General features: G+C 37.0%; 3 protein-coding genes, 1 non-coding gene and 1 pseudogene across 9 annotated transcripts; 2 read left to right on the top strand and 3 right to left on the bottom strand.

Annotated features, from left to right (window-relative positions):
* Positions 1-56,640: 56,640 nt before the first annotated feature.
* LOC133058848 (large ribosomal subunit protein uL1-like) lies at positions 56,641-68,673 on the bottom strand (annotated as a pseudogene).
* A 131-nt stretch (positions 68,674-68,804) lies between these two features.
* Positions 68,805-151,176, bottom strand: CENPC (centromere protein C). Of its 3 annotated transcripts, none has more exons than XM_061145866.1 (19): positions 150,944-151,176; positions 145,681-145,727; positions 144,070-144,143; positions 143,117-143,211; positions 140,255-140,360; positions 132,740-133,022; positions 131,279-131,485; positions 126,608-127,215; positions 105,842-106,033; positions 101,871-102,135; positions 94,678-94,821; positions 93,436-93,518; positions 84,839-84,898; positions 81,020-81,124; positions 79,347-79,475; positions 78,837-78,932; positions 76,548-76,702; positions 70,726-70,816; positions 68,805-69,199 (listed from the first exon to the last, which is right to left on the bottom strand). In XM_061145866.1, exons 1-19 carry the CDS (start codon positions 150,959-150,961, stop codon positions 69,129-69,131), a joined length of 2,829 nt encoding a protein of 942 aa, XP_061001849.1. In that variant the 5' UTR covers positions 150,962-151,176; the 3' UTR covers positions 68,805-69,128. The 3 variants fall into 3 exon arrangements, with proteins under 3 accessions (XP_061001849.1, XP_061001850.1, XP_061001851.1); XM_061145867.1 differs by having other exon boundaries at positions 144,070-144,140; XM_061145868.1 differs by lacking the exon at positions 78,837-78,932.
* An 11,687-nt stretch (positions 151,177-162,863) lies between these two features.
* On the top strand, positions 162,864-193,116 carry STAP1 (signal transducing adaptor family member 1). 4 transcript variants are annotated; one of them, XM_061145862.1, is made up of 9 exons: positions 162,865-163,085; positions 171,509-171,580; positions 177,070-177,183; positions 179,226-179,282; positions 182,250-182,422; positions 184,104-184,232; positions 188,762-188,831; positions 190,132-190,228; positions 191,709-193,114. In XM_061145862.1, exons 1-9 carry the CDS (start codon positions 162,966-162,968, stop codon positions 191,741-191,743), a joined length of 867 nt encoding a protein of 288 aa, XP_061001845.1. In that variant the 5' UTR covers positions 162,865-162,965; the 3' UTR covers positions 191,744-193,114. The 4 variants fall into 4 exon arrangements, with proteins under 4 accessions (XP_061001847.1, XP_061001846.1, XP_061001848.1 ...); XM_061145864.1 differs by lacking the exon at positions 177,070-177,183 and having other exon boundaries at positions 162,864-163,085; positions 191,709-193,115; XM_061145863.1 differs by lacking the exon at positions 179,226-179,282 and having other exon boundaries at positions 162,864-163,085; positions 191,709-193,115.
* On the top strand, positions 163,663-163,769 carry LOC133058946 (U6 spliceosomal RNA). Its single transcript, XR_009693454.1, has one exon. It is a non-coding gene; the product is annotated as a U6 spliceosomal RNA (small nuclear RNA).
* A 6,576-nt stretch (positions 193,117-199,692) lies between the features above and the next one.
* Positions 199,693-281,783, bottom strand: UBA6 (ubiquitin like modifier activating enzyme 6). The gene is made up of 33 exons (XM_061145861.1): positions 281,650-281,783; positions 277,972-278,034; positions 259,101-259,195; positions 258,551-258,579; positions 255,051-255,145; positions 254,400-254,511; positions 248,187-248,267; positions 246,144-246,266; positions 243,605-243,728; positions 237,865-237,968; positions 236,577-236,639; positions 235,643-235,719; positions 235,115-235,181; positions 232,215-232,358; positions 230,883-230,950; positions 230,079-230,157; positions 228,909-228,989; positions 224,165-224,242; positions 222,651-222,832; positions 220,961-221,066; positions 218,779-218,868; positions 218,589-218,669; positions 217,447-217,575; positions 215,238-215,289; positions 215,094-215,157; positions 214,057-214,126; positions 212,665-212,736; positions 208,870-208,987; positions 207,043-207,236; positions 206,166-206,293; positions 203,739-203,826; positions 203,400-203,494; positions 199,693-202,017 (listed from the first exon to the last, which is right to left on the bottom strand). The coding sequence occupies exons 1-33, from the start codon at positions 281,718-281,720 to the stop codon at positions 201,867-201,869; spliced, it is 3,174 nt and encodes a 1,057-aa protein (XP_061001844.1). The 5' UTR covers positions 281,721-281,783; the 3' UTR covers positions 199,693-201,866.
* Positions 281,784-288,358: the final 6,575 nt, after the last annotated feature.

The following is a 288,358-nucleotide window of genomic DNA, read 5'->3' as shown; positions in this document are numbered from 1 at the left end:
AAATTCAAAGTGAGTTTCCCTCATTGGTGTTGAACACAGATGGAATTTGGGGTAACAAAGCCAGCATTGCCTTCCAAGACCTGGCATTGATAATTGAAAGCTAGAAATTCATACATGCTTCATGATAATGATGCGCAGAACAATTGCATCAACAATAATGGTAAGCAGAACAAGAATATACTATTTCTTCCCTGCAGACTCATTCAAAACAAGTCTTTTCCCTCTTTCCTCTTCAAATGAAGATACCTATCCTTAGAAAGACACACCTCCTCCTGTTGGCCATTTCTGACATGCTTGTTATTGAGTCCTTCAGCCGTCTCTGACTCAGTCTCTTTAGAAAAAGTTCTAATGTTTCTGTATTTTTTTTAAAGTATGATACTGTGATCTGAATGTGACTCTCTAAAGATAAATAAAGGATGACACTCTACTCTCATTGCATGTCACAGATTTCTGAAAATACTGACTTTGCTTGAATTGACAATTTTTAACTATTTACATACAAAGTTTAACTGTTGGTTAAAATTCTAAGATCCTTTTAGTAATTCTGGTGCTCCTGTCCTTAACACTGGTGCTTTCAGTAACCATGGGGATTTCTTTAATCCAAGTTCTGAAAGCTCAAGTTCTAAAAACCAGTTTTGAAAATCCAGATTAATTGCATAACATTCTGAACCTCAATTTCATCTTAAAGTGAGATTATAGTTTCTCCTTTCAGAGCCGTATGAATTTGTTAAGGTTGTCATAACAAAGTACCACAGACTGAGTGGTTTAAACAATGGAAACTAATTTTCTCACAATTCTGGAGGTCCAAGGTATTGAGGTATTGACAAGTGTTGGTTTCTTTTAAGGCCTCTCTCCATGACTTGTAGATGGTCACTGTCTCCCTTTGTCTTCACATGACCATCCCTCTGAGTAGGTCTGAGTCCTAATCTCCTCTTTCATAAGGTTACTGATCATATTGGATTAGAGCCCACCCTAATGACCTCATTTAGCCTTAATTACTCCTTTCAAATCTTTCTCCAAATACAGCCACATTCTGAGAAACCTCAGGTTAGAACATCAATTTGAGGAGATGAGACACAATTCAGCCCATAACAAAGCTGACTGTGTAATGAAAGGGTAGAGTGCTGGAGTCACATAGAGCAACGCCTCTGTTGCAGGAAGGGGGACCCCTTCCAGGGCCCGAAACTGGGCTCTTGTCTAACACTCGGAAATGAATTGTCCGAGGAGACACATGCTGACAAAGCAAGAGATTTTATTGGGAAAGGGCACCCGGGTGGAGAGCAGTAGGTAAGGGAACCCAGGAGAACTGCTCTGCCGCGTGGCTCGCAGTCTTGGGTTTTATGGTGATGGGATTCGTTTCCGGGTGGTCTTTGGCCAATCATTTTAATTCACAGTCTTTCCTGGTGGCGCACACATCGCTCAGCCAAGATGGATGCTAGCAAGAGGGATTCTGGGAAGTGGACGGACAGGTAGTGTCTCTTCTCGATCTTTCCCGAACCCTTCCGGCTGGTGGTGGCTTATTAGTTCCGTATTCTTTATCAGGATCTCCTGCCATAAAACAACTCATGCAAATGGTTACTATGGTGCCTGACCAGGGTGGGCGGTTTCAATCAGTGTGCTTCCCCTAACACCTCCGTAATTGCTTGTCAGATGCCTGAATTAGACAATGGCCCTCCTTCCCCAACCTTTGATAAACTCTTCTCTAATTTGTTTTGTTTCTTGTTGCTGTGAAGGATAGGGATCAAATCCTAACTATTCTTCAATGCCTATAGGGAAATTCCATTGACTCATATAAATAGTTGATCAAGAAATCCCTCTTAAATGGAATTGAAATAAATTTAACAAATTTAATTGCATCAACTGAATGTTCTCCTTGCCAGAGGAAAGAAACTAAGAGCCATTACAAAGACCCTCATTCCTATCCATGCTCTAATTCTTTCTCGCTTCTATTACATTTATTTTCTTTCTTTCCTCTTTCACAGCCCCTGCTGCTGTTCCTCCTTGTCATGTCCTACAATAGAGCAAGCTTATCAAACATCTCCCCATCTCCTAACCTCTTTGTAGCCATTGCTTTTCTCCTTCCCCATGCACTTGCCAGGATGTTGAGTTGCTCTATGTTGATGATCAGTGGCTAATTTCCTTTTTATCAGGAATAAAGAAACCCTTAATTGCCTCTTGCAATACCAGTGGCATAATCCTGACACTAACACATCACAATGAACAGGAGGCCCATTAATAAACATGCAGTGCTGTGAAGAATTTCACTGATCCCTCTCCAGGTCATTAAATCTATACATGTTTGATGGGCAATAAAAGAGAAATGTAGAATGATAATGGCAGCTGTAGGAGGCTGCTGCTCCCGTAGTCTGCCTTAACCACAAGAAAGGACAGGAAATGATTCATGTATTTTTTTTAATATGTATATATTCTACTCATTATTGCTAATTTTGAATGCCTATGCATATTTCACAGGCAACTGATTCATAAATAAAACTTGAAGCAGGAACATGGAATCCAGTTTGATTAAACAAGAAGGAGTGATGTGCTCTAACGAAAAGTTTTTCTGTTGGGGAGACTTGGAGGGCAGGTGCTAATCATGCCCATTTATGCTTGTCACTTTCATGGTATAAATAAAGGATGTTGCCATGCATCGATAAGCGAAGTAAGATCCTAATTCCAGAAACAAATCATCAAGTCAATAAAGATAAAACAGCCTTACAAGTTTATTCTTTAAAGCTAAGAATCAAAGGAATAATTCATATTGTATAAGACAGGTTGAAATTACTTTAGACATTTTATTTCTATTTCTTATCTCACAGATAAAGTCAAACATAGACTATATATTATAAAATAGAATGTTTAAAACACCTAATGCTAAAAATTGGCAAACTCTATCACAGTCCACAGTGAGGGCCAGCATTGACCTAACACAGCCAAAAACACTGCAGTAAACCTTTGGCCAATTGAACAGTCAATGTTTGTGATTCATATACTCTTCAGCAATCACAAAGTTCCATGATTTACAGTAATTTTTAATTTTGCTGAGACTGAATTTGAGTCACATCACCCCTCCCCTGCCGCAAGTCTAATAGATTGAAATAAATCACAGAACTGGTGAATTTACCTGGCCACTTGACATTTGTTATTTTTCAACCCTTTTTTTTTTTATTCTCCTACTACAGCGAGTCTCACAAAATACTTTTTTAAAAAAGATAACAACTTAATGGGAGATAGGGGAATGTAGTTTATACCAGATCTGACCCTGAAAAGAAATCCAAATGATAAGGGTAACAACGGAGTGTTGAGAAAGAGGTAACACTTGCCAGTAAATTACAATTTTGATGGATGACACTTAATCTAAGTAAAGTATGAATTTGGTTGAAGATTGACATGAATGCACTCACTCTAGCCATTATTTTAAACCCGAAAAGATGAAACCTGAAACTATTTGAGTGGAAGCTTGAGCGGGAATAAAGGTGATTTATCCAAGTTAGAGAGAACACTGGCAGGTCCCACATATAACCTCTGGAGCCAGATATCCTGGATTGTTCCAAACTCCATCATTTTTTATTGGGAGGGCTATTGTAATACTGTGAACACAGCCTATATGATAAGAAACATCATTTAAAACCACTGACCCTGGTTCACTGAAACTCCAGCTGCCAGTTTTAAGGATATTATGCAGACACTGTTGGTGCTTTTCCCATATCCCCCAGTCACCTGCAACTTTGCTGGCTGGTTTCCATATACCAATGACTGAGGCCCCCCACCTCAAGCTCCTGGGCTTCTGCCTGTGGTTTTCTCGTGTCAGAAGAGCATTCTCAGCCAGAAAATACCACAGAGGTAAGATGCTCAGGAGCAACTGTCAACTAATGGACAGAATATCATAGGTAACTATACTAACTGCTTTCCCCTCGGTGGGACAATTCTGTGTGTGTTACAGTTTCCTAAAAAGTTCCCTGCAGAACTAAAACCTACTTGTGCCCAAAATAATAACCTACACATTAATGCAGTATTGTTTGGCTTTTCTCCTTTTCCTGTCTCATTTCCCTGGTCCCTTACCATATTCCTCAGTCATCTCCAACTCTTTGCAACCCCATGGACTGTAGCCTGCCAGGCCCCTCTGTCCATAAGGACTCTCCAAGCAAGAATACTGGAGTGGGTTGCCATGCCCTCCTTCAGGGGATCTTCCCAACCCAGGGATCGAACCCAGATCTCCGGCATTGTACACTGATTCTTCACCATTTGAGCCACCAGGGAAACCCATAGTTCCTAAGATCTTCCCCCAAATAAAATATATATACCCGGAACCTTGTCTTGGGATCTGCTTTTGAAGACTTCCTTCAAAAACAGTGTATTTTGCTTTTGAAAGAAATCTAAACTGAAGTACATAAATCTCCCAGCTTTTGGAAATCCCATATTCTCTTTCCCTTCCACAGCATAATACTTATAGCAAAAGGCTCTTGGTCAATCACAAGATTCTATTATTCTCTTTACATTCACTCTTATCTATGAGACTAAATCACAAGTCCATACCTCTATTTCAAATGTATCTTTGTGGGAACCTAACCACAAGTTGGCATAAAATTTAGTTTCTATTGCCTCCTCTTCAAAAATTAAGAACCCACAAAGGTTTATCAAAAATTCCCACCCTTTCTCTTTGTATATCTTATCAGTAGATTAATGATAGATGTGAACTGTGGTGACATAATAAATGAATGTTTGGCCATTAAGGATGTATTTTACAGGTAAGCACTGGTCCTAATGATTCATCTTTAAACCTAGGAACAATGTTGGTGTCTCTGAAACAGGGGTACTAGCAGCACCCACCTGAAAGAACTGATGTGAGGGTTAAACGTGATCATCCATGATTGATGTTGGCAATGTCTGTCAAACTGAAGGTTCTCAAATGACACTGTCTATGTCATCAATATTATTATTAAAATTTAGAAACAGGTTTGAGTGGATTGTTTAACCACTTTGGTTACTTTCATTACATTGTTTGTTAAGAATTACCATACTATTGATTCCATGCATTTCTGTAGTATCAGTTGTAATATTTCCTCTTTCATTTCTAATTTTGAATTTTCTTTTTTTCTTTGTATAGCTAAAAATTTTTTTTTTTGGACTGAAGACTTGTATTCTCTTTTTTTTTTTTTTTTTTTTTATTAGTTGGAGGCTAATTAGCTAAAATTTTATCAATTTTAACTTCTTGAACAACTAGCCCTTAGTTTCGTGGATCGTTTCTAATGGTCTTCCAGTCTCTATTCATATCTGCTCCTAATTTTATTATTTCCTTCCTTCTGCTAACTTTGGGCTAAGTTTGCTCTTCTATTTCTAGTTCTTTGAGGTGTAAATTTAGGTTTTTTTGAGATCGTCTTAATTTCTTACTATATTATGTTCATTCCTATAAACTTTCCTCTCACAACTGTTTTTGCTGCATCTCACAATACTTGATGTGTTGTGCTTTCATTTTCATCTGTTTTGAAATAATTTTTTATTTCCCTTTTGATTTCCCCTTTGACCCAGTTATTGAATAGAAGTTATTCAATAGAAGTTATTGAATAGAAGTGTGTTGCTTAGTTTTCATGTGTTTGTTGACCTCACTTTCCTCTCATTGATCTCTGATTTCACAGCACTGTGGTTAGGAAAGATAGTTGTTATGATTTCAATCTTCTTAAATTTTCTAAGATTTGCTTTTTGGCCTATCATATGGACTGTACTGGAGAGTATTCCAGGTCCACTAGAGAAGAATGTGTATTCTGTGATGCTGAATGAAATGTTTTGAATGTGTCTGTTAAGTCTATTTGTCCTAAAGTGTGGTTCAATGTTGAAAACGTGTTCAATTGCAATGTTCCCTTATTGATTTTGTCTGGACAATACAGCCATTGCTCACAGTGGAATATTGAAGTCCCCTAAAATTACTGTATGGTTTTCTATTTATCCTTTAAGATCTCTTATTAATTAGTCATTGTATTTTAGAGCACAGATGCTGGAAGTATATATATTTACAAGTTATATCTTCTTGATGTATTAACCCCTTTATCATTATATAATTATATATATATATATATATAATGTATATGCATTATGTATATAATATATAATGTATTATATATACAATATATGATATATATAATATGTTTTATATATATATATATATATATATATATATATATATACACACACATATATATAAAATAACTTTCTTCCTCTCTTACTGCCCTTCTTGGCTGGAGGTCTATTTTGTCTGATGTAAATATGGCTATGCATTCCCTCTTTTTGCTTTCATTTGATTAGAATATCTTCCATCCTTCCACTTTGAGCCTACATGTATCTTTAGACCTGAAATGAGTCTATGAAGGACATATAGTTGGATCTTGTTTATTTATCCATCCAGCCACTCTATGACTTTTGATTGGTGACTTCAGTTAATATTTAGCTTGATTATTGATATGTAAGAATTTACTATTGCCATTTTATCTTTTTATTTTGCCTTTCATTGTTTTGTTTTCCTTATGCTTCTGCCGTCCTTTGTAAGTTGATGGTTTTCCATAGTGATTTGTTCAGTGTTTCCTTTTTTCCTTTTGTGCCTCTGCCCTAGATTATTGCCTTGTAGTTACGATGATGTTTACATAAAACATCTTGTGAATGAAAAATGTTGCCTGCCATATCAGTAAACAAAGGGTGCTGCAGCCATCAAGCCACTACAGTCTCCCCTGATGGTGAGCCCTGAGAGAAGTCAGGATGGAGACAAATGGGCTGCCCACTACCAAGCCCTGAACCACTGCAGCCAACCCCAGTGTTGTACCCTGAGGGGACTCAGGATGGGAAAGAACAGGATACTAGCCCTAGATAGCTAATGGGGATATCAAAGGAATGAGTTCAATGAATGGAGATTTCTGCACCTTCCCATACACAGAAAAGAGCTAAATGCATTAACTTGAGCGGCTTGATTTCCTTTAACAGTAATCTTTTGATGTTCTGACTACCTGGTTTTTGTTGCAAAATTCCTATATATCCTGGCTCCTCCTTATCTTTTTGGAGCAGTTCCTCAGAGCTATCTGAGAGGCTGCCTCCTGGACTTGAAGTTCTCAAAAAGTCCACCAATAGAAAATAATTTCCAACTTTTAGGTTGTGCTTTTTTTTTTTTTTTTTTTTTTTCAGTTGAAAACCTCATAGATAAAATGGACCTTTTTTGATGGAGAGCCATTTCTTTTCATTCACCTATAAAGTTTCCATCCCTTTACTCTTCCCCTGTTATTTTTTTTATTTACCCCTTTTATATTTTTGATGTCACAAATTATCTTTGTATGCTATGATTTTATTACCAAGTTGTAGTAGGTATGGTTTTTTTTTAATTTTTTTTGTCATTTATTTTTATTAGTTGGAGGCTAGTTACTTTGTGATATTGTAGTGGTTTTTGCCATACATTGACATGAATCAGCCATGGATTTACTTTTAATGCTCTTTTCCTTTAAGATTTTTGTTCAAATTAGTTTAATATACTATTCTTTAAAACGGTACAGTATTCTAATTCTGACTAGTGAATTATTACCTTAATCATCTTTTCATTTCAGCTTGCAGAGCTCCTTTCAACATTTCTTGTAAGGCAAGTGTAGTGGTGGTAATTTCTCTGAACTTTTGCTCCTCTGGGAAAGCTTTATTTCATATATGAAGGATAACTTTGCTTAACAGAGTATTTTAGGCTGGTAGTTTTTATCTTTCAATACTTTAAATAAGTATTCCACTCTTTACTGGCCTTTAGATATTTTGCTGAGAAATCTTTTGATAGACTTATTGGGATACCTTTGTAGGTTACTGTCTTTTTTCCCCTGGATGTCTTTAAAATTCTTTATCATTGACCTTCATTAGTTTTAATATAATGTGTCTTGGAGAAGGTCTTTTTGCATTGAGACAAGATGTTCCATTAACTTGGTGGACTTGTTTATCCAGTTCCTTCTCAGGTTTAGAACGTTTTCAGTTATTATTTCTTTAAAAATGATCACTATTCTCTTCTACCACTCTTCTTCTGGGATACCTATTATTCTTGTGTTGACTCTTCTACTGGAGTCAGACAGTTCTCATAGGGTTTCTTCATATTTTAAAAATATTAGTTCTCTCCTGTTCCACCTGAATCATTTCTACATTTCTATCTTCAAGTTCACTAATTCTCCCATATAACCTGCTCTGTTTCCAATGCATTCTAATGCATTCTTCATCTCATTTATTGAGTCCTTCAACTTCAGAATTTCTGTTTAGTTCTTTCTTAGACTTTTAATCTATTTAGTATTCTTCCTGTTTATTAATCTTATTACTGAGATCACTGTATTGCCTTTCTGAGTTTTCTTGTAGCTCACTGGATTTCTTCATAACAGCTATTCTAAATTCTTTATCAGTTAGAGCATGATACTCCATGTCTTTGGGTTTGGTTGCTGGAAAACTGTCATTTTCTTTTAGTGATGCTATATTACCATGATTTTTCATAGTGTTTGATAAAAAGTGCCTCTGTTGATGCAGTTAAAGTAGCAAACACCACTCTTATTTAGGCAAAGATCTGTTTACTTTGATTCTAACAATTCAACTGGTTGGTATTTAGGAGCATTCCTTTTGTTTTTTAAAAGATGGTGGTATAGTACAAGTGTTTGGTTTCTTTTAGGAAAGGTAACTTACTACTAACGTTGGAAGCTACATTAAAAAAAAAAGTAGCAGGAGGGCAGGACTTGGAGGTGTGTACTTAGCACTTGGGGCTTTGGCTATGCCGGTGGCTTAGCGGGGTGCTCCTCAAGTTGGCAGATCTCAAAGGTCCATGGGTGGTCCCATTACCTCCCAAGGCAGACAGCAAGAGACATTTCTCTTCAGTTCTCCTTGTTTGCCTACTTCTTTTTTTTTTTTTTTTTTTTTGCCTCCCCTCACTCAATGTCGTCTCCTCAGAGAGCAACTGGTTCCTCCAGCTGTAGCTCACATGGCAAGGCAGACACCCTACTCACCACCTTCACCCTCCACTTCCTCTGCCCGAAAAGTCCTGCTGCTTCACTGCCTTCTCCGCCATCATGAGTCCCCCCACTTCCTTCACTCTCCCTCCACCTCCATAGCTCAGTCCACCCCCTTTCAGGTGCACAGATGGATGAATCTCTAGGGTTTCCTGGCATGCTGTACAGAGGTGCTATTTTTCAATTATGGATGCATCAGTTCAGTTCAGTCGCTCAGTTGTGTCCAACTCTTTGCGACCCCATGAATCACAGCACGCCAAGCCTCCCTGTCCATCACAAACTCCCGGAGTTTACTCAAATTCATGCCCATTGAGTCGGTGATGCCATCCAGCCATCTCATCCTCTGTCGTCCCCTTCTTCTCCTGCCCCCTATCCCTCCCAGCATCAGGGTCTTTTCCAATGAGTCAACTCTTCGCATGAGGTAGCCAAAGCATTGGAGCTTCAGCTTCAGGATCAGTCCTTCCAATGAACACCCAGGACTGATCTCCTTTAGGATGGACTGGTTGGATGTCCTTGCAGTCCCGACTCTCAAGAGTCTTCTCTAACACCACAGTTCAAAAGCATCAACTTTTCAGATCAAAGAGGGGGAAAAGAAAACACCAACATGATGCTGACATCCCTCTTCAAGATAGGCTTCTTCACACTGTTTCTAAAATCCAAATAAAATTATTTGAATTGCTGGTGGGAATGTAAATTGATATAATCACTATGGAAAACAGTATGGAGATTCCTTTAAAAAACTAAAAATAGAACTACCATATGACCCAGCAATCACATTCCTGGGCATATATCCAAATAAAACCATAATTCAAAAAGACACATGCACTCGAATGTTCATTGCAGCACTGTATATATAATAACAGGACATGGAAGCAACCTAAATGTTCATCAACAAAGGAATGGATAAAGAAAATGTGGTACATGCATATAATATTACTCAGCCATAAAAAAGAATGAAATTGTGCCATTTGCAGAGACATGGATGGACCTAGAGTCTGTCATAAAGAATGAAGCAAGTCAGAAAGAGAAGACAAATATCATATATTAAGGAATATATGTGGAATCTAGAAGAATTGTATAGATGATCTTATTTGCAAAGCAGAAATAGAGACACAGATGTATAGGACAAACATAGGGATACCAAGGAGGGGGTTATGAATTAGGAGATATTGATACTATGTATAAAACAAATAATTAATGAAAACCTACTGTGTAGCACAGGGAACTCTACTCAATGCTCTCTGGTAATCTAAATGGAAAAGAAATTTAAAAAAAGAAGATATATGTAGTCATATAGCTGATTCACTTTGCTGTGAAGCAGAAACTAACACAATATGGGAAAGCAACTATATCCTAATAAAAATTAATTTTAAAAAGTATATATACAATATATATATTTTACAAGCTTACATGTCTTATTTTTCTGAAAAGTTCATTTTAAATTGATGGTTCATCAGATAATAGCATCTTAAAAGTGAACATTAAAAACATTTTAATTTAAAAAATATCCCAAAATGAGTGTTATAGTACATGCTGTTAGTGTTGATGACTGGGGAGCCCAAGAAACTTCTGCGATATATCATTAATGAAGACGAAGTTCCTGCTACTCTTGATATATGACTATATCAACAATATCACAGCTCATGTGTGTTAACTGATGTTTTAAGCCAAAAAAGTCACATGTCAAGAAACAGACTTGATGTGGGATATTAAACTGTATCTACACATAAATTTCAATAAATGCACCATTTTATAATCCATTTGTGGAAAAAAAATCCATTGCTTATATTTGGCACATAAGCAGAAGCTTATGTTTAAATGAATTTAGTGTCCACAGTCTCCCTGTCAATACCAAGTCATAAGATAAGATTCCTTTTCTTTTAATGCATTGAAATTTTTTATAAGTCATCACTGTGTACATTGGAATCATTTGATAACTGGTGAGAAACCTGGGTAAATTAGTTACTTAAAAAACAAAATACGTGTATAATGAGCTAGACTGACAAAACTCAACGATCTATACTCACTTTGGTAAACCTTAAATAAGAATGATACTTCATAAAGTAATCACACCCACATATTTTCAAAAGTAAACAATGGCCAAACAGTTGTTCTACTCCAAATATGCCTATAGATCAACAAACCTCCTATTGTTTATTAAAAGTTGTTTCTATTTATCTTATGTGTTTAAACTATGTCTTTAAAAGGTTGTTTCTATTTGTCTGATGTGTTTAATCTATGTTTACAATTGGAAGAATTATCCCTTAAAAAAAAAAAAAATAGGCTGAACAAGACAACAAAGTCTTTGCAGTTCTCAGCTCCTTTGACTCTGCAGGTAAAATTCTTTACAATGCACAAGTCTTACCAATAGATAGTAAGGAAAAGTTGGCAAGTTCCTCAGGGAAAGGAACACAGCTAGATATGGAAAGCGCTAGAAATAGAGTAAGCATAGTCTAACTGAACAAACTCCAGTCATAGGAAAGTCAAGGGAAATATCCCTGTCTTATTACAAGGAGAGTTTCTAAGAAAACTCAGAAGGACCACTAAAAAAAAAATTGACCAAATTCTGCTTCTGCAGTTATGACTAATCCCTAAAGACGAGGAGTCAAACTGATGTGACAACTTTTGACCTTTCTCCATCAAATACATACTAATAGTTTTTAACACCAAAGTAAAGTCAGAACCATTTGCCTGAGTTTGAATCCTGACTCTGCCGCTTCCTTGCTGTTGTGATCTCAGGAAATTCACTCAGTTTCTCTCTGCCTCAATTTATTTGTAAAATTGATGCAAGTATATTATCTGTCTCATGGGGTTGACATAGATTAAATAAGTCAACACATGTTAATGCTTACAGTGGTCCCTGACACATTCAAAGAACTAGGGTTTTCTATAGCTAAATGTATAGATGTTTTATTCCTTTACGTTTGCTTCAGTTGGTATTTTCTCTCCTAGTTTAGCAGTGTTTGTGAATTAGCAACCATTAATTCATATTTTGGAGAAGGGAATGGAAGTCCACTCCAGTATTCTTGCCTGGGAAATCTCATGGACAAAGGAAGCTGTCGGGCTTCAGTCCACGGGGTCAGAAAGTGTTGGATACGACTGAGTGACCAACACAGTCCTTTCTCTAACACAATTCATATTTACTCTGTAAAATAATGAATACGTAGTATAGAAACATAATATACACAATAAATTTGCATTATATATATTAACATATATTTCATCCACTAAAAAAGAAAGATTTATTTGAAAATCTGCCATTTGTGACAACATGGTCAAACCTTGAGGGCATTATGCTAAGTAAAATAAACCAGACTCAGAAAGACAAATTTTTTATTTGCCAAACTCCTAGAGGCAGAGATAAGATTGGTACTTGCCAGGAGCTTGGCTGGGGAAAATGGGGAGATGCTGGTCAGAGGGTATATCTTCCAGTGATAAGATTAAGCTCTAGAGATCTAATACACATGGTGACTGTAGTCAACAACACTGTATTGTATACTTGAAAGTTACTAAGAGAGTAGATCTTAAATATTCTCATGGTAAGAACAAGAACAACAAAATGGTAACTATGTGAGTTGAAGAATGTATTAACTAACTTTTTGTAGGAATATTTTGTAATAGGCATGTATCAAATCATCACACTGTACACATTAAATTTACACAATGTTATATGTCAATAAAGTTGGGGGAAAAGTAATATGATAGAATATATTTTATTTATCCTTTTGCCAAGTAATTTATAACTTCTAAATATTTAGACTTATAGTATATGGGCCTTAATGTCTTTTACTTCTCTGGGCCCCACAAATGTAATCAGGGCCATGCCCCCTGAGTAGGGGAGGGTAGCCATGCCACTGTCTCATGCACATTTCCAATTAACTATGGGATTTCTATAGCCTAATCCAAGGGGTTATAAGCTAGACTTGAAGACCCAAAAGGCAAATATCATATCTGTTTTACTCATTGCTTATATACCAAGGGTTAGCAAAATATATCCCACAGGCCAAATCCAGCCGGCAGCCTGTTTTTGTACCATCCATGAGCTAAAAGGGCTTTTACATTTTTAAATGGTTGGGAAAAAGTCAAAAGAATACTATTTCATGAACAACTAAAAATTATTTAATACATGAAACTCAAATTTTAGTGTCTATAAATAAAGTTTATCAGCCACACTGATTTGCTTATGTATCATGCATGGCTGATATAATGATATAACGACAGAGCTGAGCAATTATTACCAGAGATCTTATGACTCTCAGCCTAATATTTGCCCCTAGCCCTTCATAGAAAAAATTACAGGCCTCTGCTACATAACCAGGGCTTTTCAGAATATCTGGTACATAAGGTATTCAATAAATGTTTCTTACCTGAATGAATTAGAGGATGAATGAAAGTCATCTAGTAACAATTCATGTGAATCACTGTCAGATGTCATAATTGTAGCCACTTTTTAGAGGGAAGGGCTTCCCCTCACATAGCATAGAATTAAATGTCATAACCACTTGCTTTAAGCAACATAAATTTTGAAATAGAAATTTGATTTAAAAAGTTGTCTGGTGCACTTGGAAATACAGAAACTGTCTCCAAGATGCCTCACAGTATAGCAAAACGGATAAGTTTACTGAGGTCCAGGGCTCAGAGACTTCATGAAGGTTGAAGTTTAAACTTGGTTGATCCTAAAGGGAACCAGAGAGAACCATCTCAGGAACAGGATGCAGGAGACAGGAATCCCATTCATTAACTTACCTCATAACATACAACTGTTATTCCCCTCAGAATCCTAGCATATTCTCCCTCTAAGGAAGACCTGCCTGGAAGAATAAACTATGAACATGATATTAACTGGTTCAATGGATTAGCAACATGAAACTGGACTGTCTATTGTATTTGCCTCCAAAGAGTTGGAGGTGATTCTGTGTGACCCAGGCCTCTTTTTCTGTGGTCAGTGCTCAGGTGAAGATCACCAGCCCCTGCTGGTTGATATTCTCCTCTTCTATGCTTCCATGGCTGACCTACCTCCCCTCATCTGTGGCATATTCATTACATACACGTGTTCATTTTATTATCCTACCATCAATTGTAGGAGCCTGGGACACATTGTGACTTCAGTTGACTTTGCCTATTTCTACTATAATGTATAATATATGTGTTGATTTTATAAATTAACCTAATGTAATAAATATTATTTTCCAAATTGCTGCAGAAGAATGACAAAAAACTCACTACATTATACTGTCAAATAGGTATGTAACACACACACACAGAGTATGTGTGTATTTTCTACATATGACCCATTCACCACATATATATACATAGAACAAAAACTTGCTAACTTTAATTACTCTCATATACATCTAGAAGAATATTTTGTTGCATTTGGCTTTGAGGCTCTCAAGTGATTAATACTGGATTTATATAAAGTTGCAACAACTAACTTTCAAAAGGAAACACATTACAACTACCATAAATGGTGTGTTAATAATTATAAAAAGTCATAAATGGTTTTATAAGTAGCAAATTGCAGTTAGAACACTAAATGATGATAAAATCGTTGTGGGAGAAGCCAAGGCATTTAAGCAATTACTTAAGTGCAGTGATGAGCTAAGTGTAGTTCCATATTTAAAAGCAGCCAACATGAAAAATAATTTTAAATAACTTTAGCTAAAATTTCCCCAGTGCTTTCTGTGTGCCACACATTTTATGTGCATTGCCTTTTATTTAATTCTCATAGCTCTGTGATATAAATGGGCTTCCCTGGTGGCTCAGAGGTAAAGAATCTGCCTGCCAATGCAGGAGATACAGATGCAATTTCGAGCCCTGGGTCAGGAAGATCCCCTGGAGAAGGAAATGGCAATCCAGTGCAGTATTCTTGGAATACTGAAAAATTGGAAAATCCCATGGAAACTGGAAAACCCCATGGACAGAGGAGCCTGGCAGACTCCAGTCCATGGGGTCACAAAAGAGTCAGACACAACTTAGTGACTGACCAACGGTGATATAAATACCATTTTCTTTATTTTTCCTGGTAATAAAACTGAGGCAGTATTGTGAAAAGATTATACTTTAAGTGCTTGAGTCAGAGTATTTCAGTTTAAATTATGGCTCCACTACTTATAACTGTGCCATCTTAAGCAAGTTATTATCCTCTCTGCACTCTACATTTCTCATTGGTAAAATGAGGTAATATTTGTAACTGCTTCAGAACATCTCACATTCTAGTAAAGTAATGCTCAAAATTCTCCAAGCCAGGCTTCAGCAATACATGAACCGTGAACTTCCAGATGTTCAAGCTGGTTTGAGAAAAGGCAGAGGAACCAGAGATCAAATTGCCAACATCTGCTGGATCATCAAAAAAGCAAGAGAGTTCCAGAAAAACATCTATTTCTGCTTTATTGACTATGTCAAAGCCTTTGACTGTGTGGATCACAATAAACTGTGGAAAATTCTGAAAGAGATGGGAATACCAGACCACCTGACTTGCCTCTTGAGAAATCTGTATGCAGGTCAGAAAGCAACAGTTAGAACTGGACATGGAACAACAGACTGGTTCCAAATAGGAAAAGGAGTACATAAGGCTATATATTGTCACCCTGCTTATTTAACTTATATGCAGAGTACATCATGAGAAATGCTGGACTGGATGAAGCACCAAGCTGGAATCAAGATTGCTGGGAAAAATATCAATAACATCAGATATGCAGATAACACCCCCCCTTATGGCAGAAAGTGAAGAAGAACTAAAGAGCCTCTTGATGAAAGTGAAAGAGGAGAGTGAAAAAGTTGACTTAAAGCTCAACATTCAGAAAACTATGATCATGGGATCCAGTCCCATCACTTCATGGCAAGTAGATGGAGAAAGAGGGGAAACAGTGGAAACAGTGGCTGACTTTTTTGGGGGGCTCCAAAATCACTGCAGATGGTGACTGCAGCCATGAAATTCAAAGACGCTTACTCCTTGGAAGGAAAGTTATGACCAATCTAGACAGCACATTAAAAAGCAGAGACATTACTTTGTCAACGAAGGTCCGTCTAGTCAAGGCTATGGTTTTTCCAGTGATCATGTATGGATGTGAGAGTTGGACTGTGAAGAAAGCTGAGTGCCAAAGAATTGATGCTTTTGAACTGTGGTGTTGGAGAAGACTCTTGAGAGTCCCTTGGACTGCAAGGAGATCAAACCAGTCCATCCTAAAGGAGATCAGTCCTGGGTGTTCATTGAAGGGACTTATGTTGAAGCTGAAACTCCAATACTTTGGCCACCTGATGCAAAGAGCTGACTCATTGGAAAAGACCCTGATGCTGGGAAAGATTGAGGGCAGGAGGAGAAGGGGACGACAGAGGATGAGATGGTTAGATGGCATCACCGACTCGATGGCCATGGGTTTAGGTAGACTCCAGCAGTTGGTGATGGATAGAGAAGCCTGGCGTGCTGCGGTTCATGGGGTCGCAAAGAGTCAAACACAACTGAGTGACTGAACTGAACAGAATGTTGTCATTAAAGATAAAATTAGATAAAAAGATAAAATAGTGAAATAATTAGTTGAACATAGGAACATAGTTAGAGAAGGAAATGGCAACCCATTCCAGTATTCTTGCCTAGGAAATTCTATGGACAGAAGAGCTACAGTTCATGGGGTCACAGAGTCAGACAGGACTGAGAAATTGGACACATGCACCGGCACATAATATCCACTTGAGAGATGCTTGACATCATTAAAGAAGTTAGATAACATTCATGAGATCACAAAACTTACAAGTTATAGGAACAAAATAGGACCTGGGTCCATTTCATTCAAAACCCATACTCTTGATGCCTAAACTCGAAGGCCTTTGTCTACTTAACAACTGATGAGTTTACTTTAAATGATTCTAAGACATCTGAAAGTCTATTACCCTTCTTCAAAGATCTCCAGATTGTTTTCAGGCTTTTTTCCCCACCTTCCCTACCCCCAAACCAATGTCTGTAAGAGGAAAGGAAGGAAAGTGGCAAGGAAGGATGTGCATTTTCTATGGGTGGAGTAGACACCACAAAAGATAACCTCGCTTGAAGTGGCTGTTGTGCCTTTCCCTAACATCTTTCCCTAGTGAGTCAACAGACTTGCAGCTAAGGGGTTGTGCACAGGGAGCGATTATCAGGAGCACCAATGCAGGCAGAGTGGGAGCTGAAGGGGAGCTGCCACAGTGACAACCAAGGACAACAAGACGACCTCATACAGCACTAGTTGACTGAAAAAAATCTCTTGTCCCTTTTCTGTAATTCATCCCCATTCCCAACTCCCCCCATCCCCAGCACTCTCCCAGCCCCACACAACACTGAAAGGGTAAAGTGACAGACCTGGGTTTGGGGAAGGAAGCAAAAATAGATCACGCTCCTACCCCAATGTAAGGGCCATCAGAGACCAGGCCAGAGCTAGCAGAGGGAAATAGTGAGTCAAACAAGAGAGAGGATTTCTAAATTAGTCTACACCAAATCCTTGATACCTTCAAGTGGCTGGCAAGTTATGGAATCCCCCCCTGAAAGTCAATAAGGAGTGGAAAAGGGAGAATCAACTATATAGGGGAAGGTACTGACTAGAGAAAAGCAAAACTGTTTCATGCTTGTACCCTACCAAATTCAGGCATTTTAATTAACTGATGGGATAATTATATAGCTTTATAAAATTATCAGTGTGTTTATTTGCTTAATGTGCATATTTCTCTCTAAACTACAAGTTCCACGGGGGCAGAGGTTACTCTCCCAGTAGCAATTCAGCACTTGCACGCAGCACTTCTCGCATCAATATTTCTTAAATAAATAATTGAGTCTACAGAAGATAACTCTCTTGAATTTTTCATTTTAAAGTTCTCAACAGCTCAGAATAACACACACACCCCCCCCCCGCAAAATGTACGTTGTTGTATTTACATATGAAACATATCCTAATTATCAGATGAGTCCATTAAAAAATGAGACTTTGAGGCAGGAAAACATTTTGGGGGGAAAAAAAAAGAGAGAAAGGAGAGAGAACCTTCTGCCAGAGGTGTCCTTTCCTCTGGGAATGTTATTTTCAGTGTGATATTCCTTGGAAGGAGAGGACTGTGGAAAAATAGCATAAGATCAGTCTGATGGGGAAAAAAGTCTCCAATAAGTAGCTGTTGCTTGTTCCAGAGAAAAGGCAAATGGGGTGGGAGGGAGAGGGAGTTACTTTTTCCTATACTTTCCTTCTCATTATAATGTCTCTCAAGGTGATATTTCATCCCAGAATGATCGAAGTCCCTGAAATTTCAAGAACAGGCAGGGCTTCTTTTACAAGCAACAGTAAAAAATTTTGAGCACCTAAGCATGTTACTAGGGAATTAATAATAAATCTGTACAGATTGATATTCCCCTGAGATAAAAGGAGAGAGAAAATATTAAAAAACCAATGCTCTTGGCAAATGAAAAACTAATGGAGTGTTTATTTCTCCAGGGAGGGAGGGACGCAGTGCTTGCTTTTATTCCCAAGACTGAAGGCTGCCAGGTGGCCTAACAGGCAGGGAGATGGTCTCCGGTCATGTGATTCTATGAGACCATTAATGCTGACCGACCAAAGCATATTGCCAAGGAAAAAGCCAAACAGACTTGGGTTAGAATGCCACTTTTATTGCTCATTAACCTCAGCCAAGTAATGTAGTGTAACCTTGAGCCTTAGTCTTTGCAAGAGAAAATGGAGATAACACCTACTTCCTGATGTGTGGAGAATGAAACAGGAGTATCTGCCTACTGACTAAGATCTAGTAAGGACTCAAGAAATTCCTAATTTTTTTTCCCATGATGTACATGTTTATACTTAATTTTCATTCAAAAGAGCCTCTTTACTCCACATAAACTACCTATTATTTCACATACTACTCTACTTTGATAATGCAAGATCCATAATCTTGGAATATCTTTCTTATCCAACTTCATCATATCTGATTCAATAGACATCAGTTCCTTAAAAGTACCAATCATGCTTCTTTGGATTTCATCCCAAAAGATGAAAAGTTGGATTTCACCAACTCTCAATCCCCACTGCCATTAGTCACTGGTGGATTATAAGATCTGTGAAGCCAGATCTGTATTTTTTTCACCATTTTACCCCAGTAGCTAACACAGAATTGATTACTTGTAGGTTCTCAGTTGGAGAAGGCAATGGCACCCCACTCCAGTACTCTTGTCCAGAAAATCCCATGGATGGAGGAGCCTGGTAGGCTGCGGTCCATGGGGTCGGTAAGAGTCGGACATGACTGAGCGACTTCACTTTCAATTTTCACTTTCATGCACTGGAGAAGGAAATGACAACCCGCTCCAGTGTTCTTGCCTGGAGAATACCAGGGACAGGGGAGCCTGGTGGGCTTCTGTCTATGGGGTCGCACAGGGTCGGACACGACTGAAGTGACAGCAGCAGCAGCAGCAGCAGGTTCTCGGTAAATATCTATTACCTGAATGGATGAATGTAAGATATACTCTTCAAGACAAGCTAACTGCTATACCAAACAATCTCAACATCCCAGTGTCTTAGGCCAATAAATGTGTATTTTTTCATATACCCACAGTTGAAAGTAAGTCAGCATGGAACTGAGCTCTGCAGAATCATTCCAACAGTGGGATCTTTTCATCTAGCATTTCACTTCCTCCAGGCCTTCCAAATCCCCCACTGAATCTTCTATATCCAACCAGTAATTAAAGAAAGAGGAGGGCTTCCCTGGTGGTCCAGTGATTAAGAATCCGCCTTGCATTGTAGGGGACACCAGTTTGATCCCTGGTCCTAGAAGAATCCACATGCCTCAGGACAACTAACCATGTGTGCCACAACTACTGAAGCTGAGCTCTGGAGCCTGCAAGCCCACAACTACGGTGCAGCCACGACTGAAGCCCGCATGTTCTAGAGTCCATGCTCTGCAACAAGAGAAGCCACCACAAGGAGAAGCCCACACACTGCAACTAGAGGGTAGACCCACTTGCCACAACTAGAAAAAGCCCACATGGAGCAACGAAGACCCAGCTCAACCAACAATAAAAAAAAAAAAAAAATTTTTTTTGAAAAACAGAAAAAAAAAAAAAAAGAAAAGGAATCCAATAAGAATTTCCAGGAAGATTACAGGAGCCAGGTCTGGAAGTGACTCATCACATCCCTTCACATTATGTTGACCAGAACTCAGATGTATGGGCTCATCCCCTGCTAGAAAATGTAATACAACTATGTCCTCAGCAGGAAAAGGGGAACTCCTAGTCAGGCTCTCACTTAACAAGTCAGACCATATCTGTTGAGTGACTAAGTGACCAGCATTAAGAATTGGGCAGACAGCTATCATCTAACAATTACAGTCACGGTTTGGGAATAAGATTCTAAGAGCCACAGAGGCTAAGGAGGAAAGGAAACAATAAGGTAGAAGAAACCAAAATCCAAAATAAGGGACCAGAACTAAATACAAGGCAAAAGTTCTACAGGCCCAAAGACAAAGGCTGACATCATAGCTCAATATCATCAAATGTCAACACCAAACCAATGGCAGTAAAGGGAGCTATTCAAGTTATACCTGCTTCAAGTCCATAATATTCTAGAAACTGAGACAGGCTGGGTTTCATGTGAGATCATGTGCCTCAATGTGCAGATTTAGGAATTTAGAGGCAGGAATTTGTCAGTAATGCAAGAAACCAAAGCCATAAAACCTGCACTAGATATGATGGGGAAACATGGATCCTCCAGAGCCTTAGTCTCCTGGATTCCTTGTTTCCTCAGATCAAGGGACAGATTCTAGAAAGGTCATGCTTTTCTGGAAGGGAAAGGCCTTATCTTAACCAGTTTGAGCTGTTATAACAAGATACCCATAGACTGCTGCTGCTGCTGCTGCAAAGTCACTTCAGTCGTGTCTGACTCTGTGTGACCCCATAGACGGCAGCCCACCAGGCTCCTCCATCCCTGGGATTCTCCAGGCAAGAACACTGGAGTGGGTTGCCATTTCCTTCTCCAATGCATGCACGCATGCTAAGTTGCTTCAGTTATGTCCGACTCTGTGCGATCCTATGGACAACAGCCCACCAGGCTTCTCTGTCCACAGGATTCTCTAGGCAAGAATACTGGAGTGGGTTGCCATTTCCTTCTCCAACCCATAGACTAGGTGGCTTAAACAACAAACACTCCTTTCTCACATTTCTGAAGGCTGGAAGTATGAGATCAGGGGGCCAACATGGTTGGGTTCTGGTGCAAACCCTCTTCCTGGTTATAGAAGGCCATTTTCTTGCTACGTCCTTCCTCACATGGTAGAGAGCAGAGAGAGAACCAAGCTCTCTCATGCCTCTTGCTAAGAGGGCCTCACCCTTATAACCTGATATCACCCACAGGCCCCAACTCCAAATACCGTCACATGGAGGGTTAGGCTTCATTACACAAATATCAGAGGAGGACACATTCAGTCCATAGCTGACCTTATCCTGGAGGACAGGTAACAGATGCCCTGCATTTACCAAGGGGGCAGGGACCTGCATCACCAGCTGTCATCTTAATGAGGCCGCTTTGCCTGAGCGAAAACAGGACCAGCACTTCCTACTCAACTGCCCTGCTCCTTTGCCCTCAACAGGACAATGACAGGATCGCTCTCCTTTCTCACTTTCGGGTTTCCCTTTTCAGCACGTTCCCCCCCTCCCCTGCCAAGCACAGTAATTAGTGGGCTTAACTGTAAATCTGTTTTGATTAATTAGTCTCAAAGCTGACTTGGCATGTATTGAGACAGTGGAGAGGGTTCTAGATTTATTTAGTGTTCAGACCTCTGCACTCTCTGGGATGCCTCTGTCAGCAACAAAACTTAAAGCTCAAAACTGTCTATGTTAAAAAATGCTTTATGTACCTAATTAACTATTTGTCACTTTGAGGTAAGCCCAAAGATAAAATCTCACCATCCTGTGTAAGGTGATGGATGTGCATCTTTTTATAGTGCCATGGACCAGGAAACTCAAGAATCAATTTCTAGACTTGGGAACGACGACAAAATTGTCTCATGTATTAATTTGTGCTGTGACACATTACTCATGATGTAGCCTTCCAAATGGCTTCTCAAAATCTTAAAGCCCCCCGCCAAGGAAGTTTTCTTAGGTTTCTACCTCCAGGAATCAATGTAAAAACTGAAGCTGGTAGTATTTAGCCCAGCAGAGCTGAGTTGAGTCAAAAGATTTGTGGGAAGAGAGTTCAACCAATAGGTTGAAAGCCTGAATTCAGACCTTATTCCTGTCAGTAACTGGCTGTTGAGGAACCTCAGACAACCAACTGAAATGAGTTTAAAAGTAAAATAGGGAATATTTTAGCTCATATAACTAAAATGTCCAAGGATTGGTCTTTAGACCCAGCTGACTCAAGGAGGTTGAATCATGTTGACAAACCTCTGGATATGTCCTGTACTTAGCCTCTCTTTACTTTTGTTTCTAGCTTTATTCTGCAGGCAGCACGTCAGAGATAGCTAGGGCAGACAGTCCATGGCAGTTCCACGTGTAGCAAGTCTTACAACTGTCAGTCCCATTAGAAAAGAGTGCTTCTCTCTTTGAATATCCATAAGCAAATCTTTACATTAGTCTCTGACTATCTCATTTGGGTCATGCACCCACCCCTGAACCAATCACTGTAGCAAAAAAAAAAAAAAGATGTTATTGTTCAATTTGGTCTGACTCTTTGGAGTCAGTGGACTCCATGGACTATAGCTTGCCAGGCTCCTCTGTCCATGAAAATTTCCAGCAAGATTATGGGAAGGGGTTGCTATCTCCTTCTCCAGGGGATCTCCCCACCCCAGGGATCAAACCCTCACCTCCTACATGTCTCCTGCGTTGCAGGCAGATTCTTTACCACTGAGCTACCAGGGAAGCCCTAGGATAAAATAAGTGGAGTCCTACAGGCTATGTCTTATATCCCTTCCTATGGTAAGATAGAGAGAGGGGAGGGGATTGAAATTTTCATAGAATTTTCATAGCCATATGCAATTTGGAAATGTGGTCCAAGAGATGAAAGGTCAGATGCTATTATCAGATGCAAAGGAAGGATAGGATGGACAGACAAAAACACCATTAATTTGCACTATCACTTATTTAAACGAATAACTTATTTGGCATAAGAATGTCTTGGCAGGCATAAGAATGTCTCCATTCACTTTACATGGGAGCATAAAAATAAATCACTGAAAAATGGCTCAAAAAAAGAACTTTAGGGAATAAAATACACCTCTTCTATATTTCTATTGATAATATAAATTTGCATTAACACTTTGGAAGACAATTTGGAAGAAGTCTTGTAAAACTAAATATTCATAAACCCTACAACCTGGAAATTTCACTTCTAAACGGCAGAAACAAATATTCCATCTGCTCCCTGTGGTTCTCACTATTCCTCTGTTGCATTAGGTTTGGTCATTTGGCTACTTCAGTTAAAGGAAATGTAGAGAAAAGTCACCTGTCACTTCTGAGATAAGGTACCATGAAGCCCTGGGCAGTTCCATTGTGTCCCTCTTCATTTCCTAGGAATTGAAGTTCTTTAAGACACAGCCAATGAGGAGTCTGGTGGGCTACAGTCCATAGAGTTGCCAGGAGTCGGACATGACTGACCATGCACATATATGTAAAATGATGGTGTAGCCTCAGTCCCTGAGACTCTGCCACCAAGAAATCAACCTTTGTTGTATGAAGCCATCTATGTCTAAGGGTTGATTTGTTATGACAGCATTATCTGCTCATCCTGTCTGACATAATACAATCCTCAAAAGAAACATTCACACAGGTACAGGATAACCATAGCAATTACCTTTTTTTCAAAGATTTTTTTGATGTGGACCATTTTTTAAAGTCTTCATTGAATCTGCTACAATGCTGCTTCTGCTCCAGATTCCCGGCCCTGCTGCTGCAGCTGCTGCTAAGTCACTTCAGTCGTGTCCGACTCTGTGCGACCCCATAGACGGCAGCCCACCAGGCTCCTCCATCCCTGGGATTCTCCAGGCAAGAACACTGGAGTGGGTTGCCATTTCCTTCTCCAATGCATGAAAGTGTAAAGTGAAAGTGAAGTCGCTCAGTCATGTCCAACTCTTAGTGACCCCATGGACTGCAGCCTACCAGGTTCCTCCGTCCATGGAGTTTCCCAGGCAAGAGTACTGGAGCGGGGTGCCATTGCCTTCTCCGCCCAGTTGCCCTACTAGGGACCAAATCTGCATCCCCTGCCCTCATTGGGAGGCAGAGTCCCAACCACTGGACCGCCAGGAAAGTCTACTAAAAATGTTTACACAACTCAAATGCCTGCTGACAAATATGATGCATTAAGGAAAAAACACAGTATATTTCACAGTAGAATATTATACAGCCATAAAAGATATTGCTACAAGCAACATTATGTATACATTTTAACAACATAATGTCAAGTGAAAAAAGCAACTCCTAGGAGACTGCATATTTGGTTTAGTGCCCTTTATACACTCTACCATTTGTAAAATAGTGGGAACCTGCTTACAGCACAGGAAGCTCAGCTTGGTGCTCTGTGAGTTACTTAGATGGGTGGGATGGGGGTAGAAAGGAGACCCAAGAGGGAGGGGACATATAGCTGACTCACTTCCTTCTACAGCAGAGACTAATACATTGCAAGCAATTATACCCCAATAAAAACAATAAATTTTGTTATTTTAAAATAATACAAAAGTTTTCCCATTGAAAAAAAATTTAATTAAAAAATAAGCAAAGAAAAATATATTATCTAGGCACACAGGTAATTATGTTTTTAAGCAAGAATATGATCACAAAAATCAGTATTATTTACCTGGGGAGATGAGACAGGAAATAAGAGAGAACACACAGGTAAATATGGTTATTGGTAATTGCAGTGGACTGAATATTTGTGTCCCCAACCCCAGACATCATATTGGTTTGGTCTGACTCTAGGAAGATAAAGATGGTATTTGAAGAAGGAGACTCAGAGCTATAGAATCTTATCAAGGGAACTAATTCCTCCAAATTTTAGTTTGCAAACTTGACTCCTCCATCGAAGGGGCAGCCATTGCCAAGCCTGGGACACTGTTGGAGTCTGTCTTGGGCTAATCAATCTCCTAAACTTATGCCCATTTTCCCTAATACTGACCCTCTCAGCCTGTTACTTTAAGATGCCATTTATCGTCATACTTTCCCAGTATCTCACCTACCAAAACATGGCTTTAACAACAAGCCTGAACTCTTTTTCTCTCCTCTCCACACTCTAAACACTCACCCAGGGCAATCTCAAATAAAAACAGCTTCAATACCCTCAACATGCTGATACATTCCAAATTCACACAATTCTTTCCTGAAGAATGGAACGGTAACTCGGCTCATTTATCATCTCCATTTGGTGTCTGAGAAACACCTTTAAATCAAAACATACAATATTCACCTTTAATCCCTCCCTCCCAATTTTTATTCTTTCTCCTCTTTGATTAATGCTACCACTAGTTACCCAGTTTCCAGAATCATGGATCTGAGGTTCATCGTAGGCAATACCCTAGCTCTAGATGCCTTGGACGATGGTGTCACCTTTCTCATGGGACCATCACCAGTGACCAGGTCAAAATGAAAATCTAGTGGAGACATGTGGACTTTTAAGACTGTTCTTAAAGACACGTGAGTCACCCCCAGGAGTCCCCACAAGCAACCAGGTGGGATTTTAAAAAGACCAGGTTCTAGAGTATGAGGTAGAACTATGAACCAGAGGAATTTAAGTTACATAAAGACCTAGACATATTTAAGTTACATAGTTTGATATTTGTTTCTTCCACTATATTGTAAATCTCTAGAAATTATGGATTGCATTTTATTAATCTTTACCTCAGTGCTTTCCATGGTATCCAGCATATTGTAGATACTTGACACTACTATTTAAGTGAATAAATCAGTACACCATGTAGCTTCATTGGAGCTATTTACATTTGTGTGATTGAGGAAGTTTGGTGTCGTGGTGAGCCTTTCCCTGTGTCTCTGATCCCAGGAGGAGCCCATACGTCAGGATCCATCCCCATGAAAGCAACTTTCAGAGCAGGGCTTTGCAATTGCTTGTCAGCAAGTCATCTTGCCTTATACTTAACCTGTTTTCTAGCTCCACAAAAATAAGCAAACAACATAAAAAGGAACGGGAGATGCAACAGTTCAGGAACAAATCGCTCACTATGTTTTGGAAGCATTTGCCTCAAGCATTTGGCAGTGTGATTCATAACAAATTTTTTCTCTCTCCTTTTTCTTTCTTTTTTTTTAAGCATCAGTGAATAATATCATAAAAAGAAGCATGATACTTTCATAGAATGTAAATGAGGTGAAATAAAGAGGATGTTGTTTCTACTAGAATCAATATTTACCAGTCTGGTTAAACTTTATAGAAACCATGATGAATGGGTGCCTGCTCATGGTCAGGGGAGTGTAGTGTGGTGTATCTGTTATAAGCTACCCACTGGAAACTGATTATTTTCCGTCTTCTATAATTCTAGAGTTGTTTTTTTAAAGCATGTTCATTTATTTACCTTGTGGGATTCCACATTTTTGTCAGGTCATTTCCTTTATGTTATAAGAACCAATGTCAGATGTTCATTGTGGTGACACTTGTAAAGCCACCCAGTGGAATATAATGAGGCCTGCAGTCAATAAATAAATAATGTTGACCTGAAAAGAATAGTGAAAGCACAACTTCTCCCCACTAGTCACTACTGACTGTTAACTGCTCTACAAATGCCAGGAAAAGAATACCGTGCCCATGGCAACCCAGCAGTTGAACTCCAATGGTGAAGTTCTTTTTTTTTTTCAGTCTTGGAAGAGGGGCAGATGTATGTTCACATGCCTCCCATAGTTAATAATAACTTCTAAATCTGGCATTTCCTGATAATGCAACAAGCTTATAAAATAGCTTTCATCCAAGACCTTAAAAAGACCTAAAATCAAGCAAGTATTATCAGCATTTGAAAGATAAGAAAACCCCCAAAGATTACGCAGCTCGCCCAAGGTTAGACAGAAAAAATTATGAAAGCAAAAATACAGCTCAAGGTAACCAACTCCCAGTCCGCTGTTCTAATTAGACAATCCTCTCCTGGGCTGGACTCGGAGCTCTGCCTTAGGTTCTCAAAAACTTCTGATGGATCCGGAAGTCCAGGGAACACTCCCCATGGGCAGCTGTGGTTAATTGAACACCTTGCAACTTAGAAGTTTCTGTTGTTAGCCTCGTTAATTAGTTTAAAGCATTTCTCACACACACACACAAATTCTCAAACACATGAAAATTAAGGAGTTTCCTCCTCTTGTTTTATAACCTCGATAATTAAGATGTTAGAAACAAATTATAGTGGAAATGAATGTATCACACCTCTACTTACAACGCAGTAGAAAGTAAAGCCACCAGCTGTATTTGTTACCGAGCCCAAGCTCATTCTGCTCACCTGCCCAACAGGCTAACAAATCAGGAGAGGAGTTGTTGGAATAAGGAATAACGACTTTAATCAGAAAGCTAGCCATGGGAGATGGCAGAGTAGCTTCTCTATCTTCCTTCAGTCCAAATTCAGGCTCCTTTTGTATACAAGAGGGGGAGGGGGCGGGACCCACTGCAACACTGACCAATAGCTGAGCTGAACCACTAACGGTCACCAGTTGACCCTTGCTCACCAACGGTCACTTGCTTGGGGGAGGGGCTCACCGTGGGATCACTATGGAAGCTGCGCGGGGCTTCTTTAGTTGGTGCCTGGCTGGCTCCCAATGCACCCCGAGCAGAAAGGTGTGACTCCAGAAAGCGGCAGGGTCCAAAGAAGTACCTGGCCGCTCCAGCATCGTGATCCTGCAGCCCTGGATGGAGCGAGGCGTGCAGGCACAGGGTCTGAGGAGGCAGGCGCCCTGGGCTCAGCCTGCCGTTGGCCCCATCCCAGAGAGCTCTTGATGGGCTAGGTCGATATGGCAGCTGGCACCCCGAGAGCAGAGCTCCCACCTGCCAGCTTGTGCAGTGGGTGGGCAGCAGGAGTGGGCCAGCCTGGTGGGTTGGGTGCAGCGTGGAGCAGAGGGGTGTGGCAGAGTGGCCCCTGCCTCCGCAGAGCATGAGGGCAGTGCCAGGGAGGGGGGAGGGAACGGACCAGCACGCCTCGGGTCGGCAGGGGAGGCCACAACTACATACTGAGTTAGGGTAACTACAAGAGGCTGGAGGTGCAAAAGCCATCCACAAACACTCCCTTCATGATGCAGAGAGTGTTTTGAACGAAGTAGCAGCAAAGATAACAGGAGTAGGGCTTCCCTGGTGGCTCAGTGGTAAAGAATCCACCTACCAATACAGGAGAAATGGGTTCGATCCCTGGTCCAGGAAGGTCCCATGGGCTGCAGGGCAACTAAGCCCCTGGTCACAACTATTAAGCCTGTGCTCTAGAGCCCAAGCTCCACAACAAGAGAAGCCCCCGCTCAACACAGCTAAAGAAAAGCCCGAGCAACAACGAAGACCCAGCACAGACAAAATAATAATAATAATAATAATAAAGATAATAAAATATTGCTTACAACCAGCAAAGCACTCAAGAACACTAAGTGATAATGTCTAAGACGTTTTTCCTTTCATCTCTGTGTTGCTGCATCTGCCATTCCCTACACCGTGACCACCTCTCCTTTCTCATCTCTCCAACACATTAACTCCTCAAAGACCCAACTTATGAATCACCTCTTTCCTGAATGCTTACCTGCCCTCGCCAGATGCTGTCTCATGCCTCCAGTCTAAAATATAGCCCTCTCTGCTCCCATCAGAGAAGGCAATGGCAACCCACTCCAGGACTCTTGCCTGGAAAATCCCATGGACGGAGGAGCCTGGTAGGCTACAGTCCATGGGGTCGCTAAGAGTCGGACATGACTGAGCGACTTCACTTTCACTTTTCACTTTCATGTATTGGAGAAGGAAGTGGCAACCCACTCCAGTGTTCTTGCCTGGAGAATCCCAGGGACGGGGGAGCCTGGTGGGCTGCCGTCTATGGGGTCGCACAGAGTCGGACACAACTGAAGCGACTTAGCAGCAGCATCAACTCCCATGATCTTCCTGGCTTCCATTAACCACCCCTCTTCCTATACTTAAATGGCCTCTCGTACATTAAACTGAGCTCCCAGAAAGCAGGAAAAGTGCTTCCATTGGTAAAAGTGGGAGAGAAGTCAGGAACTATTTCTCATCTCTTGTGATCTGGCTTGAGACACAGAGGAATTTTAGGAAAATTGTCCAAATCTGGAAAAGGGGATTTCAGCTTCAACGGGTAAAGAGTTTAGAAGTTGTAGCTCTAATTATCCTTACCACAAGGAGGAAGCTAAGCAAGCTGAAAATCAATGACTTTTCTTGAACCCAGCAGAGAACTGAGGTTGCAGAGAAAACTGCCATCCCAAAGTCTGGAGAGACAGACAGGTGAAACCAGAGTTACAACTAACATCTGCTTACCTGGAGTAGAAGCCACTGGAGCCATGAACCAAAGGGAACACTAAAAAGGCAATTTTGATGAATTGTTGGAGGCTGAGTGTGGACCAGGGTGATTGGCATAAACTCCTGTGAGCGGCAGTCTTAAAGGACCCACACACCTTTGTGGGTTTTATCTCTAGGAATCTGCCAGGTTCTCCTGGTAAGAGCCAAGAAAAGACCCTCTTATGGCTTTGGCAGGGACAAGAGGAAAGTAACTGTAACCATAGTGAAATACCCAGAGCATTCTCCTTTCAAAGACCTACAAAATTTCTAAGGGAAAAGACTTGAGACTATCACACTGGGGAAGGCCTTTTTCCTGACTCCAACACCCTCTAGCCTTGTTGTATCAAATAAGGGGTAAAAGTAAAACTGAAGCAAAAATGAAAAACACTTCTGATAATCGTAGCCCAGGCCCACAAAAAGATTAAAATTTATTTTAAGGTTGTAAAACACTTTCCTTGCCTATCCCTTGGCACCACATCGACAGAGCTCCAGTAAAACAGTAATGGATTACAGCGAAGACGGCTGTGAGGTGAAAACTCTTACGTAAGGAGCTCTTAGGGAACATCAAAGACAACAGGGGGTTGTAAGACAAGGACATTCAAGGAATCTGAAGACTGACACAGCACAGCTACAGCAGACTAAACAGTCCATCTCCCAGCCATATGAAAAAAGAAAAAAAAACCTATTTACCTCAGTCTCCAAAACTTCATACAACATGTAAAGCTTTCAACAAAAAATTACAAAACATGCCAAAAAGCAGGAAAAATCAACTTGAAGGTTTATGAACATTAAAACCAGAGTCAGATACAGATTTTGAAATTTGTCAAACTGGGAATTTAAAATATCCATGATTACTATGTTAAAAGCTCTAATGTAAGAAGTAGACAATATGCCAGATCAAATGGGTGATGTAAACAGAGAGATGGAAACTCTAAGAAAAGTAACAAAAGACTAAGCTAAAAATCATAAACACTACAGAAATGAAAAATGGCTTTGATGAGCTCACCAATAGACAGGTCACAGACAAGAATCAGTGAGCTTAAATGTGTTTAAATAAAAACTTCCCAAACTTAAATGCAATGGGAAAAATGAATTTAAAAGAAAAAACAGAACACCCAAGAACCATAATTTCAAAAGATATGACATATGTGTAATTACAATACCAGAAGGAGAAGAAAAAGAGAACAGAACAAAAGAAATATTTGAAGAACTAATGGCTAACAATTTTTCATAATTAATGACTGACACCCAACCACACATCCTGGAAGCTCAGAGCACATCAATCAGGATAAATACCAAAAAACTTTACACTGAGAATATCATATTCAATTTACAAAAAACAAAAGACAAAGTCTTGAAAGAAGCCAAAAGGAAAAAAATCTTACCTACAGAAGATCAAGGTAAGTATTATAGCAGATTTCTCAGAAATCATGCAAGCAAGAGGAGAATAGAATGAAATATTTACTGATGACAGAAGAAAACTAAAACTGAAAAATAAGATTATTACTTTATTAATGAGGGGGTGTTACTTTTTAACAACTTTTTAATGTATAATTGATATATGTTAAACTGCACATCTAAATTATATAATGTAATAATATTTGAAATGTGTATATGCCTGCAGAGCCATTACCACAACCAAGGTAATAAATATATCCATCACCCTCCCAAAGATTTGTCTTGTGCCCCTCTGCAATTCCTCCTTCCTAGGCTCCCTTGCCTCTCCTCCCCATGCAATCTGTGATCTGCCTTCAATCACTATAGATTAGTTTGCTTGTTCTATAACTTCATGTAAATGGATTCATACAGTATATTCCCTTATGCGTGGCTTCTTTCACTCAGCATGATTATTTTGAGAATTATCCACATTGTAGTTTGTATCAAAAGTTGATTTCTCATTATTGTGATCATGGATTCTATTTATGCATATTCCACAAATTTTCTGTTCACCTATTTGGCTATTTGAATTGTTTCCAGCTTAGAGCTATTATGAGCAAAGCAGCAGTTAGCATTCATGTAAAAGTCTTTTTGAACAAATACAGTTTCATTTCTCTTGTGAAAATACCTAGTATTAAATAGTAAAATGGATATGCTGTATGTGTACGTTCATTTAAGAAACAGCCAAATTGTTTTACAAATTATTTGTAACAGTTTTCTGTCTTGTAAGCAATGCATGAAAGTTGATTTCCTCCACACCCTCACCAACATTTGATATTGTCAGTGTTTTTCATTTTAGCCATTTTAATAGGTTTGTAGTGGTACCTCATGGTTTTAATTTGCATTTCCCTTATGACTGGCCAGCAGGAAGAGCTAGCCAGCACCTGAGCAGTACACAGACAGCCCCAAGGCCCTGGGACGGTGTTAGTCACTCAGACATGTCCGACTCTTTGCAACCCCCATGGACTAGAGCCCACCAGGATCCTCCATCCCTGGGATTTTCCAGGCAAGAGTACTGGAGTGGGCTGCTGTTTCCTTCTCCAGGGGATTCTCGACCCAGCCCAGTCTCCCGAATTGCATGCAGACTCTCTGATCTGAGCCACCAGGAAGCATTATGACTAATAATGTTAAAGCACCTTTTCTTGTACTTTATTTATCCCCATGTTTCTTCTTTAGTCATGTATTTGTTCAACTCCTCTGCCTGTTTTACATATGATGTTTTTGTTTTCTAATTGAGTTCTAAGAGAGCTCTTTACACGTTCTTAACACAAGTCCGTCATCAGATCTATGATTTGCAAATGTTTTCTCCCAATCTGTGGCTTGTCTTTCATTCTTTTAAAAGTGTCTTTCAAAGAGAAGTTTTAAGGTTGCTAAAGTCCAATTGATCAATTTTGTCTTTTATGAACCATACTTTTGGTGTCGTATTTAAGAAATTTTGCTTGACTCAAGGTCATAAAGTTTTTTCCAAAGTTTTTTTCCTAGGAGTTTTATAGTTGCAGATTTTGCATTTGGTTTTATGATCTATTTTTATCTAGTTTTGTATATGATACAAGGTATGGTTTGAAGTTCTTTGTTTGGTTTTTTCGTTTTGGTGGGGTGGTGTGGCACACGCCTGTTGTGCCAGCACCATTTGTTGAAAAGTCTATCCTTTCTCTGCTGAATTGTCTTTACACATTTGTCAAAAATCGTTGTCCATATACGTGTGCCATATTTGTGTGGGTCTGTTTCTTGACTTGCTGTTCTATTCCACTGATGTATTTGTTTGTCTTTACACCAGTACCACTCACTCCTGATCACTTAGCTTCACAATAAGCCCTGAAATCAGGTGTCAGTCCTTCAACTTTGTTTTCCTTTTTAAAGTTTAATATACAACTGGCTATTCTAGGTCCTTCGCATTTCCATATGAATTTTAAAATCAGATCATCAACGTCTATGCCAAAAAAAAAATCTTGCTGGACTTTTATTGGATTTCATTAAATCTGCTGATCAGTTTTGGAAAGCTTTACCTCCTAACAATAGTGAATCTTGGGACTTCCCTGGTGGTCCAGTGGTTAAGAATCTGCCTTGCAATGCAAGTGACTTGGGTTTGATTCCTGGTCAGGGAACTAAAATCCCACAGGTCACGGAGCAGATATGTTCCAGCACCACAACTTTTGAGCCTGCACACTCTGGAGCCTGCAACTCTGCAGTGAAGGGCACATGCCACAACTAAGACCCAATGCAGCCATAAAGAAGTGTAGAAAAAAGTAGTGAGCCTCCCAATCCATAAAAACAATATATTCAATGAGGTCTTCTTTAATTTCATTAATTTGCAGATCTCAGTATACTCATATTGCTTATCTTTTATAATAACAGATTTATTCCTAGGCAGCTTATGTGTGATGCTATCATAAATAGTGCTACTTAATTTGAATTTTTAATTGTTGTCAAAGTATATAGATATACAACTGATTTTTGGATATTAATCTTGTATCTTGCATATGTGGTAAAGTTACTTAATACTTCTACCATTTGGGGTTCTTTTAAATTTCATTAAAGTTTTTACTCTCAGAAAAAAAGGAGGGTTTTACTTCTTTCTTGCCATCAGTATGGCTTTCTCCCCCTTGCTTTACTGCACTGGCTTTTCTCTACTATAATGTTGAGCAGAAGTGATGAGAGCACAATTCCTTGTCTTGCTGCTGAAGTAGGGGAGAAAAAAGTCACTGTTATGTTTGATGTTAGATGTGAGTTTTTTGGTAGCACCCTTTATCAGATTAAGAAAATCTCTATTTATTTCTGTTTTACTCAGCAGAGATGTTAAATTTTATCAAGTAATTTTTGCATCTATTGAGATAATCATATGGATTTACTTTTCAATTTTGTTGATATGATAATTAGATTGATTTGGGGATATTAAAACAACTTTGCATTGCTAGGACAGTCTCACTTGATCATGATGTAGATGCTTATGTTATATTTTTCAATTTAGTTTGTTTTGTTTAGAATTTTTGCATCTATATTAATGAGGGATATTAGCCTATAATTTTCTTATAATGTCCTTGTCTTGTTTTGGTACACTAGTTATGATGACCTCATAGATAAGTTAGGAAGTACTATCTTCTTCTCAATTTTCTGCATGAGCTTGTGTAGAATTAGTATTATTTCTTCCTTAGATGTTCTGTAGAATGCACTCATAGAAAAGTAGATAACTAACAATTAGTTACTCCAAATCTGTTACCCAGAGATAATCACTGTGCCTGTTCCTGTATAACATTTTGAGATTAGACATTATACTGGGTTAAAATAATGGAAAATTACAAGTCATCTAAATGTGCAACCATAGAGAAATGGTTCCATAAATGTGATTCATCTATGCAAAAGAATATTATGCAGTCAATAAAAATACTGTATAAAGTATTTTCAATTATATATGTTTAGTTAATGGGATGGGATAGTGGGCTTTTGATTGCTGATTTAGGGGACTTTTTTTTGTTTTGCTATTGTTGTTTTGTTTTTCTGTAATAAAACCATAACAATATAATCTAGTAAAATGATCTTTTAAAGATCCAACAGTGTTCTGCCTCCCCACGACTGAGAATTCAACATACCTTTGGATTAAATTTTTTTTATGTTGAACATGATCATTAGTTACATAAATGTAAAGAGAGTATTCCCTTGAATAGCCTTGAAGAAAACTGTAACACTGTGACATTATCTGCATTCAGCTGATTTTTACTTAGTTTTTTTTTTTTCTCAGTGTCTGTGGTTGAACAACTGTCTCTGTCCCTATTGTGTTTATACAGGGAGGGAAGGAAAAATATTTATCCCTGTAGAGCTTATGTCTTATCTCTGTATACATAACTAGATATTGTAAATTGCTAGCTGCTTTTGTAAAGATGTATGTTCTTATTCAATTTCTTATGAGTGATATAGGATGAGAACCACGGCACTGCCCAAGAGACATATATGAATAATACTTGATGTAAGAAAAACAGAAAGTAAAACAACTGAACTTTTGATGTCCTTTATGTAATGTTAATTAAGATTAAATCACCCCAAACTAGCCCATCTAATGTAACTTTCTTGCAGTAGTTTTTACACCACTCTGGATGGGATAGGGTTTCCTCTAAATGAAGCAAGTATTTTCTCTCCAGTCATGCTGGGGAAATGCCACTTAGGATGGAAAGTAAGAATTAGGAACTTAGCTTAGACTGAGACAAGGACCTGAATTCAAAGACCGCGACATTTCATGAAGCAGATGCCTGTCCAGTGCAACGGGCAGCAGGAGGCAGGGAGGGAGCCCCCTGCAGGACACTGAGGGTACATAAGCTTCCAGAGGAGCCTTCGCTGCCACCTTACATTAACCCCTGTGTTAGACTAATGGTTCCATGATATTAGTATTATTCCAGGAGAGTCAGCAAAATCTTGCTCCAGGAGGCAGCTGGGTTTACACTGTGAGACATGAAGGGAAAGGCCTGGGAGTGAGACACAAAAGGAAGAGTGGTGTCTGCTTCCCGGAGGCCCAAGTTGAGGGAGAAACTGCAGAAACTAACAGAAGAAAGTAGAGTCCAGAAGAGCAGTTGATGACAGAGATAGTGACAGGCTGAGTACAGGTAGCTGGAGGTGATGATGAGGATCCTGTGACCAAATGTATGTGGGAAAGCAATGGGGAATTCTTAAGAGTGTTGGTGGTTTGAAGAGAAAGAAAGTATGAGCTCATGTGTAGGGGAGAATAGAAAGGAGAATTAAGTTGTGAAACACAGTTGTGCTTAAATCCTGGCTTTGCCGCATATTAGCTGAGTGACCTAGGGCAAGTAGTTTAGCCTCTCTGACCCTTATTTTCCTTATTTGTAAAATGGGTATAGTAGTAACGCTACCATAAATAGATTGTTCTGGGGAGGACGTGAATTAACACACATAAAGGGGTCACCATAGCATTTAATGATGGAAATATATTCATGATGTATTCAATGAAAAATGTCACAAAATAGTATGTAGATTTTAATCACATATGAAGTGACTTAGCAGCAGCAGCAGCAGTCAATATACAGAGATAAATAAAGAGAAATTATGGAAAAATACACTTCAATATCTCTAGATTGGGAAATTACAGGCCCTTTTAATTTTTCCTTTTCACTTTTCTGCTCCTGAAGTTACCTATAGTTAACTTTTATAATTTTAAAAAATATATATATATATATTAATCATGTAATGACAGAGCAGTGTAAGATTTTGGAAAGTTGATTGATAAAATCAGATTCTCTAGTTATGCCCCCAAGAAATTAACTTTAAAGCTAACATGCCCTAAGAATTCACAGAAGAGGAATTTCCACCTGTTTGTTTACTATATGATATTTAAAAGTTATAGTACTTGCTGTTACCCTTTTAAGATGTCCTTTTTTAAGGTGATTCCATCCTTATCAGCAAAGGAGTCTATGCTAGACTCACTCTCAGGGACTAGCAGGGAATGAACAGACCTTTAACAATGGTCACCTAGGGATCTCCCTGGTCGTCCAGTGGTTAAGACTCTGCACCCCTAATGCGGGGTGCAAGGGTTCAATCCCTGGTCAGGGAACTAAGATCCTACATGCCATGCCACGTGACCAAAAAAGAAAAATATGGTCACCTGGTGACACGAAAGAGGCTATGTGTTAACCTTACCTTTTTGAAATACTGCACAACACTGGCCACTTAGTATTGGATAAAAAATAAAGATACTCTTTATACATTGGCTGCCTACACTTTCACAACAATCTTATAAGGAAGGTACTACCACTGCCAAAATGTTCAGTGAGGCCCAGGAAGGTTAAATAATTTGCCTAGACCACATAGCCAGGAAAGGATCAAACCAGTATCCAAACAAAAGCCAGTCACCCAGCTGCTCTCAGACTTTCAACCACAGAAACTCAGAAGCCCGAGTACACACACACTCAACATGGGAACTGAAAGAATCCTCAGCAGACATTATAACCCATGATTCCCAAGGTTCTTCCAGCACTTACCTGCAGACTTCAGAATTCTATATTAGCTTACAGTTTTGAAGCTAAATGGAAAAGGAAGGAATACTGTCAATAAAAACATTGAAAAACAAGAATGGCAATCACCTTCTTACGCAAACAATCTAAAGCCATATATTACAGTGCTCTGTGACAATGTAGAGGGGTGGGATGGGGGCGCTGGAGGGAGACTCAAGAGGAAGATGATAATTGTATACTTATAGCTGATTTATGTTGTTGGACAGCAGAAATCAACACAACATTGTAAAGCAATTATCCCCAGTTAAAAATAAATTTTTAAATAAATTAAAAATAATAAAATAAAAATAACTTCATTTTTTCTTAAAAAAAAAAACTGCATAAATTTAAGAACTAAATATTACAGCAGATCTACTTTTATTTTCCTTAAAAACAAGACAATAGACCCAAAATGGAGTCACTTATGCTAAGCCCCATGTCACCAAACCAAACTTAAGATCAGTTTTGACTTTCCCAGAAATGGAATCTTAAACCAGTCAGTCAGGATAATGTAATCAGCACCAGTTGGGTAATCTGCCTGATAAACCCCTACAATTCCCTAAAGGAAAGTGATTTTGCCAAAACCAACCTCTCTTTGTCTAGTATAATTTCCTCATTTCCGTTCACTCCTGACTATAAAAATCCTTCATTTTGTACAGCTCTTAGAAGCTCCTTTCTCTCTGATAGACAGGATACTACCCAATTCATGAATCATTGCATAAAGCCAATAAGATCTTTAAAATGTACTCAGCTGAATTTTGTTTTTTAGCATTGTGATTATAGAATGTAGTACCATTCATTCATTTGCTCATTTATCCCACAAGTATTTCCAGAATGCCATTATATTCCAGACACTGTGTGGCAGGCATAGAGAGTGTCTCAATGGCTCACTTGGAGGTGAGTTATTATTTCAAACTCCTCATATCACCACCCTCTGAGATTCAGCATTAACAGAAAGAGAACCACACCTGCCTCCACACACAAGCTTCCCTCTGCAGGCACGTTCACATAGGCACAGGTTCTCCCATGTTCCCTAAACAAGGCACAGATTCTGTAGTCTGCCCTGTTAATAGTCATTAAAGTTTTAATCCATCTCTAGGAATTATGATGGAAGCAAATACACATGTATGGATAGGGTTCCAGACAGGTTACTCCCCAAACATGGCAAAGTGAATATTTTAAGTGGAAGGAGTTTCAGAAAACAGTAAAAGCAGGAAGGTACAAGCTTCTCCCCAGAAACATATGACCTTCATGTGGGAGGTGCCCTCCCTACACACAGAGGGAAGGAGCATCCTCATCTCCAAAGACAACTGAACACCAAGAAGACACAGAACCAGCAGGCCTTGCTGCGTTTCCCCCAGTTCACTGCCCTTGCCTCATACTCTGACTCATCACACGTCTACACGACACGAAGGCCTGCTTTTCATCAAACCTAGTATAAATATTCAAGTGTGTTTCTTAGGGTCTTCGTTTCCTCAATGAAGTCTCCCATGTCACATAAAACTTACATAAATCTGTACACTTTTGGTAATTTGTCTTTGTTGGTTTAATTTTTAGACCCAGCCCAGGAGCCTAAGAAGATGTAGAAAAACTTCTTCCTCCTTCAATATACAAATAAAGGGGATTTTAATGGAAAGACACTGATGACCAGCAGATATGCGCATAGCCTGAGTGCCTCTTTATCTCCAATGATTTTTTTTAAGGGTCTATGAAAATTACCATCTTCTGTGAATGGTAAATCCAGGTCTAGTTTTACACATTGATGGCACTGTGTTTGGAGGGGGATGGTGTCTTTCTCTCTTCAAATGCAGGGAAAGCTCCCTTGGAACACAGCTTGCATCCTTTATTGTGGAAGGCCTCCTTGGTGATGGAGTCATTATCTTGCTCAGCCCTAAGAGAAAGTGTCCCTTCTTTCCTGTATTAAAGTGCCTGCTCCTTGACTCAGTTATTAAAATAAGGGAGCAAATAGCTCCTTGTTCTAATTTTCCTTATCAGCCTCCACAGGGCCCATTTCGGGCTGTCTGTAAAGTGTTAGAATGCAATTGTGTGCTTGAATAAAAAGGAGAAACTGAATTAGAGCCTCTTAAGACCATTATATTGTCTTATTTAGTGACATTGTTTGCCTCTTCATTACTAAGCAATGAGCTAAGTGTTCTTTCTGAGTAATAATGATACCACATTTAACCACCACTTTCCTCTTTGCAAAGCACTTTCACATGTGCTATCCCTTTTGATCCATGCAACAACTCTGGAGCAGATCAGGATGGTGCTCTACTCATCAGCTTACAAAGGAGGGGACTGAATCAGGGTTAAGTTATAGCTTTAAAGCTTCAAAGCCAGGATTTAAAAGCAGATGAGCCCGGAATTGGAGCACAGCTCATTTAGCCTTAGTTGGATGCCACAGGTCATCTTCCCAGATCATCAGAAACTCAACACTGAGCCTCCCTGCCACCTCTGGGTAGAAGCCCTCTGCCCTAACTTATATGATTAGCCTTTGAGAGGACAGAAGCGAGGGAAATCAGGAGCACATTAGTGGACAAAACATATTTGTTACTAATCCATACATTATGGGGAACAGGCCACCTTTAAGGGGTTTAAGTTTTTGAACAGCAACCTTAATTGTGGGTATTAATGTGAATATTCTCATAATCTGTTTGGATACTCTATTGTAAGTTAGGAAAGGTCCACATTTTTTAGAACATTTCCGCGTTGTCACAAATAATCTTTGGTTGCAAATGACTGTAGCAGGTACATATGTTTCTTTCAGCGATAAACGTGATCCTCGAAATATTTGTACAGACCAACTTTATGACAAACTATATATCATAAGGAGTTTTTCATATTTAATACAATTCCCCAAAGAGGTTATTTTGTGATGCAAATAATTTCTTCTTGACTAACTACATCAATCAATTTACATTGTAAGTAGAAGGTTATATTCAAGCAGAAAAGCACATGTAAGACTTAGATATTTCAGTTGCTTCGTTTAAATCAGCTTTAGTCTTTGCTGAGCACCTCCTATGTGCCAGGAGTCTCTAGAGATTGGGACTTCAAAGATAAAAATACAAACCCTTGTGCTCAGGTTGCCCACAACCCTAGATGGAAAAGAAACTAACTAGGAAGATGTTCTAATTCCCCCATTTGATGGTTTGCAAATGCCTAGCAATTTCTAAAAATAATTGTGTCGTTACCAAAAATGAGCTGCATCATTACCAAAGATAGCATCTTATCTAAAATGCGAAGCTTTGACAAAGATCGAAATGGTAATAGCCTGGTTGGATGTTTAAAGGCCAAGGCAGAGAGTAGAAGGGCCAGGGGAAGAGAATCAAGGGGAGATGTGATGTAAGACCTTCACGCACCACCAGGGGGCTCTTCCTTCACAGGCGCCGGCGCCTTGATCCGCAGCTGTTAAAAGGTCGGCTGAAGCGTATTTATGATTTTAAGAATTTATCTGAGCGAAAATTGACTCAACTTGAGCAGCACCAAACTGCAAGTGGTTAAGAATGTCCCTCGTACAGGAGCTGGAGGAAAAACTTTTACAGAGAAGTGGAAGCAAAACAAGGACATTATTTCCTTGGCTATGTCACAAGCAGTTCTACTGTTTGGGAAATTTTAGTTGCTTGCTTGTCATTGGTTGCCCTTAGGTTTTGATTTCTTAACCTGGAGGCACTGTAGTCTAAGCCTTGGGGTCTCTTACACGGGCTGCTAAGGTATCAGTCTAATGGCCTCCTTGTTCAATTAACTTAACACAAGCATGTTTGTTCTACCTGGGAACGTCTCTGGAAAGGCACAGAGAAACGTCTCAGAAGGAGCTACTCCCCAGAGTGGTTCCTGGAAGAGAGAAAAGTTGGGGAGCTTATGTGCCAGGCTCCCCCTTTTTTTATACCTTTATTTATTTTGGGCGGTGCTGTGTCTTCGTTGCTGCTCAGGCTTTTCTCTAGTTGCAGAGAGCAAGGGGTGGTCTCTAGTTGTGACCGTGGGTTTCTCATTGCCGTGGCTTCTCCTGTTTTAGAACATAGGCTCGAGGGCACGCAGGTTTCAGCAGCTGTGACTCCGTAGTCTTAGTTGCTCCGCGGCATGTGGGATCATCCTGGACCAGGAATCAAACTTGTGTCTCCTGCATTGGCAGGCAGATTCTTTACCACTGCAGGCTCCTATTTTTTTTTTATCGATCAAGGTTCACCTCCATGGCAATCTATAATAGATGGTGCAAATCAGTCCCTTGTGTTCACTAGGAAAGACAGTCACCACTCCCATGAGCTGAAGTTGTGTACTAATTCAAGCACAGAGGGAATACCTGGTGAGGTGAGAGTGAGGCAGCAATTGAAAAAAGACAGGGGAATGAGTCGGATAGAGAGATGAAGAAGGGAGGAAAGAAGACTCCGAGAATCATATTTACCATTGATCCCAATATAGCATACCTTCTCATTTCTTTATTTCAAACAAAGCACATAAAATAATTGCATGAATTTCCCCCAGAACATGCTAACTGGAGATTATAGGTGAGAATGCTTTTTTATACAGTCTTAAGGAATCAGGTTTCTCTCCTTGAAACAGTTTCCAGTGTATGGTCATTAGCTTTATTTATTAATATCTATAGCTTCCACTAAACAGTAAGTTTTTGATAACAAGGATCACATTTGATTTTTATTTCCATTATACCCTCGAGTAGCTGCCACTTAGTAGGAGCTCAGCAAATGAATGAATGAGTCAATGAGTGAGCTGAGGGCTCCAGATTCAATCACTGAGTTGTAGGCACTCAGTTACACCTTGGCTAGCTTCTCTGGTGATACCATTAAATAGGTGTAAACTATATTTATTCTTTGTCTTATTTTTTGAATAGTCTGTTTCAGTAGTGCATAAACATTAAATCGTCTTGTTTTTTATTCCCTCTGTGTGTTAAGTCCTCCTCTCCTCCTCTTCTGTTTCTAGCTCTTGGCATTTTTGAGCAAGAAAAAAGAAGGAAAATGCCTTCGTTTTATTTGTGGCTGCTGCTGTAGTCTCTCTAATACATGGATGCCCTCTGGTGGCAGATGTCTAAATGCTGGCTCTGCTGGGGAGGGGTGTGTGTATGTGTGTGTGTGTGTGTGTGTGAGTGGAGGGTGGGGCGTGGGGGGTTCTGCCAAGGCCTCTACACTGCGGAGTCCCTTGATGTGGGAGATTCAGTCCAGCGCAACTTCCCCCAATGACCCTGAGCCCCCACTTCTGGTTGCCTATCCCTCAGGTTCCTGCAGTCCCCTCACTTAGCAACCAAACCTTTTAGACAGATGAGGGGAAAGTACTGGCAAGAGGGCTCAGGCCAAGCTCCTGCTAGTGTACCCACTTGTCAAGGAGGATCCTTTCACACTGTTGTGGCGATGTGACATGGTGATTCCTCTCCACATAAACAAAGGGAAGGGAAGGAAGCGAAGAAGGAGAGGCAGAGAGAGAGAGCGGAAGAGGAGAGGAGAGAACAGAAGGTGTAAAACTGGATAAAATTATCAAAAGCAACCTTTTCAGGGAACTAGACATCCTTACTCCGAGCTATGATCTTTCCTAATCCTCTCCTCCACCTGATTTTCTGGACTTGGTCCTTTGCCTTCAAATCACCGCCAGGTGATTAGAGGCCTGGAGCTAATGTAATTCCTGTGGTGCTGATGGTATTAATGAGTGCTGTAATGGTTTAGCCTATCCAGATAACATATTTGCAATTTACTGGTTTCTTCAAAGATTTACCTATAAGGAAGAGGAAAAAAAAATCATAATTTTGAACGCCATTGCAAATCAGTGAGGGAGATATATTAGAAGAAAAAGGTAATGACTCTTTCAGTTCTTCTTAAATCTATCATTTATCTAAGTTGTTGCCTTGTCTCCTAAAAGCACTGCAATGATATTTGTAGAGTTAACGAAAATTATAATAATATTATAAGATTTTGTGACACATTTTAAAGTAATTGGAGACCTCCTGATGTGCCATAAAGTCAGGAATTTAAATTCACTGCACTAAATAATTAGACAGTTTGTGGAAAGCTTACGCATTAAGGGACATCCAAAATGAGGCCAAATACCCAAATTCTTCCTCCAGAACCTTGGTTTTAAACATTGAATCATTATGATATGCTCTTACAGTTACAGTAGCTGCATGGGACAACTGGGTATAACTGCTAGAAGTTCTGTAAATTTGATGGTGTGCTATTGTCTTTATCTGCAACAGTTAAACTTTTAATCCAAACTGGAGTTGTTTAGCTTGCAGGGTCAGAGCGCCACCTGCTGGTGCAATATGTAAATTCACACACATTTCCTTGATAGTGAATGTCTCCCCAGTCTTTTGAAAGTTCAATTTGCAGAGAAAGATAAATATCATATATCACTTGCGTGTGGAATCTAAAAAATAATACAAATATTTACAAAACAGAAATAGACTCGCAGACATAGAAAACAAGCTTATGGTTACCAAAGCTTGGGAGGGGGAGATAAGAGGTTGGGATTAACAGATACACACTACTGTATATAATCGACAAATGGCAAGGAGGCTTCCCAGCGGCTCAGGGGTAAAGAATCTACCTTCGAATGCGGGAGATGCTGGTTCGATCCCTGGGTCAGGAAGATCCCCTGGAGAAGGAAATGGAAACCCACTTCAGTATTCTTGCTTGGAAAATCCCAAGGATAGAGGAGCCTGGCGGGCTACAGTCCACAGGGTCGCAAAAGAGTTTGGCATGACTTATCAACTAAACAACAACAAGGACTTACTGTATAGCATAGGAAACTAACTATATTCAATATTTTGTAATAACCTATGATGGAAAAGAAGCTGAAAAAGGATAGATATATAATTGAGAAGTTAACTATATTTCAATATTTTTAAATATCCCAGAAAAAGAAAGTTTGCTTTATACCATTCCACTTTTATGGAAGACCCACATTTAGTATCTGTTGCTAATGGAAAGAAATCCAAAGAGGATTTTTACCATCATGAAAGAGGGTAAAAAGCAAAAATAGCGTTGTTCCTTTTGCAGTGAGCACTTAGGGAGGCAGCTGGTACCCCTAGTAGGGAGAGTGGTTCCACCAAGCTCCTTCCCTGGGAATTACATGCAGCATCTCAGCATCAAGCCCCCGTAGTTGTGGACTGTGTCTGCGAGCATCTGTGCTTCATGTGGGTTTATTTCGTGTGTCTGTTAGCAAGATGTGTCTTAAGGTTGCTTCGTTTTATGCCATTTCAGCTTAAAAGGGTTTCAAAGGAACACTCAACTTTTCAATAGCAGGGAAACCTGTCCTCTGGTTAGATTTTTTATTACCAAAAATCAAAACAATAAAATTTAATTTCAGAACAAAAATAATTAATGAACATAAAAATGTGTTCATCCTTTTCCTGAGATCATTCAAAACCTTCTAAGTTTCTAAAAACCCACTTAACTCAGAGTTAGAAAACCTGGCTCTACCAATTTCTAGCCAGAAGACGATGTACAAGTTTTTAACATCACTGAGCCTCAGGTTTCTAATCCATAAAATTTGGGTTAAAAAATTGTTCTGGATGAAACAAGATGACACAGCATGCTGACAAAGGAAGAAAACATGCTGAAGGTTGAGAAGTGAATGTAGAATGAGGAATTTACTCACGTTGATCCCCAGTCTTGCAAGATAAGATCTGTGGCTAGTTGAAAAAAGAGAAGGTACTAGTAAGAGGATCACAGACATCATACAATGGATATAGCCTGATGGGGAAAAACTAAAACCTAGACTTGGAAAAAAGATGAAAAGACAAGAGACCAGAGATCATAATGAAGTGAAAGAAAAGGTAAACTGTAAATAGGGGAGAGAAAGGTCCAGAAGGATGCAAGATGATGGTCAGTGATTCATCCCAGAGCATCCAGAGGATGACAATGTCACAAATGCAAATAAAGGTAAATGTCACAGGATTACAGGTACCATAAGACTGGGTGTTGGATCTGTTGTCCAGTGGATGTTGATGGCAGCAGGAAGACAAGACCATCAGCGGGAGCCAACGTCCTTATGAAAAACAAGGGCGAGATCAATTTAACCAGGAGCAGTAGAGAATGATGTAAGGGGGAGGCATCAGCACCCAGACAGGTGAGATTTTTGCTGGAGAAGTCTCTCCCTCCTTGTCTCCCTCTCTCTATATACATATACATATACATAGAGAGAGACATATTTATATATATATGACTAAATACACACATATGACTTAATAGAAAGACTTCCTTACAGGAAGTCTTACAGTTGTTTTAAGCTTTACTAATTCCAAAATTATAAATGCTACCAACTTCCAAAACACATCATTTAAGGGTTTAACTATTTAAATTTTATTCACCCCTATTAAGTTTTGTGGTTTTTAAATACAAACTTCTCATTTTAATTTGCAGTTTCAGTCAGCGTTTGCCACCTTCAGTAAGAGGGACTGAATACATTTATTCAGCCAAGTTGATTAAGTCCATCAGACCTACTAAGATTCACAAGAGTCCCCATAATGGCAGAGGTGACTGTGGTCCCGACTTCATTTGATACAGGAAGGCTGAGTCTCCTTTCCTTCTCAGTATGACCATCTTCATTTAGCAACACATTTTCATACCTTCAGATATACACAAGTATACAGAGACCAATTCAAAAGCCTGGGACATGGGAAAGCTTCCAAGTTTGTTCCTGGAGGTGCATACAACAGCTGGTCAGCTATTAAGATGCAGCACCATTTCAATTTCCAAAAATAAGGTTCTACTCCTGGGGAAATACTGCTAAATGTCCCAGGAAATGGCATAGATTCCCTGGCTTTCAGCTTGTCCTTTCTTCCTTGTAAAAGAAGCCAACTGTGTTAAAAAACATATTTTAATAAAATTGCATTCAATTTTACTGTATGTAATGTATACGTTAGGTTGTGTCCATATATTGTTCATATATTATGCAATGTATGAAACAAATTTTCTTATAAAAGTTCAAAAACTGTGGCTATGCTATTTTTAGCTTGTGTTCAGGGGTGGAAGAGTAGAATAGCTAAAAGTAAGGACTCTGGACACTACCTGGGTTTAAAATGTTTCTTTTACTAACTGAACTCGGTAATCTCTGGCTAATTAACCACTTGAGCCCCAGTTTCTTCTACAGCAAAATGAGGATGGTAATAATACTCCTGGTAATAATAACATGGCCTGGCTCAGCAATAATTTGAAGTGGAAAGTTAAACCTAAATTACTCTTGAATCTTCTTTCTTCCAAATTCACTCAAGAGTTATTCCCTTTCCCTTGATCTCTTCTCCCTATATATGAATTTGGGGCTAGAATGTAAGACAATTAACTTCATTCGAATTTCAGGGAGATCTTAGTATGTTTGAGCTCTGTGTCTACTCACTGTAATCAACTTTAAATGTTAGATTCTAACATAAGAATGTCAAATTCTCTTTAAACCAAAAAGAAATGTGGATTTATTCTCTGGAAGCCAAATCTTCATTCCTTGGTATTCCCTGAACACAAACAAACTGGAGATTTTTTAAAGGTTAAAATATCTTTGGAAACTGTAACTATTATGCCTTGCTTTAACTAATTAGCCTTTCTATTGAACTAATGACAGGGTTAATTAGCTCAAACAGATAAACAATTTAGTTTGGAGAAGGAAAAAAGCGTTGGAGATTAGAATCATTCTTTTGCCATCTAGTGGTTTCATTCTGGTAAATAGATCTCTATAAAAGCTAGATGATACATTGTACATCTATATAATTATTATATCTCCTCATGGTAAAACAGCCTCTTGATGAAAGTGAAAGTGGAGAGTGAAAAAGCAGGCTTGAAACTCAACACTCAAAAAGTTAAGATCATGGCAGCCAGTCCCATCACTTCTTGGCAAATAGAAAGGGAAAAAGTGGAAACAGTGACAGATTTGGGGGGGGGGCTCCAAAATCTCTTTGGACAGTGACTGCAGCCATGAAATTCAAAGACGCTTGCTACTTGGAAGGAAAGCCATGACAAACCTATACAGCATATTGAAAAAGCAGAAACATCACTTTGCCCACAAAGGTCCGTAGAGTCAGAGATATGGTTTCTCCAGTAGTCATGTAGGGATGTGAGAGCTGGGCCATAAAGGATGAGCACCAAAGAATTGATGCTTTTGTACTGTGGTGCTGGAGAAAACTCTTGAGAGTCCCTTGGACTATGAGGAGATCAAACCAGTCAATCCCAAAGGAAATCAGCCCTGAATATTCATTGGAAGGACTGATACTTGAAGCCAAAGCTCCAATACTTTGGCCACCTGATGCAAACAGCCGACTCACTGGAAAAGACCCTGATGCAAGACTGAGGGCAGGAGGAGAAGAGGGCAACAGAGGATGAGATAGTTAGATGGCATCACCAAGTCAATGGACATGAATTTGAGCAAACCCTGGGAGATAGTGGAGGACAGAGGAGCCTGGTGTGCTGAAGTCCATGAGTCACAGAGTTGGACATGACTTACTTAGCAGCTGAACAACAACAAAGTAGTATTTAAAGCTGCCATTTAAAACTGCTAGATGATTTCATTTGGTTCTTTTTCTAAACACGTAAGATACTCAAATGCTTACTATTGATATCCCTCTGAAGGAGAAAATGTTTTCATATACAGTCAGTAATAAATGAGACAAGATGATATAAAGAATAGCTCAGTTCACAAAGAAAGACTGAAACGTGTTCAGTTCTGTGGGCATCTTACTAATAAGCTACATCCTCTGCAAGTGTATCATTTCTAGTTTTTATCAGGACATTTAAGGATATCCTTGGAAGACACAGTGAGCACAATTTAGACTGTTTAACTTGCAGACAGAGTATTGTTGTTGTGTTACTGTTGTTAACTTTCCATTCTCACCTCATGATGGCCACTTCCTTCACATCCCTCACTTCTTTCTGTTAATAAGGAGAAGAACCTAGACGTTACCCTTGTCTGCGGAGACCTCTGCATTAGCTCAGAAGACACAGCCTCAGGGTATCAGTGGAAGGTCAAGAAAAACATTAGATTCTCTAAATAGTGGTTCACTTTTATTTCTTCCAGAGACTTGAAACATCCTCTTATTTACATAGCACATATAAAACAAAATTCTCCTGTTTCCATGGCTTCATAAAAGGACTACCAGAAATAAGCTTTGAAGCGAAAATAGAACCCACAGCTAAAACAAGCAAATCTATAATTCCACCAAAACTCCAAATGCACATTGGATTACAGGCACATCCATCCTTAAATAATGACTTGGTGTATCTCATAGATAAGGTTACAAATGAATTCACTAGAAAAGACTTCCTAACCTGGACTAAAGTAAATGGCCATTACTTAGCTACTAAAGTAAATGGTCAAGCCACTTATGACTGCCTAAGACTGTGTCTTCATGACAAAACCTAAGGACTATGTAATTATCTGAATTCATAAATTCCCTTGTAATAAAATAAAAGAATCTGCTGAAGAGAGGAGAGGTAGAGATGGTGATGGAGAGGAATAAGACAAATGATTTTCCTGAAATACTCTTACTGGGAGGTAGCCCTGACGGAACAGAAAGAGCACCCGGGCTCTGTTACCAGCTCTACCACTTATTTGTTGGTGACCTTGGGAAAGACCCTCATATTTGAAGGGCAGTGTTCGCTCATTTCTGTAAATAAAAAAAAATGGATCTCAGAAATCTCCAACAAATCTTAAACAAACAAAAATATGTGCTGACTGTGAAGGATCCTGATATCATCATATAATTACTATGCGCAATCCCCATCTTTCCCAACCGTCCCACTCCCTCCATTCCCCACCCATTCTGGAAAAAACTTTCCAAAAATATGCATGCATAAGAAGGGCCTTAATCTGGTTGGGCTGAGAGTGGTTGCAACATAAATGGGAGGACTCAATATGCTAATATTGGTAGTGAGTGAACGTTGTCTGACAGATTACAGAACAGAAAGACAGGCTGCCAACGGGAACAGTGTAGGGGGGGTGTAGGCAGGGTAGGAAGGGTGAAGAATGACAGCGACGTGAAGGACACAGAGAGTCTTCTCAGAAAACAGATGATCCAACAGAGAGTGAAAATGAAGGAAGTCGGTAAGACGTCTAGATAAACTCTTTGAATGGCTAATTAACCTCCTTGAATAGGGATTGGTGATTAGAAAAGGTTTGAAAGTCAAAAGTCAGAATGGGAAAACAGAGCACTATATAGCTATCCTCTTCCCCCACCCCCGCTGCAGGGAGCTGAACGAGGTTGTGTGCCAGAAAAGAAGCAATTCAGAGAAATTTCTAGAAATGAAATTCCAGGAAAGAACCAGTACTACTCTAGTCAATAAATTCAACAAGTGTGTGTTAAGAGCCTACTTTATGCCAAGAAATATTCTTGCAGTAAAAGAAAAAATTTAAAACCCTTTTCTTTGTCCTCATGGAGCATTTTAGTAAGGAAGGACTGACCACGAGCAGTACCAATTTTTAAAATTCACGTGTGAATTAGAAAGTGCTATGGGGATTGGTAGACTACTGGTGGCTCAGACGGTAAAGCGTCTGCCTGCAGTGCAGGAGACCCGGGTTCAATCCCTGGGTTGGGAAGATCCCCTGGAGAAGGAAATGGCAACCCACTCCAGTACTCTTGCCTGGAAAATTCCATGGACTGAGGAGCTTGGTAGGCTACAGTCCATGGGGTCACAAAGAGTTGGACACGACTGAGTGACTTCACTTATGGGAATTGGGAATTCTCCGGCAGTCCAGCGGTTAAGACTCCACATTTCACTGCTGAGGGCCTGGGCTCAGTCTCTGCTCTGGGAACTAAGATCCCACAAGCTGTGCGGCACAGCCTAATCAATTAATTAAGTGCTACGGGGATATATAAAGTAGGAAAGGGGTTCCTGGGTGGGATGGGTAGACTGAAGTTTTTAACTGGGAAGTCAGGACTGGAAGGCTTCAAGGAGGTGGCATCTGAACAAAGACTAGGTAGTGCGGGTGGGGGTGGGTTCTGTGGCTGGCCATCTAGGGAAAGATGTTGAAAGCAGAGCATGCCACATGTCTTCCAGGACCTGCAAAGAAGCCAGGGTGGCTGGATGGAATGAGCAGAGAGGAGAGATGTAAGAGAGAAAGGCGAGAGCTGGTGTAGGGGCATGTTGGAAGCCACTGAAAGGACTTACACTTTGACTTGGAGCTCCAGGAAAATGAGCAGATTGTTTGAGCAAAAGTTTGACTTGATTGCTTTAGGGCTCTGGGCTCAGTCTGGCTTGGTTTGTTTCATAAAATTATTTGTATAGAAGAAGGGCAAACATAAAACAAAACTGAGATCTCCAAATCAGTTCACTCTTCATTCAATTAACAAATAACTGTTGACCGATCAAGGGCTTTCCAGGTGACACAGTGGTAAAGAATCCACCTGCCAATGCAGAAGACACAGATGTGGGTTCCATCCTTGGGCCAGGAAGATCCCCTGGAGTAGGAAATGGCAACAGACTCCAGTATTCTTGCTGGGATACCCCACGGACAGAGGAGCCTGGCAGGCTACAGTCCATGGGGTTGCAAAGAGTCAGACCCAATTGAGCAATAATACTTTTACCAGTGAATTTAATGAAAACTTAGAAGTTAGAAATTGAAATTGTATTACTAATGATCTCACTTTTTGCATTGTTAAGTTTATGATAGTTTACATTATAATCTGTAACTAAAATTACATCTCTGAGATTTTTACATAGATTTATTTTAAAACCAACAACAATCATCCCTTAGAAGATAATTGTAATAAATCTCATAATTTGCAGCATAGAACCAAGAATAACAACCAGAGAGCTGTATGACTCGAGACATACTGATTCGTACTATTTCTGCTATCTTCTGTGTTCATCTTTGCAAATTTTTTTTTCAGTAGTACAATCTCAGTTTTCTTCACATGAGGTCTATTGGTCATAAACTTTGACTGTTTTCATTCTAACAGTCTATCTTATCTTCACTTGACTGTGTGACTCGGATAGATTCTAAGTTCAAAAATCTTTTAATCTCAGACTTGGAAGGAATTTCCTTGGTCTTACACTACAAAGTATTGCTGATGAGCTGTCTTGAAGCTGATTCTTCTTCCTTTGTAAGGATCTTTTTTTTTATTTGTCTCTGAAAGCTTTTATTTTTTTTTTTTTTCATTTATTTTTATCAGTTGGAGGCTAATTACTTTACAATATTGTAGTGGTTTTTGCCATACACTGACATGAACCAGCCATGGATTTACATGTGTTCCCCATCCTGAACCCCCCACCCTCTGAAAGCTTTTAGAATTTCCTTTTTATCCTTAAGAGTTCAGAAAGTGTTATCAAAATGTTTCTAGATATATCTTTAAAATTTTTTCTCCTTGCCTCTTAGAGGATTCTTGCAATATGAAGACTTTCTTCAGCTCAAGAAAATTGTCTTCTGTTGTTGCTTTTCTCCTTTCCACTATCCGTTCCTTCCTTACAGAATTTCTATTAATGCTGTACCCACTGAATCTATCTTCTCTGTTCCTTAGCTTGTCTATCACATTTCACATTTTTTTATTTATCTCTGTCTTTCAGAATGCCAATTACTTTGTTGACTATGTTCTAGTATTTATCACATCTACTGAATGTTTAAATTTCTAACAACTTTTCCCAATTGTTTTTTTCTTTTTTTCCCCACCAATAGCCATGCTTGTTTTATGGATCAAATTTCTTCTTTCATAATTCAAAGACATCAACTGAATTTTTTACTTTTTTTACATTTTCTTTTCTTATCTAGGTTGTTTCTGTCTCTTCCAAGATGGTTGTTGTTTCAGTTCATCTTGATCTTTCTTTTTCAGGCTGTATTTTTTCCTCCTTTTATGGGTTTATTCTGCACTTTGACTGTCTCCCTAAAAATCCATTCATTTGAAGAGGAAGGTAGGTATCACAAAAGGGCATGGCATTTATTTTTAGGCAGGCTTCTCTGTAGGGTGAATACCCTGGGAACAGCCAGCAGGCCAACAGGGCTGCCATTTGACAAAACAAGGACATAAATTATTCTAGAATTTTGCACCCATGGATGCAGCTGTCTGTCCTTTAAACTCTCCTCAGATCTATTTTTGAGGACTTAAGCGCTGTTCAACATCTTTCTCAGGGTACAATACCCAAACCAGGAACCTGTTCAAGAACTGACTCCATAATATTGAGATAGTCTGCCTGGTATGTAACAGAAATACCAAATTTACCTAGCTGATTATTATTATGACAATTTTTTAGAGTAGCTTTGGGTTTACAGAAAAGAGTGTAAAGTACAGAGAATTTCCATATGCCTGTTCCCCTCCTGATACATATACCACAGTTTCCTCTATTATTAATGTCTTGTGTGATGTATTTCTTACCATTGATGAACTATTTATTACCTTGCATTTTTTATTGAGCAGTTATTGTCTATGTCTGACACAGAACATTATATTAGTTTCAAGTGTACAATATAATGATTTGATATCAGTTCAGTTCAGTTCAGTTCAGTTCAGTCGCTCAGTCGTGTCCGACTCTTTGTGACCCCATGGACTGCAGCATGCCAGGCTTCCCTGTCCATCACCAACTCCCAGAGCTTGCTCAGACTCATGTCCATCAAGTCGGTCATGCCATCCAACCATCTCATCCTCTGTCGTCCCCCTCTCCTCCTGCCTTCAATCTTTCCCAGCATCAGGGTCTTTTCCAGTGAGTCAGTTCTTCGCATCAGGTGGCCAAAGGATTGGAGCTTCAGCTTCAGCATCAGTCCTTCCAATGAATATCCAGGACTGATTTCCTTTAGAATTTGATGGGTTTGATTTCTTTGCACTCCAAGAGACTCTCAAGAGTCTTCTCCAACACCACGGTTCAAAAGCATCAATTCTTCAGTGCTCAGCTTTCTTTATGGTCCAACTCTCACAGTCATACGTAACTACTGGAAAAACCATGGCTTTGACTAGACAGACCTTGGTCGGCAAAGTAACGTCTCTGCTTTTTAATACGTGGTCTAGGTTCGTCATAGCTTTTCTTCCAAGGAGCAAGCATCTTTTAATTTCAAGGCTGCAGTCACCATCTGCAGTGATTTTGGAGCCCAAGAAAACAAAGTCTGTCACTGTTTCCATTGTTTCCCCATCTATTTGCCAGGAAGTAATAGGACAAGATGCCATGATCTTAGTTTTTTGAATGGCGAGTTTTAAGCCAGCTTTTTCACTCTCCTCTTTTACTGTCATCAAGAGGCTATATTTGTATATATTGGAAAATGATCACTTCAGTAAGTCTAGTAAACATCTGTCACCAGACACTTATAATTTTCTTGAGAACATAAGATTCACTCAGAAAATTTCAAACATGCAATACAGTATTATTAACTATAGTCACCATTTGGTACATTATATTCCCAGGACTTATTTATCTTATAACTGGAAATCTTTACCTTTTGACCCTCTTCACTCATCTACCATCCCCTACCTCTGGTAACAACCAATCTTCTTATCAATGGGTTTTGTTTTTGCTTTAGATTCTACATATAAGTGAAATCACACTGTATTCATTTTTCTTTACCTAACTGATTTAGCATAATGCCCTCAAGGTCCACGTTGTCAGATAGCAAGATTTCCTTCTTTTTTATATGAGTAATATTCCATTTTATATGTATGTATATGTATATATATATGTGTGTGTGTGTGTCTCTGTGTGTGCATGTATATATATATATATACCTCTCATGTCTTCTTTAGTAACTCAGATAGTAAAAAATCTGCCTGCAGTGCAGGAGATATGGGTTTAATCCCTGGGTTCAGAAGATTCCCTGGAAAAGGGAATGGCCACCCCCTCTAGTATTCTTGCCTGGAAAAGTCCATGGACAGAGGAGCCTGGCTGAATACAGGCCACAGGGTAAAGAGTTGGACACAACTGAACGACTAACACACACACACATATAGATCACATCATCTTTATTCATCCACCAATAGACACTGAGTTTGACTCTATAGCTTGAACCTTGTAAATTATGCTGCAATGAACATGGGAGTGCAGATATCTCTTAGAGCTGGTGTTTTATTTCCTCAGATAAATATTCAGAAGCAGAATTTCTGAATCATATGTGGTTTTATTTTTAATTTTTTGAGGAGTCTTCACACTGCTTTCCATAGTGGCTACATCAATTTACTTTCCTATGAATAGTCAAATAAGGAAACTAACAATTTTCTTTTCATTTATGTTCCACATGTTGACTTGATTACAGAGTAATCAGGATGCCTGAAATAACTACCTATGAATCCAGAAGGGCAAGGAATATCAGAATAATAATAGCATCAGAAGCCTGGAAAGATTGAAGAATTAAAAGTGTGTGTCTCATCTATCATAAACTTGGCAAAGGAACATAAAACAATTTGGTAGGAATGAAGGGAGTTTGTCAACTTCACATGCCAACTACAGTCCTAATGCTTTATACAGTGATTTTTTACTGATTAAACTTAATATAAACGAAGAACTATGACATAATACTTAGACCCACTTTCCTAACAAATCCTTTAAAATTGAGAAGACTATTTCCTTAACAATGTAAAGAATATGAAGAATATTTATCTTAAATCAGCATCCCCTTTAACAATGTAAAACTAGATACTTAACTTCTGAAATCAGGAACAAAACTTTGCTCTCATGCTTCTGGCCAAAGCACTGAAATAGAAAACCTAAATAAATGTATAACTTTTTTATAAAAGAGAAAAAATACACAGACATGCACACATACACATACAGACACACACAACACATTCACACACACACACACACATATATACATGTATATATTCTTTGCAAGTAATTTATAGACTGAATTTATATTTACCATATAAGTCTAAGAAAAGCAGCTGAAAGTTTATCAGAATTAACAAGTTCAAGAAAGTGATTAGATATTAAATATGGGAAATCAATTATTCTCTACTATCTCAGCATTAGCATTAAAATATTTCATGAGAAAAAGTAATTTCTTTTTTCCAGTTTTATTGAGTTATAATTGACATATTGCATTAAACTGTACAACCTAATGATTTAATACCCAACACCTCACACAGTTACAAATTTTTTTCTTGTAATAAGAACTTTTAAGATCTACTTTCTTAGCAACTTGTAAATATATACAATAAACTATTATTAACTATAGTCACCATGCTATATATTATATCCTCAGAACTTGTTTATCTTATAACCAGAAATCTGAACATTTGATCGCCCTCACCCATTTTGTTGAGCCTTTACTTCCCCCTCTCCACCTCCCCTCATCCTCCACCCTGCCTTTAGCAACCACCAATCTGTTCTCTATGAGTCTGACTTTTTAGATTCTACATAAAAGTGAGATCTTGTAACATTTGTCTTTTTCTGTCAGTTTTATTTCACTTCGCATAAAAATAATCTGTCTTAATAAAAGCAACAACAAAAACAAAATTAAGTATCAAATGGTAAACTGCTAATAAGGCTCCAATTATTTAACCTTCCTGTATCCATGCCGTTTGCCATGTGACTTCACAGCTCCTCTTACCAAAGATGTGGAGGCACTGTATTTCCCCTCATAAAATCTGGACTGCCCTTGGTGACTTGCTTTGGCCAAAAAAATAAGTCTAGGGGTTTTAGAAACTTTAAATATTTTTTCTTGCTTGCTCTTTTCCTTTTACCACTGCCAAAAGAACATACCTGGGACAGCTATCTACCCTGCTAGAAGAAGAAATATGCACAGAATGGCCAAGTTATACTGATCACTCAGGCAAAGTCATCCTAGATCAGACAACATTCAGGGGACACCCTGCTTCAGATACAAGTGGCCCAGCCAAGACTAGCAAATTTACATAACCAATCAACAACTAACCAAAGACAAATATGAAAACTCAGTCAAGACCATTCAAGTCAGGTCCCAATTAGCCAACCCATGGAGATGCATTAAGATAAATGTCACTGAAGTTTTGCAGTTGTTACCAACAGTGCTATGATGACAACAGATAATACATACTATTTTAAAATATCACTAACATAGAAGCAATGCCACTGGCTATGCTATTAACTGCCTCTCTTGAGACTCTGACCCTGTGTCCCTAAGGATGAGTATTTACAGTATTCTTGCCTCTTGGGAGAGAGTTGCCAAAAAAGAGGCATTCTGGAAAAGATCACCCTGGGACTTGGCATGACAAAAAATTAAATTTTACTATATTAAGTTATTGATATTTTTGTGATTTTTGTTATAGCAGATAACCTATCCTAAATAATATAATGGGTGTGTTTGGTCATGTTCAACTCTTTGCAACCCCATGGACTGTAGCCCTCCAGACTCCTCTGTCAAAGGGATTTTACAGACAAGACTACTGGAGTGGGTTGCCATTTCCTTCTCCAGGGGATCTTCCCGACCCAGGGATTGAACTCACGTCTTCTGCATCTCCTGCATTGGCAGGCAGATTCTTTACTGCTGAGCCACCGAGGAATCTCCAAATAATATAGTACCTAAGATCAAACTGACTTTCACAATCTTCTGTTTTACTTAAATTCAATAACAAAACACTCTGAGCTTAATTATTCCCTGCCTTGCTTATATTCATCATGTTCTCCTTGATTCAGACCTTTCAATATATAATGAATTATATATAATATATACATAGAGATTATATCCATATTATATCATAAATATATTAATTATACAGATATATGTTCTTTGAAATAGATAATTTATATACTGAATTTATATTTATAATAATATATATAACATGCTTATTATAAATATAAATTCAACATAAAATATTGAGATAATATAACAATAATATAATAATAATGTGTCCTTGAGCTTACACATTCTTTTTTTTTTTTTTCATTTATTTTTATTAGTTGGAGGCTAATTAGTTTACAATATTGTAGTGGTTTTTGCCATACATTGACATGAATCAGCCATGGGAGCTTACACATTCTAATGTTTTGCCTAACACAATAATAGCTGGTAAATCATTAAGTCCTTTGGGTCAAGGGGACTGATAGGTACCAACTTAAGCCAAAAGAGTGGGTCTAGATCAAACCAAAGATAATTTTACTGAGAAAGTAGCTATTGTACACTTACTAGATGCCCAGGCATAAAATGAACATTATTGGAAGATACAAAGAATTATGCAGAATTGTCCTTATGTTGGCACATGTATAGGTTATTTTCCTAAAAAGATGTAAGCTTCTTATAGGCAGTTACTGGGTCTTATGTATCATTTGTTTCATAGTTCTAAGCATTAGGCAGTAAACCACTAGCAAGCACCTATGTGTACAGTTTTTCACTAGATATGGTATCTCCTACAAATCCTTAGAGTGGCTTTCATTAATTTTGAATCAACTGCAAATAATCACAAAACATGTAAAATTTAAACTAAAACCACTACAGTATTGTAAAGTAATTAGCCTCCAACTAATAAAAACAAATGGAAAAAAAAAGGAAAAAATAAAATAAAATAAAATTACTCATTAGGAAAGAAAGTAAATTGAAAGAACATTTGGATTGCAATTTATAATGTGCAAATTCAAATAAAAATAAGTAGAGAAAAAGAATCTGGCTTTTTTGACACTGCCTTAGCTATGATTTCTTGGATATGACACCAAAAGCATACAAAATAAAAGCAAAAATAAACAAGTGGGACTATTTCAAACTAAAAATCTTCTATATGGTAAAGGAAACAATCAACAGAATGAAAAAGTAATCAACAGATTGGGAAAAAATATTTTCAAAATGTATGTCTGATAAGAGGTTAATATTCAAAATACATTAAGAACTCATACAATTCAATAACAAAAAAAATGGACAAAAGGCTCAAGAAGGCAAATGGCCAATGAGTATATGAAAAGATGTTCAGTATCACCAATCATCAAGAAAATAAAATCAAAACCACAATGAAGTATCATTTCTCACCTCTTAGAATTGTTTTTATCAAAAAACAAAAGACAACAAGCCTTACAACAATGTGGACAAATTGGAACCCTCGTACACTGTTGGTGGGAATATAATATGGTGGAGTTGCTACGGAAAACAATATAAAATTCCTAAAAAAATAAAAAACAGAACTACCATATGATCCAGCACTTCTTTGTATATATCTTAAGGAAATGAAAGTAAGATCTCAAAGAGATATCTGTACCCCTTGAAGAATTATGTTCCTTGAAGAATTATTTACAATAGCCAAGATATGGAAACAAAGAGCCATCAGTGATGAATGGATAAGGAAGACATAGTATATACATTTAAGTGGAATACCATTTAGTCTTTAAAAAGAAGGAAATCCTTCCATATGCAACAATGCAAATGAATCTAGAAGACATTATGCTAAGTGAAATAAGCCAGTCACAAAAGGACAAATACTACATGACTCCACTCATGAGGCATCTGAGGTAGTAGTGGATTTTGCCAAGGTCTTAGGGGTGAAACAGGGAGTTGCTGTTCAATGAATATAAAGTTTCACTTATACAAGGTAAACATGTTCCAGAGATATACTGTACAACACAATGTTATTAACATGTTAACAAAATTATATTGCGCACTTGACATTTTGTTAAGAGGGTAGATATCATGTTAAATGGTCTTACCACACCAAACAAATGAGCACAAGGAAACTTTTGGAGGTGATGGATATGTTTATTACCTTGATTATTGTGAATTCATGGGCATGCATATACATCCAACTCATCAATTGTATACATTAAATATGTGTAACTTTTTAATATTACAACTCAATGCTGCTGCTGTCCAGTCACCAAGTCATGTCTGACTTTTCACAACCCCATGGACTGCAGCACACCAGGCTTCCCTGTCCCTCACTGTCTCCCCGAGTTTGCCCAAGTTAATGTCCATTGAATCGGGAATATCATCCAACCCTCTCATCCTCTGTCACCCCCTTCTCCTCCTGCCCTCAATCTTTCCCAGCACCAGGCTCTTTTCCAATGAGTCAGCTGTTTGCATCAGGTGACTAAAGTATTGGAGATTCAGCTTCAGCATCAGTCCTTTCAAAGAGTAGTCAGGGTTGATTTCCTTTAAGATGGACTGGTTTGACCTCCTTGCTTTCCAAGGAACTCTCAAGAGTCTTCTCTAGCACCACAGCTCCAAAATGTCAATTCTTCGGCACTCTGCCTTTTTTATTGTTCAGCTCTCACATCCATACATGACTCCTGGGAAGACCATAGCCTTGACTAGACAGAACTTTGTCAGCAAAGTGATGTCTTTGCTTGATAACACTGTCTAGGTTTGTCATAGCATTCCTGCCAAGAAGCTATCGTCTTCTAATTTCATGGCTACAGTCACCATCTGCAGTGACTTTGAAAGTCAAAGTGTTAGTCGTTCAGTCATGTCTGACTCTTTGCGGCTCCATGACTGTAGCCTGCCAGGCTCCTCTGTCCATGGAATTCTCCAGGCAAGAATACTGGAGTGGGTAGCCATTTCCTCCTCCAGGTGCTCTTCTGGACCCAGGGCTCGAACCCAGGTCTCCCACATTGCAGGCAGATTCTTTACCATCTGAGTCACCAGGGAACCGGTGACTTTAGAGCCCAACAAGAGGAAATCTGTCACTGCTTCCAACTTTTCCCCTTCTATTTGCCATGAAGTGATGGGACTGGATGACGTGATCTTAGTTTTTTAATACTGAGTTTTAAGCCGGCTTTTTCACTCTCCTTCTTCACCCTATTCAAGAGGCTCTTTAGTTCCTATTTGCTTTCTGCCTTTAGAGTGGTAACATTCGCATATCTGAGGTTGTTGATATTTCTCCCAGCAACCTTGACTCCAGCTTGTAGTTCATCCAGCCTGGCATTTTGGATGATGTGCTTTGCATAGAAGTTAAATAAACAAGCTGACAATAACAGCCTTGTTGTACTCCTTGCTCAATCCTGAACCAGTCAGTTGTTCCATATGGGGTTCTAACTGTTGTTTCTTGACCTGCATCCCAGTTTCTCAGGTGACAGGTAACACAGTCTGGTACTCCCATCTCTTTAAGAGTTTTCCACAGTTTTTCATGATCCATACAGTCAAAGGCTTAGCATGGATAACGATGATGGTGTAATCTCTCAGAGCCAGACATTCTGGAGAGTGAAGTTCAGACATTCTGGAATGTGAAGTGGGCCTTAGGAAGCACTGCTGCCAATAAAGCTAGTGGTGGTTTTGGAGTTCCAGCAGAGCTATTTAAAATCCTAGAAGAATTACAATTTGATAAAGCTTTTTAAAAAGTGAAAAAGATTCTCCTGTCATCCAATTAACCTGGAGTGTCTTATTAACCTAGGGTGGTTGAAACTAAAGAGGCAAGACACTGCAATAGCTGATAAGTCATAGGTATTTTTAAAAGGCTCAGATAAATGAATTTATCTAAACTATTAACAGGTGGCAGAAAAAATATTGAGGAAAAATAAAATAATAAATGTAAAAGGCTGTAAAGGTTATAAAAGACAGAGTCAAAGGAGAATATACATTGTATGGGTTGCCAATGGTGAAAGCAACATTAATGCAAGGGTTGAGAAGATAAATGGAAAAACAAGGACAAGCTGTTTTCAGAGTATAAAGTATCCTAAAGCAAGGTTTTACAAAACAACATTTGGCAGTTTTACAAATTGAGCATAATCATACCATACAACCCATGCATCACATTTCTAGGTAGTTGACCAACTGAGTTGAAAACTTATGTTCACACAAAACCTACACTCAAATGTTTATAGTAGCTTTATTCATAACTGCCAAAAACTGGCAGCAACCAAATGTCCTTCAGTACGTGAATGGATAAACAAACACTGATGGAACCATACAATGGAATTCTGTTTACAAGTTAAAAAAAAAAAAAATTATCTATCAAGCCCCCAAAAGGTATGTAAGAATCTCAAATGCCTATTGCTAAGTGAAATGACCCATTATAAAAAGGTTATAAACTATATGATTCCAAGTACATGACATTCTGAAAAATGCAGAACTAAAGACTATAAGAAGATCACTTTTTGCTAGGGTTCAGGCAAAGGAGAAGGTGGTTAAAGAGGCAAAACACTGGGAATTTTTAAGTCAGAGAAGCTATTCTGCATGATTCTGTAAGTGGTGGATACATGACACTATGCATTTATCAAAACCCATAGGAATTTACAGTACAAATAGTTAAATAAAACATATGGAAATTTTTAAAGAATTATTTAGGTCAGAATATCTCCAGATAGAATGCAGATGTGACAAAACAATCTAACTGTATTAGAAATGCATCAAACAACTTCACTGGTGAGAGAGATATGGGTGCTGACCCAAGTAACTCTGGAAATGAGTGGAGTCTATTAGACTAAAGGCAAAATAATGGTACATAAGCATTATATTATAGTTGACTGCCCCTTCATGGATCACAACCTTGGCCTGGCAAAGGTGCTTGCATAACTCAATGAAGCTACGTGCCATTCTTTAGAGGGTTACCCAAGATGGACAGGCCATAATGAAGAAAGAGTTCTGACAAAATGTGGTCCACTGGAAGAGGAAATGGCAAACCACTCCAGTATTCTTGCCTCAAGAACCCCATGGACAGTGTGAAAAGGCAAAAAAGATATGATGCCGGAAGATAAGGCATCCAGTTGGAAGGTGTCCAATATGCTACTACGGAAGAATGGAGGGCAATCACTAATAGCTCCAGAAAAAAATGAAGTGGCTAGGCCAAAGCGAAAATGACGCTCAGATGTGGAAGAGTCTGGTGGTGAAAGTAAAGTCTGATTCTGTAAAGAACAATATCACACAAGAATCTGGAATATTAGGTGAATGATCAAGGTAAACTGAATGTGTTCAAGCAGGAAATGGTAAGAGTGAACATCAGCGTCTTTGGAATCAGTGAACTAAAATGGATAGGAATGAGTGAATTTAATTCAGATGACCATTCTATCTACTACTGTGGCCAAGAATCCCTTAGAAGAAATGGAATAGCGTTCCTAGTCAACAAGAGTCCAAAATGCAGTACTCGGGTGCAACCTCAAAAACAACAAAATGTTCTGTTTGTTTACGAGGCGAACCATTCAACAAGACAGTAATTCAAGTCTATGCCTCAACCACTGATGCCAAGTAGCTGAAGTTATTACCAGTTCTGTAAAGACCTATAACACCTTCTAGAATTAACACTAAAAAAAGAAGTTCTTTTCATCATAGGAGACTGGAATGCAAAAGTAGGAAATCAAGAGATACCTGGAAAAACAAGCAAGTTTGGCCTTGGAGTGAAAAATGAAGCAGGGCAAAGGCTAACAGAGTTTTGTCAAGAGAACACGCTGGTCATAGCAAACCTCCCTTTCCAACAACCCAAGAGACAGCCTAAGTCAGAATGATTAGGTGCTTGGCAAAGATGGAGTTCTATACAGTCAGCAAAAACAAGGCCTGGAGCTAACTGTGGCTCAGATCATCAGCTCCTTATTGCAAAATTCAGGCTTAAATTGAAAAAACTAGAGAAAACCAATAGGCCATTCAGTTCAGTTCAGTCGCTCATTCATGCCCAACTCTTTGTGACCCCATGGACTGCAGCATGCCAGGCCTCCCTGTCCATCACCAACTCCCAGAGCTTGCTCAAGACCATTCAGGTATGACCTAAATCAAACCCCTGATAACTATAAAGTGGAGGTGACAAGTATTAACAGAATTAACAGATTAGGTCTGGTAGAGGGAGCATCTGAAGAACTATGGACAAATGTTTGTAACACTGCAGAGGAGGCAGTGACTTAAACCATCCCAAAGAAATAGAAATGCTAAGAAGGCAAAGTGGTTGTCTGAGGAGGCTTTACAAATAGCTGAGGGAAGAAGAGAAGCAAAAGGCAAGAGAGAAAGGGAAAGATATAACCAACTGAATGCAGAGTTCCAGAGAATGGCAAGGAGAGATAAGAAGGCCTCTTGAGATGAACAATGCAAAGAAACAGAAGAAAACAATAGAATGGGAAAGACTAGAGATAACTTCAAGAAAACTGGAGATATCAAGGGAACATTTTGGTTTGGACGGGCATGATACAGGACAGAAACAGTCAGGACCTACTAAAAGCAGAAGAAACTATGAAGCGGTGGCAAGAATACACAGAACTATACAAGGTGTTAATGACCTGGATAACCATGATGGTGTGATCACTCACCTAGAGTCTGACATTCTGGAATCTGAAGTCAAGTGGGCCTTAGGAAGCGTTACTACGAATAAAGCTAGTGGAGGTGATGGAATTCCAGCTGAGCTATTTAAAATCCTAAGATGATGCTGTTAAAGTGCTGCTACACTGAGTGTGTCAGTAAATTTGGAAAACTCAGCAGTGGCCACAGGACTGGAAAATGTCAGTTTGTATTCCAATCCCAAAGAAGGGCAATGACAAAAGAATGTTCAAAGTACTGTACAATGCACTTATTTTACACGCTATCAAGGTTATGCTCAATATCCTTCAAGTTAGGCTTCAGCAGTATGCGAACCAAGAAATTCCAGATGTACAAGCTGGGTTTCAAAGAGGCAGAGAAATCAGAGTTCAAATTGCCAACATTTGTGAGATCATGGAGAAAGCAAAGGAGTTACAGAAAACGAAACTTCTGCTTCACTGACTATGCAAAAGTCTTTGACTATGTGGATTACAACAATCTATGGAAAATTCTTGAAGAGATGGGAATATCAGACCACCTTAACTGTTTCCTGAGAAACCTGTATGTGGGTCAAGAAGCAACAATTAGAACTGGACGTAGAACAATTCAGTGGTTCAAAATTGGGAAAAAGAGTACAACAAGGCTGTAGATTGCCACCCTGCTTATTTAACTTTTATGCCACGTACATCATGAAAAATGAAAGGGTAGATGAATCACAAGCTAGAATCAAGACTGCCAGGCGAAACATGAACAAATTCAGATGTGCAGATGATACCACTCTAACGGCAGGAAATGAAGATGAACTAAAGATGCTCTTGATGAGGGTGAAAGAGGAGAGTGAAAAAGTTGGTCTGAAACACAACATTCGAAAAACTAAGATCATGGCATCCAGTCTCATCACTTCATGACAAACAAAAGGGTAAAAAGTGGAAGCAGTGACAGATTTTATTTTCCTGGGCTACAAAATCACTGCTAACAATGAGAGGAGCCATGAAATTAAGATGCTTGCTTCTTGGAAGGAAAGCTATGACCAATGTACACAGCATATTAAAAAGCAGAGACATCACTTTTCTGATGAAGTCAAAGCTATTTTTCCAGCAGCCATGTATAGAAGTGAGAGTAGGACCATAAAGAAGACTGAGCACCAAAGAATTGATGGGGAGAAAGTGTTCTCAGTGAATTTAGACAAAGTGTAAGTTGAACTTTGGTAACATCCAGATGGGCTTTAACTTTCATTCATGTTTAAACTTCCACAGCTAAGAAAAGTATGACAAGTGCAATGCTTTATTCCATTTTTGACTGGTTGTGAGCATGCGAAATGAGGGCAATTATACATTAGTTTGAACATTCTTTGGCATTGCCTTTCTTTGGGACTTGAATGAAAACTGAACTTTTCCAGTCCTGTGGCCACTGAGTTTTCCAAATTTACTGACACATTGAGTGAAGCACCAGGTATATTGTTACCCTGCTTACTTAACTTCCATGCAGAGTATATCACACAAAATGAAGGTGTGGATGAATCACAATCTGGAACCAAGGTTGCCAGGAGAAACACCAACAACCTCAGACATGCAGATTATACCAGTCTAATGACAGAAAATGAAGATGAACTAAAGAGCCTCTTGATGAGGGTGAAAGAGGAGTGAAAAAACTCACTTGAAACTCAAAATTCAAAAAACTAAGATCATGGCATCCAGTCCTATCATTTCATGACAAATAGAAGTGTAAACGGTGACAGATTTTATTTTCCTGGGCTCCAAAAATCAGACAGAAGACGTGAAATTAAAATAGAAAAATTTTCCCAGTGCACCAGGCCCGAGCACTTGTCTCATGCATCCAGCATGACAAAAACCACTACAATATTGTAAAGTAATTAGCCTCCAACTAATAAAAATAAATGAAAAAATATATATAAAAAAATTTTGTCCCCTCTTTCCTCTCTTTCCCCAACTCCCATTACACTTGTTGGAATGCTTGTATCATGGGTTTTCAGGGTTCTGTTCATTTTTTCAATCTATTTAAATTCGTTGTATACTTTTTTTTTTAGATTTCACCTTTTTTATTTTTTCATTTATTTTTATTAGTTGGAGGCTAATTACTTTACAATATTGTAGTGGATTTTGCCATACATTGACATGAATCAGCCATGGATTTACATGTGTTCCACATCCCAATCCCCCCTCCCACCTTCCTCCCCATCCCATCCCTCTGGGTCTTCCCAGTGCACCAGCCCCGAGAACTATTGATATACCTTCATATAAATGATCTCTGCTATCTCAAAATATCTCTGCTATTTGCTGTTGAGCCCATAATTTTTAATTTAGCCATGCTTTTTAACTCTGTAAGTCTGATTATTTTTTAGTCTATATTTCTCTATGGATTATGTTATTTATATATTTCTTTGTTGACTCACTTTAAAATTGTATGTTTTTTTGAGCTTATCTATTAATTCTTTATTGAAGTCTTTGCTAATCTATCATCTAGGCCCATACAGACTCAGTTTTCCATTAATTGCTGCCTTTTCCTCTTAGTACGTTTCACACTATTTCTTTCCATTTGTGGTTGAAAACTGGGCATTTTAGTTAATTTATTATAGCAACTCTACACCATGTACCAAAGTAATGCTCAAAATTCTCCAAGCCATGCTTCAGCAATATGTGAACCACGAACTTCCAGATGTTCAAGCCGGTTTTAGAAAAGGCAGATGGACCAGAGATCAAATTGCCAACATCCGCTAGATCACAGAAAAAGCAAGAGAGTTTCAGAAAAACATCTATTTCTGCTTTATTGACTATGCCAAGCCTTTGACTGTGTGGATCACAATAAACTGTGGAAAATTCTGAAAGAGATGGGAATACCAGACCACCTGACCTACCTCCTGAGAAATCAGTATGCAGGTCAGGAAGCAAAGTTAGAACTGGACATGGAACAACAGACTAGTTCCAAATTGGGAAAGGAGTACGTCAAGGCTGTATATTGTCACCCTGCTTATTTAACTTATATGCAGAGTACATCATGAGAAATGCTGGGCTGGATGAAGCACAAGCTGGAATCAAGATTGCCAGGAGAAATATCAATAACCTCAGATATGCAGATGACACCACCTTTATGGCAGAAACTGAAGAAAAACTAAAGAGCCTCTTGATCAAAGTGAAAGAGGAGAGTGAAAAAGTTGGCTTAAAGCTCAACATTCAGAAAACTAAGATCATGGCATCTGGTCCCATCACTTCATGGCAAATAGATGGGGAAACAGTGGAAACAGCGGCTAACTTTATTCGGGGGCGCTCCAAAATCACTGCAGATGGTGACTGCAGCCATGAAATTAAAAGATACCTACTCCTTGGAAGGAAAGTTATGACCAACCTAGACAGTATATTAAAAGCAGAGACATTACTTTGTCAACAAAGGTCTGTCTAGTCAAGGCTATGGTTTTCCAGTAGTCTTGTATGGATGTGAGAGTTGGACTGTGAAGAAAGCTGAGCACTGAAGAATTGATGCTTTTGAACTGTGGTGTTGGAGAAGACTCCTGAGAGTCCCCTGGACTGTAAGGAAATCCAACCAGTCCATCCTAAAGGAGATCAGTCCTGGGGTTCATTGGAAGGACTGATGTTGAAGCTGAAACTCCAATACTTTGGCCACCTGATGCGAAGAGCTGACTCATTTGAAAACACCCTGATGTTGGGAAAGATTGAAGGCAGGAGTAGAAGGGGATGACAGAGGATGAGATGGTTAGATGGCATCACCAACTCAATGGACAAGAGTCTGGGTAAATTCCAGGAGTTGGTTATGGACAGGGAAGCCTGGCGTGCTGCAGTTGATGGGGTCACAAAGAGTCAGGCACGACTCAGTGACTGAACTGAACACTGTGTATCAAGATGCTAAACAGTGTATTAAAAAGCAGAGACATCACTTTGCCAACAAAAGTTCATCTAGTCAAAGCTATGGGTTTTCCAGTAGTCATGTATAGATGTGAGAGCTGGACCATAAAGCAGACTGAGTGCTGAAAAACTGATGCTTTCAAATTGTGGTGCTGGAGAAGACTCTTGAGAGTCCCTTGGACAGCAAGGAAATCAAACCAGTCAATCCTAAAGGAGATCAACCATGAATATTCACTGGAAGGACTGATGCTGAAGCTCCAATACTTTTGGCCACCTGATGCAAGGAGCCGACTCACCGGAAAAGACCCTGATGTTGGGCAAGATTGAGGGCAGGAGGAGGAGGAGGCAGCAGAAGATGAGATGATTGGATGGCATCACTGACTCAAAGGACATGAGTTTGAGCAAATTCCAGGAGAAAACAAAGGACAGGGAAGCTTGGTGGGCTGCAGTCCATGTGGTCACAAAGAATCAGACACAACTTAGCTACTGAACAATAGCTGCCATAATGAATTTTCCAATGGATCTTAACAAAACAATTTGAAAACCTTCTGGAAAGGATGCCATTAAGAACATTCGTGATTCATCGTAAGAGGTCAAAATATCAACATGAACACAGAAGTCTGGAAGAATTTGATCACAACCCTCATGGATGACTGAATGGTTCAAGATTTTAGTGGAGGAAGGAACTGAAGATGTGGTGCAAACAGCAAGAGAACTAGAATCAAAAGTGGAGTCTGAAGCAATGTGATAATTGCTACAATGTCCTAAGATATCCTAAGATCAAGATTGCTTAAGGATGAGAACAGAAGGTTGTTTCTTGACATGGAATTTATTCCAGGTGAAAATGTCAGAAAGACTGTCAAAATGACAGGATTGTTTAAAATGACAACAAAGAATTTCGAATTTTATCACTGATAAAGCAGCAGCAAGATCTGAGAGGACTGACTACAATTTTGTAAGAAGTTCTTCTATATGGCAAACTATCAAAAAACACTGGCATGTTACAGAGAAATCATTTGTGAAAGGAAGTCAATAGATGCAGCAATTGATCAGTGTGGTCTTTTTTTTTTTTTTTTTAATGGTGGCAATATCATTTACTGGCTTAAGGCAGTTAATCTGTGCCTTAATACAGACACTGGGGCTTGCCTATGGTGCTCTTAATGTACAAAGACTGGACATTCTGCTAGCTTTTCTTGTGCAATGACACCAGAAAGTTAACAGCTAAGTGGATGCTGTACACAAGCTCATCATCCATCATCTTCACATGGCCAACAGCCACTAACAGACACAGCATCTTCTTCATCTGAAACTTGATCATGGACTTTACTTCATCAACTTTGGCCATCATGTTCTCATTCTGGGTCAGCAAGGAAGGGAATTTGCGAATATTATTCAGGTGTGGGCCCAGGATTTGTGGGACCTGCTTAAACAGAGATTCTGGAGTCAAAAAGTCATACTTCTTGGATAGCTTCTTGACCCCTTTTCTATTCTTATTGAGTTTCTTCAGTGCCTTGATGTTCATGTGGGAGATTTATCCAGTCTTAGACTCATCACAGTGCTGCTGGTCTCCCAGAACACATACAGAGAACTTGGTAAGGGGAATGAACGTAAGCCTGACGGTGCTGAGAAGTGTTTGTCCTTCTGAGGTCACAGTTCTTCAGGCTGATCTGAAGATCCACCATTTCCAGAACATTTTGATACTTGTGTTGATTTCCATGCAGGACTTCCTGCACTGTCTCCATACAGAGTGTCACAGGAGACTTCACTGCTCATGGTGCCTTGTGCCACAATAACTAGAAAAAAGTTGCTGTCTTATTTTTAAAAATTGCCCCAGCCACTCCAAACTTCAGCAACCACTACCTTGATCAGTCAGCAGCCATCAACATCAAGCCAAGACCCACCACCAGAAAAATGATGACGACTCATTGAAGGAATCAATAATGGTTAGCTTCCTTAAGGTATATGCATTAATTTTTAGACATAAAACTATTGCACACCTAACAGATGATAGCATAATGTAAACATAACTATTATATACACTGGGAAATCAGAAAATTCATGACTCACTTTATTACAATATCTGCTTTATTGTAGTGGTCTGGAATCAAACCCCTGACATTTCCAAGGTTTGTCTGTATATCCTCGAGAGCAGTGATTTTGGTATTCATGTTATTAAAAACTATGAATATGGGCAACACTACAGGTGATGTGTATATCTGTAAAAATTAGAAGATACATACAAAAGTTTGATGTTTACTGAAACAAATATACAACACAGAAATTTTAAAACTTAACAATTACAAATATACCCATCTCAACTGTACAATGTGTTTTATATGTATGTATCTATTTTTATATATATACACATGTACTTAAACTTTGCTTCATCTTTCAACTTTTTATCTGAGTAAAAAGAAGAACACTTTCCTCATTCAGGAGATTTTTGATGTTGTAATAATTACCTAGAAATAAAATAAGAAAATTAAAAATTACTTCCATAGGAATCATTTCCTTTTGATTAAATATTTTTAGTCATCACTATGTCAGTTACAATATATAGTGTCAAAAAAATTAACTCATCTAACTTCAAATAACTCTTATCTAATTCTACAAACTGAAAAATCTAACAGTTAACCACCACCTATGATCTAGATAAAGCTTGAAAAAACACAAACAAACTTCACATCATTCTAATAATGAACGCAAAAACAAATTAGACAAAGGTGTAGGTAGGAAAAAAAAAATCTCTCTCTGAGCCCAATCATGTTTTGGGGTTGTTGTTTTTAACTGAAGTATAGGTGATTTAGGTGATTTCCAATGTTATCTTAGTTTCAAGCATACAACAGTGATTCAATTATTTTTGTAGACTATACTCTATTTGAAATTATAAAATATTTTCTACACAGCCTTGTATCTTTTTATTTTCCTAGCAGTGTGTACCTCATTCCTCTTCCTCTATCTTGTCCCTTCCCTTTATCCCTCTCTGCTGGTAACCACTAGTTTGTTCTCTATGACTCTTGTTCTTGCTTTGTTATATTCATTTATTTTTTAGATTCCACATATAAATGAAAACAAACAGTACCTGTCTTTGTCTAACTTACTGAACACAATTATTAGGTCTTTGGAACCACTATGGATTCCTCTAAACAAGACATAGACAATATATAGATAAGTATAAAAGATACTTATAAAAGATAAGTAGAGTATAAAAGTAAAATAAAATTTCAAAGTTAAAAGGCAGCAAATGTAACTCAAATAAATTAGATAATAAATAACAGCAAATACAAAATACACATGGACAGCTGCTCATAAGGCAAATTTATAGTGCTAAGTACAATACTGTGACTTTTCTTAGACTTTTTATTAGAAATTCATACATATTAGGATTAACTTAGTTAATGAGTTTAAACTGTTCACAACAGTGTTGGCACATATAAAGGACTACATAAACTTAGCTATTATTATAGCTTTGTTTTTTCATTAGAATGTAAGCTCCACAAGGGCAGGGATTTTTTGCCTGTTTGTTCATTTATGTATCCCGCTTTCAAAGCAATGTTTAGTAGACTCTTAATCACATTTGTTAAATGAATGAATGAACAAATTAAAATTCCTACTTCAAAGACTTTTGCTCTTCAACAGCTGATGAAGGACACTATTCTGTATGTTTAAAATAACCAACTAAAAATTGTTTGATTACATAATGTCCTTGCATAGGGGAAATAATTTTCCTTCTACACTGGAGACAACATATCTCCTAACTAAGTATTTTTATATTCAGCAATTAGCAACTCTTATTCAATTTTCATGTATCAAAATACTTATATACCAACATTTATCTAAACAAAAAAATTAAAATATGCACCAAAACGTTTGACATCAGTTGCATCATGCTTCACTTTGACCACTGTGGTTTCCATTTTCATGGTGTTCATGAGCAACTATACAAGTATTTGACTATGTGAAAGAAAAAGTTTTTAATTACTCTTACCTGAAGGAACATAGAATGAATCCCCAGTTGTTATTATATAAGGTGTTTCATGTAAGGTACATAAAAGGTGACCAAGATTAACATAAAAAACCTGGAAAATTAAAAATTAAAACCTCAATTTCAAATTGTAATACAACAACTACACTCCAAAGAAACTTAAAGTAAACATTGAAGGCAGAATAATGGTCCAATCTAGTCACATAAACTTTACATGAAAGTGAGTAATTTTCCTACTGGAAGCAGAGGGAAGATGAAGCAGAGAAGTTGGAGAAATCTGAAGCATGAAAAGTACTTTCACTGTTGCTGGTGCTGAAGATAAGACAGTCATGAACCAAGGAGTGTAAGCTATTTCTAGACACCTTGGCCAGGAACCTCAGTCTTACAATGACAAGTAACTGAATTCTGCCAACAAACTGAATGAATTTGAAAGCAGGTTCATTCTAAGAACATTCAGAGAGGACTATAGATCTCTGGACATCTTGACTCTAGCCTAGTGATACTCTAAGCAGAGAACTCAGTCAAGCCCACCCAATTTCTAACTTATACAACTATGAGATAATACATGAATGCTGTTTAAATTGTGTAGTAATTAAGTAAAGCAGTAATACAGAAAACTAATACAAGAAATTTCTTTTGTTATTATCTACTGTTTTTTAAAATTCAGAACCATTGTAAAGAACATCACTTAAGAAGAGTAGCTAGGTTTTACGTATACCTCTATAAAGGTTACATGCTTTGGTATATGTAACTTAATCTGACTGATGAATCTAAAAGATCAATAAAAAAATTTTTTTAAGTACACTTAAAGCATCAACATTAAGAAAGTAAAAGAGGATAAATGTAGTGCTCAATTGTACAGGCTTCCATAGTCAAGCAGGGCAAATTTTACATTTTACACAGAGATAGCACCTGATAATAATCTGTTTTATTTTGACAACTAAATACAAAATGTAGGGCCCTCAAACTTTGATATTCAAATTCTGAGATTCAGCCATCAAGAATATTTGCCTCAGAGAATGATGCCTCCTGCTCCTCCTTTTCTTACCACTTTTGTAAAATGAGCCTAAAATACCAGAAAAAGAAGAGCAGCTAGAGCTTATACAGCACCCACACCATGCAAGACACTGTTCTAAGCACTTTATTTTTATTCATTTAATGTATGCATCTATCAGTGAGACAGCACTATCTTAAGAGCTTTTCACAAATGAAGAAGATGAGGCACAAAAGAGTGTAAATTTCCAAGGTCACAATGTAAATGGAAGAGCAGGAATTTGAACTCGGGTACTTTGACTCCAGAATCCATGTTCTTAGTCACTACAATATACTCCCTCAAGGGAAAAAAAAGTTCTTAAAGTGGTTCTAAAGGTACTTTTATAATTTAATAAAAGAAATAAATGTTTATTATATACCAAAAATAGCCTTTAAAAAAAAAAAAAGTTAACGCACACTATACCCAGAGGTCAAGTACACGTTTCTAAATGGTGTTTGCTTATCTATTCAATTTGGCTCTCTAAGCATACCTCTCCCCATTTCTGTAAACATTTTACTAAGAATGCTTTTGAAATACACAAAAACAGAATGACACTCTCCCACAAATAAATATCAAATCCCAATAACCCTCTCTTTTCAAAATCTGTTTTCCCTATCCCATATTATTTTGAAATGAATGCGCAGCACCATAATCACCTGTAAGTATTTCAATGTGTACTGAAAGATCAAAGTCCTCTTTTAAAACACAACACTGTTGTCACACGTAAAAATAAATGAATATTTAGTATTAATATTAAATTTGAATTTGAACGTTCAAATTTTCAATTGTCTCGTAAATGTCCATGGAGATAACCAATGTCCTGAATTTTATATTTATTATTCTCTTGTTTTCATTACAGTTCTTACCAGGCAAAAATGGATCTTTAAAAAATAACTTTTTAATTTTGTATATTTCTGAATTTATATAAATGGAATTAGATTGAATGTATAACTCCTTGATTTGTTTTTCATTCAGAGTATGGGCATTTTTATTAGTACATGTTTATTTGCTTATGTTTTCGCTTCTGTAAAATATTTTTTTTTAATAACATATCTGCTTTCCTATTGAGTTATCATTCTCTTTGAAATTTTAAAATATTTACATTCTGGATACTAATCACTTGTTGGTTATCTATATGGCAAGTATTTTGTCCTAGTTTTAGCTTAAGCTTTCTTTGCTTAAGCTTTCTTTATAGTCTTTTGAATAAGAGCTGTTGTTAATAATTTAATCAAATAAAATTTTCTTTTTCATTTGTAAAAAAAAAAAAAGGGTTTGTTTCAATTGGGATCCAACTAAAAGTCAGTGCTTAATCTATGGTCAGTGCTTGATCTATCTTTTAAAACACTCAGTCTATGGCATGGTTCTCAATCTGGGGGTGATTTTGCCCCTCAGGGGACAAGTGGCACTGTCTGTGGACACTTTTAATTGTCACAGCTAGCGCACTCCTGGAATCTAGTGCAGAGAGGCCCGAGATGCTTGTGAACATCTTACAAGGCACAGGGTAACAAAATGTCAACACTGCCATGGTTGAGAACCGTGATCTCTGTACATTCCACTTGGTTGTCTTTTTTATCCCTTGCATCTTATTTAGTAAGTAAATCAAGCAGCAAAATTTGTTTTAAAAATCTTTACACAGCTGGATTTTGCTGGGTAAACCCAGGGTGTCATTTGTAAAGTCTGCTATTCTTTACTTCCTATAAATTGGTTGCTAGATCCAAGGACTTAACTTCAGGTGGTGTTCTGTGCAGGTTTTGTTTTGTTTTTTAAAGGAGGTGGAGAAGACATGACTATTTCATATGCAGTGTTGTATTCTTCCATAGGAGGCACATAATGTTTGGCTGTGTTCTTTTTAGATGTTAGTGTACGATGATGCTAGATCCATCAGTTTATTGGGTGTTGTAAAAATGTAATATTCCATCCTAACATTCCTTCTTTTATTAACTGGAATATTTCTAAAAGGGTAAACTTCCCTTCCTCTATTATTTGGTTACCTAGTAGTACAATTTATATGAGAACAGCAGAATAAATGTTTAATTATTTCCCTTTATTTGCCATATTTGTTGTCAAAGTTGAGTTGTCATAGTATTTGCCAACAGCGATGAAATAAGTTTTTCTTTTTGTAGTAGTCTTACAAATTCACGGATTTAGATATAATTGGTATCTATCAACCCAATGAAGTTATTCTTATTGATACTCAAGTTTTCACATCTTTGTCCAGAGAAAGCATCTTCAAGCTGGATTCTGAAACATTATGACCCAATCCTAATGGTTTTTGATAGTTTGCTATCAGATATGATAAAATATTCCAAGCTTAGTCCCAGGCCTGGGATAAGACATTTCTTAAGGAACTCTGGTTTCTTTAGGTGTGTTGTGTCACCTTTTGGTCTTTTAGTTCTGGAACAATTATTGTCTACTTTTTCAAATATTTCTCCCTTTTGCTCATTTGGGTTTTTTCTCGATTCTGTTTTAACCTGTTCTTCCATATCATCTAACTTTAATACTTTCCATTTCTTAATATCCTCTTGTCTTCTAGGAAAGCTCCACAACAAACTCCCACAGTTAATTTGTTAATTTCTCTGTGGTTTGATTTTACTAAATCTACCACTGCTACTTTCTCCCTTATTAGTGGTTCTCCATCTTGTCCTTTTGCTTCTCAAAAGCATATATTTAAAAGTGTGCTTCATTCTTTCAAAAATGTAAAAATATTCCAGTTATTAAAAAATTTAATTCTGATTTTCATTATAAAAAGTTAAAGGCAATATTTAGAAGAAATAAAAATAAACTATAATCACCTACTAACATGTTTTCTATAGTTCCTTCAAATTTCTGTCATTTTCATTTTTTATTTTAGTCAGAAAAAAACAAAAAGGATTTTCTATCTTGCAATTTGCAAGATAAACATTTAAGGATTAACCTTTAAGGATAAACATTTAACCAAACTGCAGATAGAAAATTCTTCCAATACAGTTATTCTTCAAAATGTTTCATACAATACCTGGAATATATAAGTGCTATATAACTGATTATAATATGTGTGTGTGCTAAGCTGCCTCAGTCGTGTCTGACTCTTTGTGACCCCATTGACTGTAGCTCACCAGGCTCCTCTGTCCAGGGGATTTTCCTGGTAAGAATACTGGAGTGGGTTGCCATTTCCTCCTCCAGATTATTATATATAATGGTTTATTTCATTACTAAGTCAAAAGATACATATAAGCATTTTCTTCCCACAGCACATTTCAGTGGTTTCCAATGTCAGAAATTACTCTCAATGTTAAAATAAGTAACTACCTATGTTTAGGTTCCCTAGCTTTTATTTTCCTAGGAAAAAATTCTGAAATGACATTCATAAGTGAAAGTCTACAAATCAGTTATAGGTTAGAGTTATAAGTCTACAAATTATAAATCCAAAAATGTCTACTAAACTCAGTAATTATAAAGTATGCCTTATTTTTAATATAGATTCCTTTGAATGTTAGACAGGTTAAACATTTTCAAATATTTACTAGATATTCAATATTCCTCCCTTCTAAAGGAATAAAAACATTATATCTTATTAATACTACTAATAATATTAATATATTAGTTTAATGATGACATTTCATAACACTTATTTTCATTATTAACTGTTTCTTAATGATTACACAGGGATTATCTATTACTTCAGTTAGTTTAATATGTTATTTTTACTCTTTTAATATGACCTGGAGATCTATAACATTTTAAGACTGGATTAAAGAAAACCTTTAAATACTTTAGACCTGGATTCTACATGCTATGTGGTGGTGGTGGTGGTGGTGGTTTAGCTGCTAAGTTGTGTCCAACTCTTGTGACCCCAAGGACTGTAGCCCACTAGGCTCCTTTGTTCATGGGCAAGAATACTGGAGCGGGTTGCCATTTCCTTCTCCAGAGGATCTTCCTGACCCAGGCATCAAATTCGTGTCTCTCGCACTGCTGGCAATCTCCTGCACTGCAAGCAATTCTTTACCACTGAGCCACCAGGGAGAAGGAAATGGCAACCCACTCCAGTGCTCTTGCCTGGAAAATCCCAGGGACGGGGGAGCCTGGTGGGCTACAGTCCATGGGGTTGCAAAGAGTCGGACATGACTGAGCGACTTCACCTTCACTTTCAGCCTTTCCTTTCTCCAGGAGATCTTCCTAAGCCAGGGACAGAACCCAGGTCTCCACATTGCAGGCAGATGATCTACTGTCTGAGCCACCAGAGAAGTCCAAGAATACTGGAGTGGGCAGCCTATCCCTTTTCTACCGGATATTCCCAACCCAGGGAGCGAAGAGGGGTTGCTGCATTGCAGGCGGATTCTTTACTAGCTAAGCTACCGGGGAAACCCAGGTAACACATTATTTAGTACTTACTGAAGTAACTAGTTCCCAGTCTCAATCTGCTGTTAATCAGTTACATGATTTTGAAGTCTTTTAAATTCTTTATTTCTAAACTTCATGATTGGAGAAATCAGATTTAGACTTAATCTCAATAAACCTCTCCAGCCCTAAAATTCTAATGACTTGTTTGCAAATCTAATTTTGAAGATACTTTTAAGACCATTCCCTAAACTTCTAAATCTCAAGGCTACACTGCTACACTACTACAAGTACTTTTAAATATCCTTCGGTTGACTGATTTTAAACAGATGAAAAAAACTAAAAAATTACCTATGTACTATAGTAACAATATCATTTCTGAGAAAATAGATTTTTAATGCTTCATCAAACCCAATAACTCAGAGTTGTGCCAAGATCAAAACATATATATCAATATATGGAGAAATGTACTCACCAATGTATCAAGGCCTACATGCTGCTTTCCCTTTTCTTGATTTGGTCCTAGTATCAATTTTCCAGTAGAAAAAAACGGTGTATCCAATGTTTTATATACTTTCAACTCATCATGTTCAACACAAAATTGGTATGTATCTCGTGGCCTTATAAGATCTAAAAAGGAAAAAAATTAATATAAGTATGAAGTAATAGCAATAACACTGCTCACTGATATAGCATATACACACATGTGTGTGCATGCTAAGTCACTTCAGTCAACGAACTTTTTGTGACCCTGTGGACTGTTAGTAGCCAGCCAGGCTCTTCTGTCCACGGGACTCTCCAGGCAAGAATACTGGAGTGAGCTGCCATTCCCTTCTCCAGGGGATCTTCTCAAACCAGGGATCAAACCTAAGTCTCTTATACACATTCATAAATAAAAACATAAAACTGTCCTAGAAAGATAAATGTGATTAAGAGCACTGACTCTGGACCTAGAAAGGTCACATCATATCTTTGTCTTCCAAGTTGAATGACCTTAGCCAAGTTGCTTATCCTCCATTTCATTTTCTTTTCTATAAAATGTGATAAAAATAGTTTATCTATGTTAGAGTTGGGAATATCAAATGAGTTAATGTGTATGAAGTATTTAAAACACTGGTACAAAGTAAGCATTCAGTAAGCTTTGCTAATAATATTATTTTATTATTATTAACAATGGCGGTATTATTTCCCCCAAAATAACTCAGATGGAAAACAAAATCAGCTAAGAGACAAGAAAAGACTCCTTATTCTTAAAAAGTTCAATATAACATAGCCATACTACAAATGTATCATCATCACACCAATAAATACCTTTGTGACTGATTAAGTAACAATATTTTTTATTTATCAGGTAGAGGCTCTAAATAACCAGAGTTCTAACTGTAGCTTCCAAATTACTATATCATTTTTTAAATTTCCCTTTTACTTACAAACTTTTCCAGATGTATAATTAATACATTTTTTATCATCAGCTTCCGACTGTACTCCCACAGATGACAGGATATAGACAATACATATGCTCAGCAAACAAAAAGTGATGAATTCTTGAAAACACAACTTTTTTTACGAATACAGTATAGCAATGTTTTCAGTTAAGACACTTCGCTAAAAAAAATATTCTCTGTACTTTTCCCTCTACAGCCAAATCAACAACTGAATATAGAAATATCTTTGCTTCTTAAGATATCAATGGAACCTATTCCACAATCAAAATTTTAAGTGTAAACTGTCTCTCTGCTTTGACATATTTATCTTTTGATTTAGGATAAATAGTCCTCAGTACTCACTAGTACAGTCATTGACAGTTGTTAAAACACTTAAGTATTTCCTGTATGTAAATATTGCATGGTTGGAATTAGTTGAGTGTCCACTACTTAACCCCACCACACTATAGCCCATCTCTTGGGACCTCCAATGGTATCCTAGAAACTAAATGTTTAGTACCTGTTAAGTGCAGGAGGAGGCTTTTGGACCCTATGTCTGCCTTAAACATGACATTTGTTTGACTGACTGATGTCCTTGCTACACAGCACCAAAGGCTGTCTAAACCCAGCCACAATCCCTACCTGATCTCACAGTAAGAGTGTATCCAGGAGTCTGCCAGTTAATTTGCTACAATTCCCCCTGAATGGGCTTCCTGATAATTCAGTTGGTAAAGAATCTGCCTGTAATGCAGGAGACCCCAGTTCAATTCCTGGCTTGGGAAGATCCACTGGAGAAGGGATAGGCTACCCACTCCAGTATTCTTGGGCTTCCCTTGTGACTCAGCTGGTAAAGAATTCACCTGCAGTGCAGAAGACCTGGGTTCGATCCCTGGGTTGGGAAGATCCCCTGGAGAAGGGAAAGGCTACCCACTCCAGTATTCTGGCCTGGAGAATTCCACGGACTGTATAGTCCATGGAGTCGCACAGAGCTGAACACAACTGAGTGACTTTCACTTTCACTTTCCCCCTCAACAGCCCTTGTCCCCAAGTGTCCTCCTGATCAAAGAAGGCCTGGATCCTATTGGAGGAGGCAACATTCCTGATGGTAGCACTTGTATCATAGAGGACAAATGCATGGTACTCTATGTCCCTGGTGGTTGTCTACCATCAATTTCCCCACAGTAGTCCTCATACAGGCTACTTATTTGAATCAGACTTGCTATTGGACTTTGGCTCTGAAAGATCTGAGGAGAGAAAGGGAAAGTAGAAAAGCCAGCCTTCAAACAGTTTGTCCTTACTAGATATTAAATTAAGCATTCTCAGAATCAATCTGAGCTTACCCATAAGAACAGTCTCTCGTGTTTCTGGGTCTTTTACCCTTGTTGGCTGCAGAGGATCTCCCAGAGGTATATTCAGATTTACCATGAATTTATTCTCTGCAAAAGAAGTATCACTGAAATACTATTTACTTTAAACTCTTTTCCATTAAAAAAAAATCTAGTATGAAACAGAGCTAAGGACAAGTTTGTAAAGGAGAATGGAAGAAGCATATTTCTTCCTGTTTATCAATGACCACTTTGATGCATGGACAAGATAAGTTTCATTTGACAATGCAATTTACCCATGTGGAAATGTTTTACACTATGATATTAATGATTTTTTAAAAAGAATAAAATTAGTTTACTTTCAAAATCTGAAGAAAAGTAGACATTAAAAAGAGAATTTAAAAAAAGAGAGAGAATTTACCCTTAAGTACTATTATATTCTGATACATTTAGAGGTATATTTCAAAATCTGCAAAGAGCTATTTTTCAAAACACTGTTAGTTAAAATAAGGAAAAAGTTCATACTTCTTTCATCATTTTCAAGACAGATTCTTTTCCTATTAGCTGTTGTAATGATTCTTCCCAAGTTTCCTGTTGCTTTCCTTTTAGATGATACTGTGTCTGGGGACAGTATTCCACCAATCACAAATCCTCCTGAAATTTAACCCCAGAAAAGGTAAATTATCATACCTAGCAAAGTGAAAATCTTGAAACAAAATTCATTACATTAATACAGCACATTTCCTTTCAAAGCACAGAAGAATACATTATTATTACTACTCTACAGCTAATTCAAGTAACACAAACAGCAACCAATTTCACTTAAGTCTCTCTACTATCCTAAATCTGGTGGCTCAGTCAGTAAAAAAGCCACCTGCAATGCCGGAGACCCGGGTTCAATCCCTGGGTCAGAAGATCCCCTGGAGAAGGAAATGGCAACCAACTCCAGTAATCTTGCCTGAGAGGATCCTAGCAGGCTACAGTCCATGGGGTCACGAGAGTCAGACACAACTTAGCAACTAAACCATCACCACTATCCTAAATCTAGACATACTGATGAAACATAACTGAATGATCTCTATTGCTTGAAATAAATAGTCATCAGTGGAGGTATAAAAAATGAAAGACACAAAGATTAGCAATGAACTATTTATAGTAATCCACGTCAGTTTAGTCCTTTGACTCAGAAATATCAATTAAAAAAAAGGAAGTAACTTTAATATAACACTATTTTCTTTCCCACCCTCTATAATTTTTGTAGCGAAATATGCTAAGAAAATGGAATGAGAATAATAATGGGGAATATTTAATCTTTTCCAGTTAAAATTTTCTCATGTTCTGATCTAATGTTTCATTTTATGCGATTAGAAATATTGAATTGTATATTATTGAATTGTATAAAAATAATGTGCTCCATGCTCAGTCGTATCTGACTCTTTGCTACCCCATGGACTGTGGCTCGCTACGATCCTCTGTCCATGGAACTTTCCAGGCAAGAATACTGGAGTAGGTTGCCATTTCCTCCTCCAAGAGATCTTCTTGAATCAGAGATCGAACCTACTGCATCTCCTGGGTTTCCTGCTTTGGCAGGCAGATTCTTTACCACTGGGCCACCTGGGTTAAGTGTTAGTCACACAGTCATGTCCAATTCTTTGCGACCCCACGGACTGTAGCCCAACAGGCTCTTCTGTCGACCGAATTCTCCAGGTTGCCATTTCCTTCTCCAGGGGATCTTCCCAACCCAGGGATCGAACTTGGGTCTCCTGCATAGCAGGCAAATTCTTCACCATCTGAGACACTAGGAAAGCCACCTGGGAACACTCTATAAAACTACACAATCACTTCAAATTGTTAGCAAAGAGAAAAAAAAAAAAATCAGCATCTCTAGAGTAATCAGAGAAACCTGGACTTGAATCTATTCTTGTCACACTGTTGGAGGATGATGATTAAATAAGGTAATGTTATACTTGTAGTGTTATACAGTACTTGGCTTCCCTGGTGGTTCTGCCTGCACTGCGGGAGACCTGGGTTCGATCCTCAGGTCAAGAAGATCCCCTGGTGGGCTACAGTCCATGGGGTCGCAAAGAATCAGACACAACTGAGTGACTTTCAATTTTCTGGCACAAGACATATCTAAATAAATTAGAGTAATTATCATTATTATTTTTTATTTTGAGACACCAAAATACAAATTTTACCTGATGGCCTTCCCTGATAATTTATTCGTTCCCCTCGCCAGTATTCCAAAGGTTTTGATCGTGTTCTCATAGTTCTGCGAACATTTGGTGTATTGGAGGGTAATACTGTAAAAGACATCAGACAAAAATATACACATATGTTAAGCTGGATGAAACTCCACAGTGAAAAGACTGATATTACTTTCTAGAATAGGAATGCTTCTAGACAAAACACTAGAGATACAAATTTCAAGATATATTTGGGCTAGTAAAGAAATGCCAATGAAAAAATAAACTACTAGATTGGAAAGATGTAAAAATTTGGTAACATTCATGGTTAAAGATGTTAAAGGTACACTGAAATTCTCATATATTCCCGATAAGAAATATAAACTGAAGACAATCTGACAATATCTATAATTGTAATACTCTGAGATGGCAATTTCATTTTTAGGAAATGAATTTGCAAAATATTTATAAAAATGGGCAAAGATCTAGGTATAAAAACATTCATAGTAGTACTGTGTATACTATGGAACCGAAACAGAAAGGAACCAAAAACAGAAGTCAAATTGAAAACCATCTAAATGTTCCCAATAGGAAATGTGTTACTCAGGGTAGTCATAGACGCATGTATTTGTGTGTATACACACGTATCTACTCATTTTATCTTACCAATGCAAAGTTCTACATGCTAAGTTTGCTGGCTATATAATCAACTTTCTATGTTCTTTCTTATTTCTGGTTTGCTGGATTTCTCCAATTCTGAAAGTGGTTTATCAAAATCTCTAACTGTATTGCTTAAAATCTCCTTGCTTTTCCTCAGGTCTTTTTTTTCCTTTATACATTTTAGTTGCTAGGCTGTTTGGTACATAGTAGTTTAGGATTTTTCTATCTTCTTCAATAAATTGCTTATTTATTATTACAAGTCCTTTATTCCGTTCACATTTTTAACTTTAAATTTCACTTCACCTAATATTAAAAATGCATCACTACTTTCTTTCTATTTATATTACTCTACTTAATTCTTTGATAATCTTTTATTTTAAAACCTGTTTTAAGTGTTTCGTATAAACATATAGGTCAGTTTGTATTGCTTAACCAAATCTGTTAAGTCTCTATCTTACTAGAGGAATTCAATCCATTCATGCTTACTTAGTATAACAAATATGGTTCTTTTTATTCCTTCCATTTTACTTTATATTTACTTGTTATTTTACATCAATGATTCTTTTTTTCCCCCTCCTTTTCATTGGTTTGGTCAGAGTATCATTTCTTTCCCCATACTCCAAACCTTGGTCATTTCAAAGCTTTACTGTACTTTTTCAGTCTAATTTACCTTCCTATTCCTGCCATTCAAATCATACTCATTTCTCTATGATTATATTGAAAACTATATTCCTTACCAAGATATCATCTTCTTTCTTCTCTCACTTAGTAAAACAAAACTTTTAGACTACTTTTATCATCCCTCTGCCACTCCTACTCTCCTCCCCATTACACCAAGTTTTGTTAAGATACTGCAGATTTCAAACTATCATTGCAAAAATTCTTACTTAGTACTTATAAATCCTCAATCATATTAGCATTAAGTAGTAGACACACCCTCAGGTGTGAGCAATGAGATACCCCTTCCCTAAGATACATGTGGAACTTATGATATACTCAACTGAATATGGCAAAAGGAAAGGGAAGTCACTCCTGTGACTATATCATGATTCTACACATAAGACACTATCTAGCAGAAGCAGAGAAAAATTCTTCCTTGCTCACTTTGAAGAAGCAAGCTGCCACACTGAGAAAAGAGCCTATGAAAAGGGTCATGTGGCAAGGAACTGCAGGTGACCTCTAGAAATTAAGAGGCCCATGGCTCACAGACACCAAGAAAACAGGTATCTCAGTCCTACAATTTCAAGGACCTGAATTCTCCTAACAACCACATGAGCTAGAAAGAGGATCTTAAGCTCAGATAAGACCATGGTCCAGGCTGACACTTTTGACTGCAGCCTGTGAAACCCTTTAACAGAGAACCCAGCTAACATGTACCTGAGCTCCTGTCCCATGGAAACCACAGGATAACATGTTGTAATCTGTAGTAATTTGGTACATGGCAACAGAAAATAAGTATACATTATTTAAATTTAACCATATATTGAGAATCATTCCTAACTCTCCCCTCTCTTTGAACCCAGTCCTGATTTATATGCTACTTGGTTAAATAACCTTACATGGCTATTTTCCATGGAGGATGATAATCTTGCAAAATAAATTCAGTTATCAGAAGGAAAGATATCTTGGCTAGTTATAACATGGATTGTAATACATTTCTGAAAGTAGGCTATTTTATTTTTCCAGAGTTACAAAGATGAATAATGCTAGTCTTTTTTTTTTTCCCCTCCTTTATACATAACTGCTGTCTGGAAGCTTTCCTCTATCCTTGAAATTTAAGAATTTTATTCAATTCTGTCTAGAGGTGTATATTCTTCATTAATTTTTACTGGCAGCTGATAAACTCTCTCAAATTGCAGATCAAGTCTATCTTTATTCCAGGAAAGTTTTAAGTAGTATTTTTTCTTTTTTCTGAAAATTCTATTATTTGCATTTTTTTAATATGTTGTCTCCATGTTATTTCCATTGCCTATATTTTCCTCATGGTTTCAATCTTTTCTGTATTTCTGTTCTGATAAATTTCTTCTATGTCAACACCAGCTACTAATTTAGCACTCAATAGTATTCATCTTTATTTATCAGTTCATGTACTGATTTTTTAAACTGAAAAATTATGCTTTAGCAACCAGAAAGCCTTCTGTGATATAACTAAATTTCTGAAAGTACTCATATTTCCTTCATTGTTAAAACTTATTTATCTACAAAGGTTCTGGCTCACTAGAATTTGTCTACTGTTGATTTTTCTCTCTTGTGTTGCTGCAGACCCTCTCAGGGACATTTTTATTTCTCTTTGCCTACTCTGACTCACAGCATATTCCACGCCAAGCAAGTGTGTGTGTGTGTGCACACATGCACTTAGTTGTGTCTGACTCTTTGTGACCTCATGGACTGCAGCCCACCAGGCTCCTCTGTCCATGACATTTTCCAGGCAAGAATACTGGAGTGGGTTGACATTTTCTACTCCAGGGGATCTTCCCAACCGGGAGATAGAAGCTGCATCTTTTGCGTCATCTGCATTGGCAGGTGGATTTTTCACCACTGCACCACCTAGGAAGCTAAGCATTAAACACTGAGAAGTACAGCAGTATCTCTTCACATGGACCCACAAAATACTAACTGACAAGATGTGAGGTTCTGGTGGAAGCACTTAGAGAGAGCTTCATCCTTATAGGTCTCGTCAAGTATAAATGCAGAAGCCTTAAGTATAGGGAGAAAAATAAAAAGCCACTCCAATCCTCCAAACATGAGAGGCTGCATGAATCTTAATCCCCAAGTGGGCCTCTCCATGGGTTCCTTAGCTCCTGGCTTACTTATCCTAGTTACTGTTCTGTTTAGGTGTGAACTGGAGAAAAATCAGAGAAGTTGTCATGGATGCCACTACCCAGAAGTTACATTTTATAGAATTCTCTACCCTAGCTTCTTACATTAGGTAAGATCAGCTCCCTACTACTGAGCAAAGTGTGAGAGGATTACAAGATTTATAAATGGACAATAAAGAAACTCTGTGGCATGTGATGATTTACCATGAAATTAATGAAACAAAATATGAAGTTTTACATTACCTGACAATTAATCCAAATAATATTTCCCTCACTTGAGAAAAAATTAAATTATATTTAGAAACAGAGATTTTATAATAATATGAAAATATTAAGGGAAAAATAATCTTACCTAATTTGTGATGCATTTTGCTCTCTGGTGTTGAATTAGATATTTCTCCTCTTGAATCATCTGTAAATTGCAAAAGAAATATCATGAGCAATGGCTCCTAATTTCATGTTGAGTTCAAGTAGGTACTAGGTCAACTTCAGAATAAATATTAAAAAAAAAAAATTCAACCCAACAATACATTTTACCACTCCCTTTGCTTTCCACTGCTGAGGATAAAAGGCTAATGAAACCAGTATAACACATCTACAGGTTTTGTTACAATGAATATATCTTAAGAGGATAATGGTTACAAGTAACAAAAACAACAGGTTTTAAATTGCTTGTGGACTTCAAGTGACATAAGCCACTGGATGAATAAAAATGCCGGGTGTGATTACGAACAAATGCTGACTTAATAATGCAACCTACGATTCTTAAAGTTCTAAAACAGTGCAAGTGTACCGAATTTAGTTGGCAGGGTGACAATTAGTGTGGCAAACAGCATCTAAACATAGCAGTCATTAATTCTTTTCCTTTATCAACAGGCAAAGTTTAACTGTCTTCTTGAAACTCCACTGGCCTCAGTGAGTTGCTTGACTAATGAATGCAGCAGAAGTGACATTCCGGGGCTTTGAAGGCTAATTCCTCACGAGACATTCAGGTTCCACCTGGATCGCTTAGAACTTCAGTCTGGGGAAAGACAGTCACCATCATGAAGGCTGACTATCCCAAGACTGCCGTGCTGTGAGGAAACCCAAAACAACCATGTGGAAAGGCCATGCAGAGGAAAAGAGATGCTTGGCCAACCCTCAGTTATTTCAGCCATCCCAGGTGAATATCAAATATATAAGTAAATAAGCCACTGTGGACTTCCAGCCCAGTTGATCTTTCAAATGACTCCAGCCCCAGTGGCTTGCATCTAACTATAAATGCATGAAAGAGCCAAAATGAGAATGGCCCACCTAAGTCACCCCACAGAACTATGAGAGATAAATCGTTAAACTAAGGCACTAAAATTTGTATAGTAAGTTATGCAGCAATCTCAAACTATAACACTGAACATACAATGAACCACCTGAGATTTTTAATACAATTTTTATATAGCATACATTTCCTGAAAAGCAGGTCTAAGCTTTCACTTTATTCCCAGGTAAAGAGTAGAAGGCTTCTTTTTGGGGATCATGAAAATGTTCTAATATTTACTGTTTTTTTGCTTCTTTTTTTTTTTGCATGTGTGCTCAGTCATGACCACCTCTTTACAACCCTATGGACTTTAGCCCATCAGGATCCTCTGTCCATGGGATTTCCCAGGCAAGAATACTGGAATGGGTTTCCATTTCCTTCTCTAGGGGAAATTCGTGACCCAGGGATCGAACTCGAATTTCCTGCATCTCCTACATCCACAGGCAGATTCTTTACCACTGAGCCATCAGGGGAGTCCAAATCTACTGTGGTGAGTTATAAGTGACTGAATTATATACACCATAAATGGATTAACTGTATTGTATGTGAAGTATATCTTTTAATAAGGGAGCCTTATCTTAATAAAGCCACAAGGGAAGCCCTATCTTAATAAAGCTATTATCAAAAAGAAAAAAGAAAAATCCAGTCACCCATGTAATTCCCATTAGAACAAGTAGAGAGCTAGTAATTCTCAGGAATTTCCTAAAGCAGTTTGCCTTAGAGGCAGCTATTGGGGCCAAAAAAGGAGCAAAGCAAATGAGCAAAATATACTGAAAATAATGGGAGTCAGGCTTCTCGGTATCTTTGAGAAAGGGTTTATTAAAATGGAAAAGGAAAAGTCAAGCGTGTTGGACTGGAGTTGGAGGTACTGACGTGCATGCGTGTGATACAGACACACCTCAGAGATACTTAAAGTGTGCTTCCAGTGCACACAGGCTTAGTCACTCAGTCCTGTCTGACTCTTTGTGACCCCATGGACTGCAGCCCATCAGGCTCCTCTGTCCATGGGATTCTCCAGGCAAGAGTACTGGAGTGGGTTGCCATTTCCTTCTCCAGGGGATCTTTCCGACAAAGGGATTGGACCCTCATCTCTCGCATCTTCTGCACTGGCATGCAGTTTTTTACCACTGAGCCACTGCAATAAAACAAATCTGGCAATAAAGCAAGTCACATGAATTTTCTGTTTCCCAATACATTATGTTTACACTATTTTTCCCCCAATATTTGTTTCCCAATACACTATATTTGTTTCCCAATACATTATGTTTACACTATAATGTAGTCTGTTAAGTCTGTAAAAGTGTTATGTCTAAAAAAAAAATCAACGCATTTTAAATACCTTATTGCTAAAAAATGCTAACCATCATCCTGAGTCCTCTGTAGGTCAGAACTTTTTACAACAGTAACAAAGACCACTGATCATGGATCACCACAGGAATAATGAAATATCACATGAATTATCAAAACATTACACAGACACTAAGTGAGCAAACGCCACTGGAAAAACGGTGCCAATAGGCTTATGTGATATGGAGCTGCTATAAAACCTCAATTGTAAACAACACAAACCTGTGAAGCACAATAAACAAAGAGCAGTAGAGCCAGGACTGTCTGAATAAACACAGAAATAGATATAGATGCTTATGTATGTACAGTGTACACAGATGCGTGTGTGTATTTATTGCCTGTCTCAGTCCACTGAGAGCCTAGAAGCAGTAATATCCCAGGAACAAGGAGCACACCTAGCTCCCAAATCTAAGTTTCTAAATGTCATCCCTCTACCAGGTTCCTTTGGCAAAATAACTGATTCCAGAGTAGAGACAGGGAAAACAGTCTGGAACATCTTATGCTAAAAAAATAAAAGCATTAAAAAAAAAGATAAAAACATGACAAAAGATCACAAGGACCAGCTGAAAGGATGCTTCCTCCTAGCCAAATCTGGCACAATTTGAGTACCAGAACAAATGATAAAGATTACAACCCACTGAATAAAATAGGAACCTAGCAATAGTCTGTAATAATATAAATAAATGAATAATGAATAAATAAATGTTTAACATGCAAACTAAATAACAGAGAAAGAATTAGGAAAATATAAAATAGTAATTTGGTACCATCATTAGTGAATTCAGGTGAGATTTTTCAAAAGATATGAATACTGGTGTAGAAATTTGAAAAGGACAGGTTATTAAAGTAGTGTCACAATATCATTCCACAAAATACTTACAAATTACCAAAGAGAAAAACCTTATCTGAGTGGAGAAACCTGGAAGACAGTATCTTGAACAGGTGATGAAGATTAAAATCACCAGTAGACGATGGGTCAGCACTGCTGCTGCTGCTAAGTCACTTCAGTCGTGTCCGACTCCGTGCGACCCCATAGACGGCAGCCCACCAGGCTCCCCCGTCCCTGGGATTCTCCAGGCAAGAACACTGGAGTGGGCTGCCATTTCCTTCTCCAATGCATGAAACTGAAAAGTGAAAGTTAAGTTGCTCAGTCGTGTCCGACTCTTCGTGACGCCACGGACTGCAGCCCACCAGGCTCCTCCATCCATGGGATTTTCCAAGCAAGAGTACTCCAGTGGGTTGCCATTGCCTTCTCCGGGGTCATCACTATATACCTCCTAACATGATGCACAAAAGCATCATTTCTGTAGCATTTCTGTCAAATATGCACGGCTCACATCTGATCATGAAGGAGTATTAGAGAGACTCAGTTTGAAGGTCATGCTAAAGAATGAAAAGCCTGTACTCTGTAAAAAGCGTCAAGGTCAGGAAAGAAGAAGCCTAAAGAACTATCCCTTAAGGAAACCAAAGGGACATGAAATCTAAACAACCCATGATCCTAGAATGGATCCTTAACCAGAGAGAAAAAGGAATACTGATTGAACTCCTGATGAAATCTACATGGACTCAATGAAGGAAGACTAGTGTCATGTTAACGGTGACTTCCTGACTTGGATCACTGAAGAGTGATTATGTTCTTGTCTTGTATCATGTCTGCACACTCATACATAAAAATATGTATGTGACTTGCTCCCAAACAGTCCAGAAAAAGACTAAGAAACATATATAAACATTTATGTAGAGGTGACAGAGAGGAAGATGAAACAAATATTATAAAATGTTGACAACTGTGGAATCTGGATGAAGAGGATATGGTATTTGAGTAGATCTGAAATTATTTCCCAAAAAAGTGTAAGAGAAAAAGAAAAAAGAGAGAGAGACAATTCCAGAATTTCAAAGACTAACAAAGTCTATTAAGCATGAAAATGAAAGAAACAGGTTATCTACAAAGGAAAAAAGAAGGCTGGTTTAAAGTATCTACTCATAAGAATTAGTTATCATGAGGGAAAAAGAGCAATAGCCAAATAGCTTAAAGGAAAAAAGATTGACTCAAGACTTTCACTATTTCACTAGTTGTTGATTGTATTAAAAAAAGAAAATTTCTGAGTGCTTGCTTGCTAGCACATGTGAGACTGTCTACCAACTTTACAAAGAAGTAACAAAGCTTATCTATTAAACATTTATTAGAGGAAAAAAATACTAACAGAAAAAAAGTTAAGTAAAAGGAAGAATGAAAATATAAGAAACAACAAACCAAAAGAAAGTAGGGAATCATAATGTTAATATTAAACAAAAAACAAAAAGACTACAAAGTAAAAAACATGATCAAGACGGCAAATTTGAGCAAAACAAGTACATTCCATATGCAAATTTATATACTCAGTAACAGCACTGAAATGTACATAGCAATGACTGCAGGAAGTACCAGAGACAGACAGACCATTGCAAAGGAACGATTTTAACTCTGGCAGTCCTTAGTAGACATCACAAATGGTAAGGATACAAAGAATTAAAGTAATATAAAACATAGAATGTCCATATTTAAGATCCTGTTGTTTTCCGCCCTAATCTGCCCCTTCTCTAGTGGTCTCCAAATCAAGAAATGATGTCATTTTTTCAGGGGTCCAGGCCCCAAAATTTAAAATTCTTTGTCCTTGACACCTCACTTTCTTTTACACCCTACGTCCCATCCCTCAGGAAATCACGTTGACTCTACCACCAAAAATACCTAAAATCTTAATTCTGCTCTCTCCACCTTTCACTGCTACCACCCTAGTCCAAGTTACCACCTCACTCAGGAATTACAAGTCTCACGAACTGGTCTTCCTGCTTTCAACTTTACACCTGACTCCTTGAACTCATTAGTCCACCTATTAGTCCAACTCATGTAGTCTACAGCAGCCACAATGATTGTTTATAGGTTAGTCATGTCTCTCCTCTGCTCAAAATCCTCCAATGGCTTCCCTAACCGCGTCGTAAAGCCCAAAACCTTGTAAGTAGTCTTTAACATTGTAGAAGATCTTTCATTCTTGTTCCCTCTGTAACATCATCTCCTACTACTCTCTCCTTTCGTTCTCTTCCTCCTCCCCCTCCTTCCCAGCCTCCTTGGTGTTTTTCAATCAGAACTGAGTCTTCACCACATCAAAACCTTTGGCCTCATCTTCTATCTGCATGGAGCACTATTTCCCCATTCAGTTCAGTTCAGTCGCTCAGTCGTGTCCGACTCTGCGACCCCATGAATCGCAGCATACCAGGCCTCCCTGTCCATCACCAACTCCCAGAGTTTACTCAAACTCATGCCCATCGAGTCAGTGATGCCAGCTATCTCATCCTGTCATCCCCTTCTCCTCCTGCCCCCAATCCCTCCCAGCATCAGGGTCTTTTCCAATGAGTCAACTCTTCGCATCAGGTGGCCAAAGTATTGGAGTTTCAGCTTCAGCATCAGTCCTTCCAATGAACACCCAGGACTGATCTCCTTTAGGATGGACTGGTTCGATCTCCTTGCAGTCCAAGGGACTCTCAAGAATCTTCTCCAACACCACAGTTCAAAAGCATCAATTTTTCGGCACTCAGCTTCCCTCACAGTCCAACTCTCACATCCATACATGACCATTGGAAAAACCATAACCTTGACCAGATGGACCTTTGTTGGCAAAGTAATGTCTCTGCTTTTTAATATGCTATCTAGGTTGGTCATAACTTTCCATCCAAGAAGTAAGCGTCTTTTAATTTCATGGCTGCAATCACCATCTGCAGTGATTTTGGAGCCCAAAAAAATAAAGTCTGACACTGTTTCCACTGTCTCCCCATCTATTTGCCATGAAATGATGGGACCAGATGCCATGATTTTAGTTTTCTGAATGTTGAGCTTTAAGCCAACTTTTTCACTCTCCTCTTTCACTTTCATCAAGAGGCTTTTTAGTTCCTCTTCACTTTCTGCCATAAGGGTGGTGTCATCTGCATATGTGAGGTTATTGATACTTCTCCCGGCAATCTTGATTCCTGCTTGCGCTTCTTCCAGCCCAGCGTTTCTTATGATGTACTCTGCATATAAGTTAAATAAGCAGGGTGACAATATACAGCCTTGACGTACTCCTTTTCCTATTTGGAGCCAGTCTGTTGTTCCATGTCTAGTTCTAACTATTGCTTCCTGACCTGCATACAGGTTTCTCAAGAGGTAGGTCAGGTGGTCTGGTATTCCCAAGCTGCATAATTTGACTTCTCACCTCTCTCATATCTCTGCTCAAATTATCACTTCTTCAGTAAGACTTTTTCTGCCCATCTACCTACAAATCTAACTCCTATTTTCTACCCTAAAAATCTGTACTTTATTTTCTTACTCTCAATATCCCAACAAACCACAAATTTGGATATTTTTTCCCTATAGAAGAATGTAAAGTATTCCATAATATTCCATAAATATATAAGAATTTCAAATATTTAATATTCAAAGTATACTAAAATATATATTCACTTGCATTAACAATGAGTATATATACATATTTTAATCCATATCTGTACACAAAAAGGGTCTTCCCAGGTGGCGCTAGTGGTAAAGAACCTTCCTGCCAATTCAGGAGACCTAACAGATGAGGGTTCAATCCCTAGGTTGGGAAGATACCCTGGGAGAGGGCATGGCAACCCACTCCAGTATTCTTGCCTGGAGAATCCACAGACAGAGAAGCCTAGTGGGCTACAGTCCAAAGAGTCACAAAGAGACACAACTGAAAAGACTTAGCACACATGCATGTACACAAAAAGTAGTATTATCTTTTGTAAGCATCCACAGAAGAATTATGAAATTATTCCATGAGTTATGTGTTCTAAGTATATTCAAAGAATTAATAATACAGGCCAAAGTTATCTAGAACAATGAATCAAAGCTAGAAACTATAAACAAAAAAACAAAACAAAGCACAACTTCTCAGGATAATAGTGAACACTGCATATTTAACATATACCAGTATTAAAACTAAGCAGAGGACTTCCCTGGTGACCCAGTGGTTCAGAATCTGCATTCCTAGGCAGGGGATGCAGGTTCAAGCACTGGTCAGAGATCTAAGATCCCACATACTGTGAAGCAACAAGCCTGCACACCCCAACTATTGAGCCCGTGGGCCACAACTAGAGATCATGTGCCACAACAAAAGATCGCCAATGACTCAATGAAGACCCCACATGCCGCAATTAAGACTCGACAAAGCCAAATAAAATAATATATTAAAAAAAGAAACTAAGCAAAGAATGTATATTCATCTTTGTATCAATTCATATGATGAGAATTGGTACCACCATTTTATAAATAAGAAAGCTGAAGCTAAGAACAATTAAAAACCTTACTCAAGATAACATAGCTAAGTGGTAAAGCTAGACTCACTTCCAGGTTCCTGACTATGGAGACCACGCTCTTGATTAATGTACTCTTTTAAAAAAACATTTGGGTCAAAGAAAAATCACCACTGAAATTTAGAATATACAATAGTAAAAATACTCTATTTAAAAAAAAAATTTTAACTAAAACTATACTCCAGAAAATTCAAACTCTTTACCAAATAAAAAGTAGAAAAATAAATATAAAAAGCATTCCACTTAGTAGAGAAAAATAATAAGAGTTAATCTAAACAGAGGGAGAAAAAACTATTTAAAAGGAAAAAGAATTAGTGAATTAGGAAAGAAAAAAATGTATAAAAGATCATATGTCAAGCACATTCTTTAGGGGCATAAAAATTATAAAACTCTCTATAAAGAGGCATTTTTAAAACTTCAACATTTAGCTTCAGTGATCATCAATATATGGCGAATCTTGCTTCATTTATACTCTTATCAGCCTGACATTTTAAAATACTGGAGTAGGCACCTTAAATGCCAATTATATTATTATGTCCTACTTCAAAGAAAGGACTGTCACTCATCTTACTCCTTCTCTTTATCTTTCCCTCCCTCCCTCTCGCACCCAGTTGTAAGGTCTTACAAATCTCTAACCATAAAATAAGGCTCTTAAGGGTAGGCACTCAATACATTTATGCCATAAAAATGTCAGTGGTGACAATTTAAATGAAACACAGCACAGGGACTTCCCTGGTGGTTGGTGGCTAAGAGTCCGGCTTAAAATGCAAGGGGCCCAGCTTCAATCCCTGGTCGGGGAACTAGATCCCACATGCTGCAGCTAAGTGTTCACATGCTGCAGCTAAGACCCGGTTCAGCCAAATAAATAAATAAAACAAAAGATATTAAAAAAAAAGCATACCTTACTCCAATTTCCATAATGCTATAAAAATCAAGACAGTAGAAAATAAATCATAACTTACTCAAATTTTCCTGAACTACATTATCATCCACATCTGAATTATTCTTTCCAGACGTTAAATAATTCTTGAGCCGAAAAGGTCCACTTAAGAAAAAAAGGAAAACCACAAAATTTGTGCTTTTGTAATATATCTATTTAACATATCTATCTTTACGGTCATTTTTCTCCTAAAACTGCCAAAGATTTTTTTCTTATAAAACCAGTAATTATGTTATAGGACATTAAGAATATACCTACTTGATTCATAAAACAAAAGTCTAAAAATCTACAATTTAAACCCACATTTGATTTAAACACAATACCACTGAATTTTACAACCTTTAAACTAACTCATGAGTCACAGTTACACATTTAAGTTAACTCAATAACACACTTTGATAAAAATCAAATCAGTAAAAAAAAAAAAAAAAAATCAAATCAGTAGAAATAAATCAGCTTAATTTTTTAAAAAACTACCAGCAAAAACAAGTAATTTAAAATTGTTCAGAGATGACTTGGTTTATCCCAGTCCTAGATCCTTGTCCATCCTGAGCCCAGGACAGGCCTAGTAGTCAAGGGCTCTCAAACAGTAAAGAAATCTTAGTTATCCCTTTAAAGTCTGAAAATCTGCTATAATTTACCATTCCTTCATTTTGAAAAAGGGTTTATGACTTCAGATATTATGAGAGTAGGGTAATTTGGTTTACTTGCTGAGTATGCTCTCTTTAAACATACACCCAACAAATTCTTAGATAATGCTTCTTTCAAAAGGTACAGCCCAATTCTAACTCCCTTCTGAGTATGATATAGACTGAGTGACTTGTTTCTAAACAGAATAAAATCCAAGACTTCAAAGACTAGGTCATTAAAAGACTATGACCTCTGTCAGAGTCACACTTTGACTTGGATCATCTGCTTTGTGGGAAGCCAGCTGCCTTACTGAATACCCCAGTGGAGACAGTCACGTGACAAAGAAACTCTGGCCTCCAGCTAATAACCTGTGAGCAAGCCGCTTCATAAGTGGATCCCCTATGCTCTAACCAGGACTGCAAACTAGACAGATATCTTGATTGCTATACCTCATAAGAATCCCTGAGCCAGAACTAGCCTGCTAAGTCACTCTCAGATTTCTACCACAGAAACTGTGAAACAATGTTTGCAAGGCACTAACAAAATTAAAATGAACCTTTGGGAGTAATTTGTTACAGTCAGTGGGTAACAAATACAGTGAGTAAATCCCATTATCCTTAGGACACATGCATACCTTCCTTCCAAAACTGAAGTCTCAGGCTCTCCAGAATCCAAGTTAGACTTTGCTGGTGTCGTGCATGTATATCCACTCATTTGAGACTTTCGATGAACATTTTGTGCAGCCATACTATCTTGGTTCTCTGAGTTTCCTGTATCTCTATGAAAATGAAAAGTCTGTAATTGTTCACATTTCTTCAAAAATTAGTTCTTCCAGAAACATAACACAGGTGGGTAGACAATACAATACTGACAAATATCAGATAATCTTGTTCAGGTCCTAAAACTTAACAACTAGTCCAGGAAGGAAATCTGATTTTAGAATCTACTGAAAGTTTTAATTTAAAAAATTCTGATAAAAGAAATGATAGAGAACTGACCTAACCAAGATAGAAGTGACTAACTGGGAGTAATTACCTACAGGCAGCTTATGATGTAGGAAAGTGAAAGTCGCTCAGGGGTGTCCAACTCTTTGCAAACCCATGTCCATGGAATTCTCCAGGCCAGAATACTGGAGTGGGAAGCCTTTTCCTTCTCCAGGGGATCCTCCCAACCCAGGGGTCAAAAGCTGGTCTCCCGCACTGCAGGCGGATTCTTCACCAGTTGAGCCACAAGGGAAGCCCAAGAATACTGAAGTGGGTGGCCTATCCCTTCTCCAGAGGATCTTCCCGAGCCACGAATTCTGGGGTCTCCTGCACTGCAGGTGGGTTCTTTACCAACCGAGCTATCAGGGAGTTAACCTATCACAGTTTTTGTTGAAAATCCTTAAAGAACTGAAATTTGTTTTCTTTGATATCTCTACCCAGCCTCCTGACAAACAGTACTGTTCAGAGGAACATAGGCTCACCTCTTTGGTAGCTGCCAACTAGTTAGCTTACTGCAAATATATGCAAACAAGATACATTATTCCAAGATGGTATAATTCTCTTCTCTCACATCTCCCTTACAAATCCCATGTTTTGTTTCTTGACTCAGTCTACCAGCTTATTCTTATCATTTGTGGGGATAAAACTGCAACATAACTAAACAGCATGCAAACTTCTAAGTATTCTTTGATAATTTATTTCTGGAGTTTCTAGTCTCCCTCTAGGTCCTATCATCAGTCAAAACAAAACAAAAGGATTGTTAGAGAATACTATAAACAACTGTATACCAACAAATTAGATAACCAGAGTGGAATGGACAAATTCCTAGAAACACAAAAACTGCCAACACTGATTCAAGAAAAAAATAATCAATTTCAAAAGACTTAATTAGAGAATAAATCAGTAGAAAGAAAATTGCCCAGATGATTTCACCACTGAATTCTACCACCATTCAAAGACTTAACAGGACTTCTTCACAAACTCTTCCAAAAAATAGAAAAGCACTTCCCAACTCATTTTATGAAGTCAGTGTTATCCAGATACCAAAACTGCACAAAGACATCACAAGAAAACTACAGACCAAAAGAAAACAAAACCCCTCAACAAAATACTAGCAACATAAAAACAGAATTATGTATCATGATCAAATAGGATTTAAACCAGAGATACATGTTTGGTTTAAGCCAAAAACCAATTAATGTAGTACATTTTATCAATAATAAAAAAAAAAGTATCACATGGCCACCTCAGTATACAGATGCCAAAAAAAAAGCATTTGACAAAACACATTTTTTCACTATAAAAAACACTCAACAAACTAGGAATAAAAAAGAACTTCCTCAATCTGATAAAAGGACATTTACAAAAACCCCACATATTGAATAGTGAAAGACTGGATGCATTCCTGCTGAGATTAAGAACAAGACAAAGAAGTCTACCATGCCACTCTTACTGAGCCCAGTATTAAAGACTTTAGCCAGAGCTATAATGCAAGAGAAAGCATCCGGATTGGAAAACAAAAGTAAAACTATCACTGTTCACAAATGACATTCATGATCTTTTACTTAGAAAGTCCTACAAAATCTATTTTTAAAAGCTATCAGAACTAATACATGAGTTCAACAAGATTGCAGGATAAAGATCAACATAAAAATATCAATTGTATTTCTATACATTTGCACTGATCAATACAAAAGTAATATTGAAAGAGCAATTCCATTCACAACAGCATCAAAAGGGATACTTAGGAATGAAATTAACAACAGAAAATATAAAACTCATATTACAAAAACATTGTTGAGAGAAATTAAAAAAGATCTAGCTAATAGGAAAAACAAACCTGTTCATCGATCAATAGACACTATTAAGAGAGCAATAATCCTTAAACCAACAGATTCAAAGCAATCCATATCAGAATTCTGACATCTTTGCAGAAATTGACATGCTGATTCTAAAACTTATATGGAAATGCAAGACTCAGAATAGCCAAAATATTCCTAAAAAAAGAAAACTCACACTTCCCGATTTCAAAACTTACCTCTAACCAATGGTTATCAAGACAGTGTGGTTCTAGAACAACTGCTATGTAGACAAAAGAATAAAATTGAAAATTCAGAAATAAGCCCATACATCTATGGTCAGTTGATCTACAAAAAGGGTTCTAAGACTATTCAATGGGGGGAAAGTTCTTTTCAACAAACAGTTATGGGAGAACTGAATAGTCTCATGCAGAAGAACAGGGCTGGACTCTTTACAGCATATACAAAACTTAACTCAAACTGGATCAGAGAATTAAATTTAAGAGCTAAAACTACAAAACTCTTAGGAAAAAACATAGGGGTAAATCTTCATGAACTTGAATTGGACAAAGAATTTGTAGACACGACACCAAAATACCAACAGCAACAAAAGCAACCAGACAAAATAGATAAATGGGACTTTATCAAAATTAAAAACTTTTGTGCTTCTGGTAGTAGGAAAGCTTGTGTGTGTGTGTGTGTGTGTGTGTGTGTGTGTGTGTGTGTGTGTGTGTGTGTGTGTGTGTATAATATATATATTTTAGAAAATTGATGAATGGGACTTTATCAAAATTAAAAACTTTTGTGCTTCTGGTAGTAGGAAAGCTTGTGTGTGTGTGTGTGTGTGTGTGTGTGTGTGTGTGTGTGTGTGTGTGTGTGTGTGTGTGTGTGTGTGTGTGTATAATATATATATTTTAGAAAATTGATGAATTTTTGCCAAACCAAAAAAATTTATGACATTTTGATTCCACTTGTTTGACTTAGTATGAATAGAATGCTAGATTTCTAATTTATATTCACTCAAAACTTTGATACAGTTCCATGTATTTTGACATCTAGTATTACTGCTACAAGTCTAGAAAATTTATTATGTTAAAAGTACAGATTTTGTTCAAATTCACAAAATTTTATGCCACTGCCCATTGTTTGTTTTCATATGTTATTCAAGGCTACACACTGTATTTAATTGCACTGAGTAGCTTCAGCTGTATGCAACAAATTCTGTTAAAATCTCTTTTCATTTTTATTCTATTACAAATATTTCCTAGCTTTCCTTGTTATGGCCTTTTAGATACACTCATCATTTAAAAGTGGCCATTTAATTTCCAAATACACGCGATTCTGTCTAAAGTATGAATGAATGAAAGTCGCTCAGCTGTGTCTGACTCTTTGCGATCCCATGGACTATACAGTCCATGGAATTTTCCAAGCCAGAATACTGGAGTAGGTAGCCTTTCCCTTCTCCAGGGGATCTTCTCAACCCAAGGATCAAACCCAGGTCTCCTGCACTGCAGGCGGATTCTTTACCAGCTGAGCCACAAGGGAAACCCACAAGGGAAGGGAAGTTTAAAGTATCCTTAACATTAATTTCTCATTTTTATACTAATTTCCCATTCAAATGCTTTCTCCTCTGCAATCACCCTCTGTGTTTTTTCAGTCTAACTTTATTGAGGCTTTCAAGGGCTAAGTTGAAGATCTCTCTTGGTAAATGTCACACTGTACTTGTGACATCATACTTGAAGATATGTGGGTTATTATCAAGTATCTTTTGATATTGATTTCTAACATAATTCCACAGGAATAAAAGAACAGACTGTAAGATTTCAATAACTTCAGACCATGAAATTTTTGCACTTTGTTTTACATTCCTGGATATGTTCCTGTGTCTTCTAGTTTACAGCCTATAGGAACTTGAATAAAATTTGTATCCTGCTGTTGTGTCAAAATTGTATAAATCTTAATTATGTTGAATTGGTTCACAGTGGTTTTCAGGTCTACTATATCCTCCTAGTTCTCTGTATACTCATTCTATTAATTTTTGAGTTTTTATTGAAATGCCAACTAAAAATCTTAATTTATCTATTTAAAAAAATTGTAATATATAGTGGAACTACATGTAACCTTGTTCTATACTTTCTAAGTTTTCTGTAAATGTGCTAGCATACTTCCATAAATTAAAAAATAAAAATTAAAAAGAAGAAAACAACTTTCATCCTTCAAAGAACACCATCAAGAAAATGAGACAACCCAAAGAATGAGAGATTATCAAATATCACTTATTTGAAAAGAGACTTATATCTGGAATAAGGACCTCTCAAGACAATTCAATTTAAAAAAAAAGACAATCCAATTAAAAATCTGCAAAGGATCTTAGTCTCCACAGAATGAAAATAAAAATCACAATGAGATACAACTTCATACCAATTAGGATGGCTAGAATCAAAAAGCCAACAAATGTTGACAAGGATGTGGAGTCACTGAAGTCAACTGCTGACAGGAACATAAAATAGTGCAGATGCTTTGGAAAATGATCCTGCAGTTCCTCAAAGGATTAATGTAAAGTCATCATGTGACTCAGGCTTCTCTAGTGGCTCAGTAGTAAAGAACACGCCTGCAAGGCAGAAGACGTGAGTTCAATCCCTGGGTCGGGAAGATCCCCTGGAGAAGTAAATGACACCTCACTCCAGTATTCTTGCTTTCTTGATGGTGTTCTTTGAAGCACATTCTGTTATATTTTGATTATCCATTCATCCACTGCTGAACATCTGGGAAACTACCTTTTGACTATTATGAATAATGCTGATAAAAACATCTGTGTACAAGTAAAATTGCTGAGACATATGCTTATTGTTGTTTAGTTGCTAAGTCATGTCTGACTCTTTTGTGACCCCAGGCATTGTAGCCCACCAGGCTCCTCTGTCCACAGGATTTCCCACTTTATGACATGCAAAATATCAAGACAATTACGTGTTTGGTCATCTACACATAGTAAGTAGACTATACAAATGTCTCAAAGATCTTCCTTTCTATGAATCCAGATACCCAACAGGTTTCCTAAGCAGATATTGTAATAACTATCAACTTTGGATGTTTCTAAATAGTCCCGTTATGTGTAAGATAGGGATACTAGATCAAATTCAGAAACTCAACATAAAAACTTTATTTTTATACCTCATTATTTCTCTCAACCCATAGCTAAGGCTTACCTGCTTTGTTTAATAAAACAGTGATTTATTATCATTAAAACTGTTTATTATTATTAACACATTCAAGTAAAAACAACTGGGCTAATAAAAGACCTAGATACATTTATTTAAGTGGGCCTTCCTTACATGTAAAAAGAGCTAATACCTATCCTCTCAACCTCTCAAGATTCGTAACAAAAACCAAATAATATAAAGAATAGAAAAGAAAGTGAAAGTGAAGTCGGTCAGTCATGTCCAACTCTTTGCGACCCCATGGACTAATGTAGCCCACCAGGCTCCTCCATCCATGGGATTCTCCAGGCAAGAATACTGGAGTGGGTTGCCATTTCCTTCTCCAGGGGATCTTCCCGACCCAGGGATCGAACCCAGGTCTCCCACATTGCAGGCAGACGCTTTAACCTCCGAGCCACCAGGGAAGCCCTGATATAAAGAATAAGCTACTATAAATATGGAAGTCTGACATAAGACAGAGGGAGCACTGCAAATCATTGGGGGCAAACGTACAACTCAGTGAACTACTTATAGACAGTATGCACCATAACACCATACAGTAATGTATTTTAGAGTATTCTATCATGTATTCACTACATCCCCAGCACCTGCAATTTCTCATACATAATATGCATTAAGTATTTTTTGAATGAATGAATAAGCCAATGCCATATCAAAAAGCAAAAATGCCTAAGAGCAGTATTTACTAGGTTGTCAGGATTGATGAGAATTCATTGAAAGCATCTAGTGAACACTTGATAACAATTAGCACTAAAATATGTTAGCTATTATCATCTTATAGGAAAAGAATTAATGCATTCCCAATTACTAAAATTATATTAATCTCACTTCAAAAAAAGCAACTTGGACTTCCCTAGTGGTCCAGTGATTAAGAATCAGTCTGCCAAAGCAGGGGACAGGTTCAATCCCTGATCTGAGAAGACTCCACACGATGCAGGACAACTAAGACCTTGCAGCAGAACTACTGAGCCTGCGTTGCAGAACCCAAGAGCCACAACTGCCGAAGCCTGCTCACCCTGGACGAGGTGCTCTGCAACAAGAGAAGCCACCACAATGAGACATCTGTGCACGGCAACTGGAGAGTAGTTGTCCCTGCTTGCCGCAACTAGAAAAAGTCCACACACAGAACTAAAGACCCACCACAGACAAAAATTAATTAATTAATTAAACAAAATAAAAAAGAAAGCAACTCAAACGATACACTGAAAAACACCAGGGGACTTCCCTGGTGGTCCAGCGGTTAAGAATCCAACTTGCACTGCAGGGGATGTGGGTTCAATCCCTGGTTGCAGCACTAATATCCCACATCTTGCAGAGTAACTAAGCCCAAGCACCATAGCTCTGAGCCCACGCACCACACCTAGAAAGTCTGTGTATCACAACTTTGACACAAAGGAGACATGACAAAACATCTCCTGTGCCACAACTAAGACACAATGCAGCCAAATAAATAAATTTTTTAAAAAATTTAATTAAGATGATAAATTTTGTTATATGTTTTTATCACAATTTAAAAAAAGGGATTGTTGGGTGACAATAACACCTACCTTATTAAATTTATCACCATACCTCTTGTGCTATATATTATCCCCCATTTTAATAAGAGTAAACAAATTTAGAGTACTATTTAGCCTGGGGATCCACCCAGCTAATGGCACACCATGGATTTACTACCAGGTCTGTCAGACTGTATACTCCTTTATGCTAATATTGCTTTCTATAAATGATTAAATAACAGAGACATTTATTAAGTGTCAAACAAAAATAATTACTTTGTGCATATAAGAGACATTACCCAAAAAAACAAACAAAAAAAAGAGACATTACCCAGAAGGATTAGGATTTTTCTTCTTAGCCAGGTTTGCTTCATTGCTTCCCAATGACTCATTCTGGGAACCACCAGAATCTTTAGCACATAAAACCTTCTGTGCTCCTGAGCTGCCTTCATTAGCTCTCTTCTGCTTTTTAAATGGAACAGCTTTTTTTCCAATATTCTTAGATGATTGGTTCGGTTTTTCAGCAGGTGGTTTTTGTCTACTGTTATAATACACTGACAGTTCATTTCTTACTGAAGAATTGCTAGAAAAAGGACCTACAGGATTAAATGATAACATAAAGTGAGTATACGTTTGATTATCTGGCGCACTAAAATATCAATATTATTTATATTTTTCATGTAAACATATGCATGCACCCCAATTTCATAGTAATCTACATCTGTTTTCAAGTTAAATTCATAAACTATTCAGCTCTTCACTTTATAGATTGTTGTTGTTGTTAGTCACTAAGTCGTGTCTGACTCTTTCCCAAGATCAGGGTCTTTTCCAATGAGTTGGCTCATCAGGTGGCCAAAGTACTAGAACTTCAACTTTAGCATCAGTGAATATTCGAGGTTGATTTCCTTTAGAATTGACTGGCTTGATCTGCTTGCAATTTACAGATACATGGACAAAATCTTTTAAATTGATCACAAGTTTTCAAAACCATCCTCTCTGGCTCTGCCCACATTCTTAACATTCTGGTATATCCCCAAGGTCCCAGTTTCATCTTCTCAGTCTCCGTGCACTTTTTTGAAGGATCTATCTATACATAACTTTAATTACTATCTATATTCTGATATAATGATTATCTACATGCTGATATCTATAACATTGACCTACCACTCTCCCCCAAATCTGCCACTCTAGTTTTATTTCCTATCTTAATGAAAAGTGTCACTATCTCATATATATGAGTCATATGAGACTCCTGCCCTCAACCACAAGGAATCCTAAATCCGGTCACTCTACTTTCTTGTAATGCTTCTCAAATCCTCTTCTTTTAAGCTCTGCTACCTGTCATTAGCAGGCACCTTTATCATTTCTTATCTGGATCATTAAAACAGCCTCTAAACTGATATCCTTTCTCTACCCTTGCATTCTTCGATCCATCCTTTACACCATTTTAAGAATCATCCTTAGAAAACACAAAATGAATCACTACAATCTGGTTAAAATTTTTTAGTGATTACCCATAGCTTAAGGATTAAGTTCAAATATGTTTAAGTCTAATTTATTACTACATCTAAGTGCTTTTTCATTAAGCGTAACTCAACACTCTTCTCCAAATAGACAAATCAAAAAAAGGCAGCAGTACTGAACTATTTGCCTTTTTCCAAAGCACTGATCTTAAACAGTAGTCCCTAGACCAAAAAATCAGCATTACCTGGGAATCTGTTTGAAATGCAAATTCTCAGGCCTTAGCTCAGACCTACTAAATCAAAATTTTTAGAGTAAGATACTGTAATTTGTGTTTTAACAACTCCCCCAGATAATTTTGACAAAACAATTTTAAAAGGTTGAACTCTCAGCACCAAATCTCTACACGATACTTCTGCTTCAAACATTCCGTCCTCTTTCCTCCCCACAGCCAATCACTGAGCTTGCTCCTAATCATCCCATCTTCAGGAAGCCCAAGGCTAAATTAAGCAGCTCTTCTCGGTCCTTTGATAATGTCTATCATACATCTTGATACATGCGAAGAGCCAACTCATTGGAAAAGACCCCACTGCTGCGAAAGAAGGCAGGAGGAGAAGGAGGCAGAGTATGAAATGGTTGGATGGCATCATCAACTCAACGGAGACAAGTTTGAGCAAACTCGGGGAGACAGGGAAGGACAGGGAAGCCTGATATGCTGCAGTCCACGGGGTCACAAAGAGTCAGACACGAATGAGTGACTGAACAACAACATACAGCTCATTGTTTACTTACCACTCTCTTACAGCAGACTGACAATCATTTAGACCAAGACCTATCTTTATATTCCTAATGTCTAACAGCAGGGGCAGGACTGTGGTAAAGCAAGAATAGCCTAGGGTGGTAAATAATTTTTCCCAGTTTTATTGATATACAACTGACAGATATCAGTTATATATCAATATATAACTGACATATATCATAACTGACTATGCAGGTTTAAGGTGCAAAACACAATAATCTTATATAGTATATACTGCAAAATAATTATCAGAGAGTACATCTTAAAAGTTCTCATAAAGAAAAAAATAAAAATTCTAACTAGGGTATAAAATTTAAGAAGGTGTTTACTCCAAGTTGGGCTTCCCTGATAGCTCAGTTGGTAAAGAATCTGCCTGCAATGCGGGATACCTGGGTTCATTCCCTGGGTTGGGAAGATCCCCTGGAGAAGGGAAAGGCTACCCACTTCTGTATTCTGGCCTGGAGAATTTCATGGACTGTATAGTCCATGGGGTCACAAAGAGTCCGACACAATTGAGTGACTTTCACTTCACTTTACTCCAAGTCAGTCACACAGCCCTAAGAGCAAGTGTCTTCTTAAATTTCCCATTCTAGGTTGCTCATTTGCCTCACTGAGTCCTGGGCCCAGGCTAACACCATTCCTGCCTCACCATGGGCACACAATAAATGTTTCTTACGAACACTACAGGCAGATCAAGAGTAAAGAAATATGGGTTCTGTTGTTTCAAATTCTAGCACAAAGGTCTCTGACCTTAAGGGGAACTTATGCTGCTTTTCTATGCTTCAGACTTGGTTTGTTCTTCCATCCGATGAAGGAGTTTGGATCAGGTGATCTGTAAGCATTCCTCCACTTTTGTGACTACCTACTTGATCCCAACATGTCTCAGGACTAATACATGTTTCAAGTCTTTTTTGGTAAATTATGGAGCTCAAGCATGCTTATCCCAGCTTTGTAAGATTTTTATTAGTCCATATAATTACACGTTCATTTAACATAGTACAGTTTCCAGCAACGTGGGGCAAAAAGATGAGTTCTCCAAAGTAGTAACAGTAGTATTTAACATTTTAATACTAAATATATGCCATTTAATATTTATAATTTAATGAGGTTAGAAGTAATGGTAGTCACATTTTAAAGAGTAAGAAACTAAACAAAGTAATCTACTCAAAGTTTACCTTCAACATTTATCCTCCCACCATCAACCCCACCAACCTACTTCTAAGTGTTGCCACATACTCTGCCTTTACCTTTTCACATGATAATGTCTTTGCTTCAATCTAGAGCTAACCCTTTTATTCTGGGGTAGCCCACACCCATTCCTTGCCTATACAAGGGCTGTGATCCTGTACCTTTTCACACAGTCGTTTTAAAAAGCAGATGAGCTGATATAATATCTTGCATATTAAAAAAGAGAGAGAGACCATCTCTTGACCCATCTGCCATACCCCTTTATTTTACTGTCTCTTTGGTCTCACTTCCAAACTCCCTTGAATCCACCTCAAACAGAGACCTTTGGTCTCATCATTCTACAAAAATCAATTTTATCAAGGTGATAACAACCCCCCAAAATCACACTGTCAATTCTTTTTTTTTTTTTTTTTTTATTATTATTTTTTTTTTCCAGTGGGTTTTGTCATACATTGATATGAATCAGCCATGGATTTACATGTATTCCCAATCCCGATCCCCCCTCCCCACACTGTCAATTCTTAGCTCTCATCTAATTCATGCCATGAGCAGTATTTAAAATAGTTCCTCACCTCATCCATATATCTATACTGCTGGTCTTCCTTCTGTAGAATATAAGTCATATAACAGCAGCAATGTTTCATTTTTGGTTTTATTTTTCCACAGCTGTGTCCCTATACCTAGAATACTGTATATGATAAAGCTTCATGAATATCTATAATTAATTGATTTAATATTTCTATTGATGATCCAATTTAATTTTTTCCTCATGAGATTTTTCTCAAGCGAACAGGAATGTAAATCAAACACAGAGCCTCTGATAGAATGAATATGATTTAAATAAAAATACTTACTCTGCTCTGATTTTACCACCCACCAATTAGATGGGCGTCTAGAAATTCTTCGACTTCTTGTGACAGTTGAAGTTAATTCTTCAGGTTCAATTTTGTTCTTCTTGGATCCACTTGAAAAATGCTTCTTTTTGCATTCCTTATCTTTTTTCTGTTTCTTTTTGTGAGGAACATTGGTGTTACCTTTCTTGCTTCCTAAAATAAAGAATAAAAATAAAAATCTACTGAACCAAAGAATATTCAGAAAACCACAGCCAATTAAAAAAACAAACAAAAAATGCCTCTCAATTATAGAAACTTCTTAAATTTATCCTATGGACTTCTTTTTTCTTCTATTTTTTTAAAGTCACACATTCTCAAAATCTACAACTTCCTCTCAGCTAAATGCAAACTTTGCACATTGCTTGATAAGCAACATGTACTCCTGAGTCAAAAAGAAAAGTATAGTATGTAAAGGAAAAACGAAATATATGACTCCTTCCACTACTTAAGAAAGTCCCATGTAAGAAAAGGTTAACCACTGCTTTTCTGTTTTAAAATAATTCATGACTTTAGTCAATCTAATTTATGAAAGAGAATACTTAAAGGAAGTTTTCAATAAAGTTATATTTTCTACCTGAAGGAAAAAAGAACCTTTCTTTGAATAGAATTTAAAGAGGAAAAAGAATTTAAAACAAGAATGAATATGGAAAGTAACAAAAAGTTAAAGGTGTCAATAGCAGTTTCATTTTACTACAAAAGCAGGTAGATAAGAAAAGATCTAACAAAAGGGACAGATGAATTGTAGTTTTGTTCTTGAGACTGACAACCAGGAAGAAGGGGAAATCAGAAATATAGGCTATTTGAATACAAATATTGCATCTATAACAAAATGTGTACAACCACCAACATGAGTTTAACAATGGAAAATTCTTTTTTCAGAAAGAGAATTAAAACATTAGATGTTATATAATGAAAAATTTTCTTGACCACCAAGTCAATCAAGAAACCTGCATTTTTAAGTTTCTGACACAAATATTTCTATGAGATCCAAAGAACTTAAAATCATTATCAAATAGGAAACTCATATAGTAAATAAACTGCGTAAAAGTATATAAGCAGGGGAAGTGGCCATATGGCAGAGTAGGAAGATCCTGAGCTCACCTCCTCCCACAGGCATACTAAAATTACAACTACTATTTACAGAGCAAATATTGATGAGAACAATTTGAAGTCTAGCAGAAAAGACCTTCTACAACTAAAGACATGAAGAGCCACAAGACAGGCAGGAAAGGAAGAGACAAGAGACAACGAAGACCCACGGTGGGAAACCTACACAGAAGAATAATTAACAATTGCATGGCTCTCCTCAGGGAGCCACATGGTGTGAGTCCCACGCTGGGCTCCCCTGTGTAGGATTCCTGCACCAGGAAGACAAGCCCCCTAAAGTCTGACTTTGAAGGCTAGTGAGGCTTACTTTCAGGAGAATCTGAGGGCTATAGTAAATACAGATGCCACTCTTAATAGGCAAAGGCATTGTAATTAAAATGGCAAAATCTCAAACACTCCAAGGCCCAAGGCAGAAGTAGCAGTTCGGAAGGAGCCTGGGTCAAAACTACTTGCTGATCTCGGAGAGCCTCCCAGAGAGACATGTAGTAAGTGGAGCTCACTGGGGACCCAGATGCTGGTTGCAGTCATTGTTCTACCACAAGGATACTGCTGTCGGCAACCACAATTTTGGAATCTTCTATCTAGATTACTAGAGATTCCCAGTGGTCAGTGGTAAAGAAACCGCTTGCCAATGCAGGAGACGTGGGTTAGATCCCTGGGACAGACAGATCCCCTGGAGAAGGAAATGGCAACCAGTATTGGCAACTCCAGTATTCTTGCCTGGGAAATCCCATGGGCAGAGGAGCCTGCAGGGCTGTAGTCCACAGGCTCACAAAACAGTCAGATACGACACAGCGACCATTAATAAAACAGCAGCATCTAGCTTACTAATGCCAGGATCCCCTCCACCCACCAGGAGGTCAGCATCAGTCCTGAGACAACCCAGGCCAAGAAGCCAACCTAGGTGGGACCCAGCCCTACTTATCAATGGGCCAGGACTAGCCTCTGGACCCCTGGAACCCCACGACCAACCATCAGGATCAGTCCTACCCACCATCAGTCTGACACCAGCTCCAGGAATCCCAGGGCCTTGTAGCCAGAAATCCCAGGATCCAGCTCTGCCCACCATTCTGCTGGTGAATTTACACCAGCTCCAAAACACTCTGGACCTCACAGCCACCAGTGTTAAGGAACAGGTCCTGCCCACAAGCAGGCAACATCAACCCCAGGCCACAGCCCTGCCCACCAGCAGGCCAACACTAGCTCCCAGACCGCAGGCACCACCCCCAGACACCCCAGGACCTGGCTGAGCCCGCCAGCAGCAGCCTCCACACGATGCAAGGCCAAAGAACTGAGTGGGGTACAAGCCTTCCTACCAGCACTTTAAGTCATCTTTATTACCTACAGCATATAACACTGTTTGGTATACAAGCTCTCAAACAGACACCAAAATAACAAGTTCAGGTGAAAGCCTATATTTCACTAGGCAATGATACCGATAAAACTGCTACCAAGCATGAGCAACTTTAGATACTACCTAAATTTTGATACTTAAAATGTGGCTCACATCAACTACATTAGCATTACCTGGGATAGACTGTTTAGAACAATAGAATCTTGAGTCCCACCCCAGACCCACTGAATCATTTATTAATCAATATTTTAACAAGACCCTCAGTGAATTCAAATGCACATGCAAATATGAAAAATGCTATTCTAGGTGCTTTATTAGGAAGTAGAGGGATAGAGGATAAAATGAGTGAAATTCTGTCATGAAACCTTAAAGCAACATCACTCTGTGATTCTATTTTCAGAAAGTTATAGGTTTTGGCAATACTTTAAATTCGGAATGAAGAGAACTGATTGATACTGATAAAGAGAACTGATCCACGCTTAAAAAGGAGTAAAAGAAGACTGCCTTAATTATACCATTGTTGTTCAGTTGCTAAGTCATGCCCACCTCTTTGGGACCTCACGGGCTGCAGCACGCCAGGCTTCCCTGTCCTTTGTAATCTCCTGGAATTTGCTCAAACTCACGTCCATTGAGTCAGTGATGCCATTCAACTATCTCATCCTCTGCCACCCACCTCTCCTGCCCTCAGTCTTTGCCAGTGTCAGGGTCTTTCACAGCATCAGTCTTTTTCAGTGAGTTGGCTCTTCTCATAGGGGGCCAGAGTACTGGAGCATTAGCTTCCGCATCAGTCCTTCCAATGAATATTCAGGGTTATTGCCTTTAGGACTGACTCATTTGATCTCCTGGCAGTCCACGGGACTCTCAAAGAGTCTTCCAGCACCACAGTTCAAAGGCATCAATTCTTCAGTGCTCAGCCTTTTTTATTGTTCATCTCTCACGCCCATACATGACTACTGGAAAAACTATAGCTTTCATTATATGGACCTGGATGCTGGCAACTTATCTCTGGTTCTTCTGCCTTTACTAAATCCAGCCTGTACAACAGGAAGGTCTCAGTTCACATACTGTTGAAGCCTAGCTTGAAGGATTTTGAGCATTACCTTGCTAGCATGTGAAATGAGCACAATTCTATGGCAGTTTGAACATTCTTTGGCATTGCCTTTCTTTGAGATTGGAATGAAATCTGATCTCTTCCAGTCCTATGGCCATTGCTGATTTTCCAAATTTGATGGCATACTGAGTGCAACACTTTATCATCATCTTTTAGCAACTAAAATAGCTCAGCTGGAATTCCATCAACTCCACTAGCTTTGTTCATAATAAATGCTTCTTAAGGCCCACTTGACTTCACTTGACTCCACACACCAAGATGTCTGGCTCTGGGTGAGTGACTGCACCATCATGGTTTTCCAGGTCATTAAGACTTTTTTGTATAGTTCTTCTGTGTATTCTTGCCACCTCTTCTTAATCTCTTCTCCTTATGTTTGGTCCTTGCCACTTCTGTATTTACACTGTTCCATAATTATACTGGATCAGGCACAAAAATTTTTATTAAAAAAAAAATAGAAAGAATCTACTGTACCAATATTGTGCTTAGTAAGAGTATCAACCAATAATTTCAAGATGACGAGAATAGGAAACACTCCAAGCTACCACAAAGTAAAAACTTGTAAATAAATAACATATTTTAGGGAGTAGATATAGAAAATAATAAAGGGTCAATTTACAAAACACCAAAGCAAGAATGAGAACTTTCAACATAGTTGTCACTATTTGAAAAATTATTTGCACAACAGCAAGAATTTTCACTGATGAGCATCATTTTCCAGCCTCCAAGATTTCCATCCACATCTCTCTTCTCTAACTCCTTTTATTTATGTCTTTCCTTCTTGTTTTTCCCTTATGCTTCTCGAAAATATCCTCAGGAACTGCTTCAATAAATGAGAGGTGCTCATGATGACAGAGATTATTGTCCACATTCATTGAATTGATTCAAAAAAAGAAAAAACACCAATGTGAACAATGGTTTAAAGCAAAAGAATATGAAGAGGAAAATGCTACCATCAAAGATTTATTCAGACAATGATATCGAAAAAAAAAATCATACAAAGTAAAAAAGAAACCAATTAAGAACACCATTTCAGAATTCAGCTCCAGATCAAGAAAGATTAGAGAGTGAATGACATAAAAAGGAACGTATACAGAACATTAAGCTGATATATGAAACATCTGGTAATATGAAAAGAGGTAACTTAGAACTGTAGAGACACAAGTCATAAGCAGGGCAATAGCTAGAGGAAAAAAAGTGACTACTGTAGAAAATTTTGCATATTTACATGTACAGGAATAGGATTCTGAAGATGGGGCATGTTCAGATAAACATAGCAAGAGTATTCATCCAAAATAGAGCAATATTTCTGCCACTGCTGATAATATATTCCAGTGAGCCACAGAAATGCTACAGCAAAGTGGTTTTAGGAACAGGAAAGATATAGTTCCTATTCTCCTGGAGCTTTCAGTCCAGACTCTATAGTACAAGACAAATTCAGCATTTTCTTATTATGTTTGAAAATGAAGAGTGCTTTGGAGCAGATGTAGGAACATACAGGGTAAGTGATAATCAAGGAAAGTAATATTTAAACTTATTACACAGCTTGGTAGGGAACCCAGAGTATATTTTCTTTTCTTTTCTTTTTAAATTTTATTTTCTAAGTAAAAGGAAGAGCATACAAAAAGACCCACAGCTGAGAAAGTGGCCTGTTCATGGAACTGGAAAAAATTCATTATAAACCAGTCTAGGAGATAAATCTGGAGAGGAAAGAAAAGCACGGGTACGTGCATAAAATGCTAAAATAATCTAAGAAAGAGGTTAACGTAACTTGGCCAAAGGGGGTAGCTGTAGCAATGGAAGGAAATAATAGATTTGAAAGCTACTAAGGAAGAAGTCAAAAGACTTACTGACTTTATACAGTTTGCTAGGTAAAGGAAACAGGAGTTAAAGATGAATCAGATTTCTTTCTTATTATGTCTCTGCTTATGAAGATACTGAAAACTAGCAGAGGAAGAAGTTGGGAGGAATTTAGTTTCCAATATGTTGAGTCTGAGAAGCCTATGGGACAACAAAAGTAGAAAAGTTAATTTGCTCAATCCAAGTCAACAGTTTAGGCATTACAATTATGTCAAGTGCCTTGTGAATCAATGGAAAATTATTTTCAGAATTAGAATTATCTCCATATTTTTAGTCTTTGAAAATGATATGGTTGGTAGAATAATGACTTCCTAATTCACCTGCCCTAATCACAAAATCTGTGAAAATGTTACATTACATGGCAAGAAAGTTTAGAGACATGATTAAGGTAATAAACCCTAAAGTAAGGAGATTACCCTGGATTATCCCAGGATAACTGGCTGAATCCAATTACAATGAGAAGGCTGGCATTGCTGGTTTTGAGACTGTAAGAGGACAGCCATAATTTAAGGAATACAGGCGATTTCAGTAAGGTAGAAAAAGCAAGGCAACAGATCTTCTTCTAGAACAACCAAAAAGGAACAAAAACCTTGTAAACACCTGGATTTTGACCCAGTAAAATCCATTTCAGACTCCTGACTCACAGAATGGGAAGATAATGTTTGTTGTTTTAAACCACTAAGTATGTAGTAAGTTGTTATGAGAGCAAAAGAAAATTAAGGCAGAATGCTATATTAGTTAACCAATCTAGATAAATATAAGTTTTATACACACTAAAACCAGTGTACAAAATATAGCAGGTACTCAATACAGGTTTAACATTTATAATTTAGGAGAGTATCATCCAAGTACACTTTCTTGATGCAATGTTTTTTACTAAGAAATTATAAATACACACCTTTCAAATTTTGTTAATTTATATTCTACTAGTTTTAAGAAATATGCTTTCTTATAATGTTAACTATCACCTTCAGTTTAGTCAAATTCTCCATACAGTGTTTTCTTAAAATGACCAAATGCTGATTAGAAACTGAAGGAAACAAAAAAATAAAGAAGAATTCAAATAAAAAGAATATGGTACATGTCTAACATTTATAAGAGATCCATTAAATAGGTCATTTTTCCTTCGACTGTAAGCAGCACTTGTGCAATATGCAAAGGTATATATAGGCAAAACTGAAGTCTGACAACTATTATTTCAGGTGATATAAAGTCTATGTTATAGACAATACAAAAAGAAAGCTAAAATAAGTGAGTGTATGCATGAGCTTAGTCGTGTCCAACTCTTTGCAACCCCATGGACTGTAGTCCGCCAGGGTTCTCTGTCCATGGAATTTCCCAGGTAAGAATACTGGAGTGGTTTGTCATGCCCTCCTCCAGGGGATCTTCCTGGCCCAGGGATGGAACCCTTGTCTCCTGCATTGCCAGGCCGAGTCTTTACCACTGAGCCACCAGTGATAACTATATTACAGAGAATTTAAAAAAAAAAAAGATTAGGATAAATATTGAGCTTTTAATATACTCTCTCTTTCCTCTATATTAACAACAGAGTTAGAAAATCCAGGCACAAAAACAATTCCACTTAAGCATTAAAAATTTTCACCTTTTCAAAACTTTTTGATGTAACAAAAAATATGGGCTCTAGGTTGAAACAGATCTTAAGACTAATATTTAACTTCTTTTGAGTGTTATCTCTTATTGGATAGGATTGTCAAGGATTAAGCTGTATTTCATACATACAAAGTGCAAATAAATCTGGTAAGTGTTTTCTAGTCCATTAACTATTCTGGAGAAAGTTCTTTCTGTAATACCTTTTCTCTCTATTACAGAAAAAGTGATACACTCCATCCATTTACAATCAAAATTCTTCAAAGAAGTGGGCACAAAGGGAATGTACCTCAGCATAATAAAGGCCATATATGACATATATGACAAAGCCACAGGTAACATCATACTCAACGGTGAAAAGCTGAAAACATTCTCTAAGACCAGGAATGGTGAAAAGCTGAAAACATTTCCTCTAAGACCAACTCTCACCACTTTTGTTCAACACAGCTTTGGAAGTCTTAGCCACAGCAATCAGGGAAGGAAAAGAAACAAAAGAAGTCCAAATTGGAAAGGAAGAAATAAAACTGTCACTGTCTGCAGATGACAAGATACTATTAGGTTGGTGCAAAAGTAACTGTGGTTTTTGCATTATTGAAATTTGCTATTCGATATTAGAATACAGTCTTAAACATATTTATGTTATATATCATTTTAATGCACACTTCTATGCTTTTTTGCTAACGACATTATTAGTTGCTGATTATATTATATAAATAGACTATGGAAATGATGTTAGACAAAAAGCAAATTCAAGCAATTTTCTTATTCAAGTTCAAAATGGGTTGCAAAGCAGCAGAGATTACTTGCAACATCCACAACATATTTGGCCCAGGAACTGCTAATGAACATACAGTGCGATGGTGGCTCAAGAAATTTAGCAAAGGAGATGAGAGTCTTGAAGATGAAGAACACAGTGGCCAGACGTCAGAAGTTGACAATGACCAATCATCGAAGCTGATTCTCACACAACTACACGAGAAGTTGCCAAAGAACTCAATGTTGACCCCTCTACGATCACTTGACATTTGAAGCAAATTGAAAAGGTGCAAAAGGTCAATAAATGGGTGCCTCCCAAGCTGACTGAAAAGAAAAAAAAAAAATCATGCTTTGAAGCATTATCTTCTCTTATTCTACACAATAATGAACCTTCTCAATCAGATTGTGACATGTGACGAAAAGTAGATTTTCTACAACAACCGGCAACAAACAGCTCAGTGACTGGACCAAGAAGCTCCAAAGCACTTCCCAAAGTGAAACTTGTACCAAAAAAAAGATCATGGTCCATGTTTGGTAGTCTGCTGCCTGTCTGATCAACTACAGCTTTCTGAAGCCTGACAAAATCGATATATCTGAGAAGTATGCTCAACAAATCGATGAGATATACGGAAAACTGCAATGCCTGCTGCTAGCATTAGTCAACAGGAAGGGTCCAGTGCTTCTCTACAACAGTGCCTGACCTCACATTGCACAACTAACAATTCAAAAGTTGAATGAATTAGGCTACAAAGTTTTGCCTCATCTGCCATATTCAGCTGACCTCTTGCCAACCAACTATCACTTCTTCAAGCATCTCAACAACTTTTTCCAGGGAAAAACCTTCCACAACCAGCAACAGGCAGAAAATGCTTTTCAAGAGTTTATCAAATCCTGAAGCACTGATTTTTTTTTTTTTTTTCTTTCTTGAAACACAGAATTTTGTTTAGAAACTGTTTAAAGTAGAAAAACTCCCTGTCAAGAAAGACCAGGTGGAGAATGGGTTCCCAATAAAATGGAATTTTAGGACAATGAAAGTCTAAAAGGCCACGAAAGAGAAATAGCACCACTGTTATTTGAACAATGGCTAGTTACTTGCATTTTTTGGCATTGTTATTCACTGAATCTGAGTTTTCCTCTGAATTCCACATAGAGCATGCATTACACAACAGTTTTATCCTAAAACACCTGCTTGCTACACACATTTCAGGACAAGCTACCACCAGAAACAAATCTATACAAATACATCAGGGGCTAAACAATCTCAGCAGTGGGTGACACAAATTTGTAGAATTCTGCCAATTAAAGGAACTGAGTCAGCTGTGAGCAAAGTAAATGAGGGAGTTAAGGAATAAAATGTTTTAAATATTAATAATTAACTCAGACATGGTACTATATTTTCTGCAAAATAAAATTAACATTTGGTAACATGCTAACATTCTTATCTCCAAAGAGATTAGCGCACTGGTAAAGTATTCTGATAAAAGTGGAGGGCTATGGACAGCAGGTACCAAAAACATCCAGTCTTACAGATCCCAAGAGAGCGGTGGCCCTCACTGATCACTCCCTTTGCAAAGGTCCAGAAAGAACTTGCAGCGTGATCAACTACCGCTGAACTTTCACTCTAAGCAGCAAATTTTAAGGAACCAAACAGGAGTCCCCAATGGGCAAGGGGAGCAGAGAAGAGAAACATGTTAAATGCAAACTTAAAACAGAGTAAAACAGGACACAACCCTCATTCAAATCCCAGAGATGCAGGCAAGTCCCCAAAAGCAGATGTTAGGTTTAGTTTAAAAACTGGACACATCTCATTTCCCCCCCACACCCCCCTCCAAAAAAATCGATACATAGAATTATCAGGGATAACTGGAAAAATCACCAAAGAAATGCTCAATGAAAATCAAGCTCTTCCAACCAAATGTTAGGCCTGAAACACATCCTATATTCATCCAGGCAACAAAGCCTCTTGCCAAAGCATGGATTTTTAAGCTACAGGAATAAAACTTATTACTCACTGGCAAAAAAGTATTGACTGTAATGATCCCTATTTTGATTAATAAAGATGTGTTTGATCCTTGTTGTAATGATTTAAAATTCACAGTTCAAAACTGCAGTTATGTTTGCACCAACCAAATACACATAGAAAATCCTAAAGATGCTACTAGAAAATTATGAGAAGTCTTCAGTGAAAAACAAAATTTGCAGGATACAAAATTAACATACAAATCTGTTGCATTTCTATACACTAACAACAAAAGATTAGAAAGAGAAATTAAGGACAATCCCATTCACCACTGCATCAAATTTAAAATACTTAAACCACTTAAGGAGGCAGAAGACCTGTACTCCAAAACTATAAGATGCTAACGAAAGAAATCAAAGATGACACAAACAGATGGAAAGATATATCATGCTCTTGAAATGGAAAAATCAGATTTCTCACAATGACTATCCTACCCAAGCAATCTGCAGATTCAATACAATCCCTATTAAATCACCAATGGCATTTTTTGCAGAACTAGAACAAAAACACTTTAAATTTGCATAGAAACACAGAAGGCTGTGAATTGGCAAAACAATCCTGAAAAAGAAAAACAGCTGGAGGAATCAGTTGCCCTGACTTCAGACTATACTACAAAGCTACAGCAATCAAAACAGTACGGTATTGAAACAAAAACAGGCATACAGATCAATGGATCAGGATAGAAAGTCTAGAAATAAACCCATGCACCTACATTGAATTAATGTATGACGAAGGAGACAAGAATATACAGTTAAAAAAAAAAAAAAAGGACACTCTCTTGAATAACTGGTGCTGGGAAAACTGGACAGCCACATGTAAAAGAATGAAATTAGAACATTCTCTAACACTACACACAAAAATAAACTTAAAATAGATTACAGATCTAAATGTAAGACCAGATACTATAAAACTGCTAGAGAAAAACACAGGCAGGACACTCTTTCACAAAAATTACAAGTATCTTTTTCGATTCACCTCCTAGGGTAATGAAAATAAAAACAAAATAAACAAACGTGACCTAATTAAACTTAAATGATTTTGCACAGTAAAAGGGAAGACATATACAAAATGAAAAGACAACTCACAGAAGGGAAGAAAATACTTGCAAATGAAGTTACCAATAAATAAGAGATTCATTTCCAAAATACACAAATAGCTCATACAGCTCAATATAAGAAAAAAACAAAAACACCCAAATGAAAAATGAGCATAAGATCTAAATAGACATTTCTCCAAGAAGATACACAGATGGCCAATAAGCACATGAAAAGATGTTCAATACTGCTAATAATTTGAGAAATTCAAATCAAAACTACAAGGAAGGATCACCTCATACCGGTCAGAAGGGACATCATCAAAGGTCTACAAATAATAAATGATGGAGAAGAAGTAAAGGAAAAAGAACCCTTCTACACTGTTGCTGGAATGTAAACTGGTGCACCCACTGTGGAGTATAATATGGTAGTTCCTTAAAAAACTAACAATAGGATAAGCCCTGCTACAAAGAGGGCAGGCGGTGAGCCAAAACAAGTGCACCCAAACCCTGCAATGCAGAGAGCGGGCAGGGGGAGCCAGAACAAGTCCACACGAGCCCTGCAACGCAGCACAAGGGCCCCAGAAGCAGAGAGAAGTGCACCCAAACCCCTCAATGCAGAGGGCGGACCGGGGAGCCAAGATAAGGGCACACAAGCCCCGTGAAGCAAAGGGCAAGCCAGGGGAGCCAAAACAGGTGCACACAAGCCTCGCAACACAGAGCGAGGGCCTTGGGAACCGAGACAAGTGCACACAAGACCCGTGACACAGAGGTTGAGCTCAGAGGGCTGAGGGAAGCCCACACAAGTCTCTGTGACACAGAGGGCACAAGAAAAGATCCACATAAGTCCCTACCTAGCAAGCTTTGGCCAGCAGTGCAGGGCAGGACGGGGAATGATCCCAGAAATAAGCAGGGGGCTGGTGGCAGTGAAGATATCCTGAGAGAGCCACTTTAAGTGGCTGCAGAAACAGACACGTCAAACATTTCCCTCATAGCTCAGTTGGTAAAGAATCTGCCTGCAGTGCAGGAGACCTGGGTTCTATCCCTGGGTCAGGGAAGTCTCCTGGAGAAGGAAACGGCAACCCACTCCAGGATCCTTGCCTGGAAAATCCCATAAACAGAGGAGCCTGATGGGCTGCAGTCCACAGAGTCACAAAGAGTGAGGCATGACTGAGCAACTAACACACACACAACACTGCCAAAGCCAGAAAGACTGCCCAAAGGCATACTGAACCCACAGACTCTCCAAACCTACTAATCTACACTGCACTGCCCTTGAGAGACGAGATCCAGCTCCATCAACCAGAACACAGGCACAAGCTCCCCTAACCATGAAAATGTCACAGGACACTAACCCAATCCCATCCAAAGGGGTAGATGCCACAACCAAAGAGAACTACAACCTTGAGAACCTTTTCTTCTCTTATAATTCACAGTTTATTCCACCTACATATTTCCACATTCACATTCGCCTTCTGTGGTACTATGGAGCTTTCCTCTTTACTTTTCTTGTTAAAAAAAAAAAAAAATCATTTTAAGATTATTTTTTTCTCTTTTTCACCCTCTTTTTTAATGAGTTTTTCATTTTATTTTTTATATATTCAACTGCTTTTCCTATAGTTCTTTCCCGGCTATATCTATTTCTGAATATACATATAAATCTTCTCCACATGTCTATTCATCTTTGCTTTTCTATTTTTTCTGTTGCTCTCTTTTTAAATTTCTTTCCACCCCCTCCTTTTCTCTTTTGCTTCCCTTCTCCTCTTTTTTTGTCTTTTTTCCTTCTCCCTGTATTCCTTCACTCTTTCTTTTTTCACCAAGTAGGTTAAATTGCTGAGCTCTCTGTTATATTCCCCAGTTGGCCCTCTGCTATGCAGTTTTCCAGATTGAGCATGACCTAGCTCTGCTTTTAACTGGTTATCACTTTTGACTCTCCCTGTTCACCAAGTCAATCTCCTATACTCTTTTCTTTAGAACACTTTGGTTATAGCTGTATGTGTGGAAGTATGTGTATATGTCCCATTATCTCTGTAATTACCTGCTTGATTCGCTTGATCTCCAACTAGAACACAGGCACAGGTCACCCCTAACAAGAAATCAACACAAAACCCCAACCAACATTTCCCTCCAAGGGCAAAAACCAAAAGCAAGAAGTAATACAACCCTAAAGCCTGGGAAGAAGAGACCTCAATGAAGCAAGTCAGAAAAAAAAAAAAAAAGACAAAAATACAGAGAATACAGCACAAATGAAAGAGCAAGGTCAAAACGCACAACACCAAATAAAGAAGAAATAAGCAGTCTCCTTGAAACAGAATTCAAAATAATGATAGCAAAGATGATCTGAAGACTTGAAAACAGAATGGAGAAAATACAAGAAACATTTAACACAGTTAATACAATCATCCAGGACATAGAAGAAATAAAGAATAAGCAAACAGATGAATAACACAATTACTGAAATTAAAAATACCTTTCTCTAGAAGGAACCAACAGCAGAATAACTGAGGCAGAGGGACGGATAAGTGAGCTGGAGGATAGAATGGTGCAAATAACTGCTAAAGTGCAGGATAAAGGGAAAGGCATGAAAAGAACTGAGGACATCATCAGACCTTCGGGACAATATTAAACGTACCAATCTTCGAGTTATAGGGGTCACAGAAGAAGAAGGAAAACAAAGAAAGCACCAAGAAAATTTTTGAAGAAATTATAGTATGCAGGTTAAGTAACAGTTAAGTAGTATAACTTAAGTTATACTAAAGTTATATAAGTAGTAGTATAACTGCATAACAGTATAGTATGCAGATAAGAAGTAAAATCGGACATGGACCAATGGACTGGTTCCAAATTAGGAAAGGAGTATGTCAAAGCTGTATATTGTCACCCTGCTTAGCTTATTTAAACAGAAAGCAAAGAGGAACTTAGGAGCCTCTTGATGAAAGCAGAAGAAGAGAGTGAAAAAGCTGACTTAAAACTCAACATTCAAAAAATGAAGATCATGGCATCTGGTCCCATCACTTCACAGTCTCATCACTTCATGGCAAATAGATGGGGAAACAATGGAAACAGTGACAGACTTTCTTTTCTTGGGCTACAAAATCACTGTAGGTGGTGACTGCATCCATGAAATTAAAAGACACTTGCTCCTTGGAAGAAAAGCTATGACTAACCTAGACAGCATATTAAAAAGCAGAGACATTACTTTGCTGACAAAGGTCCGTCTAGTCAAAGCTATGGTTTTTCCAGTAGTCATGTATGGATGTGATAACATAAAGAAAGCTGAGCCCAAAGAACTGATGCTTTTGAACTGTGGTGTTGGAGAAGACTCTTAAGAGTCCCTTGGACTGCAAGGAGATCCAACCAATCCATCCTAAAGGAGATCAGTCCTGGGGTTCATTGGAAGGACTGATGTTGAAGCTCCATTACTTTTGCCACCTGATGTGAAGAACTGACTCACTGGAAAAGATCCTGATGCCGGGAAAGTTTGAAGGCAGGAGAAGGGGACAATAGAGGATGAGATGGTTGGATGGCATCACCGACTCGATGGACATGAGTTTGAGCAGGCTCCGGGAGTTGGTGATGGACAGGGAAGCCTGGCATGCTGCAGCCCCAGGTTGAAAAGAGTCAGACATGACTGAGTGACTGAACTGAGAGCTGAAAACTTTCCCAATATGGGAAAGGAAGTAGTCAATCAGTCCAAGAAGTGCAGAGAGTCCCTTACAGGAGAAACACAACAAGACATATGTTAATCAAGCTGAGATTAAGTACAAAGAAAGAATATTAAAAGCAGCAAGGGAAAAGTAACAAGTAACATACAACCGAAAACTCATACATTTAACAGCGGATCTTTCAACAGAAACTCTACAGGCCAGAATGTGATGGTAGTATATATTTAAAGTACTAAAAGAGAAAAATCTACAACCAAGATTACTATATCCCGCAAAGATCTCATTCAAAATTGATAGAGAAATCAAAAGCTTCACAGACAAGCAGAAGTTAAGAGAATTCAGCATCATCAAACTAGCCTTGCAACAAATACTAAAGGGACTTGCATAGTCAGTAAACACAAGAGAATGGAAAGGCCTACAAAACAAACCCAAAACAATCAAGAAAATGCCAATAGGAACACATGTATCACTAATTACCTTAAATGTAAATGGATTAAATGTACCACCCAAAAGATACAGACTGACTGAATGGACATTAAAAAAAAGATCCATATATATATGCTGCCTACAGGAGACCGTTTCAGACCTAGAGAAACATACAGACTGAAAGTAAAATGATGGAGAAAGACATTCCGTGAGAATGGAAACCAAAAGAAAGCCAGAGTGGCAATCCTTATTTCAGACAAAATAAGACTTTAAACTAAAGAATATTATCAAAGAAGGACACTACATAATGATCAAGTGATCAATCTAAGAAGATATAACAATTGTAAACATTTATGCACCCAACATAGGAGCACCTCAATACATAAGGCAAATACTAACAGGCAAAAGAGGGGAAATCAACAGTAACACGATAGTAGGCGACTTAAAAAATCCACTTACACCAACAGACAGATCATCAAAACAGAGAATCAAGAAGGAAAAACAAACCTTACATGAAACATTAGACCAAATGGACCTCATTGATATCTTCAGGACTTTCCATCCAAATGCAGAAGAATACACTTTTCAAGTGCACATGGAACATTCTCCAGGACAGATCACATACTGGGTCACAAATCAAGCCTCAGTAAATTTAAGAAAACTGAAATTGTATCAAGTATCTTCTCTGACCACAAAGGTATCAGACTAGATATCAACTACAGGAAAAAAAACTGCAAAAAACACAAACTCATGGAGATTAAATAAGACATTAATAAATAATGAAGAGGTAACTGAAAATAAGAAAAGGAATCAAAAGATTACTAGAAACAAATGACAATGAAAACATGACAACCCAAAACCTACGGGATTCAGCAAAAGCAGTTCTAAGAGGGAAGTTTATAGCGATACAATCACACCTCAAGAAACAACAAAAGCACTGAATAGACAACCTAACTCTACTTCTGGAAAAGCAGCTGGAAAGAGAAAAAACGACCAAAGTCAACAGAAGGAAAGGGATCGTAAAAATCTGAGCAGAAATAAATGAAAAAGAAATAAAGGAAACAATAGCAAAGATCAATAAAACTAAGAGCTGGTTCTTTGAGAAGATAAACAAAACTGACAAACCACTAGCTAAACTCATCAAGCCAAAAAGGGAAAAAAATCAAATCAACAAAATTAGAAATGAAAAAGGAGAGGTTACAACAGATAACACAGAAATACAAAGAATCATAAGAGAACAGTATGAGTAACTATATGCTAATAAAATGGACAACCTAGAGGAAGTGGACAGATTCTTAGGAAAGGTCAATCTCCCAGGACTGAACCAGGAATAAACAGAAATTATAAACAACACAGTTACAAACACTGAAATCGAAACAGTGATCAAAAATCTTCCAAAAACCAGATGGCTTCACAGGGGAATTCTATCAAACATTTAGAGAAGAGCTAATGCTTATTTTTCTGAAGCTCTTAAAAAAAACTGCAGAGGAAGGAACATTTCCAAATTCATTCAACAAGATCACAATCACCCTGATAACAAAACCAGGCAAAGACAACATGAAAAAAGAAAATTACAGGCCAATATCACTGATGAACATAGATGCAAAAATCCTCAACAAAATTCAAGCAAACAGAATTCAACAACACATTAAAAAGCTCATATACCATGATCAAGTTGGGTTTATTCCAGGGATGCAAGGATTCTCCAGTGTATACAAATCAATCATGATACACCATATTAACAAACTGAAAGATAAAAACCATATGATCATCTCAATAGATGCAGAAAAAGGCTTCAACAAAATTCAGCATCCATTTATGATAAAAACGCTTCAAAAAATGGGCATAGAAGGACCCTACCTAAACATAATAAAGGCCATATAAGAAAAGCCCATAGCAAACATTATTCTCAATGGTGAAAAAGTAAAAGCATTCCCTCTAAGATCAGGAACAAAACAAGGGGGTCCACTCCCACCACTATTATTCAACATCATTTTCTAAGTCATAGCTATGGCAATCAGAGAAGAAAAAGAAATAAAAGGAGTACAGACTGGAAAAGAAGTACAACTCTCATTGTTTAGAGATGACATGATACTATACATAGAAAACCCAAAATAAACTGCTTAAAATCAGAAAATTGCTAGAGCTAATCAGTGAATTCAGCAAAGTCATGGGATACAAGGTCAAAACACAGAAATTACTTCCATTCCTATACACTAACAATGAAAAATCAGAAAGAGAAATTAAGGAATCAATCCCTTTTACCATTACAACAAAAAGAATAAAATATTTAGGAATAAACCTATGTAAGAAGACAATACCTGTATGCAGAAAATTATGACACTGATGAAGAAATCAAAGACATCGTAACAGATGAAGAGATATTCCATGCTCCTGCGTAGGAAGAATCAATATTGTGAAAATGACTATACTACTAAATGAAATCTACAGATGCAACGCGACCCCCGTCAAATTACCAATGGCATTTTTCACAGAACTAGAACAAAAAATTTCACTATTCATATGGAAACACAAAAGTCCCTGAATAGCCAAAGCAGGCTTGAGAAAGAAGAACGGAGCTGGAGGAAGCAAGTTTCCTGCCTTCAGATGACATGACAAAGCGACAGTCACCAAGACAGTGGGGTGCAGGCACAGAAACAGCAGTACAGACCAATGGAAGAGACGGAGAGACCAGAGGTCAACCCACACAGCCATGGGTACCTTCTTTCTGACAAAGGAGACAAGAACATACCATGGGGCAAAGAGAGCTTCTCCAACAAGTGGTGCTAGGAGAACTGGACAGCCATGTGCAAATGAATGAAAAAGTAGAAAACTACTTGATGCCATACACAAAGATAAACTCAAAATGGCTTAAAGACCTAAATGTAAGACCAGAAACTGTAAAACTCTTAGAGGAAAACATAGGTAAAACACTCGATGACATAAATCAAAGCAAGGTCTTCTGTGACACACTGCCCAGTGCAGCGCAGTGCAGGTGGCTCAGTGTGCCCCACTCTTTGCGACCCCGTGGCCTATCCAGTCCATGGAATTCTCCAGGCCAGAACACTGGAGTGGGTAGCCTTTCCCTTCTCCAGGGGAGCTTCCCAACCCAGGGATCAAACCCAGGTCTCCCACATTGCAAGTGGACTGTTTACGAGCCACAGGGGAAGCCCTACCTCCTAGAGTAATGGAAATAAAAACAAAAATAACAAGTAGGACCTAATTAAACTTGAAAGCTTTTGCAGAGCAAAGGAAACTATAAGCAAGGTGAAAAGACAACCCTCAGAATGAGAGAAAATAATAGCAAAGGGAAAAACTCACAAATAATTAATTTCCAAATTATACAAGCAGCTCATACAATTCAATACCAGAAAAACAAACAACCCAATCAAAAAGTGCAAAAGGGAGTTGAAGAGACATTTCTCCAAAGACAACATACAGATGGCTAACAAGCACATGAAAAGATGCTCAACATCACTCATTATTAGAGACATGCAAATCAAAACTACGAGATACCACCTCAGACCAGTCAGAATGGCCATCATCAAAAAGTCTACAAATAATAAATGCTGGATAGAGTGTGGAGAAAAGGGAACACTCTTGCATTGCTGGTGGGAATGTAAACTGATACAGCCACTATGGAATACGGTATGAAGATTCCTTAAAAAGCTAGGAATAAAACTACCATATGACCCAGCAATCCCACTCCTAGGCATCCAACCTGGGGAAACCAAAACTGAAAAAGACACATGTAACCCAATGTTCACTGCAGCACTATTTACAGTAGCTAGAACATGGAAGCAACCTAGATGTCCATTGACAGATGAATGGATAAAAGCTGCGGTACATATACAATGGAATACTACTCAGCCATAAAAAGGAACACATCTGAGTCAGTTCTAATGAGGTAGATGAACCTAGAGCCTATTATACAGAGTGCAGTTAAATCAGAAAGAGAAATATACATATTGTATACTGACACACATATTTGAAATCTAAAAAGATGGCACTGATGAATTTATTTTCAGGGCAGCAATGGAGAAACAGACACAGAGAACAGACCTATGGACATGGGGGGACAGGAGGAGGGAGAAGGGGAGATGTATGGAGAGTAACATGGAAATTTAAAATATCATCTGTAAAAGAGACAGCTAGTGGGAATCTGCTGTATGGCTCAGGGAACCCAAACAGGGGCTCTGCGACAAGCTGGGATGTGAAAGGCGGGATGTGGAGGGAGACAGGAGGGAGGTTCCGCAGGGAGGGGACATGGGTGTACCTATGGCTGGTTCTTGCTGACATATGACAAAAAAGCACAAAATTCTGTCAAGTAACTTTCCTTCAATTAAAAAATTTAAAAAAAAGAAAGAAAGAAAGAAAGAAACTAACAATAGCATTACCATATGATCTGCAAACCCACTCCTAGGCATGGATCTGGAGAAAACCATAATTCAAAAAGATACATGCAACTCAACGTTCACTGCAGCACTACTAACTATAGCGAAGACGTGAAAGTAAACTAAATGTCCATCCACAGATGAATGGATAAAGAAGGTGTGGTAATTACATACATACACACACAAACACACATACTCACAATGGAATATTACTCAGCCATAAAAAAGAATGAAATTATGCCATTTGCAGCAACATGGATGGATTTATAGATTAGCATACTTAGTGATATAAGCCAGACAGAGAAAAACACATATCATGTGATATCCCTTATTGTGGAACCTACAGAAAAAATAAAAAAGATACAAATAGGGGATGGAGGTAAATTAGGAGTTTGGGATTAACATATACACACTACTATAAATGAAACAGACAACCAAAAAGACCTTCTATACTGCACAGGGAACTATATTGAGTATTTTGTAATAACCTGTAAGAGAAAAGAACTTGAAGAAGAATGTGTGTGTGTGTGTGTTTGTGTGTGTAACTGATTCAGTTTGCCATACACCTAAAACTAACACAACATTGTAAGTCAACTATACTTCAATTTTAAAAAGTGATACAAAAGCACAAGTTGATCTTTTCTTCATGATACTGTCACCATTATAAACCTCAATCACCATGCAGAGAGATGGCATAAGAGAGCAGTTGTATTTCAGGTTTCCCTGGGCAATCGGAGTTTATGCTCACAGTCATGACATCCTCTCCCATTTTCATGTGTCCCAGTTTGAAAAATAAATGATACACTGTCCCAAAATAGACAGTTTTTTGAGTTATTAGTTAGTTGATTATTCTCTATGCTTCCAATATCATCCTGTGGATGTATGTATATTTATCTGTTGGTCTACAGACATTAACAGGTGGATCTTTTTTAATGATGAAAATTATTTATTAGCAATCTTTGTAAATTCAGAGCCTAATACAGAGTCTGACATTCAATAATTTTTAGATAAATGAATAAATAATTGAACAGAGGAGTATTAATTTTTATCTGCAAGAACTAGACCAACTAGCTGATTTCTTATCCAAATTTATATTTTAATAAGCCTCACGAATATATGATGCTGTCATACTTGTGTTCCGGTAACTACCTGGTTTACTAAGCATTTGCCGCCTTTTACTTCTCCCTTTCCATATGCTGTAATCTTAGAAGCTACCCCAAAATCAAGAGACCTGGACCTGAAGTACAATGTAAAATAAAGAGACTCTAGCAAAGAGCTTGCAGGCTTTCAAGGCTTTGTACAGATTAAATGCCTACTTCCCAATGCTAAATAGGAATATTATAAAAAGCAAAGTGTTAGATTAATATTCATAGTTACATTTAATATAAACACTTACCCACAGAGAGCAACTGATTTTTGGAAATGCTAACGCTTATCTCTTCACCCTCTTCCATATTTTTGTCTGAATTTCTTTGTAACTTGTCTTGGACAGTATGTGATATACTTATATTTTTATCTTTAGATTGCCTCACATCAACTTCTTCTTCAGGTACATTGGCCTTAGATTTTGTTCTCTGTTTTGGTTTTATAGTCCTTTTGGCTCCAGATGCTTTTTCTGCATTCTCAGAATATATTTCATATTTTGTAGATTTACAATGATTTTCTACTTCATCTGTCAAAGCACAACTCCCACCCAGTATGTTTTGTTCAGAGGGTTGAGATTTCTCTACTGGGTGAGCTTTGCCAGGATGCTTGTTACTTGTCAAAGCCATAGATGATACATTGTCCTGTTTTCCTCTTGACTTCTTCTTCTGAAGGACAGTGCTCTCAGCAGGGGATGCTGTGTGCTGCTTCTGAGGCCCAGTCTTTCTTGGTATAGTAATCCAAGGTTGACTGACAAAACTTTTATCTGATTCATCAATTATAAACTCATCTTCCAGTAACTTCAAATTATTTGCAGGAGATAAATGAGGTGGAACAGTTGCTACATGCCTAACAACAGAACTAAAATAGAATGTTACAATAAATAATAGCTCAAAAAAGTAAAGTTTATATCTTTGCTTTAAAGAGCAGTTGACATGTCTCTTTAATTTTTTCTTACACTTTAAAATCTTTGCCTCCTTTTACATTTCTATAATATCTAAGCATACTCATTTATAACATAGATGGGATCACAAAAATTTAAAGCTGGAAGCATCTATACAGACTTCCTCAACTAATTTCAGGTTACCCATTCATTAGAAATATTAAACAGATGAAACCCAGAGATGTATAATACTGCTCAGATATACTCACTCACAGTATAAAAATGCATGCCATTATTATAATGTTAAATTTTGTTTTTATAGATGTCTCATGGGCATGAATTTCTTAACATCCAAAACAAGATTATTTTTGAGACACCTTCCAGTTTAACAATTTAAGAAAACATTACTAAATTACAGACTAAATTATAATTTATATTATATAAAAATTCATTCCAAGTTTGAAAATTCACATTTTTGTATGTGTTTAATCTGATAGAATAATTTTGCATTTCCTTCCTCTTTATGACAACAGCCGTGAACAAACCATATCCTAGAGTGAAACATGCAAAAATAAATAGGGCAAACATTCAAATTCCGAAGGCAGTGCATGTACTCCTTTTTCTGCCTTTTTCACTTGAATAAGGATGCTTACAGAGAAGGCAATGGCACCCCACTCCAGCACTCTTGCCTGGAAAATCCCATGGACAGAGGAGCCTGGTAGGCTACAGTCCATGGGGTCTCGAAGAGTCGGACATGACTGAGCGACTTCACTTTCACTTTTCACTTTCATGCACTGGAGAAGGAAATGGCAGCCCACTCCAGTATTCTTGCCTGGAGAATCCCAGGGACGGGAGCCTGGTGGGCTGCCATCTATGGGGTCACACAGAGTTGGACATGACTAACGTGACTTAGCAGCAAGGATGCTTAACTATTTTTTACACAGTAGAAGAAAAGCTAGGATGGAAAAATTGGATTATCATGTCTATATTTTTTCCCTTCATAAAAAGATTATGAAAAAATAAGATTATGAGATGAAAATGCCTTCTATACTTCTCTAATTTCAAACACCTCATAAATCTTCCAATATAAAAAACATATACATGTATATGCTAAGAAATATATCTTAATAGGCAGAGTCTTACAAGTTTATATAGTTTATAAACTATAGTTTATAAAGTTTATAGTTTTAGAAAAATCTAGAAAATCTAATAAAAAAAGTATAAATAGAAGACTATATAATATATAAATAGAAGATCACATTTAAACAGAAATATTATTTTTCAGCACTATTAGCCAATCTGATAGAAATATGTTTAACTTGCTTTATTGTGTATTATCTGTAGGGTTTCCCAGGTGGTTCAGTGGTAGACTCAGCCTGCCAATGCAGGAGGGTATGATCCCCTGGAGAAGGAAATGGCAATCCACTCCAGCATTCCTGCCAGAGAAATTATGTGGACAAAGGAGTCTGGTGGGCTATATATAGTCTTTGGGGTTGCAAAAGAGTTGGACACAACTTAGGGACTAAAGAACAACAAATATACCTGCAATATCTATTAATTCCACACATTAAAGAAGTAATCCTAGGGACTTCCTGGAGGTCTAGTGATTAGAACTCTGCACTCCCACTGCAGGGGACATGGGTTCAATCCCTGGACAGGGAACTAGGATCCCACCTACCAGGCAGCCAGAAAAACAAAAAATAATGCTATGTATTTAAAAATAAAAGTTTTCCCAAATCAGCCAATAAGAACTTTCTATATCCCTCCTTTATTCTATTTCAAGAGACTTTCATGACTTTAAGGTTATTAAAACCAAAGATATCCTTTGGAAACAACCTTGACACTTACTACAGATCAAATGTTTACATCCCTCTGAAATTAATAAATTAAAACCTAATCCCCAATATGATGGTATTTTAGGGTGGGGTCTTTAGGTAGTGATTAGGTAATTAGGGTGCAATGGCTCATGAATGGAATTAGCATCTTTATAAGAGAAACCCCAGAAAACTCCCTCACTACCTTTTACCATTTGAGGTTACAGCAATAAGATAGCCATCATGAACCAGGAAGCAGGTCTCACCAGACACTGAATCTACTTGAGCCTTGGCTTGATCTTGGACTTCTCAGCCTCTAGCATTGTGAAATAAATTTCTGTTGCTTATAAGCCATCCAGACTATGCTGGTCTATTTAGCAGCCCAAATTAAAAATATAATTTTAATTAAATATTAAAATTCAGAATACAGAAAGATGACTTCTGGCTCAGTGGAAAAATGCCACTTGAGTTGGATCTTGAAGAACAGATATGATTTGGCTGTGAGGACATGCAAGAAAGAATCAGAAGGAAAAGCATAAGCAAAACAAAGAAGGAAGCAAACATGAGGAATAATGAACAGTTATATCTGGTTATAGCAATTAAACAAACTATACTCACTAGTTTACCAAAAAAAACTGACACATTAAAAAATAATTACTCTTTTGGACACACATATAATTAGTCCATAAATGTAACATATTTTTATCAGATACCAGTACTCTTGCCTAGAAAATCCCATGGTCGGAGGAGGAGCCTGGTGGGCTGCAGAACATGGGGTCACGAAGAGTCAGACACCACTGAGTGACTTCACTTTCACTTTTCACTTTCCTGCATTGGAGAAAGAAACGGCAACCCACTCCAGTGTTCTTGCTTGGAGAATCCGAGGGACAGGGGAGCCTGGTGGGCTGCCGTCTATGGGGTCGCACAGAGTCAGACACGACTGAAGCGACTTAGCAGCAGCAGCAGCAGCAGAGACAACATGCATACAGGGGTAAAAATGCCATATGTACCTATGTGTATACACACACACACACACACATACAGAAAGAGAAGGAGAGATGGGAGAGAGGGAGCAAGACTATGGAGGTGGAGGGAGGGAGGAGTCAACTATGGAACAGAGACTGAACCAAAGAGGAATTTCATTCATTAAATGTTTTTATAAAACCTTCCTAATAGATTTGCAAGCACTCTGACAGATCTCATAGAAAATACAAAAGAAACTACACTCCCAGAAAGATGGGTTTCTGTCATAATCTACTAAGACAGACATACATAAAATAGTTAAACCATAATACAAGGTAAGAAATTATTTTAAAAAACACTGGAGTGAAACTTTCAGAAGAAAATATAAATTGGCATATGACAAGGGGAAAGGGTGTGCCAAAGCCAGGACAACTGCAAATACATATGACAGAAAGAGTTCACGAGTGAGAGTGAAGGCCTTAAGTACCAGCTATAAAGTGAAAGTGAAAGTGATAGTCATTCAGTCGTGTCGACTCCCTGTGACCCCATGGACTGCAGCCCGCCAGGCTCTTCTGTCCATGGAATTCTCCAGGGAACAATACTGGAGTGGGCTGCCATTCCCTTCTCGAGGGGATCTTCCAGATTCAGAGACTGAACCCGAGTTCCTACATTGCAAGCAAATTCTTTACTGTCTGAGCCACCAGGGAAGCCCCAAATACCAGTTGACAACTCTGAAACTTATTCTGTAAACCAGTGGTTCTCAACCCTAGCTGCTGTTAATTCCAGTTAACTCTACGTGCAGCCAGTTAAAAATCACTATATGGACACCGTGGAACTACTGAAGGCTTTTAAGTAGGCAAGAACAGATTAAAATTTATTTTAGGACTACCATTTTACTAACACAATCAAAAGAAATAGAAAAAAATATTTAAAACACTTAACAATGACACATAGGCACCTTGACAATTTTACTTCTAAATACTGCCTTTATTTTTTGATATCATATATACTAGAAAGTGTTGATGAACAGAAGTAATAAAAGCTGAAGAAACTTATTTTCTTTCACATTTAATTTAGAATCCATTAAATGATGGCTTTGGGGTTAGTTTACTGGTAAGAAATTCACTCTCCTTATAGGTTAAACGTAATTTCAATTAAAAATTATGTCAATTAAGATTAACTTCTAGTTAAATGTCATTAAGAATCCTTAGGTACTATTCAAAGAATGTGAAAGAAAAATCTGGACCATTTCTTAATAACTTACCTGGACTCACTTTTTCTTTTTACAGTTTCTAAAAACAACGTTGAAAAACTCTTCCTAGCTTGCGGTTGATTTTCATATTCTGAATCTTGTATTCTTTTTTGAGATGTTTCTGACTGTCTCCTTTCTTGTGGTCCTTCTGAAACTATTTCTGATACTTCATTCATTATTTCTACTTTCTTCAAAACATCTTTATCTTCAAAGTTTAACCTAAAAGGTTAGAAGGACGACAAGCTGAATGTTTCCACCATTTGCTGAGTTAAAAGTTTTCTCGAACTTCCCTACAGTGATAATACAACCACTTACAAAATTTTCCGATGGGCCTTTATTTAAACTTTATAAATGCTGATGTGTTTCTCTCACACATATTACACAAGACAAATTGTTCAGAAAAATTAAATTTTGTATTTGCTGATAGAAAAAAAATAAAGAGAAAAAGGATGGTTAAATCATATAACAAGTCAAATTGTAGCTTAAAATACTAGTTCTCAAAGATTTCATATGAATCTGAATCCTCTGAGGAATCTTATTAAAATGTAGATTTTGATTCAATAGGTCTAGCATAGAGTTTGAGATTATGTATTTCTAACAGGCTTTCAGATAATATCCTTCTCTCGATCCTGAGCTGCAGAACACACTTTGGACCGCAAAATCTTAGAGTGTACTTAACTCCTCAGCTCCAAGAATCAAAGAGGAAAGACCCTATACAGATATTATACTTATGGCAGAGGTTTTCCAATAGCAAAGGACCTTGAACAATCAATTTTGCTTCTTAAAGGCCAAAGAGAAAGAAAGCCCCAGGAAATGGATGTGGGTTCACCACAATTATCTTCAACAATACTTATTCTTTGCTACCCCTCAAAGTGACCTGATACATACCTACCCTGGTAATTAAAAATAACATATGGAAAATACAAATTATTTTTCTTAGGAAGCTAGAGAAAATGTATTATGAGAAAAAAAAATATCCTGTGATAAACCATAATGAAAAAGAATATGAAAAAGATTGTGTATATATATATATATACATATATATATGCATAACTGAGTCCATTTGCTATACAGCAGTAATTAATACATTTTAATTCAACTATATGACACTCAAAAATGTTTTTAAAAAGTATCTGAATATAACAAAATATTCACATATGTCAAATATATGAGTGCCTACTGTATTATCTTCTATATGTCTTCAATATTTTTTTTAGATCTTAAAGAAAAAAGAAAAAAAATATGCTTTTCCATAGACCATAGAAAAGTTTACCACTAAACTTTTCAGAAGTACACTTTAAGGCCTTCCATAGTAAATATAAATTGAATATATACCCAATGTATGTCTACTTTTCTCATAACATGTAAATATTCAATACTATAAAATACATGAGACCAAATTACCCATTTTTTAAAATAAAAAATGACGTTGTTACAGAAAGGTTAATATTTCATAAATAAATAAAACTTCACCTTTTTCTGGTTTTATGAGAAATCTCTGTACTTGAAGATAGCATATTTACTGAATTTTCGGAAGTGTAGGTCTCTCTCTTTTGGGCAACAGATGGACTACCCTTTTGCAATGAAGATGCTTTTATATCCAGGTCAAAAGGTGAGCCAATAGATAAGTAACACTCCTCATCAGCTTTACTGTGATTATCTTTTAGTTTTTTACTTGACATCTTTCTCAAGTCAGATGTATTTTTAGAACGAACATCAGTTGCCAAAATTTTCTGATGAACCTCATGGTCCTGAACTAGAAAAAAAATTATATGAAGGTATTAGAAACTCTTTAAATAATATTAGAACAAGAAAAAAAAATGTGCTTTCCGAAGTTCAGCAACAATTAGAAAGTTTTCAGAGGACTCACAAATCTTCAAGTTTATAATCAAAGATCTAGGAATAAAATATACAAATACTTTAAAAATTCTAATTTATGAAATTAATAAACTGAAAGATGTATTTGGTCCATGTTCCACAGTTCTGAAATGAGTAAAAGCTTCAAACATAGAAAATTCAGTTTTATTAATACATAAAATTTATTCAAAGATTTGAATATAGTCAAACTCATAGAAGAAGATATTAGAAAAGTGGATGCCAGGGACTGGGAGGAGGGAGAAATTCAGAGTTGCTGATTAACAGATGCAAAGTTTCAATTGTACAAGATAAATAAATTAGAAGTCTAGGGTACAACATTGCCGAGAAGAAAATGGCAACCCACTCCAGTACTCTTGCCTGGAAAATTCCATGGACAGAGGAGACTGGTGGGCTGCAGTACATGGGGTCACTACAAGTCGGACGCGACTGAGAGACTTCACTTTCACTTTTCACTTTCCTGCATTGGAGAAGGAAATGGCAACCCACTCCAGTGTTCTTGCCTGGAGAATCCCAGGGACGGGGGAGCCTGGTGGGCTGCCATCTATGGGGTCGCACAGAGTTGGACATGACTGAAGCGACTTAGCAGCAGCAGCAGCAGTACAACTTTGTGTCTATAGGTAACAATACTCTACTATACACTTAAAAATCTGTTGAGAAAGATCTCACTTAAAATATTTTGACCACAACAAAATAAAAAATGCTTTAAAGATTTGAATAAATCTATACATGAGAAACGCTGGGCTGGAAGAAGCACAAATTGGAATCAAGGTTGCTGGGAGAAATATCAATAACCTCAGATATGAGGACGACACCACCCTTATGGCAGAAAGGGAAGAGGAACTAAAGAGCCTCTTGATGAAAGTGAAAGAGGAGAGTGAAAAAGTTGGCTTAAAGCCCAACATTCAGAAAACTAAGATCATGGCACCTGGTCCCATCACTTCATGGCAAATAGATGGGGAAACAGTGGAAACAGTGGCTGACTTTTTTGGGGGGGGCTCCAAAATCACTGCAGATGGTGACTGCAGCCATGAAATTAAAAGACGCTCACTCCTTGGAAGGAAAGTTATGGCCAACCTAGATAGCATATTAAAACGCAGAGACATTACTTTGCCAACATACATATTAAAAAGCAGAGACATTACTTTGCCAACAAAGGTCCGTCTAGTCAAGGCTATGATTTTTCCAGTGGTCATGTATGGATGGGAGAGTTGGACTATAAAGACAGCTGAGTGCCAAAGAATTGATGCTTTTGAACTGTGGTGTTGGAGAAGACTCTTCAGAGTCCCTTGGACTGAAAAGAGATCCAACCAGTCCAACCTAAAGGAGATCAGTCCTGGGTGTTCTTTGGAAGGACTGATGCTGAGGCTGAAACTCCAATACTTTGGCCACCTCATGCGAAGAGTTGACTCATTGGAGAAGACCCTGATGCTGGGAGGGATTAGGGGCAGGAGGAGAAGGGGACAACAGAGGATGAGATGGCTGGATGGCATCACCTACTCAATGGACATGAGTTTGAGTAAACTCCAGGAGTTGGTGATTGACAGGGAGGTCTGGCATGCTGTGATTCATGGGGTTGCAAAGAGTTGGACATGACTGAGCGACTGAACTGAACTGATACATAGTTAAGGGCTTCCCAGGTGACTCGGTGGTAATGAATTTGCCTGCCCAGCAAGAGACCTGGGTTTGACCCCTGGGTCAGGAAGATGCTCTGGAGAAGGAAATGGCAGCCCACTCCAGTATTCTTGCCTAGGTTACCCCACGGATAGAGCAGTCTGGCGAATGGAGTTGCAAGAGTCAGACACTACTTGGTGACTAAACAATAACATACATAGCTGAAATAAGTAATAGGTAATCCTAGAGAAATTATGAGATTCAATCTTTAGGTAGAGTCGAATAAATTAGGGCAGCTAGATGAGAACACTTTTGCACATATACATACATATGTACATACTGAACAGATATAGATAGATATACAATATACATGTCTATATAGAGAGAATATTAATATGTATGTATGTATGTATTTAAAGAGAAGACACTTTGGACTTCAAAATCTAAGAATGTATAAATTTAAATAAATAAATAAATCTAAGAATGTACTTAACCAGTGGGAGATGTTATCTCATTATAGCTTTGATTTGCTATAATAGTAATAATCTCTCATAATGAGTGATGTTAAGCATCTTTTCACGTGTTTATTAGCCATCTGCATGTCTTTTTGGAGAAATATCTGTTTAGGTCTTTTTCCCACTTTTTGATTGGATTGTTTGTTTTTCTGGTATTGACTTATATGAGCTACTTGTACATTTTGGAAATTAATTCTTTGTCAGTTGTTTCATGTTATTATTTTCTCCCATTCTGAGGGTCGTCTTTTCACCTTGTTTATAGTTTCCTTTGCTGTGCAAAGCTTTTAAGTTTAATTAGGTCCCACTTGTTTTTGTTTTTATTTCCTTTACTCTAGGAAGTGGATCATAGAGGATCCTGCTTTACATCATCGAGTGTTCTGCCTATGTTTTCCTCTAAGTTTTATAGTTTCCTCTCTTACATTTAAGTCCTTAATCCATTTTGAGTTTATCTTTGTGTATGGCATCAGGTACGTCCGACTCTTTTGCAACCCCATGGGCTATAATACAGTCCATGGAATTCTCCAGGCCAGAATACTGTAGTGGGAAGTCTTTCCCTTCTCCAGGAGATCTTCCCAACCCAGGGATCAAACACAGGTCTCCTGCACTGCAGGTGGACTCTTTAGCAGCTGAGCCACCAGGGAAGCCCACACGGTGCGAGAAGTGCTCTAACTTCACTCTTTTACATGTGCTGTCCAGTTCTCCCAGGACCACTTACTGAGGAGGTTACCTATGCTCCATTGTATATTCTTGCCTTCTTTGTCAAAAAGATGGTACCCATAGGTTCGTGGCTTTATTTCTGGGCTTTCTATCTTGTTCCATTGGTCTATATTTCTGATTTTGTGCCAGCACCACACTGTCTTGATGACTGTAGCTTTGTAGTATAATCTGAAGTCGGGAAGCTTGCCTCCTCCAGCTCCATTCTTCTTTCTCAGGACTGCTTTGGCTATTCAGGGTCTTTTCTGTTTCCATATGAATTGTGAAATTTTTTGTTTTAGTTCTGTGAAAAATGCCATTGGTAATTTGATAGGTATCACATTGAATCTGTAGATTGCATTTGGGAGTACAGTCGTTTTCACAATATTGATTCTTCTTACCCAGGAACATGGAGTATCTGTTTATGTCATCTGATTTCTTCATCAGTGTCTTAAAATTTTCTGTATACAGTTCTTTTGCTTCCTTAGGTAGGTTTATTCCTAGATATTTTATTATTTTTGTTGCAATGGTGAATGGGATTTACTCCTTAATTTCTCAGATTTTTCATCATTAGTATATAGGAATGCAAGTGATTTCTGTGTATTGATTTTGTATCCCACAATTTTGCTGAGTTCACTGATTAGCTCTAGTAATTTTCTGACTATCTTTAGGGTTTTCTGTGTATAGATTCATGTCATCCACAAACAGTAGGAGCTTTACTTCTTCTTTTCCAAAATGGACTCCTTTTATTTCCTTTTCTTCTCTGATTGCTACAGCTATGACTTCCAAAACTATGTTGAAAAACAGTGGTGAGAGTGGACACCCTTGTCTTGTTCCTGATCATAGAAGAAATGTTTTCAGTTTTTCACCATTGAGAATGTTTGCTGTGGGCTTATCATATATGGCCTTTACAATGTTGAGGTAGGTTCCTTCTATGACCATTTTTTGAAGAGTTTTAATCATAAATGGGTGATGAATTCTGTCGTAGGCTTTTTCTGCATCTATTGAGAGGATCATATCGTTTTTATCTTCAATTTGTTAATACGGTGTATGACATTGATTGATTTCATATAATGAAGAATCCTTGCATCCCTGGAATAAACCCAACTTGATCATTGTATATGAGCTTTTTAATGTGTTGTTGAATTGTTTGCTAGAATTTTGTTGAGGATTCTTGTATCTATGTTCATCAGTGATACTAGCTTGAAGGACATAAATGTATAAGATATATATTTGTATGTAGAAAAGCTAAATGATACAAAAATAAGAATTTTCACAAAATTCCTATACAAATCAATCCAACTTTAGTGAAAATCCTAACAAAATTTTACTGGAAACAATAAATAAAATTCATAGAAAGTAAAAACTTCTAAGAGTGGCAGAACAGTGACTAGAAACACCTTTATATCACCATATTGCTATAAAAATACTATTAGTAAAACAGTATTGTGTTGACATTAAGAAGAAACAAATGGACCAAAATTCAAAAGTGCATTGAGGGACCTCTGTGGTGGTACAGTGGATAAGAAGCCATCTGCCAATGCAGGGGACACAACCACATGCCATGGATCAATTAAGCCTGTGCACAATTACTGAGCGTGGGCACTCCAAGTACTGAAGCCCAGGAGCCCCAGAGCCCGTGTGCCGTGCACTGCACCAGAGAGGACACTGCAAGGAGCAGTCTGCACACCACGATGCAGAGTAGCCCTCACTCACTGCAACTAAAGAAAGCATGCACCCAGGAACAAAGACCAGCAAAGCCAAAAATGAATTACTTTTTTTAAAGTTTATTGAATGATATATGATAAAAGTAGCCCATTGAGATGAGAATGGATCAAGTTAACTAATGAACGCACCTAGCACAAATGACCATCATGAAGAAAGTAATTAATAAAATTATAACATTATGTCACATTATATACCAAAACACATTCCAGATGGATTAAAAATTTTAATTAAGAAGAAAGACGCTAAAATGAAAATCTAAGTATTACATATACTTTCAGGATAAAACAAATCTTTTAACCAAAATAGGAAACAGGAAAAAAAAAATCCGACATTTGACAAGTCAAATAAAAAATGTTACCTATCACATAAGATACTATAACCAAAATCTGTACTAGTCAAGGGATCATTTGGAAAAATACCTGTCACACATATTACAGACATTTAATTACATATATTCAATTAAAGATCTCTCATAAACTAGAAGAAACAAATGGGCAAAGCATATGGACAAACAACTAAGATAAAAAGAAATTCAAATAGCCAGTAAACTTATAAAAAGGTGTTCAAACTCAGTGGTAATCACAGAAATACACTAAGGTAACAGATTACTTAATACTGATCAAACTGGCAAAAAAAGTAGAATAAAAGTGTATCAGGTGAAAGGTATATTCTTACATTACTGGTAAAAAATAAATTGTGAAAGTCTCTTTCGCAAGTGTGAGTACACATGCACACATAAACACACACATTTATATACATATATAAATATAATAAATACATATATATAATAAATATATTATATAATAAATACATATATAAATGAATACATATTCATTAAGGAGCACCAACGAAGATATGAAAGGATTCAAGGTTATCTCAGCAGGATGAGGGAAATAAGGATTAGTAGTTTCTTGTTTTAAATCTTTGACTCTTACCTCAAATGAAGAACTTTTCTGATTTGAAAAATATAAATAAAACTTTAAAAAGCAGCACCACATATAACTGACTAAAAGAAATGGAACAAAAGGAGAAAAGAGAAAAATACTGACCACATATAGTCAAACAGCAAATCATTATGGTGTATTCCTGAAACTAATACTATATAAATTATCCCTCAGTCTTAAAAAAACGCTCAATAAGTCCGTGGAGAGGCCCACATGGGAGAAAAGAAAGTAAGGCTTCCTGCCAGCAACCAGCCCCACATGAGTGAGTCATCTTAGAAATAAATCCTTAGCTCCAGTCAAGTCTTCAGATGACTGCAATCTCAAGCGAGTACCATCTAACTAAGCTGGTTCTGAATTCCAGACCCACGGAAACTGTGTAGATAATAAACATTAAAATAAAAGAAGAATAAAAAAAGGATAGGAAAGGGCATAGAGAAATCTATTTGAAAACTCTTAAAGCTGTGGTCCCTATAATAATTCTTACTTAATGTCTCTTGCCACATTCCTAGTAAGCAGTGTTCCTACAGCTAAAACAAAGAAACAGAAAATAATCAGATAAAACCAATGTTCTGCAAATCAAAGCAACAATATACCTACCAACTCACAACAGTCAGAATGACCATGACTAAAAAGTCTACAAATAATTAATGCTGGAGGGGGTGTGGAGAAAAGGGAACCCTCTTACACTGTTGGTGGGAATGTAAACTGGTATAGCCACTATGGAATACAGTACAGCTTCCTCAAAAAATTAAAAACAGAAGTGCCACATGATCCAGCAATCCCACTCCTGAGCATATACCCAGACAAAACAATAATTCAAAACAATACGTGGGCCCCATATGTTCATGCACTATTTACAACAGCCAAGACATGGAAACAACTTAAATACCCATCGACAGATGAATGCATAAAGACAAGGTGGTATATACATGTGTGTAATACACACGCATGCACATGTGTGCGTGTGCACTGGACTATCACCCAGCCATTAAAAAGAACAAAATAATTCCATTTGCCGTAAACGGACGGACCTAGAGGTTAAGGTCCATCTTAGCGAAGTAAATCAGACAGAGAAAGACAAATACTGTGTGATATCATTAATACATGTAATTTAAAAATGTGACATAAATGAATATATCTATGAAACAGAAACAGACTCGTAGAGAACAGACTTGCAGTTGCCAAGAGGGAGGGAGGTTGGGAAGGGAAGGATAGGGAGCTTGGGATTAACAGATGCAAACTATTGTATACAGGATGGATAAATAACAGGGTCTTACTGTAAAGCACAAGGAACTATCCTGTCTATCCTGTGATAAACCATGATGGAAAAGAATATTAAAAAGGATATTTGTACATATTATATGTACAGCAGAAATTGAACACAACATTGTAAATCAACTATATTTCAATAAAAATTTTTAAAACTTATTCATGTTAAAACACACACACACACACACACCCCAATGGACTTGAGAGAGACTCAAAAACAACTTCATCTATTTCACAATTCTGTCTAGGCTGACCCTGACCTTGTCCCACCAAGACAACATCGTGCTACCTTAAACATATACCTTTTAAAATATACCGAGGCAGAGATTACCCATGGGGATGCTACCAACCTGATTTGCTGACAGCTTCATTTGGTTCTACAGTTAACTGCAGAGGGGCTTCTTTCTTCCTTGAAGAAACTGGACCTGACTTTGGATGTGATTTCTGGCTCTGAGTCTAAAAGAGATACAGCATTAGATCTACTCTATTTAATTACCAATTTTGATTAAACATATTTGTTTTTAAACTGAAAAAAAAATTTTTTTAACATGAAATGAGCTGGTAAAGTTGTATACTTAAATAACTCCGTAGAAACCAAATTCATATAACCTATCATAGAAACAATGAATAGCTTTTAAAAACCTAAAGATTAGATAAATAAATTGCCATATAGGCATTTAACATCACAAATACAAGAGAAATGAATAAAGTAAAGCAACATGAATGATTATGTTAAACAAACAAAAAAGCAAGGTGCAGAAGACTGAGATCAGAGACATATGACAAAACCAAAGGTAAAAGTAACACACTGAAAATAGAGACACTAAGTTGAAGTATTCAAAATGCAGCTTCCTCCTTGCCCCCACTAGGCTGAGAACACTCACTGTTAAAATCAGACACCCAAGCAGGAGAGATTTCTTTGTCAGAAAAAACTTATCAAGTCAGAGAAGAAAGCCTGCAGATATTAACAAGAAGCTTTTCACAATGACGTGGCCCATACAGATCACACTACAGCAAAATCTAACAATGTACAACTCTTAAGTATGCAGAATTTCCAATTACCATTTTCGTTTTACATTCTTAAAAGTGAAGAGACCAATAACGATCACTGGAACATTTGACAAAGATTCTAGTGTAAGCATGTGACTCAGATGGTAAAGAATCTGCCAGCAATGCAGGAGACCCGAGTTCGATCCCTGAGTCAGGAAGATCCCCTAAAGAAGGGAATGGCTACCCACTCCTGACCTTGTCCCACCAAGACAACATATGTGCTACCCTTAAGCATTTTTACCTTTTAAAATATACCAAGGCAAATATTACCCATGGACAGAGAATTCCATGGACAGAGGAGTCTGGTGGGATATAGTCCATGGAGTCACAAAGAGTAGGGCCCAAATGAGCAACTACCACACACAATGGATAATGTTAAATTAAAATTCTCTCTCCAAACTAGGGCTTCTCACGTGGTGCAGTGGTAAAGAACCCACCTGCCAATGCAGGAGATGCAGGTTTGATCCTTGGTCCGGAAAGATCCCCTGGAGAAGGAAATGGCAACCCACCCCAGTGTTCTTGCCAGGAGAACCCCATGGACAAAGGAGCCTGGTGGGCTACAGTCCATGGGGTCGCAAAGTGTCAGACATGACGTAGTGATTAAACAACAACAAAGTTATCCATTTGGGGAACCTCCAGGATTCCAACATGTCATGCCATCCCTGCACAAGTGTCAAAAGCTCCGCTTTCCCTCAGTGGACTCACTGTTTGGGCCAATCTAAAATCTTCAGCTTTTGCCCAAAATCAGCAGTACTCTCAGGGAAGAAAATGACTAACAATTATCAACTCCTATTCTAAGGATTTCACTCTCTTTTTTAGTTCATCTAGTACTTGTTGCTTCCACAACTCTCATGTCTCTAAAAAACATGAGGTTTTCTGCATGTTATTCTTTTGTTAAACTAGCTGTTGCAGCAGAAGCACTGACCTACTGCAATCTGTTACATCCTATCTGAAAGTAGAACCTCCACCCTTGGTATCAAAGCCCCACAAGAACATTTTGAGAAAAGAAAATATTGTTCATGAATATAGATGCAATCATCTTAAAATATTAGCAAACCAAATCCGAACTGATTAATACTTCATGACCAAGCCAAGATTATCCCAGGAAACTTAGCTGATTTAACTTTCAAAAATTAATATCATTTATCACATTAAAAAAAGTCTCTCAATGATGACAACAATGGATGTCTTCATTCCTTGGAACCAAAAGGCTATATGTGGTTAATTACTTGTTTATACAAGTTTCTAGTGAATGTTATTTCTAGCATTACAGGTATTCCTCTCAGATACTGCAAGTTCAGTTTCAGACCACCCCAATAAAGTAAGTACTACAATAAAGCAAGGCACATAAATTTTTTGATTTCCCAGTGTATATAAAAACTATGTTTCCACTAAACCAAAGTACAGTAAGTGTGCAATAGCATTATGTCTAAAAAAATGTGCATACCTTAATTAAAAAATATGTATTGCTAAAAAATGTTAACCACTGTCTGAGCCTTCTAGAAGTCATAATTTTTTTGCAATAGTAACTTCAAACATCTCTGATCACAGATCATAACAAATATAATAATAATAAAAATGTTTCATATATAGTGAGAATTACCACAACATGACAATAGAAACATGAAGCAAACAAACGCTGTCAGAAAAAACAGCGCTGAAAGACTGGCTTGACAGAGGGTTGCCACAAACCTTCAATTTGTAAAAAGTGCACTATCTGTGAAGGGCGACAGGCAAAGCACAATATACGATGTATGTCTATATACAATTTTTCTCTTCAATTACTACTGTGCTTTTGAATAATCTGTCCTCAATCATTAGCTTCAAAATCTCTATTTCAAAGGTGGCTATTTTGTAGAGTTTAGTTAATGTATCCTCTTAAGATACATAATCAATAAAAGACTGATTTCCCTGTTTAGCAATAAACTGCCTTCAGTAAGAGTGAAAAATAATTGTATTATAATTTGATTATTCTAATCCCCAGACCTCCAATTTCAACCACAGGAAATGTAGGACCAAAATTTTCATAAAATATCTCTAAATTTCATGTAAACTCAATGGAAATATAGGATTGCTTTTAAAGAATAAGACTTACAAACAACTAAAATGTATCTAATTTTGTGTATTGAGCTTTACTCATTAAGCTCCCCTTTTTGACTTACCTCTTTGCTTGATGACTGAATACAAATATCTTTTGTTTTAGGTGTTGAATAAGGCACTGATTTTGTGGCATTTTTGCTAAAATCATTGGCAACACCTAAAAAGTAAAAAAAAAAATTTAAACGTATAAAAATTTTTGGTTACAATTAAAAGAAGCCCTATATGATACATGAAGAATTCTTTTGATTCTTTTAAGCACAATTAGTTTAACTGAAGTACAGACACAATTCAATATTCAAATGTACCTAGAAGGCATCAGGAACTGAAAAAAAGACAGACAAGATTCCCCAAGAAGTACGTGCCAACTCATCTTTCAGAACTTAAAAAGAAGAGATACTTTTCCACTGTGTGTGCTTTTCTTTGGTTGGCTTTTTTTGGTTTTGTTTGTTTGTTTTTGTTGGCTTTTATTCCAATTCCTTCTGATACTGATCAGCACTTAGAAAAGTTTTCTAAAAGAAAACCTGCCATAATATATCTTTTCTTTAGGAAGGGGTACAAATCACCAAATGTTATTTCAAGCTCTTCAGAGATCTTAAGAATTCTGCACATTTAGTTCCATTATTAAAATACTTCCTCTAGTGTATGATAATTATTTACAGAATTCCAGACTATAGGAATCTAGTGTGAACTAAAGGGAATAACAAATTATTCTCATTTTTGCCAGTACTATCTTCAGTATGGAGAAGGAAATGGCAACCCACGCCAGTATTCCTGCTGGGAAAACCCCATGGATGGAGAAGCCTTGTGGGCTATAGTCCATGGGGTCGCAAACAATTGGATATGACTGAGCAACTAACACACATCTTCAGTATACCAGAAGGTACATGAAGGACTGCACATGTACTTAAAACTCCTGGGAAAATATATACTGAAATGCTGGAACATATTTGCTAAATTTGATGTCAATGGACAAATTTATATTTCAGCCATCCCAATCCTCAAAGTGAAACCTTACTTTTTTCTTCAAAACAGTCTAGTAAGACTTCCAGTATATTCTTGCCTTGTTCGGTATTAATGTCAGGTGCCCTACTAAGAAACAAAGAAGGGAAAATGTTAATGTATCATTTCTAAAAGATATTTGCTAATTATTAATATCTATCTTGAAAACTCTGTTTCTCCTTATTACAAAATGCTAATTTTTACTTAGTAAGAAAAATATCATCATTAAAATCTGAGAATAAAACAAGTATTTGAGAGACCAAGAGCTCCCAAAAAGTATATGATGCAGTATGTTATTGTCTACATTAACAATTATATTCCCTGATTGAATAGCCATGTCTAAAGCTGTTTTAGACTACTGCTATACCTAAAAAAGAACATAAACTTTTTTGAACAAATTCAATCATTCCTGAAATGCTTCTTTAATAAAGACTTTATAGTCACAAGTCCTAACAGCTCCAAGTAACACAGTCTTCCCTACATTTCAAATGCACTTTTGATTCAATACCCTTAATCTATAAAGAAAGCTGAGCACCGAAGAATTGATGCTTTTGAAATGTGGTGTTGGAGAAGACTCTTGAGAGTCCCTTGGACTGCAAGGAGATCCAACCAGTCCATCCTAAAGAAGATAAGTCCTGGGTGTTCATTGGAAGGACTGATGTTGAAGCTGAAACTTCAATACTTTGGCCACCTGATGCAAAGAGCTGACTCATTGAAAAAGATCCTGATGCTGGGAAAGATTGAGGGCAGGAGGAGAAGGGGACGACAGAGGATGAGAGGGTTGGATGGCATCATCAACTCGATGGACATGGGTTTGGGTGAACTCCAGGAGTTGGTGATGGGACAGGGAGGTCTGGCGTGCTGTGGTTCATGGGGTTGCAAAGAGTCGGACGCGACTGAGTGAATGACCTGAACTGAACTGAACCCTTAATCTTAAGGAACTAATGAATCAATACAATTTAATTAAAAATTGTAATTTTAGATTCACATGCAATTGTAAAAATAATATAAAAGAGATCCCTTGTTCACTTTATCCAGTTTTCTTCAATGGGAACATTTCACAAAATAATACAATATATTATCAAAACCACGATATGGATATTGACAAAAGCACCAATTTTATTCAGATTTTTCCAGTTCTACATGTACTCATTTGCATGTTTATGTTTGTGTATTTAGTTCTATACACTTTATCATATTTGAAGATTCACTTATGACCACAATAGTCAAGGTGCTGAACAGTTCCATCACCATAAAGATCCTTCTATTGCCCTTTAGGGTCACAACCACCTTTTCTTTTTCTTAGACCCACAGAATAAACTGCATGTTTCTGTTAGTACCATTCAAAGTGTAGAGTGCTTTATCCATAGCTGTCATTTAGTCAGAACTGAAACTGCCTCTTCCTGATCCATCACTCATCAGGCGAATTTCTTTTATGACTGCTATTTAGCCAATGCACTAATATTTCTCTATTAATATAAAATAATTAAGATGACTATACTTAACCAATGAGCATATAAATCATTATTTTAGTCAGAGGTAATAGTTTTTCCTTTCTGCATTTAAAAATTCCACTTTCTAAAGATGGAAATAAAAATTATCTTAAAAGCTTAAGTATACAGATTACCTGGAAGGTCGGCAAAATCTTCTTCTGTAGTCATTTTTGAGATGATCCTGAAAGACAAGTAAATCATCAGTTTGGTGAAAAGTTAAGTTCTTCATTTATTCATTCAGCAAGTATTTGCTGATTGCCTACTATAATACTATAAAGAGGAATTCTTCTGGATCAAGTGAAAAACAACTTGGCTCACATTCACTGTTTCCAAACCTTTTTTATATTATTTCCTTACCCTGGATTTTTTTCACCGTCTTCTTCCTCTTCCTACTCCTCCATCTCCCCCTACACCTCTTCCATCATCAATATCATACTATCTGGGCTTCCAGTAACTCAAGCTAGTCCATCAACAGTATCTATTTATCTTCTTTCCCTGTAGGTCACTCCCTCTAAATAATAGCAAAGAATAGACAGGCATAAAATGACAATGAAAAAGAGAATGGAACAGAGGACCATCTGCGGACAAACACATATAACAAATTTCTGAAAGATGGAAACAAATGAAACATGATAATTGATGAGACAGAATAAAAGGAGAAGCAGCCTAAAGTAAGCTCAGAGGATATTGTCCTGGATGAGGAGTGAATGACCAACATAATGAAAATTCAAGAACAGTCATACCTAGGAAACTAAGAGTGAAATATCAGAAAAACTGAGGATTAAAAAGTGCTAGAATGTCTCCAAATGAGAAATTAGGTAACCCCAAAAGAGAAGAGGGATTTATTACATGGCGCTAGTGGTAAAGAACCTGCCTGCCAATAGAGGAGACGTAAGAGACGCAGGTTCAATCCCAGGGTCGGGAAGATCCCCTGGAGAAGGGCATGGCAACCCACTCCAATATTCTTGCCTGGAAAATTCCAGGGACAGAGAAGCCTGGCGGTGTACAGTCCATAACATCACAAAGGGTCAGACATGACTGAAATTACTTAGCAACAAAGAAGAAGCCCCTATCAATGGAAACGACAGGAAAAAAATAAAACACATGGACATGTTGAAAGTGGAAGTGGAAAACATATTTGTGATAATCTGGGTCCTATTTTTTAACTATAAAATCTATAAAGTTAAACTTTTCAAGTTGAAAATTGGGTAGTAATAGGATAAACCGTATGCTTTTAAAAAATAAATAAATTATTATCAATATAAAATGCTTAGTAAACTGTACTCTTCCTTGGCCCAATGGGATATAAATAATCCCACTTCATGTGAACACTCTCTTTACCCCACTCATGCTCTGACATTCTGACCCTCCTAACGCTCTTACACACAACTCTAGGCCACTGTAGTTTCCACTCACAGGGACTGCTACCTTGCTTCACTTTTGAATTGAATTATTCAGAAAGATGAAGACATCTCTTAAAGAGTTTAAGAAACCCGAGAGCAGAGACTTTGTCTTAAGCTAGCTTATATTCTTCCCAGAGCTTTGCCAGTGTTGTATACTACAGAAACATATTTTGTTATCTTTTTGACATGCCAAATAAATAAGACTAAAATTTATGAGATAAAAGTGTTTTTCTTTCAAGAAAATTAGTGTTTCACATAGCCTGTTAATTTCAGGAGGTACCTAAGGAGCAAAAGATTAAATCTATTTTACAGATAGCAAACTAAGGAACAAAGACATCTAACGAGTCTGCATTTTATCGCAAGATAGAAAATTAATGCAAGCACTTAGGTGTCTCATCACTCAACACTCTGAAACACTTAAGCAAATCCTTGATAATTAATGTTAGTTAACTCCCTTCCAAGGTCTAATTTAAGGTCATTCTTCTAATTTAACACAATAAAATGAAGAAGTCATATTTTCACACCAAATGTTTCTGAACATTAAATAACACCTGTAAAGTACTCGGTTCCTCTTTTAAATAGAAAAAATTTAAGGCTAAGACAATTCATTCCTTCAGCAAATATGAATCAAGCACCTACTAGAGGGCCAAATGCTATTTTGGTGCAGTAGAAAATGAGTGATGAATGAGACAGACAAGGTCTTTTAATTTTACATTAGAAGTTAGAATACAAAAATTATTAATTTTCAAACAAAAACTTTCAATTTCAACTCATCTTCATTCAATTTCAGATTCTTTCATTCACTGTGAGATTATGTTTCTCAAAGAAAATAATACACCTCACAGCTGAGTTTCTCAAACCTAGCACTGATGACATTTTGGGCTGAATGACTTGTGAGGTCCTGTCCCGTGCACTGGTAGGATATTTGCTGCATTCCTGGCCTCCACCCACTAGATGCCCTTATACCCCCTCCTCATCCACGCCTTTTCAAAACAACCAGAAATTTTCCCAGGCAACACCAAACACCTCCTGCAGGGCAAAATTCCACCCAGTCTGAAATCACTAAAGTACAAGAATGACTGAGGATAATCTCTCAACTTCTTTCTCCCTTTGTCTTTTAAATGAGTTATGATGCAAAGTCAGATATTAGAACTAAGAGGGTCAAAACAATTCTAACTTCGGGGGGACTTCCCCAGTAGTCCAGTGGTTATGACTTTGGGCTTCCAATGCAGAGGTCAGGTAGTGGATTCGATCCTTTCTCAGGGAACTAAGATCCCACATGCCACAGCTAAGGGGTGGAGGTGAAGTGAACTGTGGGAATTTGCTCCCAGCCAAATCTTCTCAACAAACTATCATGATCAAGTGATTCTTGGACAAGAAACAAAAGTATAATCATCCCATTCCCCAGTGGATTTGAATAAAAGCTGGTAATAAAATCAGGTGCAAACACAAAAGACGACACTGGAGAAGAACCAAACGGGGCCTATACAGAGTCCTGCACATGAGGCGGCACACATATCCATACTGTGCCAAGGGCACCTGCATCTTACCACAGCACTCTGTAAAGTCACTACTATATGAATAGCTGGATGTGTTTTACTGGGAAAATGATTTTTGTCTTTGTGTCAGCGTTTCTGCACTATTGCTTTGGCTCAGTAATAAACACGAGACTTTTTGTTGGAAAATAAAAGTGAACTGCATTCAAAAGAGTAAGACACAGCAAACTGAACCAGCAGCTGCTCTTCCAGTTTCAGTATTGTCTATCTCTCTCCTCCTTAATCTGAGAAGCCAAGTGCAGTCAATGGGGAGGACTACTACAAAGAGAAAAAAGAGAACTTTGAAAAGAGACACAAGGGCAATGCTTACAGAAGACTGACAAGAAAAGCGCGCAGCAGGAAAAGCAGTCAATGTGAGAACTAAGACAAGCTTCAAGCAATCTAAGCTTTCCATGTTCTGAAGGGCATCATCCTTAAACTAGGAGAAATTTGTAACAGGTGAGATCACAGTGAGAAAAGAAGTTGTTTATTAATAATATCATTGATATTATTATTATTGATCATAGATTTTAAACACACGCCAACATCAATATAAATAAAACACTGATCATGGTTTTTAAAAAAGAAAGAATGAGAAGATAAGCCACAGACCAGGAGAAAATATATGCAAAAGACACATCTGATAAGGGCTGCTATCCAAAATATACAAAGAACACTTAAAACACAATAAAATGAGGGAACTCCCCTGGAGGTCCAGTGGTTAAGGCTCCAGTTTCCAGTGCAGGTGTGGGTTCAATTCCTGGTCAGGGAACTAAGATCCCACATGCCTCCCAGCACCACCAACAAATAAAAATGAATGAAAGAATTTTTTATCTCAATTAAAAAACAAATGGTCCAAAGACCTTAACAGATACCTAAGAAAATATACAGATGGCAAGTAAACTTGTGAAAATATGCTCTACATCATATGTCAATGGGAAATGCAAACTAAAGCCAGATAGCACTATATATCTGACTGTGTGTCCAAAATCTGGAAAAATGACAGTGCCAATTGTGGAAAAATGGGAACTCTCATTTTGGAAGGCAAAACGGTACAGCCACTTTTTTGGTGGTTTCTTACAAAAGTAAACATACTCTTACCAAATGACCCAACAACATCTTATTTTTCTTTAGTCAACAGTATGAAAGTGTTGGTATAGAGAGTACTTTTTACCACGAGCACATGCATTATTTACATTACATATAATTGTCAGCTGGAAAAAATGCACAACTTAAAATTTATAATTTTTATTTGGTGACCTTACTTAGGACCATAGCTCAGGAGACAGACTCAGAACTACTCCAAAGAAGTAAGGGAGGACCTAGGATATACAGGAGTTTGGGCTGGGGGAAAAAAGAAAAATCATGTATCAAAACTACTACTAATCACAAAGACACCTCAAGCTAATGATTTTAGTGCTTCTCTATATATGCTACTTAGTGGCAGCTGCAGTTTCTGGTGGCCTGAAGGTGGGCTACATTCTGTTTACTTAAGTGGAGGGCAACAATTTTTGTCCACAATAAACTTCTTTATGCATACAAGCATATATATATATATATATATATATATTATATATATATATATATATACACACACAACAATATAAATGGGAGTTCATCAATGCTGAAGATCTTAAACGGGGAGATAAAGTAGAAACTAGGAGTTTAGAATAGGGGCTGCTAAGGGTTGTATAACATATAATAACCATAACAGGCTATACGGTCTCCAATAGTCGGATACGAGACTCAGCGGCTACAACAACAAAACCGTAAATCTAAAGTACAGAAAAGTGAATACCAAGGAGTCCAGAAACTGTCCAATAAAAAATGAGTTTCCGCCCCCTCAGTCATTCACCGCTTACACTTTTAACCAGTAGCTGCCTCTCAGAAACCTGTCAGAAACCTGCCTTTACACCAGCAATTCTGAAAGAAACGGGTCACTTCCAAGGCTTTCCAACACTACCAAGGACAGAAAATTATTGGGAGGACTACGAACTGAAAGCTCAGTCGTTCAGTGGTGTCCGATTCTTTGCGACCTCATGGACTGTAGTCCGCCCAGTCCCCTCTGTCCAGGGGATTCTCCAGGCAAGAACACTGGAGTGTGTTGCCATTTATTCCTCCCAGGAGTCTCCCACACCCAAGGATCGAACCCTCTCTTTCATATTTCCTTGCATTGGCAGGCAGATTCTTTACCACTGAGCGACCTGCTGAATTCCTAGAACTGAAGTTAGGCTCAAAAGTAGAAATCACAAGATTCTCAGAAGAGAAAGTTACCCGTCACAACTGGATTACAAAAAGCCTGAGGAAACACTGCAAGTAAAGTAACTCTGAATAGTGGCACCCGCTCACTTCCCAACTCAAGAAATTCGCGCAGCTTTCCATCGAAATCCTCCAGAAGCGACGACACCAGCCCGAAGCTTCATTCTCCCCGCCTCACCCGGTTCCAGGCCTGCACTTACCAGACCCCATGCAGCCATGTTCCGGCCTGGCTCCGACCGGGAAGGGGTTTGGGGCCGTAAGTCTACACGGGTCAAAGCTCTGGGCAGCCCAGCGAGGATTCAGTCACCCCAAAACCAGCCAGAAGGAAACCAGCAGCGCCCTTAGGCGAGAGACAGCGGGAGATGGCGGGCTCCGAGAAGCCCAAAGCTAGCCAGCGCGCCCAGTCGCGCGCCGCGCACTACGCAATTTAAAACGGACTGCACATGCGCAAAATGGGCTTGCCGACTCCGACGGAAGAAAGCCGTTGTGTGCCCGCCCCTCACTTGTACTCGCCTCTCCGCCTTTTCGAAGCCCCGCCCGCCCCACCCCTTCCTCCCAAAGACTTAACCTCTCGCTCCCACAGCTTCCTGGTCCTTTTCTGGCTCACTCTCCCTCTTTCCCACTCGGAGGAGGTGTAAAACTTCTTGATGGTTACATTACACAGTAAAAAGTAATGTGTGGAAGGATACAAGGTAAAAAAATTGCTGAAAACAGTTAACGAGTAATGTTTTACTGTGCAGGTTCATTAGCCACAGCCCAGCCCACTTATGCATCACCTCTGAAAGGAATAATAGTATATTAATAATGGTGATGGATGATGTATTTCTCCCCCCGCCCATTACGTGTTGGGGGGGGGGGGGGGGAGGGAATTACTATTTCTGTGAGGCGGTGCCAACAAAATGATCTGTGTAAGTACATACCACTTAAGTGTGATGATGTCCTGAAAAGAATCCTAAATCAGAAGCCTTGAAACCTGCTCAGTGGACTAGCCACCTCAAGCTCTGGCACCATTTTGGCAGGTTCCTTATTTACATAATGGGAAAGTTTACTTAGATGCTCTGAAGACTGACTAGACCTGACCGTTTTATGATTCTATGACATTTTTTATGATTTAATAAAAAATGTATCGGGGAACTCAAATCAGAACATGGATTACCTTCCCTTAGGCAAGGGAAACAAAAGCAAAAATGAATAAATGGGGCTTTATCAAGCTAAAAATATTTTTGCATGGTGGAGGAAATTATCAAAAAAATGAAAAGGCCACCTATTGAAGGGGAGAAGGTATTTGCAAGCGGTACATACAATAAGGAGTAAACACCCAAAATATACAAAGCGCTCATATAATTTAACATCAAAAAGCTAAAGAACCCAGTTAAGAGTGAGCAGAGGAACTGAATAGGCATTTTCTAAAGAAGTAATACAGATGACTAATAGATACATTAAAAGATGCTCAACATGAAAAGGGACCCTTCCAACATTGTTGGTAGAATGTAAACTGGTACAGCCACTATGGAGACCAGTATGGCGAGTCCTTAAAAAACTAAAAATAGAGCTAACATATGATCCAACAATCACTCTCTTGGGCACATATGTGGAGAAAGCCATAATTCAAAAGGATATGTGCACCCCAATGTTTATTGCAGCTCTGTTTACAATAGCCAAGACATGGAAGCAACCTAAATGTCCATCAAAAGAGGAACAGATAAAGAAGGTGTGGTACATATATATAATGCAATATTACTCAGTCGTTAAAAAGATGAAATAATGCCATTTGGAGCAACATGGATGGACCTGGAAATTATCATACTAAGTGAATTAAGTCAGAGAAAGACAAATATCTTATGATATCACTTATATACAGAATCTAAAAAAGAAAAAGATACAAATGAACTTATTTACGAAACAGAAACAGACTCACTTAGAAAACTAACTTATGGTTACCAGAAGGGAAGAGGGGAGGGGGGAGGGATAGATTGGGATTTGGGGACTGACATGTACACATTGCTATATTTCAAATGGTAATCAATAAAGATCTACTGTATAGCACAGGGATGCTGCTCAATATTCTGTAGTAACTTAAATAGGAAAAGAATTTGAAAAAGAATAGAAAAAAATTGCTCAACATCTCTAATTATCAGAGAAGTGCAAATCAAACCATAAAGAAAAGTCACTTCACATGTCTGTCAGATGGCTATTATCAAAAAGACAACAAATAACATGTGTTGGCTAATATATGGAGAAAAGGAAACACTTGTGCCCTGTTGGTGGCACTGTAGATAAAGTATAGCCACTATGAAAAACAATGCAGAGATAAATTTTAAATAGAAATATCATATGATTCAGCAATTCCATTGCTGTGTATTTAATCCAAGGAAAACAAAATTCAAAAAAACACTAATTCATAAATATTTATGCACCCCTATATTCATAGCAGCACTGTTTACAACAGCCAAGATTGGACACTGCCTGTGTCCATCAACAGATGAAGGAATTAAGAATACTATTGGATCATAAAAACGAATAAAATCTTTCCATTTCTGACCCCATGGATGGACCTAGAGGGTAATATGCTATGTGAAATAAGTCTGACAAGAGAAAGACAAATACTGTATGATTTCACGTTTATGTTTAGTCTAAGAAACAAAAGAACAAACTTAACAAGATCAAAATAGTTTAGATACAGAGAACAAACAGGTGGTTATAGGGGGGATGGGGGAGGCAAGAAATAGGTGAGGAAGATTAAGAGGTACAAACTTCCAGTTTCAAAATAAATGAGTCACGGATACGAAATGTATAGTGTAGGGAATATAGTCAATAACTATGTAATAAAATATATTATTTATTGAATAAATTCATTAATCAAGAGTTGAACAAATAATTTTTTTAAAATATGTAATGTTTTAACAAATGTTGTTACCAGAAAACTTTTTTTTTTGTAGGAAAGAAGAAAAATCAGACAAGTCTGAGTTTCACTCTACTTCACTAATTCTGCCATAATGAACAAATTAAACTGTAAGTTTCTCAATTCTCCTGTCTGTAAAATAGGAATAATGTTAACGTTGTTGAAATCTGGATTAATTTGTTTTGAGATCTAGTTGAAATGCCTAAAACATAGCAAGAATTCAATAAATGATGTTACTGGTATTATCATGGTGCTTTTTAGACTTGGTCTAGCAGAAGTTTTGCCAACCAGACTATATTATATAATTTGGTCTCACACTTGAAATAGTAATACACACAAGTATTTACTGAGTTCATACTGTATGGCAAGTTCTATCCTAAATGTTCTCCGTGCAATAACTTATTTAATTCTTAGAACATTCCTGTGAGAAAAGACAGCTAATATTGACATTTTATAGTCAACAGAAATGGAACAGTCTTTAAGTAACTGCCGAAGATCACACTACCATTAAACAGCAGAGCTGGGCATGAACCCATGTGCATAACTATATAAAACTATGTGAACAGAAATGAGATCAGTGATTACCAGAGGATGATGTCATGGGGGAAGAAGACACTGACCACAGAGAGTCAGGAAGGAAATTTTTGCAGTTTGGAAATAATAATTTATGTCTTGATTATAGTGGTGGTTACATGACTATATGTATTTTTCAGAACTCTTAAAAGTGTGTTCATTTTTAAAAGGGTGAACTTTGTTGTAAATTATACCTCAATAGGGGTTTCTCTGGTCGCTCAGTGGTAAAGAATCTGCCTGCAGTCTCCCCTGGAGAAGGAAATGGCAACTCACTCCAGTATTCTTGCCTGGGAAATCTCATGGACAGAGGAGCCTGGCAGGCTACAGTCACAAAAGAGTGGGACATGACTTAGCGACTAAATAATACCTCAATAAACTTAACTTGAAAAATTAAGAACATGAGAGAGACATACAAACCGAATGCAATGTGTGAGCTTTGATCAGAGTCTGGTTCAGATCAAAGAAGCTGATTAGAGCATTAAGCAACAGTGGAAAAGGAAAATATTGACCATTGTATGACCAAGAATTGTAAATTTTCTTAGATATTATAATGCTATTGTTAATGTAAGAGAATGTCCTTACTCCATTTGTTAAGTATATTTACTTAGGTTTTTCTGACAAAATTATTTTGAGATTCAAAGATTATTAACTTGGCAGTTAATAAAGTGTTATTAAAGTTAATTATGTGTGCTTGCAATATGCAGATAGATGGCAGCAACGTTCACCAAAAAAAAAAGAAAATAATAATAATAATGTTATACACTATGTCTTAAAGTCCTGCATTGAGCTGGTAATTTTAGAGTGCTGTATAAATTGATCCAGCATTAAGTTTCCTATGCTATTTTGGCACCAACTGTTTGATTCTTAGTTGCGATTATACTTTGTTATATATATATATTGCTTCTCTTAACAAGAACATAACAAATCTTTATTCTCTAGTCTCCATTTCTGTTGCCTCTAGTTTACTTCTGGACAATATAATTCTTTTCTCATAAAACAGAGCTTTTGTAATTTAAAACACACATAGATTTTCAAAAATTTAATACAGTTCTGCATTATAATTTTAACCTTACAAAGACAAATTACTTTGATGGTACTACGCAAAAATTTAAACAATGTACATTCATACTTGGGCTTCCTTGATGGCTCAGACGGTAAAGAATCTGCTTGCAATTCTGGAGACCTGGGTTCGAACCCTGGGTTGGGAAGATCCCCTGGAGGAGGGCATGGCAACCCACTTCAATATTCCTGCCTGGAGAATCCCCATGGACAGAGAGGCCTGCTGGGCTACAGTCCATGGGGTCACGAAGAGTGGCACACGACTGAGCAACTAAGCACTATTGGCATAAATGTGCTCTAGATGCATTATTTGAATAGATCATGGGCTTCCCTGGTGGCTCAAAAGGTAAAGACTCTGCCTGCAACTCTAGGAGACCAAGGTTCGATCCCTGGGTTGGGAAGATCTCCTGGAGAAGGAAATGGCAACCCACTCCAGGATTCTTGCCTGGAAAATTCCGTGGACAGAGGAGCCTGGTGGGTTACAATCCACCTGGTAGCAGAGTAGGCACCACTGAGCAACTTTCACTTTCACTTTGAATAGATACATTATTTGAAAAATGCAGTTTATCAAATAGCATTACAGAATTTACCTGACTATATAAATATACACAAATAGAGAACAAGTGCCCAAAAAGTAATGATACCCATCCAAACAGTGCTAATGGTATAGATAATGGAATAACATGTAATTTTCATTGTCTTTCTTTGTGCCTTTCGCTTTTGTCTAAGACTTATGTAAGTTTACCTATAGTTAGAAAAAATAAGAAATTATTTTAACTATGTATAGGAAATGATATATTTGTAAACTCAAGTGCCTAAAGAAATTTTAAACAACAAAATGGCAAAATTGTAGCTTGCTGGCAATACCTAACAGTAAGAGATGTACCAGCTGAAAGAAATAGAAAGATAAACTACAAGCAAAGTCGTGAGGCAGAAACCATGTGCTGTTGATATAGAGAAAATTTGTCAGACACTGAAAAACTGTTCATATTTGCAAAATAGAACTAAATTACAGAGCAACTCCAATGTTAGGATAACTTTTCCCTTATTCCTACAGACCTTGGAAAACTATTGATCTGGGATAAGTTACATAAATTCATTCTAGCTAATTTAGGCATTTGTCAGCTTACAGTATGGTTGGAAAGGATGGAAAAGTAATGTATTTTGGGCTTTTAGGAATGATTCCCAAACAAACACTACAGAACTGAACCACGAAGAGTCAGTTGCATGAAGCAGTGAAAAATTTGGAAGTCGATGTTAATGCTTAGTCTCCAGAACCACACTGACACTGCATAATGAGAAAGTCACCATAATTACCAAACTGCCATGTCAAGGAAGCCACCAGAAACAAGAAGTCTCGATGAGCAGGAAACATCCTCACTGCTTCTGGCTTCAGAAGCACACTGTACCTGCCCTGACCGTTATCAGAAAACCAGTGTTCCATGCCTTGACTATCAACACTCATGAAACTGGTGATCAGACACTGAGACTTCTGATAACTTTGCCACAGAAAAATCAGATGCCTATACACCATGCTCACCTACAGAAAAGCCAAAGGACCGAGAAAGAATGAGTTCTGTACCCCCTCCTCCTTGCCAATATTGAATGCAGGCCCTCTCTAGCTGCAAAGAAGACTGGGAAATGTAGTTTTTAACTTTTAAGCCTCTGCAGTAAAGAATGGCATACTAGCAGGGGTTGGAATCGATGTAAAGCACCAACCCATGGTTAACAAGTTTATTGAATTAAGCCACTCTGACAGAGCTAATAATATCACTTCTATAACAGTGATTCCTTACATTTTTTTTTCTTTCTGTCACAGAAGATCTAGTAGAAACATTTTCTGAATAAAAATGACTCACTATGGCACAAAGTTTTCACCTAGTCATTAAAATTAAAACTGTTTTTGGTTAGAATTAAAGCCATGAAACATAAATGTATTCAGTTCACATATCTTCAAGATTTACTGCAATACACAGTGACACAAATGGCAATAAATTTTCAGTAAACATTAAGTAAAACAAAGGTCAGAAATTAGGAAGTACTAGAGAGGGATTAGAGACTCCTATTCAGATTTACCGACTGAATCAATTTCAATAAATGAGATAATAAAGTATTTTAGAGACCCTTAAATATTGTAAAAATATTCATTCATTCACTTTAATTGTATTATAACATAGATGACTTATAGATAACAAAGAATATTAAGATATTGGTTTTATATGAGTTAATCCATAAACTTCACTCAAAGCTGTGGCGTTATATTTTTCATCTATCCTGATCTAAAGCAAATTCCTGTGGTGGAGATGTTGATGATGACTATACTAGTTGGATTTTGAATATTTTCAAGAATTTGATAATAATATAATTGTTATGTTTGTGCGTGTGCTCAGTTGATCAGTTGTGTTCAACTCTTTTGTGACCCCATTGACTGTAGCCTGCCAGGCTCCATGGCATTTTCCAGGCAAGAATACTAGAGTGGGTTGCCATTTCTTTCTCCAGGGGATCTTCCCAACTCAGGGATTGAACCTGTGTCTCTTGCATCTCCTGCATTGGCAGGCGGATTCTTTACCAACTCTGCCACCTGGGAAGTTCATGACTGTTATATATGGCAACAAAGGAATCATGCATCAACCAATGTTCACACATATCAGAAAAAAAGAAATTCCTGTCACAGTGGAGGCTAAGAATTAGAATCATAATGCTTTCCTCAGCTGGAAAATTTAATAAATGGTTACCACAATCTATAATACTTCTTATTGACCTTGTCTTCAACACAATCCCTGTGTTTGAAAAACTCAGTTTCCTGTTGATGCAGAGGCTATGTGAGTAACTAAAATACAATGGAACAAATACTATAATAAAAAATTCATAAAATGCTATGGGAATGCAGGATGAGAGAGACAAATGTTCCTCTTGAGGATGGGGAAGGATTCAGAAAATCTTCACAACAAAGATATACTCAATCTGGGTCTTCAAGGGCAAGCAGGGAGTTGTATTAACAAGAGGGCAGAAGGGCACCAAAGCAAAGTGTACAGTGATTGGAAAGGTATGAGGAGTTGGGAAAGACCATGAGTATTAAGACAACTGAGAGTAAGCAAAGTTACTAGAAGAGAGAGTATTTTTAAGGAGCTGATTTTAAAGGGTTAGGGATGACCTTGTGATGTTTGAGCATTTTATTTGTGCTTAATTAATATTTAGTGCCAATGAGAAAGATAAAAGAATGAATCTGGAAGGACTGAGAATTCATAAAATATTTGAAGCAGGGAAATGACTGGCTTATACTGAATTTTAAATGGATCAGAGAGGCAAAGAGTGGAAAATAGGAGGCTGCTAGAAAGAAGCTGGGGCTTCCCAGGTGGCGCTAGTGGTAAAGAATCTGACTGCCTATGCAGGGACTTGGAGAAGACAATGGCAACCCACACCTATACTCTTGCCTGGGAAATCCCATGGACGGAGGAGCCTGGTAGGCTGCAGTCCATGGGGTCGCTAAGAGTCAGACACCACTGAGTGACTTCACTTTCACTTTTCACTTTCCTGCTTTGGAGAAGGAAATGGCAACCCACTCCAGTGTTCTTGCCTGGAGAATCCCAGGGACAGGGGAGCCTGGTGGGCTGCCGTCTATGGGGTCGCACAGAGTCGGACACAACTGAAGCGACTTGGCATGCTTGCAGAAAGCAGCCTGTTGCAGCTCTTAAGGCAAGAAATGAGGAAGCTGTTATCGCAGAGAAGTGAACTGGTTTGTCCGAGGTCTGGAGCTGGTTAGCAGCAAAACTGGCTTCTCTCCCTCTGCCCCAACACTTTTTCTTACCTACAAATTTATTATTCACCACTTAAAACTTGCAATATCTGTAAGAGGATTTCTATTGTAATGGTGCAGTGGTATAATGATGTTGAAAGTCGTGGACAGGTCCAACTGGATAATAATATTTCAGCAGGATTTTTGCATTTGGTCAGTTTTAGGGGGATATAATTTGAGCATTGTTTTATTAAGGATCAATTTTACTTGCAAGTTGGCAGAAGCCGTTGAACTGGTTTTTTCTTTAGTTTATTTTTTAAGTTAAGAAAGACATAATTAACTAGATGATTATTTCTCAAAAATATTCTTATCTTTACATTTTTCTAGAGATATTCTTTCTCCCATGAAACTCTCTGGCCATAAGGCCAGTGACTACTTTTCTTCTATTCCAACCACTGATGATTACCAACATCCTGTCTCCTGACACTCTTCATTTCTCAGTTGACTCATCCTTCCTTTCACTTCCCCTCTGTATTATAGCTACCAGCTGCCAAGAAGATGGATTAGGTCATTTGTCAAATTAGGTTTTCCTTTGCCACTCAAATCACTTCCTTAGTATACTGAAACTAAAAATTAATTATGGCTTTGTCTCAAAAAATTTACCTGGACTTATATTTTATCATTTAAAGTTTGGGGTAGCAAGAAACAGGTCTCAATATAAAGGCAAAGCAGTAACTCTGAATCTCCATCTCCCAATTTCAGTTTCAAGCTGTTTTCATTTTCATAATGTATCTGAACACTCTTTAGTTTACTGATAATCAGTCTGTATTGCTCTACCTGAGAAGAACTGACTTGTAATTCTATGCAATTGCAATGAGTTTCTCTATAGAACTCCTGTCACAATTAATCCTCAGACATTTCCTCTAGGTGCTCAGTCACCTGAGAACACTTTGTGGCCCAAAGGAGCAAATGTCCCTTGTTCTTTGAAGCTGAATAATTCAGTTTCTCATTTCACTAGCAAAATTTTATTCAGACTATATATCAACTTTTTTTTAAACTTGAGTCAAATTTAACGGAAATCCAACCACTCATATTTCCTTGGGCCTCCTGCCCAGATTCCCCTAGATCTTGACCTAGGAAATGCACTAGTGCCCCTAAGACTCCAAGTCTTGAATAAATACAGATCAAATAAAATTTTCAGGCTTATCACTTAAAAGCAATGAGATCCAGATAACAGGAGAACTCACTGTTCTGAGGAGTACTAGGAAGCCAGTCAGGGAAGATTCCAGCTATCTTCTGGTGGGTTATTGCTTGTGAAAGGTTGTTGCTGAACAATAAGACGCCAGGATTCTTGGCCTCCGGAGGAGACGAATTCAATCCGGGGCCAGAGAGGAGCTGGATCGCTCAGAGCTTTTGTGTAATAAAGTTTTATTAAAGTATAAAGGAAATAGAGAAAGCTTCTGACATAGGCATCAGAAGGGAGCAGAAAGAGTACCCCCCTGCTAGTCTTCAGCTGGTTGTCAGATAGCCACTAGCAGTCTGTTAATGAAAAGAAAGGAATGTCTTAAAACTCAGAATGGCACCAGGCCCCTCATCCATAAGATACATTTTGGGATAATCTTGGCACCAGATGATTCATCCCAGGCCATAAAACAATTGACTTGAATCTTGTAGAAGGGCAGATTACCGTACAAATAGTTTCATTTACATAGATTAGTGGAACAATATCTGAGTATAACATACTGGTTTGTCAAGTAGGTTCTGAGCCATTAGGCAGAACGACTTGAGGACAGAGTCTGGGGTAAATGCATAGCAAATTAACATAGCTTAAGACAAATATTTCCATAAGAAAAATGTATTGGTTAACTCAGGGTTTGAGAATAGTTAGCTTCAGGTGAAACCAGGTGTCATGGCAACACAGTATTTTAAGAGAAACCTTCTTTTAAATTTGTATAGAGAAGGAAAAAACTATTGCTAGTTTGTGTCCTCCTGCCTCTTAAGAGAGAAAAATGTCTGTCACTTGCAGCCTATTTCCTCTGTTTGGATACCCCTGGCCTTCCTGCCTGTTACCCTCTCACTTGTATCTTGCCAACTATGCCATGCATGTGAATGAAAAAGTTAACCAATAGTACCTCTAAGAAAGAAATGTAAAACTTTATTCAAGCCAACCTGAGGATTATAATCTCGGGAACAACCTTTCAGAAAGTTCTGAGGACTGTTCTGCTTATTAGAGATCAAAACACCATTATATAAATTTTTGAGACAAAGAGTTTTAGGTCAAAAACATATTGACAGTTTACACATGCCGGTACAAAGCAAGTGGTGGATCATCACACCTCCTTACTAGATTGAGAAGGAAGGTTATCTCCCAGGGAGGCCTGATTAATGCAGATACACAATACTGAACACACTGAATGGGAGAGAAGAAAGAGGCCCAAATGGGCAGAAAAAATTTTTATGTTTAAATTTTTCTTGTCTGGCTATAAAACAGGAATTTTATTTCATCATACCTCATTTTGTAGACAATCTGATTCCTCACACCTATAGCTGAAGATCCAATAGAACCATACTGGTGGGGAAAACCACATGGTCTTTCCATTAGGAAAGGAGGCTCAGATTGGAGATTCCTGTATTGCTTTGACTGATGAGAATAGGCTAGTCTAACAGGAAAGAATGCTCAGGGCTGCATCCTAGACCTCAAGCAACTCTGTAATATTAAGGGTGAAATAGCAAACGGTGGAACCTCTCAAGACCCTTGCAAAACCAGATTTCCTTCCTGTGTTCCTCTCTCCCATCATTTTTTGCACAGTGCTCTACCAAATCCAGTCTCTCAAGGGCCATTTTCCACAAGCAAATACTGAATGCATTTGGGCCTCAATGTAGCTCTATAAATCTTACTAGGTAGCTGTACCCCATCTATGCATCATAGCATCAGTGATCCTCTGCTTAGAAAGCAAAAAAGAACAAAATATAAGCTTGAAAATTTACAACTTTCTCTGCCAGACATATTTTGCCAAATATCCACCGGTAAATGACCAACTCAAAATATTGATTGACAAAGAAGTAAAAAATATCACATTCCCAAAACTTCACTTTACATTTAGTAAGCCATCAAAATGGGCATGGGATAAATAGCACCATTTTTCTAAAAATTTAAACAAAGTTCAGTTCTGAAATGCTGAACAGTTCTGAAATGCTCCCTTGCTATCAGTAGGTCATCAGCTCCAGAACCCCCCACCCCAGATACCAAAATCCTTGAATGCTCAAGTTTCTTATATAAAATAGCAGAACATTTGCATATAACCTACAAAATCCTCTTGTATACTTTAAATCATCTCAGCTATTTATTATACTTAATACAATGTATGAAAATAGTTTTCAGAACATGAGAAATTCAAGTTTGGCCTTTTGGAAGTTTCTGAATTTTTTTTCTAAAATTTTCTATGTATAGTCAATTGAATCCATGTAGAATCTGGATAGAAGACCAGCTGTACCTAAAACAGAAATAGTATTAATACAGTTATCTATGAAGTAATTTTTAATGAAGTGGAATTAATTCAAGTCATGTCTTCTCGGGATAAAAATGGGCAGCAACAAACAAAAATGTTGGGAGAAAACAAATATGACCTTGATGTCTCCCCGAAAGTCTGTAATCTCCACATCTGTCCCTTTCATCCTCTGGTGATATTACTTTTCTGTTTATTTTGCTATTGTAATTCTAAACACATGTAGTTTCCTGAGAGATTACCCTCTCAAAGTTGGTCTACGCCTGTTCTTTCTTACCTCACAAAAAGTAAAGAAAAAAAAAGTGTGCGTGTGTGTCCTATTGGTGGTTTAAACTCTTAGCTGGGACTTCCTCTTTGAACAGTTGCCCTTTCCTCTCACACAAGAGAGATCTCATTTTGTCTGAAACTGGATAAAGTTGAAACAAACCGCACACCAACGAGAGGGTATGATGGCTAAGAAGCCCCCGAAACCAGCCCCTCGCAGGATCTTCCAAGAAAGGTCAAAGATTACTGCTCTACCCTTGTACTTTGAAGGTTTTTTATTAGTTAAGCGGTCAGAATACCAGGTAAGTCCATAGATGATCATATTAAACTAGAAGCTTCTGTCTTAATATAAAATTTATTTTATGGTGACATGACGAAACAAGGGCCTTCTTGTTTCTGCTAGAATTGAACCTTCTTTCCCGAGGTAAGAAATATGATCCCAATTTGCATAATTTAAATACAACATATGGCTTGAACTCATATGTGTGTATATATGAGTATTATGTATAATAATATAAGGTTCTAATGTTAAGTCACTAATGTAAAAAAAATTCCTGAATTTCCAAAAAATGTATTTAAATATCACAGAAGAGTTTAGCTTAGAACATAAAATGTTTGGTATATATTTTCTCTGCAATGTACTACTATGCTTCCACGATGACATGTACTATTAAGATAGAATTATACTATTCCTGAAATTAAAACTTCTGCTCCTCTTGGGTTTGATTGAAGTTTTCAAATAATGATCAAATTATTTTTCATGATAAACTTTTGAAAAAATTGGGACAATGATAAACTTGACAATGTTTAAGATTCTGTATAGTTAGTTCTATGTTCTAAGACACTTTTCAAGATAGTGATTTTAAAAGATGATACTTAGTGCTCGCTTTGGCAGCACATATACTAAAATTAGAACGATACAGAGAAGATTAGCATGGCCCCTGCGCAAGGATGACACGCAAATTCGTGAAGCGTTCCATAAAAAAAAAAATAAAAATAAAAATAAAAGATGATACTTAGAAAAAAAAAAAGATACTTAGGGTGCTCTATGGGTAGGTGTACACTAAGCTACATAAATACATTCACTCTAAGAAAATTCACAAAGCACTCTGTATTTTTTTAAACATAAAAATGAAAACTTATAATTAATTAAAATTAGTGCTTTTGAAATACTAATTGTACATAATTTGAAACAAATAGGACATAAACAGGGAAGTGTCTGTGACTAAAGAAAAAAGAAATAATTAACTTAGGTCAAATTTTATGAAATGTTAACATTAACTGAAGCTAGAAAAAAATTAGGTTTTTGAGAAATGCCTTAAGAAATATTTAATAATAAAAATATATTTTCTGAGGATTTATTAATGCTTACAGAAAATTTGTGTGTGTAAAAATATCTGTAGCAGCACACTCATATTTCTTGTATATATAATCAGATCATTCAATATTGGAGAGGAAAGACATGGTAATTTCTATTCTGTTATGGTGTTAAACATGAATTAGTAATATCTGTCAGTTACATGCCAGGAAAGGGGAGTTGGGAAAAAGAAATTTTTAGACTATAATTTAAACTTGTCTATTTATTGAAATTTTTCCAAAGACTTTGTAATGACTGTTTCTGGTACTGGGTTCCCAATAGTGTTTAAAAAGAGCATTCCATTGGTCTGGATAGTAGAAAAAACAAGGATTTTAGAGTGTCAGTAAAACATGTTTTTACCTAATGGTTTTGCCACTTATATTCTGTGATTTTATACAAATTACTCAATTTCCTTGAGACTAAATTTCCTCAACTATAAAATGGAGAGAATATGACTTACCTCTCAAGGTATAATGCCTGGGATACAGTCAGTGCTTAATCAATTCATTCATTTAAGCAGTGTTTATTTTGTGTTTCCTATGCACCAACATCACACTCAGCTTCACAGAATATAAATAAAATACAAAACCCCTACCTTTGTGAGGGTTAGGTTAGTCAGGAGTGATGACTCACTTACCCGAATGCTAGTCTAACTTTTCTTAGAAAGCATACTTTGAAATGGAAAGAACAAACTATAGGTGTAAATGTTTTGGAGGAAATTAACTTGTGCTTCCACTTGAATTCATAGCAAAGTATCTTTTACTTATACATCAGAGAGAAGAGAGCAAACGAACGACAGTAATGTCTACTAACAAGGTGGTTTCAAGGATTAAAGGGATAACAAATATAAAACACCTGCCTCCTAGTAGAGATTAGATTCATTCTCCTTCTATTTTATTATCTATCACATTCTTATTAACATACTAAAATCAGCTTTTAATCCGGCTCAAAGGAGGGCCATGGTGATAATTAGAGTGCTTGAAAACAGAAGCAATGAGAGAAAGTTAAGGAGACTACTGGGATTTCTAGGCAAGTGGCAGCAAAGTGCCAAGAAATTTTTGAAAGGGAGGTGAACCAAAGGTGTATAGAAGGTCTTCTTTGACAGGGGCACGTTTAAGAATTAAGGAGATTTGCCCTTAAGAAAATGTGCTAACATATACCATTTTAACCGCAATTCCAAGAGGTCCATGGATCTGTCAGAATAGGGAGGAGTCCAAAATGGCGGTGGCTAAAAGACAAGGAAGGGAAAAGCCAGCGAAAATAGAACAAAGGAAGGTCAAAGAAAGGTCCAGGACCGGAGTGAGGACTTCAGCACTCCTGGCTGAGCCCAATTTGCATAGGGCAGGCCCAGGGGGAGGAAAAAACATAAAAAGAGGAGCCAAAGGACTCTCAAGGTCAAGAACCCATAAAAGTACATAATTTTTACGGTGAAAATGTGGGAAAATTTACTTAGCCCACAACACTAGAATTCTGGATGATTAGATTTATTAGATAATAAAAGCCATTAGGTGCTACAATGAGATACCCTTTGCATCACAGCTTTTAGAAATGTGCAAAATTCTCATTTTTTTGGAACTATTTGAAAATAAGAGAGAGTTTGGGTAACATCTCACAGTTTCTTCAAACTGTGATGTGTTCAAATTAAAAACACTGTATGTAATATGTCTTCTTATTAACCTAAACATAGAATATGACCATTAAAATAGCATCAAAGTAACATTTCTCTGACTAGTCCTCCAACTGCCACTAATTCATTTAGAAAAATTTTAGGGCTTGCTTGTGTTCTCAAAAAGTTCTCTATGCTAGTGCTTTCCAAGTTTTTAAAATGACACACTCCTTTCAAGAAAATATTTTGAACATAGATCTCTAACCTAAGAATATTAATTTGTTTAGAAATTATGGTGTGCTCCTGTACTAAGTCCAAAAAATGACTGACTATATGCAAGGAAAGAAGAAAGATGAAATAAATGAAATATGAATAGATATTCTAAAAATTTCTTCCCCAGTGAGATCATCTTACATGCTTCCAGGGTTTAGTGCCACACTTTGTAGACTACTATACAACATCCTTCCTTAACCAAAGAACGTTTATTCACTCACAAGAGGGAAAAAGAAAGGAGCTTTTTATTGGGGACAGGGGATAGAGAAGAGCTTTACTGGATTTGCACTGTCACCCATTTTTACTGGTTACATCAATGAGAAAAGAGTCCTGGGTGCCAGGAGATGTATCGGTCCTCCTGTAGAACTTGGGCAATCCCTCATATCTTTTCATCTGTTTCCTGTTTTGTAAAATGGACAGTTACTCTCTTGTATAACAGAATGGGTTGCTGTGATGATCAAATGGAATATATGAGCATATTTTCTTGAGGTGTTGACATGGGAGATATGTTAGGCTCTTAATGTCCTGTCTCTCTGGTCCTCATAGTAATTCTTCTGGGTAGAAATTATTTTATCCACTTCAAGATGAGTGAATTGCTGCTCACAGAGTTTATGTTCAAAGTGCCTCACCATAAAGAACCCAGCTGGGGTTTTATTGCAAAGCACTTGACATCATTCTGCCTTTCAAACTAAAGTTCTAATTCCATTTATTGGGTTTCTCAAGGTTGGGGATGTCTAATCACTAGATTCTTCATCACACTGAGCTCAACAGTAAGCTCAGTAGACTTTCAAAAACAGTTGCTTAATGGTTGAAAATAATAGTCACCTTAAACCCTAAATACAAGGTCATCTAATGATAATGGAGCTAGTGATAAATTCAAAAGGCCCATTTCAGTATCTTTTCTTACTTCAGCCACTGAACACAAGTGACTGCTTAAAAATAAGATATCTTGTATTAAATGTATTTAATTAAAAAACAGGTCCTTCAAATTTAATTTTTAAAATATTTACATTATCGCTGTAGATATAAATATATACCTAGATGCTGGTCATTACAATTGATATTTATAGATGACTTAAATTATACTAGTTTTCAGGAGCACTTCTCAGAAACCAAACCCAGACTATGACCTGCAGGTCTCTGCCTACTGAATGTAAATTAGAAGTATTCTTAGGTTTGTGGCTGTGGTTGGTGTTCACAGGGCCCACTGATATTTATAATCTTCCTTTTCCTCCTGGCTGCCTTCTTCTCAACTCAGTGTCTTTTGTTCTTGCTTTTCCCCTCATTTAATAAACCCTCCTTTATCCTTTCTAAAAATCTATGTGTATTTATCAGTAATGCTCCCATGTTTCCCTCATTAACTCTGTGCAATTCATACCATTCTCTCATGACTGAGCACCTCTATAATTTTTCTCAGAAGCATAGATGCATGTAAGCATGTGTATATAGAGGGAATGAAATAAACTTTGGCCGCTATTAGTGATTTTAGTTTTTCTATCTTATGGTAGGTTAATACTGATGAGGCTAATTAAGAAGATTAACACAGTGGTAGACTGACTACAGGCTTTTCTCTTGTTTTCTTTTCCTCCAGGAATCATAAAATCTCGGGTTTGGACTTGATCTTAGATGCCATACTTCAGTAAAACTACACAACCTGTGATTCAATTCTCTAACCAATATGCCTATATTCCAAACTCCTCCCCACTTCCTCACCTCCATCCTGGTTCCAAAATGTCATGTATCCTTGACTTGCTCCTTGCATTGAGAGACTTCCTATTAGAGCAGAACGTAAAAGGCTTAAAAAGAGAGATATTGTTTTTTTTAAACTCCACGATAAAACTGAATTGTTTTATTATTTAATCTCAAGTCAATTCTGAGAAAATTCAAGTACTTTTTCAACAGAGAGACAATATAGTTTCACAGTGTTTACAGAACACTGGGCTGATCATAGAGACAGTAATAGGTTAGCAACTTTTCAAACCAAATTTCTCAATGCAGTTTTCTATCTCTTTACTTAAGACCATATGAAAGCATGATTTCATATAGGAATGACAATGAATTTCATTATTCGAGTTTACAAAATATCTTCTTGTACAGAATCCCATTGAAAGAGATCTATTTCAGAGATTTTTAGATGCCACCACTGTCACACACCCATGCAAATTACCATGTGGAAAGAATGTTACTCTTATTAATAAATTCTATCAATATGTGGTTTAGACTCAAGGCTAAAACTGTGTTGACACTTTACCCCAGATTTAAGTAGTCTTTATGATTTTTTTTTAATTGATTTGACTGTCTTGGGTCTTAGTTGCAGCACGTGGGATCTTCAATCTTCCTTCGGCATACGGGATTTTTTTTTAGTTGAAGCGTACAAACTCTTAGTTGCTGCATATGAGCTCTTAGTTCCCCCAACACGGAACAGACCTCTGCCTATCCCTCTTGGAGACCCTCTGTCACATGGCAGGAACCGAGCAGACAGACCATCCTCTCTGTGTGGTAGGCTGAGCTAAGAGATGACGGCAAGGGACTGAGTTGAGGATCCTGTCTCCCAGACTTACCTCTTAGATACTCAGTCCTACTCTCTGCAGAGGAGGTAATTCTAGCAGTGCCATGCAGGATAGACTGGAGGGCGAATGAAAGCAGCAGAGACACCAGGCAAAGGGTTATTTCAATGCCTTTAACTTTTTTTTTAATCCTATGTGAAAATAAGGCAATAAAAGACTTCTGATGAGGACTGAAATTAAGGTTTATTCTGTTGCCTTATTAAACTGCTTGACTCCAAGATGTGTCAGGTATATATTGGCATCTGGATTTCAGAAAAAAGGAAGAATCTCTTTGCCCAGTTTTATAATTGCTCCTTTGGGAACCATCTATTGGCTGATAACGTCAATCCTATGCCCTTTGGAATTGTTCTTTTCTTTAGTTGTCAGTTATTGGTTCAGGAAGCACCAGCAGGTTCATTACATTATATTATAGCCCACTCTGTGTTGAGAGGTAGGATGAAGGAGAAAGAGCACAAGACTTGGACAGAGAAACTGTGCTCCAAGTTCCGTCTCTGCCCCTGATGTAGGTTGCTGCAGGACTACCATCAGTTTGTTCAATCCTCACTGTATACGCTCCCCTTGGAAATGTGACTTTTCTGCTCCTTCCGTAAAGAGACTGAGTCTATTTTTCTGCCCCCTGAATCTAGATTGGGTCATGCTCTGATAAATGTGACAAAAGCAGAGAATCAGGCAGGACTTGCACTTTGGGTTTTGCCCGCTCTTGTCCCTGGGCATTCCTTCTGCCAGCACGTGAACAAGTCTAGGCTGCTGACTAGAAGATGAGACTGCATGGAGTGTGATTCCAGTTGTTTGAGTGGGGTGGTTTCTAGCACCAAAAACCAATTCTCTGATTCTCTTGGACATCAACTGGGTGTTCAACAATTCAGTTCAATTCTGATACGAATTACCTACTCAAATTTAGTGAAGACCCCACAGCTTAATTAAGAGCTGAGTCCCACGAAACTCTCTCCTACTTCAACCACTAGCCACAGGTCCCAGATCTCCTGTCCTTCTCACTGACTGGCTATAAATCAGGGTTCCCAGGACGCTTTCCCAAGATTTGACAATTTACTAGAATGGCTCACAGAATTCAGGAAAACACTGCTTACATTTACTGAAAAGGGAAACAAATGAACATCTAGATGAAGAGGTCGAGGTCTGGAAGGATCCTAAGCACACGTGTTACTGTCTCTGTGGAGATGAGGTATACCACCCCTCTGGCACGTGGAAGCTTATTAAATCTCGTTGTTCAAGAGTTTTTATAAAGCTTAACCTCTTCCTTCTTGGAGGTTGGTAGGTGGGGCTGAAAGCTCCAACCCTCTAATTATTTGTTCTTTTGGTGACTAGACCCATCCTGAAGCTATCTAGGGGTCCCACCCTAAATTACCTCATTAGTAAAAATTCTGATACGATGTAAAGGGGTTCACCAGGAGTAACAAAAACACTTCTTTAGGAAATTCCAAGTGATTTAGGATCTCTATACCAGGAACTTGGGAACAAAGACTAAATATATTTCTTATACTAACACACAGTCATTTTACAGTCCCAGCCAAGACCCCAAGCAAGTGAATGAGGACACCCTAGATCATTAAGTCATAGCCAAGTATACCCGGATCCAGAGTATCATCAGTCAGCCACAGGATGAGGAGAAATAGAAAATGCTCGCTGTTTTAGTCCACTAAGTTTTAGGGTGGCTTGTTATAGAGGAAAAAGTAATATAGTACCTTATCAGCCATGAAGACAAAGTGAGAAAATAGGTTCTATTAAGACCGTGAGAAAGGCGGTTGCTGTAATTCAGAATCAATTTAATCTTGAGCTTTTTGAGAGCCAAGGAAAATTAAAGCAAGATGGGTTATAGTGTGCCCATTATTTGAGAAAATAAGTATATAAATTCTGAAGAGGTGACCAACATTTTGCTGATCAGAAAAAGGCAAATACTAAGTCATTATTAACGATACAAAATACCATAACACGTAAGAGTGTCTTCACATTTATAAGCAAAAGAAAAAAGTTCCTCATTTGATTTTCTTACATTGATCCTCCATATAAGTCAGGATAATCTAACATCTGAAAACCCAGCTTAGTAAACCCTAAAGGAAGGAAAGATCAACATGTTCATAAAACTAACTGGAATTTTTCAAAACATAGTTTTGCAAAGAGCTGGGTATAAAGGTAAGTGTTTAGATGTGGAAGGATTTTTATTTTTTTTAATTCTTTAACCATTCCCCCCGCCTCCACAACTACCACCCTTGCCAATCTTTTGTAATACTGCCACTCTTCATAGAATGTTAAGTTCTATCTAAATAGCCTTTCACTTGGTCAAGAGCCTTACTAGATTACTTAAATATTTTAAACTTAAAAAAATTTGCTTTCCTATAGAACTCATAATAAAGCAAATGTTAATTATGAAATGTTCAGCACATGAATGAAATCTGAATTAAAATTTCAGCTTTGTGTATTTTTATCATTATCAATTGCTCATATTTCCTTGATCTATATAAATATATTCTATTTATCAAACCTAAACTATGAGCCATGTACTATGCTAAGTGATCTATGTGTTTTAATTCGTTCAATCCTTTCAACTGTCTTGGAAGGTAGACATTAAATGCTTTGTTCTAACCTGATCCCTTGATTATAAGTAAAAGCTTTCATTGAAACTGCACAGGAAGTTGAGTCTTGAATCAATGAGGAAAGTTTTAGAAAATAATGTGTTTAAATACAAATCAAATTACATCCCTACTTCATGCCACATACTAAAATTTGTGAAGGATTTAATGGAGGAAATAAAAGTAAAATTAAGCCATAAAAGTAGGTTATTTATCTCAGGATAAAGAAGAACCATATATCACACAGGAATTAAGAAAGTTACAAAGGGAAGTATCAACAGGAAAATAGTTGAGTATACATAATGAAATAATGCTTACAATTTCTTTCCTGCAGGAGTATAAGCATTACTGGACAGAGTTGAGAGGAACTACACTTTTCTTTTACACTGATAAAAAAAGTACAACAGTAAGTAGACATGTTCAGCTTAATTTTTTTTCCAATAAATACTTGTCACATAGCCTGTTATTCATTTTCTGCCTTCTGAAAGTAAAGATGTGCTAGTATAACCGATTGAAATAAGAACATTTATATCTGTGATCCATGGTAAAATTTCCTGGGCAACTCAGAAGAAGGTATTAACTCATGTTTTTAACTTTGCATTCTTTTCTTTCTGAGCCTGATAACAAAAGCTTAGTTGAGAAGTGAAAATTTTAGCTAAACATCTGGATACAAATTGCCTACTACCAAGTGATGGCTTTAATTTCCCCTACTTTTAGTCTTGCTGTAGCATGTATTTATAATCTGAAGGGAACTAGATGACCCCAAAGCCTGGTAACATAGAGTATGTCACAATTTAAATTTTCTAGAAAGACACAAACAAACCCCATGAGACAGGACTTTGAAGAGCTCAATCATGAGGATAACAGTAAAGAAATTCTGAGATTATTTATCTGTATTAATTCTAAATAATTGGTTTATATTCAATTTACCCACAAAAAAATTGAAAATGGTGCATTTCATTTTTTCCATAAATAAAATGTAGCATTTAGTAGCAAATGCATGCCTACCTTGGAATGCTATGCTTATGAGGTTTTATAATCCAATAACTTAATATAAATATTTTAGACCATGGATGCAGTAGCCCACACTTCTAGAACATGGTTATCACATGACTAGATTGAATGAAAGATACAGAAAGAGTCTGTGTGATATATCTTACCTGCAGGCATTTCAGCACCATTAATGGTAAGCTAACCAGAAGTCATTTAAAAACACAAACAGAAAACAAACTTAAAATGGTCATCTTTCACCAGATTTCTGGATAGAGATAAGATTTATATAAAGGTGTTTTCAAATATCATAAGATAAATTTTAGCAAAATTAATTTCTCTGTCTTGTCTCCAAATTCCCACTGATGTCAGTGAAAATAAAAAAGACCTCGGCCTAAACCTTGTACAATACATGTATGTGAGAGAGTTAATAGTTACTATTTACTTACTCCGTGGCAAGAGAGGTACAACTTAGTGACTGGGAGCACGATCTTTAGGTAGACTACCAGGTTTTTGTCCCAGCCCTGCCCCTGTTCAAGGTGCCGTTTTGGGATCTTAGGCTATTTAGCTAACCCCTCTGTGTTCAGTGTATCAGATAGGGTACTGGTAGGAAACAGATGACCTCTCAAATTAGGTAATTCAAAGATAGTTTAGTGAAGATACTATATTCAAAGCAGTGGACAGGAAGTAGGAAAACCACAAAGGCTAGTACAGAACCTGAGGCTCTGTAACAGGGCCCATTACCACACCTACGAGGAGAGGAAAGAGAACGAGAGTCCCGAGAGAGCGGAAGACTGCCTTGAAAAGAATGTGATCTTTGACAGAGGAAGCAATTGTACAGAGTAATAAACATCCGACCTCACCCTCCTTGTTCTTTTGATCTCCTGTCAGTGTTCACCAGTGTTCCAGCCCAACAGAAGTCAGAGGTGAAGGAAGCCCTTCATCTTGTCCAGAGAGTTCTTGCTCCTGGCGCACAGTGTTAGATGGTGAAGGAATAAAAGTGACTCTAGAGGAGCAAATGAAAGATCTCCAACATAATCAGATTCAAATCAAAAGTAGGATGGAAACAGTAGCCCATCTCATAAACTCCCTCCTCCCCCGCCCAAATTAAATGCAATAGTAAGTAAAAGGACTAAAGAGAGTCTAAAGACTTAGAAATAATAATAATAAAGACGTAAGAGAGTAGCTGGCATATAGTAAGCATTTAAGCATTTTACATATATTATCTCAATTTTCACAACCACCCTACAGAGTGGGTACTATTTTAATCCCAACTTTCTAGATGAGAACTGTGAAATTTAAGACTAAAAAACTTGTACATGATCAGAAAGCTAATGCAAGGGGTATAACCCAGATCTTGTTCTTGAGCCAGCACTCTTAACCATGACCCATGAAGAGACTGTGGAATAATGAAATTCTGTGGAATTGCCCATCTACCAGTTTTGTTAAAAGAGGATGCAGACTTTTGGGGAATTTTTTCAGTGATAGTTTAGGAGAAAGCACAGAGATAGAACAAATGAGATCTGTAGATACGTAGCCTGTAAGAAGGGAATAAAAGCAATGACAAATCTAGAAAGCATATTAAAAAGCAGAGACATTACTTTGCCGACAAAGGTCCATATAATGAACACTATGGTTTTTCCAGTAGTCATGTACAGACGTGAAAATTGGACAATAAAAAAGGCTGAGTGCCGAATAACTGATGCCTTCAAACTGTGATGTTGGAGAAGACTCTGGAAAGTCCTTTGGACAGCAAGGGGATAAACCAGTCAATCCTAAAGGAAATCAGTCCTGAATATTCATTGGAAGGACTGATGCTGAAGCTGAAGCTCAAATACTTTGGCCACCTGATGCAAAGAGCTGACTCAGTAGAAAATACCCTGATGCTGGGAAAGGTTAAAGGCAGGAGGAGAAGGGGGTGACAGAGGATGAGACAGTTGGATGGCATCATCGACTCAATGGACATGAGTTTGAGCAAACTTCAGGAGATGGTGAAGGACAGGGAAGCCTGGCTTGTCCATGGGGTCAGAGAGTCAGACACAACTGAATGATTGAACAACAAGAAGAAGGGAAGAATTTAAAGCTGCCTTTAAATATTTGAAAGACGGTCAGGGATCATGTGAAAGAGTCACTGAATCTGTTTAGTGTTATTCCAGGGGAGAGAGACTAGTTCCCATGGATGGAAACTGTCTAGGGAAAAACTGTGGCTTAATACAAGAAAAACCTTGCCACAGGCAGAGCTGTGGAGGATGTAAGTTTCATGTTGTTCAAGATGTTCCAATACACGGTTTGGATGACTGCATGGACGAATACCCTAGGGGAGACTCAAGCATCAGAGGGCAGCTAGATTAGACAGATGACCACTAGGCTCTTTCAATATTACAATTAGATAGACTCCTTTCTTCTAATCAGTAGTTGAGCTTATGATACTTTATCTAACTCCACCATTTCTTCCTCTGTTGCTTCCTCCTTTAGCTTTAGATAATTTATCAGAAAAAGATTCTGTGTAATTTAAAAATTTTGTCCCCCTTCCCTTATACCTCCGCTTCTATTTTTAATTGTTCTTTGTTCATTGAAGATAAATAGACCAACCCAGACTTACCCTCAACTATATCAATACAGGAATAGCTCTGGAAAAAAATTCATTTCCTTAATTTTATGCCTTACCTTAGTCAGAAAACTAGAATAAGTAGACACAAAAATATAATAAAATAAGTTATATTGGGCACAACAGAGAGGAAAGTAAAAGGAGATAAAAAGAAGTCAAGGATGAGGGGGATTTAGCAAAAAATTATACCTAATATAATAATACCTAATAAGATTAGAGATGGTCCTAATCTTTCAGATATTGCAGAGCACGTCTGGTCAACTGCATACAGACCAGTCCACATAGACCAACTGCTTAGAAAGAATGTTTTTATTATACTAGAATAAGATAGAAATGTCTTAATAGGATCCTTATAACCAGCAGTATGTCAATCCTGAATATTCATTTGAAGACTGATGCTGAAACTGAAGCTCCCAACACTTTGGCCACCTGATGCAAAGAGCAACTCATTGGAAAAGATCCTGATGCTGGGAAAGACTGAGGGCAGGGAGAGAAGGGCATGACAAAGGATGAGATGGTTCAGTGGCATTACTGACTCAGTGGACACAAGTTTGAGAAAACTCTGAAAGACAGTGAAGAACAGGGAAGCCTGGCATGCTGTAGTCCATGGGTTGCAAAGAGTGTAACACAACTGAGTGATTGAACTGAACTGAACCAGTAGCATTTGGTAAATGCTGAACAATGGCTTTCCAGGAAAAATTATATATAAACATATATATTTATTATAGATATTACTGATACAGAGAATGTGTAGTACACAGTAAAATACATACTCTTTACTAACTTCCATATAGGCAAAATTCTCACAGAATACTTTCATTGATTTTTCTGAACCTGTATCTGTAGCCAATTTATTATTCAATTATGATTTGACAGATGGAGTTGTTTTCTAATCTGCTGTTTCCCTAATATTTTTATTGTCATTAAATATTATATTTGACATGAATGTTAGCCAATGTTTTTGTTTACATTAATGAGTAAGAGGCAAGCAAAGCAATACTTATGTATATAAGAATGTCACCCATTTGTCAATGACATGAGCAACATCTTTGTTGAGTGAGATAATGATTTTTGAATTATGGAAGAATATTTTGTCACTTTTTGTTCTGTTTACAATGAAAAAGCTTGAGAGACAGCAAACTTTAAAATTTCATCTGCAATACTGACATTTCCCCCTTCACTTTCTGGTTTAGATCAGCAAACTGTGGTCTTTGAGCCAAATTTAGCCTATGACCTGTTTTTGCATAGTCTATGAGCTAAGAATATTTTTCATATTTTTTAAAATTTTCTTTTTATTTTTCACATTTTAAAAGTGTTGTTTAAAAAAACGAATAAGCATTTGCAACAAAAACTGTATATGAACCACAAAGCCTAAAACATGTCCTATCTAGCCTTTGTAGAAAAAGTTTGTGGGCCCCTTGGACAGTTAACAAAACAAAAGCTAAATCAAACTTTAATTTGTTGTTGTTGTTGTTTAGTCGCTCAGTTGTGTCTTGACTCTTTTGAAACCCCGTGGACTGTAGCCCACCAGTCTCCTCTGTCCATGGGATTTTCTAGGCAAGAATACTATAGTGGGTTGCCACTTCCTTCTCCAGGGGATCTTCCAGACCCAGGATTGAACCTGAGGCTCCGGCACTGCCGGCAGATTTTTTACTGCTGAGCCACCAGTACGGTTTGCCAATTTTCATGGTGTAAAACCTCCGACCATGACTATTTCACCCTATCGATGTTATTTCACTGTACATGGGGTTGGAAAGAAAGGTTTAGCAGCACACCATCACAGTACATTTATAGCATTTTCACTACACAGAAATGAAGATATAAATAAATACAAGAGCACAGAGAATGCTATATACTAGGGTTGGCCAAAAAGTTCTTTCACATTTTTCTGTAACCATGAAAAACCTGAACAAACGTTTTGGCCAACAAGATAGTAATATAACTAGGAAAACAGGAGTTTTGAATTTTAATTACCTTTGTTGCTAATATGATTTAATTTTGTTTATATAATTTAATTTTTAATAATGGCTATGCTTGACAATTGGCTTGCAAAATTCCTGAAAATTTCTCAACTGGCTTTCGCAAAGTATGAGCCAGTTGAGTCCACCACCACATAATAAATTTTCCAACGCCTTCCGGGTTGGGAAGGGGTGCCACACACAGCTGAAAGCCAGGATACCATGCCAAGTACAAATAAGTTGAAATGAAGTTATTATTTATTTTCCTTCCTGCTAGAATTAATATCAATATATATTACTCATGAAGTAATTTAATGAGATTTCCCTTTATCTTTGCAGTATGTTGACAAGTTAGATATAATAGACCTTACATGCCTTACTGATCAGAATTCAACTGAAAAGAACTGTGTAAAATTCACCCTTGTTTTGCCAAAAGAGGACGTACAATTGAAGGTGAGTGAGAAGAAACTAATCTAAAACAAGTCATATTTATAAATAGCATTCACCTCTTCAAAATCTTAAAAGGAATTAAAGAGGAATTATGTGAGGCGCACCAAGTCCTGTATTTTGTTAACATTTCTTGTCTTTTGCCAAGAACCATAGTTTTCTAAATAAGAATTTGAAAGGGCACATTCCATGTTTAGTATACAAGCACATTGAAACCATATATTTCTGTCCTCTGGCAAAGTCAGAAATCCATCCCACCTGGTGTTTTTAGAAAGTTTTTCTTGAATTGGCATCTAGGAACTCGCATTCACTGAGTTCCCAGATGATTCTGAGACATGTCCAACATAATGTATGTTTGGAACTACTGAAGTAGACAAACTCCTATTTCACAAATTGAGAAACATTCTGCTAGGAAAATGGCCTATGTTAATCAAGAATACAAGTGTAAGAAAAGCCAAAGAAATACTGGACACCTGTTCATGTTTATGGAGACTATGAAGTCAAGACAACTAAATGCAAAGTGTGATAGTGGCTTGGATACTGGATCAGAAAACACAAGCTACAAAGAACCATTAGAAAATTGAATGAGAATTGTTACATATACTCAATTTGTGAAATATGGACTTAATCTTGTAAAACTCTAAACTCTACACAGGCAGAGATCTGTTTGTTAAATTTACCACTGTATATCAGTACCTATGTAGGAAAAGGTTTTATTCTTGAATTGACATTGAAAGTGAGCCAGTGAAAGTCAGCCAACAACTGCAACATAGAGAATTAACTTGTAATTGAATAAGATGTAGTTGGATTTAATCTTGACAGCGTTGGTCCTTTAGCTTCAGTGTACCAGAAATCACTTGTACTCAGGAAATGTGAGGTCCCATTCCCAAGCCTGGGCCTCTGAATATGTGTTTTAAGCAAGCTCCCTGGATAATTCTGATGTGGCATTTAGAGTATAACCTTGGAGTCAGATGCCCAGATTTGAACTCTGGTTGTTTTATTTGTTAGTGTACAATTATAGGCAACTTACTTAACCTCTTTATTGCCTTGGTTTCTTCATCTAGAAGTAAGTCTTGACTCAGATGTAACCCTCTTACTGAGGCCTACCTGGACCACTTTATTAAAATTGCTGCTGTTTTCCCTCTTCCCTCACCACTAATGATGTTCCCAATCTCTCTTAATCTTGCTCTACTTTTTATTTTCTTATTTATTTCCACTTGAAGTTAAAACATTTACTCACGATTATGTTTATTATTTATTCCTTACTAGACCCTAAACTCTAAGAGAATAAGGAGTTTTGCTTTATTCTTAGGTGTAAACTAGTATATAAAAGTGCCTAGCACTTAAAAACACTCAATGAGTATCTATTAAATGAATAAATCTGTAAAATGAAATTTTTTTAAAAAGTCATTTTTTTGCACAATTGCCATGATTAAATCAGTTAATATAGGTGAAATGCTTAGAACAGTAGCTGCCACTTAATAATAAGCACTTAATAAATGTTGGCTGTATCAGTAATATTTAGAGCTAAGAATTGGAAGCTTTTAAGGTAACTTACTACTTGGTTGCCTCAAACTTAAAGCCAGTCAGTGTTAAATATCAGTAGGGGGAGTAACTGTGAACTGACAACTGCAGAAATAAGTGTGCTAACACTGACATTTTTTAAAATTAAATAAATATGTGCAATTTTACTTGTTTAATAAGCAAACAGATTAAAGCTATTACTTCTGTCTTCTGACAAAAGAAAATGGTATGGAAATATTTCATAACAAATACACAATAATGGTTCTAAGCAAAAAGGAAATTGAATTATTGCTTAACTGATTTTAAGTGGTTTAAAAAATACTTGACTTTTTAAAACTTTGTGCTTCAATAGAAGACTATGCATTTTGTCAATCTTGCTGGGTTTTGAGGGCTTACATATTTGAGGTCTTATAAAACAGTCTTATGAAATTCTAAAGTTATTCTAAGTTAATAAAAGTATTAATGTTCATAGTTATTCATGTCTTTTCCTCTTTGTCCTTACCTGTTTTTGTCTTCATCTTTAGACAGAGAATACAGAAAGTGGGGAAGAATGGAGAGGCTTCATTCTTACAGTAACAGAGGTAGGAAGGACATTACTTTTGATTGATTCACTCATTCGACAAATATTTACTGACTGAACACTTACTATGAGCCATGATGGCTGAAGGGATTGATTTTGTAGTAATTGAAAAGTACAGATATAAACCTTTACACTTACTCATGAAATTTTTATTTTTAATGGGTGAATGAAAAGGAGAAAATAAGCAAGAAAACAAACAAGAAAATTTAAAATTGTGATAACCATTATGAAGAAAATCAACAGGGCCATGATTCTAGCTGGTGAATAACAGGTGGTCAGGGAGATCTACTTTTCGGTCTTATCCTCTGGACAATCCTTTGTGTATTCTCAGATTCAGAGCTACATGGCATCTTCTAAAATACTTCCAGCTCCTTTTTATTCATTTAATACATACTTATAAAATGCAGAGATGGATTTTATGCATGTGCTGTGCTCAGTCACTCAGCCACATCTGACTTTTTGCAGCCCCGTGGACTGTAGCCCGCCAGGCTCCTTTGTCCGTGGAATTTTCCAGGCAAGAATACTAGAGTGGGGTGCCATTTCCTACTCCTGGGGATCTTCCCAATCTAGAGATGGAACCCGTGTCTCTGTTGTCTCCTGCATTGTCAGGCAGATTCTTTACCACTGGGAAGCCCCAGATTTTATGAATAACATAGGCAATATGACAGGGACAGACTAACAAAATGAAAAGTGACCTTTCAACAATTTTTTAGTCTTAAGACAAAGGGAAGCTTATCTGTTCAACTCTGTGGCATCTTATCTGAGACAAACAGTAAGATCTACCTACGAACAGTTATAGTCAGCTGTTGCAGCAAGATAAATACCATTATTTTAAATAAATCCACTAAGAAACATGAGGTACTTTGAAAACCAACTCCCTAAAGGGCACCATGTTTTCTAATACTCTTAGGGGACGTGAAAATTTCCCATGTTTGTCAGGGAAAGATAAACACAGACTTTATCCAAAGTTAGTTTCTAAGTAAAGGCTTTACATTCACATGAAATAAGCACTGCACTTTACAAAGATGATGGATGCTGGTTCTTTCAGCCAAAAACAAATAGAAGTTGGAGGTTCAACTACCACATAGCAAAGTCACAGGAAGCTAGAAGAGTGGGATTGTTAGAGATATAAAAGGAGTATTGACTTGAGGGGAGGGAGAAACTCTTTGGGGAACTGCATTCCCTCCCTCTGTTGTGGAAAGTCAGTTGTGTGTGTGGTCTGGCACTTCTTACACTGGAGTACAATATCCCAAAGGTATGTGGTTAGGCATCAAGTAATACACTAAAACTACTGGGAAAAAACTTGGGTTACATTTTTCCTAGAACACCATATTTGACTTTTTGGCACAAAATGTTTGTTTTTAGTTTTTCCCGTGGGGTAAGGATAAAAAGCATTGTTTTTTAATTAAAATTGTGCAGAATTAAAATAAAATTCATGTGAACTTTCAAAAGGTGACAATTTGCCTGAAATGTTGTGCTCTATGGTAGTGGTTTAGTTGCTAAGTTATGTCTGACTCTTGTGACCCCATGGACTGTAGCCCGCCAGGCTCTTCTGTCCATGCGATTTTCCAAGCAAGAATACTGGAGTGGGTTGCCATTTCCTCCTCCAGATCTTCCCAACCCAGGGATCAAACCTACGTCTCCTCCTGCATTGCAAGTGGATTCTTTACCACTGAGCCACCAGTTGTGCACAATGTTCCCAGATCACTCTGTGTATACATTCATATCATACTGTCGTCAGGGCAACTTTAGTAAAAGTTTCAGGAACATAGTCTATAGTTGAAAGTGCAGAGATATTGCTTTTGAATTAATTAAACTGGAGTTTGAATCCTGGCTCCTCAATTTTCTAGCTATGTGACCCTGGACTAGTTATTTAATCTTTCTGAGCCTTTTTCTTTTTTTCCCTTTAATTTGTAAAATAGGAATAGCAATGTCTATCTTGTAGCATTGCTGTGAGGATTTGCAATAGCATGATGCTTGGGACATAACAGGCAATTAATAAGGGACAGCCCTTTCATCAGTTTTTCCTCATTTTATTTTTTTTTTCTGGATTGATATATAAGGGAATGCCTTACTGATTATTAGTTATCCAGAAGAATACTCTTAAGATTCATTAGATAATGTGTAAATAGAAAATGAAGTTCTAGTGTTTTCTTCCCACATTCCAAAGAACTTTCTTATACACCCCCTGGAAAGTGTGTACCCTACTCTGGAGCTCAAAATGATAATCAGACACAGCTGATTATTTAGGCTATGTAGTTTCACGTAAAGAAAAATATTCTTAAAAAAACAAAACAAAACAAAAAATTCTACCATTTAGATTATAACTTCCAAGAGTACATAGCTGGACATAATGAAGTCTAAATCATTATGAATACAGGGTATGAATACAGCTAAGGTGAATATAGATGACTCAATCCAAACACATTTCTAGAAAAGCTATTAAAAACAAGTTATTAAAAAACCTTCGTAGGTAGAGCAGTACCATAACTCTAACGTGAGTGAAAATTCAAAATCTAAACACAAATACGTCAAAAATATAGATCTCTGATTGCTGATTCTCATTTAACAAATATTTCTCTCAATTCCTTTAGCCACATGGCTGGGGGAACTTATTCCAGGTTACCTTTGGGACAGCTGGGCACCTTGCAGGTGCTCTGGGACTTCCCTGGCAGTGAGATCCAGTGAGCTCAGAATTTAAAAATGAGAGTTTTGTTGTTACTTGAATCAGCATGTAGTGCCAGGTACACTTTGTTTTGGACCAGACCAAAAGGAATGTTTCTTGGAAGAAGGAACTAGTTGGTTCAGAGGCAGTTCTAAGACACTAAGATCCTTTATGCATGATCCTCTCCTTCCATCTCTGTTAGGTAACTGAAGTTTCTTAGGACCAGAACAGGCACATCTTTGCTAAAACCAGTTAGTTACTTGGCTGCCTTTCTTGTTTGCCTACTGCTTTAATTGGTTTCAGCTGTCAGTTCCCCGACACGTGTCACTCCTTCCTGGGCAAGTAATTAGACTGCATGAAGTCCTAGAGAAAGAAAAGAAGAGGAGGATTGAGACAGAGCGGACACCGAGCTCATCTCCAGAAAAAGGGAAGCAACCATTTGAAGATTATGAGGATGTACTGAACCCTATGCCAGCGTAAGTGCACCATGAACTCGAGTTTACTTATTAGGTTGTTAAAAGCTTTCTAGTTATCAAGGAGAGCTAGTCATTGGACTCATTAAACCAGGAACAATAACTGTCTTGTGGATATACAGTATATCTCTGAGCTCTTGAGTTCAAGCCACATTTCCTCTTCTATGTTGTATCAACAAAATGCAAAACGGAGACTTGAACTAAGTTTCTTACCACAGGGGAAATCCCCTTCCACCCACACCTTTAGACCAAATAGATATTTTTTTTTCCAAAGAACAAACCTAAATAAAAATTCTATGTAGAAGGAAGGAAAAGATGTTTTCTCACCATGAAATTCTATGATTGACTGAGTTTCTATCAGGAAATTGGACCAAAGACTCAAGATACCTGAATGAAAAGTTTTCCTCAATGGGTCAATCAGTGACTAGTCTTGAGCTTGTACTTTGAAGAAGACACCATGTGAAATGGGCAAAGTGTTATTGGAGATGAAAAGGCACAGAACATTCTAACATCAGCAACAGTCTACATTAGTTTTTTAACTTCTTATATTGTTAAAAGTGTGACTAAGACGGTGAACTCTGGAGTCTAGGTTTTCTTGTCAATGAAACTTGTCCTGGTACCATCTTTGACATCAGGTTCTGACATGTATTCCATCTGTACTACAACCACTGAAAACTGCTAGCCATTCTCTTAGCTGAAACCAGGATTAATAGGTTAAAAGTCACACAGACTGCTTCTTTTTCTTTTTTTGCTCAAATAATACATGTTTATTAGAGACAAATAAAAAGAAGATTAAACTCACTCCTTGTCCCACCTCTCAGAAATACTTTTTCAATATCTTGGTGTATTGCTTATGAGTTAAATTTTTTTTCTGTTGAAAAACCAGACTTTTCAGTGACTACAATATTTACTATAAGTGCAAAAGAATAAGAATTGCTTTCTAAAAAAAAAAAAAAAAGAAGTGCTTTCTACAAAATCTTACACATAAAAATACTACCAATGCCATTAAAAAGCCATATTATACCAAAGGAGTGAATTCAGACAAACCCTTAAGTATGTTATCTAAAAGAGATCATACAACAAACTGTATGTATATATACATTTTTCTTTTTATAACTCTGAATTTTGTATTGGAGTACAGCTGATTAACAGTGTTGTGATAGTTTCAGGTGGATAGCAGAGAGACTCAGCCATACATATACACGTATCCATTTTCCCTCAGACTCCCCTCCCATCCAGGCTGTCCTCAGCAGATATAGCAGTATAGCAGACTTCCTGTGTTATACTATATATATCTATGTTCTGTATCCCTGAGAAGAAATCACCAACAATTATTATTTATCTAACAACCTATTATAAACTGAAACTGGAAATATATTGTTATCTTAGACTTTCAAGTGGTAATGGTAAATATATACTGATCAGTAGATAACTCTTCAGGTCTTCATTGTTTAAAAATAAAGGCTTTGGAGGAATAAAGGAAGCAGGGCCTAAGTATTATATCCGCATACTCCCAGTGGCACAGGCTTGTATTAATAGTAATTATATCACATTAACTGTAATAATAAAGCTGGAAATGGTAATAAAAGTTAGTAACCGTAGCTCTTAGAGTTCTTTTAGTAGCCTCTTTTCAAGTAATGATCTTCATCAGTTAAAAAAAAATTTTTTTATCTCACCTCTGTAGATGTTTTTACTTGGTGTCCCGGAAAGAAGCAACTGAGATGCTTGAGAAGAACCCTTCCATGGGAAATATGATCCTGAGGCCCGGCAGTGACAGCAGAAATTACTCCATCACCATCCGGCAGGAGATAGAGTATGTTTAATTTTACAATGTATGGAATTGTTAAAAACATGATTATCACTTTAGAAAGCAGTCATACAAGTTCAGATCTGCACCTGCTATGTGTTTCATTGGGGATAAACATGTGAACACAATAGGGAGGGAATGTTATATAAACAATGCTAGTCAAAACTAGTATTTGTAGTAGGGAAGAACAGTGAACAAATTACTTTGGTCCTGGATATAGTTCTGTTATTCATTCGCTCACTCATTTCAACAAATATTTATTGAGCAACTATAAGCCAAGTGATACTCTAGATACTGAGGATACAGCAGTGAACAAAATCCTTGGTTTAAGGGATGCCCTAAGTCACAAAGCTGAGCCCAGTTCTATGGCGTGGTGGCTCCTGAGCCTGTCTCTTACCTGTGTAGTATCTGATCAAGGCAGTGACTGGATGGAGCCACTCTTAGCTAGGAGCAGACCCTCAGGTTGGGGGTGTGGGAGAAAGCAGAGGCAGGTACCCCGAGGCCCTGGCCCTTCTCCAGCAGTTCATGAACTTGGCATAGAGCTTAGAATTGTTAGCATCGAATCTGAAGCTGAGACTGAAACATTTCAAATCCTAGCTGTGACAAGTCAAACACTCCATATCTGTCACCTCTCTCCAAATGCACTCCCCACCCCCAACCAGTCCTTGGAAGGTACACACTCTGAGTTACTCTCTCCTTCTCCTTGTATTTGTCCCTCAATTATTACACAGCATTGTTTTATGTTTTTAAGTTTTATGGAAATGATGTATAATACCCACCAACCTACAGCTTCATGTTTACCCTGAGGACATGCTTTTGGATTAGTCCATATTGTTACTTGGAGATCTTGTCCTCTTGTAGGTCAATATTTAACTCTTCTTTAATGCTCTTCAATAATATTTTATAAATTTTTAATAGGGTACTGTATATATTTTGTTGGATTTTATTCTGAGTCATCTTAAGGTTTTCTAAATGAAATTTTAAAAATTTGAATAAAATAATTCTTAATTAGCAAAAAACTTTATCTCACAGATTTTTAAAAAGAGAAATATAATCTAACTACTTGAAAGTTAAATTAGATCACATAAGTGATTGATTTTTTTCTTTCATACTCTTGGTTAGATTGAGTGTTTGATTCACTTACATGTGAACCCTGTGCTGCCATTCTGCATGAAAGGAACAAAATCCTGAGATCTAATGGCTCTTCAAAGACTGTATATTTCCTGTACAATAGTAGCAAGATCTCTTTTAGTGTGGTCTAAATTAGTTCAACTTTCAAATTTGCATTTTCCATATGAGTGAGCTATGAGAAAGAACAGAGTTTTCTGCTGTAAATATGGGTTGTGACCAAATGCATTGAGTTTCTATTCTTAGGATATGGGGTTTAATGTCAGTTTTCATTCATATTATATTTAAGTTACATTTAACCTCATTAGAAAGAGTCTGGCAAAGGAGTTCATATCAAAACTACCTAAGTTTAATTTTAGTAAACATACTTCTAGTTTAAATTCATACAGAAAGTCATGCTTGTATAGCTGATGGTCATAAGAACTTCTACATTTCATAAAACTGATTTTCTCTCCACTCTCAAGAAAAGTTGCTATCTAGAAAGCAAGGAGTAAGGCAGAACGGTCAAAGCAGAGTATTTTAACACAAGAGTCAGTATGTGGTTATTTTGGCTTTGGGAATAGTTTATACTTGATGAAAGTGCCTAGGAAAAATTTTAACTGTTTTTGCACAAGTATTCCTTAACAGCCAGATATATCCATGATGTAAAGGATTATTATATGTGTTCTCCTATGTCTCAAAATAGGTCTTTTAGGATGCCTGGATTTAATATCTTTCTTAACAGGTCATCTAATTTTAAAGGATAGCAATTAAAGAGAGCAGTATAAGTTAAGCCTGTTAGATTGTAGCATCCAATGCAAAGACTTTGGCAGAAATCTAGACTATTAGGAAGCACCTGTGTTACCCACAAAACCAATTCACTCTCTTGCAGGTTGTAGGAGAAATGTTCTTTCAGCCATGCAAGTTTAGACCCCTGTGTCTGGTAAAACGCTAGCTGAAAAGGACAAGTTGGTTTACAAAGCCATACTTGAAAGTAAAATTATCTCCATCTGTTAATAAATCAACTGTGGGGGGAAAGATTATAGTTCTCAAGAAGAAACAAAAGTCAGTCAGTGGCAACTTATCAGGTGACTCCTCTCTTGACATAAGATATCATCCACCTTCACTCAGCCCAGTGATGTGTGAATTATAAGACACAAAGCTATTCTTACAACAAGCTTCACAATTTGGTTTTGTTTTCTCAGAATTGTTATGAGTACATGGCAAGTTAGAAGTATAAACTCTTTTGGAAGCCATTAGCAAGAAAGCAATAGAAAACATTTACCCCAAATTCCTCTGCAAAAATTGGGGTCAGAAGCTAAGATTTTATAGCCACACTTAAGGCCACACATTTTTTTTTTAAAGACAGTTAACTTCTTTTATGAGGTTAAAATCAGGACACCTCAGTAGAGCAAATTTAACACTCTAGTTTTTTTCCTTCCTCTCCCTTTATTCCTTTGGAAAAACAAAATATCAAAGCAAAGCACAGGTCTGAAGTGAGTAAAAACTCAAGTGACTTTGGTGGAATTTTTTTCGTATCTTATTTTTGGCCTTAGAACTTGGTCTTACTAGTTAAAAGTTCCAAGAGGCTCTTAACTTTTGCTGCTTTTCCTCCCACAACTTTGCCAGGGATGATAATGATGATGGTGATGATGCTATGATGGTTATTATTAGCAACAACAATCACTATCCCAACTTATGGGGTACATTTGTGGGTGTTCTGTTGAGTGTTTGACAAAAACTTCCTTCAAGCACACTAAAAACAGTATTTTCCATGTTTTATCAGTAAAGAAGCTGAGACTGACAGAAACTAAGTTAAAACAATGCATTTAAAAAAGTAGTAAAAAAAAAAAAAAAAGCTATAATTTACCGAGTGTTTACATGTGACAGACACTGTACTAAGGATTTTTCAAACATTAATTCAGAACAGCACTGTGAAGAAAGGCATTATCATTTCCACTATATAGATGGAAGAAATGAGGCTCAGAAGAGTTCACACAACTGAACCAGAATTTGAATCTAGATCTTTCTGTTTATAAAGGCCATGCCCTTCAAGCTTTCTATCAGCCTTCCAAGAAATAATAATCACTTATTTCATAGGAATAAAGGAATTCCAGCTGGAATTGGTGAGAGTTTTCAAAAGTATGATTAAAAAGGTCTTTCATGTGGGAATAAAGGAAAGCCAGAGTCAGACGCCCCAGAGACGGTAGCTGTAGGGTCTCCTCTGTCGAGAGCTCCCTCCACCGGCCTGTGACTGACTCCTCTCGAAGGTTCAGCTCTAGGGGCTACACCTCTCCCCCTTAGGAGGGAGGAGGGCTCGGTTTTATCGTATGTTTTTAGAATAAAGCTTTAGAATAAGCCATCGGAAACAACTGTTAGCTGTTTTCCAACGTGATACTCAATTAAGAGAAGATCTGGATATTACAATAGATGAGGGGATAGTTTCTTAGACAGAATTATAGATTAGTTCTAGAGGAATGTGATCTGGAAATGGAGAGAGGAGTGATGTAAAAGAACATGGGAGGCTCTGTAGACAATCTGAGAGATAATTCTGCTTGGGCAGCTTCTGTAAACTGGACAGGTGTTGAATTAGTCTGTCTTTCAAGCAAATGGAGGCATAATAAATGCTATTAACTTTTTAACATTAGAGAAGTCTTGGTTCTGACACTACTGCCATATGAATCAAGAGAAACATACTGACTTCTGCTTTCAGTGGAAATTAGTTCTAGCAAACAGCACTGTTATATGTGGTACTAATACTTTAAAATTCAGTTTTATAAATATTTATTCTGTGCCTAATGCTAGAGTACAAAAATTGACTATCCCTTTTAATATAGAGAATATGTATTTTATATGTGTATGCCTACATAGGATTTTATGTTTTCTACTTTAAATTACTAGCATTAAAAAAAAATAGTTTCAGCCTGAAAGATTTTCAGCTCTTGATTCCTTTTTTCATCTGTTATTCTTCCTCATTAATCCACTCAATGACCCAGGTTTCCTTTATCCTAAGTGTATAAATGGGCTTCCCAGGTGGCGCTAGTGGTAAGAACTCGGCTGCCAATGTAGGAGACATAAAAGATGTGGGTTCAATCCCTAGGTCGAGAAGATCTCCTGGAAGAGGGCATGGCAACCCACTCCAGTATTCTTGCCTGGAGAATCCCATGGATAGAGGAGCTTGGTGGGCTACAGTCCATGGGGTTGCAGAGTCGGACACAACTGAATCGACTTAGCACACAGAACACAAGTGTATAACCCCCTAAAAAGAGCCACAGGAAATGGTGAATAAAACCCCCCACCTCTTTTTGGCCAAACTAGAATCATGGGAACACAGTTTTCTACTGTACAGGGGATACTTTATACTCACTTTAGTTTGATCTGATCCTGTTGTGTACTCAAATAGAGATGAACTTCTTTTGGTTTTTCAGCCTGCCAAGAATCAAGCACTACAAAATCACGAGTGTAGGGGAAAACTACACTATTGAATTGGAAAAGCCTGTAAGTAGCTATTTCCTTGTTGTTGATTAATTTTCTTCTGCTCCCTCCCAAACACCTACCTTACAAAATTCAAAGTAAGGTGGAAAAGCAGACTCTCTGCCTAGGAACATAGTGCTGCGAAACACAGCCATGTTAGGAGGCCCTAAAGGTGGCCCACATCCAGGGTGAGAACCCAAATGCAGGAGGCGGCGGAAGAGGCAGTGTAGAAGACCATCTTCCATCAATTCTTGCCACTTCTTTCTTTCTCTAAAAATCTTTTTCAATACAGTTGTCTCAAGGAGAGAAAAATATTTTTTTACCACCTATTTTACATTCTCTAATTAGAAGTATATAGTATTCCAATATGCTTATTTCTAATGGGAAAAAAAAAATCTTTCAGTGTCTGGTCCTTTAATACCTACCATGCAGAAAGTTCAGAAATTCCCCTTTTAAAAGTAACAAGTAGTGAAGAATGGATTGTTCTTGTCTTCAACCCCTCTTCTACCCCAACTGACATATAGTATTATCACCATTCAATACTATGTTAGGCACAGAGCCAAATACTCTACACACACCACCTAATTTAAGTTTGATCACTACTTCAAGTCAGCACCTATTGTACAGGTGGGAAAACTGATATTTACGCTGGTTTCAGCCCAGAAGAATGAAGTAATGTGGCCTGCAGTCTAGGATGCTGGGGAAACAGAGTGTCTCTGATGTTAGGATGCAGTGGTGGGAATCACCCTGTTACAATGAGATATTAAAATACTAAGTTTTCTGACTTCAAAGGGGTCTTTAGTTTCAAGGAGAAGAAACCAATTTTCTTAAGGCTAACTTAAGCAAAAAAAAAAAAAAAAAAATTTAAGAATATAGAAAACTCATAGCATGACCAGAAGGCTAGGAAACCTTCAGGGACTAGGAAGCAGGTACTTGTTCTAACCATCATCTGATTAGGAATCTGCTTTCTTGTTCTTCTACTCAAGTTCAAATTTCAGGAGAGGAGCTTTTTGGGCCTAACTTGAGTCACACTCTCATGCAACAACTGGGAAGGATCAGAGTATCCAATTATTGGCCACCAAATTGTATACAACAGGAAAGGGGTAACTTCCTAATAAGGAAGAAGAGATGTTTGTATAGGAGAAATAAAATTCATGAGTAGGTAAAATCTTGAACATTCAGTAAGCCACTGAAGTGAGGAACTGACATGATTTCCTGGAGGATAGGAAATACATAGTAATCTCCACTAAATTTCATTTGAGCTTTCTCTTACTCTATCATTAACACAGGCAACATTGAGACTTCTGTTCCTTTCTTTATACAGGTAACACTCCCAAATCTTTTCAGTGTCATTGATTATTTTGTGAAGGAGACACGAGGAAATTTACGACCATTTATATATTCAACTGATGAAACCCTTGGTATGTTCTTCACTTCACTGTTGTATTAAAAAAGAGGAAAACAAAATAACAAAAGACCTATATATGATTTATAATAGCCACCAGGTAGGATTATAGCCTACTATAATATAGTAGTAATAATATAGTATTAATCCTATAATACTATAGGATTATAGTCTATGGTCTGTTATATCCTGGTGGGTAGAGTATAGGCCCACTCTGGAGGAAAAAACCCTGAGGCATGTACTGTAACTACTAGCTTCACTCCATCGTTCTACTCAGCTTTATCAAATAAGTTTGATAAGAAGAAAACCATACAGAGGAAACCAAACGGAATTTAAAGGTATGGTCTGTCAACAGTGTCAGATGCTTGAGACAGATGAAAATGAAGATTAAGGGGAAACTTGGGATTGGTCATTAGACATAATGACTCGAGAGAGAAGTCTTATTCAACTGTAAAGGCAGAAGGTAGAGTGCAAGATAACAAGGACTGAGTGGGTGGCGAGGAACTACAGATAAAGATTGTAGTTGGGATTGGCTACAGAATTTGTGGGCCACTTGTTCGTAAGTTATTAAGAATTTCAAAACAGTGGTAGCAGACTGTTAAAACAAGCATGGGACCCAATGCCAGTGCACAGTTCACATGACCACAAAGCTGGCCCTGTTTGTAGTCCAGTTTTTGGCAAAGCAGGGCAGGCTGGATATGACAGTTTCTTTCCATCCTTTTAAACAATTCCTGGTACACATGATCACTTGACAAGCTTTAAGCAGCAGAGAAAAAATATCTCCAGCTCGTATGGATTCAGTTATCAAAACAAACTCCTGTTCCTACAGATTATGAGGCAAAACAACTTGTTTTGGTTACCTGCATCAGGGCATATCTGGAAAGTCTACTAATTAAAATGACAGCCAAATTTAAAAGTCCAAGTTTTAAAACATGGGTATGACTCTTGTGATAGCAAATAGCTTTAACAAACTCAGAGTCTGAAGGAACTTTAGAAAATTATCCAGTAGTGTCTCATTCTATATAGGAATCAATACAAAAAACATTTCTAAGATGTTACCACTCAACTTGTTTGCAAATTCCTAATGACAGCTGCCTCACTGATTTTTGAGGCAGCATAATTCACTTTTGGTTAGCTCTCATTTTAGAGCATTTTTTCTGACTATTAAGTGTGAAACATTCTCCCTTTAACTTATACATATTAGTCCGACTTTTGACTTTAAAATGACACATGGTTTTAAAAAGCCCATCAAATATTTAAAGACTACCACCATGTCCCAGTATCCCTCTGTCCTCTTATAAATTATTGGTCCCATTAGCTCTCTCCCCTTATCTTTGACCTTCTCTACCTTGCAATATAACCACAAATACTGAACATATTATTATAGGTATGATGGCATAATACATTACCTGGATTCTGTATAAGAAAATACCACCTAGCAGAAATCTCTGGGAATGTGCTATTAATGTGTTTTTCTTTTCTTTTTTTCCCTCCAGAGACGAAAGGATTTCCTGTGACATCTTTAAAATGATTTTTTTAAAGGAGGGGGGGAGGGTGGGGAAATCCCAACATTTTTTTTTTTCTCCATGGATGATATTGTGTCAGTTATCTAATGCTATGTAACAAACCACCCCTAAAACATGGTGGTTATATCAATGACCACTTTACTTACTCACGATTCTGCACATTAGCAACTTGGATTCGATTCAGTTGGGCAGTTCTTCTGCTAGTATCTTGATGTCATTTGTAGGACTATAACCAGCTGGTGGCTGTACTGGAGCTGGATGGTCTAAGTTGGCTTCATTCACACATCTGGTGCTGGTGGTCCGCTGGGCCTGGCTGAACCATTCTCTTCATGTGGTCTCTAATCCTGAAGAAGGTTAGCTCACGTTCTCTCATGTGAGAACTCAGAGCATTTAAAGAGAGAAGGATAGCTGCATGTCCTTGGGCTAGGAATTCTTAGTGATGAGAATTAAGTATGGCTCTCTTGGAGCGCTCATTATAGGAGAAATTGTGAATTGAATAAATAATTTCGAGTGTGATATATCTCATATACAAGGGATTATTTTTCTTCCTTTAAAAAATTTTATTTAATTTGCATACAATAAAATTAAATTTTTGGTGTACAGTTCTGTGAATTCTGACTACCATCACCACAATCAAGATATAGAAAGTTCCATCACCTCAAAAAATGCCCTATGTTCTTTCTTTTTAGTCAATTCTTCTTCTCAGACACAGTCCCTGGCAACTACCCATCTGTTTTCCATTCCTACAGTTCAGCATTTTTCCAGAATGTCATATAAATGGTACCACAGTCCAGAATCTTCTCGGACTTATTTCTTTCACTCATTATAATGTCTAGATTCAACCAAGTGTTGTGTATTATAGTTCACTCTGCTTTATTTATATACTATCATTTATATAGAATAGTATATAAATACTGGGGAAAATTTCACTGTAGGGAGGTACCAGTTTGTTTATCCATTAACCAACTTAAACATATGAGGGTCATTTCCAGTTCTGGGCAATTATTAAGCTACATAAATATTTGTACACAGATTTTTGTGTGAACATGTCTTTATTTCACTTTGGAAAAATATCTAGGAATGAAATTACTGGGTCAAATGATACATGTATGTCTTAACTTTATAAGAAACTGTAAAACTCTTTTCACAGGTGGTCTTACCTTTATACACCTCTACAATGTCTGAGAGCTCTGGCTGCATCCTTGCCAGCACTTCATCTTATCTTTAAAAAAGTTATTCTAGTAAGTTTGTAGTGGTATCTCTGTGGTTCTAATATGCACTTCCCTAATGATTAATGATGTTGAGTATTTTTTCATGTGCTATTTACCATTCATGTAATCTAATTTGGCAACATATACACTTAATTATTTTGACCATATTTTTATTCGGTTGTTTGCTTGTTTTGAGAGCTCTGTTCATATTCTGAATACAAGCCCTTTGTCAGATAAATGATATGCAAATATTTCATTTTGTTTTTCACTCCTTTAAAACCATCTTTTGCAAAGCAGAAGCCCAACTTTTGCTTCTGTGGATTGCACTTTTTTGTGTTACACCTGACACATTTTTGCCTAGCTCAAAATTACAGACTGTTTTCCTTCCAACTAACCTTGGAAGTTGCACAGTTACATATGTTGCCTTCTGTTGTATTACTTGAGGCAGTCATAAATTGTTTCAAAGTAACTGAAAATATTCTCTCTTGATGGTTGTTGCAAGGTTCTAAGAGAAAAGCACGTGAGTGTGCAAATATCACTGTGGCCATCTTTGGAAATTATCATCTTCCAAAATGTAAAAATGATGATTAACTTTAGTCTGACTTAATCTGAATATGCATGTTGCAATACAGAGTTAATCATTAAAAGATAAAAGTTACTAAATTAGTAAAGAAAAAAATATGTATAGTTCACAAAAAGAAAAACCATATTATTTATATTAAGAAAGAATTTAAAGGAAGGAACTGATTAAATAGATTTTGTGAGAATTAAAAATGTCAGCAATGGACACAACTAAGGGGAAGAGGACAGGATTATTAGAACCTGGAAATCTAGAAGAGATACCCTGAAGAGAGGAAGAAAAAAGGTGGAGCCTGGAAACCAACCACAACTACTGGAAGAAAAGCCATTACTGAGGTGATAAACTGATGACCAGGAACCAAATGCCAATAGTCAAAGTCTCTTCTCCCTTTCTCCAGATTTCCAGTCTCCTTCTAGTGCCCCCTATTTGTGGAACCTAAGCGAAGCAAGATGATGAAGGACAAATAGGGTTTGCAAAGTTCCATAATACAAGAGGATATCTAGAATTGAGAGACAACCGTTTAATAATAACCTGGCATACACAGAAATTTAAAAAGTAAACAAATTTTAAATAGCAATAGAGAAAAACCATAGAACAAGCTAGACAAAAAATAAACCCCCCCAAAATAAAATGTCAGAAATAAATTAGTCATTATATTAAATGTAAGTAGCCCTTAGTGTTCCACTTTAAAGATTAAGAATATCAAGTTGGATTATCCACACTTTATGCTGGAAATAAACACTCTCCTAAAAAACCTGAGAATTGAAGAGGAACAACCCCTAATGAAAATTTTGAAATAAAGTGGGCTGAGTAATTTGGATTAACATTCTCACTTGAGAATATTTAGGTAAGTTGGACAAAATGTATTTGAAAAAGTTTTAGATATCAGAAAGCTAAGTTAGTGAATAATTATCAGGCTAGTATCTGGGAGAAAATAGAAATTCATAAAGGAAATGAATTCTTCATCTGTGAGCACTTGTACCCTGGGAGCTTTTGTAGATTTTTAAAAGGTCACTGAGAAGTCAAGCAAAACTAAAACATTCAAAGGATTCAAAGGTAGAAAGTAGTACCAGCAAAGAGGTGGCGGCTCTGGCTCTGGCAACACCAGTCCACAATAGCAAGTCTGAAGAGTTTCTGAACTAAGGATTAACAGGAAGTAAGGGTACTAGTACACTCAGCTCAGCTCTGAGTCACATGGATGACTCAGAAAAATGTCAGTTTCTGAAATTGTGTCAAAAAGATCCTGAATTACTGGTGCCTAAAAAAAGTGTTTACCAGAGCATATGAAAAGTCTTATGGAAGATGAACATATCATGTTAGGAATCAAACTGCAGTTGATCTTTGAACAACATGGGAATTAGGCACCAACCCACTGCACAGTTGAAAATCTGCCTATGAGTTTAGAGTCTGTCCTCTGTAACTAAGGTTCCATTTCCATGGATCGTAAGATACTGCAGTATGTATTTAGTGGAGGGACTAAACAGTCTCTTGATAGGGGTGAAAGAGGAAAGTGAAAAAGCTGGCTTAAAAGCCAACATTCAAAAAACTAAGATCATAGCACCCAGTTCCATCACTTCATGGCAAATAGATGGGGGAAAAGTGGAAATGGTGAAAAATTTTATTTTCTTGGGACCAAAATCACTGTGGACAGTGACTGCAGTCATGAAATTAAAAGAAGTTTGCTCCTTGGAAGAAAAGCTATGAAAAATCTAGACAGTGTATTAAAAGGCAGAGACAAAAAAAAAAAAAAAAAAAAGGGCAGAGACATCACCTTGCCAATAAAGATCCGTATAGTCAAAGATATGGCTTTTCCAGTAGTCATGTATGGATGTGAGAGGGGGACCATAAAGAAGGCTGAGTGCTGAAGAATTGATGCTTTCGAATTGTGGTGCTGGAGAAGACTCTTGAGAGCCCCTTGGACAGCAAGGAGATCAAATCAGTCAATCCTAAAGGAAATCAACCCTAAGTATTCATTGGAAGGACTGATGCTGAAGCTTCACCACTTTGGCCACCTGATGTGATGAGCTGACTCATTGGAAAAGACTCTGATGCTGGGAAAGATTGAGGGCAGGCGGAGCTGGGGCAACAGAGGATGAGTTAGTTGGAAGGCATCACCGACTCAATGGATCCAAGTTTGAGCAAACTCCGGGGGTCGGTGAAGGACAGGGAAGCCTGGTATGCTGCAGTCTGCATGCTGAGTTGCTTCAGTTGTGTCCAACTCTGTGCAACCCTATGGACTCAGCCCACCAGACTCCTCTGTCCATGGGATTCTTCAAGCAAGAATAATGGAGTGGGTTGCCATGCCCTTCTCCAGGGGATCTTCCCGACCCAGGGATTGAACCTGGGTCTCCTGCATTGTAGGCGGATTCTTTACCATCTAAGCCACTGGAGAAGCCCATGCTGCAGTCTATGCAGCAGCAAGACATGACTTAGCAACTGAACAACAAGATATATTTAGTGAAAAAATCTGCATGTAAGTGGGCCCATTCAGTTCAAAATTGTGTTGTTCAAGTTTATCTACAAGCAGGTCTTCAAATATAATATTGGCATAAAGGTAAAGATAACCACACATACAAGAACACAAGATAATGAGAATTAGCAGAAACAAACATAGAGCACCCAGGAGAGCTTCAGACTTGGGAATTATTAAACACAGACTATTAAATAATAATGCTTTTCATGTCCAGTTAGATGAAAGATATAAAATTTCAGCAGGACAATTAGAAACTGTGATGTGCTAGGTTTGCATATTTGAAATTAGAAATTTGAGAACTAAAAATACAAAGGGCTAAAAATAAGCAATATGCATTACAAAACATAAGTCAGGAAGATTTGTTCCGCCAAGTATCAAAAGTAATAGCTATAGTGATGAAAACAGTATATGAGCACAGGGATAGAAAATGAATAAAAAATACAGCAAGATACGTATACATATACGGATATGACACATGACTTTGCTGGCACTGCAGAAAAGAACAGACTTCAGTAAATGGTGATGAGGTACTTCCTAGGATATAGAAAAGTAATTCCTCGTGCATTAAAAACTTAAAAGTATGGAAGTCAAAATGAAAGCTTTAGAAGATAATGTAAAGGAGTATCTTTTGACTTTGTGGCTTCAGAGAACAGTTTTTAAAAATTCACAAAAAACTAGCCTTAAGCAAAAAATTTGATACTTTTCAGTAAATAACCATTAAAAAATTCTTTGTATCAAAGAACATCATAGAGGGAAAGGCAAGCCAGAGTGGGAAAAAATATTTGCAGTTATATAGCCAACTAAGAGATGGGAATTCCAGACCACCTGACCTGCCTTTTGAGAAATCTGTATGCAGGAAGCAACAGTTAGAGCTGGACATGGAACAACAGATTGGTTCCAAATAGGGAAAGAAGTACATCAAGGCTGTATATTGTCACCCTGCTTATTTAACTTACATGCAGACTACATCATAAGAAACACTGGGCTGGATGAAGCACAAGCTGGAATCAAGATTGCCGGGAGAAATGTCAATAACCTCAGATATGCAGATGACACCACCCTTATGGCAGAAAGTGAAGAACTAAAGAGCCTCTTGATGAAGGTAAAAGAGGAGAGTGAAAAAGTTGGCTTAAAGCTCAACATTCAGAAAACTAAGATCATGGCATCTGGTCCCATCACTTCATGGCAAATAGATGGGGAAACAGGCAGACTTTATTTTTGGGGGCTCCAAAAATCACTGCAGATGGTGCCTGCAGCCATGAAATTAAAAGATGCTTGCTCCTTGGAAAAAAATATGGCCAACCTAGACAACATATTAAAAAGCAGAGACATTACTTTGCCAACAACGGTCCATTTAGTCAAGGCTATGGTTTTTCCAGTGGTCATGTATGGATGTGAGAGTTGGACTATCAAGAAAGCCGAGCACTGAATTGATGCTTTTGAACTGTGGTGTTGGAGAAGACTTCGGAGTCTCTTGAACTGCAAGGAGATCCAACCAGTCCATCCTAATTGAGATCAGTCCTGAGTGTTCATTGGAAGGACTGATGTTGAAGCTGAAACGCCAATACTTTGGCCACCTGACGTGAAGAACTAATTCACTGGAAAAGACCTTGATGCTGGGAAAAATTGAAGGCGGGAGAAGGGGATGACAGAGGATGAGATGGCTGGATGTCATCAACCACTCAATGGGACATGAGTTTTGGTAATCTCTGGGAGTTGGTGATGGACAGGGAGGCCTGGAGTGCTGCAGTCCATGGGGTTGCAAAGAGTCGGACACAACTGAGTGACTGAAGTGAACTAAGCCTACTAAGAACAGGATTTATAATGCTCTTTAATAAATCAAAGAAGAAAAAATCTGCCAACACAAGCAAAAAAATGGGCAAAAGAATTTAAAAGTCACTTCATAAAAAAGAAAGATTGGCCAGCAAACATATAAAAAAGTACTTAATTTCATGAGTAACTAGGGAAATGCAAAGTAAAACTTCAATGAGATATAACTGCACATCCAAAAGATTGGCAAAATTAAAAAAACAAAAACAAAAACCTGTTAACACCAGAGTTGAGCAAAGTGGAAAAGCACGACATCTCTGTTGCTCAGGGAAAACTTTGTTTTAATCTCATAAAATTTAAGATGTAAATATCCAATGATCAAGGACCATTCCTAGGCATATATAGCTTAGTTGCACTAGGTGAAGGGATAGGCTACCCACTCCAATATTCTTGGGCTTCCCTAGTGGCTCAGATGATAAAGAATCTGCCCACAAGGCAGGAGATCTGGGTTCGAACCCTGGGCTGGGAAGATACCCTAGAGAAGGGAATGGCTATCCACTCCAGTATTCTTGCTTGGGTAATTCCATGGACAGAGGAGCCTGGCGGGCTACAGTCCACGGGGTCGCAAAGAGCTGGACATCACTGAGAGACTTTCACATATAAAATAATGTTCACTGTGCAACTGTGATCCTCCTTCCCCCAAAACCCACTGTCCACAGTCAACAGAATGAATAAAGTGTTACATTAATGCAAAGGTAAATTATACATCAATGATGATGAATGAAGTTGTTACAAGCAACAACATGGATGAATCCTATGTTGGATGAAAGAAGAATCCCATCTTGAAGGAAAATATAGTATAATTCTATTTACATAAAATTAAAAAACCATCAAAAGTAAACAGTATTGTTTAGGTACAAACATAGGAGTTAACATTGCAAATAAAAACAAAGACACAGTTAACACAAAAGGTGGAACAGTGCTAATTGCTAGAGGGTACTGTGTGGGGAAGCTGGCTGTGACTGGGAAGGGACTATCAGGGGAGTTTCTGGGCTGCTGTCCATGTTGTATTGATTTGAGAGCTTGTTATACAACTAGTTACTTTAAAATTATTCCCAAAATTGTGTTTTTGTATTTTATGTACTCTTTTGAATATGTATATACACATAAATGTGTATATACACGAATACATATATATTTCTTAAATAAAGAAAGCTAAGACATGGCAAGAGAAACAAATTAATGACTGGTTTCTTACGGGGACACCCAAGACTGCAACTTCCTGATTTATGTTTTGAATTTGTTAGAAGTAAAATAGTTAAAGCAATACCTAATGACTGTATCTGTCTGCCATCACTTCATGGCAAATAGATGGGAAACAGTGGAAACAGTGGCTGACTTTATTTTTCTGGGCTCCAAAATCACTGCAGATGGTGACTGCAGCCTTGAAATTAAAAGATGCTAAAAAAAAAAAAAAATAAAAGATGCTTACTCCTTGGGAGGAAAGTTATGATCAACCTAGACAGCATATTAAAAAGCAGAGACATTACTTTGCCAACAAAGGCCCATCTAATCAAGCTATGGTAGGCTACAGTTCACCGGGTCGCAAAGAGTTGGACACGACTGAGCGACTTCACTTTCACTATAAATTAGTAACCTACTGCTCTGAACTCTAAAAAGTAATCAATGGGCTTTGGAAATCCCCAACCAACAGTCTGGGATTTACCAGATCTTCCCCCTCAATTGTTTTATTAAGAGAATTTCCAGGAGCCAAAAGCACTTGGAAGTAATGTCCCTCCACATCCAGTGAGTGCTATATCTCCATGACTGCACACCTTGAAAACTAGGAAACACCAAAGCAATACTACTCACAAAATGAATAGTAAAACCGGAATCTCCAGAGTCAACTTCAGAACAGGATTTACAAAGATAATGTCAAATTTCTTGATTTATTTTTAATAAGTAAAAAATCACTCAGTGGTACTGTACAAAATCAAATCATTAATTTTTGCACCTGGTATTTCAATCACCAGCACAGTGATCTCATGTTACAGAAATAAAACAGACAATGAAAAAAAAATTTTTTTTTCATTAAATTCATGCTGGCTTTCCAGTTTAGCAGAACTAAACAGAAGAAATAAATGGCAATCCTTTTACCCATAGGGGAAAAAAAAAAGCAATGACAACATGGTTTCACATTTAATCATAAAATGAACTTAATCTTTGTTGATTCTGTTTATATCTGCTAAAGCACTGATCTCCAGAAATAAGAATTGATAGCCTGGTTCTGTTCTAAATTTACTTCTGAAGAGATGTAGAGATTTATATAGAATATAAGTAAGATATCAGATCATAGTTGAGAATTATTGAATGGCTACCAAGAAAGTATCAGTTGCTGTCATAGAGTACAAAACAAAAAAGTGGAACAGACTTCTTATAGGAAAGTTCTTTTATTACTGCTAGCCTCTAATGTTCCAAGCCACAGAGCTTTGATATTCCTGAATTCAATTTTAAATAATATTAATTTTAAGCACTGTGTTTGCAATATACATGAAGTGAGAGGGAAGGATATGATGAACCAAAATTAATTGCTTATTTCAAAGGTAGTCAGTTCCTTTAGACTCATCCTGTCCACTTATCTTTGCCTCCAATGCAGATTACCCTTTAATCATACAAACTCAACCTCCATTCCCAAATATATTTTCCCAATTGGATGATGCTTTTACAAAAGAATGAAACAATATACCTGGTTGACTAAACTATATACAGGTGGAATAAAAGGAAAGTTAAGGAGGGAATAGAAAAAGATATCAAATTGGATTAATACTGATGTGAATCTAGTTTTTAATTTATCAAAGTACTTATTAATGGTCTGAACAGAAAAACAGAGGAAAAGCAGCTAGAAAGAAATGACATTCTGTGGTTATGAAATGCTAATTGCTTTAGGACACATGATAGCATTGGAAGTAAAAGAAACACTTGCTGTTTTCACTGAGTTTACAGTGTTGAGTATACTTTGTTATTTTAATGAAAGCATTTCTATGAATACCTGCAATAGCTCCTAGCAGAAAACAGAAAGTTTCTATCAATAAAGATCTAAAAAAATAAATTTTTATCTTTGTCAACTCCCTTTCTGGGAGTGTGTAATTAAATAATACATTTCCCTTTAAAATAAAAAAATTTTTTTCTGTCCATTTGTTCGCTGGAAGAAAAAAAAAAATCAAGACTCAACTAGTGATAATTTTTTAATTTCTACTCTTCACCTACTTCTAAGGACACTCCATTTACAAAACCTTTTAGTCTTATATACTATGACAGTTAGGTTTAGAGTTCCAAATAAATAAAATAGCCACATTAGAAGGCATATTGATGAATCAAATGACCAACCGTATTTATCTGCTCACATTCGTGGATTCTCTAAGAGGGCTGTCAAGAGTTCACACAGTATTGTTAACAGTTAGTTCTGGTTAACACCTGTCATCATGACTTGCGACACTGATGTCGTCAACAAAGATCCTGATTTTGGAGAGACAGTGATATAGCAAACTCTGGTAAAATGAGCGAGGTAACATTTGTACAGTTCTAAATGTCTACTCTTTATCCACTGCTACTATCCCCCACTCCACTGATGTTAAATTCAAAGCCTCATCTTGAGAGGGGCAGGGAGCCAAATACTATTTGAAAGAAAAATGGGCCTCAAATACTAAACAACCACAACAATTCATAAAATGAGATTAAACGTTTTGGATAATTACATTTGTAACTTTCAATTTCTTGATGTTTTATCTCTTCTAGTCTTGGATATGTAATTTTTCCTTCGTTTCATCCAAAGAAGTTAATACACAGTTTTTTGGTAAGCATTATAAAATGGCATTCCAGTTAAAAGTTGCTTGTGATCACATCCACATATGAAGCACTACATGAGTGTATATACTGTGCTTCAAAATGCTTTACAATTCTTCACTGTACTTTCTTTTTTTACTGATGGTTCCCTTAAATTAAGGCTTTATCAAAGAGAAATCCATAGCATTTTGAGCTGACTTTTTTAGTTTCTGAATTGAGTGCATTCTTTCCAAAATCAAGTAGTCTTAAATTTAAGACAACTTCTGCTCATCAGTGTCATGGCTAAAGTAGTATCTTACTGGAGGTCCAGGTAAATCTTCGTCTCCATCAGTATCTGGAGCAAATGACACAGTAAGATCCACATATTTCTTTTCAGCAGAAGGCTTCACAAGTTTATGCATTCTAAGGAAAATAAGCAAGAAGAAATAATTTGGTAAAGTCTGTAAAATGAAAGAGCGATTCAAAGATTATGTTGTCCAAAGAATCTGATCTTGTTTAAATTTACTTTTAAATGTAGCAATTCATCTCCTTTCGTATAATTAAGGAAATGAATGATTTACCTAACAATTTTTACCTCTGTTGGTAATGATAAAGAATATAGACCATTTATTAAAAAACACCCCCCCCAAAAAACCTCATACCAAAAAACCCCACAATGTAAGCAATGCTTTTAAAAAATGAATATATAGATGGGAAGTATAGATTCCTGTTCTTGTGAATGAAGCTTATATTATTAGTGGGGGGAGATGATAATATAGTGACTATTAGTGACAAATGTTATGAGAAAGGGAACAAGTCGAGCAGAATAAAGGGGATTAGGAGTGCTAGGCTGGGAGAGTGGACAGGATATAGTATTAGATGGGGTTCAGAGGGGCCTCTTTAGGAAGTGCAAAGACCAGAGGTGAGAGTTAGTCAAATGGCCATCTCAGAAAGAGTTGTAAGCAAAGGGAAATACCAGAGCAAAGGTCCCATGCTGGAGAATGGCATGTTCAAGGAAAAGTAAGGAGTTAACTGTAACTGGAATATTGTAAGCAAGAACAGAGAAGTATGAAAGGAACTCAGAGGAGTAAGTGGGAACCAGATACTTTAGGGCCGTGCAGACCACTGAAAAGACTGGCTGATTTTGCTCCCTCTCTTCCTTTTTATCTCTGCTTAAATGTCAGCTTATCAAATCAAAATATGACAGGCAGAGAGATTACCAAGATTATCCAACATACCAACATACTGTATCAATTTAACACACCTTTATTCTGCTTTATTTTTCCATAGCACTTATCACCATCTGATATTCATGTCTAATAGTTATGCAAATTCCTCAAGAAGGGTAGGGACTTTGCTTCACTGGCTGTATCCCTAATGCTCACAAAAGTACCTGGGATATAGCAGGTACTCTTCGAAAAAATGTGTTGAATAAATGAATGACAATAACAATTGGCATTTTTTTAAATACTTCAGTCTCACCAGCCTAATCCTCACTGCTTGCATATAAGAGGTGGATCTGCTTTTACTTAGTATATTGATCAAATCAGGTTTCTAAGCTCATTAGTTTCAAAGCTGACTCAGAACTACAATAAACTCACAAGAATATTGTAATCCTATAAATCTCACTTGGAAGGTAGCCTATGGAACTTAGTATATTCACTGTCTTTATTTCTGTCATTAGATAAGAATAAATCATATATTTTAATCTGAACTTCAATAATCTCTATATTTAATTTTCTAGTGTACATCCAACTTACATTTCAATTTCTGAGAATCTCTTGCATACAATGTTTTATACTTACGTTAACTTCAATCTTTTTGCATGACCAGGCACTATAGGAACATAGAGCATTTTGACTCCTTGTACCACCATTGTTGGCTCAATTCCATACTTCTCCTAAAAATAAATGCCGAAAAGAGTACAATCAAAGCTCCATCGAAATAGAAATGGTATGTGACAATGTTTTACAACCAGTAATAAGAGAGCAAATTAAAAAAAAATAAATAAATAAATAAAAAGAGAGAGAGCAAATTTCTGATAAATAATATTTACAAAAAGCTCTAAGAGACATGACTGAACATTAATGAGATCATGTATAAAAACTAACAGACTCAAAGCAACTAATGAATAACTGTCTCACTTTAACTGCGTTTATGAAATCCGAGAGGGTGAAATCTTCTTTTCCATGTATAGTCCATCTGTCCCAAATTGTAAATGATATTCCATTTCTGTTGTAGAAAAATATTTAGAACAAAAACATTTACATTTTCTTCCCTTGAGTAATAAAACCCCCCCAGAAATCCACTATTTGTAATTTAACTAGATATTAATGTGGGAGTATAAAAAAGGAAAATATAACTTAAAATATTCCAAAATTTTACTTCCCCAGTACACTACACAGGTAACCATTTTTATCAGAACCTTATTATCTTTCCAATGTCTCATTATAAACCAGTATGTCTTAGCAAGAGAGTTTGGTTTCTCAATAGCTGCATGAGTTTCATTTCACTGTGTGGATGTTTCAGTCTCCTATCATCGGACACTTGGGTTGTTCTAATCTTTGGCTATGATAAACAATGCCAGAATGAACATCCTATACATATATCATTTGAGATGAGTGAAACCGTTTATGCAAGTTTGAACCATAGTGCTGTATATGTTTTAATATGGGTTATATTATTTTATATTCTCACCAATAATGTACGAGAGTAAAGCTTTCTCACACTCTTGCCAAGATGGCAATTTTCAAATTTTTTGCTGTTACCAGTTTAAACTGTAAAAAATGAAAGTCCCAGGGAATTGTTCTGCTTTGTCACACAGCTTTCGGAACTAGATGCTTATTCTTATTATCCATTAGTCAGACACTAGGGGTGGCTTCTAATTCATCTGAGTTAGGCAGACATAGAGGAAACCATAAGCAAGTACAACGCTGAATAGTGTGGCAGATTAACAGTGTGCTGACTATACTATGGCTAGTTTAGTCAGCAGTGCTTCACGCCAGATGCATAAGAATGAAACTGGACTCCCATCTTCACCATACACAAAAATTATCTCGATTATCAGAATGAACTGAACACCTGAATTAAGACCTAAAACCATAAAATTCCTAGAAGAAACCTTAGGTGGTAAGCTCCTTGACACTAGGTTTTGGTGATGATTTTTTAGATTTGACAGCAAAAGTAAAGGCAACAAAATAAAAAATAAACAAGTGGGGCTGTATCAAACTCAAAATCCGCACAGGGGGGAAAAAATCAACAAAATGAAAACGCAACCTACTAAATGGGAGAAGATATTTGCAAATCATATATCTGATAAGGATTTAATACACAAAATATATAACAAACTCAGACAACTCAACACCAAAAGTGCATACAATCCAATAACAAAATGGGCAAATGACCTGAACAATTTTCCAGAGCAAACATACAGATGACCAATAGGTAGATAAAAGGATGCTCATTATTACTATCAGAGAAATACAAATCAAAGCCATACTGAGGTATCATCAGACACCTGTTAGGATGGTTATCATCAAAAAAAAAAAAGGTAACAAATGCTGGCAAGGATGTGAAGCAATTCAACCTCTTGTACATTTCTAGTGGGAATGTAAAATGATACAGCCACTATGGAATGCAGATTTAGGTTCTTCAAATAAAATAAAAACAGAAATACCATGTGATCTAGCAAATTCACTTCTGGGTATTTATCCAAAGAAGATGCCAACACTAACTTGAAAAGGTATCTGTACTCCCATGTTCACCGAAGCATTGTTTATATAATAGGCAAGACATGGAATCAATCTAAGTGTCCATTTTGGAGGAATGGATAAAAAAAGGGTGGTGTCATATACAATGAAGTATTATTCAGCCATAAAAAGAATGAAATCCTGCCATTTGCAACAACAGAGATGGACCTTGAAGACATTATACTAAATAAGTCTGACAGAGAAAGACGGATACCTTATCACCTTATGTATAGGTGGAATTTAAAGCAAACAAACCATCTCTCTTCCCCAGAAAACTCAATCAACTAACTAGACAAAAACCAAAAAATCCACAAGCTGACAGAAACAGAAGCAGGCGGTGAGGGTGAACGAAATGGTTAAAGGGAATCAAGAGGTACAAACTCCTGGTCGTGAGCTAAGCCATGGGTACAAAACGTGCAGCACAATGACGACAGTCAGTAAATAATACTGCATTGCATATCTGAAAACTGCTGAGTGAGTAAACCCTGAATGTTCTCATCAGAAAAAAAATTCTGTAACTATGTTTGATAACAGATGGTGACTGAACTTATTGTGGTAATCATTTCACAACATACACAGGTGTCGAATCTTTATGTTGTACACCTGAAGCTAAATTAATGTTGCATGTCAATTATATAATTAAAAAGAAAAAGGAAAAAAATGCTACATGAAGATGGGGTTATGACCTTGTCTTGAAGTGATAGAAAAGATATGTATGTGTAGAGAGGAAAAGGAGAGATAAAGCTATTGCTTTTCCCTTTTAAAAAGCAAAAAAAACTATTTCATTCTCATTATACAAGAGAAGCAGACCTTCATGCATACCTGATCTCAGTTTTTCTTACTTCAGATGTCTCTGTAAACACTATGATTGGAATGGCTAAGTTAAGAAAACAATTTTTGTAAGCTTCAAATGGATAGTCGCCAGCTACTTTGATCATCTCCAATGCAACCTAGGTAAAAGAAGGTGATCTGATTATATAAATAGCCTAAAACTAACTATGACTTTAATTGCACTTATATAATTTTCCTAAATTTTTCTCAAGCATTTCTGTGTAGAGAATAAAAGTAGTTATGAGACTAGAGTAATAAAGATTTCTGTAAGTCTAATTAATCTGACCATGTAATCTTCCTACTTTGAAAGCAGACACCAACACTCAAGAAATCCAGCTGTCTGAAATCATTTAATAATAGAACAGTAACCACACAGCTTCTACGAGTAACAGTACAGGAGAGTGTAACAGTTAGTGCAGCCCTAAAGACTCTAAATTGTTCAGGAGTTGTTAAGGAAAGACTGAATCGAAAGAAATCCAAATCACTATCGAGAATAGCACTTTTTTAAGGCAAAGAACCAAAATCTAATATTATCAAAGTGCAAAGTCTAGGCTAGTTCATTTTATTCAAGAAAAATAAAGCACATGGATTGTATGGCGGATATAAAGGTGATTAAGAGGATTATTGCTTGTAAGAAAAATTATACTCTAACACATTGGAGCTTATTTAAAAATGTTTGCATTATCTGTAAAAGTTCAAAATACAAGACTACTGTATTTTCAGAAATACCTTACAATTTTAAATTATAAGATCAATAAGTATCCTTCCTTCTCTAAGATCCCTGAGTGAATGGTTTAGGGGTGGTATAATAGGGAAGACAGGAAAGAAACAATGATACAGCAACATTTTCACAGAATAATAATCTCACCAAGCCAGAAACTGCAGCAGTAGATGTTGCTATAGCAGGTATAATTCTACCTGCTATGCGCTTTGTTTTCAAACGGTCAGCGGGTTCAATACTATACATTTTGGCACGAAGATTTGATGCAGCTGTGATGAAATCTACGTGTCCATTACGATCATCATCTTTTTCAAATGAAAGCACTGCCATCTGAAGGTCACCTGATGATAACAACCAAAAAAACAAAGTTTGCTAGTAAGTAATAAAAGCTTTACTAAGTAAAAGCCATATGGGCTCACTACTGTTGAAGAATCCTTTCTGTGTTTTGTTTAGCTTTGTAAGTAACTGAAAAATACCAAAAAAAAAAAAAAAAGCAAGAAAGAAAAGTTAGAGAACTGTAGTTATTGAAGGACATGAAAATGATGGCTTTAATATCACTAAGTTAGAGAAATTTTGATATTAAAAAACTTTTCTAAAAAATATAAAAACAAAGTCATGTACATTTACTATTAAACAGTTTACAATAAAAAAGTCAACACTGGGTACTGTTCAAAAATTAATTCCCTAAGTACTACTCTGAAATATTTTACCTCTGATAACTAAGAATAGAGTCAACCGGTCAAATAAAAATAAGTATTTTGGAGGAAGTTTTTTAGATTAATTTGTGGTTCCCCAAATCATTCTGCAGACAGGTGTAGCTTGATCTGTGATGAAATGAAAAAGTAAGAAATGGTAGTAAGTTTTTTCTAGAATTCTATTAACTTAGGATATCAACTGTTTACTTGCAAAATAAATAGTTGGCTATAAATCACACAGTTGTGTCCGACTCTTTGCGACCCCATGAACTGTAGCTCGCAGACTCTGTCCATGGGATTCTTCAGGCAAGAACACTGGAGTGGGTTGCCATTCTCTTCTCCAGGGTAACTTCCCAACACAGGGATTGAACCTGGGTCTCCCGCATTGCAGGGAGATTCTTTTACTGTCTGAGCCCACCAGGGATGCCCTAAATAGTTGGCTAATCTAGGCTTTTTTCTTGAATTTTACTGGTCTTTATGTAAAATCCCCAAAGTTTGGAAACTGCTGATGTATGTAGTTAAAGGATGCTGAGGAGGTCTCAAAACATAAGCTAGTACAGATCTGTTTTTCAGTAATTAAAAGTTCAGTTTCCTATATTTAAGATCATTTAGTAAGGGTGCATAAAGGTCAGATTTATACTACCTGTGTATAATTATGGAGGCCAAGAAGAAATTGGTCTATAATTTTTTTATCCTAAAGTGATTTAACTGGGTCTCAGGTTTAGTCCGGCTTCTCTGGTATCTCAGCTGGTAAAGCATCTGCCTGCAATGCAGGAGAGCTGGGTCCGATACCTGGGTTAGGACATCCCCTGCAGGAGGGCATGGCAACCCACTCCAGTATTCTTGCCTGGAGAATCCCCATGGACAGAAGAGCATGGCGGGCTGCAGTCCATGGAGATGCAAAGAGCTGGACATGACTGAGCAACTAAGCATGCACGCGCACACGCAGGGTTAGTCTCCACAAGGACTCCATTTTTCATTCATTCTGCTAGCGCTAAGTTATAAAGCAAGGACGTAACAGAATCTCAAGGATTAAAAGAATCAGAACAACAAAAACAAAGCAGACTTACATATCAGCCTTGAAGGGTAAGGAAATGGTGGAGAAAACTGGCGAATTCAGTTCTAGTTCAAGATGAATAGTGACTTTCATATGATCATGAAATCAAGTAATATCATTATTATTACTGTTACTGTTTAATTTCACAACCTTCTGAGTGTAGAGTTTAGTGAAAATAAAATATTTTTAGCTCAAAATATTTTTATAACAATTTCCCCTTACTTGTGGTAGCTTCATTAGATGAAATAGCCTTTTCTAGTTGGAAAACAGCATTCCTCTCATCTTCACTGCTCACAGGAACATGGTCTGGTTTCCTCGCAGTTTCATCTGTTTGAACAACCTTGGAATACATGTATATGTATTCATTAATGATATCACCTCTTACACAGAAGCTTAATTAACATATCTGCTTTTATCAAAGAAGTCATAAAGAAGAAACATTCTATCTAGTTTAATTAGATTATTAACCACTATGGTCCAAAGTATTTTATACCTTATATTGGTAAATAATATTATATTATTTACATATTTATTATCTACTGCCTCACACTGACACATAAACTGTATGAGAACAGGAGTTTTTATCTGAGAGAATCTCAATATATCTAAAATAAACCTGCCTAAGTTAGATACTTACTGAGTACTTTATAAGATCTGAGTTCATACAAATTTCTTTTAAAATTCCACACTAGAATAAAGTTAATATTAATCAATAGCTTGCAATTCTGAAAAATCAACTTCAAACCAAATTATGTATCTCTAACGAGTGCAAAGTTCTTTTGTGTCTCAAAGAAATTGAAGAAATCCACAAACCATATAATATGGGCACAAAAAATATTTATTGAATGCTGACAAGAAGTTCTATCCCAAAGAATATGAGTTCCTTCTAGCTGCATGCTTAGGACAGCACATAAAAGTAATCTATCTTTAAGAAATTACTTATTAAAAACAAGGTCAGAGAAGTTTAGATCAGATCAGTTCAGTTCAGTCGCTCAGTCATGTCCGACTCTTTATGATCCCATAGACTGCAGCACACCAGGCCTCCCTATCCATCACCAGCTCCCAGAGCCTACTTAAACCCATGTCCATCAAGTTCATGATGCCACCCAACCATCTCATCCTCTGTCATCCCCTTCTCCTCCTGCCTTCAATCTTTCCCAGCATTAGGGTCTTTTCTAATGAGTCAGTTCTCCACATCAGGTGGCCGAAGTACTGGAGTTTCAGCCTCAGCATCAGTCCTTCCAATGAATATTTGGGACTGATTTCCTTTAGGATTGACTGGTTGGATCTCCCTGCAGTCCAAACGGCTCTCAATAGTCTTCTCCAACACCAAAGTTCAAAAGCTTCAAGTCTTCGGCCCTCAGCTTTCTTTACAGTCCAACTCTCACATTCATACATGAGTACTGGAAAAACCATAGCTTGATTAGACGGACCTCTGTTGGCAAAGTAATGTCTCTGCTTTTTAATATGCTGTCTAGGTTGGCCATAACTTTTCTTCCAAGAAGCAAGTGTCTTTTAATTTCATGGCTGTAGTCACCATCTGCAGTGATTTTGGAGCCCCCCAAAATAAAGTCTGTCACTGTTTCCATTGTTTCCCCATCTACTTGCCATGAAGTGATGGGACCTGGTGCCATGATCTCAGATTTCTGAATATTGAGCTTTAAGCCAACTTTTTTCACTCTTTTCTTTCATCAAGTGGCTCTTTAGTTCTTCACTTTCTGCCATAAGGGTGGTGTCATCTGCATGTCTGAGGTTATGATATTTCTCCCGGCAATCTTGATTCCAGCTTGTGCTTTTCCAGCCCAGTATTTTCCATGATGTACTCTGCATATAAGTTAAATAAGCAGGGTGACAATATACAGCCTTGATGTACCCCTTTCCTGATTTGGAACCAGTCTGTTGTTCCATGTCTAGTTCTAACTGTTGCTTCTTGACCTGCATACAGATTCCTCAGGAGGCAGGTCAGGTGGTCTGGTATTCCCATCTCTCTAAGATTTTTCCACAGTTTGTTGTGATCCACACAGTCAAAGGCTTTGGTGTAGTCAATAAAACAAAAGTAGATGTTTTTCTGGAACTCTCTTGCTTTTTCGATGATCTAGCAGATATTGGTAATTTGATATTCTCAAACCAAGAAACTAGTTACATCATTATTAAAATACTACTTCTTTTTTAAAAAGACACATCCCACATTTTCCATATTAAATATTATAAGTATTTGAGAAATATTAAGGAGTCAAGGAAGCAGTAATTTTTATTTGCTAGAATGTGCAGTTGATATTTTTGGCTGTAGCATCTGTTAACTAGGAGTGCCAGACCCTGAAGCTTTGGGGAAGCTGCTTCAAGGAGGTTTAAGCTAATAAGTCCTGTTAAAATTGTGACTTAATTGCTCAGGATGATATATTACCCCTAAACTTCAATACAGAAAGAAGCAATTCAAGCTAGAAAACACTGAAGAGAGCAGTAAAGACCTGCAAAGTTATTGATGCATATTTCCTTGGCGACTGTCTAGCAGTTTTGTCCATTAGAAACATGGGCTAGGAATTTTTATAAAGGAATTTTGTTTATCCTTTCTGTACCTTTGTGACACAAGTCACTAATATTTCATTCAGAAAGTCCATTTACTTGTACAAAATGAACTACCTACAAGTTTCCTTTTCTCTAAAATAAAAATGCAGAGTGGAAGACTGCAAAACCATTTCCTACTTGAATTTTGCATGGAGGCATCATCACTCCACACTTTCCAGTATAGTTAAAGGATAAGGGGGAACACAAGGGTTCTGTTTATTGTTAAGGGTTTACTGTTTATTGTTACTGTTAAGGGTTTTGTGGTTTATTTATTTTTAGAGTGCATACAAAAAGGGATATGATGAACTGAAAAAAATATTTAGTATTTGAAACTTTCCTATTTACCCTGCGTAAATTTCATGTTCCACCTTTATTAATACTCCCTGTCTCTCTCTCCTTCCAACATATTTGCCCGGCAAAATTCCAACCCTTGTTAAAATCCTATTCCCAGCTATTCTACAAGAGCATCCAAGCAGCTAAACTGCCTTTTCTCCAGACTCATTTGGTGGAATACATTATTGGATTTAACATTAAGTGGATCCTAAGCATTGTCTCAAAATTATACATTTTTTAATTTCTCACTTAGCCCATGGCAACTATTCATATCTTTCTTTTTTTGCTCTGCTCAAGCATCCTCTATCTTTTCCCCATCACTCAGAGCTATTAATCTTGTTTATTTTCTTCAACTAAGAAAACAACAATCCTTTTTCCCCCCTCTCATACTCAAAGCAATTCCTTATAAATCCTGTCAGGGCTACAGCAAAATATACACAGAATTCAACCTCTTAAAACTTCCCTTACTTCATTCAAATCACTGTCATCTCTTGCCTATAATATCCTAATAGCTTATTTTGCTTTCTCTCTCATGTCCCATATAATCCTTCTTAACAAAACTGCCAAGGTCCTCCTTTTAAATATGTCAGATTGTACTCTGTGTTTTAAATGTTCAATTGGCTTATTGCATAATAAAACATCATAACCCTCACTATCTCTCCAATCTCACTGTCTACCACTCTTCTCTTGCATAGTCTCCTCGAGAAAAATTCCAGCCTTCAACGTCTTTCAAGGCCTTTCTCTCCTTTTCTTGCTCTGCTGTTTGCACTGCTTTTCCACCAGATACTAGCATGGCTCACTCCTCATTTCCTTCAGGCTTCTGTTCAGACATAACCATATCAGAGAAGCTGTCTTCTTTTAGCTCACATAAAATGACACCAGCTCCATCACCTTTGTTTCCCTGCTTTGCCTTTTCTTACTAGCTCTTCTGCCCATAATGCAATATTACATAATTATTGGCACTTAAAAAAAAAAATAGTCTGTCTTTGGTCCCTTAGAATATAACTCCTACAAGAACAAGAATTTTGTTCATTATGGGCTTTTCCAGGTTTAGAATGAAACTTGACACAAGAAGTAGTTCAATGATTATTTGCTGAATGAATGAACTTGTACACATACCTTGTCGGACGGTTTGAATTCCTGAATCTTTACTTCAGAAAGAATATTCAACAGGGTATCTGCTGATAAGTCCTGATTTTAAAACAGTAATTTTTATCAGCATATTCTTAAAATTCTGAATTCTAAAGCTAAAACAACCAAAAATGGTACTTTAACATGCTAAAATATTTGAGTAATTTATAACCGTTTAGACCACATCTGTTTGTTTGTGACATTTACTTTTATTTCTATAGACATATCATCCATAAAGGCTGGGAGGTGGGGTGGTGCATGTAAAAAGGTACTTAATAGTCAACGTATTAGTTGACTGAAATCTTAGTCTTTCCACAAATTCTTAAAAAGTTAGTTTTAGGACTGCTTTTGAGTATCACACAGAGTGCCCTGAGATCAGGAACTATCTCTTCAATGTTTTAAAAAGTTCCCTGCAGAAAGTTTTACTCAATATACACTGACTCAATAATAAATGAATAAATAAATAAATGGAATTCATATCCTCAGAAGCTGGAAAATATTTACATGGTTCAAGATAAACTTAGATGAATTTAAAGCTATATATGTTTTCATTATTAAGAATCTGCTTAGGAAAAACTGAGACATAGTGCTTTTGAGGTCACCTACAACTCATCACAAATTCACTTTTTTCACAAGAAGAATAACTAACTGGATACAATTATCTTTACCAGACATTTATGGTATATTTTACTGTGTTTTAACCCCAAAAGGGATTAATCTACATTTTTATGTAGATTCAAAAGAGCCAGTGCTAGTTATGAAACTGGCTGATGTTCTCCCATTCAGCCTAATACCTAAAAGCATAACAATTTATTTAGCTCTATTACGCATTTGAGGATTAAGATTCACTAATGCAGGCCTCCCTTTCAAATAAAACTGCATTAGATCCTTTATATATTAGTCAATGTCTAAGAAAAAATGTATAAATGATAAAAGTTAAGAAATGTTATGGGAGATATGGGAGAGCATTTTCAGATCTCCTGAGATGCACATAGGTTAATTTCACAAAATAAGCCAAACAAATGTTAATAAAAAGAACCACTAAGGAATATTTAAAATTTGTTATGATAAGGTCACTTTGGGTTTTCAAAGTAATTATAATAGTTAAAGTTTGTCGGTCATGAACATTTTAAAAATAGTTAAGAATTCTTTCACAAATATTTGTTTCACTACTTAAATTCAAAAAGAAAAATTAAACTTTCTTCCACTTAATAATGCTGCAATGAGGTGTTTAGCTTCTGCTATATTAGAAAGGGCAACACGACAACAAAATTAAAAGTTTATATTAAAGAATGATTCTTATAAAACATGTTCTGATGATGCTAGGTCTTCTAATTCTAATTATTTCTATCACTTATTAGGGTTTGAAGAATATCTTACCTCTTCTGTAAATGGAATGCAATAGATTGCAGCATATAATTTTGCAGCATTTAGAAGAAAACTGAAGTGCCTTTTGAAATTAAAAAAATAAAGTGTGAGTGTACAATTTCAAAGATGTTTAATTCATCAGAAACTATAACCTTTAAAATGTTGAAGATAAGTAATGTTCAGGATTATGTTTTTTTTTTTAATTAAGCAATGAAATTCTGGTCTAGACCAAGGCATTGCCAAAACTATAAAAAAGAAAACATCAGATGTTTCTTTTCATAAGCACTATTATTCAGGTAGTGATCAAGACTACTCTGGGGAGAGAAGTAGCCAGAAGTAGAAAATTAAAGTATTGAAAGAAAATTCATTTTAATTCATAAGAAAATATTGCAAATTTGGCTTTAAAAGGTGTATAATAAGATCAAACTAAGCAAATGAGTGTGTTTAAAAACAAAAAAGGCAAGTTTTACAGAAGCAGCAGTCAGGGTAAGGTGACTAGAATAAGCACCAGAGGATAAAAACAAAGCACAGAGTTCCTTGTTGAAAGTGCTTAATTAAGCTAAGTGCTCGATTAAAACGTGCACATAAGTGAATGTGTGTGTTTATAATACAGGTAGGATATACAGGTATTTACTCAAAGATCAACTCCTTTGAAAATTAATCTGAGAATATTTAGGGAGTTATTTAGTAGTAATCATTCTCCCCCATATAACCAAAGTTTCTTATATACTGAGTTCATTAAATAGGAGAACATTTGTTTTCATTTTACATTTTTTATGAATAAAGTCAAAGAGATGACACTTTGGTTGCACTTTAGAATAGATAAAACTAATGAGGTTATTTACCATGTAAATAAACAGATTCATCTATGTGGGGAGAGAAGAACTGTGGCTGGCTTTCTTGGTCAAAATGCTATGTTAATTCTTAGATTAAGATGGATGCAATATTTTAACACTAAAATGTTTGAAGTTTTTACCCTGCAATGTAAACCTAAACGGTTAAGAGGTTTACAATGAAGGATGTGTATAAAACTGGATATATATACTTACAAAGGTTCGTTTAGATCAAATTTTAATGGAGAGGGGGGTCTCTTTGGTGACTGCCAAAACAAACCTAACAAAATAAAAGAATACATTATTTTCAATTTCAGCAGTCAATAATAAACTGCATTAAACTTTCTTCTCAATACTTACTGCCATCTTTTAATTGTGTGTCCAGAGGGAAACAGTGAAGCAGCTGAAGAGCCTAAAGAAAAAAACTGAATTAAAAACAATCACTACTCATTATTAACTGAAGTAAAAAAAAGACAAACAAAAAACATAAAAAGATATACAGAGAATGTCTCCCCATCACCCTGTACATTATCTGTCCATTCTCCTGTCACTGACCCCGACCGTCACTTGGAATAACCTCTAGCTATTTTTTTATCATCATTTACATATATTTTTTTTACATCTATGGCAAACATGAATAAAGATTATTTTATCCCTTTTACATAGATGGTGGCATACTTTAGATCTCATTCTGTCTCTTTTGGAGAAGGAAATGCGAATCCACTCCAGTATTCTCGCCTGGAGAATCCCATGGACAGAGGAGCCTGCTGGGCTACAGTCCATAGGAGTCAGACATGACTGAGCAACTAAACAGCAAACTGCTCCTTTTGAAGAGCTAATTCTTAAACAAACAAACAAAAAAATCCAGTAAAAATACACTGCATTTTTTATTTTGAAATGATATGATGTTTGAGATTTGCTTCAAAACCATCCAGGGGGAGGGTATACTAGGTGGGATATACATGAAACAGGATTTCTATGAGTTCTGTGATTCTGTGCATGCATGCCCAGTCATGTCTGACTCTTTACGACCCCATGGACTGTAGCCTGCCAAGCTCCTCTGTTCATGGGATTTTCCAGGCAAGAATACTAGAGTGGGTTGCCATTTCTCCCTCCAGGGGATCTTCCCAACCCAGGGATAGAACTCACATCTCCTGAGTCTCTTGCATTGGTAGGCAGATTCTCTACCACTGAGCCACCTGGGGTTCTATGAGATGGTAATTGTTAAACCTGGGTGACAAATATATGAGGAGTACATGGGAGATTCATTACAAGCTACTCTCTCTATTATTTCTGTGGCTGAATTTTTCCATAATAAAAAAACTTAAAAAAACCCACAGACAATAAGGATGAAAAAAAAAAGAGTTCTTTAGATTTTGAAACATGAGGTCACTGAGTCATGGTAAGAATAATTTCAATGGATGTGGGGAAAGAAGACACATATTGGATAGAGGTATGGCAAGTGAGTATAGACCACTTTTCCAATAAGCAGAGCAAAAAAAGGAAGTGAAAGCAGGGTTAAGTATAATTTAAAAAGTTTTAAAACAGATGAACTTATTTTACATTTCAATAGGTAAGAGCCTAAAAAGAGGGAGAGATAAAAGACAATGATGGACACATTTCAGGAACTGTATGTAACTGGAGAAAGAATAACATCTAACATTTCACTAAATATTTATGGGCATTTACTTATGGGCCAGGTTCTATGCTAAATACTTTGCATGTATTAACTCACTTAATCCTCACCACTACACTATGAGTCAGGTACCAATTTATTACCCCCATTTTGCAATGAGGAAACAGATAAAATGTGATTATTAGATTTAGATGGAGAAGGCAAAATTTCTGATGTAATCTTTATTCTCTTGGTCTCTTGTTTTAATGTGAACAAAAAACTTCTTTTAAGACTGATTAAATTTATTCCTTCTCTAGAAGGAAATCTGTATTTTAAAACCCATTTTGTACACAAAAAGCCAAGAATTACTTAAATGCACAACTGACAAGCTAACGAGGAGAGTTTAAACACATTCTACCTAGTGACTCAGATGGTAAAGAATCTGCCTGCAATGCAGGAGACCAGGGTTTGATCCTTGGGCTGGGAAGGTCTCCTGGAGAAGGGAATGGTACCCACTCCAGCATTCCTGCCTGGAGAATTCCATGGACAGAGGAATCTGGTAGCTACAGTCCATGGAATTACAAAGAGCTGGAACGACTTAGTGACTAACACTCTCACACTTGAATCAGTGACATTCAGCAAGAAATCGGTTGTGTCCATCATTTGTTCTCAGTTAACCTATTCATTTCTGGGAGGTGGGAGGGGGGTTCAGGATGGGGAACACATGTAAATTCATGGCTGACTCATGTCAATGTATGGCAAGAACCACTACAATATTGTAAAGGAATTAGACTGCAACTAATAAAAATAATTGGGGAAAAAAGAAAACCTTATTCATTTTTGAAAAGGTTCCCAAAACAAAGAGTAGACGTTTCAGGTCAATTAAATGAATGTCATAGCAATTAAATGAGCCAAGTTTAGACTTTTTCTAAATGTTTTACAGTATATACATACCTTATGGTTAAAATATTTTTCAAACTTTAATCTTGCTAATTCTACACACTGGGACCAATTTCTAGGTCTTCTGCTAAGTAACTTAATCACTTGAAAACAGCCTTCTAAACTGTGTCCAGTTTGTATCTTCTAGAATGAGGAAAAAACAAAACAAACACATGCCCAATTAATCACACAAATATACACATGCATTTCCCAGGAATTGTTAGCCAACTTTTGAAGTGCTAGTTCATGTGCCTTAATTCATTATTTTCATATCAAGCTCCCTGTCTCTGTCTTTCTCCTTTCCCTCTTTCTTTTCTTTTTTGGATGGGGAATGGGAAAAGACTGCATGTAAAATTTTAACTCTCTAATTGTTTCTTATCTCACAAGTCATCCTCATGTCTTGTTAGCTGTAAGTTAATACTATAAATGTACTTATTATAAGAAGGGCTATGAATAATATTTTACACTAAAAAGTTGGTCTTTTTAGTGCAGAATTGAAGGAAAGAAGAAAGCAGCTTTGAAGCTATCCTCACCATGAGACTAATAAAATCTGAAACCTCAGCCTATTTCTGAAATTTTCACTAGAACTTACCTCAGTTTTTTCCAAAGAGCTTAACAATCTTGTTTTATTATTTGTAGCTGTCTCATCATTATCATCACACCCTGTTAGGCTGAACCATATGAACTCCTGTTCTGTGAGTCAAACATGGTAAAATATTGGCAATTCCATATAGTTTGACCAAACTAAAAAAAGAAGGGTTATTTGTGACCTGCTAACTTCAGGATTCCTCAAATACTTCCTTACTATGTAAATAATAATGCATAGTCTCTGTTTAAGAATGTAAAATAAATTATTTATAGGCAACTTGAAAGTAAGATTATAAAAAAAAAGAGAAAGTAAGATTAAAATGACAAAATGTTGGGGTTAGCAGATACAAACTATTATATACAGAATGGATAAACAACAAGGTCCTACTGTACAAAACAGGGAACTACATTCAATACCCTGTGATAAACCATAATGGAAAAGAATATGAAAAGGAATGTGTGTGTGTTTATTTGTATATATATAAAATTGAAGCATCTTACTATACTGCAGAAATTAACACTATACTGTAAATTAACTATACTTCAAAATAAAGTGCATTGATTTTTACCTGTAAGACTTCTTCTGCAGATGGATACGTTTGCCAAAATTTGTTAAACAATGAAGGCTTGTAGGAAAAGGAACTTTCAAACTATAACAGAAAAGAGGAAAAAAATATTATAAATAGGAGTCTGTTTAAAAGTTAGAAATACCATCTTTTCTATTTCAGAGAAAAATTTCTTATACAGTATCTTTATTACCTTATCTCTTGCCCATTGTATAGTGTGTTCAATAGCAGCTGGGAAGGATTTTAGGGTACAAAATGGTATTTCTTCTTCTGGGGGATCCCGCTAATTTATAAAATATGACAACAGTTAGCAGCAATGACAATTTTTAATGGATTAAATTTACTTCAGTGTTTTAAGACCATTAAGAAATAAAATTCAAAAATGAAATAAATCCAACTTTAAAAAAATCTTTTTCCTAGGCATTAAAGGGAAATGCTGATTCTTCTGACACTCAACAGACTTGTTTATATGGCAAGGTAACAATAAACTCCTCTGGTATCATGTAGTACCATAACAGACTACCATATATAATTATTTTTCTCAAAGCATTGAGGTGACATTTAAAAATTTATAACATTATTTATTTTGAAAAGTAATTAGAGAATTCCTAATACAGTGCTCAGCATACCATGAGTTTCTTTCTCCAAGGAGAAATAATATTTGCAAACAGGAATCATGTACTCTTGATGCTTGGTATGGTCTCTTACAGAAAGCATGTATTAAATAAATGACAGATGTCTTTGTTGTGTCTTGTGAAAATGAAGAAATCCACATTTATTACAGGGTACTTTTGTATGTTTAGTCTTATTGGCTTACCCAATCTAAAACAACTCACTTTGTCTCTTTTTACTTAGAGAATTTTTTTTTAATTGTAAAGATTTGTGCTGATTATTTTTTCTTTAATTTTTTATTTCATGGCTGTGCTGGATCCAGCATGCAGGCTTTTTCTACTTGTAGCAGGAGGGGGCCCCTCTCTAGTTGCTCTGTGCAGGCTTCTCACTGAGGAGGCTTCTCTTGTTGCATAGCACAGGCTCTAGGGCACACGGGCTTCAGTAGTAGCAGAGTACAGGTTCAGTAGCTGTGGCTCGTGGGCTCTAGAGAACGGGCTCAGTAGTTGTGGCACACAGGCTCTAATGCCCCATGGCATGTGGAATCTTCCCAGACCAGAGATCAAACCCATGTTCCCTGCCCTGGCAGATGGGCTGTTAACCACTGGACCACCAGGGAAGTCCTTACTTAGAGATTGGTATTTTACTTTGTTGATCTATAAAATATCAAGAAATATTTTATAAGTCAAGAGGAAAGTCAGAAGGAACATTTAATTCTAGTTTTCCTGAATATGAAGTCACAGTCGAAATACAGGAGAAGGTTTGGGAAAGATGTGGTAGTATGAGAGAATCAGGACTTTCAGAAATTTGCAACATCCCCTATTTTGAAATTCTTCCAGAATGACCCTGGCATATCATGATTTTCTCCATCTAATTTACTTCAAATCAAACTTATCAACTTTGTCTCTATTCATGTCTTTACCATATAAACTTCTGATTTTATGAGAGGGGAAAACAAATTTTATTAAAATTTAAAAATTTTAATAAACCATATTGTATCCATTAAATAAAGGGAATGTTGATGCTTATAAAATAATATTCTTTCAATTTTACAAATAGGGCTGACCTTTTTAAAATTCTTTTTAAAGCCCACAATTATTTCCTAGACTAGTGATTTTTAAATTTAGTAGTATCTCAATATCATTTGTAGAGGTTAAAAAAAAAGTTACATCTATATCATTTATATAAAATATACAGCATAATGACTTGGTTCCTCATATGGAGAAACTGAGTCTTCAGTAAGATTTTGGGTGGGTCACTAAGGTTGTTAGAAACTAATCAAGCAGCAATAAGAAACAGTAAACTCATAAGAATAATATTCCAGAAAGACCAGAAACAAAATTCTGATTATTAAAAAAAATACATTTAGGGCTTCCAGGTGGCTCAGTGGTCAAGAACCCGCCTCCCAATGCAGGAGACACAGGTTCAATCCCTGGGCCAGGAAGATCACCTGCAGTAGGAAATGGCAACTCACTCCAGTATTCTTGCCTGGGAAATCAGATGGAGAGAGGAGCCTGGTGGGCTACAGTCCATGGGGTAAGTAATAGAGTCAGACATGACTTAGCAAATAAAATAACATCAAGAAAGTAAGTTTAACTACATTTTTTAAAATGTCTATGCATATATGCACAAACATCATTGGCAGATCAAAATCAGAACAGATTAGGGATGCTTAACCAAATGTGCTGACTGATAAAGAGAAATTATGAGATAGAAAAGTGATGAGACATAAAGAGACATTTACTTAGAAAAACTGGTTCGCTTACATGACTATTGTAGGATTCGGTTAAATGAGGTACAATGACTTCGGTGTGTCCCTTGGTGCCCATGGTCCCAGAATCTAAGAGGGGCCGCAGATTCGCTAAGCATCGGCTACGCGAAAAGAAGGTAGGTAACAAACACAGAAGTTAGTTAAGCAGTGGACATTCTACCAATGTTTACTGACCATTATACATGCGGATCACTTCTTGGATATAATATTTTAGGAAACAGATACATTTCCACCAAAACCCATTTATTATTTCCATCAGCTTCCTCCCATAAACTTTGTTGCTCAGTGTAGCAACTTTTGCCTCTACCTTCTGTTACCAAAATTTAGTAGTTTAGAAGAAGATATATTGTATTTATCTTGTCCTAAAATGCCTACAAAATTGTGCTCTTATTTTTTTTCTTCTGGGTTAACTCTTAATTAATGTATTACTCTTTCTTCTCTTGCTTTTTATTTCTTCTTTGGTTATTTTCTGTATTTTTTGACTCTCTCTCTATAACTATAAAACTCTCTCTATATATCTACCTTACTATGGGCTTCCCTGGTGGCTCAGTGGTAAAGAATCTGCCTGCAATGCAAGAGCCAAAGGTTCTATTCCTGAGTCAGGAAGATCCCCTAGAGAAGGGCATGGTAACCCACTCCAGTACTCTTGCCTGGAAAATCCCAGACAGAGGAGCCTGGCAGGCTCCAGTCCGTAGCGTCGCAAAGAGTTGGGACACAAGTGAAGTGACTGAGCACAAACGCACCTTACGATATCTTTTCAACATTTTCTTTACCCCAAACCTTCTTTCTAAAGAGTTACAATACCTATATTCTGTATACTTGCATTTCTTAAAGTTTCTTTTTGTTTTTTGCTGGTCAAGATTACAAACTTTCCACTATACTCTCAACTGGTAAATATTCCTGCTAATAAATCTGCTCTAGCACTCTAACATTAAAGAGTCATATAAACATGTAAGAAAGATTATATAAGGTGTGTATATCACAGTCATTTATTCATCTACTTATTTATAAATATTTACTGAATGACATCATGTATTGGGCACTGAAGATAGTGTGATGGGAAAATAAATAACTGAATAAATGATTTAGTGAGGAAACAAACATTAAATAAATATGCACATCAATAAAAATAAGTGCTATGAAGGAAGAAAACAGTACTGTGAAAGATTATCAGAGAAGGATCTAATTTAGAATTTAGGGGTTAAAGAAAGTCTGTTTCAATAAAGACACTCAGGCTGAAACTAAAAGGATGAGGGGAAAAAAACTAAAGGAAGTGAAGATTAAGTAGGTAGATTTGGGGTTGAGTTTTATAATATACACACAATTTCTTGAGATTGAAGGAGAGTATGTGCAAGTCCCTGAGGTGAAATGTGTTAGATGTTCCCCTGTAAGAACTGAAAGAAAGAAAGTGTAGCTAGAATAAGGAAAGTCAGGGAAAAATAGCAAATTAAGCTGGAGTCATGGGCAGGTGGCAGATACTCTATGAAAAAAATTCAGGTTATTTTAAAGACTTAAAATTTTACCCTATCTATAGCGGAAATCATCAGAAGTTTTGGGTTCAAGAACTATAATAGGAATGTAAAGAATAATCAGAAAATTCAGTAATTGTTCAATAAATAGGTATAAAAAATGAAGTAAAAACAAAACAAAGACAATTTCTATGAACCTGAATTTTAAGAACATACCTGTCTACATATCTCCTGGCTTCCACATTATCTAATGCTGTAATAATTATATCCTGCTTAGTATAGAACTCATCATTGTAAATGGCCTCAGTGGCTGAACATACTTTGTTCAAATGTGCATCTATCTTTAACTGAGGATTTATTTTCAGGGTTGCATCAGCAGCAGTATAGCTTTTAGGCTTCTAAACAACATATAAAAACAGAGGAAATAAATGTTAGCAGGAAAAATAGACCATGATTGAACATATACAATTTAAATATGAAGAATAATGTAATGAGATTGATTGTCATTTTTAGTTTGTGGAAATTATATTCATTGTGGTCATGCTACATTTAATATTGCATATTAGAATAATTCACACATTATTATGAAAAATATAAACCTATATTTTATAGTTATGTGCTTTAGAATTCTTAAAATAGTAGTTACAAGTCCAATTAAATGAACATTTTTCTCTATTAATGAGGTATGAATTCGTTAAGTGCCTACAAAAAGTTGAGAACACATTCAGCAAAATATCAGAAACGTAAGCATTTTCTGCAGAAAATGAGCTCAAAAGTATGGTAATTCAACATTTTGGTACTAAAATCTTTCAAAAAAATTTACCATTTCTGGATGGATATATTTAAGAAATTATTTGTTTCAGTTTTATAAAAGATTACACATTCTTTCCTTAAAGGTTTAATGATCATTTTTAAAATCACTGGTGTCATTTCAAGTGTTACATACAAACTGTAAACATTAGAAGTTTAAAGCAAACAGGCCTTAATAGTTCTTCTATACGTAAAATGCACAAAGTTCAGTGAATGAATATCATGACATAAATCTTAGTTCATTAAAGACCCTGTTACTTAGTTCTTTATATTTGGACAGGTGCGCCATTTGGTTAACTATGCCACTTACACAACTATATGAAAGTATGCTTTACCTTTCTGTTTATGATATTTCTAAGCTTATTTACTAAGATTCTCAATGAGTTGTAAAACAATAAAGTGAAAAAACATTTCTAAAGTCAGAGCAAAGTTACTTGACTGTTTCTTTTCCTGACAAATATTTTGACCTCTATAAAAAAGACAGAAAATAAGCATTGGTTTATAATCAAAATGGATTGTTAAACAATCAAACAAGATCAAAAGAGCAAAAAATTCTCAAAGTTTATCTGTTTTATAAGAAAACTTAAAAAAAAAGAGTGTCAAATCTGTCACCTATAAAAAACTTCAAATTAGGGAACCTGTTTTTATATCCTTAGATGTTTCTAAAGTTAAATACATGATACATCTTGATTATAAAATGACAAAAATATTGCCCATGATTCACAACTCAGATTTTAACATCCAGAATCAACAAAAAAATAATTTTTATATTAAAATAAAATTATGTATTTTCCCTATGTCATTCCCATTATTTGATAATTTGAGAGATTCTAATAAAACAAAGATACTATGCTTGTTCAAGCACCATTTTCTATTTAACACAATAGAGGATTTAAATTTGAATCAGTATAACAACACACCTGTATGTGATGAGGACGAAATAGGAACTGTCTATTCAAGTTGGATTTTTCTATCAAGTCAGGATCTGTTACTGTAACCTAATATCAAAGAAAAAAAAATGCCTGAAATTACATAAGAGATAAGTTTAAATTGACTTCGCTTTCCTCTGAATGACTAACACCCACAAGTTATAAATCATTTTGGCTGGTCAAAGTTATAATAAAAAATACTCAAAACTGGTTACCAATACTAATGTTTTTATACTTACATTTAAAGATGATATTTAGCATAAGAATATGTCAAACAAAATAGCTGAAACCAATCACAGATCCGGATCAAAACTACTTTTTCCTTCATAACAAAATAGAGGCTAAATATCACTATCACATTTTAGAAACACGTAATGGGTTAGTTATAGAAGAGTCAGCTCTTTTTTCTATACATGTTTATTCTCAATCTTGATTGAAAAGAACACTTACATGTTTCAATTTGAAAGGAACTCTTGCTAAAGCAGAGGTATCCAAACTACAGTGCAGGCGGCTGTTTTTGTAAGTAATTTTTACTGGAACACTGTCACACCATTTGTTTAAGTATTGGTTATGGCTGTATTTATACTGGAGTGGCAGAGCTCAGTAGCTATGACAGACTTAACATCCACAACATCCTGGAACAGTTACAGTCTGGTTAAGAAAAAATTTGCATACCTCCATTTGAAAGGATGCAAGATGAAAGTAAACAGAGCGAAGACAATTTAAAAAGTAGTCATAATGCATTTGTCACTTAAGCTAGTACTTGTAGATTTCACTAGAGGCAGTACTTCTCAGAGTGTGTTCGAGCTGTTAGATGTTTACTGGTATTCACAAACACATTTTCTTTTAGCTGCTATTTCCCTGATATACACAGGTTTTTGCTTTCAATAGTTCTACGTTATTACTTGTTAGGTGTTTCCTTGAAATAGGAGGAAAAAAAGCACAGAAAATGTCTTTTAACAGAAAGCTTAACCATAATTAATAATTATATATATAATAATTCTAATTATTGTGATTACTGATTAAAAGGCTTTTTCTGCCATTTCCCCCAACCCCACTTTTTAATCCACCCTGTTTTTTTTTGTTTGTTTGTTTGTTTGTTTTCTACTGAATTGATCAAGTATTCTTGACCTGAACCCTACATTAACCCCTCACAAACTGGTATGGAAGTTAAATCTCTGTTTTTATGCAATGATATTCAAAATTTTAACATGTACATGTAACTTAAGATCTAAAATGAAACTCTCCATTTCCTCTAGAACAATGGAGGATATCTGAACTCTCCCCTTTATCTTCTGTGATATCAAGGAATATTTTACTCATTTTTAATAATCTCATTCCAAAATGTCAACACTTTAATTAAAGGTTTTAAAAATCAATGCTTATCTAAACCTAAGACTGTTGTCAAATGCCTCTACTTACCCTTACTTCACACACTGCCTGTATTAATCCCATAGTTAGTTCATTCACTGAGAACTAGCTAGCAATAATCTTTCATCATTTTACTTGTCAGTTAACTTTATTTCTATCAAAAGACAATTTAGTTGGGTATAGAAATCCAGGTTGATAATCACTTGTACTATGAAGATATGCTTCCCTGTCTTCAGGTGTGTACTTATTGCTGGTTAAGAAGTCTACCAAGTAATCATTTTTTGTAATTGTTTCCATTTCTGCATTTGATCTGTTTGGGATTAATTTAGCTTCTTAATCGGAACACACTTGTCTCTTCAATTCTGGAAACTTCTGTCATTATCCTTACTTTTTCCTTATCTTTACTCTCTCTGGAAATTTTACATTTATGTTAGATTATGCAAATGTATCCTCTTTCATTATAAAGGAAGAAGACTCTCTCTACACTACATTCTAGGTATTTATATTTATCTCTTAGTCATCAGTTCTCACTTCAGCTACATTTGAATTTTAAGTTCACTGACTATACAGAAATTCTTCCTTGGCTTTTGGTAAAAATTGCCTTCCCCCCTCATGTTTTCATTACTCCTTCTATGTCTTTGGTCATTTTTAACTTTACAGTCTGTCTGTTATATTATCAGTAGCACTTCTATTATCTGTATTTCTTGGAGAGCAAATTCTTCCATTTTCACTGGCTGATTCTTTCAGGTGGTGGGCCTCCCTAGCAGCTCAGCTGGTTAAGAATCTGCCTGCAATGCAGGAGACCTGAGTTTGATCCCTGGGTTGGGAAGATCCCCTGGAGAAGGGAAGGCCACCCACTCAGTATTCTTCCCTGGAGAATTCCATGGACTATATAGTCCATGGGTCACAGAGTTGGACATGACTGAGTGACTTTCACTTTTCAGGTGGTACCTTTTTCTAGAGATTTGTCATTTTCCATTGTGGATTGTCTTGAATGGATGTTGATTTTGCTGTATAGTCCTATGTACGCTCAGCGTGTCTATCACCATAATGCAGTTTTGCCCTTGTTTAATCTAGAGGTTTCAACAGCCCCAAATTTGTTATATTCTTTTATCTGCTTGAAATTTTTATATGATAAAATTTTGGACCCATACACCAGCATGGTACATGCTGAGTTGCAATTTCTCACAAATGACTTCCCTTTCTATTAATAGTTAATGTACTAGAACACTTTTGAATTACCACAGCTTTTAGTTCAGTGACTAATTTCCCTCTTGGTTCCTGGAACCACAGGATTTCTCTTTACTTCCTTCTAGTTAAGTCTGGATACACATGTAAATATTTTGTAAAAGAACAATTTATATAGTAAGAATAATTTATATAGTATTTGCAGTAGGTTCAAGACTGCCCCTTTAAAACTTGTTTTGTTACTTGAAGTAAGTTGGTTTATTTACTACAGCTCTTTTCCTGACTTTTTATATGCTGATATGTATTATGAATTTCTAAGGAGTAAAGTAGGTGTTATTCAAACTTAAGCAAACAAAGAATTTTCTTTTCTTTTTTAGAAATATTTTAAAAGTCAGCAGAACTAATAGTGGTTTATGGAAAACAATTTAGGAAATGTTGAGCAAGAATGCTGTGTGGATCACAACAAACTGTGAAAAAATCTTAAAGAGATGGGAATACCAGACCACCTGACCTGCCTCCTGAGAAATCTGCATGCAGATCAAGAAGCAACAGTTAGAACTGGACATGGAACAACAGGCTGGTTACAAATCAAGAAAGTAGTATATCAAGACTGTATACTGTCACCTGCTTGTTTAACTTATATGCAGAGTGTATCACGAGAAACGCTGGGCTGAATGAGATATAACCTGGACTCAAGATTGCCAGGAGAAATATCAGTAACCTCAGATACACAGATGACACCACCCTCATGGCAGAAAGGGAAGAACTAAAGAGCCTCTTGATGAAAGTGAAAGAGGAGAGTGAAAAAGTTGGCTTAAAACTCAACATTCAGAAAACTAAGATCATGGGATCCGGTTCCATCACTTTATGGCAAATAGATGGGGAAACAATGGAAACAGTGACAGACTTAATTGTTTTGGGTTACAAAATCACTGCAGATGGTGACTACAGCCATGAAATTAAAAGATGCTTGCTCCTTGGAAGGAAAGTTATGACCAACCTAGACAGCATATTAAAAAGCAAGAGACATTACTTTGTCAACAAAGGTCCGTCTAGTCAAGGCTATGGTTTTTCCTGTAGTCATGTATGGATGGACTATAAGGAAAGCTGAGCGCAGAAGAATTGATGCTTTTGAACTGTGGAGCTGGAGAAGACTCTTGAGAGTCCTTTGGACTGCAAGGAGATCCAACCAGCCCATACTAAAGGAAATCATTATTCATTGGAATATTCATTGGAAGGACTGATACTGGAGCTGAAACTCCCAATACTTTGGCCACCTGATGCAAAGAACTGACTCATTTGCAAAGACCCTGATGCTGGGAAAGTTTGAAGGTGGGAGGAGAAAGGGATGACAGAGGATGAGATGGTTGGATGGCATCACCGACTTGGTGGACATGAGTTTGAGTCCGCTCTCGGAGTTGGTGATGGCCAGAGAAGCCTGGCAGGCTGTAGTCCATGGGGTTGCAAAGATTCGGACATGACTGACTGACTGAACTGAACTAGCAAGAATAATCTAACTGTAGGAGATCTGCCTATGACTGTAACAGCAAGCTTAGTAAACATGAACTATTCCACAAATTTTAGTCATTTAATTACTATTAAGCATCATGGTAAATCTATGACATCACTACTGCAGTACTACTACATCTTAAAGGCAAGCAGCATCAATGAAATATATTTTTATTTAAATATATGACATGGTTTTCCAATTAACTCACATTTATCATCTTAATTTATATTGTATACCAATGTTTATATTTTCATTCTTCTTTTCATCACCAATTGAAACAATATCTGAGTACTCTGCAACTTTCTAATGTTAACTTCTCTCATCTTAAATATTTATTTAATAAGAAGTAGTATCTAATAAAATAACAATATTAATGTGCTTTTTTATTTGAAAAGCCCATTCATATTTGATCTTCATAATTACGAGGCAATTAGTACAATAACAGTTTCACAGTAAATTAAGAAAGAAAGTGAGGAGCAGAAAACTCAAGTAATTTGCCACAAAGTTACATGAATTGTGAAAAATGGTCAGGGTAGACTCATCCAATTTGTAGCCTAATGTCCTACCCTCAAAAATCAATGCTTTGGATCCAGGCAGTCAAATATGATTCAAAAATGGGCAGCCAGAGAAATATAACCTTTTAAGTCTCAAGGATTTATATCTTACCATTCCCTTCTCTTTGCCTGTGCCAACACCAAGCAAAGCAAAATTTTTTAACATTTCACAGCCTATGGCTCCACATCCTACCTGTGGAGAAGAAAAAATTTATCAGATTAAATAATATTAAAACTTATACTTACTAAAGAGCAATTTCATCTTAATTTTCTTCAAATGCTGTTATAATAACATACTTTTAAAAATAATGTGAATATTAAAAATAATTTTTAAATTATTTTATTTTAAAATATTTAATGGTTCATGGTATCATGAATGTCTCAGCTAAGGAAAAAAATGTATAAATCATAGAAGGAAAAGCATAGTATTTATAATTCTTTTAAATAGAAGACATTTTAATATTCCAAACAAAAGCCAAAGATTGAACTCATTTTTTTATATAAGATGGAAATAGCCAGCATGAAAGAGTGTAACATTCTAATTAAAAAGATTACTTGTTTGCAGAGAATTTTCTAAATTCATTTGATGAATATAACTATTCTAAGACTTTTAAATAAAAACTAACAATAGTTCTACATGTAAGTAAAAGCTCAGCAATAACTGATTTTCAAAATGTTACTTAAAAAAGGAATATTAAAAATCAGCAGTATTTTTAGGACTGATTATAATAGTTATGGCAGGAGAAGAAGTTTTATGCTACTGAGGAGCTTCCCTGCCCAATGCACTAAGACACTTAAGTAAGATCTACCTACATACTTTTACATTTGACAAGAAAAACCAGAGAACCTCCAACCCCCCACAATTTGTAATGTATTTCTAGAAAATCATTTCATGTTCAAAACTGTTATACTTTAATTTTACATGTATTAATTCTTTCGGTGATGGGTTGGCAAACTCTTTCTATAAAGGGCCAGACGGTGAGTGTTTTCAGCTTTGTAGACCATATGGTCTTTGTTACAATGTCACAACTGCCACTATTAAGTATAAAGAAGCCATAGGCAACATATGAATACATGGACTTAGCTGTGTTCTCATGAGACTTTATAAATAAACAGGCAGTAGGATGGATTTGGCCTACAAGCCACAGTTTATAAATTCCTGTTTTAAACATTTCCTGAATATCTTCTGTATTATTTAGAAATGGTACTCCTTTAACAAATTAATTTGAAGCACTATAGCAGTTTGACTGTACTATTTATTCTCATCATTTTTCCCACTTACTAAAAAGATATTCAAATTTTGTAGCTTCTGACATAAAGTGTCTCCAATGCAGGCTCGTAAGGCATCATATCTATCTCCTCTGGAGAAAACAACACAAACCAAGAAAACAGAAAGGCATAAAAAAATTAAGATTAGTTTCATTACTGCTGGTACCAATTTAATGTTTTACTTTAAGTAGAATACTCTTCTTCCAAACTAACAGATAATTAATTTTATTTGAAAAAGGAAAAAACCTCATAAAGAAATCAGGTTTTTCTTTTTCCCATTTGACTAATATAAATCCAAATGACTTGAACGAAGGTAACTTTAGTTTATCTAGAAAAACATTTTTAAGGCAGGGATTTTACAAAGGATCATAGAGAAGACTATGAATGGGCTTTGAAGTTGTTAACTCACTTAAATTGAAAGCAGAACTTTGGGATACATGTATTTTTTGGAGAAAGAATTTATAAGCTTTGATCAGATTCTCAAAGAGATCTGTGACCCAAATAAGTGAAGACTGACTGAAATAAATAAAAAATGCAGGTATCAACTGTTTTCATCTAAAATCAGAATGGTGTTTTGAAACTTAACCACTCTCACGATACACAATTTAAAACTTCATATTCAATATTAATAAAATGTCTAAGAGATACTGCATTATTATGACACAACTTATACATGCAGAGGAGAAAAGACTGCAGAAGTGAGTGAATTAGGAGAAAATACACCTAAAACAAATCCATGTTTATACAAAAATTCTTTAATTTTGGTGCTGCTTATAAATATACAACTAAGGAAAAAGCAAAAAAATGTCAGTATTACCGTGGGAGAAATTCTTCTCGTTCAGGTTTGCTGAGGGATTCGACAAGATCTGCTGCTTCAATGTATAACTTAAAGTAGAATATAAAAACACAGCTTACTATGTAGAAAACTAAACTGCTAGAAAAAGTAATTCTCTTCTGTAGTATGGTTAAATCTGGAGGAATTATAAAAAGATAATATTTGATTCGGGTCATTTTAGCCATCTTACAGATGATATATCTTAATCTTAAAAGGAAATTTCACCTCCAAGTCTATTTTCTATAAGTACATAAAAACTCAGGAAGCATCATTCAATTTCAACTACATTTGAATAAATAATTTGATTACATTGATAAGAAAGTACCTATCCTGTATTATTTTCAAACTCGGGTATATTGTATGTCGCTTATAATTACTACATATACTAAGAGGAAGTGGTCTATGGAGCCACCATCTCAGCATCTAAAATAACATCAAACAGAATTAGTTTAAGTTAATGAAAAAAAATCACTCAACCTCACTCCAATTTTCATTTTAAGTAACTTATATGGCTAAATTTGAACTTGATCATGAACACAAATAAATGATTATTTATTTAAAGATAGACTACATTAATAACACAATTTACATTCCCTATGCTGTTAACAATTATACCTAAACCACTCTTACCACTGAATTTGTACTGTGTTAAACCAAATAATTCACCAGCAAAATAGCATTACTTAATAGCGTTTGTCAAATTTAAATTATAAATTTACAAATTTTAATTATTAAAACTAAATTTAAAACTTTTAAAAACAATATGTTCAAAGTTTTTCAAAAAGGACAGGGCCTGAAGAGTATCCTTTGATACACTGTTGCCAACTATTCTTTCTGGTAACAGAAACCAAGGGTTTTCCATTTGGTGATGTTTTTACCCTATACAGTTCTCAAACTTTTATCATTCCTATGCTTTCTATCTTTAGAAATTTATACTTAGATGCTAGGGAATCTGAAGATTCATGATGCCAATGTAACTCCATGGAACAGTTCAAGAGTCCTGAAAGTGCATGACTGCTAAGCTAACAGTAGTGGAAACCAAACATAAGGATAGAAAAATCATTTCCTCACTCTCACAAATGAGAGAAATACATCCTAGAATGCAACTCTGGGTTAAATCCCAATATCTTCAACAAATGATCTTGTCAGTTTCTATTACAGAATTAAATTTTGGTGGTACATCACACCCAATTCGTGCATGAAAAATACATTTTTGCTTTTATATTGATCAATACTATGTTATAACTTAGACATTCATTATATGGGTAACTAATTCAGCCTTAAGTATAAAAGATATTAAAATAGAGAACTAACCCACTGGCACAAAGGAGAAAACTTTCCTGTTACAGCTTTCAGTACTTCTTGGCTGGCAACACCTCCTACGGCTGCAGCAAGTGGGGGTAAAAAGCCTTGGGCAGTCCAAGAAAGCCAATGCACGATGTCATAATTTACTTCAGGCTGAAACACAAGCCACAAAAGAAAATAATCTTTATAATATTTGTATGGTACACTCAAAACTGCAATGACTTGATGTGAGAATAATTATAGTTTAACTTTTCAAAGAGCTACTCAATTCCCCAAATAGTTTTTAAATCCTAAAAAAAGTCCCAATCTCATAACAAAAGATCCAACTGCATGTCAGTTAACTTAAGCAGTATTTTTCTTGACCAGTACCCATGCATTTTTGCTTTTTGACTCTCCATGTTACACTAGGGAACAACTCAGAATTAACTAGATTATCAACCATTTATAGTTCTTGTTAAAGAACAGTTCTGTGATGTTAATCAGCCAGAATTTTTAAAGACATGTTTTAACGAAAAACATGGTAAAACCTTGAACCAGATAAGTAAAAATAAAATGATCCAAGGATAAGAAAGGATAAGGAGCTATCATTTTGCGTTAAGTGGTAAATAAAAAGTAAAACAGTAAAAAATGAGGCAGTGTATTGTTAGAAAAGGCAGTTTACATAAGCAACTAAGACCGTGTATCACAACTATTGAGCCTGTAGTCTAGAGAGCCTGGGAGCTGCAACTACTGAACCCACGTGTTACAGCTACTAAAGCCTGTGTGCCCTAGACAGGCTTCTCTGCAACCAGAGAAGCCACAAAGATGAGAAGCCTGCATACTGCAACCACACAGTAGCCCCCGCTTGCTGTAACTAGAGAAAAACCCACACAGCAAAGAAGACCCAGCACAGTCAAAAATGAATAAATAAAGAGAATTCTAAAAAAAAATCTTAAAAGAAAAGGCAGTTTAGAAAAAACATCAAGAGAATAATAGCACTTTTACATACTAATATAAGGGCCACTCACCACAAAGTTCTCATTATCATATTGAAAGATGATGTTTTTCAAAATATAATTTATTAGTATTTTTAAGGAAAAAACGGAGAACTGGATTTTAGAGCTATTATTTTAGCACAATTTCTTATTTGTCACAAAGATCTCTTCATGAGCTCTGGCTTCTCTTTCTCTTCCTGCTTTTTCAATATCAGTAACTGTAATCTTATCAATTAATCTCTTGAAATTCTATGTGAAATAACAGTATTTGTGTATTTAGCGGGGAATACTCCAAAATCACTGCAGATGGTTATTGCAGCCATGAAATTAAAAGACGCTTACTCCTTGGAAGGAAAGTTATGACCAACCTAGATAGCATATTAAAAAGCAGAGACATTACTTTGCCAACAAAGGTCCGTCTGGTCAAGGCTATGGTTTTTCCAGTGGTCATGTATGGATGTGACAGTTGGACTATAAAGACAGCTGAGTGTCGAAAAATTGATGCTTTTGAACTGTGGTGTTGGAGAAGACTCTTGAGAGTCCCTTGGTCTGCAAGGAGATCCAACCAGTCCATCCTAAAGGAGATAAGTCCTGAGTGTTCACTGAAGGACTGATACTGAAGCTGAAACTCCAATACTTTGGCCACCTCATGTGAAGAGTTGACTCATTGGAAAAGACCCTGATGCTGGGAGGGATAGGGGGCAGGAGGAGAAGAGGACGACAGAGGATGAGATGGCTGGATGGCATCACCAACTCGATGGATATGAGTTTGAGTAAACTCCGGGAGTTGGAGATGGCCTGGCGTGCTGCGATTCATGGGGTCACAAAGAGTTGGACACGGCTGAGCGACTGAACTGAACAGTTGAACTGTTAGTTCTAAGCTCCTTCTGAGAAATGCTTCCCTGGTGGTTCAGATCTGCAGATGCAGGAGACCTGGGTTCGATCCCTGAGTCAGGAAGATCCCCTGGAGAAGTGAATGGCTACCCACTCCATCATTCTTGCCTGGAGAATTCATGGACAGAGAAATCAGACAGGCTACATTCCACGGGGTTGCAGAGTTGGACATGACAGAGTGACTAACACTTTCACTTGCTTTCTGAGAAATGCACCAGAAAGCACATGTGATTTAAGTCTTATTTTAAAGCTACCGTAATCAAGAAAGGATGGTACTAGTAGAAAGACAGAAATAACCAATGGAAGACAATATTGAGTTCAGAAAGAGCCATACACATATGTGGTCTATGAATTTCTGACAAAGAAGCCAAAAAAACAATGAAGAAAAAAACTGTCTTTTCAATAAATAGGCTAGAATTACTGGATATTCTAATACAAAAAAATTAACTTAGTTCTATGCCTGACAAGGTAGAAAAAGATTAATTCATAAATGTACAAAACTGTATACAATGAATTCAAAATGTATAATGATGTATATGATCTACACTGTGCAAGGTATATAAATATAAACTCACAACACAATAAATCATCTAGAAGAAAATAAAGGAGAAGAGCTTTGTGATTTTGGCTTAAAAAAGGCACAAACCATAAAAAAGAAAAAACTGATGAATTAAACTTTATCAAAATAAAAAACTTTTGCTCTCTGAAAGACACTGTAATAACAAGAAAAGGCAACCCACAGACTGGAAGAGAATATCTATAAAAGATGTATCTGATAAAAAACTGATTTCTATATATAAAGAACTCATTTTATATATAGATTTCTATATATAAAGAACTCACTTACTCTCTCACAGTAAGGAGAAAACAATCTAATTAAAAAAGAGGCAAAGGTTTGAAAAACTCAAGTTGAATAATGTCAAGTAACTTGCCTACTGTCACAGAGTCAACAAGTAGCAAAACTGGAATTTGAAGGCTAAGAGAACATTTATAGAAAATTTTTATGTTATACAATTTTTGACACCCAAACTGAATATTCACCTTCTCTTCCAAGGTTTCACTTATAGATGTTGCTAGTTTCAACAACTCTTCTGAATCTTGCTGGCATCTAGAATTCAAAATAAAATGTCAATTTTCTCAATAGCTAATTGAAATTTAAGAAATATGTTAAAAAAACTGGAATTTTGCCAACCATGTACCACGAAGTGTTTACTGACTTTAAAGACAACTGGTTTATAAATACATTCCTTCAAAATCATACTCACTTAAGAACAGTTTATAAGTAAGAATTTAGTTTTAAATGTACAAAGCAAAAACTTTTTGCAACAACACGTAGAAGGTAAAAAATTATGTAATGGATTTGTAATCTAATAGTTCTCAGATATTTTTAAGCTGTAGCTTTTGAAGACTTCAAAATAGGAAAAATTTTATTTAGTATAACTCCATTTTTATAAATTGAACTTTCCACTTCTACGAGAAAAATAGGTTGGTTCAGAAGTGTTTACACAATTTGGTGTATCTAGTAGTATTACAATAAGAAAAAAGGTTGTTTCAAAGAAAAAACATTACCCAATATTTGGCTTGCGACTATAAGTCTCCTGAAACTGGTCCAAGGCAAGCATGGCTGAGTGAATCTCTAAAGGTGCCTATTGATAACATTAAAAATTGGTCAGTATTTAAAATTGAGTGTATAATATGTGTCAGGTACTGTGCTAACACTTTTAAGACATTACTTAACTTAATCAATAAACAAATTAGCTTATTACTGTTATTTTTATTTAACAGATGAGGAAGCTGACGCTTGAGAAGTTAAAGGACTTGACTTCAAGCTATATTTAAGTAACAGATCCAAGTTTTAATCCCAGGCTGTAGGACTAGTTTTCATTAGGTTATCCATATGAAACAAATTAGAATCAACTAAACAAAGGAAAGAAAATGTTGGTACGAGAATTCTTTTTTCTTTCCTTACCAATATTTATAAATTCAGAAACTGTTATTATAATTCTTTACTTATCAAAAATACATTCACTGGTACAAAATGGATCCAATGATTTCAAAAAGCAGAATAAATGCTTCCAAGATTTTTAGAGAAGAAATATGTATTATATAAAACTCTACATCGTTCAGAAAATCTCTTAATAAGATTACCTTTGCATAAATTAATGAAACCACCTTTTAACTATCAAACCTGGCATATCATAAAAGAAAACCTTTTCCCTATTATTCAAACATTTCCATTACATAAAATCCCATTTTTAATCCAGGAGTCAGCTTGCTACATGAATAACAACCTTTATTTCTAAAGAATTTAATGGTCTGACATATACACACAGATACTACAAATATATATATAGTTGCTCTCGCTACATACAGTCACACTATATAGTTGCACTATATATATTTATATATACATATATATAGTTGGTCTGTTTTAAATTTATAATTGCTTATCATTCCCAACCCCCACTGCACTGCCTCTCTCAAACAAACAGTGTTTGTTTACCTCAGGTTTGCTAAAATCCGCAATAAGGTACCTTGGATGTTTTAGTTGCATCTCTAATGATTCCTAATACAAAAAAAACAAAACAAACAATAGAAAAAAATCCACTGTTACTTCCGAGCAAGTAAGTGACTACTTGATAAATGACACAGAGCACTAAAAGCAATGACTCCTTCTAAAAGATCTGAGATAAGTAAGGTTGGGCTAACACGTTTTAACTGAAATGTAAAGTAGCTACCATTCCCTGGTTACTCCTTTTCTTATTATCTCACTTTATATTTTTAATGTTAAATGCAACTGGACAACCTGCTCCACATAATAAATTTGGGGAAACTTAAACATGTGTGTGTGTACTCAAAAAAATCTATTATCTTAATCGAAGAGCTACCATATTTTTTCTGATACCAAGTTTTAGGACTTGTTATACCTGACAAGAATTGAATAAATACCCAGCTAAAATTTTTTGTGTGGAGCAAACAACACACGGAGGCCAAAAAACTCAACAAACAAGACAATAAACCACTCCCTCTGAAAAAAAATCCACCAAACCCAATCTTAAATTTATTGAGCCATAAGTTAAAGCATAATTAAAAACCAGGGACAACAGCAAGAGGAAGCAATGCTGGAGCAGATTTGACAAGATGCAATATTTTAATCTGTTGTTTTGCGTTAACTCTGGGCTAAACAAAACCTTGTGGAGGACTTCAGTTAATAATTGTTCTGGAAAAGAAGTCAGTCAAGTCAAAACCTTGAGAACTTTCAAGAAAAAAGATATATTAGACTACTTATGAGAAATGGTCTAAGGATTTAAGCAGCAAGAGGCTCCTTAATTCCCTGATAAAAGTAGCCTCTACATTCTCTTTAAACAGATACATACATTTCCTTTCAATGCCAGTTTATGGGAATTATTTAACATATTTAACATACAACTTCTTGAAATCCAAAAAAATTAAAATCTAAAAAACCCTGAAATAACAAATATGATAAAGAAATATTCCTTTTGCTTTAAAAATGTAACTGAATAATAAGATAAAACACATACTGAATCAATGCTTGTTAAATTTTTCAAATACATATTAGTTACATCTTCTGTCTTAGGAAGTAACTATAAGAAGTATGATCAACTCTCTAAATTTTTTTTGTTAAAGTCAGTTTATTTCCATTGATTTCATTTTCCTCAGTGTGGGTACAAATTAAAAAACAAAATCTCTTCAACGAGTAATTTTATTGTTTTTTTCTCTCCTGCCACTCTTCTGTAAAGAAATATATTTAAGAAAAAAAAAATACTTACAAAGGAGAATGTTTTAGTAGTCTTAACTTGAATAGCTATGCCTCCATGTAAATAAGGTTCCAATTCTGTAGTATCACCAATGCTAAAAGAAAATGGTGATACCACTAAAAGAAGGGAAAAAAGAAAACCATTATCTACTGATATGAGTATTTAATTTGAAAGTTTATGACAAAAAAGATGCTAATTTTTCCTAATTTACAAAATTAAGAAAATTTCAGTGTAAATTTTTTCTATCTCGGGGGGTGGGTGGGTAGGTGGAAGTTGGGGAGCTAGACAGATTATCTTTCCAATACAAACATAAGGACTTAAACACAAAAACACCCAAGAAAACTTGGAAGGAAAAAAGGGAATCAGAGGTGCTTATTATTAGATATTAAAATACTTCATGAAGCTTCAATAATTAATATACTGGTATGTGTTATATACATAGTTGATAACAATACAACTGGGATACTGGCTCATGAGTAGAAAGGCAGACAGATTTATTATTCAGTAACAGACTCGCAAAAGACACAATTAAGGTGGTACCACAACCCAGTAAAGAAAAGATCACTCAAAAATTTGGGGGGAAAAAAGTCAGGTGGGGAAGTACTCCAAATGGATAGAAGTTTTAAATGTCAAAAAAATTATTAGATATGAGCATGGAATAAAAATTTCTTTAAAACTTTGCAGTAAGGAAGGCATTTCTAATTATGACTCAAAAGCATCCAAGAAAAAATGGAAAACTTTGACATCATATACACCCAGTAAAAGCCATCACAAAGTCAAATGCCACATTACAAAAAAGTTTTTGTGATTCATTTAAAAAAAAAAAAAAAAACAACCCTTAGCAAATATGCCCCATATATGAGGAGTTTGGGGGAAAATGATCAATAATAGTCATTAAGAAAATGGGTAAAGGATAGATGACTCACATTAAAGGAAAATGAAACAGCTCTAAAACTTAAGAAAAGATACTTAATCTCATTCATAATATATAAAATGCAAATCAAAATTATACTATACCATATTCAAGAGAGCATGAAATACTATGAGACATCAAGGGGAGAGGAGGAGACTAGTCTACATTAATGATGTGAAAAGACCATTGAGATGTTTAGTTTAATGGAAACGCAAAGGGTTTCTATTCATAAGATGCTACCTTGCATGTAAAAACGCCTAAGAAAAGCTTGGAATGGCATCCAATAAACTAAGAAGAATGAACAGGTAAGAATGAGAGGGAACCAAAGGTGGGCAGTAAAGTTTTCATTTTAAACATTTGCCTTCTATTTTTTTTGAATGATTTGCTTATTCAAAAAATTCAATTAAATAAACAAGCCTTATATATCAACTAGACAGAAAAGACCAGAAGAGTAAACACTCAACTTAGCTGCCGTTAATTCTGGAGTAGAGGGGAGAGGTCTGAAACAATACTCATTTTTGACTCTATTTAAAGATATATACACATATATCAAGAATCAGTTCAGTTCAGTCACTCAGTCGTGTCCAACTCTTTGCGACCCCATGAACCGCAGCACGCCAGGCCTCCCTGTCCATCACCAACTCCCAGAGTTTACCCAAATCCATGTCCATTGAGTCGGTGATGCCATCCAACCATCTCATCCTCTGTCGTCCCCTTCTTCTCCTGCCCTCAATCTTTCCCAACATCAGGGTCTTTTCAAAATGAGTCAGTTCTTTGCATCAGGTGGCCAAAGTATTGGAGTTTCAGCTTCAACATCAGTCCTTCCAGTGAACACCCAGGACTGATCTCCTTTAGGATGGACTGGTTGGATCTGCTTGCAGTCCAAGGGACTCTCAAGAGTCTTCTCCAACACCACAGTTCAAAAGCATCAATTCTTTGGTGCTCAGCTTTCTTTATAGTCCAACTGTCACATCCATACACGACTACTGGAAAAACCATAGCCTCGACTAGACAGACCATTGTTGGCAAAGTAATGTCTCTGTTTTTTAATATACTGTCTAGGTTGGTCATAACTTTCCTTCCAAGGAGTAAGTGTCTTTTAATTTCATGGCTGCAGTCATGATCTGCAGTGATTCTGGAGCCCAGAAAAATAAAAGTCAGCCACTGTTTCCATTGTTTTCTCATCTATTTGCCATGAAGTGATGGGATCAAATTCCATGATCTTAGTTTTCTGAATGTTGAGCTTTAAGCTCCACTCTCCTCTTTCACTTTCATCAAGAGGCTCTTTAGTTCTTCACTTTCTACCATAAGGGTGGTATCACCTGCATATCTGAGGTTATTGATATTTCTCCTGGCAGTCTTGATTCCAGCTTATGCTTCCTCTAGCCCAGCATGTCTCATGATGCATATAATTGCATATAAGTTATATATGCAGGGTGACAGTATACAGCCTTGATGTACTCCTTTTCCTATTTGGAACCAGTCTGTTGTTCTGTGTCCAGTTCTAACTGTTGCTTCCTGACCTGCATACAGGTTTCTCAAGAGGCAGGTCAGGTGGTCTGGCATTCCCATCTCTTGAAGAATTTTCCACAGTTTATTGTGATCCACATAGTCAAAGGCTTTGGCATAGTCAATAAAGCAGAAGTAGCTGTTGTTCTGTAACTCTCTTGCTTTTTCAATGATCCAGCAGATGTTGGCAATTTATATCCAGAATAAGCATATACTATTTTAGTCATTTAAAAATGGTTTTCAAGTAACAGGAAAATTACTTTAAAGCAGTAAAGTATCAATTAATAAATATCAGGGGACAAAAAGACTTATCAATTGCTACTCTACTTAAATATTCTTTCTCTGCTCAAAGAATTGTTCATGCAAAATGTGGGTTTTCTTTATTTTCATTTCTTGATATCCAGTGGCTTCTCCTTTCATAAATATAGCCCCAAGATTTGGATCCATCACCAGAGTCCACCACTGAATGGACCCCAAGACAAAAAAGGATACTCTTAAGTAAATCAGTCAATTTATGCAAAAATAGACACAAAATTTGTAATATCAATGATCTGAACCTGTATTTTACATATCTAGATACAGTCTGGGAAACAAAATACAACAGATTTATTACCAAAGCTTCTTAAAAATAGATCCAAAATTGTTTTGCTATAAAGAGCTCTTAACAGGCACTGATTTTTTTTCTCTCCTAAGGATCCATTTTTGTAGTCATTAAAAGAAAAAAAAGGTAATCAGTTTACCACTAGTATATACACTAATCCCATAATTACATGTTCAGATGCCCTAAAGATAAAACTAAGTCACTCTCAGCTGAATAGGTGTAAACATGCTGTCTGTGAGTTACACATTGTAAAGCAATGTCTTTAACTCTTTACACATGGCTGGAGGAAAATCATAAACTATGAAGACTAATGATGCCATAAATGTATTCTCTTCATTTCAAATGGCCTTAAATGAAACCTGGAAACTTTTCAATTTTTAAAACTGTTTACTCACTTCAGATCTCTGGCCTTGGCACCTTATCTCTCCTTTGGGTCATGATTTCACCTCAGTCTACTAACAAAAGAGACTCCTTCAGTTTCCTGCCAAGAAGTCCACAAATCTGCCTGCAGTTAATGTTCATTCACCCCTTTTTTCCAAGTCTCTGAACAAAAAAGTATCTTCACGTGAATACTTCACTGTCACCTTACCTAAACCACCTAGACTGTACTCATCTTCCCTCCAAAATTTGCTCTTTTTTGTACTCCCTAATGTGTGAATAAATAAGGTGTCAGAATCTTCACTTATCTACCATGAGATAACAGTATGTCTGTTGCTATCTCACCTCCCACTGTAGAGCTGCTGTATCTATCCTTAAGTTCCTTGAATTCTGTCCTGTTTCTTACTGTTTGCTTCTGCACAGAATACTCTTATCACCATCTCCTAAGCCAATGCAGCCAGTTATAATCCAGACACCCCAACCCTACTGCTGCTACACCAAAACTGAGCAGGGATCCTTGCTAAGGTTAGAGTTCCCAGAATGCCTTTTCTCTGTAACGCCACTGCCGAATGTTAGTATCTCCTTACTTTGCGTGGATCACAATAAACTGTGGAAAATTCTTAAAGAGATGGGAATACAAGACCACCTAACCTGCCTCCTGAGAAATCTGTATGCAGGTCAAGAAGCAATAGTTAGAACCGGACATGGAACAACAGACTGGTTACAAATTGGGAAAGGAGTACATCAAGGCTGTATGTCGTCACCCTGCTTATTTAACTTACATGCAGACTACATCGTGTGAAATGCTGGGTTGGATGAAGCACAAGCTAGAATCAAGATTGCAGAGAGAAATATCAATAACCTCAGATATGCAGATGACACCACCCTTATGGCAGAGAGCGAAGAGGAATTAATGAGCCTCTTGATGAAGGTGAAAGAGGAAGGAGAAAAAGCTGGCTTAAAACTCAACATTCCCTAAATGTCCACTGGCAGACGAATGGATCATGAAGTTGTGGTATACATACACAATGAAATACTACACAGCCATAAAAAGGAATGCATCTGAGTCAGTTCTAATGAGGTGAATGAAACTGGAGCCTATTATACAGAGTGAAGTAAGTCAGGAAGAGAAACACGAATACTGTATGTTAACGCATATACATGGAATTTAGAAAGACAGTAATAACAATCCTATATACAAGGCAGCAAACAAGACACAATTATAAAGAATAGACTTTTGGACTCTGTGGGAGAAGGCCAGGGTGGGAAGATTTGAGAGAATAGCATTGAAACATGTATATTACCATACGGAAAATAGATGACCACTGCAAGTTTGATGCATGAAGCAGGGCACTCAAAGCTGGGGCTCTGGGACAACCCAGAGGAATGGGGTGGGGGGTTTGGGATGAGGGGATACATGTGCACCTGTGGATGTCTACCGTGGCTGATTCATGTCGATGTATGGCAAAATCATCACAATATTATAAACTAATTATCTTCCAATTAAAATAAATAATTTAAGAAAAATAACTCAACATTCAAAAAACTAAGATCATGGCATCCAGTCCCATTACTTCATGGCAAACAGATGGTGAAACAATGGAAACAGTGACAGACTTTGTTTTCTTGGGCTCCAAAATCACTGCAGATGGTGACTGCAGCCATGAAATTAAAAGACGCTTGCTCCTTGGAAGAAAAGTCATGACAGACCTAGACAGCATGCTAAAAAGCAGAGACATTACTTTGTGACAAAGATCCATATAGTCAAAGCTAGGTTTTTTCCAGTAGTCATGTGTGCATGTGAGAGTTGGACTATAAAGAAAGCTGAACGCCAAAGAATTGAGGCTTTTAACTGTCGTGTCGCACAAGACTCTAAAGAGTCCCTTGGACTGCAAGGACATCCAACCAGTCCATCCTGAAGGAGATCACTCCTGGATGTTCATTGGAAGGACTGATGTTGAAGCTGAAACTCCAATACTTTGGCCACCTGATGTGAAGCACTGACTCCTTAGAAAAGACCCTGATGCTGGGACAGATTGAAGGCAGGAGGAGAAGGGGTTGACAGAGGACCAGATGGTTGGATGGCATCACTGACTCAATGGACCTAAGTTTGCGCAAGCTCAAGGAGATGGTGAAGGACAGGAAAGCCTAGCGTGCTGCAGTTCATGGGGTTGCAAAGAGTCAGACACGACTGAGCGACTAAACAACAACAAGTTGTATTGAATGTCTTGAGGTGAAGAACTGGATCACCCCTTTTGAGTTGATGGTGTATTCTTAAAAAGTACAGTGTCTGGACTATAAATGCAATGAATAATGAATAAGTATAAACAAATTAATAAACATAAACTTACCAGTTATTTGTTGTGTGGATCCATTTAAGCCTGTCATTCCATTAATTTCTCGAAATGTTACGAACTGTCCTGTTTCAAGTTTGTGAGGATGATTTTCAAGGCAAGTGACAATGCCAGGATTAGCCTAGAAATAAGAGTAAAAACAAGTTCACAAAGTCCTTTTTTATACAAATTCCAAATCTCACATAAAAAGAACCATGTTATCATAAAATTCTCAAAACAACCAAAATTGCAAGCCATTCTTCTCCTTCCATTGTAAACACAAATATTTAAAGAACTGTCACAAAACAGTGACAACCATATCATTTTATTATGAATGTTTACGATTTCTATGTTGAGCAGAAATAGGTATCACAAGCCGTTCAAATATTTCACAAATTCAAGGATTTCTGTGATTTACAAAACATACTCAAAGTGACTGAATTCAAGTTCTAAAGTCATTTATGAAAGACTCATCACTTCATGGCAAATAGAAGGGGGAAAAGTAGAAGCAGTGACAGATTCTTCTTGGGCTCCAAAATCACTGTGAATGGTGACTGCAGCCATGAAATTAGAAGACACGGGTTTCTTAGAAGGAAAGTAGTGACAAACCTAGACAGTATATTCAAAATCAAAGACATCACTTTGCTAACAAAGGGCTGTAGAGTCAAAACTATGGTCTCACATGTGCAGATGTGAGAGTTGAACCACAGAGAAGGCTGAGCACCAAAGAACTGATATTTTCAAATTGTGGTGCTACAGAAGACTGAGAGTTCCTTGAACACTGAGGAGATCAAACCAGTCAGTCATAAAGGAAATCAACCCTGAATACTCATCAGAAGGACTGATGCTGAAGCTGAAGCTCCGGTACTTTGGCTACTTGAGACAAAAAGCTAACTCAATGGAAAAGACCCTGAGGTTAGGAAAGATTGAGGGCAGCAGAGGATGAGATGGTTGGACAGTATAACTGATTCAAAGGATGTGAACTTCAGCAAACTCTGGGTAATACTGAAGGACAGGGAGGCCTGGTGTGCTGCAGTCCATGGGGTCAAGAAGAGTCAGACATGACTTACTTACTGAACAAAAATAACAACAACATTAAAGATTGTGAACATAAAAGATGAGTCTAACTTTGAAAATCAAAGAAATATTAAGAATGAAGGATGGAAATTTAACGCTAGGAAAGTGGTATTAACAGTATAAAGCTGCAACACTTTAAATCAAAGAAATAGTATATAGCCCTGCATATCAGGTAAAAATAGAAGAAATTAGCTTATCTCATCTAAGAGGGTGCCTGAGATACAGCAGATACCTGTAAATTTCCTAACTGCATATAATCCAACCATTCCTTAAATAAGGTGATAATGATTTAATTTACATAAAACCTAATGGAATTATTATTGTCTCTTTCAAAATTGTGTAGACTCTAAAAATTCTCTCGCTGTTTAATGATTTGAGAAATACAATTGAGACCACAAACATTAAAAAATAAAAGACCACAAACATGCAGAAAAAATTAATGTAATGTGGGTTTACTATTAATAACATCTCAAGAATAATAGCATTCATAAGGACCTTAAGAAGGAGAAATGACTTGCAGATAATTTAAATGAGGACTATAGTATATTTTTCTGATTTTTTATGGCTAACTTCCATATTTCCTGCACTGTTTAATAAAAGAAAATATCAGTGCAATACAAGATTCCTTGGAGCTTATTCTAACTCTATAATATTCTCAGGGACAAACTAATAATAACTAGAGAAGGTAAAAGGCTGAACAACAAACCATTCTGTAAACAAACAGATACAAAAAATAACTTTTTAATGAATTTGCCTTAAAAAGTGGTAAGAACGCCAACATTAACAATGAGTTTAAAAATAAAGTATAAAGACAGAAGCACAAATACGATTCAAAGTATATTTTCATTCCTTTGTACTTGGCTTCTTTTGAGCTTTAATGTAAATTGATTTTATAAAGAGTGCAAATAAAGTTAGTGATTTAGGCTAAAAGGAAACAGTAGTAAAAGTGGATCATAATATTTTCTCCAATTCTTTTAGGGTAATAAAAAAATTAAGCTTGCATGACATTAAGAGAACACAGTTAGAAAAAAAAGTCAGACCTTTTGATTTGATGGTTAGTTAACTCTTAAGTTTTCTTCCTCCTCCAAATACTGTTTTAGAAATATGTCAAATTAGAAAAGCTTTTGTCTGTGATGACTTAAGTGTCCATCTTCCTGGAGTCAAGAGTGTTGGGCCAAGTGAATTATGGCACTCGTAATTCATCTATGATCTGACATAATAAATTGTTCAGTAAACACTGACTCACAATTAATGTCCCATAGAACATGACATAGAACAAAATTAAAATTAATGACATCAGCAAATGCTGATGTACCAATTATTAAATGTTAGATGGAAACCAGAATACTTTCTTAATATCCCAACTTCAATTTTAATCAAATAAAAAAGACTGTGTACTACAATATTTTGCTAATATTACCTTTTTAAAACATCAACTTAAAAATCAATCATAAACAATAATACACATATATAATCATACTTGCGTTATATTTGAAATGAAAATTTCTTTTGGTTCTTCTCCTGTTGTATCTAAAACTTCAAATTCATCACCAAAATCACAAAACAACCGTGACCAAATGCCATGTACATCTGCACTGATGAACTGTGAAATGAAAAAACAAGTTCAAGATTAATACATTTATATAAAGAAAAAAAAAAAACTCAACTATCTTTGGACCCCCTGGTGACAATTTTATTTATAATTAAGCATATTCTTTGAGATATAAAGTGATCACAAATATGATAAATTATTTGTAAACTGGTTTCAGAATCAAGAGCTCAGGTAGTTAGGACTGGATATTGGTGTCACAAAACTAGAAGCAACATCAGCACATCATTGGACATTCTGTAATTTTTAAATAACAAAAACTCTTGCTTTATCCTAAAAACCAAGCACAGAATATAAGAAGGAGATACCTTGGCTTAATGGTCTAGCAGTGAATTCTTGTTTTTCATTTTAGAAAAGCAGAATGGAGTGTCCATTCACCAAAAGTGGTAGAGTTAGAGGAAAACAAAAGAGAGCTAAAAGCTAAGACTGAGTCAGCAGAAAAGGGACTGAGGAACAGCGCACATCAAAGTCAGGAAAGGTAAACATCAAATTCTTAAACACAGTCATAAATGTGTTCTTGAAAGTGATTTTTATTCTCTGTATCCATCTATCTATCTAAAAATCTAGCTCATTAAAATGACTTTATACTCCCTATCAAATAAAGTCATAAAATGGTTAACAGATTACCTTCTACTTGATCATGTACTGCCTTTACTATTGAAATAGGTATTTACAGCATTCTTAATGAGACATAAAACAGAAGAAAGTTAGAAACTTTTTTTTTTAAAGTTTGCAAAGTCAAGAACAATCTCCTTCTTTGCAAAACAACTTTAAAGTATGAATAAATGTATCAATCACACAAAGATTTTAGTTTATAAATTAGTATAATTACTTTATAAAATTTCTCTGTCCTGTTCAAAGTTTACTGACCACTGTATATCTTATTCATCTTAATAATTTATGAACTATGGCACAAATGTTCTATAAGGTATAAATACGCTATGTAAATACCAGTCCAAAATTTTTCAGCACATCTATCTGATACAGTATGATGATAGTTCAGTACCTATCTCAAAGGAACAAACAGCATTTTCCTTTTTCCAAAGGAATAAAGGACCCCAACAAAGGAAGTGCAGTTAGTAATATGTATTCAATTGCAGGGGATGAATTATGATTTGTCCCATCTAGACCTCTTTCCAGTTTCTGAGTGTCATCACTACTTATCTAATTATTTTGGACAAAAATCTCAGAGTCATTCTTGGTCATTCTTTCCTTCACAACTCTCATTCATCCATGCTCAATCCATTAGTCTTTTTTACAAAAGATACTTCAAATTCAACAACTTCTCACAATCTCTATTTTCATCTCTTTTGAAAAAGGCACCAGCATCTCTCACCTGGACTACTTACTGCATTAGCCCCTAACAGGTCTGGCCACCTATATTCTACTTTTACAATTCAACAGTTCTCTTTCTTTTTGGTCTCATGATCCCTTCATGTTCTTAAAAATTATTGACAACCCAATGAGTTTTTGTTTATGTGGGTTATATCTACTGATAATCACTGTGTTAGAAAGAAAAGCCAACATAAACACACATTCCATCAGCTGTAAGAGCAATGATATTACCATCAAGTAGACTCTGGAAACTCTACTCATTAAAATGATAGCTAGATAGAAAATATCTATCTATCTATAATATAGATATTATATTATCTATATAATATAACCCATAAGAGAATCAAAGTGAAAAAGGCAAATAACATTTCAATATTTTAAAAATGGTTTGACTTTGCAGACCCTGAGAAAGGGTTTCAGAGACCTTCAGTGTCCTTGGACCACACTTTGAAAATCAAAATGAAAAATATTACTCATGTAAAAGGTTTCTTATGCAATTCACTGAAAAGCTACAAATTCTAATAGTGAAAGTGCATTTCCTTTGCTAAACTACGTGTCATTATTAAGTGATATTATCACCTTAATTGGAGGGCTCTGAGAACGGCAGAAGTCATTGATCTTCTTCTGCAATGAAAGTTTCATCTCTGTCAATACTACACACTGTTGAGAAGGATACAAGAAATTCAAGATTAGAAAATAAACAATTATTTTGGTAGTGCACAACTTCTAACTCAGAAGCATCCCAGTTTGCACTTCGCTAAAAATACATTGTTTTCTTTGTAAAAAATACTAACCTACTGTATTCCATTTTAACGTTAACACCTTCAGAGATACAGAACAGCAAAAGAGAAAGTAATACACACCGCCATCTCTAGGTATCCGCAGGGGGATTGGTTCCAGAACCAAAACCTGTGGACATTCAAGTCCTTTACATAAAATGGCATAGTACATACAGGGAAAAACCTGCCCACGCTGAATTCAATTACCAGTACAGACTTCACAGTTAGAAGCAAACCTTAACATTCTCTATGGTATATGTGCATCCCAAATGATTGTAGATTTTGCTTTACCTGTTACTGCCATGGAGCTGCTAAGCTACTCATCAGAGTATAAATTAAATGCTAGTTTAAAAGGATAACAATTACATTTTTAAAAAGATGTATTAGTTGGCTTAGCTTTCTTTTATTCAGAGATTCAACAGATTTACAACACAACTTTTGTTTTACGACAGTGTTACTAGTGAAACAACCAAGTTCTGTTATTTAAGATACCAAATTATCATTTTCAATGCTTACTTTTTTATCATCATCCAGTGAGATAAGCAAAGAAAGTTTTATAATCAGATTTTATCATAACTGAAAAACTCATGAAAGGCCAAAGTATTTTATTACAGTCCACCATCAATCAAAAAAGGCAAAAGCAGGTCAAATCTCGCAGTCTGGAGCTTTCCTTGATACTGGTTCCAGGAAATGAATAACTCACTTTCACTACCAATATCTATCTGGGTGTGGATTTAGTTTTATCTAGCTTAGAACACGATGAGCTTCCTACAGAAAGGTAATTCTTCATAGCTCTCCCACCGAGTATTGCCATGAATTCAAGGCTCTGACCATTCTTTACGTGGGTTGTTTCTCAGGATTGCATTTGCCTGGTGCAAACTTGAGAAATGAGATAATGTCTCCCTCTGGGACAAAGAGCAAGCTTATTCACTGCTTGCTATAAAAAGGCAGGTTCCCCGAGCCCAATGTTCCTTTCTTCTAAAGGAACCCTCCACATGTGCAGGCATCCACTGAGCCCTCTGCACAGCACAGGGGAGATCTGGAGGAAGGCAGGAGGAAACTAGGCAAATGCCATGCTCACGCTTACCAGCTCGGGAGTAATTAAGTCCTTAGTCTCTGACCCAGGAATCTCATGTTTTCTGCTAGCATCCATGAAACTGTAACAGGCTAACTTACTAGCTTGGAAATAAGGTAAAAGCAAATCTTATTAGACTCAGTACATACTGAGTCTAACAGTACTGAGCCTGGTCTGTGTTCCACCAATGCTGGAAAATTCCCAAGCATCGTTTATTTGAATAAGCCTTTTTCTAGAAGTCCAACCCCATGAATTAGAGCTTTTTACTCAAGCTATCATTTTTTAAAATTTCTCTTTTATATATTTTCTGTGTGCTGTAGTCTCAAAAATATCCTCAGCTCTATCCTTCAGTCCATTAATTCTTATATGTACTGTTTAATCTACTCATTAAGTTTAAACTTTTAGGACTATTTTTTCCATTTCAAAAAGTTCTATTTGGTTATATCTGCCTAACTGCATTCACTGGTATGTTATTTTCATATTGTATTTTTAATCCCTTCTTATAAGATTTAGTTTGAACATTTTATAGTCCCCATCCAATAATTCTATTACCTGAAATTCTTGGAGGTTCAGCTCTATTGTTTGTTATATCCACTGACTCTTGATCATGCTGAATTTCTTCCTGTCTTATTATTTTGTATTATGAACATAGCCTCATAGGGGCTTTACATATTAGAATAAAGTGTGGCCTGGTTGAGGGTATATGACACTAGATCTTTGAGTTTTGTTTCTTTCTGGCATTCCAGTATAGGTTTTAACGTAGATTTTAAGTTAAGTTCTCAGCTTGGGAAACTTAAGTTCATATCAAACTTATATGAGGGCATGCCTATGGGTAAGAACTCCCAGAGAAGATCTTTTTTTTTTTTCAATCCAGAGCTCCAGAGAGCTCTGTGTGAATCACAACAAACCATGGAAATTCTTAAAGAGATAGGAGCTTTAGACCACCTTCCCTGTCTTCTGAGAAACCTGTATGTGGGTCAAGAAGCAACAGTTTGAACTGGACATGGAACAACTGACTGGTTCCAAACTGTGAAAGCTGTATGACAAGGCTGTATGCTGTCACCTTACTTATTTAACTTAAACATGCAGAGTATGTGCTGTGCTCATGTGCCGAGTTGTGTCTGACTCTTTAAGTAAGACCTTATGGACTGTAGCCTGTGAGGCTCCTCTGTCCATGCAATTTTCCAGGCAAAAAGACTAGAGTGGGTTGTCATTTCCTACTCCAAGGGGATCTTCCTGACCCAGTGATCAAATCTGCATCTCTGGTGTCCTCTGCATTGCTAGGAGAATTCTTTACCATTACACCACTTGGGAAACCCATATGTAGAGTATATCAAGTGAAATGCTGGGCTGGATGAATCACAAGCCGGAATTAATACTGCCAGGAGAAATATCAACAACCTCATATATGCAGATGATACTGTCCTAATGGCAGAAATGTACAGTAACTAAAAAGCTTCTTGACAAGGGTGAAAGAGCAGAGTGAAAAAGCTGGCATGAAATTCAACATTCAAAAAACTAAGATCATGGCATCTGGTCCCATCATTTCATGGTAAACAGAAGGGGAAAAAGTAGAAGCAGTGACAGATTTTCTCTTCTTGGGCTCCAAAATCACTGCAGATGGTGGCTGCAGCCATGAAATTAAGACACTTACTCCTTGGAAGGAAAGCTATGACAAGCCCAGACAGCATATTAAAAAGCAGAGACATCACAAAGATCCTTATAATCAAAAGCTATGGTTTTTTCTAGTAGTCATGTATGGATGTGAGAGCTGGACCATAAAGAAGGCTGAGTGCCAAAGAACTTCTGCTTTCGAACTGTGGTGCTGGAGAGGAGTCTTGAGAGTCCCTTGGACGGCAAGGAGATCAAACCAGTCAATCCTAAAGGAAATCAAACTTGAATATTCATTGGAAGGAATGATGCTGAAGCTGAAAGCTACGCGAAGAGCCAACTCAATGGGAAAGACATTGATGCTGCGCAAGACTGAAAGCAAAAGGGGGCAGCAGAGGATGAGATGATTAGATACCATCACTGACTTAATAAACATGAATTTGAGCAAACCCTGAGACATAGTGAAAGACAAGAGGAACCTAGCGTGCGGCAGTCCATGAGCTTGTAAAGGGTTGGACATAACCTAATGACTAAACCACACCAACAAGAGAAAAGAGACAAATTTCCTCTTCTGATGGTCAAAGATTGTTCTCATACATCTTTTCATTAAGGATGTAGCTTTCTGAGGTTCCAGAGAGTTACACAGAGGTGGTAGGCCTCAATTATATATTGTATCTCATACAGACAAGTTTTTACCTAGTTTCTGTGTGACCATTCCCAATTCCCAAGAAATGCGGTAACTGAGACAAGCAAACTGTGTCCAGAAAGTGAACACAGCCACAGTTAACTGGCTTCTTTTTAATTACCTATTCAATTTTGGTTTCAGAACATTTTCCTTATACTATTTTGACCTCATGCAATCACTGAAAAAGAAGTCTATTAAGTAATTCTACTGTAGACAGTCTATTAAATATGTCTGTAGCAGGATGGATTTCAAGTCATCCAGTCAAGAATGGACATCTACAATGATCTTTAAGTGGGTGTGATACTGTCCTTATAATAAGAAATACATATTTTGTCTTCATTCAAGGTTCCTAGCACATAGCTGCTACTACTCTCGTGATTTCCTATATAAGAACTCAGGGGCATCTTTCGTCATAATATTTAGTTTTGTCCTTCGGGAAATATCTTCACAGTGAAAAAGGTGAAGTAAATGTCTTGCTTTTCATAACAAGCCCTTTCAGACACACCTGAGTTTATGTTAATGAGATGACTTTTGGAAAGCCCCTAAGGATGGGGGCTAGTTGTCAGGGAACCAACCTTGGGCTGTAAGGACCTTCAGTCCTTCTCCCAGACCTCTTGTGCTGGAAACTGACTTAATCACTAATGGCCAATGTATACTATTAATCATTTTTGCTCACATAATAAAGCCTCCATAAAAATCCCGGAACCAGGGGCTTCAACTTGTGAACGTACTGGGAAGGTGGCATACTGGAGAGGCTGTGGAAACATGGTACCCCTGGCACCCATCCCCCATCCCCTGACTTATGCATCTCTTCTACCTGGCTGTTCCTGAGTCATAGTCTTTTATAATACAATAAACTCGTAATCTAGTAAGTAAACTGTTTTTCTGAGTTTGTGTGCGGCTCTAGTAAACTAACTGAACCTAAGGAGGGGGCTGTGCAAACCTGATTCATAGCCAGCTCTGAGAAGCACATGTTAACAACCTGAACTTGCAACTGGCATCAGAAAAGGGCTGGAGGATGTGGGTTCTTATATGACTGAGTCCTTAACCTGTGGGATCTGACACTATCTTCTCCAGGCAGAGTGTCAGGACTGAACTGAACTGAAGGACACCAAGCTAGGTGTCCAGAGTTGGAGAATTGCCTGGTGTGTGGGGAAAACGCATAAACATATAGTCACACAAGTGTCAGAAGTATTGAGATCTTAAGAAACACAGGAGTGCTTTTTCCTAGACAATGGGTATCATAATATAATCACAGGGAAGAAATGCAGTCACTTTCAGAACATCCCAGGTGCTGAGACTTTTTGTTTTTATTTGCTACCTAACGTAGACTGAACTGTTGGTCCATACTGTTTACTTCTATGTACCTGGGTTACATATCACTCTTTGCCTAAGGCCTTAGGAAGAGCAGAGTGTGTTTTCCTGCTCTTTTACTTTGGACTTGACCATGTGACCTGCTCTGGTCAATGAAATATTAATGGAAGTAACACAAACAGGTTTGAAATGTGCTTGGAACGTGGCACTTACTCCTTTGTATTTCTGCTACTGGTATGAGACCACGTCTCAGGTAGCCTCCTGGTCCCAGAAGAGAGGTTCCTGGACCAAGACTCAGACTGTGGAGTTTAAGTTTAGCTAGAACAGGTGAATTCCAACCGACATCCAGATGCATGAGAAAGAAATGCATGTTGCTATAAACCACTGAATCTGCGGTTTCTCATGCAGGTTACTGTGAAAATAGCTGACTGATATAATTGCTTTGTAATTCTTAGGTTCTTGCCCTAAAACAAAGCACTTTAAAGGTATTATTCTAACTCTTTTAACCTGAGTTTTTTGGTCTACTTAATAGACTATATTAAATTAGTTCCATCAGTACTTTATTAATACTTAATGATTTTCCTTCAGTCCAGTTCAGTCGCTCAGTCGTGTCCAACTCTTTGCGACCCCATGTACTGCAGCACGCCAGGCCTCCCTGTCCATCACCAACTCCCAGAGTTTACCCAAACTCATGTCCACTGAGTCGGTGATGCCATCCAACCATCTCATCCTCTGTCATCCGCTTCTCCTCCTGACTTCAATCTTTCCCAGCATCAGGGTCTTTTCAAATGAGTCAGTGTTTAACATTAGGTGGCCAAAGTATTGGAGTTTCAGCTTCAACATCAGTCCTTCCAATGAACACCCAGGAGTGATCTCCTTCAGGATGGACTGGTTGGATGTCCTTGCAGTCCAAGGAACTCTCAAGAGTCTTCTCCAACACCACAGTTCAAAAGCATTAATTCTTTGGCACTCAGGTTTCTTTACAGTCCAGTTCTCACATCCATACATGACTACTGGAAAAACCAAAGCCTTGACTAGATGGACCTTTGTTGGCAAAGTAATGTCTCTGCTTTTTAATATGCTATCTAGGTTGGTCATAACTTTCCTTCCAAGGAGTAAGTGTCTTTTAATTTCATGGCTACAGTCACCATCTGCAGTGATTTTGGAGCCCCCAAAATTAAAATCTCTGTTTCCACTGGTTCCCCATCTATTTGCCATGAAGTGATGGGACTGGATGCCATGATCTTAGTTTTCTGAATGTTGAGCTATAAGCCAACTTTTAAGCTTAGAATCTGTCAGTCACATCTAATATAAAATGGAGTACTAACCTGGTATGTATTTAAGAAGGAGAGATCTGTGGTTTCATTTAAAGGAATAGAAGATGATGTGACATGAACATATGGATTTAATTCTGCAATATGTTGAAGTACAGCTTCAGCCCTAAAAATACAAAACATATACACACAAAAGAGAAAAAAGACTTTTACGACTCTTGTGTTCAATAAACACATTCAAATTTTCAAATTTGGACACTCTGAAGACATTAGAGAAACCTAAATGTTATAAAATTTCAATGGGAATTTTAAACTAGAGAGGAAGAAAAGAAACTAAGACTTATTTTTACTATATAATCTTAAGATGTAGCACAGTGTCATATTCCAGAGTAAGTCACACAATCTCAAAATGTACACACCCTTATAGGCCAATGCTCCTTCAGTCTCTTAATGACTGAGCAATAATAAAGACCTACTTTAACAATCTCAAAGAAATTCATTCCTAAGTGGCAATGTGACAATATTAAAATTTTGAGAAACATAAATATTTACACGTCAGTACTTATTTGTCTATGGTAGAGTGAATTTATGATGATGAATTAAATAGCTAAGACTGAATTGGTATTCTAGATTCAGAAAATGTTCTAAGTAACTGCAACATTTAAAAAAAATCCTATGATAACACATCAAAATATCTATCTTCACCTGTTTCTTATATTAACAACATCATCTTCACAGAGAAAGAAGTTGGTTCCTAGATCCCATGCTTGGCATTTTTCTGTATCATGAATTGTAAGTGCCTTCAAAAAGGAGAAAAATATCTGTTAAAGTCAGGAGTAAATCAAGGATGCTCACTATCTCCAATACTTATTTACACTGGGTTGGAACTATTAGCCTGTGTAATTAGACAACAGAAAGTAATTAAAATCCAGTTAGATCCATTCGCAGATAATATGACTATAGACATCTGTAAATCCAGAAAAGATCATGGAAAAACTATTTTATTATTTCTTTTATAAATACAACATAGTTTTTTAATGCCAGTATATTATTTTTAGGCAGAGATCAATGTTATATTAACTTGAATATACCTTCATTATTCAACTGTGAAATGAGCTAAGATAAATCTTAAAAGCAGGGTTTTGATTACTTAAAATAGTAAAATTGTAACTCCAAGTTACAAAGACATTTATGTAACAAAATTCTCTAGCCATTAACAGCTATATACTAATGACAGTAAGAATTAACAATACTTTCCACTTATGACATTTATCAATAACAATTCTCAATTAATTAAGTCAATAATAATTAACATGATGGTCATATTGTAATTCCATATAAACTTACTATATGTTTGCTGTGGGTGTGTGTGTATGTATGTATTTTACAGATAGTACTGAACCCTAGTTGACTTTAAAAATGAATACATTAGGCACATTACCATGCACTTACATTATTACGGCACCTTTATATTATGAGAAAAGCTACTTTGAAAAACAGTAAGAGAATTTAGGTTTAGGAAAGTAGCATGTCATATAAATCAACATACATACAAAATTTTTAAAATTCACATAAACAAACTTTTCCAAATGGTGATGTTTAAAGAAAGAAAGATACTAACTGGAAAAAATATATTTTTAACTTATACTACAAGTCACAAATATGGACACAGGGTATAAACTAAAATAGAAACATGTAGGGGCCTTCAAAATATTTAAGCATGTTCAACCTTGCTCAAGAATGAAATACCTTTCCTCATTCATCAGCATGACATAAATCCAAAAATTTGACAATATGCTCTATTGGTGGGAGTGAAGTGAATCAGGTATTATTGGTGGGAATGTGAAGTAGCACAAAACCTCAATGAAAAAAAATCTGGCAATCTTTAGCATAATGACAAGAGCATTTCTCCTTTGATATAGCAATCCCACTTTTAAGAATCTATCACAAAAAAAAAAAAAAAAAGAATCTATCACAAAGACACACTGGAAAAAAATACAAAGATACATATATATATACACAATATATATAGTGTGTCTGTGTGTATACACACACACACACACACACGAGCAGTAGCTGTAGCACTATTTGTAATAGCAAAAGACTGGAAATAATCAAAATGTCTACCAGTGAAGAACTGTGTATAATTATGTATGATACATCTACACAATGTATATCTATACAGTTATTAAAAAAAATTTAAAAAAAATCACTACGGAGTAAAACCAGGATATGCTGATAAGTGGTAAAAAAGCAAGGTAGAAGTAAGTATGGCACTTTATCTAAGAAAGGCAGGTGAGGATAAATGTACAAACACACATGTACAGATTTGCATGTTTATGTGCATGCATTTGCTTATATTTAAAAAGATTAAAAGAAGAAGGTGACCTAATACACAAAAGACAAACTAGGGTAGAGAGAAGATAGACTTACCTGAACATACTTTGCTTTATAAATTTGACTTTGCATTATTTCTCATATAATAGTAAATTAAATCAAACTAAAAAAGCAATTCCTAAAAATCCCAAGAAAGATGAATAAATGGGCAAAACTATCTATTTGAATTTGTTGCACAACTACACAAATTTAACATGACTTAAGAAAGCAATTAATTTGTCTGTCAAATCCAGATGGGATATTAGGGATAAAAAAAAAAAACACCTTAAACTGTTTTCAATAATCACATGGATATTAATAATGCTGGAATTGTTTTTCTAGAACTATGTCATAGACAAGTAGACTGTAATATGAAAGTCAAAGTCTCTCAGCAGTGTCTGACTCTTCGCAACCCCATGGACTATGCAATCCGTGGAATTCTCTAGGCCAGAATACTGGAGTGGATAGCCTTTCCCTTCTCCAGGGGATCTTCCCAACCCTGGGATCAAACCCAGGTCTGCCACATTGCAGGATTCTTTACCAGCTGAGCCACAAGTGAAGCCCAGAATATAATATAGGGTAAAGCAAATAAGTAATCAGGTTCATGTCATTAAGACTCAAATCGTTATAATAAGAGAAGAGACACAAATATAAAAATATGGAGGTGCATGTGATAAATGACCTGATTTTTTAACCAGTAAATTGCAAGGAAGAAAACAAAATCAGGGAAGGGAGATCTACTGATTAAAAGAAACCAAGTTCAGTATATTGGCTTTACCTGGATTTGGATTAGAACAAACCAAGTAAACGAAAGGAAAATATGAACTTTAACTAGATACTTGATGGTTATGGTAGGCAGTCTCCTGTGACAGTCCCAATGATTCATACCTCTTGATATTCAGGCCTTTGTGCTATCTCGTCTCCTAAGTGACTTGCTTTTAATGACTACAGCACAGGTGATGGAATGTCACTTCTGAGATTAGGTTACAAAAGACCCTGCACATTTCCCTTCTTATCTTTTGCCTGCTTACTCTGATGAAATAAGCTGCCATACTGTGAGCTGCCCTATGGCGAGGGCCACATGGCAAGGAACTCTGGGTGACCTCCAATCAATAGCCAGCAAGGAACTGACGTGGGAATGTGAACTGGCACATCCTTGCCACTGAATCCTGCCAATAACTACATGAGCGAGCTTGGGAAGCAGACCCTTTCCCCAGCCTCAAGATGACTGCAGGCCCTGCCAATATGTTGACTGGAGCTTTGTGAGAGATGCTCAACCAGAGGAATTAGCAAAGTTACATCCAATTTCTGACCCAAAGAAAGTGATATAAATGCTGTAGTTCAAATTGCTAAGTTTTGTTTGAAGATAATAATGCTATTTAAAAAACTGTTAACATTTTTAAGTGTGAAAGTGATATTGTGGTTGTTTTCAAAAAACACCCTTATATTTTAGAGCTATATACTAAAATAATTTAAGAACAACATAACAGGATTTCTGAGATTTATATCAAAATAACTGGGCAGTTAGGGGGCAGTGGGGAATGAGATACATGAAACAAATTTCTCTATGAGCTGATAACTGCACATACGTGATGTGTACATGAGGTTTGCTAAAACTATTCTTTTTTTTTTTTTAGTATAATTTTGAAATTTTCTATAATAAAAAGTATTATTAAAAAAGGAAAATAGAGAATTAAGACAATTTTTCTACTAAATGAAGAAGCAATAATTAAGCCAAAGTGTAAATAATATTATCACTATCAATGAGGGGAAAAAAAGAAGAGTTCATAAGAAGCAATTCTTCTTATGAAAGACATTTACCCACTTACCTTAATCCCTGCAAGGACAAGATTCTTTGCTATAAAGGGAGGAAAAAAGGAATAGCTTATTAGGAATTGTACATTAGATATGTCTTCATGGAGTCTGTTCATATTTCTGACTGAGTAATTTTAACTGTTTGACTACTTTTCTTGACTACAGTTCCTTAGAAAATACAGATGAACAAAAAGGAATAAAAATAAAATTTGATTTCCATAATCAAACCACACTGAGATATATAATCACTCTTAAAATTTCAGTGTATACTTCCAGACATGCTGTTATGAATGTGTGCGTGCTCTCTACCATAATGAATTAATGGGTACAGAGCAAGATCATTAACAGCTATTAATACCACCAAAAGAGAAGCAAGAGAGTCATAACTGGTTTCTCATGGAAGAACGTGAAATAGCCTTGCCAAAAAAATATCAAAATTGAATCTGATCAAGATTTTGGATCTAACTTCCTTTATAGAAAATAACACAAAGGAAAGGAATTAAGTTCTTTAAATTATGTTGCTCAAAAGCATCATATAAAATTATGAATAAAAATACTGCTTACCAATTTCCAAACCAAGACCACCCATACCACTTAAGAAAACATGGGACGTGGCCATCTTCTGCATTGCTGTGTCTCCAAGAACATACCTCTGTCGACTACATGTAAAACATAACAAAAACAAATTATTTCACCAAAATTGTGTATCCTGTAATTACAGTTATTTGCAAACTAATATCCTGGTGGCTAGATTCTGCCCACAGACTTCTTTTGGATCACTTGCACAGTACTTAAAATTCCTCAATTAACTGCCAAATATATGACGTATTTTGAAAAATTAGATTTGGCACCATAATCCATATTCCCTCCTGGCTACAGAGTTGAGTAGCAGCTGCCCTGTTCAGTGACGGAGGACTATGTGCTCTAGACTTATCGAAGTTCCCATCCTTCTTCTCTCATTTATCACCTCTGTGGCCACTACAAGCATTTGAGTTTGTCACTTCCACTTGAAGCCTTTCACACAAAAAGGATTTATCAAGTAAAAAATTGTTTCCCTTCTTGGAATTGAGATGACATAAAGTTGAGCAGTTTTTAAACATTATTTTAAATATAAAAGCTGACAAACTATATTAAGGACTTTATTAAGTCAGCCATCCTAATAGTCACAAGCTAATAACAGAATGCTACTGTTGCTGCTATTTAGTCACTAAGTTGTGTTTGACTCTTTGCGACCCTTTGGACTGTAGCACTCCAGGCTCCTCTGTCCATGGTATTTTTCAGGCAAGAATACTGGAGTGGGTTGCCATTTCCTTTCCCAGGGGATCTTCCTGACCCAGGGACTGAACCCATCTCTCTGGCATTAGTAAGCAGATTCTTTATACCACTGAGCCACCTGGGAAGCCCCTAGTATCAAAATGGGAATTTCAAAAAATACACGTTGGCAATTAAAAAAAAGTCAGATATAGTAATAAAGTCAATAGTAAGAGTTTATTTCAAAGAACATTGATAAACTATGTTATACTAGCTTCTGAAGATAGGAGCATGCCAATGGATTCTTACCAGAATCATTCTGAAAGATGAGTTCAGTATAAATAAATAATTCCAGAACCCCTTGGGTTAGAAGTATGTCTTTTGGAATTCACACACACACATATACACACATGTTGGCTTAAGGTATGTTCATTTACTATCTATATTCAGCTATTGATATTCAATATAAATGCTTGAAAAGGGGTCACTTGTCTAGTTAAGAAGAAACTTTATAAACACAAGCTATTATCATTATTTCTATCCTTAACCCTACAATAAATAATAAAATCTACTAGACTTTTCTTTTTAAAAATTGATTTCATTGAAGTATAGTTAATTTACAATGTTAGTTTCTGCTCTACAGCAAAGTGACTCAGTTATATATCCTTTTCCATTATGCTTTATTACAGGACACTGAACATAGTTCCCTGTGCTCCACAGTAAGGACCTGTGGTTTAACCGTTCTGTATACAATAGTTTGCATCTGCTGATCCCAAACTTCCAATCCATCCCTTCACCACGATAATCATAGTCTGTTCTCTATTAGACTTTTTAAAAAGGTATTCACCATTTTTGCTTCAGAGATAAAGCTGATTTATTTATTTATGAAATATTTATTGAGCATCTACATAGTATATATGGAAAAGTATATTATAAAGTCTTACAACCCTTATTTCTGTACCCCAGTCAGGAAGCAACAGTTAGAACTGGACATGGGACAACAGACTGGTTCCAAATACGAAAAGGAGTACGTCAAGGCTGTATATTGTCACCCTGCTTATTTAACTTATATGCAGAGTACATCATGAGAAATGCTGGGCTGGAGGAAGCACAAGCTGGAATCAAGATTGCCAGGAGAAATATCAATAACTTCAGATATGCAGATGACACCACCCTTATGGCAGAAAGTCAAGAGGAACTAAAAAGCCTCTTGATGAAAGTGAAAGAAGATAGTGAAAAAGTTGGCTTAAAGCTCAACATTTAGAAAACTAAGATCATGGTATCTGGTTGCATTACTTAATGGGAAATAGATGGGGCAATAGTGGCAACAGTGTCAAACTTTATTTTTGGGGGCTCCAAATCACTGCAGATGGTGACTGCAGCCATGAAATGAAAAGACGCTTAATCCTTGGAAGGAAAGTTATGACAAACCTAGACAGCATATTAAAAAGCAGAGACATTACTTTGCTAACAAAGGTCCGTCTACTCTATGGTTTTTCCAGCAGTCATGTATGGATGTGAGAGTTGTTGGACTGTGAAGAAAGCTGAGCACCGAAGAATTGATGCTTCTCAACTGTGGTCTTGGAGAACACTCTTGAGAGTCCCTTGGACTGCAAGGAAACCCAACCAGTCCAACCTAAAGGAGATCAGTCCTGGGTGTTCATTGGAAGGACTGATGATGAAGCTGAAACTCCCAATACTTTGGCCACCTCATGCGAAGAGTTGACTCATTGGAAAAGACCCTGATGCTGGGAGAGATTGCGAGCAGGAGGAGAAGGGGACGACAGAGGATGAGATGGTTGGATGGCATCACCGACTCAATGGAGATGAGTTTGGGTAAACTCCGGGAGGCCTGGTGTGCTGCAATTCATGGGGTTGCAAAGAGTCAGACGCAACTGAGCGACTGAACTGAACTGAACTGAAACAATATATTTAAGGTTTGTCTGTTTTGGAACTTTATATAAACTGGGTCATTTTGAATATTTATAAGAGTTATTCATATCAAGGTAGCTGTTTGTTTTCACTTCATATTGTATTCTGTTGTATTACACTATTCTATTGTGATATACCATAATTTAGCAATTCTACAGTTCTGGACAGTTACCAGTAAGACTATAAGTACACTTATATATGCCTCATGATACACAGGGAGGAGTTTCTATAGCATATATTGACCAAGAAAATGCAAAGTTAACTATTAGATGATACCAACATAATTTCCAAAGTGGATGTATCAGTTGACATTCTGCTTGGCAGTGTATCAAAGTCCCCAAATTTTCACATCCTTAATGTGCTGAAACTCAATATGAAAATTCATTGTGAAACTCAATGTGAAAGTGCTGCACTCAATATGCCAGCAAATTTGGAAAACTCAGCAGTGGCCACAGGACTGGAAAAGGTCAGTTTTCATTCCAATCCCAAAAAAGGCAATGCCAAAGAATGCTCAAACTACTGCACAATTGCACTCATCTCATACGCTAGCAAAGTAATGCTCAAAATTCTCCAAGCCAGGCTTCAATAGTACGAGAATCGTGGACTTCCAGATGTTCAAACTAGATTAAAAAAGGCAGAGGAACCAGAGATCAAATTGCCAACATCCAGTGGATCATAAAGAAAGCAAGAGAGTTCCAGAAAAACACCAGTTTCTGCTTTACTGACTATGTCAAAGTCTTTGACTGTGAGGATCACAACAAACTGTGGAAAATTCTTCAAGACATGGGAATACCAGACCACTTGACCTGCCTCCTGAGAAATCGGTATGCAGGTCAAGAAACAACAGTTAGAACTGAACACGGAACAGACTGGTTCCAAACAGGGAAAGGAGTACATCAAGGCTGTATACTGTCACCCTGATTATTTGACTTATATACAGAGTGCATCATAAGAAATGCTGGGCTGGAGGAAGCACAAGCTGGAATCAAGATTGCTGGGAGAAATATCAGTAACCTCAGATATGCAGATGACACCACCCTTATGGCAGAAAGCAAAGAACTAGATCCTCTTGATGAAAGTGAAAGAGGAGAGTGGAAAAGTTGGCTTAAAACTCAACATTCAGAAAACTAAGATCATGGCATCTGGTTCTATCACTTCATGGCAAATAGATGAGAAAACAATGGAAACAGTGACAGACTACTTTTTTGGGCTGCAAAATCACCGCAGGTGGTGACTGCAGCCATGAAATTAAAAGACGTTAATTTTATGGGAGAAAACTATGACCAACACAGACAGCAAATTGAAAAGCAGAGACATTACTTTTCCGACAAAGGTCCGTCTAGTCAAAGCTATGGTTTTTCCAGTAGTCATGTAGGGATGTGAGAGTTGGACTATAAAGAAAGCTGAGTGCCAAAGAATTGATGCTTTTGAACTGTGGTGCTGGAGAAAACTCTTAAGAGTCTCTTGGATAGCAAGGAGATCCAAGCAGTCCATCCTAAAGGAAATCAGTCCCGAATATTCATTGGAAGGACTGATGCTGAAGCTGAAAGAAACTCCAATACTTTGGCCACCTGATGCAAAGAACTGACTCATTTGAAAAGACCCTGATGCTGGGAAAGATTGAGGGCAGAAGGCAAAGAAAAGAGGAGGACAGAGGATGCAATGGCTGGATGGCATCACTGACTCGATGTATATGAGTCTGAGCAAGCTCCGGAAGTTGGTGATGGACAGGGAAGCCTGGCATGCTGCAGTCCACGGGGTCACGAGTCGGACACTACTGAGCTACTGAACTGAACTGAGTGTGTTGAAAAAAGTTAACACAGCAGGCCTTATCTTTAGCTTGCTTTTGGGGCTAGCCCCTGGCTGCTGCCTGTGAACTTGGCTTTTGAAATGTTTCCTATATTAATAATTCTACTTCTCTTTTCCCTTGAGTTTCTTGAAATAAAAACTCCGTTAGCTTTTAGATATTCTTTTCTAAAATACACATGCAAAACTTTAAATGATTTTAAAAAGCATCCCAAATTTTGATCCATATGATTCTTTTTTGACTTATGGATTCACCTGAAGTGTATTTTTAAATTTCTAATTTTATGAGGAATTTTACAATTATTTTTTGTGTTGGCTTCTAGCTTAAATGCCTTGTGAATAGACATCACAATCTACATAATTTCACACTTTAATATCTGAGGATTTCTTTGGTCAATTTTACAAACGTTCCATTCTTGAAAGGAATGTGTACCCTACAGTTGCTAACATACAACATTCCTTACTTGTGCGTTAAAGTAATCTTAATAGTCATGTGGATGAAATCTACACTTGTTCAGACTTTGTTTGCCTGTTTTCTTGATTACTAAAAGGAACATTTAAAAAATGCCCCACTCTGATTGCAGATTTGTCTGTTTTCCTTACGATCAGTACCTGAACACGCTAACATGTGAGAGTAACAGCTAACACTCAGTGATTATTACGAACCACAGTTTTATTTGTATTTACTCATTAATCCTCACAAAACTACAAAAATTCTATTATTATTCCCATTTTTACAGAGCGGAAAACCTAAGCACAGAGAAATTAAGCAACTGATAAATAGTGGAAGCAAGATTCAGCCCAGGCAGTCTGGCCTTAGCATCCATATTCTTAACCACTATGCTACACTGAATGTAGATTAAGAAAGGCAAATCATTCTACAAGTCTTACAGGGAGGGAAAAAAAATCAGTTCCTGGCCTAACTCTTCCATAACCCAATTCCCAAGCCCTAAGAACAGCCATCCTCAATTCTTTCAGTTATTTCTTCTAATACTCACCCGCTATATTTCTCAATAAACATGTTTGCAATTTATTTCTTGATTTTTCAGTTTTAAGTATTATCTATCTACTTCCAACTAAAAAAGATGGCATGCATTTCAATTTTTGAATAAAATCCAGTCAAATCATTTTCCTGCTTTAAAAACTCTGGTTGTTTTGTATTTCCCTTATGATAAAGTCGAGACTCCACTAATCACAAAGATGTTCATAATCTAGTCTCTGCTCAGCTTTCCAGTCTCATTTTTTGTCACTCTACCATCACACTCCATGTTCCAGGTGTACTAAAGGCTTTCAGTTCTCCAAACACGGTACACTCTCTTCAGCTGTTAAGACACTTTTCTGGAATATTCCTCTTCCCCAATATTTTATGCCTGAATAACTCCTTGTCCTCAGGTCTCAAATTGCATGTTACTTTCCCCATGATGCTTCCCCTGATGCCCCTAAGTTTCTTAAGACAGTGCTGGATCATCTTTCTGTGCATCATAACACTACACATTCAATTTATTATAACAATTATCACGTGTATTTTCACTGCTTATTTGCCTATTTTTCCTAGGAGATTGTAGATTCCTTAAGACAGAGCCTGCCTTATTTGCTACTGTATCCCCAGTGACTAACAGGGCCTGGCACATAACAGACACACAAAACCTGTTTGCTAAATTAATGAAAGAAATGAACTGGCAGCAAGAACAACACTTTTATGCTCTACTAAGCAGAGGGCATGAATTCCTTTTTTGTGTTCACAGTCACAAGAACTGAATTAAAAAAATATGTTTTTCACACTTGTCTTCATCAATTATTTTTAAGATTACTTAGGCAAATAATGAAACCAAGACATAAACATGGTTACAAATGACACAGAACATCCAGACAAAGGAAAAGAATTAAAATATATGAGCTAAGGTTGTCCAAAGGATCATAAAATCTCAAATTTTCAACAGGTAACTAAATTACCTGCCTTCTCAATGTTTGGCTACCAAGGGGAAGGGATACTAAGTAAATGCCTACTGTGTGTTAGTTAAACTGGCAACCCACTCCAGTATTCTTGCCTGGAGAATCTCATGGATGGAGAAGCCTGGTGGTCTACAGTCCACGGGGTCGCAAAGAGTCGGACACGACTGAGCGACTTCACTTTCACTTCACTTCACTCTGCAGTTGACACTTAAATCCTGTGAGGTGGGTTTTAAAAAGCTGAGAGTGTAACTTCAAGTCCACCATTGTTACACTAGAGCTGACTGTATTAAGTGGACATGCATATTATCAGTAACACAATAGCAACAACATCATGAGGTAATGTGAGGATTAAATTAAATAAGATAAATAAAATACCTAGCAGGATGCCTGTGATGTTATTGGGAGAGAGGAGTAATCAAATAATCCACTATTAAGTACTACATACAGAAGTACCAGAAACTAAGGGAACCTGAAAGAATCGGAAGTGATTATCTCTATCAGTGGAGGCCATGGAAAGTTTCACAAATGAGGTTCATCCAAGTTGAAATCTGAAGACTAGAGTTAAAAATTAATCAAAGAAGGAAAGGCATTCTATGCTAGGAAAAACAAAAGCATGAAAAAGAATGACAGACAAGAGATACATGGTATATACATAAAACTTCCACTTCTGGCCTTAGTTAAATAAGGGGGAACAGATTTATCCTCTTCCTGCCTTCAGTTCAGTTCAGTTCAGTCGCTCAGTCGTGTCCGACTCTTTGCGACCCCATGAACTGCAGCACGTCAGGCCTCCCTGTCCATCACCAACTCCCGGAGTCCACCCAAACCCATGTCCATTGAGTCTTAAAGAACTGAAAAATGGACAATATAAATGAAACAATTGGGACACTGGACAATAGGCAGCTCAGGACAATAATCTCAGAGAAGAAAAACAACTGAGTTGAGCTTTATGACTGCCATAGCCACTGCCCAGAGTTTCCAGAAGGTAGAGCAGGAAGGGAAACTCGAAAAGAGCTTGGTGGTCTTCTCAGACTGAAGAGAACAGGGTGTGAATTCAAGGCTAGAGTTTGTGAGCAGATGCACAGACAGGATGCCAGACAGGCTGTTTTCACTTCTTCAGCCAAGTTGGGGGAGGAAATCACCTCAAGGGGAAGAACCAGAAGAAAAGTCCCAGTGAAACAATCGCTGTTTAAACGGGGCCAGACAGTCTGTGTTCCTCCTCAGCCAAACGGAAAATCTTTTAACATGGACAGCGCTGGATAAAATAGAAAAGTGTATTACATCAGTACTGGGGGGGAAGTAGCCTCAAAATTGAGTCTCCTCTGGTCTTACCTAGCAAAGCTTAAAAGTAAGCCTTGAAAAAAAAAAACTTGTTTTCAAGTAATTTAATTGTGTCCCTGAAAAAGCTCAAGAATATTTAAAGGAATTCAAGATAATTCAGCACCCAAAAAGGTAAAATTCATAATGTCTAACATACACCAAAAAACAAAAACAAAAAACTAGATATGCAAAAAAAAAAAAATACTAAATATGCAAAAAAGCAAGAAATACAACTCTAGATAGAAAAATCAATAGAAGAGACTTAGAAATGACATATAATAGAATGTGTGGACAAAGACTAAAACAGTTAAAAATATAATTCATATGCTCAAGAAGCAGAAAAACTTCCAGAGATGAAAACTGTAAAAAGTAAGACGAAAAACACTTTGAGTGGAATTAACAACAGATTCAACACTGCAGAAGTGAACCTGAAGACAGAGCAACAGACTTTACAAAATGAAAAACGGAAAAAAAAAAAAAAAAAAACTGGGGGATAAAAATCCCCCCAAATCAAAAAAGCTTAAGTGAGTTGTGGGACAACTTCACTTGGTTCATGTGAAACTGAGGTCCCTGAAAGAGACTGGAGAAAAGGGGAGAGAAAAACATACCTGAAGAACTAAGCAGTTAAAATTTTTCTAGGAGCACAATAAACTCACAGACCATGATGCAAATAAAGAACAAAACGTAAAAAGAAAACTACACTAAGGGGTATCGTAATTGTTTAAAACCAGGGATGAAGAGAAAATATTAAAAATAATCAGAGAAAACAGATCATGCAATTTACAGAGGAAAGGTTAAGAATGACAATTGACTTTCTCCCAGGAAGCAGTACAAACTGGATGACAATGGCACATTTTTAAAACATTGAAAGGAAGACACTGTCAACCTAAATTTCTATACTCAATTTCAAAAAAAAGAAGTAAAGACTTCATCAGACATGTAACAGCTGAAAGAACTCATTGTGGCACTTTCACTATAAGAAATGTCAAAGTAAATGCTCAGGCAGAAATAAACGATATTAGATGGAAATCTTAATTTACACAAAGGAATAGAGAACATCAGAAATGACAAAACCCTTTTTTCTTTATTTTTAAAATCTCTTTTAAAGATAATTGACTGGTTAAGTCAAAAATAATAATGTATTGTGAGTTTATAACATTATGTAAAAGTAAAATTTTAAGACATTGATAACTCAAATCCTGGAAAAAGAGAAACAGAAGAACACTGTTGTAACTTTCTTATACCATACAGGAAGTGATGCTAGATCTGAATACACAGTGTAAAGATTTACACTATAAACCATAAAGTAATCACTTTCCGTCTAGTCAAAGCTATGGTTCTTCCAGTAGTCATGTATGGATGGACTATAAAGAAAGCTAGAGCACCGAAGAATTGATGCTTTGAACTGTGGTGTTGCAGAAGACTCTTCAGAGTCCCTTGGACTGCAAGGAGATCAAACCAGTCAATCCTGAAGAAAATCAGTCCTGAATATTTACTGGAAGGACTGATGCTGAAGCTGAAACTCCAATACTTTGGCCACTTCATGCAAAGAGTTGAATCATTGGAAAAGACCCTGATGCTGAAGCTGAAACTCCAATACTTCGGCCACCTCATGCAAAGAGTTGACTCATTGGAAAAGACCCTGATGCTGAAGCTGAAACTCCAACACTTTGGCCACCTCATGCAAAGAGTTGACTCATTGGAAAAGACTCATTGGGAAAGATTGAAGGGAGGAGGAGATGGTTGGATGGCATCACTGACTCAATGCACATGAGTTTCAGCAGGCTCTGGGAATTGGTGATGGACAGGGAAGCCTGGCATGCTGTAGTCCATGGGGTCACAGAGTCGGGCACAGCTGAGAGACTGAACTGAATCACTAAACAAAGCAAAAGAAAGTACAGCTGACTCTCAAACATAGGTTTGAACTATGTGGGTCCACTTATATGTGGATTTTTTTTCCAAAAAATATATAGTCAGTCCTCCATATTTACATCCAAGGACATGGATGTTAGTGAAAGTCGCTCAGTTGTCCAACTCTTTGTGACTATACAGTCCATGAAATTCTCTAGGCCAGAATACTGGAGTGAGTAGCCTTTCCCTTCTCCAGGGGATCTTCCCAACCCAGGGATCAAACCCAGGTCTCCCACACTGCAGGCGAACTCTTTACCAGCTGAGCCACAGGGAAGCCCAAGAACGCAGCCAGCCAACTATATTCATTATATCATACCACTTGATGCAATAGGTTTGAGCATTCACGTATTTTCATATACATGGAGGCTCCTGGAACAGACACCCCATGGATACTGAGGGACAAGATGTTACAACCGCAACATGTCAGTAAAGATAAAATATAATTTAAATGCTCAATTATTCAACAAAAAGAGAGAGAGAGAGAAAAGGAATACCAGTAACAGACAGATTAGGCAATTAGAAAACAAATAGCAGAAATAGTATCAACAGAACTCCCTTGGTGGTCCAGTGGTTAAGACTCTGTACTTCTGCTGCGGGGGAAGAGCTGGGGAACTAAGATCTCGCATGTCACATGTTAAATATACATGGTGCAAACATGCCTCTAAAAGAGTGTCACACTGAATAAAGAGAAAAACCCAACTATATTCTATCTACAAGGAGGCCCACTTAAATATACACAAAAAAGGAAAGTAAAAGGGTGGAAAAAGATATCATGATGCCAACATCAAGGGAAAAGCACACTATTTCACTATCAGACAAATAGGTTTCAGAGCAAACAAAACTACCAGGATAAAGAGGCCACTTCATAATGGTAAAAGGGTCAATACATCAAGAGGACGTAACAATTCTAAATGTTTATGCACTAACACAGCTGCAAACTATGTGACGCAAAAACTGGCAGAACTGAAGTATGAAATACACAAACAGGAAATCATGGATATCATCCATCTCCTAACAATTGGTATAAAGAATACACAGAAAATCAGTAATGTTTCAGAACAGCTGAACAACACTATTAATCAATTTGATCTAATTGACATTGATAGGACAATCCAGTAAATAACAGAATACACATTCTTTCCAAATGTACACAGAACATTGACCAAGATAGACCAAATTCTCCACTAAAAAAAACTTTAAGAAATTTAAGTCACACAAAGTATGTTTCCTGATAACACTGGAATGATTAGAGATCGACAACAGAAAGATCTCTGAAAAAAAATTCCTTAATATCTGGAAACTAAATAAGACACTTAAGGTCTCAAAAATCAATGATCTCAACTCCCACTTTAAGAAATAAGAAAAAGATCAAATTAAATTAAAAATAAGCAGGAAAAAAACCCTTTAAAGCAGAGAAACTACTGAAATACAAAATAAAAAATATTTAAAAAATCAATTTAACTGCTGGCTCTTTGAGAAGAAAATAAAATTGACAAATCTCTAGTCAGAATGATCAGGATTAAAAGAGAAGACAGAATTATCTTCTCTTACCATTATCTGATAATTATCCTGATGAGCAGGGAATACTGTTCAGATTCTGTAGACAGTAAAAAAGGATATTCAGGGAATATTACAAACAACTTCATGCCACTAAATTTAACCAATGAGACAAATGAACACACTCTTTGAAAGACACAAACTATTAAAGCTCACTCAAGAAGAAACATATCATCTGAATATCCCAGTATCTATTAGCTATTTAATATGTATTAATAGTTTAAAACTTTCCCACAAAGAAAACTCCAAATACAGCTTCCTTGTGAATTCTACCAAAAATCTGAGAATAAATAATATTGACTCTACACAAACTTTCTAGAAATCTGAAGAAAAAACAACTCTCCACTTATTCTGTGAGGTCAGCATCAGTCTGATACCAAAACCAGGCAAAATCATTCAGTTAAAAAAATACTCAAACCAATATCCCTCATGTAACATAGATGCAAAAATTCTTAACAGAAATTTCTGTAAAAATACATCATGTGAGTTTAATCCCGGAAACAGAATGCAAGGGTGGTATAATACTCTAAAAGACAGCACTGTAACTCATAACATTAAAAGACTACAGTGGAAAAGCCATATAATCACTTCCATGAATACAGAAAAAGTGTTTGACAATTACAATATCCCATTTCTGATTTAAAAAAACAACAAAACTCTAAGCAAACTAGTGACAGAAGGGCACTTCCTCAACCTAATAAAGGGTAACTATGAAAAACCTACAGCTAACGTCATACTCCACTATGGAGAGATGAATGTTTTCCACCAAAGATTGTCAGGAAGAAAGAGAGGTTGCCTGTCTTTATCTCTTCAACTCTACACTGTATTGGAGGTTCTGGCCACAGTAATAAAGTAAGACAAAAAAACAAAAGGCACTCAGATTGAAAAGGAGGAAAGAAAATGTCTTTATTTTCAAACAACATGACTATCTAGAAAAGTCTATGGAATTTACAAAAAATTGTACTAGAACTAATAAGTGAAAGATCCACAGAGTCATGGTTTTTCCAAGAGTCATGCATGGATGTGAGAGCTGGACCATAAAGACGGCTGAGCACCAAAGAATTGATGTTTTAGAATTGTGGTGCTGGAGAAGACTCCTGAGAGTCCCTTGGACTGCACGGAGATTAAAGTAGCCAATCTTAAAGGACCTGAATAGTCATTGGAAGGGCTGTTGCTGAAGTTGCAATACTTGGCCACCTGATGTGAAGAACTGACTCCTTGGAAAAGACCCTGATGCTGGGAAAGATTGAAGGCAAAAGGAGAAAGGGGTGGCAGAGGATGAGACAGATATCATCACTGACTCAATGGATATGAATTTGGGCAAACTCTGGGAGATAGTGAAGGACAAGGGAGCCTGCTGTGCTACAGCCCATGGGTTCAAATGAGTCGGACACCACTTTAATATGGTTTATCTGGCAATATTGCTGTATTCTCTTTAGTAATGTTATATGGTTACCAGTGCAAAGATCTTGCATAACTTTTGTCAATTTTTGTATTTTTTACATTATTGTAAATGGTAATTTTTAAGTTTCAGTTTCCAGGTATTCATTACTCTTAAATTGGAGCACAACTGATTTTTGCATATTTACTTCTTATCTTACAATCTTGCTAATCTGACTGACTGCTGTTGTTCAGTCTGAGTTGTGTCTGACACAACTATATAACATTACTACAGAAAAGTACAGCAATATCGACAGATATACCATATTAAAGGTTCTTAAAGTTCAATAGTTAAAACATCAATATTCCCAAAATTGTATATAAATTCTGACAGGCTCATTTGTAATAGCCAAAACCTGGAAACAACCCAAAGGCCCATTACAATTATTAAGTGATTAAATAAATTGTGAAAGTGAAAGTTGCTAAGCCAAGTCTGACTCTTTGCGACCCCATCGACTATACAGTCCGTGGAATTCTCTAGGCCAGAATACTGGAGTGGGTAGCCTTTTCCTTCTCCAGGGGATCTTCCCAACCCAGGGATCGAACCCAGGTCTCCCGCATTGCAGGCGGATTTTTTACCAGCTGTGCCACTAGTGAAGCCTATATTTGTACAATTACAAATATTGTACAATTTTGTAAGCCTATATTTGTACAACTGCAAAAATTACAGCGAAGCCACTAAACTGTAGTATAGCCATAAAATAGAAAAGAACTCAGCAATAAAAAGGAACAAATTACTGATACAACATCATATATGAATCTCAAACTCATTACACCAAGTGAAAGAAACCAAACTTCCCAAAGGTGTACATACTGTCTGATGCCATTTATAAACAATTCTAGAAAAAGAAAACTATTCTACAGTACAAAAAGCAGAAGAGTGTGCCTGGGGAAAATGGCAGCTGGAGAGAGAGGAGAGGAAGGAATTACCAAGGGGCACAGAGAAAATGTTTAGTTGTGACTGAGTTATCTAAACTGTGGTGATGATATCATGAGTATATACACATGTCAAAACATACCAATTTGTACACTTTATATATGCATGATCTACTTTACATTAATTTATATATCAATGAAACTGTGGGAAAATATGTATTTATGATGGGAGATACTCTTTCATGGGTCTTTCAACTCTAAGATGTCTCTCTAGATATGCCTAGAAGGCAATGTCTTGACTGCTCTTTACTTGGCCTTTTCTCAGGGTTGTATTTAACTCTGAGATATGAGATGGGGCTTGGGAGCAAGGAGAACCAATATCATGATGATGCCCATGCTCTTTGCTGTATCATTAGTAGTGAAACACTTTGTCTCTGACCCAGATGTTTCACATTTTCTGTTAGCATCCACTAAACAATAATAGGCTAGCTTTTAGCTTATAAGTGGTGCAAAATCAAATCCTAGATGTTGACAATATTAATATAAATTTTGACAAAGGTAAACAATAGGATGTCAGAGGGTAAAGGGGTGAGAAGTGACATGGAAGCTAAAAAGAAAGACAGGATCATAACTAATGGCAAATTAGAAGTTACTGAACTCACAGGTACCATTCTGCATGATTAATTTTCAATTTGTGCACATTTTCTCATTAAATATGTTGAATAAATGAGTGGATAAAAAAATGAATAAATGAAAGAAATGATGACACTTAAAAGGTTAAGTAACCTAATTTCATACACTTACAAACAATGGAGAATGATTCAAATTCAGATCTAACACCAAAGTTCAAACTCTTGCCACTGCTTCACTATATCCAAAAAGGGCTTAAATGTACACTATTTAGCTTCATCAGTGTAGATTACAGGGAATCATTTAAGGATTTTAAGCTGTGAAGCCACGGACTGTGAGATAAGTGCCAAAAATACAACTTTGAACAACTTATGAAAGATGGATTAGAAACAAGAATAGTTCTAAAGAGACTGCATATGAGAAAATTATAATAGTTCAATTGAGAAATTCCAAAGCAGGGAGAGAAAATGAAAAAAATTGGAATTAAGAGTTGCTTAAAAGGAACTGAAAGGATTTAAAGAATTGAATTTGAAAGATGATAAATAAGGAAAGATCTAGGATGACACCAGTGTTTCTAGCTTAGGTTACTGAATAGGTCTGACACATCGTTTAACTAAGCTTGGGAATGGGAAGAGAGAAGGAAAAGCGTTACAGTAGTGTTAAGAGATATTTCACACTGAAAATTATTTTATATTAATAGTTTTTTCATGAAATCTTTAAGACTAAGATATTATTTTTAAGAGGTATCATTCTTCTCATTTACACATGAGAAGTATGAGAAGTAGAAAGATTAAATAACTAGTTTTGGTTCATATAAATGTCAGGATTGGATGTGAACATTCTCTTCTAAAGTCAAAGACCTTGTTCACATCTCTCTACACAGTGTTTCTCAAAAAGCAGATATTCTAACACAACACTGTAAATCAAATATATGTCCTTTTTTTTTTAAAAAAAAAAAAAAAAAAAAAAAAGGAGCTATCTGTTGAACTTCTGCCTGGTTTACATCTAAAGAATCTTGTATGCATTTTAAAAAGAAGGTACTGAACTTGGAAAAAGAAAGCTGAAGAAAGAGACTCAAGCATCACTAGCTTAGAGAAATAGCTAAAATTGTGGAAATGGACATGAACCAAAGAATGAACTGAGAGAAAAATCCTAAAGTTGGAACTTGGGTTTACATAAAAGCAAGAGCAGACTAATAGAAGTCTGAGAAATCTGAGGAATACAAGTAAATCCAAGAAGACCGTTATCTCGAAAGCCAGAGGAACTTCCTCTGGTATTCCACTAGAATATGCACAGTATTGATACTACTATGATTGTACTAATCCAGAACCTAAGAATGCCCTGATGCTGCTCTGATATTCACCCCTTCTTCGTATAGTGATCTCTTCATAGGAACCTGTATGCAAGAAACATTAAAAAAAGAGAGAGAGAGATGGCAAAGTACAGCAAAGTAATAATTTTATCATTATCTGAATTAGTTTTAATTTCTTCCAATGGTGTTCTCTGGTGTCTCAGATGGTAAAGAATCTGCCTGCAATGTGGAAGACCTGGCCCTGGGTCAGGAAGACACCCTGAAGAAAGGAATGGCAACCTAACCCAGTGTTCTTGCCTGGAGAACATAGACAGAGGAGCCTGGCAGGCTATAGTCCATGGTGTCACAGAGGAGGAAATTACTGAGTGAATAACATACATACCTCCAATGGAGCATCCTTTGGTAAAAGCAAAGTTAGAAAACCGAGGTTTGAGTACTAAATTGGGATTCATTATCTTTAGATAAATCACTGGATTAGCAGGCTCAGGCATATCTTCAGAGAAAAAGAAATGGGCAAATCTATAGAACTGGCTCAAGTCTGTCTAACTTATCTGACAATGTGCTGGTAATAAAGATACAAAACTAAATAGAGATGTGGCTCAGAATGCTGTCAGAAGTGCTCCTCCAGCCCGCCAAAAACCTTTAGATTCTGAGAATAATTGCAGGTTTAGTGGATGAGAAACTATGAGGTGATTTAAGATTGAGTAATAAGAAAAAAGTGAAATATATTTAGCAAGACACTTTGTTAAAGTAGGTATTGAAACTGCCCTAAAAATATTTTCTACTTAAATATATATATTGGGTTGGGCAAAAGGTTCCTTCTATTTTTTTTTCCTGTGATTGCAAATGGGCTTTTATTTTTTTTTAATTTATTCTTATATTTTTGCTTTCAATTAATTTTTATTTTTTTTCCCCCAATTATTTTTATTAGTTGGAGGCTAATTACTTTACAATATTATAGTAGTTTTTGCCATACATTGACATGAATCAGCCATGGATTTACACATGTTCCCCATCCTGAACCCCCCTCCCACCTCCCCCTTCTATTTTTTTTTTTCCCCCTTCTATTTTTAAGTAAAAATAAAAGATATACTTTTCATTTTCACTTAAAAGACTGAAGGAACTTTATTGAACAATGTATTCACCGTTTTGTTCCACTACCTTCTGCCATTTTTCAGGCAACTTCATAATTCTATGTTCCCAAAACTTTTTATCTTTTTGAGCAAAGAACTGTTTCGGTTGTCTTTTACAGTCTCCAGGGAACTGACCAAACAGCACTTGTTGGAGCTGTTTCATTTTCCAGAAGGACCTTATAATAGAGGACTCCCTTCCAACCCCAGGGCTTCCCTGGTGGCTCAGACAGTGAAGAATCTGCCCACAATGCAGGAGACCCAGGTTCGATCCCTGTGTAGGGAAGATCACCCGGAGAAGGGCATGGCTACCCACTCCAGTATTCTTGCCGGGGAAATCCCATGGACAGAGGAGCCTGGTGGGCTACAGTCCATGGGGGTCACAGAATCAGACACAACTGAATGACTAGCACTTTCACTTTCCAACACTATCACATACACACCATCACCTTCTCTGGATGAAGAATGGCCTTTGGTGTGGTTGGTGGTAGTTCATTTCACTTGGCTCATAATCTCTTTCATCCCACATTACTGTACAGTATCTACTTTTCATCACTCATCACAATTTGTTTTAAAAACAGAAAGTTTTCATTACAGATTTGCATGCAGAAATGTAATCAAGAAGGTTTTTCTTCCCACTTAACTCATGTGGAACCCAAACATCAATGCAATTAACATAACTAAGCTGGTACAAATGATTTTTAACACTTGATTTGGATATTTTGGGTATGTCACCTATCTCCTGTGTGATATAATGTTGATTGTTCTCAATTAATGTCTTGATTTGATTGCCAGCAACTTCATCCGGTCTACCAGACTGTGGAACATCATCCAACAAGAAATCTCCAGCATGAAGCTTCCCAAATCACTTCTGACATGTTCAATCAGTCACAGCACCTTCTGCATACACTGTACCAAATCTTTTTTTTTTTTTGCATTTCAGTTGCATTTTTACCTTTCTTGAACTAATAAAACATAATACACCAAAAATGCTTTCTTCCAGGTTCAATATTGAAATGGCTATACAAAAATTTAACAATTCTGACAAGTTTTTTCAAAACACACACTGTCACGACAGCTGTCATAATACCACCTAATAAAACTGTTCTGAATGAACTTAAAGACAACTAAGCACTACTAGAGCCACCTTACCAAAAAAAAAAAAAAAAAACACAAACCTTTTGGCCAACCCAATATAATTATAGCCAGGAGATCATATGGTAAAACAGTTTTCACATAAGTAAAATCAAATTAGTCTTTATCTCTTCTTCCAAGGGTATAGGACTAAATAGGACTTGAAATCAACATATCAGCTCCTCCCAAGCTGCTCAAAATTGACTCTGCATCCCACATAAGAAAATATAAAAAGAAATCCAAATACATAAAAAGCCTATTGTTCCAAATTCTACCTAAATAAAATCTATTTTTTCATGATTACATATAGAGAAAAATCTAAAAACTTTTAAATGGAGGTTATACTATCTTCCATGCAAACATCTCAAAGTATTTAAGAAATTTACTAATGACAGCAATTTATGTGTTTTTAAATTTATGTGAAGCAATTTATGTGAAGTGAAGTTGCTCAGTTGTGTCGTGTCCAACTCTTTGTGAACCCATGGACTGTAGCCTACCAGGCTCCTCCATACATGGAATTTTCCAGGCAAGAGTACTGGAGTGGGTTGCCATTTCCCTCTCCAGGGGATTTTCCCAGCTCAGGTATCGAACCCAGGTCTCCCACATTGCAGGCAAGATGCTTTACTGTCTGAGCCACCAGGGAAGCCCTATGTGTTTTTAAGTTCTCTTTAATTTTGAAAAAGGTTTTCTGATTTCATGAAAAAATACGGTAAAAAAAGTCCCACTAAATTCCATTCAAACCACAGTTCTTCAATCACTTCTCCACTGTCTATGCAGTGCAAACATGCAATGCTGTTAATGAGCTTACACTGAAGTAAACACATTCTCTAGATGCTACTGTATCACTATCTAAAGTGAAATGAATTATCTCTCCTGAGACTAACTCCTGCAGTGTCAGGAAATTAAATATGTATTCCTGTCCAGAAACAAGAGGTATATTTGGTAGTGGATAGCAAAATCATTCTTAGTCACATCAACTAAACCTACAGCAACCAAGATTTAAATATTATACAAGCTTTCAGCCTACAGTAAAAGAAAGAAAGAAACCCTAATTTTTACTTGAGCAGAACTCTTAAAATACATTTTACAAAATTCTGCAAAGACCTAATGGTGTCTTTGAATAGACTATACTCCATTACTGGAGAACAACGAATGGGAAAAACATTTGCTTCCATAAGGTTCTTACCTGTATAATGCATCATCAATCTCCACAGATTCTGTTGGCATGATGGAGAAATTTGTATTTGCACTGAAAAAAGAAAACATAAGGTCAAGTATAGGTATTCAATATTCATATTTTATCATGTAAAATTCAACTATACATGGTATCAGATTCACCAGTTACTAAAACAGATTTTACAAACCAGACATAGGTTTTATTATTTACCACTTTATTTAGATTTTAAAAATTGGTCAAAATTAAATTCACTCACTGCTTGCTCTGTGTGTAAATTAGAGCCCACGGTTGTTTTATTCTCAGGTGTTACTTTATCATTGCTGTAATTGCTATAAATATCATTGCTATAATATACATTCTGATGGATTTATATTTTAGCAATACTGAGTGGCCCATAAACCTTCTATAATATACATAGCCAGAATTTACCATATAATGATGATGTCTAGGGCTTCCCTGGTAGCTCAGCTGATAAAGAATCTACCTGCAATGCAGGAGACCCCAGTTTGATTCCTGGGTCAGGAACACCCCCTGGGGAAGGGATAGGCTACCCACTCCAGTATTCTTGGGTTTCTCCTGTGGCTCAGACGGTAAAGAGTCTGCCTGCAATGAGGGAGACCTGGGTTCCATCCCTGGTTGGGAAGATACTCTGGAAAAGGGAACAGCTACCCACTCGAGCAGTCAAGCAAGGCAAACTAATAACAATTTAGCCATAAAACAAAGTCAAGGACTTTAGTTGTCTTGCAGATGCTAACATCCCCACCAAGCCGAAGAAGTTAACTGACCAGCAGCAGGTAGACCTCAGATCAGTTGGAACCAGAAGATTGATGACCGAGGTTCCAAAACATTACCCTGTTATCTCACCATCAAGCAATCAGAGAACTGAGCATGGATCACATACCCCATGACCCTCTCCCTCAGACTGTCTTTAAAAACCCTTCCCTGAACGCCAGTGGGGGAGTTTTTGTCTTTGGAGCATGAGCTGCCAGTTTTCTTTCCTAAATCCTGCAATAAACTGTACTTTTCTTCACTACAACTTGGTGTCAGTATATTGGCTTTGCTGCACATTCAGTGAGTGGACCCAAGTTTGGTAACACAATCCACTAAATGGTCTCCTTCTGCTCAGGTGGCTCCCTGCTGTTATTTTTTTCAAATCACACATCCTTAACTATTTATCATCTGCCTTCCCCTATAGAATGTATGCTCCATTAGGAATTTACTACTATTTTTCAAATCCCTAAAATAGTACCTGGCATTTAATAACAAGAACAAACACTGTGTCACAATGTTTTAAGTGTTTACTAACTCAGTTAACCCTTTCAACAACTTAATGAGATAGACACTATTACTATACCCACTGAACAAAGGAAAAAACCTGAGACTGACATAATTCAAATAACCTGCCCAAGGTCACGGAGCAGGTAAATGGAAAGCCCTGAAACTAATCGGTCTAGTTCCTTACAACCACACTATACTGTCTACTACCTCTCACAGTTTCCAAGGCGGCTCAGTAGTAAAGAATTCACCTGCCAATGAAGGAGACACAGGTTCCATCCCTGGGTCTGGAAGATTTCTTGGGAGTAGGAAATGGCAACCTGCTCCAGTATTCTTGCCTGGACAATCCCACGGACTGGCAGGCTATAGTCCATGGGTTCAGTTGGAGATTGAACACACACACACACACACACACACACACACACCTCTCACAGTAGGCATGAAGAAAGCACTAAAAAAAAAATATCTGTTAAAGGAATTTTAAAAATTAAAAAAACTGATGTTGGAAAAGTCTCTTGGGAGTCTCTTGGACTGCAAAGAGATCAAACCAGTCAATCCAAAAGGAAATCAACCCTGAATATTCACTGGAAGGACTGATGCTGAAGCTAAAGTTCCAATACTTTGGCCACCTGATGTGAAGAGCCAACTCATTAGGAAAGACCCTGACGCTGGGAAAGATTGAAGGCAGGAGGAGAAAGGGACAAGAGGATGAGATGGTTGGATGGCATCACCGACTGGATGGACATGAGTTTGAGCAAGCTCCAGGAGTTGGTGATGGACAGGAAAGCCTGGCATGCTGCAGTCCATACGGTCGCAAAGAGTCAAACACAATTGAGCAACTGACCTGAACTGAAACATACTGGTGTGACAAGATACAGAGTGATATATCAATTACTGCAGCTCATTTCAATTTTTTTCACAGTGTGGCATAGAAAGAAAAATGATAATTGGAAAACATAGATGGTTCATGGGCAGAGGGAACCACCAGGACAATTTGAGCCTGAGCTAAAATCAATACCATCTTGGCAAAAGTGTAATTGATTCTAGGTTTTGGGAGGCTCTATATATCAGTTACAGGATTCTAAAAACAACGTGATAACACAAAATTCAGTTTCAGAATCCAATTTTCTAGGCCTGGTATATTGATATATAGGCAAAGAATTTGAAAACATATGATCAAAAATGTTATTTCTCTTATCATTGAGTAGATAATCAAGTGATATCACCTTCCAGCTAACTAATAAAAACACATACACAATATACCCTGGCACTCTAACAAAATACAAAACTCAAGAAAAAGTCTTGTTACAACTTTCTTACTATTAGTACACTTTCTATATCTGTCTTCCTTGCATGGAGAGCAACAGTCTAAGATGGTAAAGCTCTTAAGTAAAAATGAGAAGAGCTACATTCTAACTAGTTCTGTCATGTAATGATTATGACTGACACCCACTTTTCAGAAGTTCTGCCTTACTGGAATCTTTCAAATATCATTCTTCTGATAAGGTCTTAAATGGCAAACGAAAATGCTTTAAATAAGAGGAGGTTTTATTTGTATTACATAATATCCCCCACCTAAGTCTGGCAGTGGTGGCAATAGCAGGCAATACCATGGTATCAAAGCATCCTTTCAGTCTAAGGCTGGTGAAAAAGCTATAGACTTGTGAACATTCATATTAGCTCAAAATCAAATATCCACCACTTCTATCTTCGGCACATTGTATTCTGGTGGTGGGCAGAACGTTTAACTATCCGCTTTATTAATTATGAAATGACAAACAGGAACTACACGAACGTTTCCCCTCTATTTCTGCAATGGAAAAGACGTGAACCTCAACACCAACTGCGAAATAAGAATGGGTAACTCGTGGTTTTTTCCCCTGCGTTTCTTTTTCTTTCTTTCTTTTTTCTCTCTCTTGTTTTAAAGGGCAATCAACAGGCCTCAAGGTGTTCTGACTACCAATGATTCATTATTACCGAGTTCCCTCTGGTAACAGTTTTCAAAGCAGAATCTCAGCGGAGCATCGTGAACCATGGAACTCAGCTTTCACTTTATCGAAAGGAGGTAAGGTGTCCGGCACCGGGGCAGGGAAGCTTGCACCGAGAGCCCCTCCCTCCCTCCTACGTCCGGTGACTGGAAGGAAGAAGGATGGCAGACCCCAACCAGAACTGAGAAAGCGATGAAAGGAGCGACAAGTGGAGGATTTCCGCCTCAACAAAGCCCGGAGTCGCTGAGGCCGAAGTCCACGCCGCCACACCTACCCCGCGCGCTCCTCTCGCCGCCCAAGGCCGGCTCTGCCCTGCCCCGCGGCCTCTCGCGCGCTCCCTGCCCGCCCGAGTGGGAGACGCAGAAAGTCGGACACCAGGTCCTGCCCGCCACGCCCCACTTCGCGCCCACACTTGTTCTCTCACCCGCTGGTCCTCCAGGAGGAGCAACATGCCTCTTCCCCCGGACGCGCAGCCACCGGCTGGGATCCCTCCATCGCCTCCAGAGACGTAGCCGCAGCTGGCTACTGGGAGGCAGGGAAGAGGGCGGGACCGCGAGGTCAAGGGGCGGGCAATGACGTCACACGAGGGGGCAGGCCTTAGAAGCGAGCAGCCAGGCGGCGCCTTCCCGTCAACCCCAGGGGCGTCCTGGCTTCCGGTTTGGGTGTGGTCCGGGGGAGGGCTTTGCCGCAGGTAGTTGAAGCGCGCCGGTTTGGGGGCGGCGGGTGTGTGTGCGTGCGTGTGTGTGCGTGCGTGTGTGTGCATGTATGTGTGTGTGTTGGGGGGGTGGGAAACGGGGAGTGTGTGTGTCTGTGTCTGTGTCTGTCAGAGTCTTTGCCGTCTGACCCATCAGGGAAGCCTGAAGTGGCACTGTAGCGACTTGGTTCTGGCGGACTTAAGCTGAACCAAAATTCTTCGCAAGGCAAATACAGGATTCCAGTGGCCAGCGAAGTAATAGGATTGCATAGCAAAATCCTTAAGAGTTTTATGGCAAGAAGAAACGCTTCATTTTATTAAAAATAGAAAAATCCGAAAGGCTAGTAATAAGTAGGTCCGGACTTCCAGTCAGGAATTCCATTTTAAGACGTTATACGTGTAACTTCTAATTTTGGACGTCTATTACATGTCAAGCACTATCCCAAATTTGGTAGAATCATGTGATTTTCTTGAACGATGAATGACGTATATCATCCAGGTTGCCTATAGTTTGTGAGTGAGGGACAAATTTACAATCAATGTAAGTGACTTGCCAAATTAAGTACCAAAATATACGTCTAAGAACCTCTCAACCAATATTTTCTTTGAAAGCTACAGAGTAAAAGTAGACGGGGAATATGTCCACAAACTCCTTTTCTGAAGTTCTGGAAGTAGAGGCTGTTTCACATAACTTAGGTCATCTAGCCAACAATGGGATATTTCCATTTTAATGAAAAATTTCAAACAGCAATTTTTTTTTTTTTTTTTTACAATCTATGATTTTAGAGAAAAGAGTTCTTTGTGTGTAAAAAAAGTAGCAGTTACTGGAAGTGGATTCTTTTGGTGATGCTTTACAGCATGTTCTTGGGAGAAATAGTATTTTCTGTTAACTTTACAGCTGGCTTTATCTGTCTTAATGCCTGATGAATGGCAAAGCAGATGTTTACTTTTCCTAGTTCAGGCTCATGTTTCTTTCTTCTCAGATTTCAGGAAAACTTTTCTAACACTAGAACGCTCCTCCTTTCTTTCTTTAGTGTAGTGCTGAAAAGTATGGTGGCTTCATTTCTATAATTTCCTTTGCTTCTGTTGTGCCTGTGTTGCACATGTGTTTATATGTATTATGTATGTATGTATGTTTGAATAGTTACATCCTCAGGGCATAGAACAATAATTTTGTTTTAAAATCTTTTATTTGGGATATTTTTAGATTTACAGAAAATTTGCAAAGGTAAAACAATTTCTGAATATACTTCACTCAGTTTCTTCTAATGACAACATCTTACATAACTGTGGTCCATTTGTTAAGACTGAGAAATTAATATTGGTACAAATACTATTAACTAGCTACATACTTTATTTGGATTTCACCAGTTTTTCACTAATGTCCTTTTTTTGGTATGCATCCAATCCAGGATACAGTACATTTAGAATTTCCCTGTCTTGATCATCATGTAAGTGTGCATTTTAATGAATATCTTCTTGAAATTTTATGTGCAAATTGGATTTCTAAAATATTTTATATCAAATTATAAATATAATATCTATATTGTGTTTTTATAATTATAGAGGCTATTTACATGTATTTTCCACTTCATACTCCTGAATTATTGACTGTTAGCTTGGAAACAATACTGAGCAGTCACCTAAATGTACAATGCCATTGCTTTACAGCGGATGACTCAAAAAGATGAAGAGCTTAAATGTTTTGGATAAATTCACATCATTGTAGATACAGAGCAATGACTAGTTTCATCCTTTGTTGTGTATTTCTCTAACATATTATACCCAGATGCGCCAAATTGGAACACCTGTTCCATGACTGTCATAAAGACTAGGAAGTACTGAGTCCTGAGGTCAGGCCTTCATGAACATGGTTGGAAAGCAGCCTATCTCCTGAGTTTGGAAGCAGACTTCACTGTCCAAAGCTGCTGCAGTAACATTTGAACTGTCTTCATGCTGGCCATTTGAGAGAACTCGAGGGAATTCTTTTGTGAAGGAAATAAACCTTTGCAAAATGTGAATAATTATCCTCTTAAGTGGTCTATGGATTGGGATATATGCATATCACATTTTCCTGAAATATTTTTTTAAAAATTGCCCATACAACAGTACAAAGACAAATCATTGTAGATTAACAATTGAAATAAAATTTTCCAAGATACTTTATTATTTCATTTATCGACTTATGCATCAATGACTAGAGATCAGTTCAGTTGCTCAGTCATGTCTGACTCTGCAACCCTATGGACTGCAGCACCCTAGGCTTCCCTGTCCACCAACTCCAGGAGCTTACTCAAACTCATGTCCATTGAGTCAGTGATGCCCTTCAGCCGTCTCATCCTTTGTTGTCCCCTTCTCCTCCTGACTTCAATCTTTTCTACCCATTAGGGTGTTTTCCAGTAAGTCAGCTCTTCCCATCAGGTGGCCAAAGTATTGGCGTTTCAGCTTCAGCATCAGTCCTTCCAATGGATATTCAGGACTGATTTCCTTAAGGATCATCTAATTGGATCTCCTTGCAGTCAAAGGGACTCTCAAGAGTCTTCTCCAATGCCACAGTTCAAATGCATCAATTCTTCAGCACTCAACTTTCTTTATAGTCCACTTCTCATATCCATACATGACCACTGGAAAAACCATAGCTTTGACTAGACAGACCTATGATGGCAAAGTAATGTCTCTGCTTTTTAATATGCTGTCTAGGTTGATCATAGCTTTTCTTCCAAGGAGCAAGCGTCTTTTAAGTCTTTTCATGGCTGCAGTCACCATCCGCAGTGATTTTAGAGCCCCCCAAAATAAAGTCTGTTGCTGTTTCCATTGATTCTCCATCTACTTGCCATGAAGTGATGAGCCCGGATGCCATAATCTTAATTTTCTGATGTTGAGTTTTAAACCAACTTTTTCAGTGACTAGAAGTAAAATATAATAAATCATACTCCAAAGTTTAACCTTCTAATATTGGTGGAAAACAGATGACAAATCTGAAAATCCCTAAGTGGGACTTAGTATTTTTGTGGCTTTCTAGGCAATATGATGTAAATGTATTAGACTATGCCCCAATTTGTGATAGAGGCACTTCAACCCCTTTATGAAGGAGGCTGTTCAGTCCCCTATTGCAGAGATCCAAATTCAGCCACAGTCACTGTTCACCATAGACACAAACTACTGAATTTCACCTCTTTGTCTTGACTGAAACAATATTCAGATCATCTCCCTTTGCATGGATGGCTTGTTTTCTAGTCTTTAGTTTGACAACCAGCACCTCTAGCTGGTCTGTATAACCAAAGCTATGGTTTTTTTCCAGTAGCTTTTGTACAGATGTGTGCTGTTGCTCAGAAGAGTGAGCAGCGAAGAACTGATGCCTTCAAATTGAGATTCTGGGGAGGACTCTTGAGAGTCCCTTGGACTGCAATGAGATCAAACCAGTCAATCCTAAAGGAAATCAACCCTGGATTCATTGGAAGGACTGATGCTGAAACTGAAGCTCCAATACTGTGGCAGACTTATTGGAAAAGCCTCTAATGCTGGAAAAGATTGAGGGCAGGAGGGGAAAAGTATGGCAGAGGATGAGATGGTTAGACAGCATCACCAACTCAGTGAACATTAATTTGAACAAAGGTCGGGAGATAGTGAAGGACAGAGGAGGCTGGCATGATGCAGTCCATGAGACTGTAAAGTCTGACAGACTTAGTGACTGAGCAACAACAAAACCTGTAGCCTGGGGGCGTCAACCTTCAGCACACAGCAGGATCTCCTGGCCAGCAGGTTAAAGCAAATTGTTGGACCCCACAGTAGCATTTCTGCTTCACTATGCTTGGTTGGGGGGCTGAGCATTTGCATTTCTAAAAAGTTCCCCGGTGATCTCTGTTCTGCTTCTGCTGCTGCCGCTAAGTCACTAAGTCTCTTCGTGTCCAGCTCTGTGCAACTCCATAGACGGCAGCACACCAGGCTCCCCCGTCCCTGGGATTCTCCAGGCAAGAACACTGGAGTGGGTTGCCATTTCCCTCTCCAATGCATGAAAGTGAAAAGTGAAAGTGAAGTCACTCAGTCGTGTCCGACTCTTCCAGACCCGGTGGAGTGCAGCCTACCAGGCTCCTCCATCCACAGGATTTTTCCAGGCAAGAGTACCGGAGCGGGTTGCTGCCTTCTCCATCTGTTCTGCTAGACCTAGGCCTTTGTTTTGAAAGTGCCTTGCATCGCTCTCAGTCGCTTCCTCTAACTCATTCTGTGGGTACCTCTGAACCTCTTTTCAGTACAGCTTTCCTTATTGAGTTCTGGGCTGTACTTATCTCTGCAATAGTCTTTTGTTTTTCTTTCTATTGCTTGGTTTATTTGTAGTTCCATTGCTCTTGGGTCTGATGCCATTTTGTACTCTGGATCCTACCTTTCCTTAGACATGCCTTATGTTTACCATTATAAAGGTCACAGGGTTGGTTAACTCCTAACAAGGACTCGTACAGAAAATGTTTGTGATTGGGCTTTTTTTTAAAGCAAAGATAACTGGAATATATGTGGACAGAGGAAGTAGGTATGGAAACAGAGAAGAAGTTGGTTGGAAGTCTGTCATATAGATATGCATGGCATAATAAAATCTGAGGGAAATGTTGATGGAGAATAGAATCCTGTTGAAATATGGTTAAAGCTTATTGCATATTGATTGCTTGTAATCAGGGTTTCAACACAAAGGTAAATAGTTCCATTAGCTCATATAAAAGTGCAATCATAAAGCTATATAGTAGATGAAGTTGATGACTTTAGCGACAGCTGAGAAAAACTGAGTTGGGTAAATGAACTCTGTTCCTATAATCAACTATCAGCAGAAATGTGAATAGAAACTGGCTTTACAAACAGTCAGCGGAAGTCCAAGAAAGCCTGAACCTACACTTTGGTCAGCTAGCTTCTGAACCCTGTCTAACACTGGCTCATTGATTTTCTTTTCAGTGGTGTAGTGCCTAGAGACATAAGTATTTGCAGCATCTTCTTTGCCCATGGTGGTATTCTAGAGAGACCTTCATGACTTACAATCCATTGTAGGTCTAGAAACATTCATGTGGGGACATACTTAACAACACTAATCTAACTGAAGAAGGTATTGAAGGAGTCATCTCTCACAGTCCTCTTTTCTCTGGGCTTTGTATGGGAGGCTGGATTTTATATTCCAGCAAGTAGAGCTCCCAGCAGCTCTTTCTAATCTGTACAATAACCCTCACCAGTGCAGTTAAGGATGTTTTAATGCTAGATGATTTAATGCTTTAATGATAGAGATAGGAAGCAAAGGTGTGGAAATACATACTGAATCTAGGTTATCATCTCCAATAAGACAGCAAGAGAGATATCTATCTTTAATAATTAGTGAAATTTGACAATTTTAGGATAAACATACTCTAAAGATTCTTTATTACCAATTAAGATAATATTAAGTAGCAACAACAACAATGACAAATTACTCCTATGAATCCTCACCCCTCTGCTGGTGAGATTTCATATTTAGTTCCAAATGTTGGGCAATTCTGGATGAAGGGGATAGGCAAGAAATAGCTTTGCCTACCACCACACTCCCCTTGATAGTGGAGGACAGAGGAGCCTGGCATAAGAGTGGGAAAAGAATTAGCGATGAACAACAGGTTCCCCTTCGCTGGATCCCAAAGCTATCCATGGTCATTCCAACACCACGTCATCTGATAAAGGAATGTGACAGAGGAGAAGTAAAAGTGAAAAGAGGTGATCTTAACCAATACAATTATAATACCTTATTTTTGTGATTCTATAAAAGCATATAACCGTAGGAAGACTTCTTTTCCAGGGCTCATGAGGGGGCTGAATGAGGAGATTTGAAGTAAAGTTTTATTAGTTTCCTAGGAAATTCACTTCAGGTTGCCACATTTTAAATTATCAATTTACCTGGCAATTATTCTCTTAATCTGAAATGATTGTTAGAATTTTAAAAACTCATGTGAATTTCTTACTCAATGGACTAGTTATGAGAGAAAGTCAATAATTAGGTAGAAGCTACCTTCTATGCTTCAGATGAAGATTCCAGCCATTGGAGTTTAGATATTTGGATTTGGATTTTTTTTTCATGTTTTGTTTTTTGGTGTTTATTTTGTTTGTTTGTTTTTATTTAATTGGAGGCTAATTACTTTACTATATTGTAGTGGTTTTTGCCATACACTGACATGAATCGGCCATGGGTGTACATGTGTTCCCCATCCTGAACCACCCTCCCACCTCCCTCCCCATCCCATCCCTCAGGGTCATCCCAGTGCATGAGTCCTGAGCACCCTGTCTCATGCATCGAACCTGGACTGGGGATCTGTTTCACATATGATAATATACATGTTTCAATGCTTCTCTCAAATCATCCCACCCTCACCTTCTCCCACAGAGTCCAAAAGTCTGTTCTTTACATCTGTGTCTCTTTTGCTGTCTCGCATATAGGGTC

This window comes from Dama dama, chromosome 6, assembly GCF_033118175.1.
Source record: "Dama dama isolate Ldn47 chromosome 6, ASM3311817v1, whole genome shotgun sequence".
In the NCBI taxonomy this organism is placed as follows: Eukaryota; Metazoa; Chordata; class Mammalia; order Artiodactyla; family Cervidae; genus Dama; species Dama dama.
This window is presented reverse-complemented; position numbering and strand designations above follow the sequence as displayed.

What these genes read in the sequence shown, in the direction of transcription:
- CENPC (XM_061145866.1), bottom strand. An exon ending in TCTCATAAAACCAGAAAAAG is followed by an intron (nt 131,486 to 132,739) that starts GTGAAGTTTTAT and finishes CTAACCTTTTAG; the next exon opens with GTTAAACTTTGAAGATAAAG. An exon ending in TTCATTCTATGTTCCTTCAG is followed by an intron (nt 69,200 to 70,725) that starts GTAAGAGTAATT and finishes TTTTATTTCTAG; the next exon opens with GTAATTATTACAACATCAAA.
- UBA6 (XM_061145861.1), bottom strand. Translation starts at nt 281,720, where the DNA reads ATGGAGGGATCCCAGCCGGTGGCTGCGCGTCCGGGGGAAGAGGCATGT. An exon ending in TCCTCCTGGAGGACCAGCGG is followed by an intron (nt 278,035 to 281,649) that starts GTGAGAGAACAA and finishes TTCTTTTTTCAG; the next exon opens with TGCAAATACAAATTTCTCCA. An exon ending in GCATTCCATTTACAGAAGAG is followed by an intron (nt 212,737 to 214,056) that starts GTAAGATATTCT and finishes TTTTAAAATCAG; the next exon opens with GACTTATCAGCAGATACCCT.
- STAP1 (XM_061145862.1), top strand. Translation starts at nt 162,966, where the DNA reads ATGATGGCTAAGAAGCCCCCGAAACCAGCCCCTCGCAGGATCTTCCAA. An exon ending in AAGAGGACGTACAATTGAAG is followed by an intron (nt 177,184 to 179,225) that starts GTGAGTGAGAAG and finishes CTTCATCTTTAG; the next exon opens with ACAGAGAATACAGAAAGTGG. An exon ending in GTACTGAACCCTATGCCAGC is followed by an intron (nt 182,423 to 184,103) that starts GTAAGTGCACCA and finishes TCACCTCTGTAG; the next exon opens with ATGTTTTTACTTGGTGTCCC.